General features: G+C 45.5%; 2 protein-coding genes, 1 non-coding gene and 1 pseudogene across 8 annotated transcripts; 2 read left to right on the forward strand and 2 right to left on the reverse strand.

Annotated features, from left to right (window-relative positions):
• Positions 1–29422: 29422 nt before the first annotated feature.
• CUL1 (cullin 1) lies at positions 29423–106802 on the forward strand. Of its 2 annotated transcripts, none has more exons than XM_066362950.1 (22): positions 29423–29541; positions 60402–60704; positions 65425–65599; positions 68569–68736; positions 72271–72321; positions 72487–72577; positions 73727–73890; positions 77111–77273; positions 78151–78281; positions 79403–79510; positions 79591–79697; positions 83318–83366; positions 83701–83832; positions 84935–85052; positions 86001–86077; positions 86462–86593; positions 87639–87731; positions 103013–103060; positions 103139–103221; positions 103708–103813; positions 104531–104644; positions 106294–106802. In XM_066362950.1, exons 2-22 carry the CDS (start codon positions 60565–60567, stop codon positions 106372–106374), a joined length of 2331 nt encoding a protein of 776 aa, XP_066219047.1. In that variant the 5' UTR covers positions 29423–29541; positions 60402–60564; the 3' UTR covers positions 106375–106802. The 2 variants fall into 2 exon arrangements, with proteins under 2 accessions (XP_066219047.1, XP_066219046.1); XM_066362949.1 differs by lacking the exon at positions 29423–29541 and adding an exon at positions 29823–29980.
• On the reverse strand, positions 53853–53960 carry LOC136396189 (U6atac minor spliceosomal RNA; annotated as a pseudogene).
• A 5612-nt stretch (positions 106803–112414) lies between the features above and the next one.
• EZH2 (enhancer of zeste 2 polycomb repressive complex 2 subunit) lies at positions 112415–178463 on the reverse strand. Of its 5 annotated transcripts, none has more exons than XM_066362956.1 (20): positions 178351–178463; positions 145733–145856; positions 145078–145179; positions 132252–132368; positions 128296–128416; positions 126803–126940; positions 125820–125922; positions 125162–125325; positions 122372–122463; positions 120865–121102; positions 119958–120127; positions 119443–119537; positions 117877–117917; positions 117356–117481; positions 116770–116948; positions 114935–115030; positions 114265–114346; positions 113453–113533; positions 113267–113351; positions 112415–112728 (listed from the first exon to the last, which is right to left on the reverse strand). In XM_066362956.1, the coding sequence occupies exons 2-20, from the start codon at positions 145847–145849 to the stop codon at positions 112668–112670; spliced, it is 2208 nt and encodes a 735-aa protein (XP_066219053.1). In that variant the 5' UTR covers positions 145850–145856; positions 178351–178463; the 3' UTR covers positions 112415–112667. The 5 variants fall into 5 exon arrangements, with proteins under 5 accessions (XP_066219053.1, XP_066219050.1, XP_066219051.1 ...); XM_066362953.1 differs by having other exon boundaries at positions 145051–145179; XM_066362954.1 differs by lacking the exon at positions 178351–178463 and adding an exon at positions 178200–178320 and having other exon boundaries at positions 145051–145179.
• Positions 155910–155985, forward strand: TRNAV-AAC (transfer RNA valine (anticodon AAC)). Its single transcript has one exon. It is a non-coding gene; the product is annotated as a tRNA-Val (tRNA).
• Positions 178464–262979: the final 84516 nt, after the last annotated feature.

A 262979-nucleotide genomic window follows, 5' to 3' on the forward strand; every position in this document is an offset into this window, starting at 1 on the left:
GCAGCCAAGGCTCCATTGGAGCAAAGATGGCCCGGGCGCTGGGGATGGCTCCTTGGCCTCTGCCCCAGGCGCTAGAGTGGCTCTGGTCACGGCAGAGCAACACCCCGGAGGGGCAGAGCATCGCCCCCTGGTGGGCAGAGCGTCGCCCCTGGTGGGCGTGCCGGGTGGATCCTGGTCGGGTGCATGCGGGAGTCTGTCTGACTGTCTCTCCCCGTTTCCAGCTTCAGAAAAATACAAAAAAAAAAAAAAAAAAAAAAAAGACTGTATCTTTCAACTTGGCGTTCTTCTGCGTTGGCCTCTTTCTCGGGGAGTCTCTCAGTGATGACAGGAGGCTCCCAGCAGCTACTAACATACCTGAGCAGGTCCCCACTCCTGGGGTTGGAGTGTGTAGTCAGATTACTTGAGCCACAATTCCATTCCAGGTAACAAACCTACACTACAAAGCCTGTCCTCACTCAGAGCATGCAGACCTCTGCCTCTCTAAACGCAGTAATTCTTCATTGAGACAGTTTATACTGTGATTATATACTCTCTCATTTTGTTATAAAAACATCTGTGGGAGGGATCTTTCTCCTGCCAACCATATTTATTGCCTCCTCACTATTTACTTTATACCCCCAATGATGCTGAGCATAGTATTAAGCATATGGGATGTGTTTAATAAAAGTGTATTGGTTAGAAAATTGGACGTAGGGTAACAAAACACTATTTACTAAGAGAATTCATCTTATGAAAAGACCACAGTGATTTGGTAACTGGGACAGTAAGTTATGTGTAAATAGTGCTTCCAAACCTTTGAGGGTACTTAAAAATCTTCTATTCACTTTGCAACCTTATTAATAATCCTAACTTGATTTTCCAATGTGTGTGTGTGTTTTATTTTTTTAACAAAGATGGTGTAATGGTAAAATGCAAGTTAGGCCCTGTCCAAATTGACTCAAAGTTTGTCATAATTGGGTCTAATGTGTTCAATTCCGCTGCAAATAAAAATTCATGGCGACAGTTCTCTCTCTGCTAGTCTTTTAGTCCCGGTGTCCATAGTGTGAAAGCTGGCCAGTCTTGGTAAGTTCACAGAATTATGCCACGGTGATGTCAAAGTAGATGGCCTCGCCTGACCAGGCAGTGGTGCAGTGGATTCGCTCTAGGACGCAGAGGACCCAGGTTCAAAATCCCAAGGTTGCTGGCTAGAGCGTGGGCTGATCCAGCTTGAGCGCAGGGTTGCTGGCTTGAGCATGGGATCGTAGACGTGACTCCATGGTCATTGGCTTGAGTCCAAGGTCACTGGCTTGAAGCCCAAGGTCGCTGGCTTGAGCAAGGGGTTACTCATTCTGTGGTAGTTCCCCAGTCAAAGCACATATGAGAAAGCAATCACTGAACAACTAAGGTGCCGCAACAAAGAACTGATGCTTCTCATCTCTCTCCCTTCCTGTCTGTCTGTCCCTATCTGTCTCTCTCTCTCACTAAAAAATAAAAATAAATAAAAAATAGATGGCCTCAATAAGCCAACACTGTGTGTTCATTGGTGGGAGAAAGAGCATCCCTTTCTCAGGACAGAGCTGCAGGTGGGGCGTTAATTCCTCATGGAATTTCCAAGCTGAATGTAGGATTGGGACTGAAACAGTTAATACCATTTTACTTACCTTATCGGAGTAAAGTCATTTTTCTGGTGGAAAATGGAGACAGTTATCGCTTAATCATCCTAATTTTTCTTACTGCATATTAGGAAAAGCCACCGGGTCCCTGGCACTCTAATTATAGTGTCTTATCAGCCTTCCCACTCCAGTGGGTCCCGGCCACTTCCTCACCCCTCACTAAAATAGCTTCTCAGAGTTCTGCCGTTCAGCTCCTGGTTGGAGTTTCCTGGCTTAAATTAGATTTATGCCGTATAGGTGAAGCCCTCTCCTTTTGATTTTTATTTCTCGGCCTTGTTGGGCCAGCTGTCTTTACCGATGGAAATCAGGTTCCTTCTTAAGGCAGCGTTCATCACAGGACCTGCTGACTGCAGTTCTTCCCACCTTACGTTGCATCATGTACTTCATTGCCTGTGGGCTGCTGTGGTGACACTCAAAATTATACCTACATTTAATTTTAATTTCTAGCACAATTTCTCAGAGCAGCAAATAGAAACAAGTGATCAGAAGTGCACAAGCTCCCGACATGAGAATAACTTGAAGGAAGAGAAAAATGATGTATATGTGGGGTTTAAGAAGGATGTGTCCAATGCACAAATGTTGCTAGATACACACACACGCACATGAGAAACACAAACCATAGTCATATTTCCCCAATATTTTAAGGATACACAGAGTGTGACTTTGCATAGCTGAGTTTCAAAAACAATAGAACAAGCCTGACCAGGCGCTGGCGCAGGGGATAGAGTGTTAGCCTGGGATACAGAGGACACAGATTCAAAACCCAAGGTCACCCGCTTGAGCGTGGACTCACCAGCTTCAGCGTGAGATCATAGACATGACCCCACGGTCACTGGCTTGAGTCCAAAGGTTGCTGGCTTGAAGCCCAAGGCCACTGGCTTGAGCAAGGAGTCACTTGCCCCTGGTCAAGGCACATATGAGAAGGTAATCAATGAACTGTCGGGAGCCGATCCACTAATGCTGGCTAACTAGGTCACAGCAGAAGAAGATCCACAACTGCTGGTTGACAAAGTCACAGCAAAAGAAGATAGAGTCACCGCAGTAAAGACCAACAGCTGCGGGTTGACAAAGTCACCGCAAGGAAAGGCACGATACTTCCCCCTTTAATCTTTTGAATTAATCTGGCCTTATATCCCCCCTTTTTCTGGGTGTGTGCTATTATTTGTGGCACAGGGATAATAGTACCGTGCTTTCCCTGTAGATTCATAGTAATTTCTTTGGAAATGAGACAGAGGGTGTGAGTTCCACAGAAAAGCCTGTAAGCCCCTTGAACTGGGCTCATAGACATAAGAGGCTGGCTATGATATCCCTCGTAAAGGGTTAAGTTTGTAGGAGAATTCCTTCTTAATCATGACTTGTGAATAGGTAGGAGGCAGTGGCTGTGTACAGAGCACCTCTCGGCCTTCACTTAATTCAACATTTTTCCTCCTAGCCTTTTCATGTAATAGAGTAAAGAAACATTCCTTTCTTCTTGCTTATTTGATCTGCAGATAGTGATACACTCTGAGAAGAATAGAGGTAGAACTTAACTAGTGTTTAAATATAATAAATAAGTAATATTTGACTAGACAATAGTATCTTAGGTAAGGTATAATAAAATGGCCCATTGTGTGGCCTAGGATGAGAGTGCAGTCGGCAAGAAAAGAATGTTTTACTAAGAGAATTGTCTTTTGACTAAAGGCAATTGCTAGGCTTTCTCAATGAGATGTTCTCATGAGATTTATATACTTTCCAAAATTCTTTGATAATGAGAATCCATAGAAGTAATAACAATTAATGTCTTATGTTGCTACTAGGCTATCTTGCAAGTGCACTCTGTATATCTTTGGGTGAAAGCTATTCTTAATGTTCTGTCAATTTCTTTATAGGCAAGCCTTTTAGAATCTTGTGAGAAAAAGTAGGACACTGCTTAAACTCAAAGCCATTTATCTGAGCAAACGGTTGTCCATTGTTAGTCCTTAATAATCTCGTCTGCTAATCTCTCTCTGCCCCTTAACTCACAACAGCAGTAAAGTTAGTTAACTATTAGTACTAATACCTTAAAAGCTTTTACCGATGTTGTTATCACTATTCAAGTTATTTTGTATTTTGAATGATTTGCTACCTGGTTTGTAATTTATAGATATAAATTAACTGCTATCCAGAAACATGTAAACATAGTGAAACAGAAGCAATGATTAACACCATGTAATTGTAACTCAGTGTGTGTGTATAAAAAGGGAGCTATACTAGCATTGAGCAGAGATGCCTGGCAGTAAATGCTAACTAGAGAATAAAGAGAAAGAAAAGAATTCGGCTCTCTCACTCGATTTCGCCGACGCCGTCTCTTCCTGTGGGACCCCTGGATCCCCCCCGGGGCTGGACCCCGGCATTTGGCGCCCGATACAGGGACCTACAGGTAATCCCCCCTCGTTGTCTCGGGACGGCTAGGACTCCACTCAGGGTGCTGCAGACCCCCCTGTAAGAAAGACAGGGTGAGGATAGGTGGAGAATTTCAGAACTTAAGATTTTGAGAAGTCATGGGCCATACTGAGTCTAAAGAAAGAAGACTCTTTATGAAAGTTATTAAGTATACACTTTCCCAAAAAGGAGTTAAGGTCTCCTCTAAACAAGTAGCTCGTTTTATGAAATTCGTACAAAAATGTTCTCCATGGTTTCCAGATGAGGGAACGCTTGATTTCGAGAAATGGGTTCAAGTTGGAGAAGATTTAAAACTTTATTATAAGGTACATGGACCAGAAAAGGTTCCAGTTGATACATTTGCTTTATGGAGCTTGATTAAAGATGCCTTAAATCCAGAACATGAGATGCATAAACTTTCTAAGGCAACTGCTCCTCCAAAAGAAGAGACTCCGTTAATTAGAAGTAAAAGGCAGTCTCAAGATACTACAAATCATGCTATGGCCTCTTTAAAATTAAGTAAACATCAGGATGATAGTGAAAATCATTTATCTCCAAAAGATGAGGCTGAATTAGAAGATGAGGCAGCTAAAAATAATAGGGATAATGAGGATTGGAAATCAAAAACAGTCTTGCCCATATTATATCCCTCCAAGACTGACAAAAAGGATGAAAATAAGGCTATTAAAATGTCTTTGCCTCTACCAGTACAATCACCAGATGTTAATGAAAAGAAAAAATCATCAGGGTTAACAGGGTTGCAGAAGGCAATTCAAGCTTCTTGCGACCAAGGGGAAACTGATTTGGCATTATGTTTCCCTGTGGCTGTGGCTGGTGAATTTGATGAGGAGGATCCTACATGGGAGCCGCTTTCTTATAAATTATTGAAAGAGTTGAAAATGGCTTGCAGTCAATATGGACCCACCTCTCCTTATACTATGTCTTTGATGGAAACAGTTTCTCATAATTGGATGACTCCTTATGATTGGGAACAAGTGGCTAAAGCTTGTTTATCTGGAGGAAATTATCTCCTTTGGAGAGCTGAATATGAGGAGCAAGCTAAACAACAGGCAGTTAGGAATCGGAGGACACATAATCCTGTGATTAGAGAAATGATTACGGGAGAAGGAGAATTTGCTGATGTTAGTGAACAGTTAAAACTTTCTAAACCAGCTTTGATACAAGTGAATAATTGTGCTATATCAGCTTGGAGAAAGTTGCCAGCTTTGTCTGGTGGAGATGTTACTGTGGTAGGAGTAAAACAGAAAGGTGATGAACCTTATGAGGAGTTTGTTGCTCGGTTGATTCAAGCAGTAAGAAGAGTTATTTCAAATGAGGCGGCAGGAGATATTATAATTAAACAGTTGGCTTATGAAAATGCTAATTCCACTTGCCAGGCTATGTTGCGGTCAGTGAGGAGAGAAGGAACGATAGGAGATTTCATCAAAGCCTGTCAGGATGTAAATCCTGCTTTTGTTCAGGGAGTAACTATTGCTGCAGCTTTAAAAGGAGAAACGTATCCTCAATTTATTAAGACTATGTATCAAGGAAAAATGCCTTCTGTCAATAAAGCTTCCTCTAAGGGAAGTCTTACTTGCTTTACTTGTAATCAAACGGGCCACTTTAGCCGACAATGCCCTAACAAGAGTGGGCAAGCAGGCCCAGGAGTGCAAGGGACAGCTCCCATAATTAATAATGCTAATAATAATGTCCCATTGCCTAAGACTTTGTGTCCACGCTGTCAAAAAGGATATCATTGGGCAAAGCAGTGCCGTTCTAAATTTCACAAAAACGGACAGCCATTAGGACCAAATTTAGGAATAGAATGGCAGCCCCCACAAGATCAAAATCTAGCAAGCAATCCAAGTAGTAATCAGGGAAACTGGCAAGGGGGCCAGCCTCAGGCCCCGATAACAATTGGGGCCAGCCTAAATCCATTTGTCAACTCCGGTCTGTCTCAGACCTCACTCGGGCCTCCCGCGTGGCAGGCGAGAGTTCTACCACTGAACCACCCATACCTCCATGCAAAATATGAGAAGCAAGCCTCTTGTGGGGGTTGAAATGGAGGGATTCCGGCTGCCGGTTGCAGCAGCTATTAGAAGTAAAGAATGATTAGAAAACTGAGATGAGTTTTAAAGTTGTGTTATTATCTGATTTTCTTTAGTAAAATAGAAGGACTTAAGAGTTTGGAAAAATTACAGGTTTTTTTTGTTCTCCTCTTTCTCTCAACTCATTTTATTTCTTTCCTGTTCTATGCCTGAAAAGAGGGCAAAGGGAACACCTGTTTGGATATGGCTAGACAGAATCTCATAAACGGCCGTTCTTGAAACTTTTCAAGAGAGAGTTCTGTTTAGTTTCTATTCAATATGTTCCAATCAAAACTGCCCTGTGTAAAAATCAAGCAGGCCATACTCTAATCTCTAAAATCCCGGGTTTCTCTCTAATTTGTCTGGTTTGTCTACTTTGTTTAATTCTTGTTTGTGTTTGGTCTTTGTTTAATGTTGTCTAAATGTGATTTTTTAAGTTCTTGCATGCAAAAATTGAATATGCCGGCTCTAATATTATAAAAATATCATCCCTACAAATTTATAATTTTAATTGAAACAAGTAAAGCGCGCTCATTTAAATTTAAATAGTATGAAACATGAATCCTAAAGACTTGTTAATTTTGACTAAACTGCTTCAAGCTTCAGGCTGCTTGCTGTGGCTACAGAGCATGAAGCAGAGTAGATTTGCCTAACAAAGGTATAGATTTTTTTAATATAGAAAAATAATAAAAGCCATACTAGAATTTTCCAGCTTTAATGTATTCTTTAAATTGCCTGTTAATTAATGGAGTAGAAATGTTTTTATGAATATAGGAAACTCATATACTGGAACTCCTGCAAATCTTCTTTATCATGCTTTTTACTTTAAAAAATTTCTTTTGAATGCTGATATACAGGATTATTCAACACCTGAGACACTGGAATCTGGATCTGGATAAGCCTAAACCAATGGCAAAGTAGAAGGATTTATTGACAGGTCAATGGAAGGGACCAGATGTAATTTTAACCCAGGGGAGAGGGTATGCTTGTATATTTCCACAGGACGCTGACTCGCCTCTCTGGATCCCAGACCGGCTGATTCGCCATGTCTCACCAGAGGCCTCTGCTGCCACTGCTGCCCCCTCCCAGCCAGAAGGAGACTTCTGTGCCACCCGCGTCATCAGTGACTTCCCAGCAGAGGTCATCAAGGAGCTCTCCGTATGATCCTGTTACTCGAGGGATACAGCGATTGTCACTACAGGAAGCTAGACGACCTCCCTATCAACGGATGGCTCGCTCTACTCGAACTGTCAACCCACCAACCTGGGGCCAGTTGAAGGCGTTGTCTGAAAGGGCTGATTCAATTTGTCGTCAACAAAATATAGAGCGTAACCCTGTTAATATGTTTATTACTATGCTAGCTGTACTTTCAATTCAGGTACTTAATGTTGAGGCTACTGAACAAAACAAATCTTATTGGGCTTATATTCCAAATCCACCATTAGTTAAGCCTGTTACTTGGGGAGGAGATGATATACCTGTGTTTAATAATCATACTAAGTTTTTGGGAGGATCATGTAGTTCTTTTATTATGCATAAAACTAATTCAAATTTCTCATTTCATGGGAAAACGGATAAGGTACCTATATGTTTTATGTTTAATAATACTCGCAAGATTTCTGGGTGTTTTCCTACTACACTTAAGACTATTTTGACTGACTCTCCTAAAAGTAATAAACCTGGACACCCAACAAGAGACTTATGGTCTCTCACAATTTTAATGCCTGGAGGCCCTGACACCCATGAGTATAATCCTGTTACATTGCCTCCTAAGGGATTTCACCCATGTGAACTTTATCCTCCAAAAAAGGCAACTCAAGAACCTTACTGGTGGTCTGTGGAGAATAGATTTGGTTTTCCCCCATGGCAAGAATGTGCATATTACAATTATATGAATTATACTGCATATGCTGTTAATTTCACTGTACAAGATTGGTCTAGTCCTTATTCTGAATATGATTATAGAAAATTAGTGCAGAAAATGAAAGACGATTACAGTTGGTCAGATAAATATAATCCTTTAAATAAAATCGTCACACGTTGGCAGTCTGCTGGATGGATACCTGCACAGCTGACTTATCAGGATGAATTAACCACCAGGTATCAAACAAAGCTTTGGCAGCTAATTGCAGCTGCTGCACCAGCATATTTAGTTAGGCCTTACCCTTATCCTGCTCAGAATATTTTTGTTCAGGCTTGTGTACAGGCTCCTTATGTACTCTTGATTGCTACAATAGACAGTAATCTTTCTGTTAGTACTTATAATTCTATATTTAGCATTTCCTGCTCTCGCTGTGTTTTAACAAACTGTCTATCTTATGACACCAAAGCTCAAGTTATGTTTATTTTGTGGCAGCCACCTTATGTGATGTTACCTGTTAGTCTGTCTCAGCCGTGGTATGATGACCCAGGGTTGCATGCACTACAGGCTGCTTCTGAAGCGCTTGCTCACCATCGAGGAAAGCGATTTGTTGCCGAATTGATTTTAGGAATTACTGCTCTTATTGCTATTATAGGATCTGTAGCTGCTTCCACCACTGCTTTAGCTCAATCAGTTCACACTGCAAATCATGTGGATAGTTTATCTCGTAATATATCTCTTGCATTAGCAGTACAGGAGACTATAGATAGGAAGTTAGAATTGAAAGTGAATGCTTTAGAAGAGGCTTTTATTCACATATGTAATGAGTTGTTAGCTATGAAAGCTAGAATGACTCTTAGATGCCATGCAGGATTCAGGTGGATATGTGTGACTCCTTTAGAATACAATCAGTCTATCATAGCATGGAATAATGTACAGAATCATTTGTTAGGTGTATGGAATAATAGTGATATTAGTTTAGATTTGAGGGAATTACATCAGCAGATACAAAATTTAGGACATTCAGGCTCTTTAGTCTCTGCCTCAGAAGTAGCTGATCAATTTGTTGAAAACATTAAAAGTATGTTTTCTATGCATGGCCTGACCTCTCTGGCTACTGATATAGGCATAATAATAGCTGTGGCAATTATCACTCTTCTTGTCCTTCCAGTCATGTTCCGACTTTTAAACAACAATCACAGGGAAATAGCGGTGAAAATACAAAAGCTTTATTTAAATAATAAAAAAGGGGGAGATGTCGGGAGCCGATCCACTAATGCTGGCTAACTAGGTCACAGCAGAAGAAGATCCACAACTGCTGGTTGACAAAGTCACAGCAAAAGAAGATAGAGTCACCGCAGTAAAGACCAACAGCTGCGGGTTGACAAAGTCACCGCAAGGAAAGGCACGATACTTCCCCCTTTAATCTTTTGAATTAATCTGGCCTTATATCCCCCCTTTTTCTGGGTGTGTGCTATTATTTGTGGCACAGGGATAATAGTACCGTGCTTTCCCTGTAGATTCATAGTAATTTCTTTGGAAATGAGACAGAGGGTGTGAGTTCCACAGAAAAGCCTGTAAGCCCCTTGAACTGGGCTCATAGACATAAGAGGCTGGCTATGATATCCCTCGTAAAGGGTTAAGTTTGTAGGAGAATTCCTTCTTAATCATGACTTGTGAATAGGTAGGAGGCAGTGGCTGTGTACAGAGCACCTCTCGGCCTTCACTTAATTCAACATTTTTCCTCCTAGCCTTTTCATGTAATAGAGTAAAGAAACATTCCTTTCTTCTTGCTTATTTGATCTGCAGATAGTGATACACTCTGAGAAGAATAGAGGTAGAACTTAACTAGTGTTTAAATATAATAAATAAGTAATATTTGACTAGACAATAGTATCTTAGGTAAGGTATAATAAAATGGCCCATTGTGTGGCCTAGGATGAGAGTGCAGTCGGCAAGAAAAGAATGTTTTACTAAGAGAATTGTCTTTTGACTAAAGGCAATTGCTAGGCTTTCTCAATGAGATGTTCTCATGAGATTTATATACTTTCCAAAATTCTTTGATAATGAGAATCCATAGAAGTAATAACAATTAATGTCTTATGTTGCTACTAGGCTATCTTGCAAGTGCACTCTGTATATCTTTGGGTGAAAGCTATTCTTAATGTTCTGTCAATTTCTTTATAGGCAAGCCTTTTAGAATCTTGTGAGAAAAAGTAGGACACTGCTTAAACTCAAAGCCATTTATCTGAGCAAACGGTTGTCCATTGTTAGTCCTTAATAATCTCGTCTGCTAATCTCTCTCTGCCCCTTAACTCACAACAGCAGTAAAGTTAGTTAACTATTAGTACTAATACCTTAAAAGCTTTTACCGATGTTGTTATCACTATTCAAGTTATTTTGTATTTTGAATGATTTGCTACCTGGTTTGTAATTTATAGATATAAATTAACTGCTATCCAGAAACATGTAAACATAGTGAAACAGAAGCAATGATTAACACCATGTAATTGTAACTCAGTGTGTGTGTATAAAAAGGGAGCTATACTAGCATTGAGCAGAGATGCCTGGCAGTAAATGCTAACTAGAGAATAAAGAGAAAGAAAAGAATTCGGCTCTCTCACTCGATTTCGCCGACGCCGTCTCTTCCTGTGGGACCCCTGGATCCCCCCCGGGGCTGGACCCCGACAATGAACAACTAAGGTGCCGCAATAAAGAATTGATGCTTCTCATTTCTCTCCTTCCTGTGTCTGTCCCTATCTGTCCCTCTCTCTCAGTCTCTGTCACAAAGAATCAGAACATCTGATGAATCCACAGTGCAATGTACAGATGTTGCATTATAGCACCATACACCTGAAACCTACATAATTTTATTTGCCAATATCATTCCTATAAATCCAATTTTTAAAATTAAAAATAAATAATAAAAACAAAAAGAATCAAAACTTTAAAATCATGCGCATTCTTACGTGAGTACTTTGTAACACGTATTCTGTTACATTTATAAGTAGAATTTAATCCCTTTCTTCATGACTTGCAGTCATCCTTGTGAACATTCTTCATTAAGCTACACGTAGTGAACAACTAAGGTGAAAAATTAGGATAATTAAGCGATAACTGTCTCCATTTTCCACCAGAAAAATGACTTTACCCCGAAAAGGTAAGTAAAATGGTATTAACTGTTTCAGTCCCGATCCCCACATTCAGCTTGGAAATTCCATGAGGAATTAACGCCCCACCTGCAGCTACATTGTGGCAGATAGCACCCGAGGACAAAAATAAGTCTTTAAGCATTTCCATTCAAAACCACAAACGTGTGTGTTTGCCCTCCGTGCCAGACGTGATGCTGAGTTCTAAGAATAGAGACGGACAAAACCTGGGTCCAGGATCCAGAGCTGCTCGTTTTCCCGGAAGGGACATGAGCGCACAGGAGAGGGGTGGTGAATGCGCACAGTTGCCTGGCCTCCGAGGTGAGCAGGAACCAGAACGTGAACGTGACCCGGAAGTATTTCACACGGTGGGCTGACCTGCTCAGACTCAGAGCTTCACCCAAAAGGCCACAGGCAGGATGGACAAAGTCGATGCAAACCTAGGGATAGTGAGAGATGTTTGGAGAGGTCTGCTCTAGTCCTAACAAGAAATGATGCCAGGCTGAGCTAAGGCAGTGACATATTAAGAGATAAAACCGACAGAACCCGGTGTCTACTTTAATGGTGAGATCAAGATGCAAGAGGAGTCTGAGTTTGACAACCAGGTAGATGACGCTGCTAGCCAAAATGGGGCGTTCAGTAGGGTGGGCTTGGGAAGAAAGATACTGGGTTTCGTTTTTCATTCATTTATTCAACAAATATTGATTGGCCTCCCTGCGGGTGCCAGTCCCTGGGTTGGCCCTGTGGGTACAGTGGTAAGCCAGGAGAACATGATCCCTGCCCTCTGGGAGCTTACAGGAAAGGACTAACCGAGCCATCCCATAAATCTATGTGCAGACTTCAACGTCGAGGATCGCAAGAAAGGACAGGATGTGGGGCTGTGAGGCATTATCACTGGGGGGCTGACCACTTCAGGGGGGTCCGGCAGCTTCCTGGGGAGTCCAGGTTACAGTGCAACTAGAACAGGTGAGTAGGAGCTAGCTAGGTGAGGAGAGGGGCAGATGTCCCCAGAGAAGAAGCAGAAGGTCCAGGGGCCCCATACTGGCAGTGGGATATTTTCAGGGAACTCATAGAAGTCCAGTGTTGCTCAAGCAGCAAGGGCAGGAGCGAAAGCCAAAAGAGCACATTGATGCCAGACCACAGAAGGCCTTGGAGGCAGGCGGAGGGTCAGCCCGTCTGCAGCCATGTGGCATCACTGTCTTTGGAACCGCAGCACACTTCTGTACCAGCTGATAAAAGCTGCTGACCAGGCACCCGGGAGCTGGCCCCGCCCCCTCTCGTCCAGCGACCCCGCCCCTCTGCTGGACTTCCCCATGATTCAGCAGCCGAAAGCATACTCTCTGGCACGAAGGGGCAGCAAGTGCAGATTTTTTAAATGCTGCTCTAAGACTCTGGCATCTGTTCTGATGACCAGCACCTGTTCAATACTGGCTATTCAATATATTTGCTATTTTGACTGTGATCCCTCTCTGTGGGACACGTAAGGCGTGAGGGGTTTATTCCAAGAACGAGGAGATGCGTTTGAAAAAGACAACGTGTGCAGATACGTGTTTTGAAAATGCCACTCCAGCTGCGGGGTGGACAGCAGACTGGGAAGGAGCCAAGTAGGGGATCCGTTAGCGGACTGATGTTCATCCTGCCTTCTGGTAGGGTAGTGACTGTGGTAGAGATGAAGAGAGATGAACAGATTCAAGAGAGAGAAAGAGGGAGGAAATCCCAACCGGAACCCCTGCAGGCTCTCTCCTAGTGATTTGCAAACTGATTCTAACATTGATAAGGAAATGCAAAATGTCTAGAGACATCAATTATCAATTTGTTGTTCCACTTATGTATTCATTGGTTGATTCTTGTATGTGCCCTGCCTGGGGAATCGAACCCTCAACCTTGGCATATCAGGCCGATGCTCCAGTCAACTGAGCTGCCTGGCCATGGCCATGAGCTCAAAATTGTTTTTTTATGGATTTTTGGTGGATTCCCTGGGACTTCTACATATAAGATCATGTCATCTCTGTATGGAGATAGTTTTACTTCTTCCTTTCCAATTTGGATGACTTTCATTTATATATTTTATTTTATTTTTTTTGCCTGGTTGCTCTGACTGGGACTTCCAGTGCTATGTTGAATAGAAGTGGTGAGAGTGGGCAGTGGCGTGCAGGTTGGCATAGGGCAGGTCAGGGGTGGGCATCCACACAGAGGGGGTCCAGGTGCTGGCACGGGCAAGAGGCTTTCGCAGTATGCAGGGACTTGAGTTTTTGTGCCAAGAGGCCTGCAGAAAGCTTGCCAGGCCAAGACTGCGGGGACACAGAAGTCTGATTCTCAAAATTTTAAGAATTAATTCAGCAATAATTTAACTCACACTTATTATTGACTCTTTTTTTCAATAAAAAAAAATTGTTGAATCTCTACTCTGTGCCAGGTGCTGAGTTGAATGCTCTTATTTGCAAGGCAACAGACTAAAGGCATACATCTGGCCCTCAAGGTGCCTTGAATCTAGACCAGGGGTAGTCAACCTTTTTATACCTACCGCCCACTTTTGTATCTCTGTTAGTAGTAAAATTTTCTAACTGCCCACTGGTTCCACAGTAATGGTGATTTATAAAGTAGGGAAGTAACTTTATAAAATTTATAAAAGAGTTATAGCAAGTTAAAGCATATAATAATAATTACTTACCAAGTACTTTATGTTGAATTTTTGCTAAGTTTGGCAGAATAAGTCTTTATAAAACAACTTACTATAGTTAAATCTATCTTTTTATTTATCTTTGGTTGCTCCACTACCACCCACCATGAAAGCTGGAACGCCCACTAGTGGGCGGTAGGGACCAGATTGACTACCACTAATCTAAACACACAGATCGATAGAACAGACTTGAGAACCCAGACATATGTGCATACAGATTACTCAACTAATTTTTGACACAGTTACAGAAACAACTCAGTGGAGGAAGGATCGCTTTTTCAACAAATGGTGTGAAGTGGTTGGATATGCTCAGGCATTAAAAAAAGAGAGAGTGAGAGAGAGAGAAAGAGAAGGAAGGAAGAAAGGAGAGAGGGAGGGAGGGATGAAGGAAGGAAGGGAGGGAGGGAGGGAGGAAGGAAGGAAGGAAGGAAGGAAGGAAGGAAGGAAGGAAGGAAGGAAGGAAGGAAGGAAGGAAGGAAGGAAGGAGAAAAAAGAAAAAAAGAAAGAAAAGAAACCACAACCTATACCTCACACCTCATACAAGAATTAACTCAAAATGGATCCCAGAGTTAAATGTAAAATATAAAACTAAAACGTTTAGAAAAGACATTAGATAAAAACTTTCAGGACCTAGGGCTACATGAGGGTTCTCACGATGTATAAGAGGGGGGAAAATGATACACTGTACATCATCTGAATGGAGAAGGACTTTGCTCTGCGAAATACCAGCTTAAGGGGATAAAAAGGCAAGGAGCCTCGAGTCTAGCGCCGCAGAAATACAAGCAACAGGAATCCTGGCCGCGGTGGAGGCCCAAGCAAAATGCTGTGAGAATACAAAGGAGAAAGAGATTAAGTTCAGCCAAGGGAATCTGGGATGCCTGAGAGGTGATAACTGATGTGGGGTTTGAAAGGCAAACAGGCTTGCAACAGATGGTCCCAAGAGTAAGAAGAGCATCCCAGGCAGAACCAACAAATGCTCCAAGGCAGGAAAGTGCATGAATGTTTATACAGTGAGCAGCCCAGGCAGATCCTGCATGATGGGAGGAGAGGGGAGGACGTGGCTGGAAAGGTGGGCCTGGGACAAATTGTGCAACTGAGCGCCGTGGGGACATAGCCCTGCCCTCAAATAGCTTCCAGGGAGAAAATAATTTTACTTAAGATGAGAGGTGCTGAGAACCCTGGGAGGTGTGAACTGTGAGCATCCAGCAGAATGGGATTGTCTGGCCAGGGGCCATCATGCCTGATGCCCATCTGCTCGAGGTGGCATGGCCTGGGGGGGAGGGGGCAGCTGTGAGGGACTGTGCTGCCTCTCCTCTGTGTGGTCCCTCTTCTGCCCTCTGTCTTAGGCACAGGCCGGGCTCCCTGGTCTACCTTCTACCCGTGGGAGTGTCTTCCTCGCTTCCTCCCGCAGTCTCTTTTCAGCTCAGCCCTCAGCTAGTGTGGCATTTCAGCCTCAGGAGTGGACGCAAGTCAGTTAGCAAGTGATCAGTTCGTTACTCTATGTCTCAGAATTGTGGATCCCCTGGGACAAAAACAAAAATCACCTTCATTTGACCATTAGAGTTCTGCATCCACTCTTGACATCTCCTCATCTTATTCTATAAGGGAAACGTGTCTGGGGTTGGGGGGGGGGGGTGCAAAGTAAATTTTTGACCCGTTTCTCCGAGGTGGCCTTGCTGGTACGTTCAGCAAGTAAGTCCTATTGCACTATCCAAGTAGCATTTCCTCATTTAAAGGCAGTTAAGTCGAACAGTCTTCCAACAACCAGGGAACTGGATTGCTGGACATTTACCTAGTCCAGTCCTAATCTAGTCGTAGAAGGTTAGAGTTTTGGAAGGAAGGAGGTACGGAGAAATAAAAGCATCATGGACAGATATGTGGGAAACATGGACCAGCTTCCAAATGGGAAGGAAGACTGAGTGATTATTCTGGACCTTGAGTTCCTGGTTTCCTAACTGTCTTATATCTCTTGCTCCCCTACCAGGTAATTCAGGTAAGGGTTTGTAGCTCTTGGTCTCGTCATTGTATTTCCCCCCTTGATGAACTGCCGAAGCTCACAGAAGCACACTTGAAACTGATAGCATCCCATAGAAAAGCCAAAAACCTACCAGTGGCATTGTCACTACTGAGATGAAGCAGTGGCTGTTGACATTGAGCTGCGTTTCTGGGACGTTATCAGCCAAAACAAAGTGTAGCCCTCACTGTCCAGCCAGAGGTTGGTTTGTGGCCATAGCCTGACCAGCTGTGCTCCCTGTCCAGATTCCAACTCTGAATTCAAGGCACGTTCTTAAAAAAAAACAAAAACAGCCAGAAAAATTATACAAATTCAATAAAGTTCTCTTCACTTGCCATTTCACAGAAAAAATTAATGGGGGCAGAGTAATGTAATTCCCCCCATATATTTTTGGTGATTATCTACTCATTGGGAACTCCAGCCTACAGGCTCCTTTAGTGTCTGTTTTGTTTTTTTAATCCCTGAAGTGAATATTGAGTCAAAAAGCAACTGACCCTACAGATTCCAAAACACCAAGCTCGACGGTCATCAGAATTTCTTAAATTCTCTCTGTTCACATTGTCTAAATACTATAGCTGTTCTTTCAAATCTATCATATCAACAAATGGTGTTGATGGGCTATGAAGTTTTTCCTGGCACAGATGTCGTATGACCTGAAAAACACACTCCATCATTCGTGACTAGAATGTTCTCTCCAATTCATGCCAATAAAAACTTGGAATGATCCAAGATAGAGTTTATACGTATTACACTGCACACAGAATACAAGAAGATGGGCTCAGAACTTTAACCCCATTCCTGGTGATCCAGAAAGAAAGTTCAGGGTGAGAGGGAGTTTCTCAGAGGACTTTTGGCCAAGTTTAGGTCAAAAAGCCAGGATAGAGAGAGGGTAGTAGAGAAGAGGCCAAGAAACTTAATAGGGAGGATGAATGGGGCTAGGAGCCTGGTGAATGTTTCAGATTCCTTCAGGGAAAGAAAAAAGAAAGAGGACATTCCCAACAAAGGACATGACCAGGGCCCCCAAGCTTCCAGGGAGACCTGCCTGGTTGTCAAACACGGCTACAGCCTAAGGTCCTCCAGGAACGGAAACTGGGAAGGGCGATGGAGATTGTGCTCTGAAGATGATTATTAAGTGTCTTCTTTTTTTAAAAAAAATTATTTATTGATTTTAGCGAGAGAAAGAGGAAAGGGGAGAGAGAAATGTTGATTTGCTTTTCCATTCATTGTTTGATCCCCTGACTGGGGATCGAACCCTCAACCATTTTGTGGTTGGGACAATGCTCTAACCAACTGAGCCAACCACCTGTCCAGGGCTTAAATGTCTTCTTATGGAATGTGAACCCACTGAAAGTTTTCTGTAAGAGAGTGATACACTAATGATAGTAACATACCAAATGGTTACTATGTGTCAGCTGTCCAACACTATGAGATGTTCTCATTTCTTTCTTAGAGCCAACCTATAAAGTGTGGACTCTTCCCATTTTACAGATGAAGAGACTGAAGTGTAGAACAGTGAAATAACTCTTGCAAAATCTGGCTTTTGGTGGAGCCAATATTTACATGTAGGTCCTCTAGCACCAGAGCCCATGCTATCTTGCTTCTGGAGGAAGTCATCATTGTGTTTTAGAAAGATACCTCCGTGGCTGTGTGAGGAGGAGTTAGAGGAGAGACAGGAGGCAGGGAGACCAGCCAGGAGGCCATTGCAGCAGTCCCAGTGTGAGCTAATTCAGGTCTGAATCTGATAGGACTTAATAAACAGGTGGATATGGAGGAGAGGATAAAAATAAATACCCAAGGCATCTAACTTGAATGGATGTCAGAAACATAAAACAAAGAACAAGATACAGGGTGGGTCAGCTGGAGAAGACAGAATAGTGGGCTTTGTTCAAGGCCAAATGATTTGAAGTATGTAGGACGTGCAGGTGGAGGACTCTGCAAACTGGTAGAAAATAGGATCTGTGTTGTGGGAAAGGTCAAGGCTGAAGATGGAGATGGAGGTGGATACCCTTGAACGTCATGAAGCATTCAGAGCTCCTTCTGGGTGGGAGCCCTTCCAAGCCCCTGGCAGGGGCTTACCTATCTATTTATTCATGTCTTCAGAAGTGTTTGCAAAAATTTCGAGAGTACATTGCTGTAGCTGTGGTTGATACAGACAACAACCGCTACCTCTTCCCAACCCACCTTCTCCTCACTCCCTTTCCCCTCAGGTCCAGCGGCACTGGGGTATTCCGGGCATTTGAGGGAAGCTGAGATAGAAATACAATATACTGTGGGATTCATGGGCTATGTCTGTGTGATTTCCATGCACAGTTAAGTTATTGGAAGTCATCCTAGCATAGAAATTTTCTTTCTTTTTTTTGTGGCAAAGACACAGAGTCAGAGAGAGGGACAGATAGGGACAGATAGACAGGAAGGGAAAGAGATGAGAAACATCAATTCTTCGTTGCGGCTCCTTAGTTGTTCATTAATTGATTTCTCATATATGCCTTGACCAGGGGGCTACAGCAGATCGAGTGACCCCTTGCTCGAGCCAGAGACCTTGGGCTGGTGAACCTTGCTCAAACCAGATGAGCCCACACTCAAGCTGGCGACCTCAGGGTCTCAAACCTGGGTCCTCCACATCCCAGTCCGACGATCTATCCACTGCGCCACTGCCTGATCAGGCCATAGAAATTTTCTTGAAGAACACTCTTGCCCCAAATTGTATAGATGTCAGGTACCACGGAACTTCACTGGTTCGCTGGATTGAGTTAGAGGTGATAATTGGATATAGTTGACGATTGAAGCCATATTATCATTGCTGACAAGACTGCACAAATTGTTAGCAAGGAAAGATTGCCAAGAATACAGCCTTCAGGAATCCATATTTAAGTAGCGGGTAGGAAAGAGCCAAGTGAAGGAAAAGTTATCAGATAGGTTAGAAGAGCCATGAGTGTGTAGGAGTTTGGGAGCCAAAGGATGACTAGTATCGGGATGGAAGGGAAAGCAGTAGGAGTACCAAGTGCAGAAGAGAAACTGTTGAACTTAATAGGTTGGTAGAAATGGGCTAAGGAGTCCCTAGGTGGTAAGAAACTTGAGGTAATGAGTGTAAGCTACTTTTAAAAGAAGTAAAGTACCATTTGCTCTAACCAGAGTATCTCGCTCAGAGCTCACGAATGTTAATTTTATGTGTCAACCTGTGTTTTAGAAAGATACAAATCTTTCTAAAAATTTGTTTTAGAAAGATACAAATATTTCTAAAAATTTGTTTTAGAAAGGGACAAATTGTGGCATTGTCAGCCACAATGCCCTGACATTTGGTCAACCATTATTCTGGATGTTTCTGTGAGACTGGTTCTTGAATGATACACTTAAATCAGCCTGACCTGGTAGTGGTGCAGTGAACAGAGCATTGACCTGGGATGCTGAGGAGCCAGGTTCAAAACCCCAAGGTCACCAGCTTGAGCGTGGGCTCAGCAGCTGAGCATAGGGTCACCGGCTTAAGCGTGGGATCATAGACATGACCCTATGGTCACTGGCTTGAGACCAAAGGTCACTGACTTGAAGCCCAAGGTTGCTGGCTTGAGCAAGGGGTCACTGGCTCAGCTGGAGCACCCTCCCACAAGGCACATATGAGAAAGCAATCAACGAATAATTAAAATGCTGCAACTACAAGTTGATGCTTCTCATCTCTCTCCCTTCCTATCTGTCTGTCCCTGTCACTTGCTCACTCTCCAAAAAGAAAAATAAAACAACAACAACAAAAAAACCACTTAGATAAGTGGACCTTGAGTAAAGCAGATTGCCCTCCATAATGTGGGTGGGCCTCACCCAATCAGTGGAAGGCCTGACTAGCATTATCACTGACCTTCCCCAAGCATGAGACAATTCAGCAAGCAAATGACCTTCAGATTTGATCTGCAGCATCAGCCCTTCCCTGGCTCTTTAGCCTGCTGGCCTACCCTGCAGATTTTGAACTTGCCAGCCTTCAAAAGCACATAAGCCAATTCTGTAAAATCTCTCTCCATAGACAAAAAGATAATCTAGTTCCGGTCCTCTGGAGTACCTTGACTAATACAGTCCTGTGGAAATGCATACTGTTTAAGCATGTCCTCCAGAGGCTTGCCTGGTGCGAGGGAGGGGTGGAGCTCACATCAGACAGAGGAGTGGGAAGTTTCACTAAGGAGACTGCGTTCAAGGTGGGCCCCGAGGGATGGATTGTGTTGGGTAAGCTGGCTGGGAAAGAGCAATTGGAGTGAAAGTTGTAATTGGATAAGGAAATGCATGGAGCCCTTTAAGGCAGTGGTCCCCAACTTTTTTGGGGCCATGGACCGGTTTAATGTCAGAAAATATTTACACGAACCGGTCTTTAGGGTGGGATGGATAAATGTGTCACATAACCAAGACAAGCGTCAAGAGTGAGTCTTAGATGGATGGATGTAACAGAGGGAATCTGATCATTTTTTAAAAATAAAACATTATTCAGACTTAAATATAAATAAAACGGAAATAATGTAAGTTATTTATTCTTTCTCTGCGGACTGGTACCAAATGGCCCACGGACCGATACCAGTCCACAGCCCGGGGGTTGGGGACCACTGCTTTAAGGCATTCGTAGGAGTTCAGTTGGAACCTAGTCGAGTCTATACAGCAGGCCCTTGAATAAAATCATTTCGTTCAAGGTTGTTTCATTATAACATTGATGAGAGAAAAAATTAACTCCCAGTCAGAACCACTGTGCATGGAGTTTGCACATCTCGCTGTGTCTGTGGGTTCTCTACAGGTGCTCCAGATTCCTCCCCCACCCCAGAGACGTCCTGATGAGGTGACTGGTGTGTCTGCATTGTCCCCATCTGAGAAATGAAGGTGTGTGTGAGTGACCCTGTGATAAAAGGCACCCTGGGAAGGGGTTGGGCCCCACCTGTGCCCTGAGCTGCCAGGACAGGCTCCTGCCATCCTTGACCCAGAAGTGGAATAAGTGGGGTGGAAAACAATTAATCTTGTTTTTATTCATCCTTCCTAAATGTGTGTATAGGCTCACATTTATTTCAACATTTCATCTTAGAAGTGTTTGGGGTCTTTAGACATTTGGTGACATTTTTGTTTGTTTGTTTGGGGGTTTTTTTTTTTTTTTTTTTTTACAGAGACAGAGAGAGTCAGAGAGTGGGATATATAGGGACAGACAGACAGGAACAGAGAGAGATGAGAAGCATCAATCATCAGTTTTTCGTTGTGACACCTTAGTTGTTCATTGATTGCTTTCTCATATGTGCCTTGACCGTGGTGCTTCAGCAGACGGAGTGACCCCTTGCTCGAGCCAGCGACCTTGGGTCCACGCTGGTGAGCTTTTGCTCAAACCAGATGAGCCCGCGCTCAAACTGGTGGCCTCGGGGTCTCGAACCTGGGTCTTTCCGCATCCCAGTCCGACGCTCTATCCACTGCACCACCGCCTGGTCAGGCTGGTGACGTTTTTGTGACCAGAAATATATATAAAAACTTAACTTTTGCCTGGCTGGGCAGTGGCGCAGTGGATAGAGCGTCAGACTGGGATGCGGAAGACCCAGGTTTGAGACCCCAAGGTCACCAGCTTGAGCGCGGGCTCATCTGGTTTGAAAAAAAAAAAAATAGCTCACCAGCTTGCACCCAAGGTCAATGGCTTGAGCAAGGGCTTACTCGGTCTGCTGTAGCCCCACAGTCAAGGCACATATGAGAGAGCAGTCAATGAACAACTAAGGTGCCACAACGGAAAAACTGATGATTGATGCTTCTCATCTCTCTCCATTCCTCTCTGTCTGTCCCTATCTATCCCTCTCTCTGACTCTCTCTCTCTGTCTCTGTAAAAGAAATAAATAAAAATAAAAAAATAAAAACTTAACTTTCAATTTTTTTTTTTTTCTTTTCTGAAGCTGGAAACGGGGAAAGACAGTCAGACAGACTCCCGCATGCGCCCGACCGGGATCCACCCGGCACGCCCACCAGGGGGCGATGCTCTGCCCCTCCGGGGAGTCGCTCTGCGGCAACCAGAGCCACTCTAGTGCCTGGGGCAGAGGCCAAGGAGCCATCCCCAGCGCCCGGGCCATCTTTGCTCCAATGGAGCCTTGGCTGCAGGAGGGGAAGAGAGAGACAGAGAGGAAGGGGGGGGGGGGTAGAGAAGCAAATGGGCGCTTCTCCTGTGTGCCCTGGCTGGGAATCGAACCCGGGTCCCCCGCACGCCAGGCCGACGCTCTACCGCTGAGCCAACCGGCCAGGGCCTAACTTTCATTAATTAGCCTATGGTAACATTGATTTCGCTATCTGTGGTTTCACTTAAAGTTGCAGTTTCCAAGAACCTATAGACACTATTAAATGGGGAGTTACGGTATAAAAAACTAGAAGGAGAGAAGTTTGGATGGACCTGTGAAAGCCAAAAGCGTAGAGGGTGTCTCAGTATGAGGAACAAAGTATGTGTCATTCTTTTGGTAGGAAAGAGGGACTTATTAAAGGTCTTGGCTTCGGGAGGTAGCATGCCTGGGTTGCACATGACAAACAATTCCAACTACTGTGTGAGCCGGGTTCCAACCACCCCTTCAGTGCACAGTGAGCAGGGCACTGTGATCAATGCCACGGATACCGTAATGACACAGCCTCCACATTGAAGGAGCTCACTATCTGGGAGAGGAAGGAGACAGGGAAGGGGCCATTAGCATGCGCTGTTGATGAACTCTTTAATAAGAGGCAGTGCCTGGTGTAAAACGAGGGCACCTAATCCACATGGGTGGGTGTGGGTCTGGGTGAGGTGGGGAAGATCATAGAAGCTTCCTGGAAAAGGGGATTTTACGGCAGTTTTCTGAAACTGAATAATATGCTCATACAGACCAGGTTGAATCATTAGAAAATGAGTCACAATTTCATATGGTCCAGCCTAGTTGAGTGTTACAATGGTGTTGAGATCCCCCGGGGCCAGACCTCAAAAGCTGAATTCAGGACTATCTTACAACATTTATTTTCTGTCTTATGGGCCCCCAAATGAGAGGCCTACGATGTCTCAGTATGCAAAATCTGAAATCGGGCAGATTAGATTTCTAAAAATATTTCTGTCTCCTTCCCCCATTCCCTTCTTTTGCTAACTGCTCTGCTTCCAAGAACCTCTGACCCATGGCCTTCCACCTGCTGAGGTACTCGGTGTTCCTTCCATGATTTCCATTCTTCAAGGGCTGCTGCTTTGTGTTGGGAAGCCAGCGAATTGATTGAGGGAATGTCAATGTGTGAGTGACTCCGGAGCTCTGTTGTCCTCTCAGAGCTATTTGGGTCTTTTAAGAGAAAATGCTAGGAATCTTGATTGGAATTTGGCCAGTAAAAACAAGGCCTTTGTGTATCAGTTTGTATAGACCATTTATAAGTCAAGAGTTCAGAAGGTGGGGCTACCAATTCTGTTTTCCCCATTCAGACGTATTTAGTTTGTGACTTTGGTTAAGTCGATTTCTGCTTCCCATTTTATATCTACTTACAATTTAGCCTTATTAAAATCTTGTTTGACATTTGATGGGCCAAAATGAGCTATGAAATTCTTGTCTAATTAACTAAAACAGAGGATTTCAAAACCTGCCTCTTCAAAAAAGATTGATGACTCATTGTCCTAAGTGGAAGAAATCATGATGTTATTTCATCTCTTTCCTGCATCCTTTAAAGACTAGGCTGGTTGAATTACTCTGTGTCGTTATATCACATCTGTAGTTATTTTTCTAAATGAAACTGGTTTTTCAAAAACATCACACTTAATGTATGTTTCATGATTTGGATCAGATAAACAAGTTTAACTGACAGTCTTTTTACTTGGATCCTTTTCCTTAACATACACTATTTCAAAAGCAAATAAGACATATTGTCATGTGCCATAATGCCAGTACCAGAAATTTTAAAGTAATAACATTTGAAACTTTAACAGAAGAAGGAGTAGTTCATTAAACCAGTGGTTCCCAAACTCAGGTCACCAGACTGGCCCTGGGTGATTATGTATTCAGTACCTCCACCATCACCACTACCATCAGCATCATCTTCATAGGTAATGTTTATTAAGTATTTAATTTGTAACATCATGAGATATTATTATCACGCCCATTTTATAGATGAAGAAATTGAGGCACAGAGAGGTTAAGTAACTTGCTCAAAGTTAACCAGCTAGGAAGTAATAAAGCTAGGATATAAACTCTGGCAGCTGCAAAATCCCTCACTGTCCCTTCCTACCCAGTTTAGACTTGGTTGACCTGGGATGAGCTCTGGAATCTATATTCAAGTCCCCAGGTGATTCTGAAGCAAAGGACAGGTTTGGGAACTACTCCATTCAATGAATTTACTTGACACTGGATGGCTAGTTCCTTACTCAGGTCTTAGAAATAATAGGTCACATGGCTAGTCAAGTGACACAGTAGCCTTTCATTTGATGAGTAAACAAATATGTTTGAACACTCTTCAGTGTTCTTCAGGCACAATGCTAAGGGGCCTGGTGAACTTTAGCAAGTACAGCTAGTGCTCGACTTACGACCACGATTGGTTCCGACAGACCAGTGCTAACACGATTGGGTTGTAAATTGAGTAGGCTATATGTATAGTACTGTGAAATGATGTTATAAAAATCTTTAAGTCACATTTTATCATAATTTTCTTTCATTATTGTTATATATCATAATTTTCTTTGTTCATTTTATGCCATTTGTATCATCTCTACACCATTTTGTTTCTTATTTTTACATTTGTCAGGTTTAAGTAAAACATTGCATTACCAGTACAACTGTTCTAATATTTGCAAAACATACAAAATTACAAAATACAGGTGCATACAAAAATACAAAATACAGGTGTAAAAAATACCATAGGAAACATTTTCCCAATTGCAAAACCTATCAAAATATATAAACCTGTACGAAACATTTTATTGGCCAATGGTGCTTGGCTGCGGATTGTTGATGTCGTCATCTGAGGCAGCAGTTGGGGTTACCGGAGTTGGTTTTTTCATAAACACGTGCAATCACATTCACTTTCTTTCCTCCTTCGTACTTGTTCATTGATTGCTTTCTCATATGTGCCTTGACCAGGGGGTTACAGCAGAGCGAGTGGCCCCTCGCTCAAGCCAGTGACCTTGGGCTCAAACCAGCAATCGTGGGGTCATGTATGATCCCATGCTCAAGCCAGCGCCCCTGCACTCAAGCTGGTGAACTCATGCTCAAGTCAGATGAGCCCACTCTCATTTTCGTGTCGAGATCAATGGCCTTTCTTTCCTTCTTGGCAGGCTGAGGCGTAGACAAAGACAATTTCCTCTTGGTAGACATCTTGGGAGGGGTTTGATGAAAAATATCCAAGACACAAAACACAAATTGCTGTACTGAGTCTGGGATAATAGTTGAAATGGTGCACGCAGAGATAGTAGTGCTGCCGAAAGCTGGTCCGCACTGTTATACACCCAGCTGGGCAACACTTGTGCTGCCAGACGCAGAGCAGTCATGGCTAGCGATTGTAAGTAGTAAAGTCTAATGGTTGTAAGTTGCATAGGTTGTAAGTCGATCAATATCTGTAGTATCTGACCCACCGCACAGATCACCAGGTTTAAAGGCACATGGGAGAAGCTGGCAGTCTGGGAGAGATCACAGAGGCCTGGATTGAAGGTCCAGAGTAGGCTTCCTGGGAGGCGTGGTGTGCTGGATCTCTGAGAGGGGAGCTTGATTTGCCGAAGCAGGAAAGGAGGAGGGAACTATTTGTTAAGAGAACCAATGGCAGCAAGCTTTGCTAAATGGTGATCCCAGACCGGTATGTGTAGGCCAGTTGTAGGCCCAACAGGACTGGATGAAGCTGAAAGTTGTTTTGGGAAAGTGCCTGGAATTAAATTTGGAAAAGGAAGTTAGGACAAGGTTATGGTAAACCCTAAGTACCAGGTCAGAGTTAGGACTGAACCCTGTAAGCAATGGGGAGCCATAGAAAAAAGTCTGAAAGGGCAAAATAACGGTATTGAAGGTCTCACTTTGGAAAGAACTGTCTGTATTCAGTCACTGGGCCGGCTGAAGGGACAGCAATCAGAACCAGGAAAACCATTGAGAAGGCTGAAGAAACAATATCAGTCAGGGAAAACACCGTCGTCTAGTTGTGTCTATACGCCAATTTGGGAGTCAGGTTATGCCATTGACCAAGCAGAGTGATTTGTCTAACATCTCTGGATCTGAGGTTTTTCTCATTGGAAACCGGATGAGAGATGACGACGTCTGCTCTCACAGACTGACCAAAACACACAAAAGATTTCTCTAGGATGGGGACTGGTTCTGGGATACAAGCTCAATGGGTCAGGATTTTGAGTTTTCAGGCCCATGTAATTAGTGTTGTCAACAGCAATAGGGAAGGCTGTGGACTTTCACTTTCCAGAGACGAGGAAAGAAGGAACTAACAGTGTATCAGAAATTATGCTGGAATTATAAAGAAATTGCCCTTCATTTAAGAATTAGGTCTTTTTATCCCCATCTAACAGTTGACCTAACTAGAGTAAAAGATAGTAGTTTGAGTCATATGTAAACTACGGTCTGCCTAAATCTAAAGCTTGGCCTCTTGTACTTTAGCATATTGTTTTTGACTTGTAAAGTTTATATTTTATTTCATTGGTTTTGGCCTGATAGTCTAGTTGGAGACTATTTTGAACTTTGATTCTGACATCTATCAAGTTAACTCTCTGTTGTGCCAGTGGCAGAGGCCAGACAGGTTCACACTGGACTTGGGCAGACGGTAGAGGAACTGTGGAGCCGGAAAGCGTCAGGCCATCACCCATTTATTGGAGGCTCGCAGAGATGGGTGGGCAAGCAAAGAAACAAAGGTAAACTGCCTTACACAGTGGAGGGTAAGGGATCAGGAACACCGCCCCTCACAGTGGTGGATAAGGGAATCAGGGAGCCGTACCTCACAGAGGCAGGAGAGCAATCTGGGAGAATCGCCACCAAGAGAAAGCACCCATAGCTCTTCACAGAGACACACGCGTGGCTCTCTGCCACGTGCTCACACACTAAACGTGCAAAGTGCTTGCAGCTGGGAAACCAGCAAACAAGCCTAACACAGCTGTTCCCCGCCCCCCTCCAAACTTTCGATCCACTGGAAGAGGGACATCAGATTTAAAGAAATTGGGCAAGAGAAATGGTGGAAGACTATTTTGGAGTAGATGGCCTTGATCTGCTAGGTAGGAGGCAAGGTCACCCCAGAGTGGAAGTAGCGTAGCAATGACTCGGTTGTAAAGTAGGAGTAAAAGACAATGAAATAGTGTAACTGCTAAAAATGACAGAGCAAATGGAAGGAGAGTAAAGGACAGAAGGAAGTTAAGAAGCAAGAACTGAAGCAGTGGGAAGAGGAGACGGTGGCACATGTGGGCCAAACACTTCCATTAAGAAAAATAAAATGGGCCCTGGCCGGTTGGCTCAGTGGTAGAGCGTCGGCCTGGCGTGCGGAAGTCCCGGGTTCGATTCCCGGCCAGGGCACACAGGAGAAGCGCCCATTTGCTTCTCCACCCACCCCCTCCTTCCTCTCTGTCTCTCTCTTCCCCTCCCGCAGCGAGGCTCCATTGGAGCAAAGATGGCCCGGGCGCTGGGGATGGCTCCTTGGCCTCTGCCCCAGGCGCTAGAGTGGCTCTGGTCGCAGCAGAGCGATGCCCCGGAGGGGCAGAGCATCGCCCCCTGGTGGGCAGAGCGTAGCCCCTGGTGGGCGTGCTGGGTGGATCCCGATCGGGCGCATGCGGGAGTCTGTCTGTCTCTCCCCGTTTCCAGCTTCAGAAAAATACAAAATAAATAAATAAATAAAAATAAATAAAATAAAATGGTGGAGGGAACAAACAGCAAAGGAAAAGTTGGCCCACCCGTTTCCTGTGTTAACTGTGGGAAGTCACAGACAGGGAGACCATATTGAATGATCAGATTGGAGAAGACAGGGAAGATGGGGATACGTTGTCTAAGGAAGATTCCAGTAAGGGGAAAACATGAGGATATACCATTAAAGCCATCGCCCACAGGGTCAGGCCTTCCATTTTTGGGGTTTTTTGTTTTTTTGTTTTCCAAAGTTAAAAGTGGGGAGGCAGTCAGACTCCCACATGCGCCCAACCGGGATCCACCCAGCATGCCCACTAGGGGGCGATGCTCTACCCATCTGGGGTGTTGCTCTGTTGTGGCTGGAGCCATTCTAGTGCCTGAGGTCTGCGGAGGCCATGGAGCAGTCCTCAGTACCCAGGTCAACATTGCTCCAATGGAGCCTTGGCTGCGGGAAGGGAAGAGAGAGATAGAGAAAAAGGACAGAAGGAAGGGTGGAGAAGCAGATGGGCTCTTCTCCTGTGTGCCCTGACCGGGAATCGAACCAAGGATTTCCACACGCTGTGCTGATGCTCTACCGCTGAGCCAACTAGCCAGGGCCAGGCTTACTGTTTTTACCTTCAGTCTTACCATATGGCCATACGCAAAAAGAGAACATCTAATTTTCTTTTGACTAAGTTATTTAGACATATAGGATATAAACCAAGAGTTTTAGACCCTTACACATAATGAGAAGACTATAAATACTTTGGCAACAAGTACATACAAACGCAATACTTTTAAAGATACTTAACAGATGCTGACAAAAGGCATTTCAATAGGAGTAACCACACAGACCAGTGGGATAAGTCTTCTAAGAGAAACCCACCTGGCTCAGGAAACAGTACGGACTAATCTGCGTAGGGCCTAGGATTTCTACTCCAAGGTGGTACTAGAATTTCTGTAGTTTTAAGTTGGAGCAAAACAGGAAGTCACATTCATCGTGTCTTCTGCCCAGAAAGGATCATTTGAAATCCTTCCTCACTTGTTCATGAAATTAGCTGGCTCTCTGGTATGCTGTGAATGCACCACGGTATTAAGGTGGGAGCCCCCCCCCCCCTCCACCTCTGTGCTTTCTCCAACTCTGTCACCATGGCAAGCCAGGTGGCTGGCTATTTGTGCTGCTGCCAAATATAAATTTATATTTAGAGGATTTCCAGTCCCCCAATGTGAAGTTAATTTAAAATGAGTGCAATTAACTACTTCAGCCTACACCTGAAAACAACACTGTTTTAGTCACACCTCTTACCACCCATCTATGGAAGGCCTTAAATTCTAATCTTGATCTGTCTTTCACAAAGATTAATAATTGTAAAGTGATTCAATGTCAACACCTGCCCCCTCCTCCAAAAAAAAGGAGTCGGTGAAAGTTGGAAGCGGGGGGCCTAGCGCAGTTTTACGTTAGAACCGATTTTCCGGAGAGAGGTAAGCTCAGGCTTTCAGGGGCTGATCAGGCTAAAGGCCTGCAGGGGTGCAGGGGCTGGGGCGTGGGCTGCTCGCTCCCCTGAGGTCTGCGTCTCCTTTTTTCAGGGCACCTGCCACCTGCCTGTCCTACCGGCCGGCCCGGGATAGTGCGTGGTAACTGTCCCGGTCCCGGCGGCACGCCGACGGCGCGCGGCCGTGTTCCACGTCGGTTCGGGCAGTGTGCGGAGTGTGCGCGCCGGGGCGGGGCGCTAGGACCCTCTCCTCAACTGTTTCGGGGCACTTTCTCCCGAGGCCTAGGGCCCCCAACCGAAAAAGGTGACTCCTCCCCGTTGCGTCCGAAGTGGCGGGAAGCCGGGTCTTTGGAGCAGGCGACCCAGACGCGAGAGGAGCTGTAAAACGTGGAGGATCCCTCCGGGGCGCCCGGCCCGGCACGGCGCCCGGGGCCGGCCTTCAGGTAGGACTCGGCGGGGGAGCGGCAGGGGACCCCGCGGCGGCGGCGGGGGGTGTCTGGGTCCCGCACCCCCGCGCTCGCGGCCAGGGCGGCAACGGTTTCCCGGCGCCCCCGCCCCGGACGCCGCGGGCCGTGCGTCCCGGCCCTCCCCGCGCGCCTGTCCCCGCGGTCGCCGGAGCCGGTGAGGCCGCGAGGGCGGGGAGCGGCGAGAGGGCGGAGGGTGCGCGGTGCAAGCGGCGGCGGCGGCGGCGGGAGGAGGGCCGGCGGGCGGGCAGGGGCGGAGGCGGAGGCGGGGGCCGTGTCGCACGCAGCTCCAGGCGGGGCGGCCCCGGCGGCGGAGGGACGCGGGCAGACCTTGGCGGGACGGGGATTTAACCGGGGCCCGGGCCCAGCGACCAGGCGGAGACATCGCCGGAGCCACTGGGGCGGCCGGGAGATGCGGGTGAGTGTGGCGGCGCGCGGGGGCCGCGGGGAGGCGGCGCAGGCCCTGGCCGGAGCCGCGGTGTCGCAGTGAGGGAGTCCGCGGCGGTCGAGCCCGGGCGCCGGGCGAGGCCTGAGCCGCCGAGCCGCGGCGGGGCGGAATGGCGGCGGAGCCGGGGCCTCGTGGGCGGAGGGCGCCGGGGGCGAGCGGGGCGGCCCTGAGTCAGCGCGGGCGCGGGGCGGTCGGGCCGGGCCTGAGCCCGCACCGGGGAAAAGCTCGATTCATCGCGCCCGAGGCGGCGGCCTGGCGGTGGCCAGGCCGGAGCCGGAGCAGTTTGGCGGTGCGCGCCGGGCCTCCGTGCGGGGAGCCCCGCGGGGCGCCGGCCGGACCCTTCCCCCTCGCCCGCGGGGCTGCTCCGCCCCGACTCGGGCTCTCCCGCGAGTGCGGGGCCCGGCCGGCCTGCCGCCCGCCCTACTTTCCGGTTCCCCGCCGGCATTGTTGCGATGGTGCTGGTCGCGGTTATTGAGTAATAGTGGCCCTTGGGCTCTGTCCCCTCGGGGGAGCAGGCCGGGGAGGCGGCAGGGATGCGAGTGCGGCGGCGGGACGCGCCGGAGCCCCCGGCGCCCGCGAGTCGGGCCGGGCCTGCGCTGCGGCCTCGGCGCGCCCCCGACCCTGCGCCCGGCGGGAGCGCGCGCTGACCCCGCAGGTAACCGCGCGCGGCCCCGGGGCCTCCCCCTGCCACCTGGGGACGTCGTGGGCAGTGGGCGGGGTGATGGGCTAGAGAGGGCAAGGCTTTGTGAGCACTCCTGGAGACGGACCCCCCAAGTCTGGGCTTTTCACCCCGGAGCGAGCTCTCTGCCAAAAATAGGATCCTCTCTTCCGATTGGAGGGCTGCTGTCGCTTGTAGTTCGTAGTTGGGGTTAGTGGTTAGTGTGCAAATACGGAATCGCATCAACGTACTCCGGTCTTTATTTGCTCTGTGTACAGGCCCCTTCCCGTGGTGGCCTTAGAACAGCCCAGGTTGGGAGAGGAGTAAATGGTCACGCAGTGTTTGAAAAGCACTTACTGGGGTGACAGCAGGGAAACCAAAGTCACTTTTATTTTAAGCCCTGAGCTTCAAGGACCTACACATACCTTAAAAACTCTGCAGATTTGTGCGGTTTTAAGTTGAACACTCCATTTTATGACCAGCCGGCCTGGCTGCTTTTCCGAAGACCTGGAGAGCTTGTGGGTTGTGTAGGGTTGGGGGTAGGGTTGTTTTGTTTAGAAAAAACTTGAATATGAGAATTTCTCTGTGTGTGTGTGTGTGTGTGTGTGTGTGTGTGTGTGTGTGTGTTTAAAAGGTCCTTGGATATTAGAAAAATATTTTACTTGCAGTTACATTTGTTGCTTCTCATGGTAATTAGGCATAGTTGCTTCTTTGCAACACTGGCTGGCTATAACTCTATTTTGCCCATTTTTGGATGTTTCAGGAGGGTGCTCATTAACTTGAGAGGGGTGGCTGAATTCTCTTAAAATGTTAAACTACTTTTTTTTCTCATTGGTGTCATCTTTTACAAACTATTTTGCTAAAGAGTGGGGCAGAATTTAGATACAGTAGGATTTTTCACTAACTTATGAAATCTACAGGCCACAAGGCTCAGGTCTTTGTAAGGCAGCGGTTCTCAACCTGTGGGCTTTAGGCGACCCCTGTGTTTTGGTCGTTCGACCCCCGCCGGGTCGCGACCCACAGGTTGAGAACTGCTGTTGTAAGGTATTCCACACCCCCTTCCATCTTAATATGTCATCCCGAGGACCAAGGGCCAGGTCAGTGCCTGAGCTGATGCTGCAGTTTCCTTAGCTCTTCCAACCCCCTAGACTCCTTCACCTCTTACAGATTATCTTCCAGAGGTAACTCTTTGTCTGTCCAGCCTCCTTTTCCCATGCCTTTCAGTCTAGGAATTCCTTGAGGGGATAGTTTTTTGTTTTTTTTTAAACTTTTTTATTTTTTTATTTTATTTTATTCATTTTAGAAAGGAGAGAGAGAGGGAGAGAGAGAGAAGGGGGAGGAGCAGGAAGCATCAACTCCCATATGTGCCTTGACCAGGCAAGCCCAGGGTTTCGAACCGGCGACCTCAGCATTTCCAGGTCGACACTTTATCCACTGGCCACCACAGGTCAGGCGAGGGGATAGTTTTTATTTGTTTTTGTACCCCCGCCGTAGAAGAGAATTTGGTCATGGGTACCTCAATTGTTGTTTTTTAAATGAATAAATCTTATGTAATAATTCTGACCTAGTATTTGGCCACTTCTGAAAGACAGTCACTGCACTTCCACTGGGTAAGAATGCAGGCTTTATTGTGGTTATTATTATAGTACCCTCATCATCTAATGAAGGGACCAACAGACAAATACCCAGGTTTCTTTTAGCTGTGGCAGTCCAGGAAATGCCAAGAAACCAAGTTGTGAAACTTTAATTTGCTCTTTCCCCCCCTCAAAACCAGCATTAAGGTGTATATTTAACTTTTTTGGAAAGAAGATCGGGGTCTTTCAGCAGTAAAATACTGCCGCTTTGTCTTTAAGATGAAATTGTTCTGTGGTGGAGGCCCTTTTCCACTGGAGAGGCAGGGCCAAACCTCGTAGTACAGGGGTCCCCAAACTAAGGTCTGCGGGCTGCATGCAGCCCCCTGAGGCCATTTATCTGGCCTCCACCGCACTTCCTGAAGGGGTGCCTCTTTCATTGGTGGTCAGTGAGAGCAGCATAGTTCCCATTGAAATACTGGTCAGTTTGTTGATTTAAATTTACTTGTTCTTTATTTTAAATATTGTATTTGTTCCCGTTTTGTTTTTTTACTTTAAAATAAGATATGTGCAGTGTACATAGGGATTTGTTTATAGTTTTTTTTATAGCCCGGCCCTCCAACAGTCTGAGGGACAGTGAACTGGCCCCCTGTGTAAAAAGTTTGGGGACCCCTGGCGTAGTACCAGAGTGAGGTGACATCTGTCACAGGAGGGACCATTCTTGGGTCCTGGGGAGTCTTCTCTCAGAAGTTCTCTCCCAGTATACCCAGCAGGCATAGGGCCCTTTTCTTCCAGTATGGAAGATTCAAATGGGTGTGGTTTAAAGTGAGGAAACAGGCTTGGAGTGGGTAGGGTCAGGCCTAGCAGGAGCTAAAGCCTGAGTTATGATAAGACACGGGGACTCCGGAGTCCCAGCTTTGACCAGACTCTCCCTAAGCGTGGGCTTCATATGAAGGTGGAAGAGGAGAAAAAAAGTGAAAATGCTCTAAGGATTGATATCTGATCATTGATAATTACGACAGAGCTCATAATGCAGAAGTTGGTCAGCTACCCAGAATGAGCTTTATTCTTGGTCTTTCAGTGCCTGGTGGGCACCGAAGGAGAGTAACTGGGCACTGGTGGGGTAGAAATGAGCAGTTTTGAAACTTGGGGACTGTTGTTAAGTTGGAAGTGAAGTTTGTAAAAACCATTTAGGACTGTTCAGATCTAACAAGCTGCCATTTTTAGAAAGGCCTGTCTTGGAACATGCTTTGGAAAACAGATTGTATTAAATGTGTGCAGTCTTTAAAATGTGTGTGCATAAAGTGTGTGTGCACTGGTGAACACATTTAAAGTCTTAAAACTGCTTGTAATTCCAAAGTAGTGAACTTTGTGCTTTTAAAATACTTTAAAAAAAAAAAGTAGGATCCAAAAGATAATACAGATAATCTCAGGATGGAGAAAGCCTCTCGAAGCATCACACAAAAGTAGGAACTGTGGAAGAAATGATTCATTAGCTTTCTTTAAAATAACTAAACTTCTGTATGTTAAAATGCCATAAACAGAATTCAAAGGTAAATGGCAAACTGAGGAAATACTGTAAGTTACAAGCAAATTGACTTTCCTTACTATAGTTACAAGGAAATTGGCTTTCCTCGCTATATAGGGGGCTTGTAAGAAAAGGAGCAGGAAACACGAACAAAATTTCAGCCTCACTAGCAGTCCTCCTGGAAATGCAAATCAATCAGCAACAGACTGGTTTTTAAATTTTTGGTGTACGTTAAAAAATCAGCCCCTTCTGCTGATGGTGTGGAGAAAGGAAACTACTTAGATATTGCTAGAAAGAGTATAATTTGGTATAATTTTTCTGAGAACTGTGTAACAAAAGCTTATAAAATATGCATGCACTTTAGAATAGCTAATCTATTTCCAAGGTTTTAGTCTAAGAAAATATAAAAAATGACAAAGATTAATATTCTGTCGTGGGTGCCCTGTTTAATGCCCTCTTACTGAGCATTTGTTTTCAGGGGGTTTTTTTGCTACTGAGGATGGTTATTTCAGCATTGTTTTATGCAAAGATTTATCTAATGGTGTATTTAATGATTTCTCAGTGAATTTTAAAGTGACAGAAACATGCTATGCAAACACATAATATTATATAAAACAAATTTTTGGTGTGACTAAATGCATTGAAAAAAGAAGGACAAACCAAAATGTTAATAGTGATTATCTCAGCAGTGGAATTGTGGATTACTTTTAGTTTATTATTTTTTCCTCCATTTTTCTATGTATAATATAGTGGATTAATTTATAAAAAACAAAGGCAGCAGAAGCTGGGGGCCTACCTGAGAGCAAGATGTTTCCACTTAGTCTAATGCCGAGGTTACTGGGCGGCTCCCTTCCCAGGTGTGTCCCAACCTATATGAGAATGTCCGAGTTCCCATGGGCTGTTTCTGGGTGGTATTGTGAACTTCCTATGTGTAGCTTTGTGCTACTTCACAACTCTTAGTGATAGTAGATGAATTTTTTAATTGAATGTTTTAATTGAATGTTTCAACCTATTGTCATGATGCTTAAGAACATCTGTTTGCTCTAAAAATTAGAAAAAATAAGTTCTTTTGGCAGTTCTATAGCTTGAAAAATTGAAAGATTACTATAAACGTAAAGTGTCTTTTAAATAACCCAAATTAGGCATACTGTTGGAATTATGAGAGATAGGTGCACCAAAATGTATCATCAAACGCCCGCAGGAGAATGCCTTTACTATATATATAGAAGCTAGTTAAGTATATACTACCTAAAGGTGTGTGGGCCTGGAGGCTTTTCCCCTCCCCGCAGGATGGAGGGGCCGGCTGTGGTCACTCACAAGAGAGGTCTGAAATCCTAGAGTGGGTGACACACTAGCCACGCCCACAGGCTTGTCAGCCCCAAGTGGAACCCCACGAGTGACGCTCCAGGCTCGTGTTGGGGAACCAGGAGACAGTTGGTTTGGGGAAGGGTAGATGGAGAAGAAGGAGTCTCTGAGTGGTTTCTTCTGTCTCCCAGCTTACAGATTTGAGATCCATACCTGATTTACTTTTACTTACAGGTTCATCCTACACGTGATACCACCATTTATTCAGCACTTAGTATGTCCCACAGACCAGGCTGAACACGCGACATTGACTTTGGAACTGCCCCCTCAGCTTGCTTCCAGTAGTAAATGCCTCCCTTTGAACGTGGGTGCAGGGATGTTTTACTAGCCACTCAGGTAGAGACTTCTAGAATCCGAGGGTCTTCTGTTGGACAGAGGGAAGCCCCGGAGGTATGAAAGACACTAGCCCATTGAGCAGTGTGCCTGGATAAGCTGGTCCCTTTGTGAGTGTGCAGGTGACTGCCCCCTGGGAGATGTCCTTCGGTTTGGTTTAGTGGAGGTATAACAATGAAACATATTGTGCCTGTAATCACCTTGGACATTATGAAGTATTTGTTTTGGTCACTGTTATTTTTGTAATGTAGGGAGGAAGAAATTTTACCTCCACCTTAATTAAGTCAACATGAGACTGATAAACAAGAGAAAATAACCAAATCTAATTACATATGAATGTATGGGAACTCCACACACAACAGAGACTCGAAGACCCCCCCCCCCCAATACTTGAGAGGCTGAGTCAGAAAGGTTAACATGAGTTGTGTGGCTTTCTGAGCAAAGGAGGGAGGCGCCCCGGTCTTCAGAGGGGACGAAGTCATTCGCAGGATGACAAGAAGGGCAGATAGTTGGTAATTACTGTAGAAGTTTGCCCTGCCCAACTGATGGATCATAGGAAGTTATTTCTGGTGATAATTCTTATCATGGGCAAGGCCCCAAACTTAAATTAAGGGAGAGGTAGAAGTTTCTCATGAGTCAGCACGGTCTCCATTGCCTTCAGCTTAAGGTAACCACATGCCCAAGTGGTGCATCCTGGGAGGCCTGTTCTTACTTACCTGTGTGGAGTGCGTTTGCCCTTCTCTGTGTTCTGTGGCATGGAAGGTGTGGGAGTAGAAAGGTAAATCTGCATAAGTAAGTTTAAGAAATGCTAGGTTGAGGAGCCTTTAATAGGTTTTGTTTATGTGGGGGGTTTTGCTTGTTTGTTTGTTTGTTTGGCAAGAGAGAGAGGGAGACAAACAGGGAGAGAGGTGAGAATCATCAAGTCATAGTTGCGGCACCTTAGTTGTTCATTGATTGCTTCTCATATGTGCCTTGGCCTGAGTGCTCCAGGTGAGTCAGGGACCTTGGGCTTCAAGCCAGTGACCATGGGATTATTACTTTGATCCCACCCTCAAGCAGGTGATCCTGCACTCAAACTGGTGAGCCCAGGCTCAAGCCGGTAGCCTTAGGGTTTTGAAAGCAGGACCTCTGTGTCCCAGGTCAACGCTCTATCCACTGTGCCACCGCCTGCTCAGGCAAGGAGACTTGAATATGTTAATGTACATATGTATCATGTATCTCCCTGCTCTTATAGGGAGATCTATAGCGTACACATATGTATGTATATATGTAACAGGTGTGTGTGTGTGTGTGTGTGTGTGTGTATATATATATATATATGGATATTTAACTTAATATTAGCATTTCAGGGAAGAAAACCCTACTCCCATATTAAAGAATGGATTTTGTTTTGTCGAGCACATACTGATTTTAGAATTAGAGTGTGAACAATTATGTGACTTCCAGTAGAGTTATGTATAGTAAATCGTTGTGTTCATTTTCCCCTTGTCTTTGGTGGCATAGTGATTAGCATCTTGAAACACAAGTGTTCTTGGGGTGTGTGGGGTTCTAATGAGTAGAGTTACAGGCATAGTCTAGAAAAGCACTACTTCACTTCATTTCTCGTTTAAACCCAAGTCATAAATGCTATTCCAGGAAGGATTGAAAACGTTTAAAGCACGTGGACCAATATAAATCCGGGACTCAGGAGCAGCGACAGCAAAAATCACAGCTCTGTCATTCATACTTTCTTGGTGGAGCCGTGTGTAAGCACACTTTTTAAAGCTGGCGAATACTGGTTTGTCACATTAGCTACAGAGGTGCTATGTCAGCTTTTTTCTTCAGAAGTCTAGACTGCCCGAATCTGAAAAAGCCTTTTGGTCTATTGAAACTCAGACTTTCCTTCTCCTCATGAAGGTTCTAGTAGATTCTGCCCAGATACCTTTTCTCTCCCACAAGCTCAGTGGTTTCCAGAGAGGGAATGCTCCACATAATGTGGGGTTAGATTCACTTGGGAAACGGAACCAGGTGTATTTTCTAGAGCATTTTGGCCACTTACTGGGGGTCAGGGGTGACATGCAGCACTTTCCAAAATTCTGGACCAGGTTAACGTTCTTTCCCCTTGAATGATCTCAGCATTAGTGTCTACGTGGAACACTTTGTCTTCAGTTCTAGCTTTCCTTCTGTTAATGGGCAGTCAGGAGATAGCTCTTTGGCTTGATTCTCCGTTCTAGTTTATTTTGCTGTGGGGGGTTTTAGTTTTATTTTGGTTCCTTGACTTCCAGCTGAGCCCCAGCTTCATGTGGACCTTATATCCTCACGCCTAGTGATGCAGGCGTCAGCTGTATTCATGATCTCACGCAGTCTCCTGTGACTACAGGTCTGTGCCCAGTGGGTATTGGGGTCCCCATGGTTTGGTAGAGGGGCTCTGCCCCCAGTCCCTGAGCCCCCTCTTCCCAAGTCCCGCAGCGGCTGCATGGTGGCCCTGGCCCTTTGTCCTGGCCCAGTTCTTCACACCAGGAACGTGGCAGAGGGAGAGGTCAATAAAGCAAACCAATCTGGGGAAGTTCTATTAACTTTGAGATTTTACTTACCTGTAATAAATGACAGATGTAGAAGTTTTCATCTGATTGGCTGATTTATGGAAAATGTCTGTGATTAAAGAATTTACAGATTATAACATACAAGCCACATGTTAAACATTTTATTTTGAAATTGTGGATGTGGCTTTAAGTTGAACGTCCACATTGCTTTTATGGTAGCCGTATAGGTGTGTGTGTGTGTATGTGTGTGAAAGAGAGAGAGAGACTAGGACAGTAGACTCCATTAATAATTGTAATGAAACGTGATTTTAAAATACATTCTAATGATTTCCTTGACAACACTGAATCAAGAACTGCAGTTTTTACATTAAAAAAAAATTTTTTTTTCAAAATGCAGAGGATTAGTTTGTTCTATCCCTGGTCTGGTGTAGACTGAGTCTAAGTGACTACTCAGTGTGTGTGATCTGGAAAAAAATGTAGTCCTATCATTTGCACTTCGTATAGCCATTGCATTTATATTTTGCAGAAGTTGAATTATTTGTGGAGTTTTGGTGTGTAAATCATATTTTACAAAATGGGATTGTGTTTGGAAGCCTCAAGCCCTCTGGAGTGTCCCTTTTCGTGTGAGATATTGATACAAAACTATAGGGAAAGTCTGGATTTTGTGATCTTGATACTCTTTTTAAAAATTATTAACTTCATTTTCAACTGGGAACGTGGTTTGATAGTTTTCAAATTAAGCAATTTGAGCATAAGCTGGAAGCCTTGCTGAGAAGACACGGGTTCATGCATCTTGCTGAGGACCCTCTTTGGTAACAAGCCACAAGTGACAGACTGGAGCAGGGGTCGGGAACATTTTTGGCTGAGAGAGCCGTGAACGCCATGTATTTTAAAATGTAATTCCGTGAGAGCCATACAATATGTTTAACACTAACTACAAGTAAATGTGTGCATTTTATGTAAAGTACAATAAGTCTCTGAATTCTTTTTAATAACGTTGTTATGCTGTTGCTAACCAATGATGAATAAAGTACTTCTTACCATTAATGCGACTTCTGGTGCTACATGGTTTTGCTGATGCTTTGTAGTCTGGTTGATACGTGATGAGGTTAAGTTTCATCCAGGCGTCCCCAAACTATGGCCCGCGGGCCACAATGCGGCCCCCTGAGGCCATTTATTCAGCCCCCACTGCACTTCTGGAAGGGGCACCTCTTTCATTGGTGGTCAGTGAGAGGACCACTGTATTTGGCAGCCCTCCAATGGTCTGAGGGACAGTGAACTGGCCCCCTGTGTAAAAGGTTTGGAGACCCCTGATAGGCGTTGAGACTTCTATCTGTTAAACATGATCATAGGTTGGTCTTAACGTTCTTTAGATGTGAGAAAGACTGCTCACATGCATACGGAGAGCCAAACATTGTCACTACAGCAAGACTCACACGCTGCAGTGTGTGGTATGTGATGGGAAGCGTGTTCCCAGTTTTGACAATCAGCTGGTCCGTGGATTGAAATTTTTTCATTTCTCCCCACTTGTGTTTGCTCGCCAACTCCTCTTGCTGTCCTGCAAGTCTTCCCAAATCTTCATTCAGTGACTTGAACTTATTCACCCACATGTCTAAGGACTTCAGGTCAGCAGCTTGTAGCTCAAAATCTCTGACAGAGACACCGGGATGTAACTCAGGTCGGCGCTGTCCACTGCGCACTCACGTGGATGAGTAATGAACTTAAAAAGACGAGTGTGCCTGACCAGGCAGTGGCACAGTGGATGGAGTGTCGGACTGGGATGTGGAGGACCCAGGTTCGAGGCCCCGAGGTCACCAGCTTGAGCACAGGCTCATCTGGTTTGAGCAAAACCTCACCAGCTTGGACCTAAGGTCAGTGGCTCGAGCACGGGGTTACTCGATCTATTGTAGCCCCACAGTCGAGGCACATATGAGAAAGCAATCAATGAACAACTAAGGTGTCGCAATGAAAAACTGATAATTGATGCTTCTCACATCTTTCCGTTCCTGTCTGTCTATCCCTATCTATCCCTCTCTCTGACTCTCTCTCTGTCTCTGTAAAAAAAAAAAAAAAAAAAAAAAATTAACTAAAAAGACAAGTGTGCTCACGAAATTCTCCAAAGCGCGCTTTGAATGACTGCAGGAGATTAGATGTGAAGCCTGCTAGCTGCTGGAGATCAAGATGTTGAGCAGGGTCACTTGCTGTGCGTGCATCTTTAAACTCGCCCAGTTTTTCAAAGTGTAGTAAACGACCTGTTTCAATGTTGGCAATGAAGAATTCCAGCTTGTTTTCAAATGCAAACACTGCTTATTGAAGGGATAAGACTGTATTTCCAATGCCTTGCATTTTCACATTGAGCTGGTTCAGATGTTCAGTCATGTCCACGAGATAGTAGAACTTCAGGAGCCACTCAGTGTTAGCTAACTCAGGATGCTCGACGTTTTTCATTTCAAGGAAAGTCCAGATTTTGCTCAGACAAGCTGCGAAAACGGCTGAGCACCTTCCCTCTTGACAACCAACGCACATTGCTGTGCAGAAGCAGACCGGGATAATTATTCCCAACTTCATCCAGCAGTGTTTTAAACTGGCAATCATTTAAAGCTCGGGCAACAATAAAGTTGACCACCCGAATAACCAGCGACATCACCTCACCAAGCTGCTTGCCACACATCTAAGCACAAAGCACCTCCTGATATAGGATGCAGTGAAAACTTAGGATGGGTCTCTTTTCAGGTTCACGAAGAAGCGCTACGAATCCTCTGTTTTTCCCCACCATGCACAGAGCACCATCAGTACACACCAAAATAAGTTTATCCATCGGTAGATATTTTCTTTAGCGAACTCAGTGAAAGATTTGAATAAATCCTCCCCTCTTGCTGTCTCTTCATAGGCAAAACAGCAAGACTTTCCTCACATAGTGTGTCACCGACAGCATACCTTGCAATCACGCTGAACTGGGATAAATGGCTTACGTCTGTTGACTCATCCAAAGTGAGAGAAAAGAATGATGCTGCATTTATATCCTTCACTTGTGTTGCCTCAATTTGATTTGCCATCATGATGGTACGATCGTGAACAGATCTTGCCGACAGAGGCATGTCTTTTATTCATTTGATTATCTTGTCTTTATCCGAAAAGTCGTCAAAAAGTTCATTGGCAACATCAAGCATGAATGTTTTGGCATACTCCCCATCTGTGAATGGCTTTCCGTTTCTCACAATTGCTAAGCACCAGCAAAGCTAGCCGAATTTCAGTCACCTTGTTGGGTCCAAACATGGAGTTGCTGCTGACTAGCTTGCACTCTGCACAGTAGCCCTTGAGATGCTTTCTTCCTGCTGTTCCCGCTGGATATTTCTATGCAAATATAGTAGGGTGTGTGTCAAAGTGCCGCTTTATATTTGACCATTTCATTGATGCAATTTTATCATTGCATTTTAAACACACTGCAGAACCTGCTCTCTCCACAAAGGCGAATTCCTCTGTCTATTCCTGCTGAAAAGTACAATATGCCTCATCTTTTTTTCTTTTAGCCATCTTTTTTGTCAAAAGCATTTCTGCAATTAGCTAGCTGACTACTTGATTAAAAGGAGGGAAGTTTACTTCCTGACCTCACAACAACCCATGTATGTTACACATTATCCAATAAAAATTTGTGTTGTCCTGGAGGACAGCTGTGATTGGCTCCAGCCACCCGCAACCATGAACATGAGCGGTAGGAAAGGAATGGATTGTAATACATGAGAATGTTTTATATTTTTAACATTTTTTTTATTAAAGATTTGCGAGCCAGATGCAGCCATCAAAAGAGCCACATCTGGCTCGCGAGCCATAGGTTCCCAACCCCTGGACTGGGGCTTGAGACTGGTGGGACCATCTTCCAAGGTGAATGAAGCTGAGGATACAGGCTTGATCAGATTTTCTCTGCGCTAAAGATATGGCCAGATTGTTTGGGGTCAGAGTAGGGAGAATATTATTTTTAAAAAACCCCTTCTACCTCAAAAAAAAACACAACCCTCTTATTCATGGTTATTATCAAATGGCATATTTTTGTGAGCGCAGAAGGTAAAACTGAATCTAATTATTTTTGGTTGCTCAGAGCCCTGGTTTAAACACACACTTGTGTGTTTTGTACCTCCTGGTACCTTTTCCCTGATATTTATAATGTCTGAAAATACTAAATTTTCAAATACTTCCTGTTACACAGTAGTAGCTGGTAAGGACATTTGCGTAAGATGTCACATGTAGCCCTGAGCATGAGCACAGAAGGGGGTGCAGATCTGACTAGTGGGCCCACAGGGCCAGTACAGTAGGTGGCAGTAGGTGGCAGGCAGTGAGCTCATTGTGACCCTGAGCAGTCAGTTGGGACCATTGTCTCCTCACCTGGAAGAGGGCGCTGCTGCTTGATTCCCTTGGTACCTTCGGTAGGGAGAGGAAATTGGTGAGTTGTATTCAAAAGAAATCAAAATATTAAAAGCTCCAAATTAGAAAAGGAGCCTGGTGGGGGAGGGGAGAACACTGTCCTTTTTAAACCAATCTGGAGAGAAATGGGAAGTATCTTTGAAAAGTCACTTAGGGAGGGAAAGTTGCTGATCACAATTTTTGAACTTAGGGTTAATGAATTTGTGTTAGTAGAAAGCAAAGTAATGAAAAGGCTGGAAAACAGCCCGGATTGGGGGAGTAACTTGTTCCTGAGAGATGTGGTCGCTTCCCAGCCCTGCTCGGGGGCAGGGCTGCATAGAGGCCCCACAGCACTCAGCAGCTACGGGGCAGCCCTCACTGCAGGCACCGGAACCTTGGACAGGAGTTGAGCAGAATTGTGGCAGCTGTGAGCTGAAGCCTGTTTCATTCAAACGCACGTCCAGCATTTGTAGCAGGATGATGCCACCTTCCCTGACGAGCCTTCATGTCAGTCCCTCACCAGGAGAGGCAGACACTTGCCATCTATATGTGACGTGTGTGCCTCCCCAGCTGACGGTATATGTCTGGATTTCCACTCTCTGTGGCCTTAGGACAGGGGTCCCCAAACTTTTTACACAGGGGGCCAGTTCACTGTCCCTCAGACCATTGGAGGGCCGGACTATAAAAAAAACTATGAACAAATCCCTATGCACACTGCACGTATCTTATTTTAAAGTAAAAAAACAAAACGGGAACAAATACAATATTTAAAATAAAGAACAAGTAAATTTAAATCAACAAACTGACCAGTATTTCAGTGGGAACTATGCTGCTCTCACTGACCACCAATGAAAGAGGTGCCCCTTCTGGAAGTGCGGCGAGGGCCGGATAAATGGCCTCGGGGGCCGCATGCGGTCCGCAGGCCATAGTTTGGGGACCCCTGTCTTAGGATGTTGAATGTGTCCCCAGCATCCTGTCACCTCAGGAGGGAAAAACCACTTGCTCTCTGTGTTTGTGCATTCGCTAGTCGGGGACCCTCACAATTGCTAAAATTGTGACTGACTGCAAAACCGAGGACAGGTCCCTCTGTGGTCGCGTTTCCCAGACAGGGCTCCACAGGGCGGCCGCTCCCCGTGAACTGAGGGAGTGTAGGAACCATCTACAAGCTGGCATTTTATTTATTTTATTTATTCATTTTAGAGAGGAGAGAGAGACAGAGAGAGAGAAGGGGGGAGGAGCTGGAAGCATCAACTCCCATGTGTGCCTTGACCAGGCAAGCCCAGGGCTTACAAGCTGGCATTTTTTTTTTTTTTTTTTGTATTTTTCTGAAGCTGGAAACGGGGAGAGAGAGTCAGAAAGACTCCCGCATGCGCCCGACCCACCCGGCATGCCCACCAGGGGCGAAGCTCTGCCTACCAGGGGGCGATGCTCTGCCCCTCCGGCGCATTGCTCTGCCGCGACCAGAGCCACTCTAGCGCCTGGGGCAGAGGCCAAGGAGCCATCCCCAGCGCCCGGGCCATCTTTGCTCCGATGGAGGGGAAGAGAGAGACAGAGAGGAGGAGGGGGTGGTGGAGAAGCAAATGGGCGCTTCTCCTATGTGCCCTGGCTGGGAATCGAACCCAGGTCCCCCGCACGCCAGGCCAACGCTCTACCGCTGAGCCAACCGGCCAGGGCCACAAGCTGGCATTTTAAACATTGTTAAATGTGTCTTGTGGTAGAATGAAAGACTCGGATGAATTTTAAGAATGAGATTTCAGAGAAAATTTGAACTTCCAGCAGGTGCTCCCAGCTGGATCCCCAGACCCATGAGAGTACAAAGCTCCTCTAGTCCTGGTTGGAGGGGTGCTGTGGTGGGAATTGAGGGAAGGATGGGCCCTGGTGTCCTCAGTCATCAAGGGCATTGTGAAATTTTCAGGCAACATTAATTTAGTTCATTTTGACTTAAAAAATAAGCATTCTTGTTTTTGACATTTTTCCCTGAGGTGTTTTTATTGTTATTTAAGTACCATGCTAGAAATTTCAAGGACATCTGAAAAGCCTTGTAGAAGTGTTGATGTGAACAGTAGCAAGGGCTTGCTTAGGTACCCTTCTAAACAAGTTCTTCACCTCACTCACCTATTCCTCACAACAGCCTCATTACATCGGCACTATTATTGTCCCCATTACAGATAATAATAGGGCAGAAGGGGAGGGAGCTGTGAGTTGCAGGGCCAGAGCTTTGAAGTCCCCATGCATTTGACATGGTCATGTCTCTCATGTGGCTCCATGCTTCTTGAATTGTTTGTGCAGTAAAAAATGCCTTTTAGGCCCTGGCCGGTTGGCTCAGTGGTAGAGTGTCGGCCTGGCGTGCAGGAGTCCCGGGTTCGATTCCCGGCCAGGGCACACAGGAGAAGTGCCCATCTGCTTCTCCACCCCTCCCCCTCTCCTTTATCTCTGTCTCTCTCTTCCCTTCCCGCAGCCAAGGCTCCACTGGAGCAAAGTTTGCCCAGGCGGTGAGGATGGCTCTGTGGCCTCTGCCTCAGGCGCTAGAATGGCTCTGATTGCGGCAGAGCGAGGCCCCAAGATGGGCAGAGCATCGCCCCCTGGTGGGCATGCTGGTGGATCCCGGTCGGGCGCATGCAGGAGTCTGACTGTCTCCCCGTTTCCAGCTTCGGAAAAATACAATAAATAAATAAATATGCCTTTTATAGGATGACCCCTGTGCACACGCAGACATAACTGAAGTCAGAGACACACTGAAGGACACCTACCTCATGTTCCAGAGCTCTCTTCTTTCTGTTTCACTGTGGAAAGTTCCTTTGCTATTTACTAATTCACAGTCATGGCCCACACATGAATGGATTGCCATCCTCGATTTAAAAAAGCATACATAGCGTAGATAATGAGGATCAAATCTTAATGCCACCCTTCCTGGTTTTAATGTGAATAAAAATGCTTGGAAATGAAATTAATGCAAGCACCAAACTAGATTGTTGATTAAATGTGTTCATAAAAGTGTCATGCTTAAACTGAGTCCTGAGATTTGGTCCTTAGCAGTGAAAAGTAGTTTATGTGGATAAACCATGCAGTGGTTTTCAACCACCTGTCCACAGGCCAGTCCACCAGAAATTTCACCAATCCACAAAAGAGTTAACCACCCTAATGTTGTATGGAGATTATAGACCTGATGATCTTGGTTGAACTCACACACAGGGTGAAATGAGCCTTAGTGGTCCCCGAAATAATTCTGTTTTCACCCAAATGTAAAAAGGTTAAAAACCACTGATTTGTTAAATATTAAGTGCCCATGGTCATCTACAAGTTTTTGAAAGCAGTTTATACCAGTGATGTTTATGTTGCCCTACTTGGAAGTCACATAATAATTAAAGCAGAAAGAATTTATATGCTAACCGAATTAAAATTCAGTTATGAATTGAACATTTAAGGCTTTGAATGCTTGCTTGTATGTGGGTCTTAGGACTTAAATGACTTTCCCATTAATTAATTAAGTATCAAATCTAATGTAAATAGTTTCTTAATACTAAGATGTTCATAGAAAATTTTGTACTTAATGACATCTGAAATTTCTCAATGATAAAACTGTGTGTATGGGGGGGTAAGTTGGATTGGCATGTTTCTGTGTTATGTCATTAGAAGGGCAAAGATTGATCACCAGTGGAAGGCAGCTGCATTAATTTATTCAGTGTAAGTTTGAGGGTGCACTCATTTCAAAGCTCTGTGGATTTTAGGAAGTGGGAGGTGCCTGGGGAGAACTAACTAACCCATGAAGCTCTAAATACACTTGCTCTTGTCCTGTCCCCAGAATGGTGGGTCTTGGCCCTGTTTCTTACTTTTTATAAAGCCATAAGTTTTACGGTATTTATGGCTTATTTGAATAATTCTATATGCTGGATTGTGTGACTAATAATTTTTTTTTTTCAAAAAATGTTTAACCAAAATTAAAATTGAAATCTTTTCTAAGCAATTGCTGGGTCGTGTGACAAGAGCAGGTTTAGTTTTGTAAGAAGCTGCCCAGCTGTCTTCCAGAGTGGCCACACCATGTTGTGTTCCCACTGGGAATGTGGGGGAGTTCCTGTTGCTCCAGGCCCTCCCAGCGTCCGGGGGTGTCAGTGTCCTTATTGGGGCCCTTCTGATAGGTGCAGTGGTATCACGTTTCAGTTTGCATTTCCCTGGTGATGTAGGATGCGGAGTGTCTTTTTTATAGGTTCATTTGCCATTTGCATATCTTTGATAAGGTCTTTAGCCAATTTTTTTCAATAGAATCCAGAGTTCTTTACATATTTTTTGGCTTGGTCCTTTATCGGATATGTCTTTTTTTTTTTTTTTTTTTTTTTTTTTGCGGGACTAGAGAACACAGTGAAGGGAGGGGCCCCTGGCCAGCAGGGGAGGAGAAAGAGAAGGTAGTAGATGGCAAATAAGAAACAGGTTTTTGCAGAGGGAGGGGAGAGAGAGTTTGGATTCCGCGGAGAAGGAAAGATTAGGAATAGAGGTTTTAGGTGAGGTTTCTCTGGCCAGAAAAAGGCCTGTGCGGTAGAACAGGCAGCACAGAGATTAAGGACGGTTGCGCAAATAATTAGAGGCCATGAATGTAAGAGATCTCCAATCAGTTCCCAGCTTTTTTGGCGATAGTTAAATTGGTGAGGGTGTTAACACCGAAAGTCCCTTCAGGAGGCTAATTGAGTGGGTTCTGTGGCCTGGCCACAGCGGAGAAGAAGAACAGTTTCTTTTTCCTTAGGGAGGGAAATTCCTGTGCCCCAACAGCTGCACTCAGTTTTCGGAGTGGTCAGACCTGAGCATTAGCATCCTAAAAACTCAATGTCCAGCCACGGATGAAAGTGGATGTGCTTGGGGAGGTCTCCACAAGCGCACGCTCACTCGGACGGAAAAGAGTTCCCTGACGTAGCTACGGTTTCGGACAGGGAGTCTCGGAGGAAAGAACTGAGAGGAGAGCTGGAGGCAGGGGACTTACCGCACCGTGCGCCGAAGTGGGTAGAAGTCGGAGATCCTGGTACTTTCTCCTGGTTCTTTCTCGGAGGGGAGGAGAAAGGAGCGGTCCTTGCAGACTTCTAACTCCTTCCGGGTTTTCGGCACCAAAATGTAAGGTATTTTTCCCCGCCGAGAAGGAAGGAACGGGCCAGAGCCCGCAAAGTGTGGAATAATAAACGGCTTTATTGAGTACAGAGTATACATCCCGCCCGGCAAGGTTCCCTGGCCCCGAGGAAAGAAAGATGGAGGCTAGGGAAGTTGCCCAGATATGTCTTTTGCAAATATTTTCTCCTACTCTGTGACTTGTCTTCCCCTTCTCTTCACGTTGTCTTCCCCAGAACAGAAGTTGTTCATTTTAATGAAGTCCAGCTTCTCGGTGGTTTCTGTCACAAACCGTGCCATTGATGGGCGGCATATCGAAATGTCCTCACCATCCTTGGTCAGCTCGGCTGTCTCCTGTGTTGTCTTCTAGGAGTTGTATAGTTTTGCTCCACTTTTATTTTTAAGGAAGGTTTTGCAAATATTATATGAATAATGTTTGACATATTAAAATTGTCCTTACTTTAACTTACTGATTGGAGGGGTGGGGCCTGTGGAGTGAATGCCAATGAGCACAGGTTTTTATTTTATTTATTTTTATGATTTATTTATTGATTTTACACAAAGAGGAGAAAGAGTTGGGGACAAGAAGTATCAACTCATAGTTGCTTCACTTTAGTTGTTCATTGACTGCTTGTCCTGTGTGCCTTGACCGGGCAAGCCCAGGGCTTCGAACCGGCGACCTCAGCATTCCAGATCCATGCTTTACCCACTGCCCCACCACAGGCCAGGCGGTCATTTCTAACTTAAACTAGGTGAATTAGAGGGGTCTTTTAGGATCATCTAATACTACCCTATTATTACTATTGTATTTAGAGGAAGAAGGAGATCTGTCATTTGGGGCATTCCTATGGTTTGCCAGGCACAGAGCCAGGCGTTTTTACATACGATGTCTTACTGAAGTCTTTCCAGAAACTTTGAGAGGTTGGTGTTTAGGTTTTTCATTTAGAGTGAGCTAACAGAATTAGAACCAGCATCAAAAGAGGAGCCAAGAGGAGCGAATCCGACGGCAGCGCTCACTGGTTGCAGTCTCTTCTGGGGTCATGGGCTTAGGATTTTCTAGTTCTCGCCTGGGGGTGACTTGAGTTAGGGGTCGTCTTACTGAGAGCCCCATTAGAGGACAGTGGGAAGCAGGAACACAGGCAGAAGACGGTCACCTTTGTATCAGACTGTGAATTCAGAATGACACCGTTCAACTGGGAGACACACACAGTTTTATTATGAGACTCTGCTGTGAATAATGATTGGTTGTGTGTTCTTCAGTAAGGTTTGCTTTGGAAGTTGAAGCATGATAGTTGTCAGGCTTCAGTTATAAGTTTATAGTAGGTATGCTTGTGTACCTACTAGCTATAGAGTTTTAAAGGAAAATTCAAGTCTCATAACTTTCATTGTATCATGGGAAGTGGGGACACTAAGTCACCACATTATCCTAGCTGGGCTAATTTTTTCCAAGTGACACAGATACCAAGACAGGTGAACTTCTCCTAGTTTCCATCAGTGACGAATTAGCATCTTCTCATTTTCACAGGGCTGCAGCCTGGCGTCCACTCTGGGAAACTACGTTCTTGAGGGCCACACCTCTGGGCACTTGCTGTAGCGGCTCCTTTCATCACAGACCTCTGATTTATCACAGGCCTTGGACACTGTCGAGGGCTAGAAGTTTCATTAAACTGCTTCTGAGTTCCGACCTCCTGGTGCTCCCACCGGTGTGCCCTCTGTCTCTCCGTCTCTCCCCATCCCCTCTTCTGGGCGTGGGGGGTGGGGACTCACTTTCCCGTGTCTTTTAAATAAAAGCTTCAGCCCTCATTTTTTAAATTCTTCCCTTTTACTTTGAGGATTTTATTTACATTGATACCGACAGTTTTTACCTTTTTGCACATTGCTAAATTTATTTTTTCAGGTGTGATTTTCCTTTGAGCTATAGTTCTAAACTGCCTGCTTGGACATTTTCCTTTTGGTGTTTTTTTTTTTTTAATCACTTCACATTTAACATAGCTAAAATTAAGCTCTTCATCTTCCCTCTAGATTTAAGCTTCTTCATGTAACTTATTAAAGAGAAATTCTCTTAATCACTTTTTTTTTTTACATAGTGAGGGGTGGGGAGGCAGAGACAAACTCCTGCATGTGCCCCAACTGAAGTCCACCCAGCAAGCCCACTAGGGGGTGATACTCTGGCCATCTGGGGCATTGCTCCATTGCTTAGCAACCAAGCTCTTCTTAGCACCTGAGGCAGAGGCCTTGAAGCCATTCTCAGTGCTTGGGGCCAACTCACTCCAGTCGAACCATGGCTGCAGGAGGAGAAGAGAGAGAGAGAGAGAGAGAAAGAGAGAAGTGAGAGGGGGAGGAGTGGAGAAGCAGAAGGGTGCTTCTCCTGTGTGCCCTGACCAGGAATTGAACCCAGGACATCCACATGCTGGGTTGATGCTCTACCACTGAGCCAGCTGGCCAGGGCAATACCATCACTTTTCTCTTTGGGGTTGTTTCTCTTGAACTCCCTTTACCCGTGGGGTTTTGCCAGCGAGAGAATTTTATAAAGAGTGCTCAATTTAGTGATGTAGAGTTCACACGGACAGATTTAGGAATGTCTGGAAGATGATCATTTAACCCAGAATCACCAGTGAAATTGTGCTTGTGAGTTCATATTTATTTACATAGTGTTGCCGGGTGTTACCTAAAGTAGAGGACACTATTAATTGGTTAAGATCCTGTTTATTAGTGACTCACAGATGTTTTTATAGCTTTTTCTTTAGGTGATAGGAGGGGAGATAGGTGGACTCCCACATGCACCAGATGTTTTTATAGCTTTTACAGTGTAACTTTTTGGGGTTTTTTTAACCATAAAAGATGTCAAATAAAGTACAGTAAGCATGTTCATCTCTGAGAATTGCATGTTATCCCATTTAACATATTGTCTACTTAAGATCTGGAGTGGGTTTTGTACTGACTGTACTTTGACCATCTTGCTGAGCATAAATGACGTGGTCATGGAGTCAGAGTCCTGGTGTTCTGTGGCGGCCAAGCCGGGGCTGCTGAAACTCCTGTGCTCTGTTGCCTCCATTCGTGACTGGAGGAATTGTTGTTTCTGTGGGAGCTGAGCAAAATCAGACAGAAGTTCTTCCCCCTCTACATCCACAATCCCCTGAACTGTCTCCACGGGCCCCCCACCAACATGTACCCCGAACCCAGCTCCTCCCCCGTGTCTTCCCTCCTCCACAGGTAACTATTTTTCATTTTGGTGTATCTTCCCATTTTGTTCTTTTTGAGAAGAAAAAAACGTGTTTTAGGGTTTACCCCATGCCCCCCACACACAAAAGGAACCTTGCTTTTTCCAATGAATGTGTCCACTAATCACTGTATTGTTATTATCAGTAAGTGGAGGTCACCCTGTTCCTTTGTGTGACCACACAACGCTTCATTGTGTGAATACACATAACGTAGTCCTCCTGTGTCCCCTCTTGATGGATTTTGGGTTGATTTCCAGTCTTTGCAATGACTTGGCTTGAGTTTACTCCTCGTGGTTATGGGCCAGTTTATTTTGGGAAAGACTCCTAGAAATGGGATTGCTGGCTCAAGAGGTGATTGCATCTGTAAGGTCCTCACATGCAGCCCGATTACTGCCTGTGTTTGCTGAGCAGTCCCGGTAGTAGTCAGGAAGTTGTGTTGAACTTTTACTATACTGTCTGTGAAATTCTGCAACCCAGTGATAAATTCTTAGAGGTTTGAAAGTACAGGTTTGAGAGACAGCCCTTGTCATACTTAACTTGCACCTTACACTGTGCCCCTATATGCCTGGCCAGCTTGTCGTAGTTCCTGCTGGGAGTGGTCTAAAGCATCTGGTGTCTCTTTTTCCGTTGCTATGTGTCCAGGTTGAACTGGTGTTTCAACTATAATAACCTCCTGGTTATTAATTGAAATTTAAGATGGTAATTGGAATTTTTTTATACTTGTCATCTGTAATTATTTAAACTTAATTGTAATTATTCTCTTCTATATAGATATGGAATGATGTATTTAAATCTTATAAGTAAGTATAAATTTTGGAGGCCTTGAATTTCCGTAATGAAGTCATGTAGGCTTGCTTACTATCTAAGTTAGTTAATGCTGTTCCTGATAGATGTACAGTAGAACCCCAATTACTGACTGCACAAATAAGTGGTCTGCATTTACAGGATCTTTAAATTTAGATTTCTTCTTGATTAAAATTGTGAAATTTAAAAATAACCAACATTCAGCCTGACCAGGTGGTGCGCAGTGGATAGAGCAGCGGACTGGGACGCAGAGGACCCAAGTTTGAAACCCTGAGGTTGCCAGCTTGAGTGTGGGCTCATCTGGCTTGAGTGTGGGCTCACGAGCTTGAACACGGGATCATCGACATGACCCCAAGGTTGCTGGCTTGGACCCAACGTTGCTGGCTTGAGCAAGGGGTCACTCGATCTGCTGTAGCCCCCCGGTCAAGGCACATATGAGAAAGCAATCAATGAACAACAAAAGGGCCACAACGAAGAACTGATGCTTCTCATCTCTCCCTTCCTATCTGCCTGTCCCTATCTGTCCCTCTCTCTGTCCCTGTCTCTGTCACAAAAAAAAACAAAAAACAAACCAACATTCAAATACAAAATTCAAATGAAATAGCTTTAAATAGTTCTGGGGATGTAAGTACAAGTAAATGTCCAGTTCATGAATTTGCAGGCTCCCCCTTGACTGGTCAGCGTATAGTCATTTGGACTTGTCGTCACAAAATCACAGCCAAAGCTCTTGCTTGTCTTTTGCGCGATCCCTCTGAAAGCCCTGTTGTCATTGCACACTGAAGAGGGAGACCTGGGGCACGCTCCAGTGAAGTGGCACACCTTCACCTTCAGCAGAAACAGCTTGGAGAGGTGACAGGAAGACCACAGGTTTGGAATCCAAATATTTGGGCCTGAATCCCCACCACTGTTAGCAGAGTATCTTTGGGCAAATTATTTAACATCCCCGAGCCTGAGCTCCCTTGTTTGTGAGAGGCAGACAGTGCCACACAGAGCGTTGGTCACTGGAAGGGTTTAGAGAAAGCATCGGATCTCCTGTGGGCACAGAGTCCAGCATTGTGCCCACAGTGAGTTCTAGGTCCTTCCCTTATGGAGTCAGTCAGCTGGCATGGAGCAGGCAGTTCCCCTTGGTGTGGGCACTGTCCAGGTGGGGCGGGCATGGGTGTGGTGGGAAGGTGGTCACGGAATCCATTCATATCATAGAATGAACAACTGTCTGTGTTCTAGATGTTAACTGGGCAGCAGTGTGGAGGGGGGAGTGGAGACTAGTGACAGACCAGGAAAAAGCCCTTTGTTAGTGACCAGGGGAGAGATCCCAGCCATCAGAGGATTTCACCCACAATAGTATATAGCTAATAAGTATGATGTTTTTGCTTTTTATTTTTTATTTTTAAGATTTATTGATTTTATGGAGAGGAGGTAGAGCAAGAAGTATCAACTCATAGTGGCTTTATTTATTTTTTTTATTTTTTACAGAGACAGAGAGTGAGTCAGAGAGAGGGATAAGAGGGACAGACAGATAGGAACGGAGAGAGATGAGAAGCATCAATCATTAGTTTTTCATTGCGCGTTGCAACACCTTAGTTGTTCATTGATTGCTTTTTCATTTGTGCCTTGACCATGGGCCTTCAGCAGACCGCGTAACCCCTTGCTGGAGCCAGTGACCGTGGGCTCAAGTTGGTGGGCTTTTTTTTTTTTTTTTTTTTTTTTTTTTCATTTTTCCAGAGCTGGAAACGGGGAGGTAGTCAGACAGACTCCCGCATGCGCCCGACCGGGATCCACCCGGCATGCCCACCAGGGGGCGATGCTCTGCCCCTCTGGGGCGGCGCTCTGTTGCATCCAGAGCCATTCTAGCACCTGAGGCAGAGGCCACAGAGCCGTCCTCAGTGCCCAGGCCATCTTTGCTCCAGTGGAGCCTTGGCTGTGGGAGGGGAAGAGAGAGACAGAGAGGAAGGAGAGGGGGAGGGGTGGAGAAGCAGATGGGCGCTTCTCCTGTGTGCCCTGGCCGGGAATCGAACCTGAGACTCCTGCACGCCAGGCTGACGCTCTACCGCTGAGCCAACTGGCCAGGGCAGTTGGTGGGCTTTTGCTCAAACCAGATGAGCCTGCGCTCAAGCTGGCAACCTTGGGATCTCGAACCTGGGTCCTCTGCATCTCATTCCGATGATCTACCCACTGCGCCACTGTCTGGTCGGCCTTAGTGGCTTTGCTTTAATTGTTCCCTCACTGCTTGTTCTATGTGCTTTGACTGGACGAGCCCAGGGCTTCAAACCGGCAACCTCAGCATTTCAGATCGCTGCTTTATCCACTGCACTATCACAGGTCAGGCAGTTTTTGATTTTTTAAACATAAGCACAGTAAAACCATGGTGGCCAGCACCTTAACCAGATCTGTATTATGGGTCATTCCAGCGTCTTTCCATCTTGTCTAGGGGATTGCCAGCCTTCTCTCCCCTCATAGAAATTGTTTGTTTGTTTAAATCTGTGTATAAAAATCTTGTCATACTATATGATTCCTCTGTCACTTCTTTCAGTCAGGACTCTTTCTGCAGTCGTGTGCTACAGCATGTGTGACTCTCCTACGATTTATTTGTGAATTCTCTTGGTGGCCTTGCGAGCTGTTCCAGGTTTGGGTGTTTTGTTGACTCTCTCTCTATCCCTGTAAAAAAAAAAAAAAAAAAAGCAACACATGCACACGTCTGCATATTACCTGGTGTACCTACGTAGTCGGTCTAAACCATTGTTTTGCTGGTAGTGCGCGCATTGTAGCCATGTCTTAGAAAACACGTACAGGTAATGGCTTTTTTTTTTTTTTTTTTTTTTTGGTATTTTTCTGAAGCTGGAAACGGGGAGAGACAGTCAGACAGACTCCCGCATGCGCCCGAACGGGATCTACCCGGCATGCCCACCAGGGGGCGATGCTCTGCCCACCAGGGGGCGATGCTTTGCCCCTCTGGGCGTCGCTCTGTTGCAACCAGAGCCATTCTAGCGCCTGGGGTAGAGGCCAAGGAGCCATCCCCAGTGCCCGGGCCATCTTTGCTCCAGTGGAGCCTCACTGCGGGAGGGGAAGAGAAAGACAGAGTGGAAGGAAAGGGGAAGGGGTGGAGAAGCAGATGGGCGCTTCTCCTGTGTGCCCTGGCCGGGAATCGAACCCGGGACTTCTGCACACCAGGCCAACGCTCTACCACTGAGCCAACCGGCCAGGGCCCAGGTAATGGCTTTATTGAGTCATTTCTAAGATCATTTGTATTTTAACCACATTTAAAATGTTAATAAACTAGAGATGTTAAACTTAGTTTTGTTTTGTTTTTTTAACAGTGAATTTTAACTATTTTTTATTAACTCTAATAAAGGCTTTATTTTTGGAGGATATTGTAACATTTTAATGTTTTGGGTTTTTTTTACATTTTTCTAAAGCAGTCAGCCTAACTAAAGCAGCTGCAGATCGTGTGTTCTGGAAACCCTGGTCTCCTGCGTCCCTGTTAGCAGTCTGACATGAAAGGTGTTCGTGCGCCTCAGCGTCGCCTCTGCAAAGACGTTTGCTCAAGGTGTTGGGTCTTAATCTATAGAAATGGAGGCAAACATCAGGACCGCATTCACAGGCAGAAGCAGGAGCTGGGTGTTCTGAGTATTTGAAGTGAAATCGAGGAGAGAGTACAGTCCTCTTACTACTTTAAAATTTATGGGTGCCTCCCCTGAAATAGAAATATGGTTATATGTTCATTAAAGTCTTAAGAATTTACGGTTGGCCACTTTTTCTGAAGCTTCTTCCCTTGCTCTTATGCCTTATGTTTGTGCAACAGTGTTGTGGAACCCGAGTTTGCGGAGTTGCTGTAATAGGATTCTGTGAGTTTTTCGTGATGCTTCCTCTGCTGACTTCTTCCTCATAGCTGGAGATGGAGAGAGGATGTCTTGATTTTTGAATGAGTCTGAGTTGCATAGTGTGTTTGTGCTCTGCTTAGAAGGTAGTGCATGGGGAAAAAGTCTTAAGAATGTGTATTCCTGTCTGTTCTGTTTGGTAATGCCAAGGGAATAATGCATCAGGAGAATGCACAGCGTGTGCTCGGTGAGACCCTATGGTCCTTGCTCAGGGCCACGGCTCGCCTTTTCTCTGGACTCTAGGAGGCCCATGGACATATCTCTGTCCTCTGAACTGACACTGCCATGGCTGTTTGTAGGTCCCTGGCCAGAGCCCTGCCACACACCTTCCTTTTCCTTCCCACAGCGGTTCTTCACGGAGCTTTCTCGGATCCTCTGACTTCACTCCTGGCTCTTCCTCAAGGGGCTCTTTCTCAAGGGGCTCCTGAGAGCCAAGGCATGGGCTCTCTGTTCCCCACAGCCCCCAGGCCCCAGGGTGCCGGTGGCGGGGCCCTCCAGTGTTCACAGCCCGGTCAGGCTCCTCGGAGGCTCTGCCCGTCCCTCCCAGCTGTCTGCCCCCCACCTAATCTCAGAAATGCAGGGCACGCCCTGCGCCCAGCTCCTACTCCTCCATGCCCAGCACCCACTATTGACGGTGACTCAGTGTCCATGTGGACGGCCTCCCAGAGCCTTCACCTCCCTCTCCCTGGGCACCCTTCTGCTCCCAGGCCTGCCCCGCGCCCAGAGCCTGCAGCCCACCTGTAGCTACTGCTACCCTCCTTCCCCGTGCTCGTGCTCGTTCCCATTCCCGAGGGTGTGGGCGCCCTCACTGCGTCTCGTCCCCTCCACTTTCCCCATGCCTTTGTGGCCAATGTTCTTAGCCTGCGTTTGGCCCCTTCCAGCCGTTCCAGTTTCATTTCTGCCCTTAAAACCACAGTGCAACTGTCCTTGCTGAGGTCACCGGTGACTTCCATGAAACAAAAGCCAGCAGCACATTTCAGAAATCGTCATGGTGACGAAAGTAGTGCCTGGCGTCTGCGAGACACTGACTGCCCCGACACCCGAGGAGCTGGCAGTTTGCCCAAGACCGTGCAGGAAGTCAGGGTAGCGCCATGGTCAGAGCAGCGCCATGGTCAGGGCAGCCGCTATGGTCAGGGCAGCGCCATGGTCAGGGCAGCCGGCAGGGCTTCTGCTTCCTTTGCCTCCAGGGTGCGGGTCGCTATCATTGTTTTGGGCTTTAACATTGCAAATACAGATTCTGGGGTTCCCTAAATCTCTAGTCAGTTTCTAGGTGTTCCTCAGGACTGACTCAGCATGGGCCCATCTCTCGGTAATTTCTCTCGTTCCCTCTGGCTCAGACTCAAGCAGTGCCCATCAGATGAGCTCACAGGCCCCGCTTCCCAGGATGACTACAATAACCACAGTCACCTGTCCACAGGTGAACCCCTCGCACCAGCGTGTCCCTACTCCCGTGCGTGCTGTCCTCATAAATGGGCTCACGGTCCATTTGTCAGCCGTATGTGGGAATGTATCACGCTTGCTCAGGCCAGTGGGTGCTCACTGAGGCTGGTTAGGAAGGGTGACAGCAAACACCCAGAATTCCTCAGCAGGGGGCTTGAAGCCCCCAAACCAGGGAAATGAGGTCTAGCTCATTATTTGGTGAAAAATGTTGCAGAACAATGTGTGGTTGATCCCAAGGGTTAGGAATCAGTAAGGGTCAGCAGAGATTTATCTTTTTTCTTTTTTTTAAACTATGTTGTGCCTTGAAATAGGTTTTTTTTTGTTTTTGTTTTTTACAGAGACAGAGAGAGAGTCAGAGAGAGGGAGAGATAGGGACAGACAGGAACGGTGAGAGATGAAAAGCATCAATCATCAGTTTTTTGTTGCGACACCTTAGTTGTTCATTGACTGCTTTCTCATATGTGCCTTGACCATGGGCCTTCAACAGACTGAGTAACCCCTTGCTCTAGCCAGTGACCTTGTGTCCAAGCTGGTGAGCTTTGCTCAAACCAGATGAGCCCGCGCAACTTCGGGGTCTCGAACCTGGGTCCTCCGCATCCTAATCTGATGCTCCATCCACTGCGCCACCGCCTAGTCAGGCTGAAATAGTTTTCTTGAAAAACCAGTCCTGAGATATGAGTTCAGGCAAAAGTGCTGTACGGCCAAGTTAGTTTGAGATGCTTTATACCAGGGGTCCCCAAACTACGGCCCGCGGGCCACATGCGGTCCCCTGAGGCCATTTATCCGGCCCCTGCTGCACTTCCGGAAGGGGCACCTCCTTCATTGGTGGTCAATGAAAGGAGCACATTGACCATCTCATTAGCCAAAAGCAGGCCCATAGTTCCCATTGAAATACTGATCAGTTTCTTGATTTAAATTTACTTGTTTTTTATTTTAAATATTGTATTTGTTCCCGTTTTGTTTTTTTACTTTAAAATAAGATATGTGCAGTGTGCATAGGGATTTGTTCATAGTTTTTTTTATAGTCCGGCCTTCTAACGGTCTGAGGGACAGTGAACTGGCCCCCTGTGTAAAAAGTTTGGGGACCCCTGCTTTATACTGTTATTTCTGATGAAAATTCATGATACATGTTCACTTAAGGCCTCTGAAGGCTGGTAGCAAACAATATAAAGTATTTAACTTCATAGAAGCTAGCCATTCCCAGACCCCCTTCATGTTGTTTAAAGGATGGCTGGTTAGGGTTCAATAAAGGACTTGCCAAGTGCTCTTTTAAACCAGTCCTTTTGTTGCTGATGAAACTCAGAATGATTGGTATCAGAGAGGATGTATTTTTCATAATTCTCAGAAGTTAGTTCTCATTTCTACTCAGTGATGGCATTTTAGACACTGTTTGTCCTGAGAAACAGGCTGTTTGATTAGCGCAGGGGTCCCCAAACTTTTTACACAGGGGGCCAGTTCACTGTCCCTCAGACCATTGGAGGGCCAGACTATAAAAAAAAACTATGAACAAATCCCTATGCACACTGCACATACCTTAATTTAAAGTAAAAAAAACAAAACGGGAACAAATATAACATTAAAATAAAGAACAAGTAAATTTAAATCAACAAACTGACCAGTATTTCAATGGGAACTATGCTCCTCTCACTGACCACCAATGAAAGAGGTGCCCCTTCCGAAAGTGCGGTGGGGGCCGGATAAATGGCCTCAGGGGGCCGCATGTGGCCCGCGGGCCGTAGTTTGGGGACCCCTGGATTAGTGCATGGTTTGAATTGTTAGAAAGCATGTTTAATATTGTGTTGGATTTTGTATCCCTTTGAAGCAGCAGACTTTCCTATGAGACAAGTCCTTAAACAGACGGCAGACAGCCTTCTCCACTGACCTGCTTGCTTTGACTCTGGGTGCTGTTCCGTTCTCTTCCTTTCCTACGGAGAGGTGAAGGTGAATTGTCATTGTGTGTGCCCGGGCTGGTGTAGACTGCCCCTCCGGCTGCCTGGCCTGTGGCTGGTGTGAGGTGCCGTGGGTTCCTCCCACGCTCTGCAGATCTGTATCCAGACACCAGGGTTCCTCCCAGGTGCCCCTGACTGTAGTAGCTAAACCCTGTAATGCTAAGGGTCTATATACCAGAGAGTAATTTTGTAAACTGCCAATTTCCTAATATCTACTGATTTTTTGGCCATCCTGAGTCTTTTGACTATGAGATGGGATTCATTAGAGAAATATTTTTATTCCTCACCTAGGAAACATTTGAACTTCTCTGACTTTTCATGCAGTCTGCTTAAGATTCTTCACGGCTTATTTTTATTTTTTTATTGACTTTATTGGGGTGACATTGGTTAATAAAATTATGTAGGTTTCAGGAGTACAGTTCTAGACTTACATTGCCTTTGTATTGTCTTGTGTGCTCACCGCCCCAGATTTGGCTCAGATGACACGTTCTCGAAGTGATTCAGGTTTCGGTAGCTCACCTACCTGCCTGGGTTCACAAAGAGCAGGAACACCATGGAGGCAGTGAGTGTGCTGAGCTCCATGCTGGGGGCCTCCAGCTGGCCTGGTGGCTGGACAGACAGCCTGTTCCTGCTGTTTTCAATGCCGTCTACCTCCCAATGACATTGTTTCTGGGGCAGTTACACTAATTCAGGGTCACACTAAAAACGCTTGTTTAAAAGCCTCCTTGTGTGGTGTGTACATAGACGAGCCATAAGGTATTTCTGCAATATGGCGTAGTGAAAGGTTCTGACTTCATGCAGGGTTGCAGAGCTAGGGCCCTTTGTCTGTGGGTCCAAGATCCTAGGGCATTATAAATTGTACTTTGCAGTAGCTTTGGACACTTAGGTATAATGACAGGTATCTTTTGTTAAGTGTTTACTGTGTGTTAGATATTTTGTATACATTAGCTTAATTGAATGTCACAACTCTTTAGGAAAGTGGTTTGCCCACTTTGCAGACTAGTAGATCGAGGCAGGGAGAAATGAGAAGTTACATCGGTTGCCCAAGAGCACAGACTCCATAGGCATGGGGCCAAGCTTCAAACCAGGCCTCCCTGGGTTCAGGGTACGTTTTAACATTTCCGGACTCCCTTCTACGAGGGGAGGGCGTGAGCAGTCCCTTCTTCAGCTTCGCACGCCTTTGTGTTTTGCCAATTGCTAAGTGAAAAATCATTGAAATTCACAGCTACCTAGTGAGAGTGAATGGTTTTTCCTGTTTGTTAGGTATTTGTGTTTCTCTTTCTGGAAATTTCCTTTGTATTTCTTCAAGCTTTTCTTTCTGATTGTTATATCAGTCAAGTAACAGGGCTGAAGTTTTGGTACTTTTAGAAGAACAAACAAAAAAGCAATATGCTAGTTGTCCCTGTGCAAGTCTACCCAGCTTTCCCGTGGGCTTTAGTAGTCCTAATAAGTTTGAGCTAAGTGTCTGAGTAAGTGTATTTCTCTACACATCACTAATAAGCGTGTTTCCCTATACAGAGGTGCGCCCTCGCTGGGTTAGTGCAGTGCCTGCTGACGCCCATGGACTGTTTCTATCCATGTGTGACCTTGTCACCCACCCAGGGTGTTGAGAAACAATTCCCCTTTCTTTCTTCTTCAGGTTTGCCTGCGATGAGAGTTTCTTCTCTCTGGTTAAAAGACGTCCTCTTGGAGCTGCTGTGGATAAATTTGGAATGATACTGTATATTTTCATCTGATGGAGAATTAGCTATACCTTGAGTAAGGATTGCTGCGCACTGGACAACTTGAGAATATCGCCCACCATGTCATCGAACAGGAGTCAGAATCCCCACGGGCTGAAGCAGATTGGCCTCGACCAGATCTGGGATGACCTCCGGGCTGGAATCCAGCAGGTGTACACCAGGCAGAGCATGGCCAAGTCCCGCTACATGGAGCTCTACACGTATCCTGCTGCTGGAGTGGGGCTTGCCTGGGGGCCTATTTGCTAGTATAATCTGAGAATTATTAGCAGTCTGGCATCGTATTTTCTCTTTCCAGCTCTTCCTGTGGTATAATCACAAATTCCTTTTTGGCTTTAAAACTTAACTCCTTTACTTTCAGTTTTTTGAGCAGTGGTGAAATCGGCTAGTTGGAAGCCTAATCTGTGCTTTCAGCACAGTGGCCACAAGCTACATGTGGTTCTCTGCATTGGAAATCATTAAAATTAAGTAATGAATTAAAAATTTTAGTTCCCATGGCCCGACCTGTGGTGGCACAGTGGGTAAAAGACCAATCTGATTTGGTCAAAAATTACATATGAAGAAATTCCCCAGAGACAAGTCATCAACCAAATTTCCTTGATCTCCACGCTAATGTAGGAGTACTCTGCTGCAAGTGGTTAGATAATAGTCGGTTTTGTTTCTTTTGAACTTGAAATGGGAAATGAGATTTCTTAGCAGTTTGTGGACACCGTTCTCTTTGCGGTGCTGTGCCTGGCTCAGAGGATGGCCTGGGTCCTGCTGGGAGGGCAGGCACTTAGGAGGGGAGCACAGCCCTGTAATGCTGTGAGCTGTGTTAGTTTATTGTTTTCTTAACCTGGCTTTTCAAAAGTTTCCCCCCCAACTGTACACTAAGGATTGCATTCAACTTTCTTAGTAAGTTATAACATCAGCATGTTCAGAACTGACTTACCCTCATCCTGATGTTCAATGACGCAGTTCATGGTCCCTGGGTGGGGCTCTGCTCACCCAGGGCAGACCTGCTGAGCCCTGGTGACTGCGGCAGATGCTCTGCGGGGTGAGATGCCAGGACACACTGGCCCCGCGCTCCACCTGCCCGCATGTGGTCGTCACTCTCGGGTCAGTGAGTTTTACCCTGTCCTATCTTCCAAAGGAGCAGGGTCCATGGGGAAGAGTCCAGCTACAGTATTCTCTCCCCTTCATAGAAACTCATTCTCAGCAAAGCAGATGAAACAGAAAGAGAAACATTGTGCTCTCTCGGTAGATCAGAGATGATCCTTGTCTATGTGGAAATAGCCACCCGGCCCGGGGACTGTATTAGGGTAGTTTTTATCTTGTACTTTTTGGTCAGGGGTCTTATACTCATCCCATTTTGCCCACCTCGCAAGCATGGCTTACATGTATAACTGTAGTTCGTAGTTTTTCCAGATGCGAGCTGCATTCTTACACGTTCTTCCTCTCCGAGCAAGGCTCTTGGGTCACAAATAGTCACATAGAGAAGAGATGCAAACAGTCATAGGCACGCGGGGAAGTACTCAGCCACATAATTTTTAAGGAAATGAAGAATTTAAAAAATTTTAAGTTATTGAATTTCAAACAAATGATTATAGCCAGTGTTGGCAAGAGGAGAGAGCTTGGCCCCACGCTCAGGTGGGCATGTCGGCTTGCTGAGGTCTTTCTGGAGAGAAACTCAGAAATACAAAGACATGAAAATGTACGCTGGTCATAAGGAAATAGTTGTATTCAAATTGTGCAGAGCTATTCAGAAAACATTAATAATAAGAAACAGAAGCAACCTCAGTCTTGAACAGTAAGGATTTGGTAGTTAATGGTCATAAACAGCCGTTACAAATATATTAACCAGTCACTGTTGTGAAGGTTGTTTCTGGTAAAGAAAAAGCAGGGAGTAAAGTGGTGTGTGTACTGTGGGCCCCCGCGCACCCTCTCTGCTTTGAGAAAAGTTACCATTGTATTGAAAGTGGTTATTCATAAGTACTGGGCTTGTGAGTGATTTTTTTTAAATGATCTGTACTTTCTAGATACCCAGTATATAACATGCATTTAAAATACAGTTTGCTGGTTTTTATTAGTTTTCTGTATGCAAATGTAAGTTGTCTCTACCTTTCGCTACTGGGCTGGTGCAGTTGAAGAAGTTTCTAGAATTGAGAAAGTATATCTACCCTTGAGAGCTCTCACAGAAATTATCCTTAGATTTCATAGTTGCCTCTAGAATTGAGTTTTTGTTTTTTATTATATGAATATGGTACATTCAGCTTTTTGGTTTTTTCCTTCTAAATTTGATTCATGGTGTGTATACTTCAAGCACTTGGAGTGTTTTTAAACAAAGCTCACAGTTAGTTTACAAGCGGTCCCCAGTCTCTGCTTTTGGAATCTGCTGGCTGTGGACTGATGTGCTTTGTCCGGGACGTTCACATTCCTGGGCCTGTCCAGCCACGGCCTGGAGGGAACCTCGTGCTTTCAAGACTTTGTGGACAGACTGCCGGCTGGTGGGGGTCTGCCGCTCTGGCCGGTTTGTACCAGTGAGACACATGGTGGCAGGTCAGGATGGGACATATTTTTCATTTACCTTTTAGGGCAAGTCTCTGCAAATGATCTTAAAACAAGTGAATTGTTGGAATTTCCACTCGGAGTTCCAGTTGAGTAAGAAATGGCAGGAAAAAATGGTTCTGTCCTGTTCAGTTTTGCTTCTTTAACTGAACTGACTTTGCTGAGGTGGGAATGGTGTGAGTTTGACAGTAACTGGAAGTCACCAGTCAGGTCCCCTTCTCCCCTTCAGAGGAGTCGGTGCTGCGGGCTTACTTACAGAGCATGGGCTCTGGGACAGCGCACACAGTGGCCACTGTGTTCCCGGCAGGCCTCTCACCCCAGCTCCCAGGCAAGGAGGCTGTTCGGGAAATGTCTGCAGAGATGAGCTTTGTGTGGCTTTGCCTGAGACCTCAGCATATGATGTGACCCCTTTCACTGTGACTTGTCCCTGCCATCATGCCAAAGGTGGGCCTCAGCAGGTGACTGAGCAGATCCAGGGTGACCAGGTGTGTGGCCTGTCTCACAGGGGGAGCAGACCTGGTTCTTCACCACAAACTGCCACCCCCTGTCCCGTCCCCACCTGCCCACGGGGGCATAGGGGCTGGGCAGACACCCACTTCCAAAGACAGTGTCCCAGGGAGCCTTCTGAAATGACTCTCAGGCCCTAAAAGTCAAGCGCGTGGGGTTTCGGGGTCACTGCCTTTCCGATTTTCAGGTTATTTGTACCTCCTGGAGGATTCCTCTTAACTGCTGTATTTAACTGTTCCTCTTCATCTATTTTGTTTTTGCTTTAAAAATAATTTGATTTTTTCCCCCAGTTATTGGTCATATTTATTTTGTGTTTATACTCATCATAGAAAGTAAATGATTTATTAGCAGTTGTTCACATGTTGGCATGGTTGGTGTGGTGTGGTCTGGGGGGCAAAAGGGGCTGGCTTCCCGCAGACAGAGCAGCTGGGCTGCCACCATAGGGAAGCCCCAGGGTCAGAGGTGCCCCCACGCCGGCATCCCAGGCCCAGTCAGCTTCCCGGGCCATGCTGCCCCCCTTCATGACAGCACGCTCAGGAGCCAGGCACAGCTCACCAAGAATCTGCCCTTTTCTGACAGCATTTCCCCATGTGATCTAGTTGATTTGAAGCTCAGATTTATTAAAAATGCTGAAGTTTGGAGGTGGTGTGTGTCACACAGCCCATTGGTCCGTCTGAGCATAGGATCTGCTTCTTCCTTGGGTGACATTCTTTTATAAAACGTGGTTCACTGCTCCTCATGTGTATGTTTGTATATAACTATCTCTTCCTCTTAAAAAAAAAAGCGATAATGGCTCTCCTGTCTGCATTGTAGGGAGGAATTGGCAGAGCTTGTGATGGGGGGGGTGGGGGTTGACAGCTGTCACTGAGAGGAGATGCTAAGAGGGGAGAGAAGGGCTTTGACGCTGCTGGGGCTGGAGTTTCAAGAGCTAGGAGAGGTTAGGTGGGTCTCAGCATGAGTATCGATAAGGGGAAAGAGTCCGTCCACAGTGTCACTGGCGGGGGGGGGGAGTGGGTGTGGAGGTGGGGGCAGCACTGTCAGGACAGCGTCTCAGGGTGGCCTGGTGACACGGTACTTTAGCTGGCTTTGGGGAAGGGTAATGCTGGGTTGTGGTGAGTCTTGGCAAGAGTCTTGGCACTCTTAGGTAAGTGAGTTTTGTTTTGTTTTTTTTTGTCATTACAGGTCCATAAAGATGGTTATATGAGTGGAGAATTAATGACTTGATGTGAACAGATTTTAGAAGGATTAAACAGGAAAGAGACAAAGGCAGGGAGAGAACAACTGGCCCTTAGGAGGAGCAAGCCCAGTGCTCCTTCGAGTACTTGGTCTCTTGCCTGCCATTTCTTCTACTTTTTGTCCTTCATCCTCAACATGTAGCTTTGCTTAAATCTACTTATAAGTCATTTTAAAATAAAGCTTCGATTATTTTGATATCTGTAATGCCTGCTCCTGGAAATAACAGCTAAACGTTGTAATAGACTGTGGTGATTAGCTTTTTTGTGTTTACTGAAGTAGGTAATTGTGACCTTCCCTTTGTACCTGTGACCTTCTCATACACCTAGGACAGTTTTCCTCAGCCTCATAGGACGATCTAGAAGGTTCGTGTTTTTTTGGCGACCTTGCCCCGACCTTGCTTCCTCCTCCAGGGCTGGCTGCTTTGTGGCCTGCGGGCCAGCTTGGGAACGGGGCTGCTTCAATTTGGGCTTTACTGGGATGTGAAGAGTGAGGTCTCCTCTCCGTTTTAGTTTCCAACAGGCTGTTGTTGCTATGTTGAAAATGTATTGATATTGAAATACTTAGTAAAATATGTCTGTATTGTTCACTGTTCACACCAATGGTGCAGGTTGGTTCCCTTAACTTTCCTCCCAGTCACGTCTATAACTACTGCACAAGTGTCCACCAGTCAAACCAGGCTCGGGGGGCCGGCGTCCCGCCCTCAAAGTCGAAGAAGGGGCAGACGCCAGGGGGAGCTCAGTTTGTTGGCTTGGAATTATACAAACGACTAAAAGAGTTTCTGAAGAATTACTTGACAAATCTTCTTAAGGTAAGACATTTTACTTGTATACTGAATGTTTCTAATAGAACTTTTAAAAAGTAAAAAAATAACTTCAGTGTGGCTGTTTCACTGTCCTTTTTCCATTGTTTTCATTGTTGGTGTTGGCGTGAGGGTGTTTGGCTAGTTTGTTAAATAAGTTTTAGAGTCCCTTACACTATAGTAGGATACTCCTAAAATTACTAACCATTTTGTCATTTGGTTGTTAGGAATTGATGACCCTTTTCATTTATAGCATATAACTATGAATTCAAATTACCTATATTGTACTTGGAACCCAGTATGCTGTTCTGAATCAAATATGATCATAAGGTTTTCTAGCCTTTTGGTAATCACATTTTTCCAGTGTAAATCTTGCCTTTTTTTTTAAGAGACAGGAAGGGAGGGAGGGAGGGAGGGAGGGAGATGAGATGAGATGTATCAGCTCGTAGTTGTGGCACTTTAATTGTTCATTGATTGCTTCTCATTTGTGCCTTGGGGTGGGGGCGCTCAGGCTGAACCACTGACCCCTTGCTCAAGCCAGCAACCTTGGGGTCAATCCCACGTGTAAGCCAGCAACCTCGGGGTTTTGAACCTGGGACCTCAGCATCCCAGGTCAACGCTCTGTCCACTGCATCACCACTGGTCAGGCTGTATCTTGCTTTTTATACACGATCACATGGTGTATCTCAGAACCACGGTACAGTGGTGCCCTAGGCTAGGACAAGTGTCACTGGAGCCCCCCTTGCCTCCAGGTGTGGGCTCCTCCTGGCCCCGGCCTCTCGCTGGGGCAGTGCTGGAGCTTCTCCCCTTCATCTCCTGCCTCCTTCTTCCCCGGGCTCCGTCCTCTGCAACAAAGGTAGGGTGACGCCCCCATCCTGCCACAGGATGTGCCAGTGGCTCTGTACCTGCTGCTGCACACGTTATAGAGGATGAGAGAAGAACTCGACTCTCTAATCTTTTTTTAATTAAATTTTTTTTTATTTACATAGATAATAGGCAAAAATTTCAACATACTCCAAAATTCTTTTTCTTAATATATTTTACAAGCTAATGAGAAACAAGCATACTAGTAGACTGTATGTAGTCAGTTGACCACAGTTTATGACTTAGATGGTACCCTTTTCACGTTCCCCAAACTGTTTCTAAAGTCTGCCTGAAACCACCAGGTTTGCAGTTTATCCGCAGCAGGTTGTCAAGTGAGCGCCGGAGTCACTCTCAATCTAGCACACAGTCAGGAAGCATGCAGTGCCATCGGCGAGGGGCCGCCTTTCAGGAAGGATCATGGGCTGTGATCAGAAGGGCTCAGCTCCGCATTGCACTTCTTATTTAAATGAGCTCTAGTGTGATGATCTCATGCCATGGTCAGGTTCCCGTGTGGCCCTGGGTGTCTGCACACCCACACTGGGGAGCTGTACCTGCGTGGTGCCCAGGCCCTTGACTCTTGATCATGGGGGGCCTCCTTCCCCTGGCTCCATGCTCTGCAGGTAGTGTTCACTTGTCACAGGTGACACTCAATGTGTCATTGATACCTAAGAAGCAATTTTCAGTTTCCTTCAAACAAAAATTTGTATTTTTAAGTTGCAGACATCTCAGTAAAAATAATCTTTGTTATAAAGCATCTATGTATTAACACACAGACACAGTTGACAGTATGGAGGGGGGCAGGGGCAGGGGACAGCTCTTATTAAAGAAAGAAGAAATAGTCTACCATTATACTCATTTTTACAAAACCATAACATTGCCACAAAAAGCTTTAAATTTTTATAATTTTTGAAGTAAACCCAATGAAGGCAAAATGTGAATTAAAAAAATAAATGGTATTGGCCCTTGGTCCAAATTGGTAACAGGACATTTTTTTGGGTGTGTGTGTGTGTGTGTGTGTGTGTGTGTGTGTGTGTGTGTGTGTGTGTGTGTAGAAGCAGATGGGCGGTTCTCCTGTGTGCCCTGGCCGGGAATCGAACCCGGGACTTCCACACGCCGGGCAGGCGCTGAGCCAACCGTCCAGGGCCGACATGTTAATTTTTTAACAGAGAGACAATATCCCAAGGATGGTTTTGAGGTAAATTCCTGTTTGATAACAAAAAGGAATAATCCTCCCATCTCCCAAGTTCAGGATTCTGTTTATATCTGTCTATGCAGATTTAACACATGGAAACAGTTCCAGTCACAGATGAAAGAATTTTTATTAACATTCTTGCCTGCTCTGGCCTGTTGGCTCAGCGGTAGAGCGTCAGTCCAATGTGTGAAAGTCCCGGGTTCGATTCCCAGCCAGGGCACACAGGAGAAGCGCCCATCTGCTTCTCCACTCTTCCCCCTCTCCTTTCTCTCTCTCTCTCTTTTCCCCTCCTATAGCCAAGGCTCCATTGGAGCAAAGATGGCCCAGGTGCTGAGGATGGCTCTGTGGCCTCTGCCTCAGGCGCTAGAATGGCTCTGGTTGCAATAGAACAACGGCCCAGATGGGCAGAGCATCACCCCCTAGTGAGATGGCTGGGTAGATCCCATCAGGTGCACGCAGGAGTCTGTCTGCCTCCCTGCTTCTCACTTCAGAAATATACAAAAATAAACAAACAAATAAATAAATAAAATTCTTGCCTGACCTGTGATGGCGCAGTGGATAAAGCATTGACCTGGAATGCTAAGGTCGCCAGTTCGAAACCCTGGGCTTGCCTGGTCAAGGCACATGTGGGAGTTGATGCTTCCTGCTCCTCCCCCACTTCTCTCTCTCTCTCTTTCTCTCTCCCCTCTCTAAAATAAATAAAACCTTAAAAACAAATTTAAATAAAATTCTCTTGTCCAATTCTCACAAGGTACGTTCTTGTGAGAAGGTAAATGTATGGCATTTCTGTATACGGAATAATTTAAAGACACCCACCTCCCCGAAGCTGTGTGCATCAGTATGTTCCATGCCCTCAGTCTGTCCGGGTCACACTCTCATGTGACAAGCACTGTTGCTAACGCTGCCATTGCCTTGTGCGCAGGACGGGGAGGACCTCATGGACGAGAGCGTGCTCAAGTTCTACACGCAGCAGTGGGAAGACTACCGGTTCTCCAGCAAAGTGCTGAACGGGATCTGCGCCTACCTCAACAGACACTGGGTCCGCCGCGAGTGCGACGAAGGCCGGAAGGGGATCTACGAAATCTACTCAGTAAGCGCCTGGAAACTCCTTCCCCCGTGCGTTTCCTAGGGCCGAGCCCTGTTCTCATTTTGGGGAGCCAGACAAATGGTAGACTGTTTTCAGAGTAGTAGGCGCACTTTTCTTGTTTTTGTTTGTCAATAAGGGATCCTTAGTTTGTGGTGAGATGGGAGAGGGAGAAGGGTGAGTGCACCGGAGTTCTGAAATGGCCCGCACCTGTGTGCGCTCGCTCATTCATTCCAAGCCCCTTCTCCAGTGGCTCGCCCAGCCATCCAGTGACCAGGGCTCCAGAAGCCGAGTCCTGGCCGCTAGGCCCCTGAGGCCCGTCCCTGACACGCCCCTCCCTCGGGAAACCACTTGGCAGAGGGGACTGCAGTTGCTCTCTTCTCACTCACATGGTAGCATGATAACATGGTAGATGGATGGTGCCCTAGGGTTTTAGAATGAAGGGTTTTTTAAATACTGCGTGAAAATAGATTTTGGAAAGGCAAATTGTTAGATCACCTTCCTTACTATGTTCCTTCAGTCAAGGAAGTTTTCCTGGGCCCACTGGTTTCTGAAGCGTGGTCCCCAAACCTGCAGCGTCCCCTCACCACAAACTTGGTAGGGGAGGTGATCACTGGGCCACAGCCTGGGCTTTGTTAGGAAATCTGGAGGCGGCCCGGCCGTCTGTGGAGCAATCCTTCTAGCACAGTGGTCCCCAACTCCCGGGCCACGGACCAGTACCGGTCCATGGGCCATTTGGTACCAGTCTGCAGAGAAAAAATAAATAACTTACATTATTTCCGTTTTATTTATATTTAAGTCTGAACGATGTTTTATTTTTAAAAAATGACCAGATTCCCTCTGTTACATCCGTCTAAGACTCACTCTTGATGCTTGTCTTGTAAGTTCAACAATTATATTTAAAAATACCACAGTTTTTACGCCGGTCGCATAATTTTATTTTGTGCATTTATCCGTCCCACCCTAAAGGCCGGTCCATGAAAATATTTTCTGACATTAAACCGGTCCGTGGCCCAAAAAAGGTTGGGGACCACTGTTCTAGTACACGGTCAAGGTGAGGAGGACCTGTCTTGTCAGGCTCTGAGGGGAGGACTCAGCAGCACATGGTGTCTTTTGTAATGGCTGTCGGCTCTGCAGACAGGACCCTTAGGGCCAGCGGTGTGAGATATCACGTTCTGCATGATGAGGTGATCTGTTTGTCCAGGAATGGTGTGTAATAGCAATGTTGCTTTATCCCCCACAGATTTAATTAAAAGAGAAACGTAATGTATCACAGACACATGATACATCTTTGTCATTTATAGTACAACTCAATTTCTTTACCAAACCATTATTGCTTCATCATGGTGCTTTGTTATTATAGTTATATCGCTTTAATGGAACTTGCTGGGTTCAATGTTTTGATTTGAGCTTTTTGTACTTCCCATTTTCTACTTAGAAACGCTTCCTTGGTGTCAGAATCAGCACAGTTCCGGTTGCTTTCCTCTCGGAAGCCTGCTTGGCCAGCAGCTCCCCGTCTGCCCTCCAGTAACACCACATCCTAAAGACCATGCATTTGCTTAACTTTCTTCTATATTCAGTAGCAGTTAAAGAAAATACTAAAAAGTGCGAATATACTTTATAGAGCATATTTTTAAAGATTCAACTGCTTTTTTTTCTTTTTAAAGTTACTTTCAAAATTCATACTTTCTACATCCTTAAATGCTTTGTTACTGTTTGGAAATACACTGTAGGCCATGATGTTTTAGCACAGGCCAGAAACAGTGTTCCTTGCTTGTGCTCTTCAGCGAGCCGTTTGATTCACGGAGTCCAAGTGTAAGGTGACGCAGCAAGCCGTTCTTGTGCAACAACCTCTCAGGTGTTTTCCAGAACCTCCAGGGGCTGGGGTGCCTTGTCATGAAACAGGAACTTTTACTTTCTTCCTGATGGTTCTTTTCTCCTTCTTAATTATTGAAAGTTGTTGGTTTTATCTGACTATTGGTGGTGCAGTGGATAGAGCTTCGACCAGGGACACTGAGGACCCAGGTTCAAAACACCAAGGTTGCCAGCTTGAGTATAGAATCATTGATTTGATCCCATAGTCGCTGGCTCAAGCCCAAAGGGTGCTGGCTTGAGCAAGGAGGTCACTGGCTCATCCTGAGCCCTCCCTCACTCCACCTCCATCGAGGCATGTATGAGAAGCAATCAGTGTCAGCTAAAGGGCTGCAACTGTGAGTTGATGCTTCTCATCTCTCTCCCTACCTGTATCTCTCTCTCTCTCTTGCAAAAAAAGTTGTTGGTTTTATAAAGTGTGAAAAAAAAGTGGTTGATTTCCTTTCAAATCAACCAACGGACATAAATTAATTTCATTGATAGATTACAGTGACTTAGCAACTGTTGCTCTAGGCTCCCTCTGGTCTGCCTTTGCTCCTGCTTTCTCATCTTGCCTGGCTCCTCTCCTCTCTTTCTTCAAAGTGGCCAATCATTCAGTCATATTAGGACCATCTAAGGCTGCCTTGATTTAGGAAAAAAAATAGTTGGGAACAGTTCTTTTTAAAGGTAAATGCCTTTCACAGACGTCTGCAGCGGTGCATTTTCCACCACCGCACTCCTGCATTGAAGAGGGACACTAGAGTGTGTATTATTCGTGCTTTATTCAAAATACTATTCTCTGGCCCTGGCCGGATGGCTCAGTTGGTTGGAGCACCATCCTGAAGTGCAGAAGTTGCCAGTTCGGTCTCCGGTCAGGGCACATACAGGAACAGATTGATGTTCCTGCCTCTCTCTATCCCTTCCTCTTTTTCTCTAAAGTCAATAAATAAACATTTTATACACACACACACACACACATACACACACTTTTCTCTTAAATATTATTTTCAGGTCAGGTCTCCACCTTTTTGTGTGTGGAAATACCACTCGATGACAATTCAGTATATAAATTAAATTTGTATATAATTTTGAAAGATGTACCTTACCCAGTTTTGTCTATGGTTGCATTTGGGGGAAATAAGACTGATAGCATTTAGGTTTAAGTGAGTTTCTCAGTAGTTTGTATTTGAGCGTTAGGTTTCTGTAACTTGAATATTTTTTTAATTGAATAATACCTCTCAACAGACAGTTTAAAACTCATGTATGAATTACAACGTTTCTCTCTTGGGGAACCTTATTATGGTAACTTTCTGATACAACATTTGGGGAAGTTTTAAATACTTAAAAATTGATTAAGTATGTCAGGTCAAAAATTAAATTTGGCCCAAGAAATAATTTTCTAGATCACATCCACGACATCCTCTAAGCTGTGCGCGGTCTCTGTACACACGTGTTCCTGTCCCAGCTATGAAACATGCACTGGCGTGCTGTGCATGCCGACGCCTGTGGAAGTTGTGAGTTCAGGAGAATGGCTCTGATCTCATCATGATAACAGATTTCTACCAAGTTACAATCTAGAAATGTTGATCAACATAGTCCGGGACCCTAGCTGTTTCCTATAACTTCAGTCCTAGAAAAATATTGTACAAGTATAGACATTTTACGCTTTTCCTTTTCCTTTTCCTCCAGCTCGCGTTGGTGACTTGGAGAGATTGCCTGTTCAGGCCCTTGAACAAACAGGTACCTGCTTGTGTGAGCGTGGCCGCTGTCTTCCTCTCTCCTTTGGGACATCTCGGGAGCCTCTCTTGTCTTGCATTGTGTAATGGATTTAGTTGTTTAAGAGCTATCTATGACGCATACTACAGCCTGTAATCTGCATGTCTTTTTCTTGTGTCCTTTCCAAAGGTAACCAATGCTGTCTTAAAACTGATTGAAAAGGAAAGAAACGGTGAAACCATCAATACAAGACTGATCAGTGGGGTTGTACAGTCTTACGGTAAACAAGTTTTCCTTTAATTTTTTCAGCATTTTCATATCAAATGATAATTATAACAGTATTTCAAAAGATCCATTTAAAAATATTTTAGTAATATCAAAAAGACTGTTAGTAGTTACAAAGGAACTCATAAGTCTCTTTAAGTCGCTGTCATTCTATTTGAATATTACCCATCATAAAATTGTTTGTCATTCTATTTGAATATTACCCATCATAAAAAAAGTTCCTGAAGGAACTTTTGGTGAAATAGACATTTAAGTTGTTTTCTTTTCTGGTCTCATGCTGAATTAGTGGATATATATTATGATGGTGTCATTAATGGAGTTGAATTATAACCAGAAATTTATGTCAGCTTGAAAAATTGAGATTAAGACACGAATAAAGTAATAGTGTTTTAGAAACTTAGGTAGCATTGTAATTTTTTTTTAAGTTTAAAAGTCATTTTTATTATTTTTACACTTTCAGGAATATGAAAGTTTTCTAAATCAACTTCATGATAACTTTGAAACCTGCCTGGCCATGGGCCAGAATTACTTGCTTTTCCTACGTCTTGGGTCTTTTCTTTTTCATTTTTGTTTTTTCTTTTTGTATCTGCATGTCTGAAGTGAGAAGTGGGGAGGCAGAGAGACTCCCACATGCGCCTGACTGGGATCCACCCGGCATGCCCACCAGGGGGTGATGCTGTGCCCATCTAGGGCTTTGCTCTGTTGCAGCCAGAGCCATTCTAGTGCCTGAGGCAGAGGCCATGGAGCCATCCTCAGCGCCCGGGCCAACTTTGCTCCAGTGGAGCCTTGGCTGCGGGAAGGGAAGAGAGAGAGAGGAAGGAGAGGAGGAAGGGTGAAGAAGCAGGTGGGAACCTCTCCTATGTGCCCTGGCGGGGAATCGAAATCAAATCTAGGACTTTCACATGCTGGGCTGACGCTCTACCACTGAGCCAACTGGTCAGGGCCTCTCGTTTTATGGAACGAGTGCGCTTTAATGCTGATGAGTATTGCAGGCTTTAGGTCCTGCCCTTCGCATTCACCTTCTGAGCATGTCTTAAGCCGGGTGCTACACCTCAGTGTATTCTGAAAAATATAACAAGAACCTGGGGGGGGGGGAGGGAGAAAGAACCTGGGGAATTGAAAGACAGTTCCTGTTTCCTTGTAGTGGAGCTGGGGCTGAATGAGGATGATGCATTCGCCAAGGGCCCCACACTGACAGTGTACAAGGAGTCCTTCGAGTCGCAGTTCCTGGCCGACACAGAGAGGTTCTACACCAGGGAGAGCACCGAGTTCCTGCAGCAGAACCCAGTCACGGAGTACATGAAGAAGGTAAGCCGAGTGGCCACAGCCTCTGCAGGTGTCCCCAAACTACGGCCCGCGGGCCGCAATGCGGCCCCCTGAGGCCATTTATCCAGCCCCCACTGCATTTCTGGAAGGGGCACCTCTCTCACTGGTGGTCAGTGAGAGGACCGCTGTATTTGGCAGCCCTCCAATGGTCTGAGGGACAGTGAACTGGCCCCCTATGTAAAAAGTGGAGACCCCTGCAGTGGAAGGTCATTGCGGTGGAAGGTATGCCTCTCCAGCGTGTGGTCAGCAGCTTTTTTCAGAGGTCACTTCCTGGGCGGGGTGTGTCAGTAGCAAATGCTTCTGATTAGTCAGGGAGCTTCTCTCAGTGGGTTGGTCATCATAGCTCCATGCTACCTTCACTTCCGGAGCTGCACTGTGACAGCTGTGTGCTGTGCACTGTCTCCCCTAGAATGTGTCTCCACATCCGGCGGGAGCCACAGTCTCCCGACATCAACAGAAAAGACGTTTCTAACAAATAGGCTCAGATTTGCAGAGTTTAAGCTTTGCTTTTTTGCTTCTAAAGTATCACTTAGTAATCTGTGACGCAGGCATTAGTCTGTGTTAGGGGAGAGGTCCCCGTGACCCCGCAGACCCCAGTCCTCATGCAGAAGGTTGGATGGGACTGGACCGCAGCCTCCTCAGTAGCGAGTGAGCTTATAACAAAGCACTTGCCTGAGTGTTCTTTGTTTTCCTTCTTGGGACACAGCGTCCTCGTTTACGCTCTGAGCAATGCCCCAGGTCAGAACTCCGCAGACTTCCCAGGAAGGGCCAGGGAGGCTTCGCAGGACTGTGGTCTCGCTGCAGCTGCTCAGCTCTGCGCTGTGGTCCCATGGCCGTCAAGGCAACAGCTGTACACGTGGGTGCAGCCGTGTCCCAATAAAACTTGACCTGTGGGCAGGGTTTGGCCCGATGGAGATGTCTAAGGAGATTTCCGGGAAGTTGGGGACCGCGGTGTCTAGGATGTGCCTTGTCCCTTGTGCTGTGTTCCCTTAGAGAGCACATGGACTGCACAGTCACTTTCTACACACCAAGATAGGAAGTCAGGAACAGTTACGTAAGAGCAGCCACTCCCTCTGTAACCACATAGAGCCCTGGCCGCTAGCGGGGTAATGTTCTGTGTGTTTCCTATAGAAGCTTGAAGTTGAAAGTCCTGGACAAATTTCTGACCTCTCAAAAGCTAACAAAAGTGGAACTCTTTATAGGTGTCGTACTTGGGATAGTAATAGTTCTTTGTGTATACTGACGGTTTAGGTTAGCTTTTGTCTGCTGACCAGGAACCTCATGCAGTCTCATGCAGCTGCCAGACAAGTGGGCTTTTGGAAAGTACTGTCTGAAACTTAGCGTTGCCCATTGTTCCATTTTAGTGGGCAGTGTAGTTTTCATAAATACATCTTTTATTGCACGCTGCTGTTGATGCTTAGTCTTTTAAAATGCTGCTGTTTTAAAAGTGCTACCCCAGAGGTGGGCGAGCCTGTTCTCTTCATGGACATGGTTGTGGGCCGTGGTCCTGCTTGTCACTTGCCCTGAGGAACAGAGTGGAGCCTAGTGCAGTAGGGGCAGCTTTTCAGGCCAGAGCTCCCTGGGCACTCCCAGAGCTCCCCAGGCACCCCTAGACACCCCCCGGGTGCCCCCATAGCTCCCTGGGTACCCCTAGAACCCCCCGGGCGCCCCCAGAGCTTCCAGAGTGGGGCATCTGTTTTCAAAATCAGGCATGGAACCAACAGTAACATGAAGAGCAAAGACTCTTAGAGCGAACTTCTTTCTAGAGGGTTAGAGGTTTGGTTTGGATTTGATTGGGTCTTACTAGCCATGACCTCGTCACATTCAGGAAGTGCTTATACACAGAACCTATGAGGACAGAGCTAGGATCAGCCATGAACGGTCCTGCTCTTTCCTGCACGTGGCCTTGCATTTAAAAGCTGGGCTGTGAGGCTGATTAAAGCCCCATTTACCATTCACTAGGCAGTGGTCGGCAAACTCATTAGTCAGCAGAGCCAAATATCAACAATACAATAATTGAAATTTCTTTTGAGAGCCAAATTTTTTAAACTGAAACTATATAGGTAGGTACATTGTTATTAACTTAATTAGGGTACTCCTAAGCTGGCCTTTGCTAAACACTCAAGGGGCCAAAGAGCCACAGGAGCCGCGGTTTGCCGACCAAGGCACTAGGGGGTTAGCTTAGTTAGCCTGCTATTCCTCAGACTGTTCAACTGTAAAATGGGGATAATAAGCTATTATAGATATATGTTATATTTGGCAAAGAGCAAGCACCTGTATAGGACATTACAACTGCTCATTGTTCAGCAAGCATCTACAAATCCACGGGATAGAGGCGGCACGTTTTACTCTGTAACTTGAGGAGAATTTTGTTTATATTATGATGTTCTGTCAGGAAATAGAATACAGAACTCATGAACAATGTTGAGAAAAAGCATGAACGTCAAGAACCTCGTGTCCTGCTCCCAGCAACCAGCTTGGAGGAGGTGCCCCGGCTCCCCAGGGTCTCTGTTCCATCTCCTGAGTGGTTGGGGATGTCTGAGTGGGAACCCCCGAAGGTCTAAGCCACATCAGCGTTTTAACGCATCTCACTGTCTCGTGTCATTGAGACTAGTCTGAGCTACAAAAAAAAATCTGTTTGACTATTCTAGGTTTTTCATATCATTAAAGAAAACTTTAAAAATATATATAATAGACCTTACTTCATTAATTTGCTTACCTTTTTTGTCTGCTGTTTAATTTTGTTTTTACTGTAGACTGATCCTAATAGAATAATAGGGATAGTCTGTAATGCTAAATTTTATTTAGTCATTTTGAATTTGATCTTGGTATTCTGATATACTTGCCAGCCCAGAGCCCAACTTAAAATCAATAACTGTAAATGGCCGTCCTTCCTGGAACCTAAGCTACAGTGACACAACACCTGGGACTTTGGTTCCTATACTTGCATGTAAATGTTTACGTGACTTCCTTAAGTCATTTAAAGAGGAGTTTGGATGGAAGATGTATACTGCAGATAAAATGGAATGCATCAGTGACATCTTAAATATGCCTGGCATTCACTCTAAAATAAAAACAACACCCTCCCCCATTTTTTGTAAATCGTAAGAAATGTTAGAGCCGGTTTATGAGCTTGGTTAGTGATCTCTCATGGAGCCATTCTGACCACTCACCGGGCCGCGCACCGGCCTTCGTCCTGCAGGCGGAGGCGCGCCTGCTGGAGGAGCAGAGGAGGGTGCAGGTCTACCTTCATGAAAGCACACAGGATGAGCTGGCCAGGAAGTGCGAACAGGTGCTCATCGAGAAGCACCTGGAGATCTTCCACACAGAGTTCCAGAACCTGCTGGACGCCGACAAGAATGAAGGTGAGCCACGCGGCCCGCCCGCAGCAGGTCCTGGACTCGGATTCAGGGCGCCTGCGCGGCCAGTGGTTTCTGAGCAGCTGCTCTGTCTGCCTTATTGTATTGTGTTGGTTCCAGGCCACTGGCCATTTCACGTGTGACTCTGGGGAAGAGCATCTTCTCAGCTTAACCTGCTGTAGCAATTTTTCCATGATGTCAGCATTAAGCGATTTTTTTTGGTTTGAGAGAGGTAGGGATGGAGAGGGATTTAAAAAAACAACAACACGCTATAAATTTGTTGTGCCCTGACTCTGGATCAAGCCGGCAGCCTTGGAATATCAGGATGATGCTCTAACCAATGGGCTTTCTTGTCCGCTCCAAGGTGTACTGGGATATGTTAAGAGCTCAATAAAAGATTGACTTGTGGATTTGGGATTTTTCTTCTTTGGCCCTCATAAACTAACCATGTGCCATACATATAATAAGTGAGGAATTTGGGGGCCCTTTTGTGACTCATTTGTTTTTATAGTTGAGGTGGATATTTATATTCTTTTAAATTTATTCATCTTTTTACAATAAATTTGTGAGTGCCTATTATGTGCCAGGCATAAATTTTCTCTCAGTGCTTAGGAAGCCTCACATGTTTCCTGATATAAAGATGTTTTTTCTCTCTTATGTTAGTAGATTGTCATAATAAGGGGAAAGACAAAACTATAAATGCATTACTTTGTTGTTATTGTTAGCTAAATAGGCATTTGCTAAATACAAACCATATTATTATAATTAAGTCTAAAAGCACAGCTCTTTTATTTTGGGGTACCAATCATCTCAGTGTACACACACTTGGTGGGACGTACACACGGTTTACTCGGTACATAAAGCCGGTGCCTCCTCCTTTCAGATCTGGGTCGCATGTACAACCTCGTGTCTCGGATCCAGGACGGCCTCGGGGAGTTGAAGAAACTCCTGGAGACGCACATCCATAATCAGGGTCTTGCAGCCATTGAAAAGTGTGGGGAAGCCGCTCTAAATGTGAGTGCTATTTAATGAAGGGCAGTTGGGCCTGCGGACCCCACGCGTGAGCCGCAGGCATGTGCGGTGGGGCTCCAGTCTTGCGTCCAGGTGGGGAGAGTGTGACCAGACTCCCAGAGAGAACCCATGTGGCTTTCTAAAGACGGTCCGCAGCATCTGTGTTGTCCACACCTCCAAAAGCTCCTCTCTAGCGCTTTTTAGGCTCTGAGGGTGTCATTTCTTTATATTCTTCCCTTTACATCTTCTCACTCTTCCATTTGTACACTAGACGATTCCTCCAAGTTCTGCTGTGAACTTGAATTCTGATAGTGTTGGGAGAGCTAGCAGAGAGGAAACGTCTCTAGAGTACACTGTTCCTATCGCACCAAACTTTCTCTCTCTGAGTTTATCGTGTGTGATTACTATACTTTTGACTATATTATCTTTAATATGTTTTTGAATTTTTTTATGTTCTTGTTGCCTTTGGAAGTCTCCTTTTCCACTTTTAATGATGGCGGTTGCTGTCACTTGTTGCCACCTCATGGATTACTGAGGGGATGACTGTAAACCCCTTCCATTAGGTTTATAAAATAATTTTACACATAAAAGGTGCAAGGAGTGCTCGCTTCAGCAGCACATATACTAAAAGGTTCAAGGAAACTGGCTTAGCTGCGAGTGTTGTGGAAAAGACGCCCAGGTTTTAGTGTAAGCTGGTGAAGGCCATCCCGGCGCTGGGATGGGAGGTGTGGCGGCAGCAGTGGAGCCACCGAGCGCAGACCCAGGGCGGCCTGTCTGGTTCAGCGCCCAGCTCCCCTGAGCCCACTGGGCCTTCAGCAAGCTGCTGTTTGTCTGTCTGTCTGTTTAAAAAGAAATGGAATAATGACAGTGACTGCCTTCAGGTTTTGTGAATAAATACTTGTAAAGTGCTTATTCTGTGCACAAAAAGTGCTTGGAATTGGTGTTTCGGGTGTAGAGAATATCTTTTATTGTATTTGTAAACAAAGAGTCTTATGTGTTTTGATAATGGAAGCAAAGCTGCTTCTTGATCTAACTTGTTAGCATCTGAAGGAGTTTCTATAGTAGCACATTACTAGACAGTTTAACCCCCAGTAACCACCTGTTGTTTGTTTTCCCTTACCTAGGACCCCAAAATGTATGTACAGACCGTGTTGGATGTCCATAAAAAGTACAACGCCCTGGTCATGTCAGCGTTCAACAACGACGCGGGCTTCGTGGCCGCCTTGGACAAGGTGGGTTTGTCAGCACGTGGCTTCCCGTGGCAGTGACAATGGCACATGCTGCCCTCTGACTGGGTCTTGTGTGGTCACAGGCTTGTGGGCGCTTCATCAACAACAACGCAGTCACCAAAATGGCTCAGTCGTCCAGCAAGTCCCCTGAGCTGCTGGCCCGGTACTGTGACTCCTTGTTGAAGAAGAGGTACAGTGACTTTGTGGTTTGTTGTTGGTTTTTTTTTTTCAGTAAGCCTATTTAAAGTCTCAGCTGTCATTAGGAATTAAAATTTGTGTCACATTTGATGTACACAAAATTATAATTTTGGTACCTCTTGACAAAGTACTTAAAGGCTAATAATCTTTGTTTTCTTAAAAGATAGTGCTTTGCCTGACCTGTGGTGGCGCAGTGGATAAAGCGTCGACCTGGAAATGCTGAGGTCGCCAGTTCAAAACCCTGGGCTTGCCTGGTCAAGGCACATATGGGAGTTGATGCTTCCAGCTCCTCCCCACCTTCTCTCTCTGTCTCTCTCTCTCTCTCCCTGTCTCTCTCCCTTTTTTTCTCCTCTCTAAAATGAATAAATAAAATTAAAAAGAAATTTTTTTTTAAATTAAAAAAAAAAGACAGTGCTTTGATTACTCTATACTTTTTGTCTCGGTTTAGTGAGTTTGTTTTCTAGTTCTTTATATTTTAAGCATCTTATTTCTCAGATGATATTTTTGCTGTTGATGTACACATATTAAGAGCTAGAGGCGGCCCTGGCCGGTTGGCTCAGCGGTAGAGCGTCGGCCTGGCGTGCGGGGGACCCAAGTTCGATTCCCGGCCAGGGCACATAGGAGAAGCGCCCATTTGCTTCTCCACCCCCCCTTCCTCTCTGTCTCTCTCTTCCCCTCCCGCAGCCAAGGCTCCATTGGAGCAAAGATGGCCCAGGCGCTGGGGATGGCTCCTTGGCCTCTGGCCCAGGCGCTGGGGATGGCTCCTTTGCCTCTGTCCCAGGCGCTAGAGTGGCTCTGGTCGCGGCAGAGCGACGCCCTGGAGGGGCAGAGCATCGCCCCCTGGTGGGCAGAGCGTCGCCCCTGGTGGGCGTGCCGGGGGGATCTCGGTCGGGCACATGCGGGAGTCTGTCTGACTGTCTCTCCCCGTTTCCAGCTTCAGAAAAATACAAAAAAAAAAAAAAAAAGAGCTAGAGGCAACATTCTGCTGTGAGTCTTTCCTAGGTTGTGTGTGTGAGAAGCCCTCGCTGACACTGTGTCTGACTGTGGGTCTCTCCTGGGGTGTGTGAGAAGCCCTCGCTGACACTGTGTCTGACTGTGGGTCTCTCCTGGGGTGTGTGAGAAGCCCTCACTGACACTGTGTCTGACTGTTGGGCTCTCCTGGGGTGTGTGAGAAGCCCTCACTGACACTGTGTCTGACTGTTGGGCTCTCCTGGGATGTGTGAGAAGCCCTCACTGACACTGTGTCTGACTGTGGGTCTCTCCTGGGGGGTGTGTGAAGCCCTCGCTGACACTGTGTGTGACTGTGGATCTCTCCTGGGGTGTGTGAGAAGCCCTCGCTGACACTGTGTCTGACTGTGGATCTCTCCTGGGGTGTGTGAGAAGCCCTCGCTGACACTGTCTGACTGTGGGGCTCTCCTGGGATGTGTGAGAAGCCCTCGCTGACACTGTGTGACTGTGGGGCTCTCTTGAGGTGTGTGAGAAGCCCTCGCTGACACTGTGTGTGACTGTGGATCTCTCCTGGGGTGTGTGAGAAGCCCTCGCTGACACTGTGTGTGACTGTGGGTCTCCTGGGGTGTGTGAGAAGCCCTCGTTGACACTGTGTGACTGTGGGTCCCTCCTGGAGTGTGTGAGAAGCCCTCGCTGACACTGTGTCTGACTGTGGGTCTCTCCTGGGGTGTGTGAGAAGCCCTCGCTGACACTGTATCTGACTGTGGGTCTCTCCTGGGGTGTGTGAGAAACCCTCGCTGACACTGTCTGACTGTGGATCTCTCCTGGGGTGTGTGTGAGAAGCCCTCGCTGACACTGTGTGTGACTGTGGGGCTCTCCTGGGGTGTGTGAGAAGCCCTCGCTGACACTGTGTGTGACTGTGGATCTCTCCTGGGGTGTGTGAGAAGCCCTCGTTGACACTGTGTGACTGTGGGTCCCTCCTGGAGTGTGTGAGAAGCCCTCGTTGACACTGTGTGACTGTGGGTCTCTCCTGGGATGTGTGAGAAGCCCTCGCTGACACTGTGTCTGACTGTGGGTCTCTCCTGGGGTGTGTGAGAAGCCCTCGCTGACACTGTATGACTGGGGGGGTCTCTCCTGGGTTGCACTGGGGTGGTTTCCTCGGCAATTCGTCTTGCATGGTCGCCGTTGTGAAAGGAAGGCTCAGCCTCACTTTACTATTCCAGTCATCAAAGCAACAAATGTTGTGATAGCTCTTTATGCCCCCAAGTTGTGCTGGTTTTGATATTAATAAATTATGTCTTAAACAGCTTTCTAAGGCTCGCGTAACCCCATTATGAAAAAGACCGAGAAAACCTCCATGTGCCAAGAAGGAGACGGCAGACAGTTTCACTTAGAGTTGTGGAGTCCTAAGTAAAATGCTGGCAAACTCAGTTTATCAGGGAGATGGAGTGGTTCTCTATCCTCTGGAACATGGTGTGGCTTTCTTGGAATGTAAGGATGGCCTGGTGGTAGCATATCTGATGTAACTCACTGTATAAACAATTGTCTCTTCTGATGGGCATGGGAAACGTTTGATAGCTGTCTCTCACTTTATCAGAAAGCCATTTGCCCACGGCCAGTGAGAATTGAAGAGTTGAGGTTTTTCCTAATTATTGTAATGCTGTTCTCATGTTTACAAACTAGTCAGATCCTGTGATATATTCGTTTCAGGGATGGACGTGGACTTTAAATTGGAATGCCTCTTCCGGCCTGACTACATGTTTTAGGCTATGTCATAGGAAATTTTTCAGTATTTTAAATAAGGTGGTACCCGACTAAGGCCTCGGTCTGTGTGTTTGGCAGAATACAGTCTTTAACCTGCTGTTCTTTCACAAGTGGCTTCTGTCAAGTCTCTTGACTTCCACACTATGGCTGCTGCGGAGACAGAATGACGGAGGGCCCTTGATGAGCCCACGCTAGCACAGCGCTGAGCAGGTGCTCAGATACGCAGCTACAGGCCGCAGAAACGGCCCTGGCCCAGGGGGGTGAGGGCTGGGCACAGGTCGCCGGGCCGGCTGCTGTCCATGGAAGCAGCTCTCAAGCACCTCTTGTTCAGTGGCCGGGGCCATTTCGTATGATTTATGGGCTCTTATTTATAAAGGTGTTCTTGTAGCAAAACCTTAAAACCTGAAATCACCTTCTGATTCACATCAGTTGTTAGTGGACAGCCATCTGTTTCGTAGACATAACTACAAATGGAAGGCAGCACTTTAATAGTATTTGAAACCCTTTCATTATCTTTCATTATTAGGCCATTAAAAGGAAACTGTTTTCAAATTTAAAGTACATTGTGGAGGCATTTAGAGACATAAGTATCATTTACTTATATGTAAATGGAGTATATTAAAGGAAACCTTCCTTCAGACTGTTTCTGTGAACATTTTAGTAAGTATCCCGTGTTGGTTTTGTCTTGGGTATTCTGAATGGCTGTGCCAGATCTTGCTTCCGTGGTGGAGTTGCAGTGTAAGGTGACCCGTGGCCATAGGTAGGAAACGTGCTGACCCGAAGGGGACTGGTTCTGTGTCCGTGTTCACACCCACATTCTGGGGGAGAGTTGTGGAGTGGTGCTGCAGATGACACATTGGCTAGTGTGTTTTGAAGCATTGTCTTTTTCTTAAATTTCAGTTCCAAGAACCCAGAAGAAGCAGAACTAGAAGACACGCTCAATCAAGTGGTAAGGTCCTCAGCAATCACGTCGTCGCCGTGGCTGGTTCCCCGACCAGTGGTTTAATTCATTTACATAAGGGCATCTGAACTGTGGAAAGGAATGGAGTTATTTGTTTTATTTTAAATCTATGGTTTTGCTCCCCAAATTAAGCCATTAATTTTAGTGTTTGTACTTTCCTCATTAGTACTAAGCCAAGCCAGTGTTACTTGAATAATTTCAGATGGTGACTGTTTAAGACTGGGGGCGTGTCTGCTGTGCTAAAGGCCCGATGAGGCCACACGCTCTGCGGCTCCGGCCGTCAGGCAGCGAGTGCACTCAGCGCCCCTCTCGGCTTTGTTAGATGGTTGTCTTCAAGTACATCGAGGACAAGGACGTGTTCCAAAAATTCTATGCGAAGATGCTGGCCAAGAGGCTTGTGCATCAGAACAGTGCCAGCGACGATGCCGAGGCCAGCATGATCTCCAAGCTGAAGGTAGACTCAGTCTTACGTCATTGCTAATGTGCCGAGTCCTGTTTCCCCAGAAATGATGTCCCTGCTTGGGCAGAGCTGTTCGTCAGGGCAGCCTGCACAGGGAGGGCTCTGCGTTCGACCCCCAGAAACCTGCCATAGTCATGGGCACATCCAGTCTCCCTCTACCGGCCGAGCAGCGTCCCCCCGGCCCCAGCTCTGCCCACCCTCCCCAGTCAGAACTGCACAGAATGGCGTGGCGCACGCTCACCTGTTGCTGGCTTGGGTTGGTTGGTGCTGGCTTTGCTCTGGGTCTGGTTAGCGGCCTGGCCCTGTACCTGCAGGAGGACAGAAGCCTCCTGTTGCTTTGCCATTGAGAAGTGAGAAGTGCTTTCTCTATCTAGCTGGCGTTGGCTTCCGGCTGCTGGACCGTTGAGTGCTGTTGTGTCTTAGAGCTGTTTGACTCTGACCTGGAATTACAGGTCTGTGGGTGTCGCACTGAGCTCAGCCCCATAGTATAATACCATAGACCTGGCGGCTTAAACAGCAGGAGTTTACTTCTCATGCTGGAGGCCGGGGCAGTCAAGGGAAGGTCCAGCCAAGGGCTGTCTTCCTGGCTGGCAGATGGCCGCCTTCATGCATGAGGACATAGCCAAGAAGGAGTCAGCTCGCTATGTCTTAGAATGGCCAGTCCATCATGGAGGCGCCCATGGGGCCCCTCTACGCTCTCCCTGTGGCCCCAGCTGCAGACACAGTCACGTTGGGGGTTAGGACATCAGCATAGGAGTTTGGGGACAATTCAGTCCATAGCAGTGGCTGGGACGCAGACAAATGATGTCATTATTGTGTTCTTCCATGGCATTACAAAACCCTTGCTCTCATATGCTCAAGTAGTGGTTATGTGTGTGTAGAGATGTGGAGACTTAGCTGTCCAGTGTGCAGCTCTGCTGTTCACTAGTACTAACTGTAGCCCATGCATATTATACCATGAGACACAGGTAGTGACACCAGCTTGCGCAGCAGTTCAACAGGGAAGAACGTGTCACGTACTGGGATTTCTCTCGGGCCCCTGTGTGCATTTATATTTGTGTAGAAGTTAACGAGGCCATTACCTGGTTTCTTACAGCAAGCGTGTGGGTTTGAGTACACTTCTAAACTGCAGCGAATGTTTCAGGACATCGGCGTGAGCAAAGATTTGAACGAGCAGTTCAAAAAGCACCTGACGAACTCAGAGCCGCTGGACTGTGAGTGCCCATGGGTCCCCGAGTCCCTGGCACAGGCTGTGTTCTGAGGGAGGCCGTGCCCCTTGTAGCAAACGAGAGCAATGGCTGAGAGTGGGCAGGGTGGTGGATCCTTCCTCAGAAATTCAGGGACCGACGAACAAGGAAACCCACACAGATGCTGTGTGTCCTGACTCCTGTGTGTGTGTCAGTGTGACAGGCATGACAGCATGCCCCACCTTTCCCAGGAGCTGGTGGCATCCGGGTCCTGAGCCCCTATCGCTTCGCCTGGCGAATGGCCAACCCACCAGAGGCACCTGCCAGCTCAGGATTCTATGCAAAGTTTAAGTTTTTATTATTTTTTATCTTGTTTGGATCCGATCTGAATAGTTTTTTGTCTTAACATGTAAGAGACTAAATTGGCCATACAGATAACAGAGCCACACGATAAAGCGTGGGACTTAGGGTTGCCATTGGGGACTGGGGCAGCCTGGGCTCCCGTCGTAACGTCTGCGGCTGCAGGGTGGCAGGTCACACTGACACCATCAAAGTCACTGTGTCTTCCTAAATGGAAAACAGATTTTTCCCAAAGCTGAAGAACCAGTCCCTTGTTGAGCTGACTACCATGCACTGGCCCGCCGTTGGCTAGTTTGATGCTGGCGTGAACGTTTACTTCCGGGGGTCCTTTTCTCAGCTTGGGGCCTGATGCCAGCCATGCCTGGGGGGGACGCTGGTATCCTGGCACAGACCAGAGCCAGTGGAGAGAGCAAGCCTGTGATGTCCTGAGTGTGGAGGGTAACGAAGGACTCACTCTGGGGGGAAAGAATTTCTGGCTCTCCCACCATTTACTACTTAATTGAATAAAACAATATAATAATTTGTTAGTTTTGTATTGCTGCAGGACTTGTATTCAGGGTGTTTTACTTGAGTGTCTTGCTGTTTCTGAGACTAACATGCATCCTGTTCCCCCAGTGGACTTCAGCATCCAGGTTCTGAGCTCCGGCTCGTGGCCCTTTCAGCAGTCCTGCACGTTCGCCCTGCCGTCAGAGGTGAGGGCACAGCTTCTGCTCCCTGAGCTGGGGGGGGGGGGTCCCCTGTGTAGGCGGACGGGTGGGCTGGGCGCCGTGCGCTGGGAGTGAAGTCCTGTGGCCACCCCTATCCCACTCCACACAGCACGTTCCTCCCCTCCTGCACACGAGACCAGTCAGCGCTGTGACAGGCGGCGTGTTCGTCCACCTGTCTAGAGTAGAAGCCTCTCTCGAGTGTACCTTCAGACGCATGTTTTGCCGTGCTCTGTGAGCCCAGCACACGCGTCTATGTTTTATGCTGATGTGAGCGCTGGCTGCGCTGTGGGCCCAGACAGTGCACCTCGCCGGAGTGGGCAGGTGTGGCACACGCCGGGCGTGCATTCCCACGTGCGCTCTCCCCTGCAGCTGGAGCGCAGCTACCAGCGCTTCACAGCCTTCTACGCCAGCCGCCACAGCGGCCGGAAGCTGACGTGGTTGTACCAGCTGTCCAAGGGCGAGCTCGTCACAAACTGCTTCAAGAACAGATATACTCTGCAGGTACGGCTGCCTTTTTATTCTGGGATATTTTAAGTCCAAATGAAGAGAAGACAAACTGCAGAAATCAGAATCCAACGATTCATGGCACAGAATCTGTAGAGTTAAGCCCCTGGGGGAGGAGAAGAGAGGTCACTGAACAGTATGGCCCTGGGCAGGGGAGCTGAGTGCTATGTCTTTCCCACCCAAGGACACGTTCCTTGATGACGACACTGAGCTTCCCAGTGTCCTGCTTCATGCGATGAGGGCCGGCAGTGCTGCTGCTTCAGGGAATTAAATAGAACGATGGACTGCTGAGTGTTGGGGCTGGCTCCACGCGCCAGGGTCTGTTTGTGACAACAGTGCTTGGCCTTGGGCAGGGCAGGGCAGGTTCAGGTCAATGACAGTGGTCGGTACTCACACAGCACTGAGTACTGACAGCCTCCCGTTAGGAGCTCCCTGCACTAGCCCAGGTCCCTCTGCTTGAGTGTGTACGCAGGGTTTCCTGTTCGAGCCGTCACCGGTGCACACACGCACACAGGCACCAGTCTATCTCTGAGCAGTCAGGGGCTTTAGAGGCACCTGCAGGCTCTGCTCGCTGCAGCGCTCAGGCCATGGAACCTGGCTCCGCTTCCAGAAGCTGCCTTAACATGTCGTCATTTGCTTTCAGCTATGTCAGACTTCACACAGGAGTGCTTAGGGTTACAGAAAATCAATACAATGAAACGTGCAGGTTGTTCTATGTCAATAATCTACCAAAAGATCGTTTTCCCTGGTGTTTATGCAAAGGCATGTTTGGAGACTGATGCTTAATGTTTCTGAATATACCAGATGGGATGTGTGTTTGTGTGCGTGTGGACATGTGTGTATGTACATGGACAAGACATTTCAAGAGAAAAATCAGTCATTTTAGCATTTGATGAGGCAGAAAAGGACGCCTCTCCGGGCATGCCATACTGCGGGAAATTGTGCAGAGTTGGAAGTCCTCGGACTCGGGCCACATGCTTCTGGGGGTTTCCCACGTGTTGACGTTGGCCTCTCTGTCTCTTTTATGTGGGGGACCTCAAAGGCGTCAACCTTCCAGATGGCAATCCTGCTGCAGTACAACACGGAGGATGCGTACGCCGTGCAGCAGCTGACGGACAGCACGCAGATCAAGATGGTACCCCCCCCTTAGTCTTAGGCATTGCGGGAAGGTGTGGGGACAGGCTGGGGGGGGGGGTCTTTGCTTTGAAACAGATATTTACCTACGAATATGCTCTTATTCCAGGGTTTTAATGCATGGTTTTTAAACGTTTATTAAGTTTTTATAAGAGTGTATTTGAGCCAGACTGACTCAAAAAATATACTGGGGAGCAAGGTATTGGATGCTCAGGAGAATTCACAGCTCCGCAGTGTCTGTGCATTCAACATCAGGAAGGGGCAGGAGGGGAGGCAGCATGTGGGAACTGGATTGCAGGGTATTCACACACCCCTCCGAGGGATGTCACTCTGGCCTCTCAAAGATGTGTGAGCCTGGGTGCACAGGGACAGGGGACAGGGCAGGCTTAGCACCTCTCACTACGGTAGTGGGCCTGGGGCACTAGGAATTTGTTATCAGATTGCCTTGTGAGGTTACTTTCCATAGAATCCCTTTTAGAAGTTTAAAATTCAGTGTGACACACACACACACACATGCACAACCTGCTTTTCTCATCCATTTAGCCCATTCTTCACCCTCTTTCCAGCTAAGCTTTTCCTACTACTAAGCTTAAATCTTCATTCAATTTTAATGTTATTCTTATTAGTCATCTTTCATGGAGATATAGTTCACATTCAATAACACTGTGTACATGTTAAAAAGTATGCAGTTTAGAAGTTTTCCACAAGGTTGTGTAACTACCACCACCGTTTGAAACATTGTCACCCCAGAAAGAGCTCAGTCCCATGAGTGGTGACAGTGCTCTGCCAGCCCCGGGATCACTGACCCACTGTCTCTGCGTTTGCCCGCTCTGGACACTTCCTGTACATTGACTCATACATACGATGTGTCTGCCTCTCTGACGTCGCATACCGTTGGCCCTCATAGCATGCGCTCTGTTTCATTTCCTTTATGGCTGAAATACACTCCTGCGTACAGCGGGCTGCAATGTGTTGTCCATACATTTGTTGGTGGACGTAGGGGTTGTTGCCACCTCTTGATTGTTATGAATAATACTTCCTGCGAACATTCAAGTGTACAACTTTTGTATGAACGTGTTCTCAGATGGGGAAGCGCTGGTCATAAGTTACAGTCACCTTCCGGGGACCTGCCAGCTGCCCGGTGGCCACACCAGCAGTGTTCCTGCCTTGTCCCTGTCCTCGCCTGCGGCTGTTCTACTGCTTCTTACTTTAGCCGTCCTGGTGGGCGTGAAGTGGGGCTTGTGGGGTTTTGTTCTTTTTTTTTTTTTTTTTTTTTTTTTTTTGCATTTTTCTGAAGCTGGAAACAGGGAGAGACAGTCCGACAGACTCCCTCATGCGCCCGACCGGGATCCACCCGGCACGCCCACCAGGGGCGACGCTCTGCCCACCAGGGGGCAATGCTCTGCCCATCCTGGGCGTCGCCATGTTGCGACCAGAGCCACTCTAGCGCCTGAGGCAGAGGCCACAGAGCCATCTCCAGCGCCCGGGCCATCTTTGCTCCAGTGGAGCCTTGGCTGCGGGAGGGGAAGAGAGAGACAGAGAGGAAGGCGCGGCGGAGGGGTGGAGAAGCAAATGGGCGCTTCTCCTGTGTGCCCTGGCCGGGAATCGAACCCGGGTCCTCCGCATGCTAGGCTGACGCTCTACCGCTGAGCCAACCGGCCAGGGCTGATTTGCATTTCTTAAATGACTTAATGGTGTTGAATGTCTTTTCGTGGCCATTTGCATGTCTTCTTTGGAAAAATGTCTGTCCAAACTCACTGTTCATTTTTTATTTGGGTTATTTTAGTCTTTTTATTGTTGAATTGTAAGGTGTGTGTTCTATAGGTCCTTGTCAGATGCCTGATTTACAAAGATTCTCTCCTGTTCTGTGGATTGTCCATTTTTTCTTACACAAGCAGTTCTAATTTTGATGATAAAGTCCACTTTATATTTTCTTTTGTTGCTTGTGTTTTTGTGTCATGCCAAAGGAACCGTCACCTAATTCAAGGTCAAACACCGTTCCTTCCCCTTGCTTGTATCACTGACCTTATGGGTCAAGGCCTTCACAGTAAGGCGTGTCTTTCACACCATAGACTGAGACTGTTCAGTAAAGCAGAGCAGAGACTTGCATCTGTAATGCAGGGATGGAGACAGGCGAACTGTGCTCTGCAGATGCCTGTCCCGTGGAGGGTGTGGGCGCTGTGGGGTCCATGGGTGGGAGGCAGGTGCAGGACGGGGTTTCCGCGAAACGGGGCAGTGTTCCCAAAAGGTCTGGGAACATGCCTAGTTTCCAGACATGCATGAAACATGCCTGACCACACAGTGCATGCCTCATTTTAATGTTAAGTCTCTGCCTGGGGTGATGATTAGCATGTTGATAAAGAAGGCTTATCCAGAGGGCACTTGGGAAGGGGTTTCAGGCGCCATCTTGGACCCTTCCCGGTGGACCTTGGGTCTCTCACCTGGTTCGTGCTGCAGGCTTAGCTGGTCCGGGAGTCCCCCTTCCTGGCACGTCAAGTCTGCTCTCGTTGGGGACATGGTGGAGGAGAAGAGAAGACACAGTCAGGAGGAGTTTAAGGATTGGCCAGTAACACAGTGCCAGAACCTGGTGACAGTGGTCCAGGCAATGTTGTCAAAAATCATTTGGCCTTAGCCTGACCAGGCGGTGGCGCAGTGGATAGAGCGTCAGACTGGGATGCAGAGGACCCAGGTTCAAGACCCCGAGGTCGCTAGCTTGAGCGTGGGCTCATCTGGTTTGAGCAAAAAGCTCACCAGCTTGAGCCCAAGGTCGCTGGCTCGAGCAAGGGGTTACTCGGTCTGCTGAAGGCCCGCAGTCAAGGCATGTATGAGAAAACAATCAATGAACAACTAAGGTGTTGCAATGCGCAACGAAAAACTGATTGATGCTTCTCATCTCTTCATTCCTGTCTGTCTGTCCCTGTCTATCCCTCTCTCTGACTCTCTGTCTCTGTAAAAAAAAAAATCAGTTGGCCTTAAACGTATGGATATTTCTGGATTCTCAATTATTTCTCACCTCTCTGTATTGTCTATCCTTATGCCAATACCACATTGTCTTGGGTTACTTTTGTTTCTTGGTGAGTTTGCAACTGTGATTCATAGTTTACTACTTTAAATTTATTCCTTAGCATTTCATTATACTTGATGCTATTGTTAATGGGAGTTTTGATCATTACTAGTGCATAGAAGTAGTTGATTGCTGCATGGTGATCTTGTGTCCTGAGTGGGTTGAACTCATTTATTAGTTGTGATAGTTTTTTTGTGGATTTGGTGAGACTGTTATAAAATAGACAATCACATCATTTACAAATACAACCATACTCCTTCCATTTCCCATTGGATGTGTCTTTTTACCTTTGTCTATTAATATGGTGTGTGGTGTTGATTGGTTGCTTGCATTGAACTACTGTTGTATTCTTGGGGTAAACCCACTACTTGGTCAAGGTATATAATACCTATTATATTATGCTGGTTTGGGTTTTCTGGAATTTTCTTGAGGATTTTTTCACCTGTATTCATAAGATCTATCAGTCTATCATTTTCTTTTTCTTTTTTTTTATAAATTTTTATTAATTTTAATGGGGTGATATCAATAAATCTGGGTACGTATATTCAAAGAAAACATGTCCAGGTTTTCTTGTCATTCAATTACGTTGCATACCCATCACCCAAAGTCAGATTGTCCTCCGTCACCTTCTATCTAGTTTTCTTTGTGCCCCTCCCCCTCCCCCTTCCCCTCTCCCTCCTTCCCTCCCCCGCCCCATAACCACCACACTCTTGTCCATGTCTCTTAGTCTCATTTTTATGTCCCACCAATGTATGGAATCATGCAGTTCTTGGTTTTTTCTGATTTACTTATTTCACTCCGTATAATGTTATCAAGATCCCACCATTTTGTTGTAAATGATCCGATGTCATCATTTCTTATGGCTGAGTAGTATACCATAGTGTATATGTGCCATAACTTCTTTATCCAGTCTTCTAATTTTTTTTAATACAGTGATTAAAGCCTTTAAGCAAACTCTTGGCCAATACAACAAGAATCCATAAAAGAGTAGTGTCCTTAACATGTTCACCAAGTCCAAATTGGCACCAACACCATTCCAAATCCCTGCGAATGCAACCCAACCCCAGTTCAGTCCGTTAGAAGCTATCACAAGGAGCAGGAGTCCAGAAAAAGTCTACATCCAGGAAAAGTCCGCATGGCACTGGAATTGTTGTCACAATTCTATACTTTGCAGCTCACGTCCAAGTCCCAATGACCGCTGCTTCTAGCTGGTAATGATTCAGGTAGACTGGAAAAGCCACTTGCAGCATGTGTGGATATGAAGCTTCTGTTCTCCTCTGCCTGCAGAGATGAGACCAGGGTGCTTTTCCCTGGAGCTCTGCAACTATGGCGTGGTAAAGAGAACCTTGGGATACACTAAGCTGGGTGGCAAAGGTAAATTCACAATAGAAGTTGGCAAAACGGGGAGAGAGAGCTCTAAATTAGGAGTAGGTCCCGGCCTGAAATATGAGTGGGGCATTGAGGTAGGAGGACTAAAGGAAACACTATATATTAAACAAAGCAGCAGAAAATAGGACTATCAACACCCACAACAGAGATCTTTGAGGGAAGAATAAGAAACCTGACTATTCAGGCAAGACATAGTTAAGTGGCCCTTGTGCAAGTGAGATCAGTTTACCTGCTTCTTGGAATAAATACCCTAGGCTCGTCCACAGTGTCATAGATGGGGCCAACGGCCCTGGGCACCTTCAGCCTTCAGTGGCAAACCCCAGCATTCTGGGCAAGGTTAGGTCATTGGTGGCTGGAGCAGGGCTGGAAGAGACTGAACCCTCCCTTAGAGGAGCGAGGGGGAAGCCTACCTTCCAGTGTTCCTTTTCCTCACAGCAGAGGCGTGTAAGCCTGGCAGGCTTTAGCTCAATGACCTTCCTTTCCACTATTGAAGCAGGACCCAGATGGATTCCTATTAGACCCCTTTGGGGCGTTGGAGCCTTTAAGGGCATATCCTAAAAGCTGGTAGTTCCCCTGATCTCTATTGGGCTTTTTCTGCCTCTTGGTACCTTAAAAGCCATGCTCAGAAGATCTCGCTGAGGGGTTTGAGGATCCCCATCCGCCTATATAAACCTTTTCTGTATATCTGGAGCTATTTGGAAAAATACAAAACAGTGTTAATAGTTGGATCAAATAAAAGAAGGTAGAAGTTTGCAGGAGAAGAAGATTTGGCGTCTCCTGTTCATCAGTATTCAAAAGAAATTTAAATTTTTTTAAGTAAAAAGCATGATATGGTAGACCCGTAGGAGTTCCAGGATATGACTCCCCCCTTTTAATTTTTTTTAAATTGACCTTAAAATATTTGCTGGGTATGCTTTAATAATACCTTGACTTTAAAGATTGTAAGAAATACCCATTATTCGAAAGGTTTGACAAAATACAGTAAATGCTTTTGCTACATATGCAGGAGCATTGTCAGTTTTAACCAATTTAGGAAATCCAATAATAGAAAAATGCATACAGACAATGAGCTATAACCTGCTTAGCAGCCTCTCCTGTTCTGGCAGAGGTTACTATGTATATAAATCCAGAATAAGTGTCCACTGTAACGTGGACATAGGGCTGTTTGCCAAATGAAGGTATATGAGTAACCTCCATTTGCCAAAGTTGTCCTGGTAGGAGTCCTTGAGGATTAACTCCAAATGAAGGGACAGATTGTAGTAATAGGACCCCTTGGACAGGATTTCCCAATCTGCTGTGCTGCTTCCTGAGAAAGTTGAAGCTGTTTACACAGGGCTGCAGCGTTCTGGTGATGAATAGTATGAGACTGAATTGCTCGATCTGTCATGGTTGCTCCAAATAATTTTCTTTTGGGTAGCTTGATCAACAAGGGCATTCCGTTGTGCTAAAGCTCCAGGGAGCATGGAGTGAGCTCGAGTATGTCCTATAAAACATGGAGCTCTATGTTGACATACAAGTCTTTGAAGAAGGTGGAACTGCTGAAATAGTTCATCTGCAGTTGTCCCTAAGACAGCAGTCTTTATGGAAACAACCATAAGTAAATATTTGCTGTCTGTATATAGATTAAAGGAGGAATATGGCAAATGCTGAAAAGCTATGATAATGGCATATAATTCTAGTCTTTGAGCTGATTCTAAGTTGACTGTTTCAGTATAAAGTCCATTGATTTGCAAAAGCGATTTGCCATTTAGTGGAAGTTTCCCAGAGCCATTGTTGTTGATCCTTTGAAAAAAGGAACAACAATAATTTTGAGGTTCAAAACCTATAAGCTGTAAGGGTCACCTATGCCCCTTGATAATCAAGGAGGCAACAAGATCAAAATATGGAAGTGTATTCCATGGGCTATTAGATGGTTCAGTGTGCCCAAGCTGTAGCTGCTCTTGTACCAATCAAGCAGCTGCCCTAAGTTTCTCCTGAGAAAGGGGCCATTGGTCTACCCGTACAGGATTATCTGATTTCCAAGTAATTTGATCTGCACAATGCATTATTGGGGTAGCAGGAACTTCCAAGGCCCCTATGCTAGATTTTGATATCCTAATCCACACCTTCTGGTATTGGGTGCCACTTCTATGGGGGTGAGAATTCCTCGCTGTTCTTTCCCTAGTCCCTTAGTGGGCAAAAATCCCCAGTCAAGCATTAGGACTGACCAACAACGCTCCCGTATTTTTCAAAACATCTCTACCCCACAAATTAACTGACCATCCAGGGAGCGCATAAAGCTTAAAAAATCCAGAATGACCTTCTTAATCTTCCCAATGTAGAAAACAAGAACTTTGTTGAGGGGATTTACTCTGCCCTATACCTTGTAATTCTGTGGCTGCTGCTTGAGTGGGCCAGGAAGGAGGCCAGTGTAGCTTAGCAATAACAGATACATCAGCTCCAGTATCTAAAAGTCCTTTAAATTTATGCCCTTGTATTGTAAGTTCCATTTCAGGGCGTTCCTGACCTATTTATTTTAAATCCAATTGGCAAAGTCAGAGGAGCCAAATCACCAATTTGCTTAGGGCCCCTTTTGCAGGATGTGGCCTGAGAAGCAGAATTAGCATCCTTATACTATTCTTCTAACTGCCTGAATTAGCCCTAAGACAAATTCTTTTTTGATTAATTTTAATGGAGTGACATTGATAAATCAGGGTACATATGTTCATTGAAAACAGCTCTAGGTTATTTTGACATTTGCTTATGCTGCATTCCCATCACCCAAACTCCAATTGTCTTCCGTCACCTTCTTTTTTATTTATTTATTTTTTAAATTTTTATTTATTCATTTTAGAGAGGAGAGAGAAAGGGAGAGAGAGAGACAGAGAGGGAGAGAGAGAGGAGAGAGAGATAGAGAGAGAAGGTGGGGAGGAGCTGGAAGCATCAACTCCCATATGTGCCTTGACCAGGCAAGCCCAGGGTTTCGAACTGGCAACCTCAGCATTTCCAGGTCGACGCTTTATCCACTGCGCCACCACAGGTCAGGCCCTTCCGTCACCTTCTAACTGGTTTTCTTTGTGCCCCTCCCTGCCCCCAACCCTCTCCCTCTCCTCCCCCCCACCCCGTAACCCCCACACTCTTGTCCATGTCTCTGAGTCTCATTTTTATGTCCCACCTATGTATGGAATCATAAAGTTCTTAGTTTTTTCTGATTTACTTATTTCGCTCAGTATAATGTTAATCAAGGTTCATCCATGTTGTTGTAAATGGTCTGATGTCATCATTTCTTATGGCTGAGTAGTATTCCATAGTATATACGTACCAAAGCTTTTTTATCCACTCATCCTCTGACGACACTTGGGCTGTTTCCAGATCTTCGCTATTGTGAACAATGCTGCCATAAACATGGGGGTGCGTTTCTTCTTTTCATACAGTGCTATGGGGTATGTTCTTGGGGTATATTCCTAACAGTGGGATAGCTGGGTCAAAAGGCAGTTCGATTTTTAATTTTTTGAGGAATCTCCATACTGTTTTCCACAGAGGCTGCACCAGTCTGCATTCCCACCAGCAGTGCAGGAGGGTTCCCTTTTCTCCACATCCTCGCCAGCACTTATTCTGTGTTGTTTTGTTGATGAGCACCATTCTGACTGCTGTGAGGTGATAATCTCATTGTGGTTTTAATTTGCATTTCTCTAATGATTAGTGATGTTGAGCATTTTTTCATATGCCTATTGGCCATCTGTATGTCCTCTTTGGAGAAGTGTCTATTCATTTCTTTTGCCCATTTTTTGATTGGATTGTTTGTCTTCCTGGTGTTGAGATTTACAAGTTCTTTATAAATTTTGGTTATTAACCCCTTATCAGATGCATTGTCAAATATATTCTCTCATTGTGTAGTTTGTCTTTTTATTCTGTTCTTATTGTCTTTAGCTGTGCAGAAGCTTTTTAGTTTGATATAGTCCCATTTGTTTATCCTGTCTTTTATTTCACTTGCCTGTGGAGACAAATTGGCAAATATATTGCTGCAAGAAATGTCAGAGAGCTTATTGCCTATGTTTTCTTCTAAGATGCTTATGGTTTCACGGCTTACATTTAAGTCTTTTATCCATTTTGAGTTGATTTTTGTGAATGGTGTAAGTTGGTGGTCTAGTTTCATTTTTTTGCAAGTAGCTTTCCAATTTTCCGAACACCATTTGTTAAAGAGGCTGTCTTTACTCCATTGTATGCTTTTACCTCCTTTGTCAAATATCAGTTGTCCATAAAGGTGTGGGTTTATTTCTGGGTTCTCTGTTCTGTTCCATTGATCTATATGCCTGTTCTTGTGCCAGTACCTGGCTGTTTTGAGTACAATGGCCTTTATAGTATAACTTGGTATCAGGAAGTGTGATACCTCCCACTTTATTCTTCCTTTTCAAGATTGCTAAGGCTTTTTGTGTTCTTTTTTGGTTCCATATAAAATTTTGGAATATGTGTTCTATATCTTTGAAGTAAGTCATTGGTTTTTTTGTTTGTTTGTTTTTTGTATTTTTCCGAAGCTGGAAACAGGAGGCAGTCAGACAGACTCCCGCATGCGCCTGACTGGGATCCACCCGGCATGCCCACCAGGGGGCGATGCTCTGCCCATCTGGGGCGTTGCTCTGTTGCAATCAGAGCCATTCTAGCACCTGAGGCAGAGGCCACAGAGCCATCCTCAGCGCCCAGGCCAACCCTGCTCCAGTGGAGCCTTGGCTGCGGGAGGGGAAGAGAGAGACAGAGAGGAAGGAGAGGGGGAGGGGTGGAGAAGCAGATGGGCGCCTCTCCTGTGTGCCCTGGCCGGGAATCGAACCCGGGACTCCTGCACGCCAGGCCGACTCTCTACCACTGAGCAAACTGGCCAGAGCCGTCATTGGTATTTTAATCGGTATTGCATTGAATTTATAAATTGCTTTGGGTAATATAGACATTTTAATGATGCTTATTCTTTCTCACCATGAGCACGGTATATGCTTCCACTTGTTTGTATCTTCCCTGATTTCTTTTATCAATGTTTTATAATTTTCTGAGTACAAGTCTTTAATCTCCCTGGTTAAATTTATTCCTAGGTACTTTATTTTTTGGTTGCAATGGTAAAGGGGATTGATTCTTTAATTTCTACTCTGACAGTTCATTGTTAGTGTATAAAAATGCCTCTGATTTCTGAGTATTAATTTTATATCCTGCCACCTTGCTGAATTCATTTATCAGGTCTAGTAGTTTTTTGACTGCGACTTTAGGATTTTCTATATACAATATCATATCATCTGCAAATAATGATAGTTTTACTTCTTCTTTTCCAATTTGGATGCCTTTTATTTCTTTTTCTTGTCTGATTGCTGTGGCTAGGACTTCCAGGACTATGTTGAATAAGAGTGGTGAAAGGGGGCACCCCTGCCTTGTTCCCAATCTTAAGGGGATTGCTTTTAATTTTTGCCCATTGAGTATGATGTTGGCTGTGGGTTTGTCATAGATGGCCTTTATCATGTTGAGGTATGTTCCCTGTATTCCCACTTTGTTGAGAGTTTTGATCATGAGTGGGTGCTGGATTTTGTCAAATGCTTTTTCTGCATCTATTGAAGTTATCATGTGGTTTTTGTCCTTCTTTTTGTTTATGTGATGAATCACATTGATTGATTTGCAAATATTGTACCAGCCTTGCCTCCCAAGAGTAAATCCCTCTTGATCCTGGTGTATGATTTTTTTCATATATTGCTGGATTCGGTTTGCTAATATTTTGTTGAGGATTTTAGCATCTAAATTCATCAGGGATATTGGCCTATAATTTTCTTTCTTTGTGTTGTCTTTGCCTGGTTTTGGAATCAGAATTATGTTCACCTCATAAAAGGAGCTTGGAAGTCTTCCTTCCTCTTGAATATTTTGAAATAGCTTGAGAAGGATAGGAGTTAGTTCTTCTTTGAATATTTGGTAGAATTCACTTGTGAAGCCATCAGGCCCAGGACTTTTCTTTTTTGGGAGTTTTTTGATAACTGTTTCAATCTTATTTAAGTTTGTTGTAATTGGTCTGTTTAGGTTTTCTGATTCTTCCAGATTAATTTTTGGAAGATTATATGTTTCAAGGAATTTGTCCATTTCATCTAGGTTGTCTAGTTTTTTGGCGTACAGTTCTTCATAGTATTTTCTTACAATATTTTGTATTACTGTTGTGTCAGTTGTTATTTCTCCACTCTCTAATTTTATTTATTTGAGTCCTCTCTCTTTTTTTCTTAGTGAGTCTGGTTAAAGGTTCATCGATCTTGTTTACCTTTTCAAAAAACCAGCTCCTGGTTTCCTTGATCTCTGTATTGTTTCTTTAGTCTCTATGTCATTTATTTCTGCTCTGATCTTTATTTCCTTCCTTCTACTAGCTCTGGGCTTTACTTGCTATTCTTTTTCTAGTTCTTTTAGATGTAGGGTCAAGTTGTTTATTTGAGCTTTTTCTAGCTTCTTGAGGTATGCCTGTAATGCTATGAACTTCCCTTTCAAGACTGCTTTTGCTGTGTCCCATAAATTTTGAGTCAATGTATCCTCATTATCGTTCGTTTCTAGGAATTTTTTAATTTCTTCTTTGATCTCATTGTTTACCCATTCGTTATTTAATGACGTGCTATTTCGTTTCCCAGTGTTTGAGTATTTTTCAGTTTTTCTGTTGTGGTTGATTTCTAGTTTAATGCCATTGTGATCAGAGAAAGTGCTCAATATGATTTCAATCTTCTTAAATTTGTTGAGAACGCTTTTGTGCCCTAACAGGTGGTCTATTCTAGAGAATGTACCATGAGCACTTGAAAAAAATGATTATTCTGCTGCTTTAGGGTGAAAGGTTCTGAAGATATCTATTAAATCAAGTTGGTCTAGTATGTCCTTTAAGTCTGCTGTTTCTTTGTTAATTTTCTTTCTTGAGGATCTATCTAGTGATGTTAGTGGGGTATTGAAATCCCCTACTATTATAGTATTGCTGTTGATCTTGCCCTTTAAATCCATCAAAATCTGCTTTATATATTTAAGTGCTCCTATATTAGGTGCGTAGATATTTATAATGGTTATATCTTCCTGTTGGATTGCTCCCTTTATCATTATGTAATGATTTTCTTTATCTCTTACTATAGTCTTTGTTTTAAAGTCCTCTTTGTCTGATATAAGTATTGCTACTCCAGCTTTTTTTTCATTTCCATTTGCACGAAATATTTTTTTCCATCCTTTTAAAGATTTTTTTTTAATTTATTCATTATAGAGAGGGGAGAGAGTGAGAGAGAGAGAGAGGAGGGGGAGGAGCAGGAAGCATCAACTCCCATATGTGCCTTGACCAGGTAAGCCCAGGGTTTTGAACTGGCAACCTCAGCGTTTCCAGGTTGACGCTTTATCCACTGCGCCACCACAGGTCAGGCCTTTTTCCATCCTTGTATCTTCAGTCTATGTGCATCTTTTGTTTTAAGGTGTGTCTCTTGTAGATAGCATATGTATGGATCCTGTTTTGTTATCCACGCAGCTACCCTATGTCTTTTGATCGGATTATTTAATCCATTTACATTTAAGGTTATTATTGATATGTAATTGTTAATTGCCATTTTATTCTTTAAAATTATCTTTCTCTTTTGCTATATTTTTTTTCTCCTTTGATCTGTTTACAACAGGCCCCTTAGCATTTCTTGCAGCCTTGGTTTGGTTGTAGTGAATTCCTTGAGGTTTTTTTTTGTCTGGAAAGCTTTTTATTTCTCCTTCAATTTTAAACGATAGCCTTGCTGGATAAAGTAGTCTTTGTTGTAGGCTCTTGTTCTGCATTACTTTGAATATTTCTTGCCATTCCCTTCTGACCTCAAGTGTTTCTGTTGAGAAGTCAGAAGTCATCCTTATGGGGGCTCCTTTGTAGGTGGTAGTCTTTTTTTCTCTAGCAGCTTTTAATATTTTCTCTTTTCTTTTTTCTGCTCTGCTTCCATGCCTTTATCGTGTCCTCTAACTTGCTGATTCGATTCTCAGCTTCATCCCTCCTGCTTTTAATTCCTTCTATTGTGTTCTTCATTTCTGATATTGTATTTGTCATTTCTGACTGATACTTTTTTATTATTTCAATGTCCTTTTTTATATTTGCTATCTCTTTATTTAGGTGTTCGTAATCACCATCTATTGTTGTTCTAATATCTTTGAGCATCCTAGCAATCATTATTTTAAACTCTGCATCTAGTAATTTGGTTATATCTGATTCATTCAGGTCCTTTTCTGGGGATTTCTCTTGATTCATTTGTGTTGCATTTCTCTGCCTTCTCATTTTTTCTGTGTAAAGGAAGTTTTGGCCACTGGAGTCCACTGGGTGTGGCCTCTGTTCCCTAGGTATGGTCTGTCTGCAGGCCCGCCACCCCCTCTGCTGTTGCTGCCTAGGGTGTTTGGGTATGGGCGTTGCTGGTGCCTGTCCACTGGGGTTGTTGCTGTGGTTTCTGCCTCTCCTTCACGGAGTGGCTGTGATTATGTGCTCGAGTGTACAAGCCTTGGTGGCCTTGGGCTTCGCCCCACCCCTGTGGGTGGCATTATGCTTGGCCCTGAGGGCAGTGGTGAGCACCTTTGCTCAGCTGTGGGTCTCTGCCTGTTTCCGGGCTTCCGCCTCACCCTTGCAGGAGGAACCCGCTCGTGGGACGGCTGCAAGCCTTGGCTCCACAGGCCGGGTGGCACTGCGTGCCCATGCTCAGTAGCGGGACTCTGCCTGTTCTGGGTTTTTGGCTCCACCCCCGCGGGAGGAGCTGGCTCCCAAGTCAGGCCACAAGCCTCGGTTCCACAGGCAGGGCAAGGCTGTGCTCTTGTGCCCTTGCTGAAGGGCGAGTCTGCACCCCTTCCAGGGTTCCTGCCCTTCCCTCGCAGGCTGGATTGCAGGCTGCCGGCAGCTGGGCTTGACCACTTTTGCACGCTCCCTCCTTCCCAGCCGGGCAAGACTGAGCTCACACCTGGGCCCAGTGGTGGCCAGCCGGCTTCCACCCTTGCCAACAGAGCCACGCTTCCGTGTCCTGCTGCCCACCCTCGGGCGAGCCCTCAGCCGTGTGGGTGGGAGTGCTGCAGCTCAGACCCTAACACTCACTACTGTAGTCCCGAAAGCTCCCTCCTTCTAAGTGACTCTGCTCTGAGTGCTGTGGGAGAGCTTGTTTGGCTGGTGTCCTGCTTCCCTTTGCTGGTATTGTTGTTTCCAGGGGAAATACTTATTTCAAATTTAGGGAATGACTCGTCCCAGGGGTTAGGGTGGCTGTCTCACAAAGTGTTTCTCCCTGTGCCTCCTCGATTACACTCTCTTCCTGCTACTCCGGTCCTCTCCTCTCTCCCTGACCCCTGGAGCCCAGGCTGAGTGGTTGTGAGAGAGGTGTTCTGCTCGATCCCTTTAAGAAGAATCCTGGGTCTGAGAAATCAGTCTCTTTCTCACAAACAGTATCCTGTCTTGTTTCCAGCTAAATACTGTCCATATGCCTCTTCTAGGCTCTGGGGCTACAGGCTGGGGCTTTGTTCCTGGGATTCAGGACCCTCCCCTCTCTGCTAAACTCACTTCCTGCCACTCGAGTCTCTCCCGGCTGCCGTTCGCTCCGGGGAGCTGGGCAGCCCTCTCCACGTTTCCGCTTTTCCCACCAGTCTTGGTGTGGCTTCTTCAGTGTTCCTTGGTTGAAGCATCCTCTTAGTTTAGTCCAAAGTTGGTTTTTCCAGATGATAGTTCTTAAAATTAGTTTGTAATCCACTTTGGTTCTGGGACTTGGGAGTTGATATGTCCGCCTACTCCAGCGCCGTCTTGTCTTTTTTCAGTCTACCATTTTCTTAGGACATTTCTGGCTGGTTTTGGTGTCAGGGTAATACTGGGTGTGTACAGTGTGATGAATTGTGCTCCCAAGATAGTCTAAATACATCTTGAAGTTCTGTTGACAGAATGAATTTGCTCCTTTGCATGCAAGAATCCTCTCATTTCTCCTCACGCAGCAGAGGGAGGGTTCTGAAGTGAGGGTGGGGCGCTGGTTGCCGTAGACTGGGGGCCCTGTGCCCTTGTGCCTGCTCCGAGCTGGCACACCGGGGGGCACGCTTGGCATGGCAGTGTGGTCAGAACTCATGCCTGGTCTCGACTAGTCTTCAGGGGGGACTGGCGTGGAGCTGTCACGCCTGCTGTAGACACAGCCGTGTCCTGGTGCTGCCTTGGGCTTCTGGGCAGGGGGCTACACAAGAGGCCTGTTGCCCCGACAGCTGTGACCCTGTGCCCCAGGTGGTGCTGTGCAGACGAGGGCAGGCCCTTTCTGTCTGTCCGTCTGTCTGTGGTAGGGGTGTGTGGTGTGTGGGGCCCAGGCCGCGGTGCAGGTCGGGCTGGCAGCTTTCTCGTTCTCGGGAGCATGGAGCTGTGAGGGAAACGGAGGGTGAAGGGCCCCCTACACTCTGGGGCCACATGATGTGCTGGGAGCTCCCCCAGGGCCGGGGGACAGCAGGTGGCTGCTCGTGCCCCGGGGAGCATGTGGTCAAAGGTTCTTCCTGACCCTGTGGGGACACTGAAGTATTTCTTCTGGGGTCAGCGTCAGCCAGGAGCTGTCAGGCATGTAAATGCATGGGCTCCTGTTGTTAATTAAAGGGACCAGCGTGCGTGGCCTGTGTTTTGTGGAACAGCCGTCAATTTGCGTTATTGGGCGATGGAGGCTCAAGAGGGGCTGATGTCACTTCTGGCCCTAGTGGATTTGGGGAGCCTACAAAAGCACCCTCCCTTTTCCCTCTGAGTATGTTGGTTGGTTTGGTGACTGTTTTTCTACAGAAAAAATAGATTACAGGGTTGCCTTTGGTTTTTATTGTAAAGAAAAACTCATTTTCTCTTTAACTTACCCTTTTCTGTTTATTTGCAGGACATTTTGGCACAAGTCCTACAGATTCTTTTGAAGTCGAAGTTGTTGGTATGTTTGTGCACTTTTTATATAAAGCTAGAAAAAGCCTTTTTCTGAGATTATGTTGTAACAGCTGTTTCCTTGCAGGTCTTGGAAGATGAAAATGCAAATGTCGACGAGGTGGAGCTGAAACCGGATACTTTAATAAAATTATATCTCGGTTATAAAAAGTAAGGAACTGTGCAGAGTAGATGGTCCTGGACCAGAGCCGTCCCCTGGCCCCGAGCACAGTGACCACTGTCACTGCAGAAAGGGCGGCGAGCCCGGCGTGGCTAGACAGGCGGGCGGGGGTTTGGTGTCGACCTTGGACACCATGTGACGATGCTAGGTGTTTCCCCATTTAACTCTGGTTTCCAGTTTTTTGTTTTTTAATTTGGCAAATAGTCTCTTTAAATAGCTCAGCTAGAAGTTTGTACCTCTGTCCAAGTGTCCTGGTTCTTTCTCCTGACATAGTTTGGGAGAGCAGGCAAAGGGCCCGGCTCCAGGCGTGCTGATGGCCAGGCTGGTGGTAGAGCCGCTGTGTGCGGTTAGAGGCAGCTCCGGAGCCCAGGGTGGGGAGGCAGGGACGGCCCCTCCGTCTGGGGTGTAGTGGGACCGACAGCAGCCTTACTGCCTTTCAAATAATGGTGAATGTTTCCTGGTTTTATTTTTCACAGTAAGAAATTAAGGGTAAACATCAATGTGCCAATGAAAACTGAGCAGAAGCAGGAACAAGAAACGACACACAAAAACATTGAGGAGGACCGCAAACTGCTGATCCAGGTGACTGTGCCCGGCCAAGGGCCGGGAACAGGGTGGCGGCTCTGGGTGGGGCCCCTGAGCTAACACGGAGAGCAGGTGTATGTGGTGAGCTCAGGTGGGAGGGAAGGACACTGCTCCGTGGAGGGTTGGGCGGCCTCTGTGGCTTGAAGACTGAGTTTTCCTTGTTTTTTAAATGCCTTATGGTTGGGTTATCAGAATGGCCCCTAAGACCAATTTTTTTTTTTTTTTACAGAGACAGAGAGTGAGTCAGAGAGAGGGATAGACAGGGACAGACAGGAACAGAGAGAGATGAGAAGCATCAATCATTAGTTTTTCATTGCGCATTGCAACACCTTAGTTCACTGATTGCTTTCTCATATGTGCCCTGACTGCGGGCCTTCAGCAGACCGAGTAACCCCTTGCTGGAGCCAGCGACCTTGGGTTCAAGCTGGTGGGGTTTTTACTCAAACCAGATGAGCCGGCGCTCAAGCTGGTGACCCCGGGGTCTCGAACCTGGGTCCTCTGCATCCCAGTCCGATGCTCTATCCACTGCGCCACCACCTGGTCAGGCTAAGACCAAATATTTTAATGTCGGTTTTGTTAGAGTTGAGACATAGGTGGGGAGAACTCGTGGCCCGCTTCTCTGCAGGGCGCTTGAGCCCGTAGGCTGCAGCGTGGGCGCAGGTGCAGACTGCCCCGCGGGACTGAGAATGACTGTCGTTTTTGCTCTGTCTGCAGGCGGCAATCGTGAGGATCATGAAGATGCGCAAGGTCCTGAAGCACCAGCAGCTGCTCGGGGAGGTGCTCACGCAGCTGTCCTCGCGGTTCAAGCCGCGCGTCCCCGTCATCAAGGTACAGGGGTCACACAGCAGAGGCAGCTATTTTAGAGAAGATGGAGAGCCCTGGCCAGGTTGCACAGTTGGTTAGAGCATCATTCGATGCGCCGACATTGTGGGTTCCAGCCCCAATTGAGAGCATGTATAATCAACCAGTGAATGCGTAAATGAGTGGAACAACAAATCGATGTCTGTCTCTAAAAAACAAAAGTCAGTAAGGTACTATGTAGTTACTGAGAAATGGAAGAGATAGAAGTAGGAGCAGCCTGACCTGTGGTGGCGCAGTGGATCAGGCGTCGACCTGGAACGCTGAGGTCATCGGTTCGGGGCCCTGGGCTTGCCCAGTCAAGGCACATATGGGAGTTGATGCTTCCTGCTCCTCTCCCCCTTCTCTCTCTCTCTCTCTCTCTCTGTCTCTCTTCTCTAAAATGAATAAATAAAAATAATTAAAAAAAAAAAAAAAAGAAGTAGGAGCAGGCGGGTGGTGTGTCCTGAAGCAGGAGTTTGGTGGTCCACGTGCACCTTTTTCCAGGAGAAAGTAGGCCTTACTTTTAATGTCCATTAAAACACAGAGATTTATCCCTGCTACATACAGCATGTCAGTGGCCCTCCGCTGAAGGGCGGGACTCCGGGGAGCAGACACCAGCCCCTGCTGACCACGTTCAGCTCATTCTGGCAGGGTCATTTATAATAGAAGCGGGTGGGCCGGCCATGAACGGCCTCTGTCTGGGGTTTGGGGCCGTCTTCCTGCGGGCCAAGTCCCCTGTCCCCAGGGCCCAGTTGAGGATCTACCAGGAGTCAGCTATGTCTATTCCAAAAACTATTAATGCCATCTATATGGCTATGGTATTTCATTTTGAACAGCTTTTTTTAAATGGTGTGTAAAGAAATAATTATTTTTTAAAATCTTTGAAGTTGCTACACATGAAATGTGCAAATTTCAGCCTCCACTTGAAGGAAACTACTATATAACTGCAGCTGACAGTGCATCGTGGGTGTGGTTTAGAAGTATTGTGACCACGAGTGGCTGCTTGGCGGCTTGGAAGCATTTGTTTAGTTCTCCAAGGAGGCACTGCTTATGTTTCTGTCCCTGCGAACTTGTTGAACTATGTGCCGCTGGAGTGCTAGGAATCCACCAGAGACAGACGGACGCGTGCTCCCCGGCCCAGGCTCCTCGGGCAGGAGTTTGCTGCTGCTGGTGCTCGGCTGAGGGGAGGGAGCACCCAGTCATAAGAAATAAGGCAGCGACGGCCTGGGCCTCCGCTGTGTTTCCCTCAGTGAGAACATCCTGCAGAGCGAGTGCACCCAGGGTGCTGACGCTGCGTGGTCCCGATACAGTGTGGCCATGGCTGGGAGGCGCCTTCACCGCCTTTGAAAAATTGGTTTTTATTTTTAATTGTGGTTAAAAAAACAACTGAAAATACAGTTCAGTTATGGTAAATACACTCACATTGTAAAAATAAATAAAATAGGAGCGAGGCAGCTTCCCTTTCTGCAGCCACTGGGTAGGCGGCAGCCAGAGGGCAGCCGTGGGCCGATGGGCACACGAGGTGACCATGCTCCCCGCTGAGCTCTCGGAGGTGGGGGAGCCCCTGGTGAGGGCGCCTGTCTCTGTCCTGGTAACACTTTTTTTCCCTACCTCTTCCTTTTTTAAATAACACCCAGAAATGCATTGACATTCTGATCGAGAAAGAGTACTTGGAGCGAGTGGACGGTGAAAAGGACACCTACAGTTACCTGGCTTAGCCCCGGCGGAAGGTCTGATTGTGCCGCCGCAGGAGCATGCCCGGTGGCCGGACGACACCGGTTCCGAGCAGCTGCCGGCCGCCACCGGCCCCCCTTTTACTGAGACCACGACTCCCATCCGCCGGTCTCAAGTGTACATCAGAACTGCTCAGGATCGATACATTTCAAGTCTGTAAATATGGACACCGACGCCATTTAACCTAATTTAAGAACAGAGGGAACGCCCCTTCCACGCTGAGGGCTGCATGCTACTGCATTAACTCGTCCGCCGGCTCCGCGGTGGCCGCGTGGCTCTGAGACGTGGGTCGCGCGTGGAGAGGAGCCCGGACGGACCTGCGTGTAACCTGCTCTGGAAAACCATTTGTATAGTGTGTTTCATTTTTTAATGTGTGAAAATAAAGAAAATTAAAGGATTTCTGTACAAGTTGCATTTGGTTTTTTCAGTTTTACTGACTTCTGTATGTAAATAAAAGATGCAATGATTGTGCAAATTTCTACTCCTGGCATCTTCCTGTAGTCGTAATGGGCTGCAGTCTTCAGATTAAAATTGTTTTCTAAGATCTCCAAGTTTTAAGCCCCTTGTAGTTTTACCAAACATGGATGTTGACTCATGTGACTCCTCCAGTGACGCGAGTGCGGCATCAGGGTCAGAAACATGTGGGTTCCACCTGCCACTTGTAAGGGTGGATCGGTTCCTCCTCGGCCCCCTGACCTGGGAGCCAGGTCCCCCACCTCGCAGGTGGAGGGCTGAGGAGAGGAGGGTGCTCGTCGCCAGTGAGGACAGGAACTAGAAGCAGCGTGGGCAGCAGCCCCGGGCCCACCTCTGCTGCCAAGTCCGTGCGACCACTGATGAGCACAGGGACCTAGAAGTGTGACGGCCTGGCGGCACCTTCATGCCAGTTCTAACCGGTTGTTAAATACAAGAAGCCACATAGGTCGAGATGAACTTGGGCAGCAAAGGCGTGAGTCCCCGCTGTCCTGAAGGGCACCCACTGGCAGGACCAGACCATCCAGCAAGCCTCTGCTCTCCTGGCACCTGCTGGTAAGTTGTAGTGTTCTGGGCTGCTTGTCCCCTGGGGGAGGAGACTGCTCCAGCTTGCATGTCTCCATGACGATAACTCTGTTCTCTGTAAACAGCCATGATTGACTTGTCACCTCACTCGCTTCCTGGCCGGAGGACGGAAAACATGGGGAGGTGGCAGCAAGACCCCCCCCAGGTGGGCCCGGCTCTGCCGCTCGATGCTTGCAGGTTCTTCCTTCTGAACCTCCTGGCTTTCTTAAGGCTGCGAGGACTAACACACCAAGCAGACCTGTCTGAGTCCCACAGACATGGGGAAGTGTAGTCAGGAATACGTAGAACAGGTTCTCCGAGCATCTTGGAGCAATCCTGGTAGGCAGTAGGTTAGTTTTAAAAGTTAACGGTTAATTCCTGCTTTTCTCTCCCCCTTTCTCCCTCTCCTCTCTTTAAAAATCAGTAAGTAAAATCTTAAAAGTTAAACAGGTTATAAAAAGTAATAAGAGCCTGACCTGTGGTGGCGCAGTGGATAAAGCATCAACCTGGAAACACTGAGGTTGCCAGTTCAAAACCCTGGCTTGCCTGGTCAAGGCACATATGGGAGTTGATGCTTCCTGCTCCTCCCCCTTCTCTCTCTCTCTCTCTCTCTCCCCCCCTAAAACGAATAATTAAATAAATAAAATAAAATAAAAATTAAAAAAGTAATAAGATTAAGCACTCACAGAATGGTTTCCACACTTATCTCTTTCATGATAGCCAGTGTCTTCAATCAGGCAAAAGCAGGACCTCCTCGGGGACCGTCCCCCCCATCCTGAAGGCCCGGGACCCCATGGCTGCTGCTCCTGAGAAGCGGAGTCCACAGCTTGCCTTGCTCACAGCGGTTCCCTGTGTGTTGGCCTCAGCTCAGATGGCCCCAGAAGCCACTTTCAGAACTTGCCCTGAGCCCCGTTAAGGTGGGAACTATTTTAATGAGATTTCACTGGTGTCTCGGCTTCCTCCAGGATAGGAAGTGGCCGAGTGTAAGTAGCTTGGCCAAGCCAGGACCTTCAGAACAGGAAGCAGATGGGATGGGGAAGGAGGTGGTCACCCCACATCCTCAGGTCCCAGATCTGTCCCTGCCCCCTCCCGCTAGCTAACTTAAGGGGGGGGGGGCGCTTGACATCCTCATCTTATTTCCCATGCCATAACCTCACCTAACGGGTGGTCAGGAGCCACCTAACGCAAGCCAGAGAACCGAGTTCCTTACATGCTGACAAGCAAAGAAACGGGGAAAGATCCTGTCAGCATTGTCCTCCCAAGATAAGCACATAGAACTTTCCTGAAGCTGCTTACAGGCAGAGGCCCGGGTGTTCTGAAACCCTCGGGTGCACAGTCGCTACAGAATCTGCCCGGGAGGGATAGGACTGCAGGCGAGGTGTCTGTCACAGGGCCCACTTCCTCTACCCAGAGGTTAGATCTGGTGAGGCAGGACCGTTCCTTGGCCATTGCGAGGGTCGGAGGTCGTGCTGGGCATGGCTGTGGGCTCAGGCATCTACAAGGGAACAGTCAGTTTGGGCACAAGAAGCTCCTGAAATTTAAAACACTGATTGAGCACTTTAAGATGAATGAATTTGCCTGACCAGGCGGTGGCGCAGTGGATAGAGCGTTGGACTGGGATGCAGAGGACCCAGGTTCGAGACCCTGAGGTCGCCAGCTTGAGCGAGGGCTCATCTGGTTTGAGCAAAAGCCCACCAGCTTGAACCCAAGGTCGCTGCAAGGCACATATGAGAAAGTAATCAATGAACAACTAAGGTGTTGCAATGTGCAATGAAAAACTAATGATTGCTGCTTCTCATCTCTCTCCGTTCCTGTCTGTCTGTCCCTGTCTATCCCTCCCTCTGACTCACTCTCTGTCTCTGTAAAAAAATAAAAGATTAGTGAATTTCTTGAAGAAATTTAAAGACTTGACCACAGTTAAAAACAGCACACCGGCCCGGTCTGTCTGACTTGAATCCCACTTCTACTTCTAAACACTTGTTTTCTTCCAGGAGTCACAGTAATGTCACTGTCGGGGGGGGGGGGGGGGGGGGGAACGCTGCATCCTGAACTCTGTCCAGTTACCCAGGGAGACCCATGGTGACCACATAAAGGTGAGTGTGGACTTGTTTTAATTTTTTTTTTCTTTGTATTTTTCTGAAGCTGGAAACGGAGAGACAGACAGACTCCCGCATGCGCCCGACCGGGATCCAACCGGCACGGCCACCAGGGGGCGACGCTCTGCCCACCAGGAGGCGATGCTCTGCCCCTCCGGGGCGTCGCTCTGTTGCGACCAGAGCCACTCCAGCGCCTGGGGCAGAGGCCGAGGAGCTATCCCCAGCACCCGGGCCATCTTTGCTCCAATGGATCCTCGCTGCGGGAGGGGAAGAGAGAGACCGAGAGGAAGGAGAGGGGGAGGGGTGGAGAAGCAGATGGGCGCTTCTCCTGTGTGCCCTGGCTGGAAATCAAACCCGGGACCCCTTGCACGCCAGGCCGACGCTCTACCACTGAGCCAACCGGCCAGGGCGAGTGTGGACTTGTTTTAAACTTGATAGAGCCTGAAAGGACAGAAAGCCCATCTCACATCCCTGACACCTCCTGGCAGTTCTAAGCTTGTGTCACACATGGAGGAGTGAGACCCCAACAGCTAAGCGCCCCCGTCTTGTGAAACAGGTGCCATCACTCCAGATAATGGTGACCACCTCCCGCAGCTGGATGGCTGAAGAAACAAGCCACCCTCCCGTGCCCAGCTGTCTAGTGACAGAAACACATCGTTCCTAAAAAGCTATGAAAGCCACCCCCACCTTGCTCGGGGCCAGCACAATCACAGCCTGACAGAGACGGGGCTTGCACTGGTGATGGGACCCTCGCTGGGGGTTGTGACGAGGGGCTGCAGGAACAGCACGCATGCATTTCAGGTCACTCCTGCTCCAAGAGGAGCCCAGAGCTCAGATACCCAACACACTGCTTAGTGCTCAGAAAGCTCAGGCTGGGGCTGTTAATGACCCATCTCCAAGTCTACATGATGAGACATGTTTGTAGCATGAGGGCAGCTGTTGAACTCCTGGGCGCAGGTGGCGTCAGGACCGAGTCACTGGACGGATACAGGAGCGATGGGAGGCCTGGTGAACCAGACAATACTGGAAAAATAAGCAGCGGTCTCTGGGTAGGTGAGTACAACTGGCGTCTGAATGTATAAATTGTCAAGTACTGATTGAAAAGAATTGTGACGAGCAGAGCGACATTATTTCGTGGTACAGGCATTGGCCCTTGGGTGAGGGGCTGCCTGGACCTGAGGCCGGGACAGTAAGAGCCGCGGCTGTCCCCATGAGGGTCCTTAGGGCCATTGGGAAAAGAGGCCTGGGGACTCTGGGCCACTGTCCTCAGAAAGCGATGTGTAATACACTCCTAAACTGTCTGGAAACTTTGAAACAGCTGTGTCCTGGCCCGTCGTTGTTACACCCCTACTTCTGTCTGCCTGGTGGGGAACAGATGTGTTCAGGGGCACTGACCTCTTTTCCCTTAGATTGTCAAAGAAAAAAATGACAACAGCCAATACATCAGTAGCCATCAGGGTGAGTGTAATTAAAATCATATGTATTTTTTTGTCAGATTAGCAAAAAATTTATTTTTTGGTGTGCCACGTAATAGTTTGCCATGAGATGGAAAAGGTTGGGGAGGGGGGTGCATACTGTTGTTAAAGTTAGCTTTTGTCCAAATATGTTAATTGGGTAATCGACTAACTTCTGTGCTGCTGAGTCCCACCCTGTATAAGGAACAGTCTGAGGCTGGCAGCTCTGCTGTGAAGGAACCCCCCACCCCGGGCGTGTGAATGGGTCTGGTTGGGAAGCTCCGTGTCATGAAGGGCATGTTTCTAGTCAGGGTACAAGCAGCTTGCTGTGCATTAAGACAGCAGATGGTGCTCACAATAACAGCTTTCCATTAATACTTTCCATTTGTCCTCATGCTGCGTTTGCGTCTGTGGCCTAGTCAGTGAGCAGAACCTCCGGCTGCTGGGGAGACTGGCTGGGAGGAACACCGCACCCTGACGGGCTGCGCTGGGGCTGAGCACCCAGGCGGGGCACGGCCGTCCAGGGCAGGCCCGGGGTCCTCCTGTGACTCAGTCGGCAGCAGCCAGCCGAGTGTGGCCCTGTCTCCTGGGTGGGGTTCATAAAGGTAACCATGGAAAACGAGCGTATACGGCCAGGTCATTTTGCTGCCAGAGCTGAGTGACAAATTAACTTTGTTTTAGGACTTGTGCTGCGATGGCTTGTGCATCGATGGAACAAACCATTCTCACAGTGTTTGCATAATTGGAACAGAAGGTAAGCTTCACATTAAATAAGATCACATTATAAAGTAATAATTTTCTCCGAGTCTAGAACAGGCAGCTCCACCCAGACTGGCTGTTTGGAGAGGTGCAGGAATACTGTCACTGTGCCCAGGGAAGAGGCACCGTTTCCTTGACCCTTGGAGGGAGGGGTCAGAACCCCTCCTCATGAAGAGGTGACAGCTGCCCCCTTTCACGGGAAATGAGAACTGTCGTTTACACTGCTGTATTTCTGAAGGCTCTGTCTACACTAAAGGACTCATGGAGATCAACACAGCTTACAGGTAACGTCCCAGGCCACCTGGCTGGCTGGAACACCCCCCCACCTCAGGATGCAAACAGTGTTCTTGATTCATTTAGTTACTAATAGGCAATATTGCTATACTTATACAAAGTATACCATATTACATACAGTATAGTCATGTCTATATTATTTAGTCTATATTATTTACGTGTATACAGGGGATGGACAAACATAGGTTTACACAGCTGTAATACAAGAATAAACTGTCACGTACTCAGAAGTATAAACCTATGTTTGCCCACCCCCGTACTAAACACGTAATACTAAGAGGCAAAGCCAAAGGAGGAAAATGTGAGCGTGTGCCTTCCCCTTGGATGCGGCCACTTTCTAAACTCAGCTGAAGCTACAGGACGGACACCAACACCAGGTAGAAGTTCAAGTATTCTTTATTCATAAAGTTGAAAAATGTACCATACTGCATTATTGCAAAAATTCACTGGTACAAAACACTTTGCAGCTGGTGAGAAGGCAATAAAAAGTTGATTTTTAAACTCATTAGTATAAATTATTCTTACAGTACTTTGCAAATTGAGAATTTTAAACTGCATCTTCTTTTCCTAGATTGCCCACAGTACTCGAGGTTCCTGAAGCTAAGGCAGCTGTCCGGAGGAGGGACGAGGTAGCGGATGTCAAGGGATCTCCATCTCCCGTTCGATGCCCACGTACTTCAGGGCGTCGGCCTGGCTGTACCTGAAAGGGCAGGGGACAGGCTGGGTGCGGCCGATGTGAGTGAGAGCCGCCACCACACTCCAGTGGGCACACGGCAGCGTCTGCAAACGCACGAATCTCCCTCCCACAGTGCCCTCGAGCGCCCTCATGTCTGCATTAGCTCATGCCTTCCAAGTGGCAACACGCGGGCCCTAGCTGATTACTAAATACTGAAAGACGGAGCTTCTGAACAGGACATATATGTAGCCACAGGGTTTAACTAGACAGGCCTCTGGCTGCATTTAAGTGGGTGAACTAGCCCATCAGCTTATCCCACAGAACCAAACACTGTCAGCGGCCAGCTTACCACTGTGGACACCACTGGGTCCAGGCAGGGTACCGGCCAGCAATGCCAACTCCCCCGCACAGAGACACTAGACCTAGCACGCAGCCACCACTGAGGGGACAGGAGCGCCCCAGGGCTCTCTGCATTCTGCTTAACATAACACGGCACTGGGGACGGAGGCTGAGGCCAGGAGGACCAGCCCTCAGGTCCCACCAGAAAGGCACCGCTACCAACCTGTAATCAAAAAACAGCTCTTCACCAGTCTGGATGGCTCTCTTTGCGAAGATCCCTATCCGGTGGTCGCCGTTGACCATCATGACTGGAAAGAGATGCTGGTGTCAGTAAGGAGGGGACCCGCCCCGTGGCTATCCCAGAGTCGCACGGCACTGCTGCCGGGGTCCCAACCCCAGGGGCGCCTACCTTTTGCATAGCAGTTTGGGTTGACTGAATGATTTGCAAAACGAATTTTGTTACCCTTTCGGGTTGCATCCACCACAAAATCTAGAAAATATAAGCATAATGCAGTGAATAGTTTCAGTTACAGAACAATAAACAAATATGATTCCAGAAATACAACTGGTTTTAGTTCTCAAGGGTCTGCCTTCAAAAGCAACTAAGTCATTTAGCCAACTTCATTCAGAATGAAATGACATTTACAAGAAAAAACTGTTCTAGGTCAAATTAATTGCTAAATCAGGATGGTTGTCCCCCAAATGCTGTAATTTAACTGTAAATGTGCATTACTGAGCAAATGGAATCGGACTAAATTCCTCCCAACACAAGAGTAACCATTTTCATATCTAAGTGTTCATTATTGTTTGTGTAACCTGTCTGTCTCACCGAAGGTGAGCGGACATCTCGGGCACCAGGCACCCCCTTTCCATCACAGCTCCCCACCCCGCGGTGGCCTGGACTCCAGCCGCATATTCTCTGCCCGGAGACTCCGCCTGGGAAAGCGGCATCACATGTCCCCGGCCTCTGCGGGCAGCGGGCAGTGTGGGAGAAGCCTAGCGGCTCAGCGCCCCCCAGGAGGACGTATGCCCCAGTCACTAGAACACAGCAGTGGGACCCCAGGCACCCTTTCCCACAAACGCAGCCCGCTCTGCCACGGGGACTCCTCCTGCCAGTGACAGCAACAGCCGCGCCTTAGCCAGGGAAGGAGAGCTGCCAGCTCAGAACACGAATGAAGGGCTCCCAGTGCCACCCAGAAACCGCCCCGACTAACAACACACCATTATTCAAGTTGAAGAGAAAGCTGCACATGTATTTATCGTACACTTTCCCTCTTCTGTCAGCTTCGTCTTGAGAAATTATCTAAGGAGAAAGAGGAGAAGACGGTGTTGGACTCGGTGACCCATCCTGGTGGGAGCGCGCACGTAGCTCACCAGAATTCGGATCTCCCTGAGGAAACTCAGCAGGTCTCTCTACCGCCCAGTCTGCGGGCTGAGGTGTCCAAGAACAGTGGGCTCTAAGGATTTCAACTCAAACATTTCCCCATCAAAGTACGCTCGGAGAAAGTGCTAAGTCTTTTTACTGAGTGGAAATTCACACGGGGTGGACTAACACCAAACCTAAGCTAGCCCAATGGCTTTCCCCCAATTCTACAGCTAAAAAGGTGTAAGATTAATGACACTCATTTCTAGGTCCTTACTAATGAGACTGAATAAAGTAGGACATCGTGTCATAAACCCCCCACCGCCCCACCCCCAGATAAAAGCTAACTGACCAGGACTGAAGCAGCCAGTTACCAAGCAAACCAAAGCCAGCAGCAGAGTCCAGGTCAAAAAAGGCAGTTTGTGTCGAGTTGTTTCTAACCAGACCCACTGGCTATGCGCGTGGTGAGCGGCCAGTCCCACGGCTGCTCCCCAGCCCCCCACAGCACTGCCGGGCCCATGGCCTCACCTCTCCACAGTACTCCGAGATGAACTCGTTCTTCTGCACGGGATCCTTGATGAAAATGCCCCAGCCAGCCACGTCTGATGGCGCCAGCAGTAAGTGCTGGAGGAGAAGCAGTCACAATCAGAGAGCAAGGCGCTGCGGTTGCAGCCACAGCCAGCTCCAGGGCGCCTCCCTGTCGGTCATGGGCTCCTGGAGCCCCCCAGGAAGAAGCCACCTCGCACCCTGGACAGAGAGGTCACCTTCCCCCGTTTAGCCAAAGGGGCTTACAAACTGCAAGAGGGCTCTGGGTTTTCATCGGATCAAGTCCAGGCCATAAGCGCCACCTCCAGGAAGAACTGCCTGTGGTGGCGCGGGCCCCTGACGGCTGTCCTTCAACAAGGCACCTTGGCAGCTGCCCTAGCACTTTGTCCTTCCTGCAGGTCCCAACTTCCTTAACGATTCACTTTCACTGAATTTCACACGAGGATGCCAAGTCCCCCTCTCTCCACACTTCCCCACAGTGACCTCCACCACCAGCTTCTCCAATTTCTGTGCGGCCCCTGACTCCTCCTCCCTCAGCAGGTCCTCACGACAGCATGGAGAACTGTGCGGAGGTGGTGTCACCACCGCATCAGCCCAGCCTGTATTCTTAGCAGATGCCAAGCTGATGGACATGGCCAGGGTCATTACTGTGCTTTCCTCCCACATTCATTCCCTGTGTCCCTTAAAAAGACCCCCATCTATTCTAATCCAACCTAGAGTCCCCTGTCGGGAACTTCCCAGATAACTCCCTAGTCAGAAACTGCATTAGGTAAACAATATGAAATAAATGAAGCCTCATTGGTAACCAAGTATCCCTAATTCTGTTTTCAGAGTTAAACAGAGCATCAGCATGAACAGCACTGCCTGCCTTCTGAGCAAACCGGTTTGTACTCCAGTGGTGAGTGCAGGGTGGGGAGGAAGGGGGAGGCCGTTAGGGCTCACCATGGGTGTGCCTCGGGAAACCACGCATCTTTGTGACAGAATGACCTCAGTGGGCACTAACTACCCAGACAAAACCATCTAACACTTGAAAATATCAGAGCCAAAAAATAACCCACCGCCAGGAACAACTGGTAGGAGGGGATGTCAGGGAACCGTCTACATAGGCCACAGGCGGCCGGGATTCCTGCTCCTTTCAGGCCCTCTGACTCCGGTCCCCTTACCTAGACATGGGCTTAATGATGTCTCCCTCATGGAGTCTGAGGACTAAAGAGTTAACAGCACTGAGCCCAGTGCCTGCTATACATTACACAGTAAGTGCCATCTATTATTATAAAAGTCATTAATTAAAGAAACATACCATCTACACTAAAAAAAAAAAGCAAAACACAACACTGACCTTTCCCAGTACAGTTGTTAGGTTTCCCTTTCTCAGTATTCAACTTCGTGATTGCTACAATTAAAAATCACCTGTTTGCAACTCCCTGTTATGTAATTCCTGGCACTGATGTTTCAAGGTCATTAAAGGAAAAGGAAGCCTGTGAAAACGACTGCAGGAAATGTCCTCTCCCGCTCAGCACAAAAAGGACAGTTGGCTACCATCGAAAGAATGGGTCTCGACATTCTAGGGACACCATTTACTTGCATTAAGGAGGCTACCTACTGGTTCTATTAACTTAAAAAGAAGCTCAAGCTGTCTACTAAACAACTAGGAAAACACCTTAGTGCAAACCAAAAGCACTTAACAGCTGCTCCTCCTAACACGCCTCAGCTGCTCCCACAGGGCGGGGCGGCTGCCCCAGGACAGGCCCAAGCTCTCCCTCCTGCCCCCTGTGGCCCCAGCTAACCCTGTGTGTGTCCCGCCCCTCGCCCCGCACCTTCTTGGAGCCCCGCTGGATGCTGCAGTTCTTGCAGGACACGTTCTTGCTGTCCCAGTGATCAGCGGCCCCACACGTCAGACACAGGTCAGGGTCACACTCACGGACGGCCAGGTAGCAGGGGCACTGCTTGGTGTTGCACTGTGCTTTGCAGCGGCACCCAGGAAAGCGGTTCTGGCCTGCAGAGACGTCCTTGTGGTTACCAGCACGGAGTCCCACAGAATGCTCGCGGCAGCCCCCTGCCCCAGCGCACAGACGAAGACAACCTTCCTGCGCAGCTGGGCTTCACTGCGGTCCCATCCAGTCACTGAATCGCCACCCTTCGACAACTCGTGGTGCCCAGAAAGTGATTTCTAGCTTCCCCTTACATTCTCTGCCAGTGTCACCACAGCTCCTTTAACCCTGTTCTGCCTAACCTGCCACGTTACATGCATTAGGTAGGGTCCTGGCCAGACTTGGGTGCCGGGTGGCTCTGGGCCCTAAGTCAGCAGATCCCAGGAAAGCCAGCCAGAGCTGCCATGGTGTTGCTTTCAGTCACTATTTTAAATGGCTGACCAAAGGCCCATATCCCACAACAAATACTTACACTCTGAACTACACTGACAAAACTTTTCACAAAAATTTTGTGCTATCACACAAGGGCACGAACTGTCACAAGGCTGCCGTGGATGGTCACAGGGTTGGTAGTTGTAAACGTGGTTAGAGGAGCCGTCTGCAGGAAGACAACAGCGCGCACGTCAACCAGAGGTGGGAGAAGACTGTACACAAGGAGCGAGAGCACGTTCTGCCCGTGACCTTGGAGCTCTGCAGGTTTCCCCCACCTGACACACACGCCTGTCTACAGAACAATGGCTGGAAGCACCTCCCTGCGGGCTCTGGGTGTTGGGGCACTGTCACCCATCTCAGGGCCCCAAAGTGCGGCTTCTTCAACCCCACCAGCAATTCGCCTTCACTGGCAGTCTAATCAGCACACGTCCTCCACTTAAATTGCCTTAATATAAAGCAGTCAATTATCTCAGAATCCCCTAACTGTACCCTAGTGGCTATGCTGACACAGACAACACGCAGACAGTTCTAAGTTACTGCAGTGGAATGGGAATTGCCAACCTTTTTTCAGCTGTATCTTCCTGCAGTGTGCAGCCCACAACCTGCAAAACAGAAAACCTTCAGGAAGCTGGAGCTGTGGTCAGCACAGACCCACGGCCACTCCTGACACAGGTCCATCTATGCCATGAACAGCAGAGCCTTAAATCCACTGACGGTGACAGGAGTCAAACCCCAGCTCCCATCTGCCTGTTTGCAGCAACCTGGAAATGCGGTGGAGCCAGACCCGCTGGGTGCCAAGACGCCCTTTGCAAAGTCACCTGTCAGCACTTAGGGTGGCCACACCTTCATGTAGCAGATTATGTGGGTCTATCATGCAATTGAGCTACGTGGTCAGAAATAATTCAGCCAAAAACCACTTAAGTATCTACTAAAGCCTAAATTTTGTAGGAAAAACTTTTTAAGTTCTTAAAGTTCTAAATTAAAGAAATGGAACAGCGTGTATGCAGACTGTTAAACGTAATCTAACTCAGTGGTTTTCAACCTTTTAACACTTAGGGACTGATGAAAATTATTTCAGGGAACATCAAGGCAGAAATCCCCGAGCATAATCGAATTCAACTAAGATCACTGGGACTGTAATCTTCACACATCAGATAGGTTAACTCTTTCACAACCAGCAGGAGATTTCTGGCAAACTGGTCCAGCATTTGTAAAACACTGATCTAAATGCTCCACACCTAACACCCAACTCTGCTTATCACTGAAGTTGGGAGACGGGACTGAGTGACAGTCCAGCCACTGTGCTGAGGCCCCAACCTCACCCCACGGGCGTATGGGACAGCCTACTGAGAACATCGGTGTCGTGGCACCACCACACACCTGGAAGCTTCTGCCTCTAACAGAAACCAGCTCAGGCCCTGGCCAGTTGGCTCAGTGGTGGAGCGTCAGCCTGGCGTGCAGGAGTCCCGGGTTCAATTCCCAGCCAGGGCACATAGGAGAAGCGCCCATCTGCTTCTCCACCCCCCCCTTCCTCTCTGTCTCTCTCTTCCCCTCCCGCAGCCAAGGCTCCATTGGAGCAAAGTTGGCCCGGGCACTGAGGATGGCTCTGTGGCCTCTGCCTCAGGCACTAGAATGGCTCTGGTTGCAACAGAGCGACGCCCCAGATGGGCAGAGCATCGCCCCCTGGTGGGCGTGCCGGGTGGATCCCGGTCGGGCGCATGCGGGAGTCTGTCTGACTGCCTCCCCGTTTCCAACTTCAGAAAAATACCAAGAAAAAAAAAAGAAACCAGCTCAGCGTGCATCCACACTCCTGAGATTCACACTCAGGAAAACAACTTAGAACAAACTGAAGTAGTTGTGTAGCCAGTGCTGCACAAGCTGCTAGGTTTATCTCAGCAAAATGCAGCACAGTAAGTGGAATTTTCATAATTTCCACACCAAATCTCAGTCTCCTGACGCTGCTGTGCCCTCACAGAGGAACTCCAGAGACGCTCATGGAAACAGGACTCCACATGTCTGTCTTGGAGACAGTTTACGTGTCCTTGGCAGACAAAGTGGCAGCCGGTGGCCTGGGATGCATCCGGCCCTCAGCACCGAAGCATCTCAGGACAGCGGAGGTGGACTCACCGGTGTTTCCTCTTCTTCTTCCTCGGAGGGGTGTCCACATCCTCAGCGGGAGCAGGTGCTATGATACTCGACTCTTTGACCCGGAACTCGTACACCTGACAAAAGGCGAGGCGGTCACAGCCGTGAGTACGTCAAGGTGAGCAAGGTCAGTCCTAGCTAACACGTACCAGAAACGCCCGTCCCGTGTGCTGAGGTGCCGGGGACAGCAGGGAATGAAGCGGGCGCTGTCCCGACCCGCACGCAAGGAGAGGCGTTCCAGCTACGTTCTGATCAGGAATCCTGAGGCTCAACCTAAATTCTCTCTGGCTTTAGGCCCACAGTTACCTCACCGGAAACCTAAACCCGAACTATCTAAAGTCAGAACAGCTCTCTCAGTTCCCTCTCGGTGACAACAAAAAGGACCCTGCTTCTCCTGCTCGGATGAACAGCTGGTTAACAGAGGTGGTCCCTACGTTTGGGCGAATATTACATATTTTCCCCCTCTCTGAAGCTCTTTATTAACCAGAAGTGCTCACCTGCCTGCACGTTTTGGTCCCGATTAACCTGGCAATGGCGCAGAAGTTGTCATAGTAGGTGCCAATGAGGACCCGGAACATGGAGGCCTCGGCCCCACTCCACTCCACGTTCTCGGGGGGCTCGCTGTTTGGCTTCATCTTTATGGGCGTCTGACACCGAGAATTTGCTTCTACAACCAGAGGGAAGCACTGGTCAGGAAAAGGACAGGTGAGAACAGCACATCAAGACTTGTAAAACCTGCCTGACCAAGTGGTGGCACAGTGGATAGAGTGTCAGACTGGGATGCGGAGGACCCAGGTTCGAGACCCCGAGGTTTCCAGCTTGAGTGCGGGCTCATCTGGTTTGAGCAAAGCTCACCAGCTTGGACCCAAGGTCGCTGGCTTGAGCAAGGGGTTACTCGGTCTGCTGAAGCCTACCCCCCCACCCCCAGTCAGGACACATATGAGAAAGCAATCAATGAACTAAGGTGTCGCAACAAAAAACTGATGATTGATGCTTCTCATCTCCATTCCTGTCTGTCCCTATCTATCCCTCTCTCTGTAAAAAAAAAAAAGATGTAAAATCTGGCGGACGCTTAAGAAAAAAGCAGGAAGGCAGTCATGTCGGAGAACAGACAAACCAGAGTGTCACAGGTTTTTCCCGATGGAACCAGGAGCCTGGGCAAATGGGGCTGTGCTGTTCATGCTTAAGTCACAGGGCAGAGGGACACCGAAAACCCAGTCTGGAAAATAACCAGAACGACCCACAGAGCACCAAGAACACGACACTGCATGACCTGGACCTCACACCCTCCCTGAGAGATGGCAAGAGCGGCACCCGGCCGCAGGTCACTCCATCACACCCTTTGCCTCCACAACAGGGACTCTCACAGCAGCAGCCAGGCCCAGTGCGTTATAGGCCCCTCACCAGAGGAGCTGGACGTTTCATCCTTCTTCTCCTCCTCCTCTTTGTCGTTGTTCTCGCCGCCTGTCTCGGTCCCGGCCTCCCGGTCGCTGTCCGTGTCCTTGGACTCCAGCACGTTAATGGTGGGGGTGCTGGGCCTGCTGTTGTTGGGGAGCCGCCCACGTCGGCGGCCCCCCGGGCGTTTGGGGGGCGTTTTGATCCGCTCGGCAGTGAGGGCGGCCGCAAACTCCTTGGCTCCCTCCTATGAAGTGAGACATGGAGACAACAAGGTCAAGGTCTACAACATATTTTGGTGGAGGAAAGAAAAATAAGATTGCATAAGCAAGTTAGTCAAGACAACATCTATTTTTTTTACAAATAATCATTTGCATGTCTAAATACACTTGTTCTCTATCTGCTTTTGCTATTTGGACATTTCAGACAGACAGATGTGGGCTCTCCATATTGCCAGTGCTGCCATCAGCAAGACAGTTCTGTACGTGAGACACAGTAACTGACTAGTAAAACAAAATGTACTTTATGTGACATATAGTCTCTTTATAAGTAAATTTTTATGAGAACCGTATACTTAACATGCATCTGGAGTCAAACTCCTGTTTCAGGGCTCTGATCTGGCACGTGCCTCCGTGGTCACATGAGAAGTACACAAGCACACAGAGCACGTAAGTGTGCCTCACTATCACCTCCTGCCTCCCTAGCGAACACCCTAGTTCCTGTGGAGGGTGCACAGCCCCAGGGAGTGACAGGAACAGAGCAACAGGGCTGTGCAGGCATGTCTGCACCCCGACGGCGAGAGGGTGGGGGAGAGACTGGGAGGCAGAAGTAAGCAGCCGCGGAAAGCCCTGCCTCGTAAGGAGCACGATAAACCAGTGCTCAAGAATCCCGTTTCAGTGGAATAGAAGGAGAAGTCTGAGAGTAGCCAACAGTTTAAACTTCATTCTACAAAGACCAAATTGCTTAAAAATAGGATACCTTCTGCAGGTGCCATTCAATGCATCTTCTGTCCAAAATCCAACAGGCAATATATACCCACTTAGTTCCTAGGTAGGAGTGGCTTGGTTCAAAGAGGGGAAATGGTAAAAGTAAGATAGTACCCGTAAAAAGAGAACTTTTCTACCTCATATTGTCCTACACCTTTACCTTTTCTCCATTAAAAAAAAAAAAGTGTGGGCCCTATACTAGAGCTGCAACAATAGGGGTCTGGGGCTCAAAGGCGATCTCTGAGCAAGGCTTGGGGACACCAGTGACCACCGAGTTCCGGGGTTTCTTTAGGTGGGGCTGTCTGGAAGGTGGAACGGAAGAGTCCTTGAGACCCTAAAGACGTGAAAGTGTTGCTGCAGACTAACGCGGGACTGATGAGGGCTCCAATGCCCAGCACATGAGCTACAAAACGACGGGCCTCTGCCTAGTGTGGCCAGGAGCGCCACGGAGCCAGTATAGCCTGACTGCACACTCCTCAGGTTCGGAACCGGCACCTCAAATGCCCTCAGGGCCCACGCCGCAAGCTTACCAAATGCTGGTAACACTGCGGTCCACATGGTTTGTTGTCCAAGGCCGTTTCTGTGTTCTTCCGCTTGTAAGTGTTGGGTGTTGCATGAAAAGCTAAAAAATAGATAACAGATCCAAATTTAACTAAAAATATTTGCTTCATTTCCCCAGTCTCAACAAAAAAGTCAGTGAGTACAATCCAGTCTTGCCAACATGCAGTTCACATCCCAGCACTTGCCTTCCAGCCCTTAACTGGAGCAGGCAGTATTCTGTAAGTGATGCACACAAACTCTAACTGCTCATAAACATTCCAGTCTCTAATATCCATCCCTACAGAAACAACTGACACAGCTTCTGCAATGAAATCAGATTTCCTGTTTTTATCAAAAGAATTCTGACATCTATAATTTTTGGGTTTCTATCTGTCAAATGGGGGAGAACTGAATACCACTTGTTAAAAACTAATTTTTAAAAACAATTTATTGAGGCCCTGGCCGATTAGCTCAGTGGCAGAGCATCGGCCTGGCGTGCGGGAGTCCCGGGTTCGATTCCCAGCCAGGGCACACAGGAGAAGCGCCCTTCTGCTTCTCCACCCCTCCCCCTCTCCTTCCTCTCTGTCTCTCTCTTCCCCTCCCGCAGCCAAGGCTCCACTGGAGCAAAGTTTGCCTGGGCGCTGAGGATGGTTCCATGGCCTCTGCCTAAGGCACTAGAATGGCTCTGATTGCGGCAGAGCTACGCCCCAGATGGGCAGAGCATCACCCAGGTGGATCCCGGTCGGGCACATGCGGGAGTCTGTCTGACTGCCTCCCCGTTTCCAGCTTCAGAAAAATACCAAAAAAAAAAAATTTTTTTTATTGAATTGGGGTAACACTGTTTAATGAAAGTATACAGGTTTCAGTTGCACAATTCTACAACATATCTGTTTATTACATTGAGATCACCACTGAGTCAAGTCTCCCTCCATCACGGTCTGTTCCCCCATACCCTCCCTCGCCTCCTCCCTTTCCCTCCCCCCTCTCCCTTTCCCTCCAACAGTCCCCATGCTGTTGTCTGTGTCTGTGAGGTTTCTTTCTCTTTGCTTCATCCCTTCACCTTTTTCAGCCAACCCCCTTCCCCTCAGCGAGCTCAGTCTGTTTTGTTCATTAGACTCCACTACAAGTGAAATTATAATGGTACTTGTCTTTCTCTGACTGGCTCAACTCCTAGTCCATCCATGCTGTTGCTGTTGTTGCAAAGGATAAGATTTCCTGCCTTTTTACAACTGAGTCATATTCCATTGTGTAAATGTACCCGTTCCCTCCCCCCATTCATTTACTGATGGGCACTGGGGCTACTTCTAAATCTTGGCTATTGTAAAGAATGCTGCAATGAACATAGGGGTGCATATCTTCTTTCAAATTAGTATTTTGGGTTTCTTTGGATAAATTCTCAGAAGTGGAATTGCTATGTCATAAGGCAGTTCTATTTTTTCATTTTTAAGGTAACTACATACTGATTTCTACAGTGGCTGCACCAATCTGCATTCCTAATGACAGCGCACAACAGTCCCCTCTTCTCCACATCCTTGTCAACATTTGTTGTTTGTTGAGATTAATGATAGCCATTTTGACAGGTGTGAGGTGTTTTAATTTGCATTTCTCTGATGACTAGTGACATTGAGTATCTTTTCATAGGTCTGTGACCATCTGTGCTCTTTAGAAAAAGGTCTGTTCAAGTCCTTTCCCCATTTCTTAATTGGACTCTTTTGTTTGGTGTGTTTTTTTTGCTGTTGAGTTTTATGAGTTCCTTGTAAATTTTAGATATTAAGCCCTTATCAGGTGTATCAAAAAATAGGTTCCCCCTTTTCAGTGGGTTGTCTTTCCATTTTGTTGATGGTTCCTTTTGCTGTGCAAAAGCTTCTTAGTTTGCTGTAGTCACATTTGTATCTTTTTTCTGTTTCCCTCATCTGAGGTTATATATCAGAAAAAACACTGCTACGAGAAATGTCCGAGATTTTACCGTCTATGTTTTCTAGAACTTGCATGGTCTTGAGTTCATCTAAGTCTTTATGCCACCATGAATGTATTATTGTGTATGCTGTAAGAAGGTGCAATCTCTTTGTTTTGCATGTCTGTCCCAACACCACTTATTGTCTGGGGATCAAACCCACAACCTTGGCATATCAGGACAAGGCTCTATCCAACTGAGCTACCCAGCCAGGTCCTTATATATAAACAGCTTGTTAGCCAATTTCTTCAACAAAATTTGTTCACTAATATCACAGTGTTGCCCTGGGCCAGTGGTCAGCAAGTCAGCAAACCGTGGCTTGCGAGCCACATGCAGCTCAATCAGACTGAGGATGTTTTTAGCAAAGGCCAGCTTAGGAATACCCTAATTAAATTAATAACAATGTACCTACCTATATAAGTTTAAAAACTTTGGCTCTCAAAAGAAATTTCAATCGTTGTACTGTTGAAATTTGGCTCTGTTGACTAATGAGTTTGCCGACCACTGCCTGGGCTGTCAGCTAGTGCACGGTAATACTTTTATTATGAAACAACTGCTCAGTTAGCATTTATGGGAAAACCCCTGACCTGTATCACAGGGAAGTGGGACACAACAGTCCAACTCACAACACATGCAAATGACTTCGGAGCAACTCTCAAGCAACAAATTAAAAAATAACAAGAAAGTGATCCTAACATTTTTCAATTATAACTGCAAGATTACATGATAAATTTTAGTTGTAATAAACGCCAACAATTTCCAGGTTGCACTAAGACATATTCCACAATAAAGATAGAAAATGAAAACGTACAATAACTGCACTTACGATGTAGGAAGCAGTCGTACTTGAAGCACCGCCGACAAAAGAGCGTGTGGAATGAGTGCAGGCTCTGCTCCCTCTGGACGGATTTGGCGTTTGGTCCATCTATGTTCGGGGTGCACTCGGGAGGAAGAGCTCCCGGGAGCTGCTGCTCGGTGAGTTCTTTATACCTGATGTGAACCAAGGAAAACTAAGTTCGTGGGAAACAGAAGTGACTGTTTCAAAATTTTTGTTTCTAAACAAATTCCATGTTTTATTTTTATCTTGCCTAAAGCACAAAAGAAAGGTCCAACCTACTACAACCATCTTGTGAAGAGCCAATTAAATATTACATGTGATATATCAAGTCAAATTCAGATACGATTCAGAGCTATCATGAAAAATGTTCTTATATTAAACATCAGCTGCACTAAAATTTCTATGACTGCCCCATAACTGTTCCTCGACATGAGCTGCTTGCTGCATACTGTGTGTGTGTGGTTCTACTGACAGTATGGCTGTGCAGGACGCAGCCCATGGGGACCATGCACTGCTTCTCATGTCTGGCAAACATTACGGCCAATAAAGTGAGAGGGTCAGCAGCGACATTAGCTCCACTTACAATAAAGCAATAGTGGGTGACATCCCCTACAAGGTAAGGCTAGCTCAAAAGAACAAGTCTTACTTTTCCTTTAGTTCTTCTGCTGTGCCTTTATCTGGAAACATTGAGGAAATGGCTTCAAAAATTTTATCGGAAGGAAATTTCCGCAGTGGGTGGCTTTCTTTATCTAAAACGGAAATATGAAAGAAAACAAAGAATGAGCCAGGTTTCAACCGTTCATTTTCTCCATACAACTCTATGTAATAAAGCTCATCCTCTAAGAAAAGATCAACTCTGTGTTTCACTTCCTTCCAAAATACTTTACATGTATATGTGGCATAACAGGTCAAACAAACTTTCAAACCCCAATGTGGAAAGTTTTAAGCAGACAGAAGGCAGAAAAGCGAAGGTTCTAATCCCAGCTCTGCCACTAACGGGTTTTGTGAACTTGGCTGGTCCGTGATCCACTTGGGTCTGGCTCCTCCCCTGTTAATGGAGGAGATGAACTACATGATCACTAAGGTGCCTATCAGAAAATGTTTAGGCTTCACTGAAATTACAGCCCCCCCCCACCCCCAATCTTTCTATGCTGCCTTGACAATGAACTCTGCCAAGTCTCCTCAACTCTCGGCTGCCCTGTGAGCCTGCCTTTCTGGGGATGGCGTTACAGCACAAGCTCTGGAGTTAGAGCCGGTTCCCGTTTCTGTGAGCTGGACTGTGTCTTCCCAAATGGTGGAGACTTAAACAAGTTCCTTCAGTGACTACACCTGCCTCCTCACTATGAAACGGGCCCACCTGGTGGACATTATGAGGAGTAAGGGAGTTGGCGCACATAAAGCTCACTGCTGGTGCACATGGATGATCACTGTGTTATCTAACGACCTAGACCGCCCAGTGAAACCCAGAAGAAAAGAAGGTGTTCGAGTGCAGAATGAAATGCTACAGAGAGCCCTCTAACTCCAATCACACTGCTAGCAAGGTAATTTTTGGCAAAGACAATTAAGACCCACTTGCACCATGCTGCTTCTGGGAAGTGTGGAAATGGTGACACAGCCTAATGGACATACCATCTCGGTTCTCCTCCAGGTCTTTCTGCTTTTCCTCTCTGTCATCGGGATCATCTCCGTCATCGTCGTCATCATCATTGTACTGGCCAAGAGCATTCACCAACTCCACAAAGATCTCATCATTTATAAACCCACACTCTGAAAATCACAAGTCAGGTATCAGCAGTACACAAGAACAGTGACAAAAGCTGACAGGTGCCTTTTCCCATGTGCGAGCCAGAGCCTGTCATCAGCACTATAACATTATTATTAAAATGAGGGGAAGGTCCTCTACGGAACTGGCCCAAGGCAGAGTTAGGAACAGAATTTACCTTCAATGCCTGACATTTTCTCTTCAATCATCCCTCCCCCAAAAGTCTGCAGTGTCTCTAACATTAACCTCATCCCCCAAACGATGTACCTGACAGCTTGCTTCCCATTATTGACAAGAACAGCTGCCTACATCACACCTGCCCCCTCCTGCCAGACAAGGAGCAGGCTCTCTTGGACACGGAATACCTGGAAGCCTTGACTCCAATGACAGAGCCTCAGGCACTGCAGTGGCCTAAGGGACAGGGCCAGCATGCAGGGCCTTTTGGAGTCCTGTCACATAAGCCAAGCTCCAGCCTTAACTAATTTTACTGCTAAAGATCTTAAAGTCTGATACACTCAATCCTACTTATGTTCACAAAATGTATGTTGTAACCAACTTTGCATAATTTTCACATGGCAAACATGGTCCTTCAATTTAAAAATAAGAAAAACACTAAAAATGTTAGGTTTGTGGGCCAGTTAAGTCAGCACAAAGCTGTATTTTAATATTTTAAAAAATAGGCCCTGGCCGGTTGGCTCAGCGGTAGAGCGTCGGCCTGGCGTGCGGGGGACCCGGGTTCGATTCCCGGCCAGGGCACATAGGAGAAGCGCCCATTTGCTTCTCCACCCCCACACCCTCCTTCCTCTCTGTCTCTCTCTTCCCCTCCCACAGCCAAGGCTCCATTGGAGCAAAGATGGCCCGGGCGCTGGGGATGGCTCCTTGGCCTCTGCCCCAGGCGCTAGAGTGGCTCTGGTTGCAGCAGAGCGACGTCCCGGAAGGGCAGAGCATCGCCCCCTGGTGGGCAGAGCGTCGCCCTTGGTGGGCGTGCCGGGTGGATCCCGGTCGGGCGCATGCGGGAGTCTGTCTGACTGTCTCTCCCCGTTTCCAGCTTCAGAAAAATACAAAAAAGAAAAAAATATATATTTTTAAAAATATTCATATCTATGCTTTAAAAAAAAAACAACTACAGTATCTCCAATTCCTTTTAAGTGACTTTTGGGGGAAGGGCAGGAAGAGAAACCTTGATTTGTTTTCTACTTATTTACATATTCACTGCTTGATTCTTCTACGTGCCCTGACCGGGGATTGAACCCGCAACCTTGGCATACTGGGGATGACACTCCAACCGAGTGAACAGAAAGGGCAATCTCTCTCTCTGTTATTTGGCCCCCTTTTCTAGGAGAATAAACACATGGCTCACCTCTATCCCCATGTACTTTTCCATCATAGTTTTTTATTAGTTCTTCAATGAAAGTCCCATCCTGGTCTAAAACTTCATCACCCATATAAGGAATGTTATGTAGAACAGTTTCATCTTCCACCTAAAAGTCAAAAAAATAAAGTTAAAAAGCAGCCTTCTCCTGAGTATCAAATTTTGAATCAATGTACCACATCAGTGGTCCCCAACCCCTGGGCCGCAGACCAGTACCGGTCCGCAGAGAAAGAATAAATAATTTATATTATTTCCGTTTTATTTATATTTAAGTCTGAACAATGTTTTATTTTTAAAAAATGACCAGATTCCGTCCTGGCCAGTTAGCTCAGTGGTAGAGCGTTGGCCTGGCATGCAGGAGTCCCAGGTTCAATTCCCGGCCAGGGCACACAGGAGAAGCGCCCATCTGCTTCTCCACCCCTCCCCCTCTCCTTCCTCTCTGTCTCTCTCTTCCCCTCCTGCAGCCAACGCTCCATTGGAGCAAAGTTGGCCCGGGCGCTGAGGATGGCTCTGTGGCCTCTGCCTCAGGCGCTAGAATAGCTCTGGTTGCAACAGAGCAACGCCCCAGATGGGCAGAGCGTCGCCCCCTGGTGAGCGTGCTGGGTGGATCCCGGTCGGGCGCATGCGGGAGTCTGTCTGACTGCCTCCCCGTTTCCAACTTCAGAAAAATACAAAAAACAAACAAACAAAAAAGACCAGATTCCCTCTGTTACATCCGTCTAAGACTCACTCTTGACGCCTGTCTCGGTCACGTGATACATTTATCCGTCCCACCCTCAAGGCTGGTCCCTGAAAATATTTTGACATTAAACCAGTCTGTGGCCCAAAAAAGGTTGGGGACCACTGTACCACATGATATACAGCAATTCTTTCATCAGCAAGTAGCATTACCCAGTTCTCCAAGCCCAGAACAACAGGTAGCAAACTCTAAAACTATCAAAAATGACCCCTCTTGCCAATAGGCATAACTGAGAAATTTCAGAAAAAATATGTTTACCTAATCTAACATATCATCAATCATTACAACTTTCCATTATGTTATGTATACATTCCTATTTATAGCATCTTAGAATTAATAAAACATGGTTTATCCAAGTCAGCTATAAATAGCTATCTCAAAAAAAAATCTAATGTAAGGGTTTCTAAATATCATCTGATCTAGTTATTCAGAGACAGTCAATGCAATAAAATTCTAGGGATATAAAATAGAGTACCAATGGTCTGTTCAAAGTTTATACCAAAAAGGATTCCTTGTTTACATAAAACATGCTACAATAACAAAAAATATTTTAATGCTGAGATAAGCAACAAGCACATCAAAACTGATTATGTTAATAAGGTAACAAATGAGTTTCAATCCAGGGCTAGAAGACAACAGGGGTGAAAGGGCACTAGGCTGGCCAGGAAACCAGTCAAAAGCTCAGAGAATGGAGTGCTTCCAAAGACGGGGACAGGAAGCTGGCTGTCACAGACAGGAGAGAGTTCTCAGTCAAGAATTAAAAAGGCCTGACCAAGTGGTGGCGCAGTGGATAGAGCGTCAGACTGGGATGTGGAGGACCCAGGTTCGAGCACCCCAAGGTCAGCAGCTTGAGCACAGGCTCATCTGGTTTGAGCCCAAAGTCACTGGCTCAAGCAAGGGGTCACTCAGTCTGCTATAGCCCCCAGGTCAAGGCACATATGAGAAATCAATCAATGAACAACTAAGGAGCCACAACTAAGAATTGATGTTTCTTATCTCTCTCCCTTCCTGTCTGTCCCTCTCTCTGACTCTCTCTGTCTCTGCCACACAAAAAAAAAGAAAGAAAGAAAAAGACAAGGCCTGGCCGGTTGGCTCAGTGGTAGAGCATCAGCCTGGCATGTGGAAGTCCCAGGTTCAATTCCTGGTCAGAGCACACAGGAGAAGCGCCCATCTGCTTCTCCACCCTTCCCTCTCTCCTTTCTCTCTCTCTCTCTTTTCCCCTCCCGCAGTCAAGGCTCCACTGGAGCAAAGTTGGCCCCGGGTGCTGAGGACAGCTCCATCGCCTCTACCTCAGGTGCTAGAATGGCTCCAGCTGCAAAGGAGTAACACCCTAGATGGGCAGAGCATCACCCTCTGGTGGGCATGCCCGGTGGATCCCGTTCAGGCGCATGTGGGAGTCTGTCTGTCTGCCTCCCCTGCTTCTCACTTTGAAAAAAATACAAAAATAAATAGGATAGATAGAATTAAAGACAGTAATCATAAACACTAGTGCTCTGAAGTCCATATTAAGGGACACTAAAGTAAACTAAAGTAAGGATATTCCACATCATAGGCCTCTGAACAGGGACTCTAAACAGAATTTTAGAAAAAGAATTCTGATAAACAGCAAGGACTGGCTAAGTCTGACATGAGGTCAGGGCAGCTATTTCAAGTGCCAGGTGCCCGGAGCTGGGCCGTGACAGATAGGGGGAATCACCCAGGAGAAGACCCTGAGTCTTATAGGGGCTTTCTGGTAGTAGAGAACAGGAAAGATGAAGAAAGGAGAAATTTCCCCAAAATCCCAAAATAACAAATTTAGGACAACTGCACAGTTCTTACCTTCGACTTAGAGAGAAAAGGGAAATTAGGAGAAAAAGTACACATGGAATATAAAGTGAAAATTTTCATTTTAATGTTCTGGTCTATTTGGATTCAAGCTTGTGTACAGCTGAAGAGTCCAGCTTTCTCTGCGTCTCACTTGCACAAATCTCATTTAAACTGGGAATGTTTGTATTGATGGATATAAGGCAAGATTAAGTGGCATGGTTTTTTCATCTTCCCAATTATATCCATATAATCTGTCCTCAAAACAAGAGCCTAGCATAACAGTCTGTCTAATCTGCTTTAATCAGTGTCCAGCCAAACCCACGGATGGCTCATAAATCCTGTATCTGGGAAACTTAAAATAATATTCTTTCAGCATTTCGTCTGTGAAAATATGAAACTTCTCACAATAGGATTCTTAAACTAAACGTTTTTGAAATAAAGCCCTGAACGCACAAATCTATGCAACTGCGAGAAGAACGCAAAGTGTGCCTTTAACCCTGCACTGTAAAACCTTTACGTTATTAAAGACGCAACAGAAGTTCTCTCAAGCAAGCTCACCAAAGCCCTCCAGCCATGTTGTACTGCCCTTACTATTTTATATCTCAAGTAATAAACTATATTTTTACAGAACACAGGTTGAGAACGCACAGTCCTCTCTCTCTTCCATCCTCCTTCACCTCCTTCTGTCAAGAACTAAAAACACTAGCATTTCATTACAAAGCCACTGAAGCTACCAGGCTAGTGTCATCTGTGGCAATGTGCTTGTGTTTTATAAACCCTGAGTATATTCCACAGTATACACTACCGTTTAATAGCGTGCTGCCTAAAATTGTTTAAATAAGTTCTCTATTAACAAAACTTCAGTCAGACTGACCTATGACAGACTTAAGAACTATAAATTTCATATTTTAAATGTTTTTAATCCCAGGTATGGTTTCCATTAAAGACTATTTTAACTAGAAAGAACTAGGAAAAGAGCAATACTGTAAAGGATTAAAATACATATATAAAGCCTGATCTGTGGGGGCACAGTGGATAGAACATCGACCTGGAATGCTGAGGTCACCAGTATGAAACCCTGGGCTTGCAGGGCACACATGAGAAGCAACTACTACGAGTTGATGCTTCCCACTCCCCATCCCCTTTCACTCTCTCTCCTCTCTGAAATCAATAAATAACCTCTTGAAAACAAAAAGAAAATATGCATGCCTCTATATTAAATGTGTGTGTATGTATGGTGTGTGGGTGTGTGTGTGTGCGTGTAAAAAGCCATCACTCTAAGTTCCACCATTTTGATAGCTTTTTCACTCATACTGACTCACCTTCATGAGAAAATCATCGATGCTATTTATTTCAAACAGTGATTATCAAATAAGCAGAAGATGCATGCGTTACGTACCATGAAGTTCTGCTGCAGGGGAGACCACGAATACATTATGGGCACTGAGGCAACCGCGTTCAGAGTCTTTAGTGGAATGACTTGTGTCGGAAAATCTAGGTCACTGGTCACCGAACACTAGGACAGAATAAAATGACTCATAAGAGTAAGACAATCTGATGCGGTAGCAATCGTATTTAAATAATTTTTAAAAGGAAACTTTTACAATTTTTAATTACCGTCTTTACCTAAAATAAAATAGTAAAGCGCATAAAAAAATCAAAAAGGATTCTCTCCTCTCCTACTTGCTTCAGATTTTGCAAGTTTATAAAGCCCTCCATCCCTTCCCATACTTACCAATCAAAAACTGTATTTGTATTAGATTCAGATATACAGCTCAGAATGTCTTCCATCCCTCAACGACATAGATACTAATAAGAGATACCAAATGTGCCACTTCAATCTTAATGAAAATATGAAGACTTGCTAGGTTAACACTTATCTTTATCTTTCCTTTTAAACAACCAAGATGACATTTGCTCAACTATCAGGTGATACACAAACATTAAAGGGTTAAACACATCTGATTTCAATCACAACAAATGGATTCAAATAGAGTCTGTAACGTGTAATTTCTAAACTTAATAATAATAGCTAATGTTAAAAGCCCTTTCTACATGCTGGGCGCTCCCTTCCACACATCACGTGTCTGGTCCTATTCAGTCCTCATCACAATGCTGTACGATGGGGGCTGTCCTGAGCCTCCACCTTTCAGGGGAGAGAATAAAAGAAAGAATAAGTAACTGGCCCAAAGTCACATAGAGCTAGAATCTGAACCCAGAAAGTCTGGCCCGGGAGCCCCAGCATATCTTGCCATGATACCAAATCTCTCTAATGTTTAAGTGCCTCTGCCCCCTTGAAATACCGTATTTCATCCAATCCACGATGACATCGATTCCAAGGCATTCCTCCTTCCCTTCTGCTTCACTAAGAAACAACTTTCCAAGTGAGCTGTAACATAATGCTTTCTTATCACAGTGATTCTAAAATGCATGACTCTTTCAGGTGTTAAAATGGTAATAAGTCTGCATCTTTGATTCTATGAAATACGGTAAAATTGTGCCCAAATAACCATAGCACGTTCCATCCTATCTAGGAATCCAGCTTTCCCTAAAGGGCACCGTCACCCAATTATCAGGTCTCCAGAGCTTCTCAAAAATACTCTGGAGACACATTCATAATCTGTAATCAATGAAAACAGAGCAAAAAAAAAAAAAAAAAAAACTGAAGTGGTAAAATACAGCAAAAAATTACATATACAGACAACTATTAAACATTTAATTTTTATTTAAGAGGTCTTTAAAATATCAGTTCTAGATGTGGTGACATCAGAGTGGACATCATTGGCACAGGCCACACCAGGCCCTCAGCATTTCATCAGGCCAGGGGTAACCTGGCAACGGCCACAGTCACAGTCTCTGCAGCACAAAAATAGCTTCTTCCTTGGTGGAAGGGAAGGTTTAAAGATGGAGTAGTTAGAACTGGGACAGTGACTAACCCATTAATTTGCTTTCCAAAGGGCAAAGATAAAGATAATAATTATAACTATAAAGTATATTTATTCATAGCTCAAATAAATAACGTGTGAACAGTTCACCAATGCTCCAGAACCCGCAATCTTTCCCGGTTCCACTCTTTAGTCTGATACAGTTCTTCATCCATCCGTCCAATAATCCACTAACAACAGTTAACATTTATTGAGCACGTACTATGTTGCAGGCACTGTGCTAAGTGCTTTACAGACACTTTCTTAACCACTCTTGTCTCAGCCTTTGGCTTCATAACTTCACAAATGAGAGGGCACTGAGGTTCAGGGTTCAGTAACTGGCTCGTCAACAAGGCAGTCAACTGCCGCCCAGGACGGAGACCGAAGCCTGACGGCAACACCCCAGGGCATCGCCCCGGCACAGCCGTGAGGTGGGTGCTCCATCTCCTCCCCAGCGCCCCTCTTCCTGCCTCGGCCATGTCTGCCTTCCCTCCTGAGGAGGAATACTTAATCCGGTAACTTTGGGGCAAGTATTATACACTGTCCAGTGATTTCAAGTACAAAATAATTCTCATTCCTTGCAAAACAATTACAGCCTTTTATTTTTATTTTATACTTAGTAGGGGTAATTAATTCTGTGATTGCAATTCTAAAGATGAGCCCCCTAAAAAGCCCAAGGGGGTGCAATGGAGTAGGCTGCCTCTCCAATTCTGCCCTATTTGCCCACTTTAACATCCAAATCCAAGGTCATACTCCAGGTCAGAAAGCCGAATGTTCTATTCATTTACGAAGCGGGAGGGACACTGGCTTTGCTTTATCTGTGTGCTCTAGCCGCACAGAAAATGCTCTGGGCTTTCGAATGAGGCCAGCTGAGTTTTCCTGTGGACAGAGAGGACTGACTAAAGCACAGAAATTAGATGGCAAAGGCTGAATCTTCAGGGTGACCTCCACCCACACTGCCACAATCCCGGGAGCCACCCTCTCGATACGAACCCTATGAGCACCACCGCACGCTCTGGACGCGGCGGAGGCCAAGTGTGGCTTCACCTCTGTCTCACTCCCATACTCAGCACAGTGTCTCAAAAAAGAGTAGGCACTCAAAAAATGTTTCTGAATATAGACTACATTTGCTGACTCTCCCAATGGAGACTTCAGCTGCAAGTTTCTCTTGATAGCTCAGAGAGTATATACTTAGAAAACTAAAGGTCTACACTGCCTCATGGTCTACCTGGTTACCTCCAGAACCCTATCCCATTCTTTAACTATCGACCTTAACTAATAACCATATTCCTTTCATTTTTGAAATAATATTCAAATGCAAATGCATTTGTCGATAAAAACAAGTTTGGGAATTCTTATTTATTGACTTATAGGAAAATTAACTCAAAAATCCCAGTTACTTACCAGTAACGTTTTTTCTTTGAAAATGTATCATCCTTGACAGGTGAGACAAGTAAGCCGCCTAACACTCAGTACTGAAGGGCTGACCTCACGGGTCTCCCCAGCGTTTTACCTCATCAGTCACATGTCCTGGGCTCAGGAGCTCACTAGGACACCTATGCCAACAAATTCAATTCTCTAATTCTAGTTCCAACCTGAGGATCACAAGAGTAAGTTATCATAGATGACTAATCATCAGTGATAAAGAAAAAACTACATTCGTTATCAAGGGTGCTACATTTTCAGAGAAGCACAGCTTACTGGTAATAACCAGGTTCCTCTGAGGATGGATGGACTTACATCAACCAGCTGGTACCACAGGCGGCTGTGTGGCTGGACCACTGGGAGCTGGAGAGGGAAGTCAAGCCAAAAATAGCAGTTGTAGGAGGACACAACCAAACTGAGACTCTTGGCAGAAGGCTGGCTCCAAGTAAAAACTGGGTTATGGAAAATCGTGGAGGGAAGAGCAGGTGAGGGGCCTGCAGGGAAGGGAGAGAAATTAACACACCTACTATGTGCCAAGCACTGTGCGAGACTCTACCCAAGTTACCTCGTTTAAAACTCACCACGACCCTGTGAGGCAGTATGGCTCCCACCTTACAGAGGGACAACCCAAAGGACAACTGCCACAGCCATCCAGTCTCTGAACAGGCTTGAGAAGGGTTAAGTCCCACTTCCGCGTAGCAGGGGGGAAATACAGTCAGTTAGCCACGTTAACAATATTCTTGGATACTAGTTGGTCCATTTGCTTCACACCAGAGACAATGAACTGTTGATATTGTCTAACATCCTTTCACATTTCCAAGTACAACAATAAGGAACTGTTTCACACCTGACGTGCAGGAAAGAAGGGGTCAGAAGCATCAGCTGCCCCCAACTCTAGAGAAAGCTGAGCATGTTTCCTGAAACTACCCATATTCTTCAAGATCAGAGTAAAGAAAAAAAAAGAAGATCAGAGTAAAGACAATACACTCAACTTTTACATTTGCTATGACAGTATATGGAACTTAACTTCAAGCTGCTTCTACATGAAGGAAGTACTAGAGATCAAGTTAAGAGAAGCTTGGTAATAAGTGACTCCTAACCAGGTTAGGAAGATGACTAGAAGGTGATACAAGGGACGAGTGGCTCTAGCAGGAGAGTTTCAGAAATAAAAGTGCAAAAAAGACATCCAGACTGACACGGGTGTGTTTAATACAAGCAGCTAATCAAGGGTGCTGGCGCTAAGGAATGAAGACGAGCTCGTCCCAGCCTGTAAGTTATTTGTTTTGCTGTTAAGCACTTACGTGCAGAGCCATGGGGACTGGCGGGCCCCAGCAACACAGGGCTCTCGCATCCAAGTTGACATCAGCGTAACAGAAAAGAGGCGTCCTGTGAGCGTCGGCTCTTACCCTTCTCAGGGGAAAGGTCATGTGCAGCATTTAACATAGAACAAAAGACATTTGGAATACCACCTCAGGAAATTTAGACCCTGAAAGCTCTTCTGGCACCCTAGCTTCAGACACGTGATCTGAATGAAAGACCATACATACGTACCTAAACTTAGTGAATACATTAACTTAAAACCCAGTGTACTCTGGGTCAGAAGGGGGCTGTTGGGATAAATCACCTCCTCATAATCTTAAATTGCTAAATTACTAGAGATCAGAGACAGAACAATAGTCACAAGACGTGAGCTGGTGTAACTACAAAAATATCAACAAAGGACAAGAAGCTGGGAACAAAGCCATATTCATCCATTACATGAAAACACCAGTACCTAATTCAAGAATAGTCCCGTGAGACCTGGTAGCTCAGCTGCTTAGAGCCCTGTCCAGACACGTCGAGGTTGCAGGTTCCTGGTCAGAGCACATACAGCAATCAAACAACAAATGCTGTTTTTATCTCTCTAAAAAATAATTTAATATTATTTTTTTAAAAGAATCTCATTTTTAAAAAGCTATTTTAGAAGATACTAAAAAAGGAAAGACTATCCTGTGAGTGGAAAATAAGACTATTTCTAGCTTTGTGGAAAACCAAATAAACAAAAAAAACACACAAAAACTAAGAAACAAAACAAAAATGATCATACAAGTCCCGGTTTCCATGAGCTGTGGCAACACTACTGCCGCACAGTCTCGCTCCTGAGAGCAGACATGGGGCTGAGCGCCACAGGGCAACGGAGGCCCCATGGAAGGAACGAAGCAAGAAGCACCCAGCAAGGTCTCTGCAAAGAAACCTGGAGTCCCCCTGCTCAGGTGACCACCAATCAGGTTGATCTTTGCAAAATACATTCATAACTGCTCTGCAATTATTCACAGATTATTTCGTAAATAGTATTGAAACCGCTATAAAGCTAAATAGCAAAAATTTAAAAACCAAATTCCCCGCTTTCTACACCTAAGGAAATTCCTGATGGTGATAATAAAAACAGAACCAAAAGTAAAGATGGACAGATATGTAGTTTATCCTCTTAAAGTGGAGATTTTTTAAGCCTTTAAGAAATGCAGAAATCAAAAGAAGAAATTTAATTACACAAACATTTAAAGTTTCTGCATAACCAAAATATACCAGAGACAACATCAAAATGGGGGTAAGGAGGAGATCTGCAAAACAGACAATCAAACACTAACATTTATAATATATAAGAAGTCCTTAAACAATCTCTTTTAAAAATTCAACCTAATTTTAAAAGATCCATGAGCATAATAACCCAATTCATAAAAGAAATAGGAACAACAGGTACTCAACCTCACTGAATAATTAAACAAAAGGCGCCTGACCAGGTGGTGGCACGGTGGACAGACTGAGCCTGGGACGCAGAGGACCCAGGTTCAAAACCCCAAGGTCACCAGCTTGAGTGTGGGGTCACTGGCTTGAGCATGGGATCATAGACATGACCCCATGGTTGCTGGCTTGAGAAGCGGTCACTGGCTTGGCTGCAGCCCCCCACCTCCGGTCAAGGGCACATGAGAAAGCAATCAATGAAAAAGTAAGTTTCCGCAACAAAGATTTGATGTTTCTCATCTCTCTCCCTTCCTGCCTGTCTGTCCCTATCTGTCCCTCTCCGTCAAAAAAAAAAAAAAAAAAAGAAACAAAAAAGGCAAAGGAACACACTGTAATAATTTTTTTACCTATTGTACTGACAAAGATTAAAAAAATAATATTTTATGTTGGGAATGTAAACAGACACTTCCATAAATAGTTGGTAAATGTAAAGGTGAACCCTTTGGGGGACATTTGGTAATCACTATTAAAAATTTAAATATGCATATCATCTTGACCTAGTTATTCTATTTTTAGGAGCTTTCCCTACAAAATTAGTCAAAAGATGCAAAGAGACACATGAAGGATATTCACTGAAACACTAACTGCAAAAGTAAAAAAACCTAAACATCCATCAATTAAGAATAGGGCAATTAATTGTAGTTTATCTCTAATGCTCAATACTACACAGTCTTAAAGCGACTGTGGGCTGGGACAGGGCTTGGCAGCAGCGGCCTGAAAGGACAGGCATGTTTCCTCTGGGAGTAACTTTTCAAAATAAAATCTGTATTATCATTATTTTTAATGCGCTATCACATATAGAACTGTCAAAGAATAAAAGTCACAGGGATAGCAGCACAGGGACTTTTGCCTTATTTTATGTACGTATTTCTGTTAGGTGAATTTTTACAATTATCACTTTGCAATGACCTTTTATTAATTTATTCATTTTGAGAGAGAGAGAGAGAAGAGGTGAAGAAGGAACAAGAATCATCAACTCCCATATGTGCCTTGACCAGGCAAGCCCAGGGTTTCAAACCGGCAACCTCAGCATTTCTGGTTGACGCTTTATCCACTGCGCCACCACAGGTCAAGCCTGCAATGACCTTTTAATTGGACAGATGAAAATCAGGAACTTCACTCACACAACAGCTGATCTAAAACTGTCACATCTGTTGCCAAGGTAGCTCATGAAATCTGCCCAAACCTCCCAAAATGGTACAAATGATACTCTTTTGTAAAACGTAGTAACAGAATCCTAAGCAGTGAATTTAGGTAAATCTATGTTATCAAGCTAAATTGTAAGCGTTCTAGGTCTAATAAAATGTTATTTCTTCAGAGCAATAAACATTACCACTGCACACAGACAAGCATTTCTTTTGGCTTTGGCTCAATCTGTTTTCTTTTAAAATACCTGTCAAAATTGCATTTTGGGAAAAGACAATCTTTGTAACCTTCAATTTAATAATTTTAAACACAGCCCTGACCAGATAGCTCCGCTGGTTAGAGCATCAAACTGAAGCACGGAAGTTGCCAAATTGATCCCCACTTAGGGCACATACAGGAGCAGATTAATGTTCCTCTCTCTCTCTCTCTCTCTCTCTCTCTCTCTCTCTCACGCTCCCTTTCTCTCTGGCTAAAATCAGTAAAAAAAAAAATTGCACAAACTATACACACAGCATTCTAGGAGAAAAACAGCAAATTAAATGCAACTTCTGCTTGTTTATTAGTTGCACAAAATAAACATGATATTTTTAAGAGTTCACTCTTTAAACTCAAGATATATAGTCTTAAGTTTAAAATATAAACTCAAACACTCTAAGAGACCTTTCTTTTTCATTAAATGACCCTTTGAAAAAGCTTAAAATGCTTTTACTGGATTTGTTCCCTTTTAAAAGAAAAGGAACACCTTCACCGTGGCCATTTAAGAAATGCTCCATCTATTTTAGCCAGAAGAAAGCCAGAAAGGAAAGGCAGGCTGTGGTGATTTGAAAAACTACACGGCAGAAGTTAATATAAGACTAAATTCTCCAAGTATTAATAAATACCAGCAAATGGTTAAGAGAGGTAAAGAGCAGCCTAGAGCAACTCAGAAACAAGTTCCTTCAGGAACCAAGAAAGGATGGACATGTTCAAACTGAAAGTCAAAGCAGACACTTGGAAGAGACATCATTTATTTCTGACATGAGAAAAGCGACCTCACTCCCTCCCATATTATCTGCTCAAAGGACTCAGAAGACTCTAGACCCATTGATCCTGTAACCCTGCAATTTACAAAGGAAAGAAAGCATGTTAGTGTGTTGAAAGCTAAGAGTGTACTTAGGTAAAGAGCACTAAATTATACATGGGGTACTCGAACATATTTTTTTTTTCTCTGTAAATTTATTTACAATTAACCTAGGAAAGTGCATTAGCATATCGATAAATAATGTCATCAAATGCTTACATATAAATACGTTTCTTCTCCTTCAACAAAAGTCCAAATTGTAAACATATAAAAGAACTTACACATCCTGTTATTTTGATAGAAGTCTCTAAATTTACAAATATCAAATGACAGGTGATGAACTTAAAATCATTTCAGGTATCTCTATCCTGACCTGTGGTAGCGCAGTGGCTAAAGGGTCAACCTGGAAACACTGAGGTCACCAGTTCGAAACCCTAGGCTTGCCTGGTCAAGGCACATATGGGAGTTGATGATTCCTGCTCCCCCCTTCTCTCTCTCTCTCTCTCTCTCTCTCCTCTCTAAAATGAATAAATAAATTTAAAAAGAATAATTTCAGGTATCTCTAGAAGAGCACACCTTATGTACTAAAAGAGTCCAAAAGACATTCAACTATTCAAGAATATGAAGATGGGGAGGCTTTTCAGATGCTGCTTCTGTATCAAGCATGCTAAAGAAGCCCTATGTTTCAACATACATAAAATATTCTCACCCTTTTCATTAGTAAATAAGATAGAATTCTCATAAGAACATATTCTCCTGGGAATCTAAAAATGCCTACTGGCAGGATATTTTTAAATTAGGAAACCAATCCTACCACATGTCCAGAAGAGAGACATCATATGAGCAAGCCTCTTTGAAGTCATAATATGTGTAGGTCATAAAAGCTTGCTATGAAGAGTCAATGAATGCCTTGCCGCTTTTAAGCAAGAAATGGACAAATGTATAAAAAGAAATGCACTAGTAAAACAAAAACAAAAAAAAGAAAAGAAATGCACTAGTAAGGACGATAAGAATAATTCTTAAATCAGTTTCTTCATTAGAATTGGGAAAACGGACACAGTGAAGAGTATGACTATGACGTGCAGACTTACAGAAGACAAAGAAAAGTGATGTAGAGACAACTTTCTGATGAACAGCCCCTAGTATGACAATAAGGCATACATCCCATGGCCTGTATGTATCACTCAGTGAAATTTTTAAGCCTGTTAAAAAGATCAGTCAAAGAACAAAAGAAATAAAAATAAAATATAGTCATCACTGTCTTTAAGAAATCAGAAATATTTTTTAAAAGAAATAGAAAAATAGACATTTTGTATTAAGATTCCATATGTAACACTGATTAAGGTTCTATAACCTCGAACCAAAAAAGAGGTATCAAAAAGTGTCTTTTTTTTTTTTTTTTTGTATTTTTCTGAAGTTGGAAACGGGAAGGCAGTCAGACAGACTCATCACTGTCTTTAAGAAATCAGAAATATTTTTTAAAAGAAATAGAAAAATAGACATTTTGTATTAAGATTCCATATGTAACACTGATTAAGGTTCTATAACCTCGAACCAAAAAAGAGGTACCAAAAAGTGTCTTTTTTTTTTTTTTTGTATTTTTCTGAAGTTGGAAACGGGAAGGCAGTCAGACAGACTCCCGCATGCGCTGGACCGGGATCCACCCAGCATGCCCACCAGGGGGCGATGCTCTGCCCATCTGGGCGTTGCTCTGCTGCAATCAGAGCCATTCTAGCGCCTCAGGCAGAAGCCACAGAGCCATCCTCAGCGCCCAGGCCAACTTTGCTCCAGTGGAGCCTTGGCTGCGGGAGGGGAAGAGAGACAGAGAGGAAGGAGAAGGGGAGGGGTGGAGAAGAAGATGGGCGCTTCTCCTGTGTGCCCTGGCCAGGAATCAAACCCGGGACTCCCACACACTAGGCCGACGCTCTACCACTGAGCTAACCAGCCAGGGCCCAAAAAGTGTCTTAAACACACACACTAAAATAACAACATGTGACAGATGTGGTCTCTAGACTCCCCTGCGAGCTCCTTGATCTGAAGTCAGCATCTACAGCAGTCACCTCATCAGATCAGAAAGTCAACTGGTTAGACATTCTTTACTAAAGTAACTTGATAAAATCAGTCACTTTAAAACTGAGTGTTTGCCTGACCTGTGGTGGTGCAGTGGATAAAGCGTTGACCTGGAAATGCTGAGGTCGCCGGTTAGAAACCCTGGGCTTGCCTGGTCAAGGCACATATGGGAGTTGATGCTTCCAGCTCCTCCCCCCTTCTCTCTCTCTGTCTCTCCTCTGTCTCTCCCTCTCCTCTGTTAAAAAAAAAAAAAACCTGAGTGCTAAAAAGAGAGGTTAAAAAAAAAACAAAAAATCTGAGTGTTAACTTCAGGTATGAAAGAAAAGAAAGTACAAGAATGCTCAAAAACTTAACTGAAAATTGTCACTGAATCATCATCATACTACAAAGAATTTAAACTAAAGACAGGACTTATAAAGGATCAGTCTATAAAAATGAGCAGTTCAATGAAACGATGTTACACCAGCACTTCCAAACGTTAAAAGCCATGTACTAGGCATTTGGATCAACACCGTAGCCCAAACCCTGCCAAGACTGCTACTAGGAAAGTCTGTGAAACAGGCCTTCATTGACCTCCTGCTTCTGCTTCAGACTCCAACTTCTAGAATATAGAAAAGCAATCAATATATAGGTAGAAAGGCTCAAACTGAAGAAAATAATAACATATATAGTCATCTGAAAAGGCAATTAGATAGAGATCATTCGGATCCTTACCAGCCCTAAGATTTTATTATTTATTGTGATAACACCAAAAAGCTTATCAATAAACTGTAGAAATCTTCAGCCTCCAAAAGTCAAGGGATCGTGGTTTGATAGGGGTGGGAATGAGGGGAGTAAAAGAAGCACCATCTGAAGCAGGCCAGTTATCAAGAGCAGCTCACAGACCAACAGGCCTGACTAGACCAGTGTCCCACACTCTAGAAACCGGGTTCTGAAGTTGGGGTCAGTTTCCCTCTCTTCTCTCCTATTTTATGAAAATGGTGTTTCTCAACCTGCATGGGGTGCTCAGTTTAGAAAAAAATGCCACAAAAATGCTACTTTCTCCTCACAGTTTCTCATATAAACCACAATAGATATCTTTACACGCAATGACTTTTACTTCCATTTGATAAAACTAAAAGAAACTTTCAATTAGAAAATATTCATTTGAATATACTGTACTCTTAAAGGTCAAAAATTATATGATGAACAACTCAAGTTGTACATAAATAATGAACTTTACTAACTTTTTGATGTTTCTAAGCGCAGCGAACCCTCTGGGCCTACATCAGATCATTAGAGCAAGTGCACAGACGCAACTCTGTAAGGCCGTTTCCTCCTTCCTGCAGAAAAGGAAGGCACGATGCAACCACCACCACGACTAAAAGAAATACTGTGTGCACAGTGCCAGAAACTATTGCTGTTTTTTTCACTAATTTAAATTATAAATTGGGCTTTTAATAGTATTTTGAGATCTGTAATGGATGGCCAAAAGTATTTCATGTGTTTCTACTTTATTTCTTCAAATTTCTAAGATTTATCCCTTCAGGAAGGGAAAAAAGCAAGGCTTTTCTGTCACCTCAAAACTTTTCAAAAGGTCACCAGACACAACTTTCAAAACGAGCCCCAAGCTCCACCCTTCAGGAGTGCTCTGACCAGCAGGGAAGGAATCCCTCTGGCCCTATGCACATTAATAGTCCCAGAGAGGCCCCGCCCTGGGGGTGGGGGGCAGGTGTCAAGAGCACAGCATACATATTCATACAACTACAAGTCAGAGCTTCAAAGAACAGTCACCTGACAAAATGTATCAATGGCCAAGAACCACTCCAAGTCCGGCATGACCATCAGGTCCACCAGCCCACAGTCGCCACCAGCCTCATGCCGCAGCGCACACCAGGCCACTGTGACTGTGCTGACAAGCCTCTGAAGCCAGTCAGGCACAGGCATCATACAATAGCAAACACTGCTTGATGACCACAAAACTGTATTAAAAATGGCTCCTCACTGAAACATTTTAGATCCAATTCCTTTGTTTCGAGAGATGCTCAGGTAAATAATCATCTACCACATGGGGCCACCTAAGGCCCAAATCCCCTTCTTCCCTTGTCTGCTTGCAACCCAGTCAGACAGCGTTCCACATCCTATGTTTTCCTATAGGACACAGGTGCTTAAACAGAAGCGCTTTGCCCAACCCTACTGTGACCAGTGCTCCCTCTTCGAGCTTCCCCATTTTCTTCCATCCTGCTGCTACTTGTATTCCTGTGTTCCTTAATCATCAAATCGACCACAGATTTATTACCTTCCTTTGCAAACAAGATTTCTAACATCTCATTCATTCGAAAATGCTATTGAAAAGGAAATTCCAAGTTCTCAACATTGAATTTAAAAATTCTTACAGAAAAAGCCTTAGAATTTAAACAAAAACTTTCTTAGTCTATGAACATGAATGAAAGGGAGACATTTCTTACAGTACAGCTAATTCATATCAGTGGGGGGAAAAATACAACTGAGTCAAAAAGCCTTGCTCTAAATAGTGATCTGATGAGGACATGAAAGTATTTAATTTGAACGAATTTTTTAATCAACGTCTCATAAAAATCTAGGAATCTTAGGAGTGATAAAAATGTCAACTATCAGAGCCCTGTTATAGGTATTAGTGTTACGTCAAGCAATCATTAACTTACATATAAAAATGAAATGGCAATAAAAAAGATGGACACCCTGAAGTCAGTGACTTCCTCAATAACCAGCCAACGTCCCAACAGCAAAAACCAGAATGCACTGATAGTCACTCAGCGCGTGAGTTAACCAACCTCCCTGGTCCCGCGCAATGAGCTCACAGAAGTCAGGATGTGCACGGGCTGGATCCTTCGCTGTTTCCATTCTTGGTTTAAAATTTCCGTTCTTTCCACAATTTTCTGACGATTGGAACTAAACATACTCTTTTAAAAAAAAATGAAGGAAAGGAGAAAAGAAATTGTCCATTGTTAGAACATTTGTAGTCTCTCGAACAGCAGGTTAAAATCTAGTGATTTCTCAAAAATATCAGAAACATTTATAATACACTGTGGTTTCCCATATTTAAGTGGTACAAAAACACCACACCTATTATTTTATTGCAAATGGAAGAGGAACAGGAAATTATTTCCATCTTTTGTTAACTTTGTATTAAAAAAAAACTTACAATGACTTTAAAAACAGAAAACCATGAAACCCTGTGTACTTTGAGTCCAAAGTATGCACATGCAACGCAGAGGTACACAAAAGACAGGGAATGCCAAGGAGGCTGAAAACTTTCATCACTAATGTGCATAGTACAATTTTTATGTTAAGACAGATCAAGGACCTGAGCTTCCAAGTCTCCATTCCTCATACTAAATGAAAGCCGTGTTTATATTATGGCCTTGACCCAAAGTGTGTCCTTTCCAATTAGCACTTATCTCTAAGGAGCAATCTTCCACTGGACATGCATCTTCACAAAAGACAAAGTGATACCTTCACTTCATCGGCTCGCCTGAACCTCTTGAGCTGTCGCAGCCGCATGTACTCTGATTTCACACGCTTCCGCCAACACACTGGTCCCTTCTCAGACTTCTTCCCAGTCTGGCCCATGATTATTCTAAAAGCAATGGTCTCATATTAAAATCACTCATCTCACCAGCCTGAATGCGATCACTTGAGTTTTAATCCCCAGCAAACTAAATAGCAAAAGAAGTAATATATAATTACACTGTTGACATTTACAGAAAGAAGGGTGCTCATTTGATCTGAATGGCTAAATCCTTAAAACATTTCATTCAAAGTACTATCAAGTTTTACTTAATACAACCATTTTTTAAAAGATTTTACTTATTGATTCTAGAGGGGAGAGGGAAAAAGGTGGGGTGGGGTGGTGGTTGTAAGGAGCAGTGAGCATCAACTCATTGCTTCTCATACGTGCCTTGACCGGGCAAGCATGTGGTTTTGAAGAGGCGGCCTCAGCATCCCAGGTGGATGCTTTACCCATTACGTCACCATAGGCCAGGATACTTAATGCAACTTTTAAAAGATACTTTTATTTACAAAGATTCCCCACTCCTAGAGAGCAGCCAGTCATCTTACAGAAATACAATCCTATTACAGGAATTAAGCATAGTAGACATAACAAGCTAGTTTTTAATCTATGAGATCACACTGTGGAGCGAAAACATGCAGAATGTATCCTAAGTTTTCATCGTTACATTAGAGGGAAATATGACTAATATTAACTTAAAATGACAAATCCAAAACTGTAAAATTTATATACAGCACTAAAAGTAGAAACAGTACAATATACAACAAACGTACAAGTTAAAGCATTCCCCCTCCACACACTGTAAACCATGGTTCTCACCTTAAACACAGTGACAAGAGTCTGGATTTGTGCCTCCCGTGCCACCTTTGCTCACGAGGGGTTCTCTGCCAGCAAGGGAAAAAGGAATGCGGCAAAGCCAAGTAGATCCCCTGCCTTATCATCAACCGCAGGCCCTGGGGGCCAATCACGTTAGACTGTGGGACAACCTACGGTTCACCAAGTCTGTCTCTTTCGTACTGCAGAATCCCCGCTCTGAGTCTGAGTAAGTGTCCCCTTCTGGAACATTTTCTTCTCAAACTATTAAAACCATACCTGTATTTTCAAAAGATTAACACATTTCCCCATCACAGATGGTGCAAAGGTGCCACACCAAGCAGTCCGGCTTTATTTCTCTAAGAGCAGTGGAAAGCCCGAGTGTTTCAGGGGAGAGTTCCATCTTGGGAAGGCCAGCTGCCCTGCCATGCAGGAGCAGCAGGGGACATCCAAAGGAGGTGAGGCCGGGGCAGACTGCGCTGCAGGACAATCTCCAGACAAGAGGGACAGCAGCTCCACTACCCCACAGTAACAGGAGGGAAAGGACTTCAGAAGTTACTCGGGAGCAAGCATGACAAGTTATATGTGAAAGAAGAGGATTTTCTGGCTTGAACAACAGCGTAGGGTTTCCTTTACCTACTTGTGTACGTACATACAACCTTTGGGCACAGAAAAAAAACTGCCTCCTAAAAAGACAAGACTCAAAGAAAGAGCCCAGGAACTGGGGGTAGCTTTCTATAGAATACACAACCGCCAAACAGTGACAAAGAACACAAACGGAGGGTTATTCAGAACTGAAAGAGGGGCAAAGAATGCATGTAATAAGTGACAGTATGACCCAGGCAATGAATATACACAGAACTTGCCCCTTTAGGGCTGATGTCCTAACTAAGAAGGCAAAAAAAGGGGGAGGGGGGAGGGAAGGGAAGGGAAGGGAAGGGAAGGGAAGGGAAGGGAAGGGAAGGGAGGAAGGAAGACACATTACAATATGAGACACATATGCAAGAGGAGTAGGGTTGGACAGACTGGACAGCAGAGGGATGGCAGGAAAGGTGACAATTCAGCCTACAGAGTCGAAATTAAGCCCTGGCCAGGTAACTCAGTTGGCTGGGGCATCTCCCTGATACACCAAGATTGCAGGTTCAATCCCCAATAGTGGCACATGCAAGGGTCAACCAATGAATACATAAATGGGTGGAAGAACTCTCTCTCTCTCTCTCTACCCACTTCCCTGTCTCTCTGTCTAAAATCAAATTAATTTAAAAAAAAAAGTTGAGATGGAATTTCAAAAGGCCAAGAAAGAATGGGCCCTGGCCGGTTGGCTCAGTGGTAGAGCGTCAGCCTGGTGTGCAGGAGTCCCAGGTTCGATTCCCGGCCAGGGCACACAGGAGAAGCGCCCATCTGCTTCTCCACCCCTCCCCCTCTCCTTCCTCTCTCTCTCTCTCTCTTCCCCTCCTGCAGCCAAGGCTCACTGGAGCAAAGTTTGCCAGGGCGCTGAGGATGGCTCTGTGGCCTCTGCCTCAGGCGCTAGGATGGCTCTGGATGCAACAGAGCGACACCCCAGAGGGGCAGAGCATCGCCCCCTGGTGGGTGTGCCGGGTGGATCCTGGTCGGGCGCATGCGGGAGTCTGTCAGACTGCCTCCCCATTTCCAGCTTTAGAAAAATGCAAAACAAAATTAATTAATTAATTTTTTTTTAAAAAAAGAAGGAATGGAAGGGACCCCCAGGTATGCGCAGACACAGCTGCAGACGGGGCAGTGCAGACAGAGAGCCCACCGGCAGACCCTGCCAACAAAGGTGCACACCAGACTTGGGAAGACTCCAAAATATTAGGACTGAAGAAATAAGAACGAAGAAATTCCAGAATTTGCGATAAAAAGCAGTTGAATGAGGTCAGAGGTAGGAGCATTCCTTGTGACAAGGTTAGAAACGTGGCACTGCCTGTGGGTGCTGAAGTGGGTCAAAGGTAACAGCCCTCAGAATGGAGAAGACTGCACTTCCAGGGAGTCTCTGAGGCCAAGCTGGAAGTCAGAGGGAAGGAAAAAAGCTGGGAAGCTGTAAAGTAGGGAAAAAAGACACCCAAGTTAGAAACTGGAGCTTCATCTAAAAAGTAACTTTGTAGCAATTGTTTACTTTCAAATCTGCCAGTTAATTTGGAAGCTCTAGTAAGTTTATGCAAATTATTTTAGGCATTTAGCATTTCAAAGGCCTTGCAACTAAAAAGAAATCTGGGCCCTAGCCAGTTAGCTCAGCCAGTTAGCTCAGTCCGTTAGAGCATCCTCCCAAAATACCAAGGTTGCAGGTTCAATTCCCTGTCAGGGCACATACAAGAAGCAACCAGTGAACACACAAAGTGGCACAAGAAATGAAATGTGTTTCTCTTGCTCTCTCTTTAAAATCAATCAATAAAAAAGAAAGTAAGTGCCTGACCAGGCAGTGGCGCAGTGGATAGAGCGTCAGACTGGGATGTGGAGGACCCAGGTTTGAGACCCTGAGGTCGCCAGCTTGAGCGCAAGCTCATCTGGTTTGAGCAAGGCTCACCAGCTTGAGCCCAAGATTGCTGGCTCGAGCAAGGGGTCACTTGGTCTTCTGTAGACCCCTGGTCAAGGCACATATGAGAAATCAATCAATGAACAACTAAGGAACCACAATGAAGAATTGATGTTTCTCATCTCTCTCCCTTCCTGTCTGTCCCTATCTGTCTCTCTCTCTCTCTCTCTCTCTCTCTCTCACACACACACACACACACACACAAAGTAAGTTGCTACTGCCTTAAAGACAATCCCATTCAAATAACAGGGATACTACCACCTCCCTCAAAACTGGTTGCGCAGACTCACCCAGCTCTATGCCTACTGTGTGTAAACTTTCACACGCAGGCTCCCCTCGGACTCAACTCAAGTTTCTGGTTCTGTTTTCTACTATACCATGGCCAAGTATTAAGATACAGCTCCGAGAGCGTCGGCCTGGCATGCGGGGGACCTGGGTTCGATTCCCGGCCAGGGCACACAGGAGAAGCGCCATTTGCTTCTCCACACCCCCCCCCCCTCCTTCCTCTCTGTCTCTCTCTTCCCCTCCCACAGCCGAGGCTCCATTGGAGCAAAGATGGCTCGGGCGCTGGGGATGGCTCCTTGGCCTCTGCCCCAGGCGCCAGAGTGGCTCTGATCATGGCAGAGCGAAGCCCCAGAGGGGCAGAGCCTCGCCCCTGGTGGGCGTGCTGGGTGGATCCCGGTCAGGCGTATGCGGGAGTCTGTCTGACTGTCTCTCCCCATTTCCAGCTTCAGAAAAATACAAAAAAAAAAAAAAAAAAAAAAAAAGATACAGCTCCGAATATTCGTGCATCAGCAGAAAAAAGAAACTTTTGTTAAAATGAATGACCACTAAATGGATGGGAATTTGTGAATATACCCAATTTTTAACTTTCTCAATCACAAGATCTATTTCATAGGTAGAATGGCACTACAAAAAAACTCATACGACTTTTAGCTAGAATTTGAAAACACCTCTTACTCAAAACAGATTACAGTGTAGCTTAAGTCACTGAAACAAGATTCTACCTGTATTCAGGGAAACCAAAACAATAGTTAGGCTTTCATTCAAAAGACAAGTAGATTACAGCAGAGGACCATCAAAACCTTAATATAAATACAATGTGGTCAAGCCTTACAAAATTGGAAATATAAAGTTAAGGAAAGTTATATAGTCCAGAGTGTATTTTATTTATCAAACCGAACACAAACAGAATTAAGACAGAGGAGAGATCAAAGGGACCAGAGGAAAACAGAACAGAGGGAAAGGGAATGGTAGGATGGAATAAAGGCTAAAGGGAAGGGAGGAGGGAACTATAGGAAGGGGGGTAAGAGAGACGTTGAGGGGAATACGGGGGAGGGGGAATGCATTCGGGGCAACACTAGAATCTATGTAAACACAATAAATTAAAATAAATTTAAAAAATAAAAAATAAACCAAACCCACTATCCTGAGCACCACGCCCTTGTAACCTAGCTTTGTCCCACTAGAGCAGACTCGGTTGGTTCTGCTGCCCCTTGGGAATTTCCCACCACTTCTCTGAGGACCATCACCTCCAGGAGGAAGCCTGGGGTCCCCACCTAGCTGAGGCCCATCACTCCCTGCAGAGCTACCAGTACAGGGTTGGACATATGACCAGAAGTAGTCCAGTCACAGTGAGAGTCTCAGGAGGGTCCCTACAACTTGAGGGCCAGAATGCTCACTTTCCCACTGAGACAGTGAACCTGGAAACGTGTCCCTGAGAATGGCTGGAAGCCAATCTGCTACCACAAGAGAAGAGCGGGCAAAGAGAGCCAACAACAGAAAAAGGAAAAACGCCCAGAGCCATGAAAGGGAGCCTAGTCCCGCCGCTGGGTCCTGGAGCAGACATGCTCTGCCAAGCCAACTCTAGCACCTGTCAGTCAGGTGAGCCAAGAAATTCCCTATTTTCACTGAAACCAGTTTGGGTGAGCTTTTCTGCCACAAGAAATACAGAAGGGGTCTGAGATATACTTAGTGTTGAGAGTGTGCACACACTAACCCTGTGTGGACAGAAGATGGGCTCTCATGTCAACGTCATGACAAGTAGCAGTTACATGTGTGGGCGGCTCTACTCCCCACGTAAGGAGCTTCTTCCACACTCCCAGGTTTCTACAGCCCCAAGGATGCGGTCAAGACACACCCTGCCACTTCTTGGGTAACAGGGCCACACAGAACCAGGAATCAGCATTCTTCTCTATGCTGTGCCGTCCAGCCCTGGTCCACTTGTGAGACCCTTTACCTACGATAACATTCCTGCCCCTCCTTACTCAGTTGCCAATGACTGAGAACATTTTTTGAAGTTCCCTGGGCCTTGTTCAGTGCCCTTGATCCCTTTCTTTAAAGGTTCTGCATTCCTAAAGATTTGCCAAATCCAGATATTAGCCATCTAGTTAGTCTTGCTGAGTCCCGTCGTTTCTACTTATTGGAAGAAAACAAGTAATAAATTACCCTTTCCAACTAAATTAACAGCATTCACTTTCTCTTAACTGAATACCATACCAAGTAAGGTCAAATCCAGACCCAACAAAATTTAAGTATGCAATTGCAATATTTTTGATGTCCCTTTCAGACTAAAATGTCTTTTTACTTCACAGCAAGACTGCCATAAAATTGCCTATTTTGAAAAATTACCAGTCTTCAATAGTGCTTTTAATGTTTAAAATTCATTGAGGACATCTGTTAGCCTCACTTAACAATTTCACTTACTTTTTAAGCTAAAATCCATTCCTTTAATAAACTCAAAAGTAAACTAGTGGTAAATAGATTTTGTAGGTAAAGATATAGAGAACATAAAGATAACCTACACGGACACAGAGCTGGAACTACTGGTGAGGGAGAAAAATTACCTGGGAGAAGTAGATCTTATGCCAGAGGGAAAACACAGAACACCCACACCCCCATAAGCAAGCCAGGACTTTGAGAGGCAGATGTAAGGGCCACGGCACTCCACCCTGTACTCAGTCAGGACTCAACAAGAGAGCAGACCTCAAAAAGCTACAAGGATTCCCAGGCCAGGCGGGTGGGGTTCTAGCTCAGCAGGGAAGGTACCATCACGATGAATAATATGGGACAGATAATGTGGAAGCAGCACTCCCCATTCCAAACTCGGTTCAACAATAAATAAGTTGGCATTTGTCCTATTAAATTCTAGGTCCTACCTACAGTCTTAAACAAAAGGCAAGAGCACGGACTCTAAAACCCAGCCCACTTGTGTTCAGACCCCCATTCTTTCATGTGCTAGCTGTTCATAAATTTGGCCAAGTTATGAAACATCCTTATGCCTCTCTCCCCTCATGAAAAAGAGATTAACACAAGTATCTACCTCATAGTGGTGTTATGAGAAGCAAATTTATATAAGCTGCATAAGACAGTGCCATAGATTGGCTATGAAATACACAAATAGCAAAGGAGTAAGATCAGAAATTACAACATTCACATAAAAAAAATTGAGACAATAATCCAGTGTGAAAAGTCATTTTTAAAATGACAGACTGTATGCAAGTAAGAACAAAGCAGAATGTCAAGGGGTCTCAGGAAGGCATACAGAGTCGACAATAAATCTATCTGTATCGAACTCTATGATAACCCATGAAACGGGGTGAGGGGAGGAGCCTGCCCTATGCAACTCGGCAAATCTGTGTTCTGACTGCATAGAGGAAAGCTAAAGATAAAAAGAATGGGCCACGGGCGCTGGGGATGGCTCCTTGGCCTCTGCCCCAAACGCTAGAGTGGCTCTGGTTGCGACAGAGCAATGCCCCGGAGGGGCAGAGCGTCGCCCCCTGGTGGGCGTGCCAGGAGGATCCCCGTCGGGAGTCTGTCTGACTGTCTCTCCGTTTCCAGCTTCAGAGAAATACAAAAAAAAAAAAAAAAGAATGGGCCAGCCTGACCAGGCGGTGGCGCAGTGGGTAGAGCGACGGACTGGAATGCAGAGGACCCAGGTTCGAGACCCTGAGGTCGCCAGCTTGAGCGCGGGCTCATCTGGTTTGAGCAAAAAGCTCACCAGCTTGGACCCAAGTCGCTGGCTCCAGCAAGGGGTTACTCGGTCTGCTGAAGGCCCGCGGTCAAGGCACATAAGAGAAAGCAATCAATGAACAACTAAGGTGTCACAACGCGCAACGAAAAACTAATGATTGATGCTTCTCATCTCTACATTCCTGTCTGTCCCTGTCTATCCCTCTCTCTGAATCTCTCTCTGTCTCTGTAAAAAAAAAAAAAAAAATTAAAAAGAATGGGCCATAGCCTGACCAGGTGGTAGTACAGTGGACAGAGCATCGGACTGGGATGCAGAGGACCCAAGTTCGAAACACCGAGGTCGCCAGCTTGAGCACAACAAGATCATACTTGAGCCCAAAGGTCTCTGGCTTGAGCAAGGGATCACTGGCTAGGCTGGAGCCCCAAGTCAAGGCACATATGAGAAAGCAATCAATGAACAACTAAGGTGCCACAATGAAGAACTGATGCTTCTCATCTCTCTCCCTTCCTGTCTGTCCCTATCTGTCCCTCTCTCTGTCTCTATCAAAAAAAATTTAAAAACCCACAAAAAAAAGGTATATAAATACTACATACTTCAGTTGGTAAACTCCTCACAGTGGTTCCAATTACAAATAAAGCAGGAGTGGAGACAAACTAGAGTCACTAGTATCAGTGTGAACTCATACTTAAATATATGTGCACAGATACAGAAATATAGACATGTACACATACGTGGCTTAGCAGACATACATCATTTCCCAGCTCCATCCACAGAGAACCAAGGAGTGACAGTCCAGCAGTGTGCCCAGAACTGTAATCTTTTCTACTTCCATCTATCTTTCTTTGTTCTCCAGTACAAGAAGCAGAGCACTGAAGAAATGGCTGGTTCTAGGCCTGGGGCAGGGAAAATACAAGAAGAGCCTGTAGCAGCAAGTAAGGAACTGCTCAAAGGATGAAAGGAAGGGGACCCATCACAGACAGGAACCACTGAGGGACCTCCGCATGGCCAAAGTTGGAATAATTTGAACAGCAAAATAAATCACAATGGTATCATATTAAAACCAAATCAGTGTAAGTATCCGTAAGTCCATGATGTAAAACATGATTAAACAACTAAGTAAATGGGGCATAAGCGACAAATCTTCCTTACAGGGAACTGCAGAAAGTTCTGTATCCCGGACACTCCCTACTCTGAAAGAAGCACTAGGCCTCCCAGTAAGGGTGGCCTAGACTCAGTGAGCTGCTTCCACAGCAATCCGGGACGGAAACAGTCAATGATGCCACAGTGGAGAAACGTGGAGGACACTACCATGACTCAGTGACCATGGTTAAAGCGTCAGTGGTAAGCATTATTGCTGTCATGTGCCCCAACAATCCTCATACCCATAACCTCAGTCTAATCGCACAAAAACACCAGCTCAACCCAAACTGAAGTGCATTTCTACAAACTCCCTGACCAATACTGCTCAAAACTATCAAGGTCATTAAAACAAGGAAAGACAGAAATGGTCACAGATCAGAAGAGAGTAAGGAAACAACTAAATGTGACGGTGTGTCCTGGACTAGATCCTGAAACAGAAAAGAGAAAAAAGCTGGTAAAACCCAGGTTAGTTAACATACTAATGTTTTTTTTTAATTTTGACAAATGTGCCATAATTATAGAAATCTAAAATTATTCAAAAATAAAGTTAAGCCTGACCTGTGGTGGCGCAGTGGATAAAATGTCAACCTGGAAACGCTGAGGTTGCCAGTTCAAAACCCTGGGCTTGCCTGGTCAAGGCACATATGGGAGGAGTTGATGCTTTCTGCTCCTCCCCCCTTCTCTCTCTCTCTCTCTCTCTCTCCCTTCTCTATAATAAATAAATAAAATCTTTATTAAAAAAAATTTTAGCCCTGGCCGGTTGGCTCAGTGGTAGAGCGTCGGCCTGGCGTGCAGGAGTCCCGGGTTCGATTCCGGGCCAGGGCACACAGGAGAAGCGCCCATCTGCTTCTCCACCCCTCCCCCTCTCCTTCCTCTCTGTCTCTCTCTTCCCCTCCCGCAGCAAGGCTCCATTGAAGCAAAGATGGCCCGGGCGCTGGGGATGGCTCCTTGGCCTCTGCCCCAGGCGCTGGAGTGGCTCTGGTCGCAACAGAGCGACAGCCCAGGAGGGGCAGAGCATCGCCCCCTGGTGGGCAGAGCGTCGCCCCCTGGTGGGCGTGCCGGGTGGATCCCGGTCGGGCGCATGCGGGAGTCTATCTGACTGTCTCTCCCCGTTTCCAGCTTCAGAAAAATACAAAAAAAAAAAAAAAAAAGATTAAAAAGTAATCAAGTTACACTACCATTAGGTAAGAACATTTTGTTTTTTCTGATTTTTAGAAGGAGAGAAGGAAAGAAGAGAAGGGGAGAGATGAAGGACAGAGGAAGGGGGAGGAAGAGAAAAAGGGAGGGAGAGAAACAGATAAGAGAAAGAAAGGGAGAGATAAAGGTGAAGCGAGGGAGAAAGAGGGAGAGAAAGGGGGAGAAAGGGAGGAGAAGGAGGAGAGGGGGAGAGGGGGGAGAGAGGGGGGAGAGAAACGGAAACAGGAACAGATCTTTGCCCCATGCAGCAGTAAGCACATAACACAGAAAAGAGCATCTGAGTTTAGAGTATAAATAGAAGTGTTAACATAAACCAAGCCATTCAATAAATATTTACTAACATCTCATACATGCTAGGCACTATTACAGAAACTGAAGACTGAGCAATAACTACAACATCCAAAACACTGATCTTGTAGAACTTAAAATCTACTTGAAACAATCAGCCCTGGCCGGTTGGCTCAGTGGTAGAGTGTCGACCTAACATGCAGGAGTCCTGGGTTCAATTCCCAGCCAGGGCACACAGAAGCGCCCATCTGCTTCTCCACCCCTCCCCCTCTCCTTCCTCTCTGTCTCTCTCTTCCCCTCCTGCAGCCAAGGTTCCATTGGAGCAAAGATGGCCCGGGCGCTGGGGATGGCTCCTTGGCCTCTGCCCCAGGCACTAGAGTGGCTCTGGTCGCAACAGAGCGACGCCCCAGAGTGGGTTTTTTATTCCAAGTGCTAAGGTGTCAAAAAGTGTCAAAAGTTTTTGCACACCATTGCTTTCCCACTGTTTGTGCATATGTCAACACAGTAAAAAAACAATTTTTTTAAGGCAAGTAACATCTCAGCATTATAAAAACCATCCTACCTTCACAGACCCTAGGAGGTCCACAGACCTGCCTTAAGTACAACTGCTGTTAAGTATACCCAGAATCACGTGACTCGGAAACCATACCAACACTCCGAATTTTTCCAGTTGCCTAGCAGAGAGCCCAGAACAGGCAGTATAGTCACATTCTGTATTTCTAAAATATAAGAATGACAACCTAAAAATCACCAGTCTTGCAAGTAAAATGGGGGGGGGGGGGGAGGGCCAACTTTAGTTTGGCATGCATCTGTGCCACATTAAGAGACTAATGTCTAAGGCCTGACCTGTGGTGGCGCAGTGGATAAAGCGTTGACCTGGAAATGCTGAGGTCGCCGGTTAGAAACCCTGGGCTTGCCTGGTCAAGGCACATATGGGAGTTGATGCTTCCTGCTCCTCCCCTCTTCTCTCTCTCTCCTCCTCTCTCTCTCCTTTCTAAAAAATGAATAAATAAATAAAAATTAAAAAAAAAAAAAAAAAGAGACTAATGTCTAATATAATCTGTTTTACACTGCTTGTTTCACCCATCGGTCCTACTCGTCCCCACGGACAGTAAGATCATTTCATCACAGCCACTCTTCTGACCCTCCTGCTGTCTTAAACCTCCCAGCCTCCCAGCCAGCTCCCCACAGACTCACACTACACTGCAGATAAACTGCAATCTCATTCTAGAGACCATTCTCTTCCTAGAATGCCTATTTTTATTTATAAAGGAGAAAAATGAAAAAAAATACACAAGCTCACTACTGCTGGACCCAACCATTCCACTCAAATGATAGCAGAAGAAACTTCTAAAGCTTCAGTTTGAAGGACTTGGAAAGCCACGAATAGGGATTTTATCAACCAGCTGATAAGAATTTAGGGAACATTCATAAAATGCTAAATCCTCTGAGACACAATTGTGTAAGGTACAACAGACAACCTAGGTGCCTAAACTTCAGTGGGTCACTTGTACTTGCGACTACAGGTGAGAAAGTATTATGCATTTGTGTTCACGAAGTGTTTAGGAAATAGATACACCAGTGACTAGTATCAAAGGAAAAAAGATCATATTTGTAGCCCTGGTTCTAAAAAGGCACAGGAAAATGACAGAAATGTGGTAATCTTAGCTAAATGATAAAAAAAACATTAACTTGATTGTTACAGCAACAGAGAGGAGACTGCAGTAATATAAATACATTTTCCACAAAAATAAGATCACTCTCCTCCTTCCAACAGAAGAAGAAACTAAACTCACAAGTTCACCACAAAGTCTACAGACCAGCACTCCCATGTTTATTTCAAAGTTCTACCAGTTTTACAAAGACAAGTCTGAGAAAAGAAATGGTCACATAAATTTACACCAACTGGAAAACTGACAGATCATAAATATTTTAAAGAATCTGCTGCTTGACCTGTGGTGGTGCAGTGGATAGAGTGTTGAATCCTGAGTTTGCTGGTTCAAAACCCTGGGCTTGCCCAGTCAAGGTACATAACAGAAGCAACTACTATAAACTGATGCTTCCTGCTCCTCCCCACCTTTCCCTTTCTATACTCTCTCTCTAAAATCAATAAATAAAATCTTTTTTTAAAAAAAGATTTGCTTGAACAATATATGAAACAGATTAACTAAGCTGACATCTAGAGGTTCAAGTTTTCTTTGAAAACTATGCTAATCTAATTTATAAGCTAAATCCTCTCATTTTGTTGGGTATGTCCTCAGTTTACTGAGACACTGTTGGAGGAGAAATGGAACAAAAAATTATAAACCAGAAAAAGCTAGAAGTATGATATACAACTCACTGCAATGCAAGGATGAGCCATTAGATACATATTACTTCCTCAGCACTACACTTGATACAAGCAAACAATGAAAATGTAGGTAAATCTGACGCCAGACAGTCTTCCTAGGAAGTCTATTGTAAATCTTACACCTCAACTAAAACAGCAGCTAATGCAAATTTAACAACTACATTGAACAAAATTTTAAGAGAAACTCCATTTAGGGTAAATACAAGCAAACTGTCCACCATTCCAGCCAATGAGTGGAAGTGTGCCTAAGTGAGCGTGCACTACGCAACAGGAGTCTGCGGTTCCTACAACCTGCTAGGTGTCTTTCGCTGTATTTAGCAACTCAGAGCAAGTCTAGTGCTAAAAGATAAGCACTTTTAATACATCATTGGCCCCTGAGCACACAAACCAACAACCCTGTGCTCAACAGAACAGTGATCTGTTCTCATACTGACAGCAGACAGGTAGGTAGACATGAGTAGAGCAGAAGCCATAAGCCAGGTACAGAATGTCACCAGGACAGAAAGTCTCAGATGCCTAGCAACAGGCAAAAAACTAGAGAAAATAACTATTATAGGCTAGGACCTCACCCCCAAGGTGATCTTTCCTTCCCTCCTATGTCATCAATCATGTGGTTTAGGGCAGTGGTTTTCAACCTTTTTTACATTTGGGAACTGGTGAAAATAGGAGAATTATTTTGGGGACCACTAAGGCAGAAATCACCCTGAGCACAAATGATGTGACTAAAATAACTGGGTCTACAATCCTCACACAACATCAGGGTGGTTCATTCTTTCACAAATCAGCACAAATGAACTTACCGGCGGATCAGCCCCTGCAGGTGAAAAACACTGGTTTAGACCCCCTTAGAGGAGAACAAGGAGCTGGAGAACAGCCTCATCAGACTTCCTTACAACAAAAGGAACCAGACACAGGCGTTGACAAGACAGTCCCCCATAGGACAGCTTAAAGAAGAAAACAGTCCCTCCCAGCAAAAAGAATCCTTGCCTCCATCCCAGACAGCTAGGCCTCCTGATCGAGGCTGATCTACTTGAGTTCTTGGCTTGAATTCTTCGCCAATCTAGAAATGAGACCACTAAAAATACTAGAGGGACAATGGGCTGGTTCTGGATCTCATAAGAAAGTATTATTGCCTGACCAGGCAGTGGCGCAGTGGATAGAGCATCAGACTGGGATGCAGAGGACCCAGGTTCGAGACCCCGAGGCCAGCTTGAGCGCGGGCTCATCTGGTCTGAGCAAAAGCTCACCAGCTTGAACCCAAGGTCGCTGGCTCGAGCAAGGGGTTACTCGGTCTGCTGAAGGCCCGCGGTCAAGGCACATATGAGAAAGCAATCAATGAACTAAGGTCTCGCAACGAAAAACTGATGATGCTTCTCATCTCTCTCCATTCCTATCTGTCTGTCCCTGTCTATCCCTCCCTCTCTCTCTCTGTAAAAAAAAAAAAAAAAAAAAGTATTCTTGGCCCTGGCCGGTTGGCTCAGTGGTAGAGTGTCGGCCTGGCGTGCGGAAGTCCCGGGTTCGATTCCCGGCCAGGGCAACAGGAGAGGCGCCCATCTGCTTCTCCACCCCTCCCCCTCTCCTTCCTCTCTGTCTCTCTCTTCCCCTTCCGCAGCCGAGGCTCCATTGGAGCAAAAGATGGCCCGGACGCTGGGGATGGCTCCTTGGCCTCTGCCCCAGGCGCTAGAGTGGCTCTGGTAGCGACAGAGCGACGCCCGGATGGGCAGAGCATCGCCCCCTGGTGGGCATGCCGGGTGGATCCCGGTCGTGTGCATGCGGGAGTCTGTCTGACTGCCTGCCTCCCCGTTTCCAGCTTAGAAAAATACAAAAAAAAAAAAAGTATTCTTGATATGGCACCTTCCCAGGAACTTTTCATGGGTGATTCTGCTGGCATCCTGTCATCGCCTCATACACTGACTTTATTATACTTAAACCCCCAAATAAGACACAATTCTCTCTTCTGATGACAATCAAAAATGGACTCCAACTACTAATCCCAGACGCTCTCAGTATTTCCAGGCATCCCACAACCCATTATCTGGTAGTTTCAGGACTTAAGTTTAGTGGATGCCACAAGGAGGTAAGCACACTTACAAGTGCCATTTCTTTAATCTGTGGACACCTCACCGAGACCCCCTCAGAAACATCTATGGCCCATCTCAGCTCTGAAGTTCACTTTTCTGCTAAGAATAGTAGTAGCTGCAGGACAAGATGAAAGTAAAGGAGGTAGGGACAGTTATGAACTATATAGCCCTTGCATGATTTTCTATTACTTAGGGTTCATCACAAATATATTGCTGAGGTACTAGAAACTTCAAACCCTTCAAAAGTATTATTTACGCCCTGGCCGGTTGGCTCAGCGGTAGAGCGTCGGCCTGGCGTGTGGGGGACCCGGGTTCGATTCCCAGCCAGGGCACATAGGAGAAGCGCCCATTTGCTTCTCCACCCCCACCCCCTCCTTCCTCTCTGTCTCTCTCTTCCCCTCCCACAGCCAAGGCTCCATTGGAGCAAAGATGGCCCGGGCGCTGGGGATGGCTCCTTGGCCTCTGCCCCAGGCGCTAGAGTGGCTCTGGTCGCAGCAGAGCGACACCCCGGAAGGGCAGAGCATCGCCCCCTGGTGGGCAGAGCGTCGCCCCTGGTGGACGTGCCGGGTGGATCCCGGTCGGGCGCATGCGGGAGTCTGTCTGACTGTCTCTCCCCGTTTGCAGCTTTAAAAAAAAAAAAAAAAAAGGTATTATTTACAATCAATGATATTTTTCAGTATTTGTTTTACCAAATATATTGTTTATTGAATTACTGTATTCCTATAAAATGACATGTCACAGCCCTGAGATAATACATGCTTGAGTCTCCAAAAACCTATGGAAATGCTATCAAGAATTCATCAATGACAGGGAAACCATCTGTATAACCGCTGCTGGTCCCTCCATGCAATTTCCAGACCAACATGAAGGTGTCCAGGCAGGAAAAACAGACTTCTGTCCCAGCCCATCCACGTGGAAAAGAAGGAGAGAGAAGGCTAGCATGACTACCTAACACTTAGGATTTCTTGTCTAGAGAAGATAGGACATCTTGCCTGACCAGGCGGTGGCGCAGTGGACAGAGCATCGGACTGGGATGCGGAAGACCCAGGTTCGAGACCCCGAGGTCGCCAGTTTGAGCGCGGGCTCATATCTGGTTTGAGCAAAAGCTCATCAGCTTGAGCCCAAGGTCGCTGGCTCCAACAAGGGGCTACTCGGTCTGCTGAAGGCCCACAGTCAAGGCACATATGAGAAAGCAATCAATGAACAACTAAGGTGATGCAACATGCAATGAAAAACTAATGATTGATGCTTCTCATCTCTCCGTTCCAGTCTGTCCCTGTCTATTCCTCTCTCTGACTCTCTCTCTCTCTCTCAAAAAAAAAAAAAGGGGACATCTTGTTTGGTAATCTCGTTTACAAACTGGTCTTTCCCTAGCAGAAAATGCCTCTTTCTAGAAGGTCAAAAGTATCTCACCATTTATCTGAAGAGCCCTAACAGGTGAAGACTGAGGCACCCAATAAAGGAATTTCCGTTTCTAGGAAATGTGTATGTGCTAGAGCTAGCAGTTTCAGTTACATGCTATTAGTGGACAGCAGGTGACACCAGGCAAATGTTTATTTTTAAAAAACTAAAAATTTTTAAATTTTATTTATCTACAAGAATAAATTCTATAGGAAGAATTGGTAAATGAGCATGTACTTGCCAATCTAGATTTATGTGAAGACAAAACTACTATTTTTCATTTACATTACAGACAATACTACTGTCTGAATAGTATTTCACTTCTGGCCACCAAATGTATGGTAGTTTTTCCGACCGCAAACAATTCTGGATGACCAGCCAGGTGGCTTACACTTTTACTCCACTCGGACACTATCTACCTGGAGACAGTGTGGATCCCACAGGTTAAGGGCTCAGTCCCACAAGACTGCCCCCACACATACTTCCGATGACAATCCTAAATGCAGGTTGTCGTCTGTGCTTCTTTCTGTCAGGCTATTAATCAGAGGTACCCATAACCCCCCTTGCTTGGGTTCTATTAATCTGCTAGAGTGGCTCACAGAACTCAGGAAAAGTTTCCTTACTAAATTACTGGGTAAGTGTAAAGAGACAAAATCCAGAACAGTCAGACTTATGAGATGCAGAAGGGAGAGGCGAGGAGCTCCCAGCCCTCCCTGAGCTCATCTCTCCCCCAGCACGCTCCAATTCTCACCAGCTCAGAAGCTCTACGAGTCTCACCCCTTCTGGGTTTTACCATGGCTTCTTCACATAGGCATGGTTATCACTGTCCATTGGTGATTGAACTCAGCCTTGTCCTTTTCTCTTCCCTGGAGGCTGGAGGAGGGGTCTGAAAGGTCCAATCCTCTAATCAGCTTGGTCCCTAACAACCAGCTCCCATCCTTGAGTTCCAGAAGTCATCTTATTAACATAAACTCAGGTGTGGCTGAAAGAGTTTGTTATGAATATCAAGACACACCTTTATCACTCTGAGTTTTAGGAGCTCTGTGCCAAAAACAAGATGAAGACCAAATATACATATTATAAAACATAACATCCCAATTTGTTTACAAAGCTAGTGTAGTCAGATTCATCATAGTCCTAAAATATATACTTTAAGGTACTATTATGCCTATAATGCAGAGACAAAAGAGAAAAAATAGGCTTATAATCAGAAATAGATGTTTTATTGGCCGATTAAATACCAACTAAGGAGCCCTGGCCGGTTGGCTCAGTGGTAGAGCATCGGCCTGGTGTGCAGGAGTCCCGGGTTCGATTCCCGGCCAGGACACACAGGAGAAGCGCCCATCTGCTTCTCCACCCCTCCCCCTCTCTTCCTTTCTGTCTCTCTCTTCCCCTCCTGCAGCCAAGGATCCATTGGAGCAAAGTTGGCCCCGGCACTGAGGATTGCTCCATGGCCTCTGCCTCAGGCACTAGAATGGCTCTGGATGCAACAGAGCAACGCCCCGGATGGGCAGAGCATCGCCCCCTGGTGGGCATGCCGGGTGGATCCCTGTTGGGCGCATGCGGGAGTCTGTCTGACTGCCTCCCCGTTTCCGGCTTTGGAAAAATACAAAAAAAAAAAAAAAATACCAACTAAGGAGATTCACATTTATCCGTGAGGGTAATGTAAACTTAAGTCCAATATTTCTCAAATTCTCCAGAGAAATAGTTCCAAATGGGTTACAAACCAAGCATCTCACATCCTAGTATTTGAGCTAAAAAGGACCCAAAGTAGTAAAAGTCTATTCCCTAAAAAACATTGGTCCTCCAGGCTGTGTGAACCCAGGCAGGTCACTTACCTTCACCAATTCCTATTTCTTTATCTGCAGAATGGAGATGCCCTCTTGAACACAGGAAAAATGAGATCCACAGAGCTACTTGCCAGGGACACACAACTAGCTTAATGGCAGAGCTCAGCCTTTATAGCATAACTTGAGCACTGTATTTCAGGCAAATATTCTCCAGAGACATTACCATTTACGGGGCAAAATGGGACAACTCACACTCATCATTTCCCTTCTCTAGGTCTGTTGAAGCAACATTTCTGCCATTTGAAAGTCCTTATTGATTACTTTACAAGGGTATTTCCCAATCTTTTCTGACCCATAAATACTTTGTTTAACAATATATCTCATAGTATCCATTAGGGTTTTTTAATTTTTTTTTTTAATTTTTTTTTTTTGATTTTTTTTTTTTTTTTGATTTTGGATTTTTTTTTAATTTATTCATTTTTTTAGAAAGGAGAGAAAGAGGGAGAGGAGAGAGAGACAGAGAGAGAGAAGGGGGGAGGAGCAAGAAGCATCAACTCCCATATGTGCCTTGACCAGGCAAGCCCAGAGTTTCGAACTGGCGACCTCAGCATTTCCAGGTCGACGCTTTATCCACTGCGCCACCACAGGTCAGGCCCATTAGGGTTTTTTTAAAGTAATTTTGCAAATTCTGCTTGCATTATTAAATAATTTGAATATAAAAACATTTTAGATCAGAATTTTATAAATAAGGATACTCATTGCAGCTTTTTTCTACCTGATGGACCAGTATATATATGGTTAAAAAATTACCAGAATCTGGCCTGACCAGCGGTGGCGCAGTGGGATAAAGCGTCAACCTGGAACACTGAGGTTGCCAGTTCGAAACCTTGGGCTTGCCTGGTCAAGGCACATATGGGAGTTGATGCTTCCTGCTCCTCCCCCTTCTCTCTCTCTCTCTCTTTCTCTCCCTTCTCTCTAAAAATCAATAAATAAAATATATAAAAAAAAAATTACCAGAATCTTTCACAATATTCAACAGACAGTGAATATGTTTCCCATTTAGCACATGATATATGGTATTTGTGTTTTAAATAATTAGAATAAGCCTGACCAGGTGGTGGCGCAGTGGATAGAGCGTCGGACTGGATGTAGAGGACCCAGGTTCAAGACCCCGAGGTCGCCAGCTTGAGCACGGGCTCATCTGGTTTGAGCAAAAAGCCCACCAACTTGAACCCAAGGTCGCTGTCTCCAGCAAGGGGTTACTCGGTCTGCTGAAGGCCGCAGTCAAGGCACATATGAGAAAGCAATCAATGAACAACTAAGGTGTTGCAATGCTCAATGAAAAACTAATGATTGATGCTTCTCATCTCTCTCCGTTCCTGTCTGTCTGTCCCTGTCTATCCCTCTCTCTGACTCACTCTCTGTCTCTGTAAAAAAAAAAATTAAAAAAAAAAAACTTAAAAAAAAATAAATAAATAATTAGAATAATTTTCGACAAATTTCAAAAGTGAAATGCTTGGTTTTCAGGCTGCATGTAATAGGCACAGGGCAGGTTCTCAATAAATAGTACTTAGTTCTATTATTTGTAGGTACATGGTAGGTACTCATGTTCCTGCAAATACAGTGACATTTCACTATAGGCTATGGCATCAAAAACATACAAAAGCTGCTTAATGATGTTTGAAATTCTCCAATTTAAAGAAAATATGCAATTTTCTTACATGTTTGTGTTCTGCTTACGAAGCACTTCTCAAATGTTCTTTAGTATCAAAAACCATAGCACTAAAATGTATAGTCATGATTGTTTTGTCTTCTTGACACCTTTTTTTTTTTAAATTCATTGATTTTAGCAAGATAGGAAGGGAGAGAAAGGGGAACATCCACCATTTCCTGTATATGCCCAGACCTGGGATCAAAGTGGCAACCTTTGGGCTTCAGGATGATGCTCTCCAACCAAGCTATTCTGCCAGAACATTTTATTTTTTTGACATTTCTTAAAACGTTCTAGAAGTCCTGGCCAGTCGGCGCAGTGGCAGAGCATCGGCCCAGTGTGTGGATGTCCTAGATTCAATTCCCAGCCAGCCACAAAGCAGCAGCAACCATCTGCTTCTCCATCCTTCCTCCTCTCATTTCTCTCTCTCTCTTACCCTCCTGCAGCCATGGATCGGATGAAGCGAGTTGGCTCTGGGAACTGAGGACAGCTCCATGGGCTCTGCCTCAGGTTCTAAAAAAATGGCTCTGGTTGCAACAGAGCAGGGGCCCCAGATGGGCAGAGCATTGCCCCTAGTGGGCTTGCCAGTGGATCCCACTCAGGCACATGCGGGAGTCTGTCTCTGCCCCCCCTCCTCTCACTAAATTAAAAAAAAAAAAAAAAACTTACTAGAAACTTCTTGATACGCTATGTATTGAGTTAGCTCATATGAATGCAACTGGGGGATAAAGATCATTCTTATACTTTTTCTTTTGAGTTGACATGGTTTCAAGTCATCCTTAAATTAGTTTAAAGAATTGCCTAACCAGGCGGTGTCACAGTAAACAGAGAGTCAACTAGAGATGCTAAGGACCCAGGTTCGAAACCCCAAGATCCCCAGCTTGAGAGTGGGATCATAGACATGACCCCAGGGTTGCTGGCTTGAACCCAAAAGTCGCTGGCTTGAGCAAGGAGTCACTGGCTCAGCTAGAGCCCCCCAGTCCAGGTACATATGAGAAAGCAATCAATGAACAACTAAGGTGCCACAACTATGAGTTGTTTTTCATCTCTCTCCCTTTCTGTTTGTCCCCGTCTCTCTCTCTTAAAAAAAACAAACAGGGTCTCTTTGTTCATTTTTTCCATCATCAGAGTTCAAGTTTTTTACCTTAATCAGTATTTTATTAAGGATATAACTTAAAATTTTATAATACTACCTGACGGCAAATAGCAAAGTTCACTGAGTGATACACAGCAGAACCATGCAAAATTCACTTGACAGGATCCTGAAAGCTTTACTCTATAAGCGGCGGTGCTACTTCAATAATCATGTACTGAGTTGCTGCTAAAGTGCTCTCAAGTATTCAGGGCTCTGGTCCTAATTCAATTTCACAAAATATTTTTTTCTATCTACTACGTACAAAACCCTTTCAAACCTCTACCATATAGATAAGTAAAACAGAGCTTAAAATGAAAGGGAATAAGAGAGAGGAAAACCCAAGAGATGCGTTGTATTTCTTTCTAAGCAGGAGAGAAGGGGTCTGATTTGGTTGGGAGAAGGGAGGGGTGTTTTGAGCCCAACAGGTTAATCAGTATCTTGACATGCTAAAATGTAAGGGAAGATATTTCAGAAAGAGGACAGAGCACAGACTGGCCATATGGAACTTCCTGGAAACCAGTAAAAAGGTCAGTCAAGTTCACCAGGGGAAAGGTTTAAGAAAATTACCAGGGATATGACTACTCAAAAGTATTTGGACTGTTCCCTAGGCTGCCTGGAAGAACAGCTTCAAGATTTTCTTACTTGCCTGACCAGGCGGTGGCGCAGTGGATAGAGCGTCGGACTGGGATGTGGAAGGACCCAGGTTCAAGACCCTGAGGTCGCGAGCTTGAGCATGGGCTCATCTGGCTTGAACAAAAAGCTCACCAGCTTGGACCCAAGGTGGCTGGCTCAAGCAAGGGGTTACTCGGTCTGCTGAAGGCCCACGGTCAAGGAACATATGAGAAAGCAATCAATGAACTAAGGTGTCGCAACGAAAAACTAATGATTGATGCTTCTCATCGCTCTGTTCCTGTCTGTTCCTGTCTGTCCCTGTCTATCCCTGTCTCTGACTCTCTGTCTCTGTAAAAAAATAAATAAATAAATAAAAATAATGTCTTACTTTATCAACAACCATGAAGACCAAGCTGGGCGATGACATGACCATGGCATCCAAAAGATGCTTTTAGGCTTATACCCTCCCCCTTTATTAAACAGAGAGAAGGGTTCATGTACTACTTGTATAATGAAAAAATAAGTATTATGGGGGTAAAGTAGATAATGAGCAAAAGAACTGATACTTTGTGGAAATAAAATAGTATGCAGAAATCAAGTATATATATTCCCAAAAGCCATCTGTTTATATAATAAAAAAACCTACTTAACTGTCAAAATTGGTAGACCAAACATGGTAATTTCATCATACCAGACTCTACAATCAAGGTTATTTTTATTTTAAATATTCTCATTTATCCTATGAAGAAAAGAATTATGAAAATGTTTAACTCACTAATAAATAAAAAGGTCCAAATTACCCAAAATTGAAAATGTAAAAAATTACCAAAATTATCACTTTCAAAACTAGTTTGCTTAACTTAAAAATTCCCCATGCCAAATGCCTAAAACTATCCATACAAATATCATCATTTCCATGGTTCTGCAAACATGTAACATTTTGTTATACTACAAACGAAATGATTTGTGGGTTAAGAATAAATTTGCTAGCTGTGGCCAAATAGCTCAGTTGTTTGGAGCACAGTCCCAAAGTACTGAGGTTTCTGGTTCAATTCCCAGTCAGGGCACATACAGGAACAGATTGATGTTCCTGTCTCTTTCTCGCTTCCTCTATCAATAAAAATCAATAAATAAAATCATTTTTTTTAAAAAGGATGAATTTGCTTTCACATAATTTAACTGAATTTAAACAAGTATGCTTCCAGTATTAACATTATTTAACTCGATCTGTATACTGTCAAAAATATACAAAAATCAATATAAGAAATTAAAGAGAACATTTGTAATAAATCGAACAGAATGTACAGTGTGTCCGTAAAGTCATGGTGCACTTTTGACCAGTCACAGGAAAGCAACAAAAGATGATATAAATGTGAAATCTGTATCAAATAAAAGAAAGACTCTCCCAGTTTCATACCTATTCAGTGCAGTTCTATGTGGGCTCAAGCACAGATTTTTTAGGGCTCCTTAGGTAGCTATCCCGTATAGCCTAGACAGACTCGTCACTGACTGATGGCCTACAGAACAGGGTTTCTCCACCAAACTGCTGGTTTCCTTCAACTGCTTATCCCACCAAGTAATGTTATTCCTATGTGGTGGCGCTACGTTATAAACGCGCCGATATTCACGTTGCACTTTGGTCACAGATTCTAATTTAGCGAGTCACAGAACACAGTGAACTTTCCTCTGTACTGTCCACATCTCAACTGGCATGGCCATGGACTGCTCCGCTGTATACACGGTGTTACGTCATCATCTGTGCATGCGCACAGGCTGCCACATCATCCTACAGAAACTGTGAGGGTTTTAGCCTGACCAGGCAGTGGTGCAGTGGATAGAGCGTCAGACTGGGATGCCGAGGACCCAGGTTCGAGATCCCGAGGTCGTCAGCTTGAGCGCAGCTCATCTGGTTTAAGCAAAATCTCACCACCTTGGACCCAAGGTCGCTGGCCTGAGCAAGGGGTTACTCGGTCTGCTGAAGGCCCACGGTCAAGGCACATGTGAGAAACCAATCAATGAACAACTAAGGTATCGCAATGCGCAACCAAAAACTAATGATTGATGCTTCTCATCTCTCCGTTTCTGCCTGTCTATCCTTCTCTGACTCTGTCTCTGTAAAAAAAAAAAAGAAAGAAAGAAAGAAAAAGAAACTGGGAGGGTTTTTCTTTTATTTGGTGCAGATTTCACATTTCTATCATCTTTTGTTGCTTTCCTGTGACCGGTCAAAAGTGCACCATGACTTTACAGACACACTGTATATAACCAGAATATATACAGACCTTTTAAAATAATGAAATAATCACAATTATTTTTTTTTTTTTAAATAAATTTTTATTTTAATGGAGTGACATCAATAAATCAGGGTACATACATTCAATGAAAACATTTCCAGGTTATCTTGTCATTTAGTTCTGTTGCATACCCATCACCCGAAAAGAGATCATCCTCCGCCACCCTCCATCCAGTTCTCTCTGTACCCCTCCCCCTCCCCCTCACAATTATTTTTTATCACAATTTTTTAAATGGGCACAAGCCTTGACCAAAAAAATGTATGTAAATGACCAAACTTAAATACCATCAAAGATGTTCAATATCACTGATTACCTGGGACATATAAATTAAAATCACAGTGAGATACTTAACACTCATTAGATGGCCAAAATTTAAAAGACGGCAGTAGCATCAAGTGGTAGTGAAGACATAGAGACACTAAGTACTGTTACAGCTACAACTCAAACCAGAATACTTCACACAAAAGGGCACAATCACTTGGGAAAAGTTCCTCAGTTCCTTATAAAGTTAAATCAGTTACCACACAAACCAGCAATCTAACTACAAGGTGTTTACCCAAGAGAAATTAAAAGATGGTCCTCAAAAGACTTACACAAGTGGTCATAGCAGCTCTAGTAATAGTAGCCCCAAACTGGAGACTGCCCAGGTGTCAACAAGTAAATAAGTAAACAGAAGCTCCATATCCACACATGCTGCAGATGGCATTTCCAGTCTACCTAAATCATTACCAGCCAGAAGCAGCGGTCATTGGGACTTGGACGTGAGCTGCAAAGTATAGAATTGTGACAACAATTCCAGTGCCATGCGGACTTTTCTTGGATGTGGACTTTTCCTGGACTCCTGCTCCCTGTGACAGCTCCTAACAGACTGAACTGGGGTTGGGTTGTATGTTTCAGGGATTTGGCTTAGTGTTGGGGCCAACTTGGACTTGGTGAACATGTTAAGGACACTACTCTTTTATGGATTCTTGCTGTATTGGCCAAGAGTTTGCTTAAAGGCTTTAGTCACTGTAAAAAAAAAAAAAAAAAAGAATAGAAGACTAGATAAAGAATATGTGGCACATATACACCATGGTATACTATTCAGCCATAAAAAATGATGACATTGGATCACTTACAACAAAATGGTGGGATCTTTCTTCATAACATTATATGGAGTGAAATAAGTAAATCAGAAAAAAACAAGAACTGCAGGATTCCATACATTGGTGGGACATAAAAACGAGACTAAGAGACATGGACAAGAGTGTGGTGGTTACGGGGGGGGGGGGGGGGGGGGAGGCACAAAGAAAACTAGATAGAAGGTGACGGAGGACAATCTGACTTTGGGTGATGGGTATGCAACAGAATTGAATGACAAGATAACCTGGACATGTTTTCTTTGAATATATGTACCCTGATTTATTGATGTCACCCCATTAAAATAAAAAGTTATTTATGCCTGACCTGTGGTGGCGCAGTGGATAAAGCATCAACCTGGAAATGCTGAGGTCGCAGGTTTGAAACCCTGGACTGCCTGGTCAAGGCACATATGGGAGTTGATGCTTCCAGCTCCTCCCCCCTTCTCTCTCTCTCTCCTCTCTCTCTCTCCCTCTCTCTCTCCTCTCTAAAAATGAGTAAATTAAAGTTTTTTTTAAATAAAAAATAAAAAGTTATTTATAAAAAAACAAAAAAACAAGTAAATAAGTAAAAACAGTTTTAATATAATGGAAGACTACTCAGAAATTAAATATACACACACATAACACACAATATATGTACTAACATAAGCAACAACATATATAAATCCCAAAAATGTGCTGGATGAAAGAAGCCAATTCAAAAGAGAATCTACTCTATAATTCCATTTACAGGAAATTCTTGAACAGGAAAAATCTGATGGTTATTCAAGAGGGATTGATTGTGAAGGAGCATAAAAGAATTTTGATAGTAATGTTCTATCTTGACTGAGGTGATAGTTACACATTTGTCAAAACTCTTCAGACTGTACCCCTTCAATGTGTGTATTTTACTATATATAAATTATACTTCAATAAAGCTGATTTTTTAACTAAAAAATGAATACCTTTCTAAAAAGCAATTTGACATCTACTAAAACTTAAAATGTGCATACTCTAGAAGCAGCAATTCTCCTTACAGAAAGTTGCCACAGAGATGTTCAGAAATATAAGAGTGTTCACTTATTTTCAGGAGAAAACAAAATGTCCATCATAGAGGGTTGGTTCACTCTGTGACACATTCATAAAAACTGAAATACTATGTATTTTCCTTACAACAGAGCCTCATAGCTTAGCACAGGGAGCGGCAAACGTTTTCTGTAAAGGGCTGCATGACGAATTTTAGGAATGGCCTGACCAGGCGGTGGCGCAGTGGATAGAGCGTTGGACTGGGACACGGAAGACCCAGGTTCGAGACCCCGAGGTCGCCAGCTTGAGCATGAGCTCATCTGGGTTGAGCAAAAAAAGCTCACCAGCTCGGACCTAAGGCCCCTGAGCAAAGGGTCACTCGGTCTGCTGAAGGCCCATGGTCAAGGCACATATGAGAAAGCAATCAATGAACAACTAAGGTGTCACAACGAGAAACTGATGATTGATGCTTGTCATCTCTCTCCGTTCCTGTCTGTCTGTCCCTATCTATCCCTCTCTCTGACTCTCTCTCTGTCCCTGTAAAATAAATAATAAATGAAATAAAGAAATACTAAGGAAATTTGTAAGTTAGATTTTAAAAAATACTAAAGAAGCCTGACCTGTGGTGGCGCAGTGGATAAAGCGTCGACCTGGAAATGCTGAGGTCGCCAGTTCGAAATCCTGGGCTTGCCTGGTCAAGGCACTTATGGGAGTTGATGCTTCCTGCTCCTCCCCCCTTCTCTCTCTCTCTCTCTCTCTCTCTGTCTCTCTCTTCTCTCCTTCTCTCTCTCCTTTCTAAAATGAATAAATAAAATTTTAAAAAAAGATTTAAAAAATACTAAAGAAAACTCTTCAAGTTAAGAAAATTTAAAAAAAAAAAGAGTTTTAGGAATGGCAGGCCACATCCAGTCTCCTTGCATATCCTTTTTCTTGGAGGGGGGGTGGTTTTACAACTCTTTAAGAAATGCTAAAATCACTGGCAATCAATGGGCATTACCCCCGCCCAAAAAAAGAGGGGGCTGAGAGATCAGGGCTTTAAAACCAAAGTGCCCAAATTCACACCCTTACTCTACCACTGACTATGACCCAATCTCCCATCTCTTGTTATTACAGCATCTATATAAAAGAAATGAAAACACTTAGAATAGTGCCAAGCACACATCAAGCCCTAACAAAATATCAGCTATTTTCTAATGAAAGTTTTCTGTATAGATCTTTAAAAAGAATTGCTTTATATATAAATACATAATCTGACCCCATTTTTGTAAAATACATATATAAATACATATTCACATGAATACTTTGAAAAGTTTAGAGAAAATATACACCAAATTGTTAAGGTTAGGGAATGGGCTTACAGAGATCAAGAAAGCTTTCTCTTTATAAATGCCTATATTGTATTTTAAACTGAACACGTAATACTAGTATTTAATCAAGAGACATTTCTAGCCCTGGCGGGTAGGCTCAGCCTGGCATGCAGGAGTCCCGGGTTCAATTCCCGGCCAGTGCACACAGGAGAAGCGCCCATCTGCTTCTCCACCCCTCCCCCTCTCCTTCCTCTCTGTCTCTCTCTTCCCCTCCCACAGCCAAGGCTCCATTGGAGCAAAGTTTGCCCGGGCGCTGAGGATGGCTCTGTGGCCTCTGCCTCAGGCGCTAGAATGGCTCTGGTCGCAACAGAGTGACGCCCCAGATGGGCAGAGCATCGCCCCCTGGTGGGCATGCCGGGTGGATCCCGGTTGGGTGCATGTGGGAGTCTGTCTGACTGCCTCCCCGTTTCTGGCTTCGGAAAAATACAAAAAAAAATTAAAAAATTAAAGAGACATTTCTAAATAAATAAATAGATAAAGCACACATAACACCACTTTTACTTACAGGCCCTAAGCACATATTTAAAACCTGAAACATGTTCAGTTCCATTAATGAGAAAGCACATCAACTCTTGAACACAAACAGGCACAATAACTAAAAATCATTTATCAAACACTCTGACCCAGGTGTACTGCTAAAAGTTTCATATGTAGTCATTTATTTAAATCCTCTAAACAACATTTTGGAATGAAATCTATCATTATGATTAATTTGTGGACTGGGAAATTTAGACACCAAGGACAACATGCCCAGGGCACAACTTGACAGCTCAGAACTGGAGACCAAGCAAAGCAACTTCAAAGATCATGCTCTTAAAACTACTACTCTCCTCCCCAGAGTACACACCATTTCAGCTCTGCGCTAAGAAAAATATCCACAGACATCCTCCAGTCTGTGTAGGGCATCAGATTGATGTACTTTTACATATAACTTTTGTGACTGGTTCAAATAAACTCATTTTGGAACCTATATGACTTAAATCATCCAGGAGACCAATAGGTAACATGGAACACAAAATAGGGAGTCAAAGAGAATTTAAGTTTAGATCCTGACTGCAAATTCCTAGCTCGATAATCCTAGGCAAGTTCTTAACCCCTCTAGACAGCAATTTACTTATCTGTCCAAGTTTTCAGACGGTGGTTTTGTTAAAGCTTTTTTATTGTGATATATATACACCATTTTAACCATTTTTGTCTACAATTCAGTAGCATTAAGCACATTCAAAATGTCATTCAAGCATCACTACTCTTGTCCCAAACAGAAACTCTCTATACCCCATCGAGCTACTAACTTCCCATTCCCTGCATTATAGCCCCTCGTAACCTCTTCCGCTTTTTCTCTATAGATTTGCCTAGTCCAGGTAACCCTTACAAATAGAACCATACAATTGTTTCCCTTTTGTGTCTGGCTTATTTCATTTAGTTTACAAGGGTCATCGATGTGGTAGCACCTATCATAATTTCATTCTTTAATGACTAAATTACATTCTATTGCATGTGTATACCATGTTTTGTTTATCTGTTCATCTGTTGATGGGTGCAGGGTGGTTTCTAGAAAAATTAAAAAATAAAGTATCTGATGTGAATGTTACCACAATAAAAAATAAATAAATAAATAAATAAAGCATCTGGCAAATAGTAGGCACTTTAATGTCTTCTTTCACTTTGTTTTTGTCGTATCTTATACCAGTCGTATGCTATACCAGTAGCAAATATGAAACAGGGCAACCATCTCAGAAACTTATCAACTCTGCCTTTGGAGAGATTACTGGATTTGCTAATTTACATTTACCACATCATTTTAAAAGAATGATGACGAGCATCACAATACATGATCCATATTGACACTGGCTGGGACTGTTTCCCGCAGTTTTAAATTCAAAACTAACTCGAATTACTCCAATAAAGAACTCAACCTTTTTGCCTGACCAGGCGGTGGCGCAGTGGATAGAGCCTTGGACTGGGATGCAGAGGACCCAGGTTCGAGACCCCGAGGTTGCCAGCTTGAGCACAGGCTCATCTGGCTTGAGCAAAAAGCTCACCATGCCTGACCTGTGGTGGCGCAGTGGATAAAGCGTCGACCTGGAAATGCTGAGGTCGCCGGTTCAAAACCCTGGGCTTGCCTGGTCAAGGCACATATGGGAGTTGATGCTTCCAGCTCCTCCCCCCCTTCTCTCTCTCTGTCTCTCCTCTCTCTCTGTCTCTCCCTCTCCTCTCTAAAAATTAATAAATAAATTAAAAATCAAAAAGCTCACCCGCTTAGACCCAAGGTCTCTGGCTTGAGCAAGGGGTTACTCGGTCTGCTGAAGGCCCACGGTCAAGGCACATATGAGAAAGCAGTCAATGAACAACTAAGATGTCGCAATGTGCAACGAAAAACTAATGATTGATGCTTCTCATCTCTCCGTTCCTGTCTGTCTGTCCCTATCTATCCCTCTCTCTGACTCTCTCTCTGTCTCTGTAAAAAAAAAAAAAAAAAAAAAAAGAACTCAACCTTTTTAATGAGACACCCTGCAATTAAAAGATTTTCTCCTCTCCACCACTATCCCTCCTTATATTTCTGTACAAGGATCAGAAGCAACACAAGTCAAATTAAGCAAGAACTAGATGCTAGGTATCCCAATGACTGTAGCTTTTCTTTAGCTGCCTGAAATACCAAACAAATACCAATAGCTGCACCTAAAAGACATCCAATTTTCACAGAGCACTGGAACTAGGAGAAAACTTGGAACTTGTTCACCTTGATGATTATTTTTCTTTGTAATCACTGCCTCTCCAAGAGGGAGAAAACACACCTTACAAAGTTCCTCACCACATAATTATTAATATATCCTGTTCACAAGTTCTACTGTAAAATTATTTCCCTACATTTCTTTATATTTTCTTTATTCTCTCATTAAATCCCTATTTTCAAGCAACTACCAGGTACACAGAAAAAAAAACAGGACAAGCCTCTGCCTCAAAACACTTAGAGTGAAGAAACTGGCTGCATAAAGAGGTGATTACAATCCAATTTGATACCTGCTATAATAGAGGTATGAACAAAGCCCTGTGGAATAGAGTGCCTAAGAATTCAGGGAAGGCCTTTAGAAAGTAGAGGTATCATCCAACCCTAAACCTTTCTTTGAATTTAATGAGCTGTTCCTCTCCACTCATGCTCTCATCCAAACTAAAGAATTCACCTGCCCACAGAGAATCCTCCATAATTCACAGAAAATGTTTTCATCATTGTACTGATACAGACTTCAAGGCAAATCCATAAATCATTTTAATTGACCCCAGATTGCATCAGTTCCTAAGATTTTTCCTTGTTTTTGGTTCTTAATCAGTTTATTTAGGCCAATAACAAATCAATTTGCATCCCTGGGAAAATTTGCCTAAAATATTTAAGTGGTCAACACAAAGATAATCACATACGCATGCAAGGCAAAGCTGGCATATATCAGCATTAGAACTTTTGCCTAACTACATTAAAGCAACAAGTGGGTGTTTTTTTAAAAAAATCACTGCTATACTAACTACATTCTCAATTCAATCACAAAAAAAGTTTTAAACTAATTTTAAAATTAATTCCCCAAAAAGTAATTTTTAAAAATATCTTGTGGAAGTACAAAGATAGTAATTATCAAATAAAGAATACACAAGGAAAATGTTAAAATCTTTTAGCCTAAAAGAGCCAAATCTCTGCCCAAATCTGCTTAACTAGCTCATCTCATAACAATGGGCAATAGTATCAGCAGGACTTTTTAATATATAATTATCGGTAAGTAATCTAAATGTAAACATTACTTAACAATCTCAGAACTGAGGGCAGAATCTGTAAAGTATGCTCAATTATGCCCAACTCTGTAAAATACATGTAATACAGACTTCCACACTGCATTTCTTTGTCTCCATTTTTATGAAACCCTAAGATAGGTGTATATTAGACAGAACAATGCAAATCAGAAGACTGCTTATGTGGTTCTAAATTCCTTTTCTTTGAATATATTCACTTTCAACAAAAGTGAGCATTTAAGATGCAATTTTCCTAAGTGTTTCTTTTTATCTTGGACTAGAATCCTATCTATTCCTAACTTTAGAGACTATGAAAAGAAAAGTATCTTAAATACTTTCATTTTCTTACACATAAAATGATCAATAAACTAGTCAGGGTTACACACTTGTTCCACATTTTATTCGTACCTATGAAATAGTTGCTAATGCTCATGAATAAAGAATAACGGGAAAATAAATTCCAAAACTATTAAAAATATGGATTACATTCAACTGTATAGCCATTAGTGTTTACAGAAGATTTTTTAAATTGTCTTACATAACATCAAAATGCTATGAATTTTAACTCATGACTTCTGAAATCGAGAAAGCAAACCTTATAAGCAAAATATTTTTAAATACCAATGGCAGATTTTTATGTCCAAACGACTTTAAATTTTACAGGTCCCGTATGATAAACAAAGGAAGTTAACTGCAGACAGCACACATTCAATTTCTTAGGCAACAAACATTTATGCATCCAGGCTTTTCTGATTCTCCAAGGCCATTGTTCACAGAAAACACAACCAATTAAAAAGAAAAAAAGAAGACACTGCTAACCATACCACCTAAACACACATTTGTCGTAAGCATTTTATTGTGATCAACTATTTCTACCGTCTCAGCCTCACTCAACCCCTAGGGATTTGGGGGAATACTCGCTGCCTCAATGACAATTGATTTCGTTAGCACCTGTCGCCATTCTCCGATGTATGGAGTTGGCCAAAAAGAGCTTGCAATTTTTTTGTTCTTTAAGATTATGATTCTTTAGAAAGTGGAAACTCAGAGAGTTCACCAAGTCTTCCAAAAATATCATCCTTCCCGCTTCCTCCCGTTTTCAAAAAGTGACCCTATGGCACAGACTTTGTCGGCGTTTGGAGGGGGGGGGGACACAGGACGCGGGAATTCGATGGAAAGCCCTCCAAACGAACAAACCCAACAAGGGGGATGGATAACTGCTTGCCCCGACCCCCGCTAACTTATCATAAAGCCAGATGGGAAGGCGACGGCAGTCCCGGACGACCGCGGGGTGTTCAGACTGCTTTGGAGGAAATGTCACAGGTGCGGCCCCTCGTTGTCCAGTCCGGCCCCCCCACACCGCGTGCCCCAGGAGGGGGGAGTGGGAGGGGAGAGGGGGAGAGCCCGCCCGCCTGCTGTCAGGCGCCAGTGTCACTGCCCCTACCTCGCGAGGAGCTTCCCCTCAAGACACAGTCCGTCCTTTGTCTGAGTCTCACTCGACAGCAAGGTCCCACCAACTTGTGTGTGTCCCGCAGCCCCCCACCCCACCCCCGCCCCTTGCCCAGCGCTCCACACAAAGGAGACTTGGACACGGGAGGCTGGCCCGCCCCGGCCCCCCCCCCCGAGCGCCCCGGCCCAGCCCCCCAGCCCCGCGCCCCCGGAGGGGCGGGCACGCAACAGGACCCCTCCGCACGCCCCCCACAGGGCCAGCCGCTGCTCCCACCTCGGGAGCAGGGGGAAAAGTGCCCGCCCCCGGGGCGACGCGGATCAGCCCGGACCCACGGCCCCGTCAGAGGCGTGTTCCCTCACCCCGCCAGCAGAAGCGGTTCCCCTGGAGAGCCCGCAGAGGGCGAGACCCGGACGGGCAGAGCGGCGGCGGGGAGGTTCCAGCTCCGGCGCCGCCCCGCGCCCGGCTCCAGAGCCCTGCTGGCCGGCGGGCCCTCAGACCAAGGCATGTTACCTGCGCCCCGCGACCCAGCCCGCGCTGCTCCCGCGCACTGCCGCCGCCGGGGCTCTGCCGCCTTCTGTGTCCCAGTGGGTGTCGGACGCTCCCGGACCGAGCGCCAAACCCGGCAGCCCAATCGCCATCGCTTTTATTTGGCCCCCCCTGTCCAACCAAGCGCCACCCCGATTGGCGGGACGCAAGCGGGCTGCCGTCCAATCACAGGGCCCGCCGGGTGCCGAGGCGCGGAGCCAGCCCCACGCAGAGGCGCCCACAGGACTTGGCGGGGCCCGGCCGGCGGCGCGCGTGCGCATGGAGGTCTGGGGCCGCCAAGTGGAAGCTCCGCGGGGCTCTTTGTTCTCTCGCTGAAGGCTCGGCGCCTCTCAAGAAGAAGACACGGGGCCTGTGGACCCCGAACCGCTGACCGTGGGCCACGGGCAGGAGCAGGGCAGAGTGGCGGGAACCAGCCAGAGGGCGGGACAGCCCACTCGCTGCGCTTGGCGGGAACCGCCGCCTCGGAGTTCCCGGGCCGAAGGGGCGGGGCCGGGCCAAAAGCCAAGTTTGAACCAGTTCAAAACTCGGGGGTAGTAACGGTTCCAACTGCCACGCTCTTTTCCCGGCACGGAGCCGAGGGCCGGCAGGACGCGCTCAGGGCCCCTTGTCCCCACTCGAGAGTGGAGCCGCGACCCTCCCGCCCTCCGGCGGAGCCAACGCGCCTCTGACCAAGCCGAGCTCCTTATGCGGCACTTCCGCCGGCTGTGGCCCCACCGGCAGGTCCCCAGTCCCCCCAGCCCGCCGTGCCTATCGCCTTAGAAATCTGGGTGGCGAGAGCGACGTTAAGGTTACTTAGATTCCCTCACTCAAAGTGTCTTGTTCAGACCCTTCCAGTGTTCGAGGTTCCAGCCACGTGTTCCACGTTAAAAATCATTTATGCAGAATGAGTGTCGTTTCGCTGTCCCCCCCCCCCGCCCCGCTTACGCCCCTAGAAAGTGTTAAGATGATTGCAACAGCTTTCAATTACTTAGAAGAGATAATGGGGTAAACCTGTCTCAACTCAGGGGAATCGGGAACAGTCTGTTTAGGATACAATCTCCCCTTTGCTTTATCTGGCACTGAAGATAAGGTTATTTCGAATTTATTTTTACTAGGATTGAGCTACAGGGCGAAATAACCACTCACCCATGTAAACTGGGATCCCATATAGAGAGTTTAGGCTGGGAGGGTCAGGGAGGGAGGGTCAGGGAGGGTTGTGTTAAAAGCCTAAAGAAATCGTGGGGGGGGATTATATTTTAATTACATTTTCAAATAACTAAGTTCATTTGATGTAACCCAAAATTTTCCTACTTGTCTTAAATCACTATTCCATTCCACACATATGCAGAACAGATTCAGTATTGGAAGTGTATGTGGAGGGAAGTTGAAGGAGAAAAAACAATCATGTGCCCAAATAAAAGCACAATTATGAATAAATGATAAGAAGAATGCAAAAGCAAGTTATGCATCTGACATATGACTAAAATAATGTAACGATTTCATCTGTTATTTACCTAAAGGTCACCAACATTCATATTCCATAGTTAAAGATTTTCACCTAGCCCAGTAATTGACACTTGCTTTTAACCAGCAATTTAAACCTCAAAAGTTAAATGTTTATCCCTAAGTTGCTTCTCAAATTTCTGTTTTTATCTGTTCTTTATATTGAATATTAAAACATGAGCATCTTTCAAAAGAAAAAGCCATTAGCAGAAATTATCAGCAAATCAAAGCTCTATATGTACAAATCCAGCATTGTGTGAAACATCATGAATTGCTAAGGCATTCAGAATCAAAGAATGGTGTTGGATCAAGGTGTTTCCAAAAAAAATTCTCAGAAAAGGAACTCTTAGCTGAACCTTGAAGAAAGCAAAAGATCTAGATTGAGGAGGCAAGAAGGGCACTGGAGGTGGAAATGAACATCTACACAGAGCGACTGTAGAGACTGTTACTAGAGCTGAGAGTTCCAATTGGAAAGAGTAGATTAGAAAGCTAAGTAGGGCTATATTAAATATAACATTTATTATGTACTTTTAAAAAATTGATTTCAGAGAGGAAGGGAGAGAGAGAGAGAAACATCGCTCCATTTACATATATGCCCTAACCAGGGATTGAACCTGCGATGTCAGAACAATGCTTTAACCAACCTAACTAGCTGGCCAGGGCAATGCACACATTTAAGTTAATATAATACTAAGGCTGAGCTGAAGCAGGAAAGTAGGGATGCCAGTGGGTTACAAAATTGTCTTAATTCAGTGATGACATGTGGGTCAAATAAGTTTGCAAATATGATGTATATGTTTGCTCGCTTATAGTTTGCATTGGGTTTGAGGGACAGGCTATAAGCAGGCAGGGTCATTATAAGGCTTAGTTTTAAAACTAAACTTTTCTCCACACCCTTAATTGTTGCATGATAGGGGGTGGTGCACCCTGGTTGAGGAATCCCATTAGGCCTTAGATAAGTGACTTTGTATCAGAGACTTCCTTGTTTGTATATTGGCTTAAAGATTTTGATTTCTACACTATAAAATTGGGCAGAGGAGCCCATGCTGGAGGAGAGTAGAGAAAGGCCACATGGAAGAGAGGAGAAGCAGCCAAGATGGCGGAGTGCTGAAGAAGCCAGTTTGTGCAGAGTTTGTGCAGAGAGAAGGAGATGGGGAACAGAGGTGAATAAGGCTGGTGAGGTAGAAACTTTGATTCTAGGAAACTTGGATAAGTCAGTGGCTTTGGGAGCCCTGAATGGAAAGGGAAGTGTTTTCCCACTGTGTATTTCTTGCCCGCGAGGTACAAACTAGGATAAAGATGATGGCCCACCAGTTCTTGGCTCCGTTGTTTCATTACCATCAGTCCGAATCAAATGCGAACCTGCATGAGCCAGGCGGCTGTGATGGTGGCCATGGCTACTGGCTTTACATGACATTATCCAGTTAAGATATTTTAGGTCACAGTGATGGTGGGGAAAATGGGTATTTTGAAAATATTGTAAAAATACTTCATTATATCTTGCAACTCCATTTTTATATTGACAAAGGAAAGTTGGGAGAGGAAAAACAGTTGCCTTCGAATGATGTCGGGGTTAGGGACACCAACACCGTGTGCGCACGCACACACACAAACACACACACACTGGAAAGCCACCTTGTTGATGTAAAAGGTGCCACATACTTAACTTGACAAGCTCAGGGGAGGCCTGCCATGGCGGCCTTACAAACTCAGAGACCTAAAATAACCTTGCAGGATGGTTGAAATTAAAACTTCCATCCTGGGCTGGGTTGCTCAGTAGAGCATAGGCCTGATACACCAAGGTTGTGGGCTTAATCCCCTGTCACAGCACCTATGGGAATCAACCAGTAAGTGCATGGATAGGTGGGACAACGAGTCAATGTTTCTCTCTCACCCCTTCTGCCTCTCTCTTTAAAATCAATAAAATTAAAAAATAAAAAAAAAGACTCCCTAACTAAAACCAAGTCAAGCAGGTAGTGATGTCCTAAGCTGATATCTTCCTTAACAAAGGTCAATCTTTACCTCAACTAAACCTGTCCATTGTCTTTTTCATCTATGATAACAGACCTTTGGAATGTCAGGGTAATTTCAATTTTCCAGACACCTCAGGGCACAGTCTGCAGACGCCTGTCATTGTTACTGTTATCATGTTAATTGTGTTAACTCTCCTATACCCACCAATGTAAAAGAAGTATGTGTCAATTCCTTTTACTTTTTACCCAGTCCTAGACATTTCCTCTCTTTGCTCCCCCAGCTCTATCTATAACCGCTGGATTTCTTGTAACCCCCTTCCATCTTCCCCTTTGATTCTGATGTATAAAGTAAGTGGTAAAACTGCCATTTCCTGGAGCATTTTCTCAATCTGTTAAGATTTTGCTTCTCCGTCAGTTTGGCTCAAATAAACTCTTAAAAATTCTCTACAGATTTGGACAATTCTTACGTTGACAACATATAACTTCTGACTCCCCAAAAACTGAACCACTAATAGCCTACCATTGACCGGAAACCTGACTGATAATATAAACACTGTAGTCAATTAACACGTATTTTGTATAATATATTTTGTATAATATTAGGTCCTGTGTTCCCACAATAAAATAATCTAGAAAAAAGAAAATGTTACTAAGGGAATCATAAGGCTTATCTGCAAGTTTTTTCTAATTGTTGCAAATCTCCAAAATATTTTTTAAGATATTAATTGGGGGGGAAATGCATGTAAGTGGACCCAGTTCAAACCCTTATACAGTGTGCCCGTAAAGTCATGGTGCACTTTTGACTGGTCACAGGAAAGCAACAAAAGATGATAGAAATGTGAAATCTGCACCTAATAAAAGGAAAACCCTCCCAGTTTCTGATGATGTGGCAGTATGTACGCATGCGCAGATGATGATATAACACCGTGTGTTGGGCAGATAAAATGTATTGTGCTCACTTTGTTAAAGATAACACGAGGAAGCCGTTGCCCAGGTGATATTAATGTGTATTGGGGTGGGCTAAAGGCAGGCGGAATCCTTGTAGCCTGGGGCTTGGTTTTGGGATTAAGCCTTTCCTACCCTTTTTGGTGTGAGGTGGTACAATCCTATCATGCCTCAGAGAAGTGACTTTGTATTAGAGACTTCCCTGTTATGTATATTGGATTAAGGGTTTGGATTTCTACACTATAAAATGGGGACGGAACGAGAGTTTGCGCTCTTGGTTCCTGAGGTTAGCATGAGAGAGCGGAGAGAGTAGAGCCAGCAGCTAAAGGAGGCCACGTGGAGGAGGCCAGGAGAAGCAGCCAAGATGGCGGAGTGCTGAGTGAGATGCCAGTTTGTGTAGAGTTTGTATCTGGGATAAGGAAGGAGATGGGGAACTGAGGAGAAGAAGGCTGGTGAGCTAGAAACCTTTGATTCTAGGAAACTCGGATAAGTCAGTGGCTTTGTGAGCACTGAGTGTGACTGGGTTTTGGAGCCCAGTGTATGTTTTTACTTGCCCGCCGGGTGCAAGGTGGGATTAAAGGCTATGGCCTATCAGTTTTTGGCTCCATGGTTTCTTTACCGACTGTCCGAATCCAATGTGAACCTGCATAGGCCAGGCTACTCTGATGCTGGCCCTGGCCTTGGCTCCTGGCCTTACACCGTGTATACAGCGGAGCAGCCCACGGCCATGCCAGTCGAGATGTGGACAGTACAGAGGAAAGTTCAGTGTGTTCTGTGGCTCGCTAAATTCGAATCCATGACCAAAGTGCAACATGAATATCGGCGCATTTATAACAAAGTGCCACCACATAGGAATAACATTATTCGGTGGGATAAGCAGTTGAAGGAAACCAGCAGTTTGGTGGAGAAACCCCGTTCTGGTAGTCCATCAGTCAGTGACGAGTCTGTAGAGGCTATACAGGATAGCTACCTAAGGAGCCCTAAAAAATCTGTGCGTGAGCCCACATCGAACTGCACTGAATAGTATGAAACTAGGAGAGTTTTCCTTTCATTTGGTGCAGATTTCACATTTCTAACGTCTTTTGTTGCTTTCCTGTGACCGGTCAAAAGTGCACCATGACTTTACGGACACACTGTAGTTCAAGAGTCAACTGTATTTTATTTTCAATACTAAGAAAACTCATTTGAAGATTACCAAACAGGGAAAGCAAGATAGTGTGAATGAGTGTGCCTGTTTGTGTGCGTGTGTGTGTGTGTGCGCGCATATGCATGCTATGTACTAAAAGTGCCTAGAAGTCCTGGCTGGGTAGGTCAGTTGGTATTGTCCTGATACACCAAGGTTGCAGGCTCCGTGCCTGGTCAGGGCACATACAAGAACCAACCAGTGAATGTATAAATAAGTGGAACAACAGATTGATGTTTCTCTTCCACTCTTCCTCTCTCTAAAAACCAATAAAGCTTAAAATTTTAATTAATAAATAAATAAAGGGGCCTAGAAGAAGCAGAAAGCCAGGCTGAACACAAAAGTGAATGTGAACAGTGAGAGGGAGCAAGCTTTTTCATTTCCGGGTGAAGATACCCATGTTACAATTAAGATACTACTGGTAGGTCCTTTTGTCCTCGGTAATGGACAGTTAGGAGACAAAACCAAAAATGGAGAGTTAAACTCAGAAGTCAGGATGTTGCTGTACCTCCCTCACTGTTGTGTACCCCAGGTTCAAGCAGAGCTCACACACCCTGCATCCTCAGGATTTTCCTAGGGGAACAGAAGGTCAGGGGCAAAGTGCAGGCTACCAGCATCACAGAACTTCCCTTTCAACCCCAGGAAAGGCACTTACTTCTCACCTATTCAGTTCGTCTCACATTGAACAAGCATTTAGGGAATAGTTACTACAGGGGAGACCCTGTTCCAGGAGCTAAGAACGCAATGTGAGCAAAACCGGAACCCCTGCCTTGGTGCAGCTGACTTTAGTGGAGAGAAACAACAACAAACAAATCATGTTGCCTGACCTGCAATGGCGCAGTGGATAAAGCGTCAACGTGGAACGCTGAGGTCGCCAGTTCAAAACCCGGGGCTTGCCTGGTCAAATCACACACAGGAAGCAACTACAAGAGTTGATGCTTCCTGTTTCTTCCCCTTCTCTCTCATCTCTCTAAAAATTAATAAACTAATTTTAAAAAGATTTTAAAAAATGATCTCGCCTATGAGATAGTGAGTGATGAATAAAATGGAGAAAAACATAGCATGGACAGAGTAAGCGCTGAGTGCAAGACTATAAAATAGCTTGGTCAGGGAGGGCCCGCTGAGATGGTAACATTTGAAGAAAAACATGAAGGAGGTGACAGTGTTCTAAGCACAGAGAATAGCAAGTGCCTGGGACCCAGCGTGGGAGTCTGCCCAGTGTGTTCTAGAAACAGGAAGGAGGAGGCCTAGAAAATGAGGCCCAAGAGGGTGGGGGCCTTGTAGGCCATTGTTAGGATTTTCCTTAAGTGAAAGGATTTCATATCTAAAGGGGATCTGCAAGATCATTATAGCTGCTGTGTGGAAAGTAGCCTGAAGTGGAGCAGGGGCCAAATCAGAAGGTAGTTACAAGTCCATTGTCACCTGACCTGTGGTGGTGCAGTGGATAAAGCGTTGACCTAGAAAACCGAGGTAGCCGGTTCGAAACCATAGGTTTGCCTGGTCAAGGCACATGCCGGAAGCAACTACTACTGCTTCTCGCTCCTCCTCCTCTTTCTCTCTCCTCTCTCTAAAAATCAATCAATAAATAAAACAATTTAAGAAAACAAGTCCATTGTCATCCTCCAGGCAAGAAATGACTGTGGCGGGGAGCCAAACGTAACAGTGGAGCTAATTATTAGATTAGGGATAGCCTGACCTGTGGTGGCGCAGTGGATAAAGCGTTGACCTGGAAATGCTGAGGTTGCTGGTTCAAAACCCTAGGCTTGCCTGGTCAAGGCACATATGGGAGTTGATGCTTCCAGCTCCTCCCCCCCTTCTGTCTCTCCTCTGTCTCTCCCACTCCTCTCTAAAATGAATTTAAAAAAAAATTTAGATTAGGGATATACAGTATTTGAAGATACAGGCATAGGACTTGTGGGCAGATTGGATAGAAGATGAGAAAAGGAAGTTGAAAATAAGCTTGTGGGTGAGCAAATGAGTCATAATTGAGTTGGAGGCTGCAGTGCAGGGAGAGACGCGGCAGCAAGGGTCATGGAGCAGAGGTTTGGAGCTCAGAGGTGAGTTTTAGATGCCTGTTTTCAACAAAGTAGAGATGCCAAGGTGTTAGGTTATTGCTGTGAGAAAAACTTACCCTCTGCCAATCTAGGTCCCAGTTATCAAGGCCTGCAAATTCATTGACAAGAGCAGAAATGTTCTTTACACCTACAAGTGGGCCCTACCCAGAATAACTCCCAAAGCAGCTAAAGGTTCTGTAGGGTCAGTAGCCACAGCCACCATCACAGCCGCCTGGCCCATGCAGGTTTGCATTTGATTTGGACAGACAGTAATGAAACAAGGGAGCAAAGAACTGGTGGGCCATTAGCTTTAATCCTACCTTGCACCCAGTGGGCAAGAAATATACACAGTGGGAAAACACTTCCTTTCCATTCAGGGTTCCCAAAACCACTGACTTTTCCAAGTTTCCTAGAATCAAAGGTTTCTACCTCACCAGCCTTATTCACCTCTGTTCCCCATCTCCTTCTCTCTGCACAAACTCTGCACAAACTGGCTTCTCCTTCAGCACTCCGCCATCTTGGCTGCTTTCCTCTCCTCTACATGGCCTTTCTCTGCTCTCCTCCAGCATGGGCTCCTCTGCCCCATTTTATAGTGTAGAAATCCAAACCTTTAATCCAATATACAAACAAGGAAGTTTCTGATACAAAGTCACTTATCTGAGGCATAATGGGATTCCTCATGAGAGTGCACCACCCCACATCATGCAACAATCAAGGGTGTGGGAAAAGCTTAGTCTTAAAATGAAGCCTTAGGCTATAATGACTCTGCCTGATTACAGCCTGTCCCTCAAACCCAATGCAAACTATAAGCGAGCAAACATATATATCATATTTACAAACTTATTTGACCAACAGTTTCATATACCAGCTTAATAAAGAGCAGGGGAGCACTGTGAGGCTTCAAAGGATGGACGGTTGTGTTGAGGCTTGTTTAAACAACTTGCTTTTTGCAGGGCGGGGGAATATCCTAGTACCCAAGGTCAGTCACCTCCTCAGCTGGAGACTTGGGTGGGGTTAGGTCACTGACTCTTCTAAAGCTCTGCTTTACTCAGATAAGGGAAGTTCAGCTAAGTTCTTTTAGTAGCTGCTATTGCTTGGAAGGATTTCATTTTGAAGTAATCTTTACACCACTTCTGGTATAAAGAAATCCCTACATTACACAGGCCTGGAGTCTGGGAAGAGAAACTGTGGATAAGAATATCAGTTTAGGAATCATCATCATATAAATGATATTTACAACTGTATGACGAGTAGCCATGGCCATCATCACAGCCACCGGGTCCATGCAGGTTCACATTTGATTTGGACAGATGGTAATGAAACAACGGAGCCAAGAACTGGTGGGCCATTAGCTTTAATCCTAGCTTGCACCCGAAGAGCAAGAAATACACAGTGGGAAAACACTTCCCTTTCCATTCAGGGCTCCCAAAGCCACTGAATTTTCTGAGTTTCCTAGAATCAAAGTTTCTACCTGTAAAGCCAGTGGCCAAGGCCAGGGCCACCATCATAGCAGCCTTCTGGCCCATGCAGGTTCGCATTGGATTCGGACAGTCGGTAAAGAAACAATGGAGCCTGACCTATGGTGGTGCAGTGGATAAAGTGTCAACCTGGAAATGCTGAGGTCGCCGGTTCGAAACCCTGGGCTTGCCTGGTCAAGGCACATATGGGAGTTGTGGTTCCAGCTCCTCCCCCTTCTCTCTCTCTCTCTCTCTCTCTCTCCTCTCTAAAAATGAATAAGTAAAAATAAAATTAAAAAAAAAAATTAAAAAAAAAAAAAAAAAAAGAAACAATGGAGCCAAAAACTGGTGGGCCATAGTCTTTAATTCTAGCTTGCACCCAGCGGGCAAGTAAAAATACACACTGGGCTCCAAAACCCACTCACATTCAGTGCTCACAAAGCTAATGACTTATCCGAGTTTCCTAGAATCAAAGGTTTCTAGCTCACCAGCCTTATTCACCTCTGTTCCCCATCTCCTTCCTTATCCCAGATACAAACTCTACACAAACTGGCATCTCACTCAGCACTCCGCCATCTTGGCTGCTTCTCCTGGCCTCCTCCACGTGGCCTTTCTATGCTCTCCTCTGCTCTCTCTTCTAATGATAATCTCAGGAACCAAGAGCTCAAGCTCCCGCTCCATCCCATTTTGTAGTGTAGATTCAAACCCTTAATCCAATATACAAAACAGGGAAGTCTCTAATACAAAGTCACTTCTCTGAGGCATGATTGGATTGTACCACCCCACATCAAACAGGGTGGGAAAGGCTTAATCCCAAAACCAAGCCCCAGGTTCCAACGATCCCCAACACACATTAATATCACCTGGGCGACGGCCTCACGTGGGCAGCACCATCTTTAACAAAGTGAGCATAATATATTTTATCTGCCCAACACTACCTCACCAGCCTTATTCACCTCTGTTCCCCATCTCCTTCTCTCTGCACAAACTCTGCACAAACTGGCTTCTCCTTCAGCACTCCACAATCTTGGCTGCTTCTCCTCTCCTCCACATGGCCTTTTCTCTGCTCTCCTCCAGCATGGGCTCCTCTGCCCTATTTTATATTGTAGAAATCAAAATCTTTAAGCCAATATACAAATAAGGAAGTCTCTGATACAAAGTCACTTATCTGAGGCATAATGGGATTCCTCATGAGAGTGCACCACCCCTTATCATGCAACAGTCAAGGATGTGGGGAAAAGCTTAGTCTTAAAACTAAGCCTTAGGCTATAACGACTCTGCCTGATTACAGCCTGTCTCCCACACCCAATGCAAACTATAAGCGAGCAAACCTATATATTATATTTACAAACTTATTTGACCAACAACAACCAAGAGAAGGAGTGTAGATAGAAAAAAAGTTCAAAGTACTCCAACAGAAAGAGGTCGTGGAGGTGAGAAGACACTGAAAACACAGGAGCACTGGCCACCGTTGGGCAGCTGGTGTCCCGGAATCCAAGGGAAGAAAGTGCTTCAAAGAGCAAAGAGTGGTCACTGCATAACATGTCCTAACAGGTCTAGCAAGATGTCTGAGACTTAACCCTTGGGTTCAGCAATATGAAGATCACCAGTGACCTCACTCAGACAGTTTCCATGGACTGGTTGGAGCAGATTCCATGGTAAACTGGAGGAAAAGTTTGGAGAGAACAATTCCAAACAAACATCTTTCAAGGATTTTGCTAAAAAGGAAGTGTAAGGCCAGTAGTCACGGTCACCATCACAGCCACCTGGCCCATGCAGGTTCACATTTGATTCAGACAGACGGTAATGAAACAACGGAGCTAAGAACTGGTGGGTCATTACCTTTCATCCTAGCTCACACCCGGTGAGCAAGTGTTGGGCAGATAAAATATATTATGCTCACTTTGTTAAAGATGGCACTGCCCACGTAGAGGCCCATCACCCAGGTGATAGTAAATGTGTGTTGGGAGTGGGCTGTGGGCAGGCAGAATCCTTGTAGCCTGGGGCTTGGTTTTAGGACTAAGCCTTTCCCACCCCTTTTGATGTGGGGTGGTGCAATCCCATCATGCCCCAGATAAGTGACTTTGTATTAGAGACTTCCCTATTTTGTATATTGGATTAAAGGTTTGGATTTCTACACTATAAAATGGGGGCAGAACAGGAGCTTTCCCTCTTGGTTCCTGAGATTAGCATTAGAGAGCAGAGAAAGGCCACATGGAGGAGGCCAGGAGAAGCAGCCAAGATGGCAGAGTGTTGAGTGAGAAGCCAGTTTGTGCAGAGTTTGTGCAGGGAGAAGGAAGGAGATGGGGAACAGAGGTGAATAAGTCTGGTGAGCTAGAAACCTTTGATTCTAGGAAACTCGGATAGGTCAGTAGCTTTGTGAGCACTGAATGTGAGGGGTTTTGGAGCCCAGTGTGTGTTTTTACTTGCCCGCTGGGCGCAAGCTAGGATTAAAGATGATGGCCCATCAGTTTTTGGCTCCGCTGTTTCTTTGCTGACTGTCCGAATCCAGTGCAAACCTGCATGGGCCAGGCAGCTGTGATAGTGGCCGTGGCTTCTGGCTTTACAGCAAGAAATGCACAGAGTGGGAAAACACTTCCCTTTCCATTCAGGGCTCCCAAAGCCACTGACTCATCCAAGTGTTCCTAGAATCAGAGGCCCCACCAGCCTTGTTCAACTCTGTTCCCCATCTCCTTCTCTCTGCACAAACTAGCTTCTTCAGCACTCCGCTATCTTAGCTGCGTCTCCTTTGCAATGCTGATGGCAGGATCTGAGCCAGAGTGCACCCTCACTGTCTGCCTCATTTTATAATGTAGAAATTAAAGCCTTTAAGCCAATATATAAATAAGGATGTCTCTGATACAAAGCCACTTATCTGAGGCATAAATGCGATTCCTCATAAGAGTGTACCACCACCTATCATGCAACAGTCAAGGGTGTGGGGAAGTTTAGTTTTGAGAAGATCTTAGTAATTACAAGGCTGGTAAAGGCTTAGTCTTAAAACCAATCCTTAGTCTATAAGAACCTTGCCAGCTGTAAAGCCAGAAGGCACGGCCAGGGCCACCATCACAGCAGCCTGGCCCATGCAGGTTCGCATTGGATTCGGACAGTCGGTAAAGAAACAATGGAGCCAAAAACTGATAGGCCATTTTCTTTAATTCTAGCTTGCACCCGGCGGGCAAGTAAAAAACACACACTGGGCTCCAAAACCCACTCACATTCAGTGCTTACAAAGCCACTGACTTATCCGAGTTTCCTAGAATCAAAGGTTTCTAGCTCACCAGCCTTATTCTCCTCAGTTCCCCATCTCCTTCCTTATCCCAGATACAAACTCTACACAAACTGGCATTTCACTCAGCACTTCGCCATCTTGGCTGCTTCTCCTGGCCACATGGCCTCTTTCTGCTCTCTGCTCTGCTCTGCTCTCTCTGCTCTCTCATGCTAATCATCCCAGGAACCAAGAGAGCAAGCTCCCGTTCTGCCCCTATTTTATAGTGTAGAAATCCAAACCTTTAATCCAATATACAAAATAGAGAAGTCTCTAATACAAAGTCACTTCTCTGAGGCATGATTGAATTGTACCACCCCACATCAAAAAGGGTGGGAAAGGCTTAATCCCAAAACCAAGCCCCAGGCTACATGGATTGTGCCTGCCCACCGCCTGCCCCCAACACACATTAATATCACCTGGGTGACGGCCTCACGTGGGCAGCGCCATCTTTAACAAAGTGAGCATAACATATTTTATCTGCCCAACACCGGCCTACAGCCTGTCTCCCACGCCCAGTACAAATTATAAGTGAGCAAACATATATATCATATTTACAAACTTATTTGACTAACAGGAAGACAGAAAAATATAGCTGGAAGAGTAAGTGGGAACAAGGGGAAGATTTCAAGAGCTTTAAGAGAAACAACATACGTTTTGGTACACTGATGACAAACATATTCAATGGAGATTGTTGGAATCCATGGGAGTCCAAAAGACCAGAGTCACAGGCTTTATTGAAAGGAAGAAAGGAACCCTGCCGGGCACTTCTCCCGGGGGAGAAGAGCACCAGTTACAGACTAGGGGTGAGTTATGTAGTGTTTGGGAGAGCCTGAGGGGATACTGAGGCAAAAGTCCTGGTATGTCTGGAATGCTTCTACTTGGGGGGCTTCGAGCATGTGGGTGTTGAATCAATAGTCCTGGTATGTCCGGAGCCCCTCCTTGGGGCGGCTTCTCAGCTTTTTTGGAATTCCTCTGTCTCAGGGTCAATAGTCCAGTAAGGGTGAGGTCTGACAGATAAGCGGAACATAAAGAGGGCAGTTTGGAATTCAGGTATCTATCAGAGATGAGGAAACTGACTGTATGGCCAGTAGCCAGAGCCACCATCACAGCCGCCTGGCCCATGCAGGTTCGCACTGGATTTGGACAGTCGGTAAAGAAACAACGGAGCCAAAAACTGATGGGCCTTCATCTTTAATCCTAGCTTGCACTGGCGGGCAAGTAAAAACACACACTGGGCTCCAAAACCCACTCACATTCAGTGCTCACAAAGCTACTGACTTATCCGAGTTTCCTAGAATCAAAGGTTTCTAGCTCACCAGACTTATTCACCTCTGTTCCCCATCTCCTTCCTTCTCCCTGCACAAACTCTGCACAAACTGGCTTCTCACTCAACACTCTGCCATCTTGGCTGCCTCTCCTGGCCTCCTCCATGTGGCCTTTCTCTGCTCTCTGCTCTGCTCTCTCCTCTAATGATAATCTCAGGAACCAAGAGGGCAAGCTCCCGTTCTGCCCCTATTTTAAGTGTAGAAATCCAAACCTTTAATCCAATACACAAAATAGGGAAGTCTCTAATACAAAGTCACTTATCAGAGACATGATGGGATTGTACCACCCCACATCAAAAAGGGTAGTAAAGGCTTAATCCCAAAACCAAGCCCCAGGCTACAAGGATTCTGCCTGCCCACAGCCCACAGAGACACACATTAATATCACCTGGGCAACGGCCTCCAGGTGAGCAGCACCATCTTTAACAAAGTGAGCATAATGCATTTTATCCGCCCAACACTGACTACATAGGAAAAAGAATCTTGCCAAAGCAACACCCTGAGTGTGTTAGAAGGGACAAACGTACTCCACAGCCTGAAGAGGGGAAGGGAGATGGAGGATATGGCCTCTGCCAGGAGGTTGAACAGGACAGAAGGTAGAGCGTAGGAACATAAATACATGTACATCAATAGATTTCATAGGAGTTTACATCTGATTGCAACAGACACCCATCGGTCATCACTTGACTGAGAATGGATAGTGTCTGAATGAGTACACAGTGTGTTAGGGTGAAAAAAATATGTTTAGACCATTATGTTGTTATCAACTCCCCCTTTTTGGCCTGAAAAGAATTTCTCAGTCCTAATAGAGATAGAAAACTGACGATTTCTGTGTTTGGCATATGGAGTACTAAGGAAAAGTGAAAAATCTACCAGTTTTTGGAGGATGCATAGTGTTGGTCAAGTAAGTTTGCAAATATGATGTGTATGTTTGCTCACTTATAGTTTGCATTGGGTGTGGGGGGCAGGCTGTAAGCAGGTAGGGTCGTTATAGCCTAAGGCTTAGTTTTAAAACTAAGCTTTTCCCCACACCCTTGACTGTTGCATGATGTGGGATGGTTCACTCTCATGAGGAATCCCATTATGCCTCAGATAAGTGACTTTGTATCAGAGACGTCCTTGTTTGTACATTGGATGCAGGGGTCGTCAAACTTTTTATAAAAACTGCCCACTTTTGTGTGCTGGTCAACCTGGTCCCTACAGCCCACTAGTGGGCGGTCCAGCTTTCATGGTGGGCCAATGGCAGCGCTGTTTGGTTGCATGGTAGGGACCAGGTTGACCAGCACTGCAAAAGTGGGCGGTTTTTATAAAAAGTTTGAAGACCCCTGGAAGGGTTTGGATTTCTACACTATAAAATGGGGCAGAGGAGCCCATGCTGGAGAGCAGAGGAAGGCCACGTGGAGGAGAGGAGAAGCAGCCAAGATGGTAGAGTGCTGAAGGAGAAGCCAGTTTGTGCAGAGTTTGTGCAGAGGAAAGGAGATGGGGAACAGAGGTGAATAAAGCTGGTGAGATAGAAACCTTTGATTCTAGGAAACTTGGATAAGTCAGTGGCTTTGGGAGCCCTGACTAGAAAGGGAACTGTTGCCTGACCTGTGGTGGCACAGTGGATAAAGTGTCAACCTGGAAACGCTGAGGTTGCCGGTTGAAAACCCTGGGCTTGCCTGGTCAGAGCACATATGGGAGTTGATGCTTTCTGCTCCTCTCCCCTTCTCTCTCTTTCTCTCTCCCCTCTCTATAATGAATAAATAAAATCTTTAAAAAAAAGAGAGAGAGAGAGAAAGGGAACTGTTTTCCCACTGTGTGTATTTCTTGCTCTTCGGATGCAAGCTAGGATTAAACCTAATGGCCCACCAGTTCTTGGCTCCATTGCTTCATTACTGTCTGTCTAAATCAAATGCGGACCTGCATGGGCCAGGTGGCTGTGATGGTGGCTGCGGCTTACTGGCCTTACATGCAGGAAGAGCCATTAGGATATAAAATTTGGGTGAGAAGTTTGAGCTCATCAAACATACCTGCAGGCTGAAGACCATGCTGAATTGGGGACAGGGACTAGGTGGCATGTAGAGAAATTTTCATTTTTAAATTGTAACAATTTTTATATTACATATGTCACTGTTGGTCAAATAAGTTTGTAAATATGATATATATGTTTGCTCGCTTGTGACTTATATTGGATTAAGGGATTTTGGTTTTCTACACTATAAAGTGGGACAGACCAGGAGCTTGCTGACACAGTTCCTGATATCACGATTGCAGGGGCTTCCCTGATCCCTTGCCCTTCATGGGAAGAGCTGGTTTTCTGCTTTTCCCTTGTCTTCTTTTGTGGTTTGCCTGTCTTGGTGAGACACCAATAAATAGGATGGCCCACCATCCTCCGACTCCGCCGTTTCTTTACCATCTGCCCGAATCCAATGGGAACCTGCAGGGGCCAGGCGGCTGCTTTGATAGTGACAGCCATGGCTCCTGGCCTTACAGTCACGTAACATAAATATTCATGATTTGAATTAGCCTGGTCCTTTTTAGAACAGATTTCAAATAGACTCTAGAAAGCCAACGGGTAATGTGGTAAGACAGCCTCGAAAATGCTCCCAATATTACTACCCACTGATGTTCACACCCTGGTGTAAATCCTCTCCCCTTGAGTGTGACCAGGATCTGGTGATTTGCTTCTAACCAGATGAATATAGTCACAAGAGTAACAGGCTGTCACTTCTGAATGAGGAATGAAACAAGCTGCCACAACAGTTTTCTGTCTCACACTTCTACCAACCTAAATTCTAGACGTACAGTACTGTACTTTCCCGAACACAAATTCAGCTGAGTTGATCAAGATGTGAACATGTTTTCATGAACACTGAAAAAAGAGAGATTTGATCAAATCAAATGAATAGATTAAAGCTGATTGAAACAATTAGTTTAGAAATCAACTGGGAGTATTAAAGCAGTTCAAGTATGGCCTGACCTGTTGGTTGGAATACTGATGTCACCGGTTTGAAACCCCAGGCTTGCCAAGTTAAGGTACATGAGAGAAGCAACTATTACAAGTTGATGTTTCCTGCTTCTTCTCCCCACCCCCATTTCTCTCTCTCTCTCCCTTCCTCTTTCTAAAATCAATTTTTTTTTTTGACAGAGACAGAGAAAGAGTCAGAGGGAAAGATAGGGACAGACAGACAGAAAGGGAAAGATGAGAAGCATCAATTCTTCATTGTGGCACCTTAGTTGTTAATTGATTGCTTTCTTATATGTGCCTTGACGGGGGGTGGGCTACAGCAGAGTGAGTGACCCCTTGCTCAAGCCAGCGACCTTGGGCTTCAAGCCAGTGACCTTTGGGGTCAAGCCAATGACCATGGAGTCATGTCTATGATCCGGATCATGCTCAAGCCAACAACCCTGCGCTCAAGCTGGTGAGCCCGTGCTGAAGCCAGCAAAGTTGGGGTTTCAAACCTGGGTCCTCTGCATCCCAGTCCAACACTCCATCCACTGTGCTACCACCTGGTAAGGCTAAAATCAAAATTTTTAAAGATTTTTTTTAGTCATTCACTTTAGAGAAGAGAGAGAAGGGGGGAGGAACAACAGGAAGCATCAACTCCCATATATGCCTTGACTGGGCAAGCCCAGGGTTTCAAACCGGCAATCTCAGCTTTCTAGGTCAATGCTTTATAAATCCACTGCACCACCACAGGTCAGGCCTAAAATGAATTAGAAAAAATACTCAGCCCTGGCCAGTTGACTCAGTGGTAGAGCATCAACCCAGTATATGAATGGCCTGGGTTCAATTCCCAGCCAGAGCAGACAGGAGAAATGCCTATCTGCTTCTCCACCCACCCCCCTCTTGCTCCTCTCTCTCTTTCTTTCTCTCACTCTCCCCCTCCTCCAGCCATGGCTCAATTGGAACAAGTTGGCCCCAGGCGCTGAGAAGGGCTCCTTGGCCTCAGACACAGGCACTAATGTTTATTTAGAAGGAATAGATATTACTAGAATATATAAAGAACTCTAACAACTCAACAGTAAAAAAAAGTCATATATCCCATTAAAAATGAGTGAAGGATTTGAATAGACATTTCTCCAAAGCAGATATATGAAATGGTTAAAAAGGGCATGAAAAGATGCTTAACACTATTAGTCATTAAGGAAACACAAATCAAAACCACAATGAGACACTTCTTCCACTAACACGGTTATAATAAAAAAAGACAGTAAGAAGTGTTTGCAGGGATACTGACACGAGAGCCCTCAAGCCTTGCCGGTGAAGGATAAATCCGTGCAGTCTCTTTGGACAGTAACAGTGCCTCTATGGTATGCAGATCATTCAGAGCTAAAGGCTCAAGACAAATTCCTGCCCCTCCCTTAACTACCTGAAAGACCTGGAATTGGAGCCTTGCCCATAATAAGAGATTATCAGAGATAACCTCTGTTGACCTATCTACAGGGTAGGACAAACTACTAATTACTAAACATGTGCTCTCCCTGCAGGACCCTTAGACACCCCCAAGGCACCTTATCCTGTCTCTCATTCAGAAAGTCGAACTACCCATTTTCCTTTTCTGTCTTTGAGTCTCTCCTGTTTGTAGTCTCCGACTCTCTCATGCACGCCAGGTTCGTATACATATGTATGTAATTAAATTTGGTTAATTTGTCCTGTGAAGAAAGTACCTTTCTTCCCCACCACCATAGCAGCAAGATTTATACTAGCCAAAAAGTGAAAACAGCCCAAATGTCCAACAACTGGTGAATGGATAAAGAAAATCTGATATACTCATACAATAGAATATTATTCAACAGTAAATAGGAATGGAGTGCTGATCCATGCCACAACGTGGATGAACCTCAAAAGCATTATGGTAAGGAAAGAAGCTAGATGGAAAAGGCCACATAGCTTATGGGGCCATTTGGAAGAAATGTCTAAAACGTGCAAATCTATAGAGACAAAATAGATTAGCCATTGCCTGGGCTGGGGGGTGGGGGAGGAGAGAGCCAGGGGAAGGAGCAGTGACTGATTAAATTTTCAAGGTCTTTTGGGGGATTATGAAAATGTTCTAAAATGAGATCATGGGGATGCTTGCACAACTCTAACTATACTAAAAACCACTGAATTATATAGTCTCAAAGAGTGAACTTTATGGTATATAAATTATCTCAAAGTTTTAGAAAAGAAGAAGGAAGGAGTGACCACGCAGGAAAACAAAGGAAACGGGTGTAGGCATTCCTCCCCACAAAAGGTCTTATTTCCAGGGAAATGACATTTGCTCATGAAGAAAAGGTCAAGACAACTTATTCAAGGATAAAATAATTCTATACATGAGAAAAGAAGACTCCTGAGCCATCAGATAAAGCCTAAGGAGCCTGGCGCAGCAGATAAAGCATCAACCTGGAATGCTGAGGTTGTCAGTTTGAAACCCTGGGCTTGCCTAGTCAAGGCACTTATGGGAGTTGATGCTGCCTGTTCCTCCCCCATTCTCTTTCTCTCTTTCTCTTCTCTCTAAAACAAATAAATAAAATCTTTAAAAAAGAAGAAAAAAGAAAAAGCACTGCTTACATTCTCTATAATGCACAGTATACTGAAAACAAGTAAGAATTACTTCATTTGGTAAGTGACAAGCTTAAAAACTCATTATCTAAAAATACAGTATAATAAAAGAATTTAAAATGTTTGCATAAATATTTTTTTTTGTTTGCATAAATATTTAAAAGTCTAAGCCATACATGACCCTTCAATTATTCAGTCAAATGACATTTACTTAATGCTTGCTTTGGTCCATGCCTTATGTGTACCAAATCAGGATTACAGATGAGGTAGGGAGGGTGGGAGGGGAGAGAGGAAGGGGAGAAACATACAGAGTCTTAAGAAAGCAGGAGGGGGCCTGACCTGTGGTGTCGCAGTGGATAAAGCGTCGACCTGGAAATGCTGAGGTCGCTGGTTCGAAACCCTGGGCTTGCCTGGTCAAGGCACATATGGGAGTTGATGCTTCCAGCTCCTCCCTCCCTCTCTCTGTCTCTCTCCTCTCTAAAAATGAATAAATAAAAAAGAAAGCAGGAGAGCCTGATCAGGCAGTGGCACAGTGGATAGAGCAGGCATGGTCAACATATGGCCCGCGGATCATATCCGGCCCCATAATGAGTTTATGCGGCCATGATTAAATTTTTAATATTCTCCGCTACTTTAAAATCTCAGCTACTCAGAAGCGGAAGCATCTTTGATTATTGGAAATTGAGATATTTAAGAAAATAGTGATATGTGGAAAAGAATTCCACGTGTGACTAACCTAGGGTTAACTTCCAATAATTGGTTGAATGGATTCGCGCTACTTTTTTAAAAAATTTATTTATTTACAGAGACAGAAAGAGAGTCAGAGAGAGGGATAGATAGGGATGGACAGACAGGAACGAAGAGAGATGAGAAGCATCAATCATTAGTTTTTCCTTGCGGCACCTTAGTTGTTCATTGATTGCTTTCTCATATGTGCCTTGACCATGGGGCCACAGCAGACTGAGTGACCCCTTGCTCGAGCCAGCGACCTTGGTTCCAAGCTGGTGAGCTCTGCTCAAACCAGATGAGCCAGCGCTCAAGCTGGCAACCTCGAGGTCTCGAACCTGGGTCCTCCACATCCCATTCCGACACTCTATCCACTGCACCACCGCCTGGTCAGGCTTTTTAATTTTTTTTAAAAAATTTCATGATAAAGATTTACAACTTTCATACTCATCTGTACTCGATGTGAACTGTTTAATGTTTGGCGGCAATGTGAAACCCACATTCTTTTAGGCAGAGTTTGCCAGTGCGCACCCAAGGTCAAACAATTCATTATTTTTGTGGTCAAGTGTGCTGAGTCAAGTGGCATTGTAGCATAGACAATAGCTGCAGTTGATAACTGAAAACGTGTCCAGGCTGTTTGTAAAATGAAATAATTGTTTTATTTGCGATATAACCCCTTCAATCTCATTCTATTAATTAAATATTGTTTCGATTGATTGTGATATAGTTTGGATACTTATACAGTATGTAATTATATTTTTATTAAAATATATTTTCATTAAAATAATATTGTATATTAAATTTTTTACTCACATTTATTCATAAACAAATTACATAATAAAATTTTGTTTACTTAAATGAATTGTTTTTGTATTTAACATTTTTTTATTTTAATATTTCATCCAGCCCGAGAAAAATGTTTTCTTTCTAATCTGGCCTGGGGACAAAACCTGTTGACCACGCCTGGGATAGAGTGTGGGACTGGGACGTGAAGGACCCAGGTTCAAGACCCCGAGGTTGCCAGCTTGAGCACGGGTTCATCTGGTTTGAGCAAAGCTCACCAGCTTGAGCCCAAGGTTGCTGGCTCGAGCAAGGGGGTCACTCAGTCTGCTGTAGAGCCTCCCCATCAAGGCACATATGAGAAAGCAATCAATGAACAACTAAGGAGACTAAGAAGCCACAAGGAAGAATTGATACTTCTCATCTCTCTCTCCCTTCCTGTCTGTCTGTCCTTATCTGACTCTCTCTGTCTCTGTCACAAAAAAAAAAAAAAAGAAAAAGAAAGAAAGCAGGAGGAAGGCAAGAAAGCGAGGAAAAGAAGGCTGGAAGGGGTGCCACTTCCCTGGGCCTTTTGGAGTCATCATTGTCTAGGATCTCAAAATCAGTGTCTGGCCTGACCTGTGGTGGCGCAGTGGATAAAGCGTCGACCTGGAAATGCTGAGGTCGCCGGTTCGAAACCCTGGGCTTGCCTGGTCAAGGCACATATGGGAGTTGATGCTTCCAACTCCTCCCCCCTTCTCTCTCTCTCTCTCTCTCTCCTCTGTCTCTCTCTCTCTCTCTCCTCTCTAAAAATGAAAAATTAAAAAAAAAAATTTAAAAAAAAAAAAAATCACTGTCTGTTCCAGGACCCTGAAGTCAGGACCAGGCTCAGTGAGGTTTTCAACAGAGTAGTTCCTGAGTTACTGGATGGGGTGGGTGAGTTTTCAGATAGAACTCTTGGGAGAAAAGATCTTGCCAACGACAAGATCCTAAGAGTGATTCTCTCCCGTGGCCAGGAGGGTGCCCCCCTCAAACTCTTGTATGTCCGTGGTGGGTTTGAGCTGCAGGGTTCTCAATCCACAGGTGTCCCCTTGCCCCAGTGGGCCAGGGCACACACTCAGAGCTGGCATTGTGACCTTCACTAACACAGGACACTAGAAAGGCAAGTCCTCTTTTTTTTTTTTTAACAGAGACAGAGAGAGAGTCAGAGACAGGGACAGACAGAAATGGAGAGATGAGAAGCATCAATCATTAGTTTTTTGTTGCGCATTGTGACACCTTAGTTGTTCATTGACTGCCCTCTCATATGTGCCTTGACCGCGGGCCTTCAGCAGACTGAGTGACCCCTTGCTCGAGCCAGTGACTTTGGGTCCAAGCTGGTGAGCTTTTTTTGCTCAAACCAGATGAGCCCGCACTCAGGCTGGTGACCTCGGGGTCTCGAACCTGGGTCCTCGGCATCCCAGTCCAACGCTCTATCCACACCTGGTCAGGCAAGTTCTCTTTTCCAACTATAGTATTAACATGTCACTTTGAAATTCTCAGTGTTCTCATGACTGTGGACGAAGGATATTTCCTACCATTAAAAGAAGAGCATGTTCTAATTCAATATTTTTAATATAAAAAATGTTTCCAACTGCAGGAATTCATTTCTAACTTGAGGAAAAAATATTTTTCCACTAATGAAATTTATCAAACGGGTGTTCGATTTCTGAGAAGAAAAGCAGCAGCAGTGATAAAACTTCAGCTAGAAACCATATGTTTTTTAAACAGCAGCCATTTTCAGTGGTGCAGTGGATAGAGCATTGGCCTAGGACGCTGAGGACCCAGGTTCAAAACCCAGAAGTCCCCGGCTAAGTATAGGGCTTACCGGCTTGAGTGTGGAGTCTCCAGCTTGAGTGTGGGATCACAGACATGACCCCATGGTCTCTAGCTTGAGCCCAAGGTTGCTGGCTTGAGTAAGGGGGTCACTTACTCTGCTGGAGCCCATAGTCAAGGCACATATGAGAAGCAATCAATGAACAACTCAAGTCCTGCACCCACAAGTTGATGCTTCTCATCTCTCTCCCTTCCTTCCGGTCTGTCTCTCTAAATAACAAAAAAGAAGCCATTTTAAACTGAGGGCAATCTATAGTAGCAATGATAGAGCTGACTGATCCTGCAATGTCATCACACATCTCAGTTGGGAACTTGTAAAAAACATCACTGAACTTAGAGCACTGCACTGGAAACTGACCTTGTAAGTTAGTTTTTGAATACGTACTTTCTTCAAGTTTTTTTTTTTTTTAGATTTTATTTATTTATTTTAGAGAGAAGAGAGAGAGAGAGAAGGGGGGAAGAACAGGAAGCATCAAGTCCCATATGTGCCTTGACCAGACAGGCCCAGGGTTTCGAACTGGCGACCTCAGCATTGCAGGTCGACGCTTTATCCACTGCACCACCACAGGCCAGGCCTTTTCTTTAATTTTTTCAAATTTATTTTAGAGAGAGAGAGGAAGGAAGAGAAAGAGAAACATCAGTTTGTTGTTCCACTTCTTTATGCACTCATGGGTTGATTCTTGTATGTGCTCTGACTGGGGATCAAACCCACAACCTTGGCATATGGGGACAAGATTCTAACCAACTGAACTACCCAGCCAGGACATTGAATACAGTACTTTTATACATACAAAGGTTATCCTAGGGTAACCTTAAATGAATGACAAATTGCTCAATAGTTGTATCTTTTTTTTATCTTTTAATTTTATTTTATTTATTCATTTTAGAAAGGAGATAGAGAGAGAGAGAAAGGAGAGAGAGAGAGAAGGGGGGAGGAGCAGGAAGCATCAACTCCCATATGTGCCTTGACCAGGCAAGCCCAGGGTTTCGAACCGGTGACCTCAGCATTTCCAGGTCTACGCTTTATCTACTGCGCCACCACAGGTCAGGCTATATAGTTTGCATCTTATAAATGCAAAGCAAAATAATAGCCAGTGCACACTGACAGAAACTTCTCAGTAAAGAAACATTCTTTTTGCCCATAATTTTATTTTTATACTTTATATTATTTTTCAAGTCAAGCCAATGTCCTTTTTTTTTTTTTAGAGAGAGACAGAGAAAAGGACAGATAGGGACAGACAGATAGGAAGGGAGAGAGAAGAGAAGCATCAATTCTTCGTTGCAGCACCTTAGTTGTTCATTCATTGACTGCTTTCTCATATGTGCCTTGACCAGGGGGCTACAGCAGACTGAGTGACTCCTTGCTCAAGTCAGCGACCTTGGGCTCAAGCTGGTAAACCTTGCTCAAGCCAGATGAGCCTGTGCTCAAGCTGGCAACCTCGGGGTTTTGAACCTGGGTCCTCCACGTCCCAGTATGATGCTCTATCCACTGTACCACCACGTGGTCAGGCATACACTGATATTTTTATATCTCCCAAGATGCAGTATAAAAATAAAAAAGTAAATCATAAAACGGTACAGATAGTATGATCCCATTTAAGTAAATACAAGAGAGTTCTGTGCACAAATGCACACATACACAAAGAAGACTTACAGAAAGTGAACATGTCCAATGCACTTTCATAGACTGTAAGATATATTTTTTTTTTCAGAGACAGAGAGTCAGAGAGAGGGACAGATAGGGACAGACAGACCGGAACACAGAGAAATGAGAAGCATCAATCATCAGTTTTTCGTTGTGGCACTTAGTTGTTCATTGATTGCTTTCTCACATGTGCCCTGACCATGGGGCTACAGCAGATCGAGTAACCCCTTGCTCAAGCCAGCGACCTTGGGTTCAAGCTGGTGAGCTTTGCTCAAACCAGATGAGCCCGCGCTCAAGCTGGCAACCTCCGGGTCTTGAACCTGGGTCCTCCGCATCCCAGTCCGACATTCTATTCACTATGCCACCGCCTGGTCAGGCTGTAAGGTATATTATTGTAAAACATTGAGGTGATGTAAAACATAACATAATTAAGAAAATATTATAGAAATCACCACAGATAGCCTCTTTTTTTTTTTTTATTCTGAAGTTGGAAACGAGGAGGCAGTCAGACAGACTCCTGCATGCGCCTGACCGGGATCCACCCGTCATGCCCACCAGGGGGCGATGCTCTGCCCATCTGGAGCATTGCTCTGTTGCAACCAGGGCCATTCTAGCGCCTGAGGCAGAGGCCATGAGGCTATGGAGCCATCCTCAGCTCTGGGGCAAACTTTGCTCCAATGGAGCCTTGGCTGCCGGAGGGGAAGAGAGACAGAGAGGAAGGAGAGGGGGAGGGGTGGAGAAGCAGATGGGCGCTTCTCCTGTGTGCCCTGGCCAGGAATCGAACCCGGGACTCCTGCACACCAGGCCGACGCTCTACCACTGAGCCAACCAGCCAGGGCAGATAGCCTCTTTTACTTTCTTCTATTCATATATGTATGTAAATGTATGTGTCTATGTACATATTAAGACAAGAATTGATATCATATTGTGTATATCTTTTATAGCCTGATTGGGGTTTTGTTTGTTTCTTTAATATTTCATCATGAGCATGTCACATTAGAATTTGAAAACACGATTTTTTAAATTATGAGATAAGCATACACAAAACATATAGAAACTCATATAATGAACGCCCACAGACCCAGCACCCAACTGAAGAGTAAACATCACAGGTTTAATAAACTCCACGTGCACACTCACTCCTCCACTCCCCGCCCCCTCCCCCTCGCCCCTCTCCAGAAGTAACATAGTGATTTGAACTTGGCATCTGTGGTTCCCATGCAGGTTTTAGACCTTTAATGAATTAATTTACATATGTTTGGAGAAATGGCAACAGCGCTGCTTTCCTAAAAAGATAGCTTGTCATGCCTGAGTCATATCCTAAATTATAGATATGCTGTAATTATTCAGCTAGTCCTGCGTTGTTGGGCACTTTAGAACAAATGGCATTTTTACATTTCCTTTTCTATGTGAAATTAGTCAAAATAAACTGCTACAGAGATTGTAGCCTTTTGGGTGGAATTCCTAGATTGTGTTTGGAAACTCCTAAGCCAGCCCACATTCCCCGGGTCTTCTTTCCCAATTCTGTTCTCTGAGAACGCCTTACTTGCGGGTCCCCCATGAGAAGAAGCATGTTGTGAGCAGGGAGAGCCAGAGCTGACCGAGTCACAGCTGAGCTCGTCCCACTTCTGCTCTGGGGACTATTGTTTCTCTACCTATGGACGCCATCACCCATCCATCAATCTCGGTACCTACACGCTGAAAGCAAAGAACACAGAACCCCATTCACCGGTTGTCAAACTGGGAGAGCTGATTTCTCTTTCCAAATCCAACTCTTTCTCCTTTATGATGTGATAATCCTACAGCTCTAATCTAACAATACTCTCTCGCTCTCTCTAGGCTTAAAGGTTCTCCGTGTAAGTCAGACACCTGTCACCTGACTGACATTTCATCAAAATGAGTCACTTCATGGAAGCCACTGCTAAGTGTATCAATTACCAGGAAGTAAGACAAAAGAACAACACTCATCTTGGAATAAATAAGCCAGAATTTCTTTGTTCTCAATCAGCAGTCACATTAAGAAGGAATAACATACAGTAGTCATATGCTCAAAATCTTTTTTTTTTAATTTAATTTATTGGGGTGACATTGGTTAGTAAAAGTATACAGGTTTTAGGTGTACAATTCCATGATACATTATCTGTAGATTGTATTGTGTGTTCACCACCCCAAATCCCCTCTCCTTCCATCACCATCCATCCCACCTTTACCCTCCTCTACCTCCCACGCCCCCTTCCCCTCTGGTCATCACCACACTGTTGTCTGTGTCTATGCATTGTTCTTTGTGGGGGGTTTTGGGGGTTTGTTTGTTTTGCTTAATCCCTTCACCTTTTTCACCCAGTCCTCCAATCTCCTTCCCCTCCGACAGCTGTCAGTCTGTTCTCCATATCTATGAGTCCGTTTCTATTTTGCTTGTTAGTTTATTTTGTTTACTATATTGCATATGAGTGGAATCATATGGTACTTGTCTTTCTCTGACTGGCTTATTTCAGTCAGCATAATACTCTCCATTGCAAAAGGTAAGATTTTCTTTTTTCTTTTCTTTTTTTTTTTACAGCCAAGTTGTATTCTATTGTGCAAATGCACCACACTTTTTTTATCCACTCATCTGCTGATGGGCAGGCACTTGGGCTGTTTCCAAATCTTGGCCATTGCAAATAACCCTTTAGTGAACATGGGGTGCATATATTCTTTTGAATTTGTGTTTGAAAATCTTATTTTGAAATTACCTTTAGAAACTGAATGTCCTCACTGGCCACAAATCTTTTTCTTTGGGACAATAGATTCTATATACAAAAGCACCTAAGACGAGTCTGGAGCCAGAGCTGGAACACGGGAGACGGTTACCAGTGTCGAGGGGACACCGATACCTGCATAAGGCCTTTTATGACCACCGTCCATTCTGATTGGTCAATGCATGGGCCATTTGAGTTATAAGATCAATTGAATCTCACTCTTCCTGGGGGCTTGATCACCCTCGCATTTCCATTAGCCAGCCCTAACGTACCGCCGTCCTCCCAAATAACGACACTCTTGTTCAAGAAGCAAAAAACAATACTAGCTGAGGAATCACCATTGATTTCTGGTGCCCATGAAAGCACTTGGGTTTAAGGGGCATACTGTACTGTTTCCAGTTCATACCAAAAGTATCTTTCTTAAGAATACCTTTTCTCAAGGAATTACCTGTATAGCTTAAGACAGAAAAAGGACAAGTGCTCAAATGACTGTCAAAAGGATCCAAGGGCCCAGAGATTCATCTTGTTCAGATTGATGTGCAAGAGAGGGAGGCTGGAAGGTGAAGGGTTAAATTCAGATCCACAAGAGGCTCCTTGAATTCAGGGTGGTTTCTTCGAATATGTCTCCATGTTCCAGTGAATGCCAGGTTCCAGAAAAGGACACAGAACACAATGGAAAGTCAAGGAAGAAGAAATGAAAGTTTTAAGTGTCACTGGATCACAAAGAGCTACCTGCACACTCCTTCTTCAGCTGTCCACAGGGAGCCAGGGGCCCTGAGGCTCTGACCTGCCAGGTAGGAATGCTAGTCCACCGTGGGCATGGCTGGCCACACCAGTTTGAGTCACACTGGTTTGAGAGACCAACAAGCCAGTGAGAACTTCGAAAATTCACATTTGTTTTGTAAAATATATTCTTCTGCTAAAGCACAAATCCTCCAAATGGAGTGTTCAAAAGCAAGTTAGACGGGCAGTTTCCTGTATATACAAAATGCCCCCAAAATGTCACGCTGATGCATGATTTCTCTTATTTTATGGCACGAACATCACAGTTTCCATTTGGCTGCAGCAATGGCCATTATCTTCCTTGGGGTGGCGGGGACCAACAGGCAAGCATTAGATGATACTAAGTTCAAGTCCTGGCCCCGGTAATCATGCCTCCCTAGGACTCAAGTTCCCCATCTGCGGGACAGAAATAATAAGCAATTTCTACTTTCCGGGGTCCCTGTGAGGATTAAAATTGAAAGAATGCACAAGAAGAACATGGCTATTACATTCATTATTGTTAAAAGACACTGGTCATTAGCACATCATGAATCTTGTAAATACAGTTCGCACTATCCCAGCCGACAGAGAGATGATGACAGAACACCTGTCTTTTTTTTTTTTTTTTTTAATTCATTTTAGAGAGGAGAGAGAAAGGGAGAGAGAGAGACAGAGAGGGAGAGAGAGAGGAGAGAGAGAGAGACAGAGAGAGAAGGTGGGAGGAGCTGGAAGCATCAACTCCCATATGTGCCTTGACCAGGCAAGCCCAGGGTTTCGAACCAGGGACCTCAGCATTCCAGGTCGATGCTTTATCCACTGCACCACCACAGGTCAGGCAGAACACCTGTCTTGATGCCACAGAAACTCTAGGCTAGCACCAGAAAGGTACATAAATATGATAAAGGTGGGTGACGACCTTTTTAAAAAGTGTCACTGAGATGATCCTCTAACCCAGGGGTAGTCAACCTTTTTATACCTACCGCCCACTTTTTTATCTCTGTTAGTAGTAAAATTTTCTAACCACCCACCTGTTCCACAGTAATGGTGATTTATAAAGTAGGGAAGTAACTTTACTTTATAAAATTTATAAAGCAGAGTTACAGCAAGTTAAAGCATATAATAATAATTACTTACCAAGTACTTTATGTCGGATTTTTGCTAAGTTTGGCAGAATAAATCTTTATAAAACAACTTACTATAGTTAAATCTATCTTTTTATTTATACTTTGCATACATAGACATTACATTAGTTAATTGAATTATTGGTGGGATCCTTGAGGCTGATGCTGGGAAACTAAATATTGAATATCCAGTTCAATTTTTGTGAGGAACAAACGAAAGTCTCCCCTTTCGGAAATATTCAGGCGGTTTCTTTCTTTCGTCATAATATGATTCCACAAGATATGAGGTAGGGAAAGGTACCAATAAACTGAATACCATTTTCCACATATTTGGATATAAGATCGGCATTTTTTTATTTTGCCATAGATTTTCATATCCACCACTGTCGAATTTATGTTTACTTTCTTCATCATATCTAATTTCTAAGAGTTCTTCTTGGCAAGTTGTATCAGCCTCTTCAATATTTGTGGTAAAAGGATTTTTCATCTAGTCATATACTTTCAATTTCAAAATATCTTCAAATCATTTTTTCATGTCCAATTTAAGTTCATTGAGGTGGCTACTGAATCTGTCAATATCCTCTGGAGTTACATCATCTTTTACAGATGATAATTGAGGAAACTGATGAAATTCTCTCTTCAATAGATTATCATGAAGTAGTTCAAGTTTGTCAATAAATAATAGCACAATACTTTGGCAACCTATAAGAGTTTTATTAGCTCCTTGAAGCTGCAAATTGACATTGTTAAATCTCTTGAAAGTATCTGCCAAGTAAAAGGTATCATTCTTTACTATTTTTAACTGTTGACACAGATTGGTCCCATTATTACTTTCAAAAAATTGTATGACACTATCTTATAATACTACAAATCTAGCCAAAAATGTACTCTTTGACAGCCACCGTGTCTACGGCCATACCACCCTGAACGCGCCCGATCTCGTCTGACAGCCACCGAACTTCTGTGTGCAAAAGTAACTTAATAAAATCTTCATTATTGTCCTGGCAAAGCTGCCGAAACATTCTAACATTCTTTGCATTGGATTTGATCTTGTTTACAGCTCGAATTATTATAGTTGATGGTGAGTGAAGACTTGTACTTAGATGTTTTCCTACAAGATGTTGTCTGTGCACCACACAATGTATACATAAAACATTTGGCACTTCCTGCTTCAAATAAGCAACAAATTCACGATAGCGACCTACCATTGATGGTGTTCCATCAGTAGCGCATGCAACAATATTATTCAAAGGAATATTATTTTCTGTAAAGTATGTTCTCACAGTTTTAAATATAGATAATCCTTTTGTATCTGTGATGAGATTTATTGCGAATAGCATTTCTTCTCGTAATATATTGTTTTCATCAAAATAGCATACATATGCCGTCAATAAAGCATCATTATCTGCAACGGTAGATTCGTCCAATTGCATGAAAAATGAAGAGTTTTGGAGAATACTTATAAGTTTGTTTTCAACATTAACTGCCATTTCATTAATTCATCGCTTTACTGTGATATCGCTTAGGGGCAACGTTTTTAAAATTTGAGGTATATCCTGATGCATTACTGTTGAGATAAATTCTTTAATTTATTTTTTTTACAGAGACAGAGAGAGTCAGAGAGAGGGATAGACAGGGACAGACAGACAGGAACGGAGAGATGAGAAGCATCAATCATTAGTTTTTCGTTGCGCGTTGCAACACCTTAGTTGTTCATTGATTGCTTTCTCATATGTGCCTTGACCACAGGCCTTCAGCAGACCGAGTAACCCCTTGCTCGAGCCAGCGACCTTGGGTCCAAGCTGGTGAGCTTTGCTCAAACCAGATGAACCCGTGCTCAAGCTGGTGACGCTCTATTCACTGTGTCACCGCCTGGTCAGGTGAGATACATTCTTTTCTAGAGGGTATTATTACAGTTTCTCCAATATTATAGCTTTCACCACTTTTTGCAATTATTTGTGAAATGCGATAAGTGGCAATTAATCCATCTTTGTTTGTTGTATGTTGTTTCTTTTTTTTTTTTTTTACATTGACAGAGAGTGAGTCAGAGAAAGGGACAGAGAAAAAGATAGACAGGGACAGACAGACAGGAACGGAGAGAGATGAGAAGCATCAATCATTAGTTTTTCATTGAGCATTGCAACACCTTAGTTGTTCATTGATTGCTTTCTCATATGTGCCTTGACCACGGGCCTTCAGCAGACCGAGTAACCCCTTGCTCGAGCCAGCGACCTTGGGTTCAAGCTGGTGGGCTTTTGCTCAACTCAGATGAGCCCGCGCTCAAGCTGGCGACCTCAGGGTCTCGAACCTGGGTCCTCTGCATCCCAGTCTGACACTCTATCCACTGCACCATCGCCTGGTCAGGCTGTATGTTGTTTCTTAAATGATGTAATAATAGTTGAACAATTTTGAAATTTTATATATATCTCCTGAAAATATTCAATGGTCTTGTCCTTGTCATTTGGATATTTTGTAGAAAGATGTTCTCGCAATCGACTTGGCTTCATTGCCTCATTGGATAATGTTTTATGGCACAATGAGCACATTGGATATTGTTAATTTGCAACAGATTCTATGAAACTCGTCTTCAGATACTCTGGCAAATAGCCGCGTGCATATTTTCCTTTTTTTTTTTTTTTTTTGCGACATGGACTCACAATATTTCACAATATTTTGTTTTAAGCTGTAAGCACGTGCTTGCTCTCGGAAATCTAACTATGTGCCTGACCAGGCAGTGGCACAGTGAATAGAACGTCAGACTGGGATGCGGAGGACCCAGGTTCAGGACCCCAAGGTAGCCAGCTTGAGTGCTGGCTCATCTGGTTTGAGCAAAGATCACCAGCTTGGACCCAAGGTCACTGGCTCGGTCCTGCTGTGGCCCCATGGTCAAGGCACATATGAGAAAGCAATCAATGAACAACTAAGGTGTCGCAATGAAAAAACTAATGATTGATGCTTCTCATCTCTCTTCGTTCCTGTCTGTCTGTCCCTATCTAACCCTTTCTCTGACTCTCTCTCTCTGTTAAAAAAAAAAAAAGAAAAAGAAATCTAACTACTACTGACTTTAGTTTCGATTACGTAACAATTTAGCTTCACTTACATAATGTAAAAAAAACTTATGTGCTTGAAGTCTGTTGCGTGGTCGCAATTTTACAAGTGTTGTGGTTGAGCGAGAGTTTGTCCAGACGAGACTAAGTTAGTGGGTATCCTTGGTTGTGCGTTTTATAAAATTTTATGTATGTCTGACCAGGCAGTGGCGCAGTGGATAGAGCATCAGACTGGGATGCAGAGGACCCAGGTTCAAGCCCTTGAGGTCGCCAGCTTGAGCACGGGCTCATCTGGTTTGAACAAAAAGCCCACCAGCTTGAACCAAAGGTCGCTGGCTCCAGCAAGGGGTTACTTGGTCTGCTGAAGGCCCGTGGTCAAGGCACATATGAGAAAGCAATCAATGAACAACTAAGGTGTTGCGACACATCGAAAAACTAATGATTGATGCTTCTCATATCTCTCCATTCCTGTCTGTCTGTTCCTGTCTATCCCTCTCTCTGACTCACTCTCTCTGTAAAAAAAATTTTATGTAGCAGGTGTTGGCCAATGGCATCACTTCTTTGCGATGGGAGTGAAGTAGCGAGACATCGGCTAGTTTTGGCAGTCCAAGGGGGGGGTTCCTAGAATGTACCCTAAAATCCAGGAATAGAGACGAAAATATGAGTTAATTGGTGTCTCCATTGTCTGGCAGTTTCTGTCACAGAAAGAAGCGTCGAACCATGGAGTTCTATGTCTACAGGGTAATAAAACGACAAACTGCTAGTTTTGGGGCGACAATAGTGGTCATAAACTGCCCACCGGATTAGGCGGCCAGGGTCAGGTACCTGGCCGCTCGCGGATGCGCGCCAGGTGGTCGCGAAAGAGGTCGGGTGCGGTCCCAATACAAATGCCCTGTAACAGTCTGACCGCTGTCCTGATCTTGACTGGTCAACAGTTAGGTATGTTATCTGCGCGCCGTTTTGTTGCTCCGCTACCGCCCACCATGAAAGCTGGAACGCCCACTAGTGGGCGGTAGGGACCAGGTTGACTACCACTGCTCTAGCCTAAACACGTCCAGTTCGGGGAATTGTATCTTTCCCAGTCAGAGCACCCGAATCTTTCCTTCCATTCTTAGTTGTCAGCTTCTAAGAACTGTGTCAGAACCACGTCAGAAGCTGGTCCTTTCCCAGCACCATTGTTTTCAATCCTTCCCCCTTCTCTTCCTTTCCCTTCTCTGTGACCTCAGCGCAGCGGCTCTGCAGTCCCTCCCAGCCAGCAGTGAAACCCATTGCCACAGCAAGGCTGTTGGGCTTGGCCCTGTGACTCAGTTTGGCCGCTGGCATATTAGTGGGTGTGATACAAGCAAAGGCTTGACATGTGCACTCGGGCTTGCCCTCTCACACCTCGCACTTCTGCCATCGCCATGAGAAAAGCACGCCCCAGCCAGCCTGTTGGTCCAAAAAATTTTGACGCAGACCTGGATTCAACATTCGGCTCCGAGCCAAACCCAGTCAAGCACAGGCTAGACCGACACGCGTGATGACCTCATTGCTGTTTAACCACTGAGTTTCGGAGGGGTTTTTTACGCAGCAGAAGCTAACTGATAAACTCCCAACCCTTTCACCTTTGGTGTATAGAGATAATCCACAAATATATATTTAGAGAGATTATGTAACATAATGTATAAATTTATATAAATAGCACAGAGATGCACATGACTAAATTTACCAGAGACAGGCTAACAGTTCAGTAGCTTTTTCTTTCCTCAAATTTTCCAAGTGATTTATATGTTAAAATGGGGCTTTATTAGAGTATAAAAAAAAGAAATAAAATTTAAACCTTAATTAGTGGATTTGTCTTTTATGTTAGCCTGTAGGCCATATGACGAAATAACACAAAAATTTATGGAGACAGAAATGTCTGGAACAGAGAAGCCCAGAAACTTGTCTTGTGGGTCTGATGGTTGCTATTCTGAATGTAGTAGCATCTCTCCTCTCTGCAACTAAACTTGTAATCGAGGACCCTTGACAACATCTAAAATGGTATAACAACAACAGAAAAAATTAAATTTCCATAGTTCATTATGTAGAAAAGAAAAAGCCCGAAAGTTAAAACTGAGTTCCTACTTCCAAGCATTATCATTACCAAGCATCTAATAGCAAAATATTGCACACAGCAACCTGCATGGGCCTGGCTCCCACTGCTAAGAATCCGAGACAATCTTGCTAGAATCTCATCTGGGTCATGGGGAGGCAGGATGGATAATGTTAAGATATTAGGTAATACACGATGACATTTTTTTTTCCCCGAAGCCAGAAATGGGGAGGCACTCAGACAGACTCCCGCATGCGCCCTACTGAGATCCACCCGGCATGCCCACCAGGGGGCGATGCTCTGCCCATCCGGGGCGTCGCTCTGTTGCGACCAGAGCCACTCTAGCGCCTGAGGCAGAGGCCACAGAGCCACCCTCAGCGCCCGGGCCAACTTTGCTCCAATGGAGCCTCGGCTGCGGGAGGGGAAGAGAGAGACAGAGAGGAAGGAGAGGGGGAGGGGTGGAGAAGCAGATGGGCGCCTCTCCTGTGTGCCCTGGCTGGGAATCGAACCTGGGACTTCCACACACCAGGCCGACGCTCTACCACTGAGCCAACTGGCCAGGGCCGACATTATTTTTTTGTTGAATGTATTGGGGTGACACTGGTTAATAAAATGACAGAGGTGTCAGGTGTGCACAATTCTGTAACATATCATCTGTAGATTGTATTGTGTGTTCACTACCCCAAGTCACCTGTCCTTCCATCATATGAGAATTTTTAGAAGTGTATTTTGAAATTGAATCCTGACTCTGCGTTTCAAAAAGAATAATTGGAGATTGCCAATGGTGTCTGAAACCACATCTGATACTCTTTGAAAACAGAATATGGTCTTCTCAATTGAGATATTGTCATATGACACTGTATCAATTTTAAGTATACAACACAGCAGTTTGAGATATGGCCTGACCTGTGGTGGCACAGCAGATAAAGCACCAGCCTGGAACACTGAAGTCACTGCTTCAAAACCCTCGGCTTGCCTGGTCAAGGCATATACGAGAAGCAACTACTACGAGTTGGTACTTCCCGTTCCTCCCCCCTTTCTCTCTCTCTCTAAAATCAATAAATAAAATATTTTTTTTTATTAAAGCAATTCTTTTTTTTTTAATTATTTTTATTTATTTATTTATTTTAGAGGGGGGGGAGAGAGAGAGAGAGAGAGAGAGAGAAGTGGGGGAGGAGCAGGAAGCTTCAATTCCCATATGTGCCTTGACCGGGCAAGGCCAGGGTTTTGAACCGGCAACCTCAGCATTCCAGGTCGACGCTTTATCCACTGCGCCAACACAGGTCAGGCCAATAAATAAAATCTTTAAAAAATAATAATAATTTGAGATATGTACCTCTTGCCTATCTATGCTTTGACTATAAAATAAGGACACTGATTTCCACGTATGGCTTGTGGAACCAGTCTCCTTACTTTGTACTCACATCTGGCAATAATAACGTGAGACAAATTTCTGGTAATAACAGAAGGATGATTACAAATTCATTCTCAGGCAGAGAGGAAAAAAAAAGATATAAAGAGAATCACAGAACAGAAAACCATGTGGGAAATGTAAATAAAGTTTTTCTCTTTTTCCTGATGACATTTGAAGTTTGTTTTTCAATTTTCTTTTCCTTCCTCCGTCAGGCCAATGAAGCGAAATTGTGTGCAACTTGATGCTTCTTTTAAAAAGATCTAAGCTTTGGTGCAACTTACACATTTCCCCCTAACAACAGACCCTCTCCCCGCTCCTCTGCTCGGTCTCCGTAGGGGTCTGTACTACGTGCTGGGTTTGATTTGGTAGAGATGGGAATCAGTGTGGAAGCAGCTGTGAAATCTCTCCCAGGGCAGAGGGAAGAATTAACTCAAAGGGGAGGAGAGCAGTCTGAGCCTGGTTTTCAGCAGACAGTGGGCTGGGTGAGAACTCCTGAGCAGAGACCTCAGTCTCGCCCCGTGGTCCACAAGTCAGCTGGCTGGACAGCCCCCTGGGTCCATCCAGGGAGGGTCTGAGATCCTATTTCTTCCCGTGGGGCTCCGGGATATGAATGAAGGAGATGCCTGCTCAAGGCTGCCTGTGACTCCAACCTTACACAGCCCCCTTATCATTCCTGCTAGCTCAGCCTGAGCGCCACGCCACCCCTGTCCCTAGTGGCCCCTGAGCGCTAGTGGCATTAAGATAAATGACCCCAATCTTTACAGGGCATCATGCGGGTCCTGGTTCCAGGGATAACGGGATCAAATTTCTCCCTGAGCATACATAACCAAAAGTAGGGTGACTTTCTTTTCTTCTTCTTGTTTTTTTGGTTTGTTTTTTTGTTCCATCTCTGCTTTCTCCCCCCCCCCTTTTCTACACCAATTTATGGCAGAAGCCTGCCATCCTAGTCATTTAAAAGCTATTTTACTCTGGTATTCAAGATGTCCCATATAACAGGGCTTGTAGTTCATTTCATGGAAATTTATTTCCATACGTATGAACTAACAATTTCAAAGACTCCAATGCATATAAAATTAATAACCCTGAACTCTGCTTGATAGCATGACTGTGGTGAAAGCCACAAATTGAAATGACTGTTGCAGCCCAAATATATTCATAATTTAAAACTAGGAGGCTTTCCTAGCCGAGTAAATGCCAGCCCTGCAGTGAGCAGCCTTGGCGTGGGGGTGGCGTGCTCTATAAGGGCAAGTTCAGGTCCACGGGACCTCTGGGTTAAGACAACAGCACAAGGTCTCGTGCTGGGTCCACGAAACTATCCTGAGGACAGACCAGAGGGGGTGAGATTCAGAAGAAACAGGACAGTGGCAGGTTCTTGCATCAGAGAAAGGGGCGGGGCAAGAGGGGCAACCCAGCAACTATTGAGTGAGTGCCTGATACCTGACGAGCATTGATGCTCTCACTTCACTTATGTCCGTTCATCTCATCTTCGTGGTTCCATAGGAGGGAGGGAGGTTTTCCTTTACAGATGAGGAAACTGAGTCAGTTGGTGGCATAGACACTGAATTTATCTTATTCTGCACTTTTCCATCCTTCACACTGTGCCTCATCTATCAAAGGCACTTATTCTTTTTTTGTTGCAATAGTGAAGGGGATTGTTTCCTTAATTTCTCTTTCTGACAGTTCATTGTTGTTGTATAAAAATGCCTCTGATTTCTGTTTGAAGGTACTTATTCAATACTTAAATAAACAGCCCTTGCCTGATCAGGCGGTGGTGCAGTGGATAGAGTATCGGCCTGGGACACTGAGGATCCAGGTTCAAAACCCTGAGGTCACCAGCTTGAGCACAGGATCACCAGCTTGACTGCGAGGTTGCCAGCGTGAGCGTGGGATCATAGACATGACCCAATGGTCCCTGGCTTGAAGCCCAAGGTCGCTGATTTGAGTAAGGGGTCACTGGCTCAACTGCAGCCCCCTCCACCAGTCAGGGCACATATGAGAAAGCAATCAATGAACAACTCAGGTGCTTCTCATCTCCCTCCCTTCCTGTCTGTCAGTCCCTGTCCTTCCATATCTCCCTCCTCTCGCTAAAAAAAAAAAAAAAAAAAAAAAAAAAAAATTTAATTAAATAAATAGCCCTTTTCTGACTGTCTCCCTGGTGAACTTAAATAAGACCTTACGTTAGGGTACTCTCTGTTTCTTTTGAGGCAGGGGATTATCCATAAACCCCCAGTTGCCTGATATCAATCAGGACCACCTGGCCCCATCTGTGCCTCAGCCAGGTACCCACATTTGTCAGAGGCTCCCGGGGTCGGGTTCCCAGTTCCACAGCCCGAGCCCTGCAGCTGGTATCCCAAGCTTTCTCTATCGGGTTTCTCCAAGCAAGGCGAACATGTGACCTCTAGTATCTTTCCTCCATCCAACTTACATCGCCGCCTCCAGGTATCCTAACAATAATATCGTTTCCTGTGTCCCCAGGAGCATTTGATCAGAGCTTTCAGAACAAGTCCAGATGGCCCAAGAGATTGTAGTCCTATTCATTTTGAGCTTACATCTACATTATAGTCACATTAGTTCCTTCTGGGCTAAGATTTATGCGTACTTCACTGGCACTAAATAGCAAGCAAAGGATCTTTTCATTTTCTGTTCTGATTTATTCAATTACATCTTTTTTTTGCATCTAGAAAAGGCTGAAAGATTGTTTCTCAAAACATTGGAAAGGTTAAGCCTGACCAGGCGGGTGGTGCAGTGGATAGAGCACAGTGGATAGAGCATCAGACTGGGACGCGGAAGACCCAGGTTCGAGACCCTGAGCTCACCAGCTTGAGCGCAGGCTCATCTGGCTTGAGCAAGGTTTACCAGCTTGAGGCCAAGGTCGCTGACTTGAGCAAGGGGTCACTCAGTCTGCTGTAGCCTCCCCCCCCCGCCCCCCCGTCAAGGAACATATGAGAAAACAATCAATGAACAACTAAGGTGCTGCAACGAAGAATTAATGCTTCTCATCTCTCTCCCTTCCTTGTCTGTCTACCCCTATCTGTCCCTCTGCCTGACTCTGTCACAAAAAAAAAAACCAAAAAAAAAAACACACACACACACAAAATTAGAAAGGTTGAGATGATTATGCAGGATCAAGTTGCATGGTTACCAATTTCTTGTTAACACTATTGAGTTTTTATTGCTTCCTACCCACATGCAACACGCCACCACTGTACAGCCAGGGGCTGCCACCACGGCCATGCGGATTTGCATTGAATTCGGACTGATGGTAAAGGAACTGTGGACCAGAAAATGGTGGGCCATTCCGTTTATTAAAGTCTTGTAACAACTGACGAGCAAACAGGCAGGGAAGACGGCTTCCCTCTCATTCAGGATTCCCAAGCCCTTCAGCATTACGGACTCCTCAGACTCACAGGCCCCCACCAGCCTCAGCACTCCCCAACCAAACAGGCCGGGCCCAAAATACCCCTTCTCGGCAAACAATAGCAAACAATCAAGGCAGGCAATCAGCAATCTGCCACCGTGAGGGCAAGCACCTCAGCCTTCCACAGACTACACACACACGGGGCTGCCCGTTGCCAATGCAAAATACAAGCAAACAAACCTAAACACACTTTACAAACTTGTTTGCCCAACAACCACCATCATTCTTCTTGGCCCTTAAAGTGCTAGCTAGTACATTATGTTCAATGAATGTTTTTACTTTTTATTTTCAAAAATTTTTAGACAGGGCCCTGGCCAGTTGGCTCAGTGGTAGAACATCGGCCCGGAGTGTAGAAGTCCCAGGTTCGATTCCTAGTCAGTGCACACAGGAGAAGTGCCCATCTGCTTCTCCACCCCTTCCTCTCCCTCTTCTTTCTCTCTCTCTCTTTCTCTCTCTATCTCTCTGTTCCCTTCTCGCAGCCATGACTCAAATGGGTCAAGCAAGTCTGCCCCAGGTGCTGAGGATGGCTCCATAGCCTGGCTTCAGGCACTAAAATGGCTTGGTTGCCAACCAACAGAGCATCGCCCCCCTGGTAGGCTTGCCAGGTGGATCCTGCTCGGGGCACATGCAGGAGTCTGTCTCTCTGCCTCTCACTTAATATATATACAAAGAATCTATGCTCTTATCACTTGTATATAAAGTAAAATCTTTTATAATGTCTGTAATATGTATCCATACAGTTTCAAAACACTAATAATCAATTCATCCAAATGCTAAGCTGATAGTTCAGATACAAATATGTGACATTTCCACAGTGAAATATTACACTAGATGGCAAGTCATACAAGAACTGTACTGTCAACAGGACGTGAGTGAGAATGAATTACTCCCACCCAAGATAGAGCAAATAAGAGGAAACAGATGCCTCCCTAAGAGGTAGATGGAAAAATCAGTTTGGGGATGGGTCAAAACAAGCCTCCCTTTTAGGACTCACTGAAACTTAGCTGGATGTGGCCAGCTGCCTGCTCGATGTCCACAACAGGGGGTCCCACGGTGCCACAACCTGAAGTGGCCTACATCCTACAAAGCTAAATCCTATGTGGGCTTGTCTTCCTGTGTTCTCTGAACTTGGTGATAGTGTCACCAAATAGAACTACTTGGTGACACTATCACCAGTTCTGGGACTTGGGGTTCCTCCATCCAGCTCCTAATCAGTCACCAGTTTCTGCCCCTCTGGGAGGTGGTGGAGCCAGCAGGGACAACGAGGAAACAGTCCAGGGGAGAGGTGATGCAACCAGGTATTTTGAGGGTCTTACTCAGAAGATGCCGAAAGATCAATACATAAGGAGACACAGTCCAGAAAGCAGCCAGGTGAAGCCTGGGGATGTGGTGGTTTTTGTTACACTGCATCTTGAGAGGTTACTGCCAGTAAGAGTTATCGAGAGCTTGGTGGATCTCCGTACCTTTTGCTCAATTTTGCTGTGAATCTAGAGCTGCTCTAAAAATATATATAGTCTATTTAAAAAAAAAAAAAAAAGGATGCGGGACCTGGAGTTGTCCCCCCCAACTCACTTCTCCCTTTGGAGGTCCCTGACACCACCAAAGATCCTTCAAGGGCTCCCCCACAAGCTGAATAGAAGCCATTGGTCCCCACTAGATTTTGGGTGCAACTCTCTTTCCTCCAACCCCTCTGCATTTTGTTCCTGGCTCTCCTCCCCCCATGGAGAGCAGGAATCTATCTCCCAGAGGGTGACCCCTCTGGGCCTGACATACCTGACATCTCCCAGGTCATAAAGGGCTCCCAGCACTGGAATGTGTTTCTCCCAGATGCTGTAGCCTCAGGGGTGAGGGTGGAGGGGGGCTTTTCGGGTCCAACAATGTCTCATGCCGCCACCCGTGGGTAAAGAGTGTCCAGAGGCACACGTGGCCAGGATGGCTCCGAGACTCAGAGTACACCTTCCGTGCTCAGAAAGGAAAGAGGAAGAGCAGGAATAAGGACATCTTCTGGACTCCATCTCCGTAGACTGCAGGCACTTCTTTTCTTTTAAACTTCTAAAATTTCTAATTTCTTTGGCTCATCAGCCAACACAATGCAGAATCCTAGGAAGCATTTAACAAAGGCTGAATAAGGAATTGTGAGGCCTTCAGGGGGACAGTTTCCTCATCAGCTAGGAAGATGCTGGATGTCTGGAACCGTTACAATAAGTGACTCCAAAGCAAGGAGAAAGGAAGTATCTCTTGAACAGTAACCCAGTGGGGAGAAGGGTTCTGAAGGGAACTAACTGATTAAAGATGCTCACCTGGCCATTTGGAACCCCGAGGTCTCATTAGCTCTTCTGGGTCCCAAGGTAGCATTTGCTACCCTGAGAAATAATATTTTCTAAAACTTAATCTTGTTCATCAGTATTATCAGTGTGGGGTGGGGGGTGCAGGGGCAATGGCTCAGACATCTCAAAGAACTGTCCCCCAATTACTAACGTTTGGCTTTAAAGGGAGGTACCCTCCCTAGATGGGTGTGAGTAGCAGACTACAGGGAACAGAGGGCACACCAGTTTCTGCCCAGGGCCTTGTTGGGCCAGCAGTGCGCATTTCCTCCTCTTTGGAACTACTGATCTCGAGATACTGCCATGCTGTCAGAAATCCACACCACGGGGAAAGGCCACATGTAGGCAGCTCAGGTCCACAGCCCCAGCTGAGCCCCTGGCCAACAATAGCATTAACTGTGGCCACGTGAGTATGCCATCATCATAGACATCCAGCCCAGCTGAGCCTTCACGTGATTCCAGTCCCAGTCATCATCTGAGAGAGCTGGAGAGAGAAGGACCCACCGAGCCAGTCAACCCACAGAAAGAAGAGAGGTGTGTTCACTTCCAGGGGGCGCCTCACCCCACCACCCCAAACTGTGTGGCTTAAGACGACAGAAATTCTCCCACAGGTCTAGAGGCCAGAAGTCCAAAATCAAAGTGTCTGCAGGGCCCTGCCCTTCTGAGACCTCCAGGGGAGGCTCCTCCTGTCTCCTCCAGCTTCTGGTGGCCTTAGGTGTTCCTGGCTCGTGGCAGCATCCCTCCAATCTCTGCCTCCATCTTCACGCGGCCTTCTTCCCTCTGAGTGTCTCTGTGTCCAAATTTCTCTCTTCTGATAAGGACACCAGTTGTATTGGATTTAGGTCCACCCTAATGACTGCATTGTAACTTGAGGACGTCTGCAAAGGTCCTATTTTCAAATATGTTATATTCATAGGCACTGGTAGTTAGGACATGTCTCTCAGGGGGGGTCAATTTAACCCATGACAAGAGGTAATAATCAATTGTCATAAGCCTCTCTGTTTTGAAGAAGTTGGTTCTAGCAGAGAGAAACCAGAAAGCTGGCTGACATTTCTTCGGTGCATCCCTGATGCATAAGCTGATGTCTAAGGGAAGCCAGTCTGTAGTTAAAAGGTGGACATGCAGATAATTGAAATAAAGAGATGCTTGTTTGGCATAGTTTTAATACAGAGTTAAGTTGTTTTATTATTATTTTTCTCCCCTTAGAGTGTTTTCTTCATTAATCTCTATGTACTTGTACAAAATTCAAGGTCTTTATTCTAACCCTATTCTATACATATTTGTTTTTTTTAATGTTTACTTTATTGATCTTTGAGAGAGGAAGGAAAAGAGCAGAAAAGAGACAGGAACATCTGCTCCTGTATGTGCCCTGACCAGGGATCAAACCAGCATCCTCTGCGCTTTGAAACAACAATCCAACCAATTGAGCTATCCAGCCAGAGCTAAGCCTGCCTGTTCTATATGGGGAGTAACAGCTGGGAGCCAGAAGATCTGTGTCTGTTCCTGACTAGCTGTGTGATTTCAGGCAGGTCAACTAGCCTCTCTGGGCATTCGTGTCATTCATCAACAACCATTTATTAGGATCCCAAACTATGTTGGTGGAAGGGGATTGAGAGTCCATATAGTCCAGCCTCTGGTTTTACAGAGCAGGAAGCCTAACCCTGGGCGGAACTGCCAGTCACCAACTAACTGTATGCTGATACTATTCATCTGCAAAATGATGGGTTTGGAACAAATTTTCTCAAAGGCTCTTTCTAGTCATTAAATGGACTCTAAAACCATAAATCTATGTGTTACCTGTTTTACATTAAAAAAAAAAAAAAGAATGCATTTGATTCAGCCGAACACATTTCTGAGGCTCAGAAATCGTGGCAGCAAAATTGTGTCACCACAATTTCCTTGACTTTGATGCTTATGAATTATGAAGCCAGTGAATAGAAAGTTTCATCTAACCATCAGAAGCTAAAATGATTTCTTTTCCTACTTTCAGTTTGCATGACTTTGACGATCCTGTCTTTACTAATCTTATGAATATCTCCAAACTTTTTTTAAAAAGCCCCCAAAATACCTCATCATGGCAAAGTTGAGTCACGGGGTTCATGTACAAAGAGCTGAACCTTAGAAAGTACACTCTCTGCCTGAGAGAAAAAAAATAACAACAGGAGACTAATATGGACAAAAAAAAAGTAAGTATGAGTACACTCCTCTATGATTTCTTTGAAAACAGGCAGAAATCTCAACTGTGTAGATATGTGTGAGGGTGACCTGTGGGCTCATCCTCCAATTATGCCTGGTACCAGAGTGTACAGACTTCACGGTCTGCAGGAACGTTTGTATCAGTGAATTGCTTTTGGACTTGAAAGGCACATCCCATAAGAAAGAGCTAAGTCAGATAGTAACACAAAGTATGTGCTGGGTGAAAAGATACTTTTATAATGTATCAGGAGCGACCTTGGTGAGTAATATTGCACAATTTAACACTGTGTGTTCCACCCTGGCCCAGAGAGCTGGTTAGAGCGTTGTACCGTTACACAAAGGTTGCAGGTTCAATCCTTGGACACAGCATATACAGGAATAGGTTGATATTTCTGTTTTTCTCTCTCTTCCTCTCTCTCTCTAAAATCAGTAAGTAAAAAAAAAAAAAAAAAAAAAAAAAAAGAGAGAGAGATATTCGACTATGGTCACAAAACCTGACTATATGAATTAAAATGAAAATATCATAAATGTTTCTAAGTAGCCAAGGCATGGTATCAACCACCATCGGCTTCAAATTTTGCAAGTCTGGGCCAGGGGCTCGCAGGGAGACAGAAGGGACCATTTCTTCATTCCTGGACACTCATCGCCGTCTCCCTCTCCGTTCCCAAATCCTCGTTAAACGTGTTTTTATAGCACTTGTAAGGTCATTACTAAGTTTCCAGCCCATGTTCCCGGCAGGGCTGCTGAGAACCTAAGGAAGAGAAATGTCTCAGCCGAGTCTGCTGGCGCCTCGGGTGCAGAAGGTGACCAGTGAACCGTCTCTCTCCAGTCCCTCCCGCACAGCAGCCAGATGCTGAGGGGGCCGCAAGCAACCACGAGGACTCAGCTGAAATAATGTGGACTGGGAACACAACAGGTCTCTGCTCCCAGGCAGCTCGGGGGACTTAACAAGTTTACTACTCATTCATCCTGCCCCCATCCATCCCTGTCTCAGGCGTGGGAACTGCCAGGCTGCATTGTTTGGTGAGTTTGTCCCGGGGGCCTCCCTGCAGCAGCCTGGAGCGCAGCTGTCACTTACTCAGAACGCAAAGGGACAGCGCCTGGGACAGGTCCTCACAGGGAATCCCCCACAGCGCTTGTGAAAGAGAGGGAAGTGTTCTTGAGAAAACGAGTTGTTTCGGAAGCAGAGATTCTATAGGGACTCTGTCCCCACAGACCTCAGGTGTCACCTGCCAGGGGCCTTTTGGCCCTGATGGGAGGGGCCACCCCTAGCTCTGCCCCTGAGTCTTTTACTATGTCTCCTGTAACAGCTGCAATTTTCCTGACCCACCGGTCCCAGGACACTGGGCCCACAGCCACCCACCACACTTCCCTGGTTCCCAGAACAGGAACACGTGAGGGTCTGTGTTCCAGTTCCCCTTTCGAGCCAGGTCAGTTCAGCGGTGCCAGGGGCCAGGTGTGTGGCCTTGTGCTCCAGATTAGGACAGGAGGCCAAGAGCCAGCTGGACAGTTACTTTTTTTAAGGTGCAGCTGGAATTTGTTGGGCGAGATCCTTCCCAACAGAGCCTGCCAAGGCTGAGCTGGCTGCGGTGTAGCTGCCTCAGCAGAGGTACTGGAAGCTTCTTCACACATGGTCTGTCCCCTCCCTCCCTTCCCCCTTCCCCCTTCCCCTCCCCCCTCTCCCCCTCCGTATTCACGGTTGCCCGTGAACGAACCGGAGCCTGGTTCTGCTTTGTAAACAGCTCTGGGACTCACAGAACGCACACTACGACCACGTGGCAACGTTTTCTGGGGGCCTCTTTTTTTTCCCTTCTAGTTTCCTTTCCCAGTGTTTGATATTCAGGGCATCTAGTTAGGGCCCCATCAATCATGGTGACTGTCACATTTGCATGGCACTTTCCATTTTAGAGAGCAGTTTCATTTACTCTCCTCAGGGAGGCGGGCCCGCCCTCACTCATTCACAGGTCTGGCAGCTGCAAGTGTCTGGTGAGCCCCACTCTTCTCCAAAGAGGGGGAGGAGAAAACGGCAAGGTGTGTGTCGCCTTAAGCCCCACCACAGAATTTAGAAGACTTGAGACAGCGCTCTGGGTTCTCAGCGACCTGGTGTGGAGTCCTTCAACAGGGCAGTTCAAGAGAGAACCCTCCAAGGGGTGTAGTCTTGGGTGCCACTGCGGGTGAGGGGCTTTTGAAACCAATTATTTAGGGACAGGGCGCTCTTCCCATTTCACAGAAGGGAAGATAGAGGCCCAGAAATATTCCTTCTCTTTCCCAGGCTCACTCAGGGTGGAAGTGACAAGGTGAGCTGCAAGACCTGGTCTTCCCATCTGCAGAGAACAGTAATCTAATGTTTCCTTTGATTCTACCGCTAAACCCCATTTTCCTGTGCTGGTACTGGTGTGTTGTTTACACAGATGGCTCCCCAGATTTCAAGAAATGGACTGAGAATTCTGGTTGTGATTGGCCTGGCAACCTCACTGGGTCAGAGTTCAAAGTAAGTATGTTAGAGCCGTGGTCTCAGACTGCGGTCTGTGGACCGGGGTCCAAAAATGTTACCAGGCTGCCAAGAGATCAATAACAAAACTGGAGATTAAACACTTAAAAACGTGAAGGCAGTGTTTTTCAACATCAGCACCAATGGAATCTTGAGCCCAACGATTCCTTAGTGTGCGGGGGGCCGTCTGGGCCTCTGGAGGACACTGAGCAGCATCCCTGGCCTCTACCCATGAGATGCCAGTAAACACCATGCTCCCCTCCCCAGTCATGACAGCCAAGAATTTCCAGACATTGCCAAGTGTCCCCGGCGGGGCCAAGTCACAGCTCCCCGCCCCAGCTGAGAACCACTGTTTAAAAGCAATTTGACAGAGGAATTTTATGTCTGTTCGATCTAATAATAAAAATATTGGGCCCTGAAGTCTTCGCTGTTTGTTAATTTCATTTTCCCAGTAATTTGTTTTTATTGATTTTATTAAAGTATCGCTCTGCAAGGCGTTGGGGAAATAAAAGGCAAAACAACGCTTCCCTTTCGCCAACAGTGGTTCGAGAAGCCTAGTTTGGGGGAAGAATACAGTCAGACACCCCAAATCCTGTCAGTTCCTGACCTGTCTTGACCAGTGGCATGTGACCCTAACTACAGCCTTTAAATTTTTTTTTCAGCCTTTAAATTTTTTTTAATGTTTATTTTATTGGTTTTAGAGACAGGGAAAGGGGGAGAGTGACAGGAGCATTGATCTGTTCCTGTATGTCCCCTGACCGGGGATGGAACCCAACAGCCTCTCTGATTCGGGACAATCACCAACTGAGCTATCCAACCAGGGCCAGCCTTTTAATATTTTAATTTCTTAATGTGGGGTACAGGCAGTTGGAGTACTTTTGGGCTCTTTGCAATATTACTTTTACTATATTATTAGCTTCTACATTATTAATTTTTCTCTGATTACAAATGCAATACATGCTTATTCTAACCATTTATCACTGAAATATGTGACTACATGTGGAGGAAATACCTTATAACCTCACTCTGCCCTGCTTCTCATCATAACCACTGTGAACTTAGTCTTCCAGAGTACCTATAAATATATATGGGTATGTTTTTTGGGCTGTTTGTTTTGGGGGGGGGGGTTGTTGTTTTTTTATTGAGTGAGAAGCAGAGAGGCCAAGAGATAGACTCCTGCATGTGCCCCACCTGGAATCCACCAACAAGCCCATTACAGGGCGATGCTCTGCCCAGCTGGGGCCGCTACTACATTGCTCGGCAACCAAGCTATTTCAGTGCCTGAGACGGAGGCCATGGAGCCATCCTCAGTGCCTGGGGCCAACGTGCTCAAATGATTTAGAGCCATGGCTGCGGGAGGGAAAGAGAGAGAGCTAGAGAGAAATAGAAGGGGGGAGTGGAGAAGCAGATGGTCACTTCTTCTGTGTGCCCTGACTGAGAATCGAACCTGGGACTTCCATGGATATGTTTTTTTAACAAATGAGATCATGCTGTATATATTCTGTCCTATAACTATTATCCTTAGATATTAAAGGTTACATGTAAAATGCCAGACAAAAATGTCTAATATTAAAACATGACCAGTTCAGAAGACTCTATTTGTAAAGCAAAGACTTTCTCCACACCTGTCTCCTCAGATTTTAGAAACGTGAACACCCACCAATGTGTAGCCATGTGGCAGTGTATTTATTTCCTTGAAGTTCACCCAAAAGGATTGTTCTCATGCAGTATTTATTAAAATGTATGTTTTCTGTCTAACATTATTGAACAAAACAAATATTTCCCTGGGCCAGCCTGACCATCTTAACTGTAAATTGCATTATGTGAAATGCAATCAATATTCTTCGGGTATACAATGCTCCTAACATATCATTCTAAACCACATTAGTAGACAGAGAAGCCTGCATAAATGTAACAGACTTTGTCTTGTCTAGCTATTGTTCAGATTTCTTCATTCAAACCCTGCAGTCTGAACTCAACATTAATTATCACCAAAAGCAGGGAAAACGTCATTAAAACAAACAAACAAACAAACAAAAAAAACATACCCCACACGCCCAGGCCGGAAAACTCAGATGGTTAAAGTGTTGTCCCCATACACAAAGGTTGAGGGTTCAATTCCTGGTCAGGGCACATACAGGAACAGATAGATATTTCTGTCACTCTCTCCTTCTCTTTCTCTTTAAGATCAGTAAAAATAAAAAGTCTACAGCTATATCACCCTGAACATGCCTGATCTCATCTGATCTAGGGGGGAGAAAACCCCACCATTGACAATCACTGGTAAAGAAACAACATTTTCAGATGTGGATACTCAAACCAAACATTCCTTGAAAGAAGATGTTTTGAGCATTTATATTCTGTGTTCTGAGCTGTGTGTTATAGGGGATCTGAAAATGATTAATATGTAGCCACTGCCCTGGCAGAGATTCCTTAGGAGATGGTTTCTCTCTTTAAGAATAAATATACTTGACCCTGGCTTGGTGGCTAAGTGAACAGAGCTTCCTCTCGGCACACCAAGTCACGGGTTTAATCGCCACACTTACGAGAAGCAATCAATGAGTATACCACTAAACAGAACAACAAATTGATGCTTCTCTCTCTGCCCCCCTTCCTCTCTCTCAAAATAGTTTATATATATATATATGATTCAAACAACAGCAAAAAAAGAGAAACAAAAGAGAAAACAAAAGATTCAGCCTGACCAGGCGGTGGCGCAGTGAATAGAGCATTGGCCCGAGATGCTGAGGACCCATATTTGAATACTTCCAGCTTGAGTATAGGATCATAGACATCGGATCCACAGAGCAGGAGGGAGCATAGGACCCTTGTTCCTCCCTCCTCCTTAATGGGCATGCTCCCCACACCAGGTAACCAGATGGCTCATTTCCTCACCTTCTTCAGCTCTTTATGTAAAAACCTCCTTTGAGATCTCAAAAGACATTTCCCTTCTGAACCTGTGAATGTACCTTATTTGAACAAAGGGTGTTTAGAGATGTAATTAAGAATTTTGAGATGAGCCTGACCAGGCAGTGGCGCAGTGGATAGAGCATCAGACTGGGATGCGGAGGATCCAGGCTGAAAACCCCAAGTTTGCTGGCTTGAGCACCGGCTCACTAGGTTGAGCGCAGGGTCACTGGCTTGAGCATAGGATCATAGACATGACATGACCCCAAGGTGGCTGGTTTGAGCCCAAGGTCACTGGCTTGAGCAAGGGGTCACTAGCTCTGCTATAGTCCCCCAGTCAAGGCACATAAGAGAAAGCAGTCAGTGAACAACTAAGGAGCTGCTTCTTATCTCTCTCCCTTCCTGTCTGTCTGTCCCTATCTGTCCCCCACCACCACCCCCATCCCCCAAAAAAGAATCTTGAGATCTCCCTTAGGATGAGCCGTACACCCAATGATAAGTATCCTTACAGGAGAGAAGAGGCAACATGAGGACACAGGCAGAGACGTGTCTACCAGCCAAGAGACACCAGGGATTGCTGGCAGCCGCCAGGTGCTGGGAGGGAGATGTGAAACGGATTCTCCCCCAGAGCCTCTGGAAGGAACCAGCCCTGCGTTCCTGCCAACAGCTCGATTTCAGACTTGTAGCCTCCAGACAGTGAGAATGCATTTCTGTTCTCATCAGCCACCCAGTTGGTGGTGACTTATGACAGCAGTGGAAGGGAGCGCACCCATTTCTGTGGAGGCACCGTGGTCTGCTGCTTCTGCTCCCGGCCCTCTTCAGTCTGTCCTCAACACAACAGGCAAAATCAGTCTTTCTTCTGCTCAATGCCCCCAGTGACTCCCCTCCTCTGCTGAGCACAGTCCCTTTCCATCCCTCCCCCTTAATGGGGCGCGCTCCCCCCACCAGGTAACCAGATGGCTCATTTCCTCACCCCCTCCAGCTGTTTATTTAAAAGCCCCCTGAGATCTTCCCTGACCACAGTTTCAAACTGCACCTGCCGTGCTCCCTAGCTGCCTCCTTGCTTAATCCCCCCATAACACTTACTACCATCTAACATGCCATGCCTTGTAGTTTTTTATTTTACTTTCTGTGTCCCTCTACCCCCACCCCCAGACTGTAAGTATCATGAGGGCAGTAAGTACTGGATACATTTCTGTTGGATGAATGAGCTGATGACGTTCATCAGGTAGAACTCTCTCTATGTCACCTTTAACTCCTCTGTCTCAAGTCTCAGGCTCTGCATCTAAATGCATCCAGACTTACTAATTCTTCATGTCTGATGGCCTCAAATCTATCCCCTCCTCTGTTTGGTCACTGCTGCCACCACCATTTTGTGCAGCGACCCATGACTTAAATTTCCTAAATGGTCTAAGTAATGCCTTGGGTCTTCCCTCAGTAGCCTAAATTCTAAATTGCCACAGTCATGGTAATGTTCCTAAAAATAGCACTTTGGTACTATCTCTCCTTAACCAAAAAAATAGGGGGGGGGACCACAATGGCTCTGAAAGACGAGATTGTGAGTGACGTCCATCCTCCTCTTCACAACTTGCTGTGCACGCTGATTCTTCTGTGTCAAAGGTATATACTCTTCTTAGTAGAATAAGTTATTGAAGCTAAAACTCCCAGATGGTTCCCTCTTGCCTACATGACAGCCCTCCATGCGCAGTGTGGCCCCCACTGTCTGATGTCCTGAGCTCTCCCCGCCTCCCCTCTGAACGGGCTCCAGCCCTCCGCACAGACCAAGGTGAACCCCCGACCTCACTTCAGCGAGAAAGTCTCCCTTGGACCCCATGAAAGGAAACCAGATGGGCTTGGCTACTCCAAGGCACGAGGGGCTACAGACGTGGTCAGATGGAAGACATATGTTACAGTCATAAATCCGACCAAGTAAGAATCCCCAAAGGCAAACACTCCAGGTCTCGGTTACATTACTCATTCCCAAACTCTGGAATGCCTTCCCTTCACTCTATTATTCTTAATTTGAGTTTGGAACAGTGTACTGATTTTTCTCACTGCTCACTTTTCTAACACTAGCATGATCGTTGTGCTTTCCTCTTCAATAAACTGTAAGAAATCTAAAATGCAAGCCCTCTTCCAATGATAAATGAAATTGATTTTTCAAAACCGTTTGGATTCACCAGAAGTAACTGCCTTTTAACACGCGTCTGTACTCCTACCTAATTATTTTTAGGGCTTTGGGCTAGAAAGCAAATTGCATTATGTTCTTCTAAAAGTATAGACTTACAGAACCATCTGTAACCCCTTCAAAGCAATCTTTGCAAGTCACTACTGGAATACATAATGTTATAAATTCTATTAGATCACAGAATTACAGGACTGGAAGTGATCTTGAGGACTGACAGATTCCCCATCGTCCTCAAACCACATCTGAACTAGGCCAGAAAAAAAAAAAGAAAAAAGAAAGACCAAAATGTATTTGTTTCAAAATTCCTTTCCGCTTCCACCTCCCTAGGCCGTAAAAATATTTTCATGTAGAACGAGAACATATCCATAAACATTTAAATTTAAAAAGGGAACTGGGGAAGAACCTTCCAGCGCCTGGGTCCACGATAACTTGCCTTGCTGTGCACATCTGGTGGAGTCACGTGTGGACGCCAAGGCCAGCCGAACCGTCTCTACTCCTCTCGTCCCCAGGTCATCAGACAGAAAAGTCACCCAGGAGCCAAAGGTAGTCAACAGAGTTGACTCCACTCAAGTCTCCGTGACAGAAGCTAGCTGAAAGAAGAGACAGAATTTGTGACATGTATATCAAAACAATGACTTCCTATTACCAAGGCCAGACTCATTCTAACTTGGGCAAAATGCTAAGAAGCATTATTTTCTTTTTAAACAGGGTCAAGGCAGGTCAAGTCCCAGTGTCACCTTTATTGCCACCAATCTCCCCTTCCTCCCCTAATGTTTGCTTTTCCCTCTCACTTCTAGGACATTCAGACCTCTTCGAAACTTCTACCAGTCAGTCAGAACAGCCAAACACATGCATTCATTGTTCATGTATCCAGCCTGTGCTTTTGGACTCCGCTGCCCTAAGTACTTTCCAAGATGTCCTCTCTTCTGATCTTCACATTGTGATTCCGATGTTGGTACTGTGATGATAAAGAGATGGAGGAACAGAGAAGGTTAGGAACTTGCCCAAGGTCACAAAGCTTGCGAGCAGTAGATGGAAGAGACTTGCACCCAGGGGAGTCCATCTCCCAGGTGACAGGTTTTCTCAGGCTTAGGGCCCTCTAGTGGCTGTGGACAGAAGCGCTGAGTGTTAGGAAGAGGAAGAAAGAGGGCCTGGTTTTATTCTGGAGTTGGGGAATAGCTTCTCCATGGGCCAGACATTGAAATTAGGGCCAGTAGGAAGGAGAGCCAGCTGTAGCAAGAGGAAAAGATGACTGTTACAGCCCAGGAAATGAATCTACCCATCCATCCATCCATTTCTTCATTCATTCATTTACTCATTCAGGGCATGACACAGAACCACCAGTGAAGGCTGCTGGCTGGGAGATGTTAACTCCGCAGCCCACTCTGTGCACAGGAAGCAGAAGTTGACATTCAGGCAGTCACGAACCCTGTAACTATTTACTGAACCCCGATTCTGCATCCCTGTCTACCTAGAGAGCCAAGAGCTGCTGAGGGCCTTTTGGCAAATGGATGGGAACCCTTCCCTTTCTTCCTGAGATGGTCACATGAGGGCACTTGACAGGTGAGGCGCCAACTCTGGATAAAGGTCCTTCCCTCGATTTACTGGTCACTAACACTCTCTAAGAAAAGGGGCCCAGCCCTGGCCGGTTGGCTCAGTGGTAGAGCGTCGGCCTGGCGTGCAGAAGTCCCAGGTTCGATTCTCGGCCAGGGCACACAGGAGAAGCACCCATCTGCTTCTCCACCCCTCCCCCTCTTCTTCCTCTCTGTCTCTCTCTTCCCCTCCCGCAGCGAGGCTCCATTGGAGCAAAGATGGCCCCGGGCGCTGGGGATGGCTCCTTGGCCTCTGCCCCAGGTGCTAGAGTGGCTCTGGTTGCGACAGAGCGACGCCTCGGAGGGGCAGAGCGTCGCCCCCTGGTGGGCGTGCCAGGTGGATCCCGGTCGGGTGCATGCGGGAGTCTGACTGTCTCTCCCCGTTTCCAGCTTCAGAAAAATACAAAAGAAAAAAAAAAAAGAAAGAAAAGGGGCCCAGTGGCCTCTGGTGCCCTCAGAATGCAGAGCAATGGGTGAGCTGAGGTCCAAGGCGCTCTGCACCATTGAGCCCTGGGGAGAAAGCTGTGGCAGGGGACAGAGGGACAGAGGGAAGTGACAGTTCAGCCCAAAAGGCTGCCCCTCCATCCTCCCTGTGACCGCCCAGTGTCTGACTTACACACTTACAAATCAGACCACAGGGAAGGCTTCTGTGATAACGTGTTCAGTTGTTCTAAGCCAGCGATTTTCAACCAGTGTGCTGCCAAGGATTTTTAAAACATGCAAGACCTGACTCTTTAGTCAGGGGCACTATCCTATTTCCCCTTAGCTTGTCATATAAAAAATGACAACAGCCAACACAACCATAGCTGGCTAGTATGAATAAATCAAAATCATACCTTTTTTCTTTGTCAGATTTGCAAAAAATATATATATTTTGGTGTGCCGCCGAATTTCCGTAATTAGTTTATGTGCACCATGAGATGAAAAAGGTTGAAAAATCGCTGGTCTGGGCAGTGGACACATGGCGTGCTCACTGTAAAAATGCACCCACTATGCACTCACTGTATCTGTCTTCCACTTGAACTTACAGGTTTATCTAAACATCAAGCAATGCAGTTTGCTCTCTGGTTATCACGAGCAGCATAGAGCTCAGAGCTGGATGGAAGGGACCTCGGAGAGCAGTTAGTCCAGCACTGACCCAAGTGTGTCCCACAGAACCCCGACCCCAGACATGCTCTGCCCAGAAGAAACATATTACAGCACAAACCGACTTGACAAATGATGCCCACTATTTATTTTAGGGCTCCACAATGTCAGCTCCAGACAGAGCTCATCAGTCTCAACCCATCCCTGTCACCGCGGCGTCACCAATATTCTCCAGATCAATATCACTTGTTCCGCGTCCCAGGCACGGGTATCAGGATCCATCCACCCAAGGGCACAAGCCAGGAACCGGAGTGTTCTTTCTGACTCCTCCCTTTCCTTGACCTCCTGCAATTATATCTCCATTTTTTTTTTCATCAAATCTGTCCAGCTTTGCCCCATTTTCCACTGCTGTCATTCAGCATCACCAGCATCTCTCCTGGAAAACACGACCTGCCTCCCAACAGCTCTGGCTTCATCAACCTATTCTCTACAGAGGAGCCTAAAAAGTCTCAGTAAGCATGTCAAGATCAACCCCTTTCCCCCTGATTAAAATCGTCAATAGCTTTTTATCTCCCTTGAGACAGAGGTCCAAAATCCCCCAGAAGGTATCTAAATTGCACTGTGACTTGACATCTGCCTGGACTTTGACCAGTTTCTTTGAAATTCCAGGCTCTTGCCTCTGCCACCCCTCCCTTAACTTGGGCAGCTCCTATCCGCCCCCAAGGCCTCTTTGAGGGCGCCCCCTGCTGTCCATTCCTGATTCCCCTCCAGAACTCCCTTGAAATTGGCCATTCATTGCTCAACGTTGGTCTTCTTCTGCATGGAATGAACTCTACTGGGCAGAGATTGTGTCTTGGCTTGGGTGGGGGGAGGGGGGGGCATTACTTCTCCCGAGGCCTGGCTTAGAAGGCATTCAACAAGTACACATAAATGAATAATAATAGAAAAGGTAAAATAAAAAGAAAAACCCTTTTATACTTTTATGTAACTCATAATTTCCCAAACAAAGTTGTCTACATAATGGTTTTCTCATTTAGCCCACCAGACTTGGCTTCTCCAAATCCTCAGGGGAGAGCTAATCCAAGCCAAGTCGCTCATTTCTCAGGAGACCCAGAGAATCAGAGAAGCGAAAAGACCATTTCTACAAAGATCTCCCCCCATGTAACCTCTACAATCAGTACTTGTTCTGATATTTCACGTTAGTTTCTTTAGATTTGTAGGGGAGGGGAAAAAACTTTTCCTCTACGCTCTCATGTTCAGAGTCTGGGGGCCTGTGAATTAAGCTGGGGAAGGGGGGAAGGCGGCGTTTATTTATGTATGTAGAGCTCATAAATGTTGGAGTGTTCAAAGGGGCAGTTAGAACAGGGAGCTGATACACCTAACTTAGTGCAGAAAGGAAGAAAAAATGCCAAGGTGGGAAGAACTAAAGGTGTCTTTAGGAAAGACAAATGGATTTTCACAACAGAGATGAGAAAGCTTGTGATGTTTGCCTCTACAGGTTTGAGTGGTCTTTCCCGTCTTCTTCGGAGCCATAAAAGTTCCCCAGAGAGAGAGCATTTATGAGGAGATCCACCCAAAGAGGGAATTTATGGCAGCCTTACTTCCCAGAAGTTGCTGCTTTGGGTCAGATAAGGGAAACTCCAAAAACCATGTGTTTTTTTGTCAATAGCTGACTATTTTCAATTGAGCTGACAATTTTCAATTGACTTCAGCTCAAAATAATTTTATGCCAAAGGGGCATATTTTGGGGTGGTATATCCTGATTCCCTTCAGTCTAATAAGCATTACAAAGGGATGGGGGGGAAGCTGATATGTTCTACCAACTTCTAAAGATAAAGATACCAGCAATGTAATATAAATGAGATAATATAAAGTGCAAATTATTATACAAACTACAGTGATTATTTAATATATAAATTCCTACCTTAGTCAAAAGACAAAATCTCAAAATGTATAAGGATGTCACTAGAGCAATTAGCTACCTTTAAAATACAGCATTTGACATCATTCTTAATATCTTTCTTAATATATTGCCTTTCTTAGATTATATATATATATTTTTTTTTAATCTGGAGTCAGCTAGTTTAGACTTTAGAAATCGTTATACTTTTTGTGCTACTGTTTTCTCTTGGACAATTACTAATATATTTTATTAAATTTGAGGTTTTCTTTTTTTTTTTCTTCTGAAATTATCAATCCAGCTTTAATATTCCCAGTCTCCAAAGTTTTTCTTGCTAATCACAACTAGAAATTTCCAATTTCCAAAGTTTTCTTGTTAATCACAATTAGGTAATTAGGAAGTCAACTTAGGCCTTTTTCCTGGTTTTGTTTTTACAGGAAGAAAGAACAGCAAATTACTAAAAAAAAACAACCCTATAAAATATTGAATAAGAGCTTTTGCTTGAGGAAGTGCAGGAAATCTATCAAAGTTTCTCCAAAAGAAAAATTTTATTAAAAAAATAAATAAAGCAAAGCTATCGTCAGAAAAAAATTAGCTCATTCCAATATTCCAAAAATCTGCTTCATATTTTAACTAGTTTTGGGGGTGTAATTCCTGTCTGACATATACAACCGAGGTCCAGCCCACATCCTCATCCATAAACCCTGTCCCTTAAAAGGAAATAACTTCATGTTTTGTTGGCACTGTTTTTTTTATGTGAAAATACCTAAATGTGGATAACCTCTGTTTGTCCTTAGACTTTCATAATGAATGTTGAAAGTTTCAAAAGGATGACCAACAGTTTGCATTTCCCCAGTTCTTAAAAAGAAACAGGCCCTGGCCCGTTAGCTCAGTGGTAGAGCGTCGGCCTGGCATGCGGGAGTCCAGGGTTCGATTCCCGGCCAGGGCACACAGGAGAAGAGCCCATCTGCTTCTCCACCCCTCTCCCTCTCCTTCCTCTCTGTCTCTTTCTTCCCCTCCCGCAGCCAAGGCTCCATTGGAGCAAAGGTGGCCCAGGTGCTGAGGATGGCTCTGTGGCCTCTGCCTCAGGCGCTAGAATGGCTCTGGTTGCAGCAGAGCGGAGCCCCAGATGGGCAGAGCATCGCCCCCTGGTGGGCATGCCGGGCGGATCCCAGTGGAGCACATGCAGGAGTCTGACTGCCTCCCCATTTCCAACTTCAGAAAAATACAAAAAAAAAAAGAAAAGAAACACCAGGGGCTCCACCTGTGGTGGAGCAGTGGATAAAGCGTTGACCTGGAACGCTGAGGTCCCTGGTTCAAAACCCTAGACTTGCCTGGTCAGGGCACATATGGAAGTTGATGCTTCCTGCTCCTTCCCCCTTCTCTATTTCTCACTCTCTCCCCTCTAAAAAATTATTAAAATAATAATGATAATAATAAAGAAATTATCAGCCCCCCTGCAGTGGGTTGAAAGAAAGAAAAGAACTGATGAGTAACTTATGAGTGATTTACACTGAATTCCTTTTCAGCACACCAGGGGTTTCCTGGGTGGTAGCTACAGTTCCCGGAGGGGAAGAGGAAGTCTTGCTGGAACCACCTGTTCGACTCTGGCTGACTCACTGTTAAGTCCCTATTAAGTCCCAACCAGCAGATGAGGGAGTGGAGAGCATCCTCGGGGACTTCCGAGGAAGGGGCTCGCACTGATGAAACGAGTCCCAGAGGTGGCCCCAAGGGGCTCACACTGATGAAACGAGTCCCAGAGGTGGTCCCTGCCAGCCCGGGAGATGGACGGGACAGGGACGAGCCGCACAGCGCCCTCTCCTCGCTCGGCCATGCGCTCGTGAAAGTGACACGAACCCGACGCAGACCGCCGTGCCCGCTTCGGGGCGGTAGTCACGCACCGCGCCTTCATTTGCTGGATTCTTTAGCCCTGTTCCGGCTGGCCCGCCGAGGACACTGCCAGCACCACCAGCCGGCTGCCCTCCCCACTTCCGCCCCACTAATTGTCTGAGCCCTCGCAGCTGCCAGTCACCCCTCCCAGTTTACTTTCACATTACGCTAGGCACTACCCATAATGCACTTGTAAAAATAAAATGCAAAATAGGTTCGTGGTTACCCTAACTCTTACAAAGACTGGTTTTAAAAAGAGCTTTTTTGAGTTTTTTTACATTGTTATCGATTGAAAATTTGGACACACCTTATTTTTTATAATTTTGTCATAGATCATAAAAACAACCTAACTAAAAAGAGTACTTGATTCTGGACTTTAAATAGCCAGAGGCCAGGTATGTTTCTCAGTTGGTCCGAAGGTGGTGGGTTATTGTTAAGCTGATTAACATTGTCTCCCCCCACCCCCACGTTTGACTGACTATGTGTTTTTGCTCTAATCAAGGGTAATCATTTGGAGTATTAACATAAACTAACCAAAGTGCCTACAAAAATAACTCTTAGTTTATGATTTGAAAGGAAAAGACGTTTAAAATATCCTACTCGGTTATAATTTACTTTACAGCAGCTGTTACGCATTAAACTTCAAAGTGCCTGGGGCAGGAAACTTGATACAAAAAGAATAATTAGCTCTAAACATACTGAAGACTTAGATTTTTAGAAATTGTATAACGAAGATTGTTAATTCATGGTTAAACAGCAAGTACTTTTCATTATAAACCAGGAGGGAAAAAACATTTAAACTCTTTTTAAAGATACATAAATTACAATCTCATATACCTGTCTGTGTATATATAAATACATGTATGTGTTTGTAGATGGATAGAAAAGTCTGGAAGATTACACCAAATTATTAACAGTGTCTACATAACTCTAGGGAGTGGGATTTCAGATGAGGACATTTAAAGAAACTTTCAGAAGGCATAGAATGTTTATTGCTAGACATTTATTCATTATTTGTTTTTACTATTTATTAATTTTAGTGAGAGAGAAAGGGGAACAGAGAGAGACAGAAACATCTATCTGTTCTTGTATGTGCCCTGACCCGGGACCAAACACGCAACCTCTACACTTCCCACGACACTCTAACAAACCAAGCTATCCCACCAGGGGTGTTGCTATGAATTTAATAAATTTTTATGTGTCTATGAATGAGCAGATAATGGTTTTTGTGAGTTTTGGGGGTTTTTTGCATTAGCTTATTTGTTTCACATATAGAAAGTACTGTAAGTTCACCAACCCGAATCAATATCCAATTTAAAACCAGGTAGTAAAGGAAGTGTAAATCAGCTCTGGGGCAATACTTCCTGACTACTTTCATTCATCTTTTCTGTCTGTGGAGTCAGCCAAGGGCTGTCAGCTCTTTAGTTAATTGCTGTGATCTGTTAGATTCAATCAACTAAGGCTCAACCTACAGGTTCCAACACACTGGCTTCTTCATTAGCAAATAAACTTAATTGCTTTATTGAGAAATATGTGCCATCTATTGTAAATGTGCTCAAAAAGAAATTGGAGGGAAGGCTCTGATTAGTACATTTTGATAGATGAAAAGGGGCATCATTTGTTAATAAGGAACATACCTAGATGGAGAGTCCTGGTCACAGGCTTATGAGAGCTTGTGGAAAACAGGTGCTTTGTGTCAATCAGCCTCTTTGAACTTAATATTTAACTTAAATCCAGAATTAAAAAGCATTACGATATCAAGTCCCCAAAATCTAGAAATGCTAGAACACCAGAATCTTGTTCAACATTATAAACATAATAGGCACGTCAATAATCCATTTCTGATGACTACAAAATCTATCAGAGATGAGGCCCACAGGGAAGGAAAGGGATAGAACTAAGCTTTTGCTTCTGTAATTTCAACCCATGACCCAGGCCCGAGATGACAATGACTGAGAACATCTTCTTAGTGTCAGACAATTTTTTTCCACAAAAATTATGCAAAGAATTATGCAACAAACCTGCCTCCTAGTATTCATGCCTTTGAATGAGGCCTGAACTTAACTCATTTCTAAGGAGAATAAGGCAAAAGCAATGGGGTGTCCATTGTACCTTTTATCTATCAATCTCCTTTCCCCCCTACCACTCTGTCTATTACTCAGCTGTTACCTTGTGTTTGAAAATTGAACAAAAAGCATCAATGACATATATTCTATATAGAAGACAATTGATGCTTTTTGCTTATAATGATTATAGATATAGATACATTCCTATCAAAAACCAAAAAAAAAAGTAATGGGGTATCACCTCCAAAATTAGGTTGAACAAAGACTACTAAATCTCCTAGGGTTCTCTCCTCTCCTTCCCTCTCCTTCTCTCTCTCTTTCTTCCCCACCCCAACCCCATCCCTAGTCCCCCCACCCACCCACTATGTGAGGATGCAGCAAAAAGAGACTGCAAACCACAAAGAGATCCCTCACCAGGAATCAAATTTGCTAACACCCTGATCATGGACTTGCAACTGCCCAAACCATGAGAAAGAAATGTGTGTTGTCTAAGTCAGTGGTCCCCAACCTTTTTTGGGCCACAGACCAGTTTAATGTCAGAAAATATTTTCACGGACCGGCCTTTAGGGTGGGACGGATAAATGTATCACGTGACCGAGACGAGCGTCAAGAGTGAGTCTTAGACGGATGTAACAGAGGGAATCTGGTCATTTTTAAAAAATAAAACATTGTTCAGACTAAATATAAATAAAACGGAAATAATGTAAGTTATTTATTCTTTCTCTGTGGACCGGTACCAAATGGCCCATGGACTGGTACCAGTCCACGGTCTGGGGGTTGGGGACCACTGGTTTAAGCCAGTCTAGGGTAGTTTGTCACTGCAGCCTGAGCTAAGACACACCTCTTCAGATTCCACTTCTGCCACTTGCTAGCAGCGTGATCATGCACAAGTTAGTATTTTGAGTCAGCTTTCTCATTATCAGAACTGGTATAATAAAACATAGATGGTCAGCTTCTTGAAATTGGTCTGAGCTACGATTTTTTAAAAATTTAATACCAGGCCCTGGCCAGTGGGCTCAGCAGTAGAGCATCGGCCCAGCATGTGGAAGTACCCAGTTCGATTCCCAGCCAGAGCACACGGGAGAAGTGCCCATCTGCTTCTCCACCCTTCTCACTCTCCTTTCTCTCTATCTCTTCCTTTCCTTCCCGCAGTCAAGGCTCCACTGGAGCAAAGTTGGCCTGGGCACTGAGAATGGCTCCATGGCCTCTGCCTCAGGTGCTAGAATGGCTCCAGTAGCAACTGAGCAAAGCCCCAGATGGGCAGAATATCACCTCCTGGTGGGCATGCCAGGTGGATCCCGGTTGGGCGCGTATGGGAGTCTGACTGCCTCTCCACTTCTAACTTCAGAAAAATACAAATAATAATAATAATAAAACAAATAAATAACACCAAAGCAAAGGTAATGAAAGCAAAAATAAACACATGGGACTACATCAAACTAAAAAGCTTCTGCACAGCAAAATGAAAAGGCAACCTGCTGTATGGGAGAAAATACTTTCAAATCACAGATTCAATAAGGGGACAGTATCCAATATACATAAAGAACTCATACAACTCAATAGCAACAAAAATATTTTGATTAAAAATGGGCAGAGGATCTGAACAGACATTTTTCCAAAGAAGATAGAGATGGCCAACAGGTACATGAAAAGACACTCAGGCCTGACCTGTGGTGGCGCAGTGGATAAAGCGTTGACCTGGAAATGCTGAGGTCGCCAGTTCGAAACCCTGGGCTTGCCTGGTCAAGGCACATATGGGAGTTGATGCTTCCTGCTCCTCCCCCCTTCTCTCTCTATCTCTCTCTTCTCTCTCTCCTTTCTAAAATGAATAAATTAAATTAAAAAAAATTCCTACTCTGTTAAAAAAAAGAAAAGATGTTCAACATCACTAATCATCAGGAAAACGCAGATCAAAACCACAGTGATCAGCAAGAGCTCAATTAATGCTACTTAACTACTGTAACAATAATGATCATCACTGGCTCTTTATTTCAGAGACATGATATAATGCTCTATTGCACAGGTGAACACTGTTCTGGTAGAAGCAATATGATTTGGCTCTGTGCTGATTCTAGGAGCAGAAAAGGAACCTGGACCTCCTCTGAGAGCCCAGACGCCAGGTGTGGTCGCCTCACCTAGACCTGCCTCCCTGTGACCTGCTCCCTGTTTCTCAAGCTTATACACATCTCAGTTCCTCCAACCCCATTTTCCTCTACCTGGCCTGGGCCTCAGCCCTAAGAGACCTCATGGTTCCACCCTCCAGACCTGAGGCCTCTGCCTGGTGAATGCCCACAGGAGCTCAGAGGGGTGCAATAAAGAGTTGTCCTGGGAACGCAGTTTCTACATGGACAAAATGAAAACAAAGGCAAGGAAACCTTCACGGTGACTTACGAATGCAGTACTCACTGACAGTCTTAAACAAGGCCATTTCTGAATTGGCTTCAAAGCTTAAAGGAAAAACACCAGTCCGGTGGACACTACGAGTCAGGAGGGCCAGCACAACAGCGGTGCTAGCAAGGTCCCCCATGGTCCCTCACACTTTCAATCACTTGGGGCCCGACTTTGCTGTCATTCCCATTGTACAAAGAAGGCGAGCAAGACCCAAAGAGACGAAATGCTTGCACACAGCAAGGAGTGGCAGGCTGGGGACAAACACAGACCCAAAGCCGGTGGGCGCCCTTCCCACCCCACCCAACTGCCTGGAAGCAGGGACAGGGACTTGTCATAGGGGGTTGTGTCCACAGAAGGGGGCAACAAGTTTGGGCAGAAACAAAGCAGGCAATGCTGAGGAGAAAGACATAACGATTTAAAAACAGAGAAAAGCCATGTGCCACGGTCCACCTGCCCAAACTAGAACACAGCAAGTGTCCCTCTTTGGGGCTGGTGAGGCTGTGCAGCCGCCTCACCTGACATCAGAAGATTCGGCAAAACTGCTCACCTTCCCAGGAGGAGGCAGAGGACAGACTGAGGACAGAGGCTGTCTGTTCCCTGCGGTATATAGCTCTGGGCTCCTCACGCCCCAGCCCTCGGGCCGCAGCTGCAAGACAGGTTCCAGGTGGAACCTATTGAGAGAGAAACTTCTGAATGCTGAGACCTTGATCCTCCCAGGATGGCGGGGTGGGGGGTGTGGGGGAGGGTCAGCACCACAGGCTGTCATCGCACCAGCCTGACACTGCCTGTCCCACAACTCACCTCAGCCACAGGCTGCTGTCCCAATGCCCACATCTTCCAGGATCCTTCCCTCTGAGTAACAAGCCTGTCTTCAAAACCCAGGCTTCCCCAGAAGGTTAACACGTGGAAGGAATGCCGGGAAAAGAGCCCCCTCTGACGTTTTCCTTTTTCAAGTCAAAGCCGTGCTAAGAAGCCCGCAATTCAACTTTGCAGGAGGCCCATGACATGCTAGTTGCTTAAAGTCCCTTTTCAGGTTCATTTTGGGTTTGGGGAATTTCATTTAAACCAGATATAGGTCTGTGTATGGGGTTATTCACACCGGATGGTGGTTTTATTCTAACCCCCTGAGTGGCTGCCACAAAGAAAAGAGGTTTCTTGCCATCATATAGAGGACTCTGTAACACTAGCTGGTATATGTGTAACCGAGGAATAAGCTTTGGCCCAATATGTTATACCTTTGATTTCCAGTTTCCTTCACTTTTCTGCTCACATAATTCATTCACACAGGTGTATTTTGTTTTCCCACTGACCTTAACAGGAAGAATCTTTCTTTGTACCATCTGGTCTTAATAATTCTTCATGTTAAATCTGCTTACATCATCTGTCACATAGATGTATAAAATATACTTAAAACGTTTCCAGCCCTGGTCGGTTGGCTCAGTGGTAGAGCATCAGCCTGGCATGCAGGAGTCCCAGCCAGGGCACACAGGAGAAAGAAACTCCCATCTGCTTCTCCATCCCTCTCCCTCTCCTTCCTCTATGTCTCTCTCTTCCCCTCCCGCAGCCAAGGCTCCATTGGAGCAAAGTTGGCCCGGGTGCTGAGGATGGCTCTATGGCCTCTGCCTCAGGCGCTAGAATGGCTCTGGATGCAACAGAGCGGAGCCCCAGATGGGCAGAGCATCGCCCCCTGGTGGGCATGCCGGGTGGATCCCTGTCTGGTGCACGCAGGAGTCTGAGTGCCTCCCCATTTCCAACTTCAGAAAAATACAAAAAAAAACGTTTCCGATCATTAGATATCCGGTGCAACAGGGGGACAGACAGGAGGGTGAAGAAAAGGATGGAGGAAGTGACACCCATGTCCTATTTTTGCAGTGGGCTCTCTGTCTTCCTCGGATTTATATCTGATTTTCTTAGCCTGGATCCCTGTCCAGGCTTAGGGTTTATGAACACTCCGACATTGTACACAGAATGTGTGCCATCTGAGAATGTGGGCAATTTGGCGGAGATAGATGCATAACTTACAACAGAGTCCCGGATGATGTAACAATTCTTAACAAATTTTAGGAACTACTGGTTTTGAGAGGAAAACTGCAAAGGGTCAAGCCCCTGTTGTCCCTAATCTTCTGCCACCACCCTCCCCCAAAAAATGCACCAGAAGGAGGGCCTTTAGGGATGTCACACTGGTATGTGCTGTGAGGGCTGAACTTCTACCTCCCCATCATTATGACCCATCTAAGGAACTGCAAAGTGCCATGAGCGGGGTATGCGAGTAAAACTATGTCAGGGTTCAGAGGAGAAGAGGTGTCTCTGGAGGAGGGGAAAGGGAAAAGGGAGGCAGGCTTGCTAGGAGAAATGAACTCTTCAAGGATGCTTCCCCGGACACGTGTGAGGTGTGATTTGTACAGTGGGATGTGCAATAAAGAGGAAGAGGGATGTTGGGGCCCCACGAGGCTTGCCCCCGCTGGGGTGCTTCCTTTCTTGCTGACACAGATCTTAGGGATTACAACTATTTTAAAACGGGGGAAAGGAAGATATGACAAGCAAAGATCATAACTTTTTTTATCGATCATTTTCTAATTTTTCTCATTCCTTTTCTTCTGGTTCAAGTGGGACTTCTGACCTGGAACTTGGTGAAGGCGCTAGTCCCTGGGTGAGCTTTTGACCTCTAACAACAAAATCGTTGGTGAAAGACTGTTTTCAGCACTTTAGGGTAACTTCTACAAAGCAGCAGCAGTCTTTCTTAAAGGGGAAAGATACAGTCGTATTTCATTTGGTATAACTGCTCGATTGATTATAACTCTTAGGTATTATTAAGAAAAGAGAGGTGGCCCTGGGCGGTTGGTTCAGTGGTACACCGTCGGCCTGGCATGCAGGAGTCCCTGGTTAGATTCCTGGCCAGGGCACACAGGAGAAGCGCCCATCTGCTTCTCCACCCCCTCCCCCTCTCCTTCCTCTAAGTCTCTCTTCCCCTCCTCCAGCCAAGGCTCCATTGGAGCAAAGTTGGCCGGGGCGCTGAGGATAGCTCCATGGCCTCTGCCTCAGGTGCTAGAATGGCTCTGGTTGCACATGCGGGAGTCTGTCTGACTGTCTCCCCGTTTCCAACTTCAGAAAAATACAAAAAAAAAAAAAAAAAAAAAGGAAAAAGGGGAAAGTCTAGAAAATAACAAGGATGAGTGAAGGCACCAAGTTTATTCTTTGCTGAGAACTAAGCCAAAACTCTGTTGTACAACTTGGATGGAAAGGAATCTTTCTTCTATGTATTACTGCCCTCTGCTGCTTTGGATCAGGAATGCATTTTGCAAATCATAGGGAGACGATTTTTTTTTTTTTTTAAATCAAAGCTTGTTTTGTTGACATGAAATATCTTATATTTTTATTGCTAAACATTTGGCCCTAGTATGTCCTTTTTTTTTTTCTTCTGTGATCCCTGAATCCCTTGTGGTATTTGTGGAGGACAAGATGCTTCCATCTGGCAATTTGTTTCTATTTCCCATCATGCAACTATGTTTATTTTGAATATCTGTTTGTGTTAAGCTGTTTAAAAATCCAAGAAAAATCTCCAGGAAATGTAATGCTTTTTGTAAGCATTATATATTCTGTGGTATGTATAACATTAAGTCTTTTTTTTAAATGATTAAGATAACTCATCCTAAGTTATTTAGAGTAGCTAGTTAGGAGATTTATATATTCAAAGTGAGAACAACAACTATGGCTGGTCCGATGGTAGTGGGTTATCAGAACTTATTAACTTAGTGTCACTAAAGTTGGTATACAACCCCCCACTGCTAAATTTGACTGGCTTTTTACTCTTTTATCTTGTATGCAGTTAAAAAGGTAAGTTTGCAAAACATTCACTTTAGGAAGAAATACTTTTTAATTTTTTTTTTTTTACAGAGAGAGAGGGATAGATAGTTTTTCATTGCGCATTGCAACACCTTAGTTGTTCATTGATTGCTTTCTCATATGTGCCTTGACTGCGGCCTTCAGCAGGCGGAGTAACCCCTTGCTGGAACCAGCGACCTTCAAATTCAAGCTGGCGACCTCGGGGTCTCGAACCTGCGCTCTCTGCATCCCAGTCCGATGCTCTATCCACTGTGCCACCGCCTGGTCAGGCTCTTTTTGTTTTTTTTAATTATTTATTTATTCATTTTAGAGAAGAGAGACAGAGAAAGAGAGAGAGGAGGGGGGAGGAGCAGGAAGCATCAACTCCCATATGTGCCTTGACCAGGGTTTCGAACCCGCGAGCACAGCATTCCAGGTCGAGGCTTGATCCACTGCGCCACCACAGGTCAGGCTGGAGCACGGTCTTGATATGCGGAAGTTGTGAGTTCGGTCCCCTTTAGGGCACATACAAGAACAGATTGATGTTTGTCTCTTTTTCTCTCTCTCTCTTCTCTCTCTCTGTCTCTCTCTCTCTCTCTCTGAAATCAATTAAAAAAAAAACACCACATAATCTTTCTGGGATGTTTTCTGTTTTACCAGAAATGAGCTTTTGAAGATTTGATCCTTTTCATCTGGATTTAGCCAAAATGCCAGTTTCCCTCTGGCGCCCGGATTGGGACACACCTCCCCTGTGGCAGCCCTCTGAGATGTGGCCAGCACAGTGTCACTGTCAAGGGTGAAGCCTCAAGGTGACAGCCTGGGAAAAGGGAGGGCTGACCAGGGAGACTGCTTGCTCAGAAGACAGGAGCAGTTTTCAAGGGACCAGGTACAGTCTCACTGGATTGATTCTTTTGAAGATCAAGGGTCTCTGTGAGGTCACAGTTGTCTCAAGTCAAGCTGCAAATACTTATCCGTTACCAATCTCTATAGGCACCTCTCAGCCTCTGGGCCTCACCACTTTGTTCAGAAGACTTTCGAGAGGAGGGCTAAGTTGTGGGGCCATGAGGAGAAGTCGACAAGTCTTTCTTTGTGAGCACTTATAGAAAGGTCGCAGGCGACAAAGCCATACACAAAAGTCAGTCACTTTCCTCTACACCAGCAATGAATAAGTGGAATTTGAAATTAAAAACATAGTACCATTTACATTAGCACCCCCCAAAATGAAATAGTTAGGCATAAATATAACAAAATATGTATAAAATCTACACGAGGAAAACTACACAACTCTGACAAAAGAAATCAAAGAACTAAAGGAATGGGAAGATATCTATGTTCGTGGACTGGAAGACTCAGTATTGCCAAGATGGCTGTCTTTATAATTTGATCTATAGGTTCAACACAATCCCAATGAAAACTGTAGCAAGTTATTTTATGGATACCAACAAATTAACTCGACAATTTATATGAAGAGGCAACAGAGGCATTATAGCCAAACAATATTAAAAGAGAAGTCAGGACTGGTAGTATATGACTTTAAGACTTATAAAGCTACAGTAATCATGACAGTGTGGTGTTCACGAAAGAATAGATAAATAGATCAATAAAACAGAAAAGAGAGCCCAGAAATAGATCCACAAAAATTTAGTCAACTGACTTTTGACAATGGAGCAGAGGCACTATAATAGAGGGAAAATAGTCTTTTCAACAAATGGTACCTGAGACAACTGCACATCCCTATGCAAACAAATGAATCAATCTAGACAGAGACTTTATAACCCTCACAAAAATTAGCCCAAAATGGGTCATAGAATTAAATGTAAAATGCAAAACTATAAAACTCTTAGAAGAGCCTGACCAGGCGGTGGCGCAGTGGATAGAGCGTTGGACTGGGATGTGGAAGGACCCAGGTTTGAGACCCCGAGGTCACCAACTTGAGCATGGGCTCATCTGGCTTGAGCAAAAGCTCACCAGCTTGGACCCAGGGTCGCTGGCTCCAGCGAGGGGTTATTCGGTCTGCTGAAGGCCTGCGGTCAAGTCACATATGAGAAAGCAATCAATGAACAACTAAGAAGTCGCAACGCGCAACAAAAAACTAATGATTGATGCTTCTCATCTGTCTCCGTTCCTGTCTGTCTGTCCCTGTCTATCCCTCTGACTCTCTCTCTGTCTCTGTAAAAAAAATAATAAATAAATAAAATTTGCCTGACGTGTGGTGGCACAGTGGATAAAGTGTTGACCTGGAAATGCTGAGGTCACCGGTTCGAAACCCTGGGCTTGCTTGGTCAAGGCACATATGGAAGTTGATGCTTCCAGTTCCTCCCCCCCTTCTGTCTCTCCTCTGTCTCTCCCTTTCCTCTCTAAAATGAATATAAATAAATAAATAAATAAATAAATAAATAAATAAATAAATAAATAAATAAATAAAACTCTTAGAAGATAACGTAGGAAAAAAACCAAGGTAGCCTGGGTTATGGTGATGACTTTTTGAGATACAATATCAAAGGCATGATCCGTGAAAGAAATCATTGATAAGCTGGACTTGGTTAACATTTAAAAACTTCTGCTTTGGGAAAGACACTGTCAACAAAATGAGAAGACAAGCCATGGACTAGGAGAAAATATTTGCAAAGTACACATTTGATAAAGGACTGCTATCCAAAGAACTCTTAAAAGTCAACAGAAAGAAAACAATTCAATTTAAAAATGGGCAAAAGACCTGAACAGGCATCTCACCAGAGAAGATATACACGTGACAAATAAGCATATTAAAAAGATGTTTAACATGTGTCATTAGGGAATTGCACATTAAAAGGAGATACCACTACACACCTATTAGGATGACCTAAATCCAAAACACTGACACCACCAAATGCTGTGGAGGAAGTGGAGCAACCGGAACTCCCACACATTCCTGGTGGGGTCGCAACATGGTTGCAGCCACTTTGGAAGACAGTTGGGCAGCTTCTTACAAAACTAAACCTGCTCTTGCCATATGATCCAACATCATCATGCTCCTTGGTATTTACCCAAAGGAGTTAAAACTTACATTCACACAGAAATATGCATATAAGCCTATTTATAGCAGCTTTATTTATAATTGCCAAAATTTGGGAAATGTCCCTTAGTAGGTCAATGAATAAATAAACTGTGGTACCTTCAGACAATGGAATATTACTCAGCACTAAAAAGAAATGAGCTATCAAGCCTTGCAAAGAGATGGAGGACACTTAAAGGTAGATTACTAAGTGAAAGGAGCCAATATGAAACTCTGTATGACTCCAACTACAGTATATTTCTGGAAGAGGTGATATCATGGAGCCAGTAAAAGGGTCAGTGGGAGGGAGGGACAGATGGAGCACAGATTTTTAGGGCCATGAAACTACTCTGTATGATACTCTAATAGTGAAGACGTGCCATCAAACATCTGTCCAAACCTGTAGAATATACAACACCAAGAAGGAACCCTAACGTAAACTAGGGTAATGAGTGATGTGTTAGTTTGTGGATTGTAACAAACGTCCAGCTCTGGTTCAGCATGTTGATAGTGTGGGATGCTGTGCATACGTGGCAGCAGGGGGGTAGTACATTGGAAATCTCCAATTCTGCTCAATTTCGCTGGGAACCTAAAACTGTCCTAAAAATAAAGTCTATTAAAAAAAAACACACACATACACACACACTCAACAAACCACACCATAGGACAGTGATTGTTCAGACAAGAATCAGAGCCCGACTAGAATCTATAGAAACATAATAAATTAAATTAAAAAGAAAAGAAAAGAAAAGAAAGGAAAAAAGGAAGGGCCCTGGCCGGTTGGCTCAGCAGTAGAGCGTCAGCCTGGCGTGCGGGGGACCCAGGTTCGATTCCCGGCCAGGGCACACAGGAGAAGCGCCCATTTGCTTCTCCACCCCCCCCTTCCTCTCTGTCTCTCTCTTCCCCTCCCGCAGCCAAGGCTCCATTGGAGCAAGGATGGCCCGGGCGCTGGGGATGGCTCCTTGGCCTCTGCCCCAAGCGCTAGAGTGGCTCTGGTCGCGGCAGAGCGACGCCCCGGAGGGGCAGAGCATCGCCCCCTGGTGGGCGTGCCGGGTGGATCCCGGTCGGGCGCATGCGGGAGTCTGTCTGTCTCTCCCCGTTTCCAGCTTCAGAAAAATACAAAAAAAAAAAAAAAGAAAGAAAGAAGGAAGGAAGGAAAGAAGGAGAGAGAGAGAGAGAAAGAAAAAGAAAGAAAGAAAGAAAGAAAGAAAAAGAAAGAAAAAGAAAGAAAAAGAAAGAAAGAAAGAAAGAAAGAAAGAAAGAAAGAAAGAAAGAAAGAAAGAAAGAAAGAAAGAAAAAGAAAGAAAGAAAAAGAAAAGAAAAAGAATCAGCCTGACCAGGCGGTGGCGCAGTAGATAGAGCGTCGGACTGGGTTGCTGAAGACCCAGGTTCGAGACCCCGAGGTCACCAGCTTGAGCGCGAGCTCGTCTGGCTTGAACAACAACAACAAAAAGCTCACCAGCTTGGATCCAAGGTCGCTGGCTCGAGCAAGGGGTCACTCGGTCTGCTGAAAGCCCGTGGTCAAGGCACATATGAGAAAGCAATCAATGAACTAAGGTGTTACAACGAGAAATTGATGATTGATGCTTCTCATCTCTCTCCGTTTCTGTCTGTCCCTATCTATCCCTCTCTCTGACTCTCTCTGTCCCTCAAAAAAATAAAGAAAAAAAGAATCAGAGCCCGAGTTTCTTTATTTCGATCACTGTATGTCACCATTTGGAATTTTCATTTGTTGAAATTAATTAATTTAAATGCATTGTACAGTCTAATTTTTAAAATAAGTCGATATAAATTGGGTTTTTAATTACATGTAAATGTTTAAGTAAAAATTGAAACACACAAACACCTGGTCTGTGGTGGCACAGTGGAGAGAGTGTCCACCTGGAACACTGAGATCACCTGTTCCAAACTCCCGGCCTGCAGGGTCAGGGCACAGGCAACAAGCAATCAATGAACAACTAACGTGAAGCAACTACCAGTTGATACTTCTCGCTCCCCTCCACCTCTCTGTCTGTAAAATCAATAAAATACATTTCCTTAAAACACACACACATACACTCACACTATTTACAACCGGAACAGAGGGAACTTCAAGGTGTAATATCTGTATCTGGGAAGTGCACATTTTAATACATACAGGAAATATTTTATTGAATCTGAAAAAAAATATTTTCAAGTGGCAATGTCTTCCTCAACTTGTCAGCTGCTTGTATTAAAACTAAAGGACGAATGCAGGAAACAGTGATTACAACTGAAAATAATTTTGTCCTCGGAAGGAGTAGTCCACAGGCCCGGCTCCGGGAGTCAAGGAGTTGGTACCTGCTCCTAACCCCTGAGTGGAAAGGGCCGAAAGCTGCAGGGCGTATCCATCTGTCACCGTCCCGGTCTCCGGGGCCAGGGCATTCCCACCGCGGGGCGGGAGGCAGAGCTGCAGGGCGTGTCCATCAGTCACTGTCCGGGTCTCCGGGGCCAGGGCGTCCCCACCATGGGGCGGGAGGCAGAGCTGCAAGGCGTGTCCATCAGTCACTGTCCGGGTCTCCGGGGCCAGGGCGTCCCCACCATGGGGCGGGGGACAGAGCTGCGGGTCGTGTCCATCTGTCACTGTTCGAGTCTCCGGAGCCAGGGCGTTCCCACCACGGGGCCGGGGACAGAGCTGAGGGCGTGTCCACCTGTCACTGTCTGAGTCTCCGGGGCCAGGGCGTCCCCACCACGGGGCGGGGGACAGAACTGCGGGCGTGTCCACCTGTCACTGTCTCCGTCTGCGGGTCCAGGGCGCCCCACCGCGGGGCGGGGGGCAGAGCTGCGGGGAGGAAAGGGCACATGCGCCCCGTGCGCTCAGGCTGGTAGGGGAGAGAGGGAGCTGCTCCTCCGGGGAACCCCCTCAAGTCTGCGGTCGCTGTGCACCTTTCCTATTTTAGTTTCCCTTTATGTTGCCACCCCTGCAGGATCCCCACCCCCCTGCAGGGGTGGCAACCGGCATCCTTCCCGAGAAAACGCGTTGCCCCTCGCGTTTTAAGGCACCCCCTCTAACCCTGTGACGTCATCACATTCTAACTACATTCAAGACTCACGTTTTGGATTCTGGTAGAGGGGGCCGGGGTTTGGTTTGCATGCAAATCCCCCACAATGCTCTAGGAGGGTTGACTGGTGCTTCTTTAATGCCCATGAGGAAGAAAAGTCTATTTTCTTAACAAAATTTTTATAGCTAATGTTTTAAACTATATAGTTTATATATGATGCTTTGAGGTTCATACACTGAAAAATATCCGTGCTCCAAAAATGATCACCATAAGTGAACAGAGATAAAATTTTAGAGCTTTATATAAACTTCAGTGCACCCTAACTCTCTGGTTGGTCCGAGTGCAGTGGCGCCTACAATTAATTGATCACAGCCAGTTACAGATTTCTTTGTTCCTTCTCCACTCCCACTGCTTCACTTGACTAGCCTTTTGCTGCATGGGAGGCAGTTTACCTAACATGACCCCGGCTATGGAGTGTTCCTTTAGAAGGGGTTCAGCTGACCTTGGGAATGAACCATGTCTCATGCACTTGACCCTCCCCAGTGTCAGGCGTTACATAGCAGGAGCCCGAAGTTCAGGGTCTTGGTTTCCGCCCTGCGTCCACCAAGCTTTGCTTTTGTAGTAAAACGTCAGGACTTTTTGTTGTTGTTGTTAATCCCTGTTCTCTTCTCAAACCAGGGCTTTTGCAAATCAAGATTCTTTCATAGCTTCAAATTATGGTGTAGGCAATGATTGCAGGATATATATACCATGCAATATTTGGGATATGCTTATACTAAAATAAGTGATTTATTGGAAAATTCAAATATGACTAAGCATCTTGTATATATATATTTTATCTGGCAACCCTATCTTAGTGACACAGGTCTTAGAAAAGAAGTAACTCCACCCCCATCCCTCATTCCCCCACATTTTATTATCTTCTTTTGAGGAGGGATAATGTTTCTACTGACTGGGACTCCACAGCAGTTGGTTTCATTCTGTTGCCATCGTTCCCTTGGGGATTTCTCACCGTGGGGTTGCAGAGAGAACTCTTAAAGATGAGAGGTTACTTTGACCCTGCACGGAGTGACCTCTGGCTGGTGGTAGGCTGCCCTGTGATCTCAGAGATGCTCAGTTAGTTGCCCCCTTGTAAAATGGCAATGTCTTCCTTACTATCCTAACTGGGTTGTAAATAAAATTAATGCCTCCTGATCCTCCAGAATACAATCATAACAAAAGTTTTTATTTAAAAAATGTGTTAGGCAACATTAAAAAAAGGCAAATGTATGTTCTTCTTGTTTCTATAAATTGGTTATCAAACAAACATGATTTTAAGTTAATAAAACTGGAACTGGAACTAATTTCATTAAAAAAAACACACACTCCTGGGGGTCAGCGAGCATTAAAAAAAAATCTCACTACTCAAAGGGTTAAGTGAAATAAACAGCATGAACATACTTCGTACCTTATCAAATACAACACAGACATAAGGCTGTCCTTCGGCCAACACAGAACCCTGTCTGTGCGAGAAGACCGCTGGTCCCTCGCCGCATGGCTTACTGCTACCCCTCAGATGGTCCTGTCCCTGGTGTGTGCTTAGAGTATCATCGATGGGCTTGAACAATCCACTGTGGCTAAAGTGGTTCGCCTTCTCGGTTTTATGCCCATGCCCGAGGAAGCAGTGAACTGTACAGGAAAGAGGGCCAGAGCAAGATTGAGAACACCCACGGGGAGCCCTTGGCCTCTCGAAGCACTGGGAAGGTGCCCCTAACACCACCTACTCGCCTTACTCTGGGGCGAGGGGAGCGCCAGACTGAACACGATGATGCTCATGGAAGGGCCAGGGAAATTCACTGCTCTCCTGGTGCCTTGGGTTGCCTGCACCTGTAAGAACAAACCAAATTGTTTCCTGTTTTTTAGATACATATGGTGGCAGCCATACCACCGCACTAGCCTGGGTTCTGATGCTGTTAGGAGATCACACTTCCATCTAACAAACCAGGAAGGAGGACCAGTGTTCTGACCTCAGCTTCGGATGAGGAGGCAGCTCAATAGCTCTTTCAAGGCTATGCAAAAAGCTAAGCGTGGGACCAGGGTGACAAAGTGGCTGGAGGCCCCCCCTGGGCGTCCTACAACATACACTGCCCTCTCCTCTGGTTTCTGACTCCTGGACTTGTTTTTTTTTCCTGCAGCATGCTTTCTCTGAGGGAGGTCACAGCTCTATCTTCAAAATTTAACAGGATTGTCAACTTTGAAACATCTCCTAATTTTGTCTATTAAGTGTGTAGCATCAAAATACAGTGTGTCCGTAAAGTCATGGTGCAATTTTGACCGGTCACAGGAAAGCAACAAAAGACGATAGAAATGTGAAATCTGCACCAAATAAAAGGAAAACCCTCCCAGTTTCTGTAGAATGATGTGGCAGCTTGTGAGCATGCGCAGATGATGACATAACACTGTGTATACAGTGGAGCAGCCCACAGCCATGCCAGTTGAGATGTGGACGGTACAGAGGAAAGTTCAGTGTGTTCTGTGGCTCGCTAAATTCAAATCTGTGAGCAAAGTGCAACGTGAATATCGGCGCGTTTATAACGAAGTGCCACCACATAGGAATAACATTACTCGGTGAGATAAGCAGTTGAAGGAAACTGGCAGTTTGGTGGAGAAACCCCATTCTGGTAGGCCATCAGTCAGTGATGAGTCTATAGAGGCTATACAGGATAGCTACCTAAGGAGCCCTAAAAAAATCTGTTCGTGAGCCCACATCGAACTGCACTGAATAGGTATGAAACTGGGAGAGTTTTCCTTTTATTTGGTGCAGATTTTACATTTCTATCGTCTTTTGTTGCTTTCCTGTGACCAGTCAAAAGTGCACCATGACTTTACGGAGACACCCTGTATTAGTCTTTCATCCTCTGATACTCAAAACATTAAAAAAAACACTCTTACATATCTTCAAAAACATTTTTTTCTCTTTTTTCTTTTTGCTAATGACTTAAAGAAATTAAAAACCCCACTCTATTAAAAGATAGGAAAAATAAAAGCCATTTCACCCCTATACCATGTCCTTTCACTGATCTCTTAGAACATATAGTATCATAACCACCCATGTCTGTTTGATTTTTCCTCTTTTTAGGGGTCTGTAGTGGGCTTCCCCAAATTCATCATTAGCTCTTGGAGGGAAAGGACTCTGTTTTTACATTTTCTTTGTGTGTATTCCTGTTATCTCTGATTTAAACACAGTAGCACGACTTGCAAAATATTTTCAGTAAGATAAGAACAGGAACAATGCTGTGTTTCACGTCTGGAGGGGAAGTGGGCAACTCGACACAATTCTGCAAAAGACTAGTCAAGTGGGGTAGTGAGAAGGGGGGAAAGAGTAGAAGGAGGAGTTCAATCTGTAACTGACTGTGAACAATCAATTGAGATAACTCACTACCTTCGGACCAGCCAAAGAAGCAGCTTGCTGCTTGAAGTATTTAAAGTCCTGGAATTTGATTCTTTTTACCTTACAGTGATGTTTTGTGTTATAGCTTATAAATGGACACATTTATAGTATCGTTTACATGTATCCTTTAAGAATCTCTTCCAGAGCATCCGCGTATCAATAGATCATGTTAAAGTCCTTTAGCAACAGGAATCAGAAGCGCTGCTGGGAATCTTGGGAAGGAAGAGACATGCAAAATTAGCATCTCGTCACCAGGGCGTCCCTCCTCCCTGGAGTGGCTTAGCAGGCTCAGGACCCGATGGAACTGCCCAATCAGAGCTGACCTCCTTTGTCTGTTTACCAAGGTGTGACCCTTGGGACAGCTCTGGGAAGTATGGGGAAAACTGTGAGCTGCAGCAGCGGATCGAGTCTCCTGCTTCCGCACATCTGTCAAGCCCCGCAGAGTCCCACCCTGGATGCAGCCGCTGCCCACCTCGGCGGGCGGACTCTGTCCCCTACAGAAGGGCAGAGCCCCCTCCTGGAGCCCAAGATCTCTGTACTCCTCTTTCATACCCAACTGATGAAAACCAGAAACCAACACACGACCGCGAGGAGGAGGCATCTGAAATACCCAAGCATCCTGGAGACTTCTGAGGTCGTCAGCATTTACAGGGACGACAGACAGAAGCAAAGGTGACTGAGGGCGTGTGGAATAGATTTCTGTAAAAGCGTCAGAATGCAAAGGATAGCAGAGGACAGCGGGGGTTTGGGGGGAGGGGTCTGGAGCAGCAGGACAGGGCTGTTCCTGGCAGGCGGTGGAGAGCAGCAGGGTTCCCAGCCCCGAAGGGAGCAGCCCCCCCACCACCACTGTAAGAGTGGGCGGCCAGGGGAGGGGGGCAGAACAGGGTGGGTAGCTGCTCCCTTGGGAGTTCAGATCTCCAGCCCCAGAGAAAAGGCACCCCTGCTCGAAAGTCGAATCCCTGTCTGACTCCTCTTGGTACTCAATAAATGTGTTGAGTTCCATAAAACGAGAATGAACAATGTCAATGTCCTCATTTTCAAGAGGGGAAAAACGAGAGTAAGAGTTTCATCGATTATGGACCATTTCCAAATTGATGCTCTCCTGGCAACACTCTAGAATGGGTGGTTCAGGAGGTGGCTGTGTGTTGGGGACCTGTTTGAAATTAACAAGAAAAAGTCACCCATCAACACAGCTCCAAGTAGCTTCCTTGTCGTTTTTAACTGCACCACCTCTCTGCCTTTGTGAGGACTGAAGGTGGTCTGGTTCGGAGAGCTGGGAGTTGATTAACAACCAGGTTCAGAGGCTGTTGATGGGAACTGATACCATCCAAAGAGAGGGGTATCAGAGCGGTGCTGTGCTCTGCTCCTTGGCCAGACCCCGTCTGACCCATTCCCATCATCCACATGAATGAAACTTCTAAGGTAGCCAATCAACTTTATTGATGACACAACAGGGAACGTGCTGTGAGGGGCTGGAAGGCACTGGAGACTAACAGCACGGGCTCATGTCACATCTGTGCCCGAGTCCTAGTTTTTATCACTGACAAGCTGTGCATCTTTGGACAAGTAGCTTACCTTGCTTGCGCCTCAGTTCTCCACTTATAAAATGGGCATAGTCTGAGCATCTATCTTGTCAGAGGCTGGGAGGGTGGTTGAGAAGCCATGTAGAGAGTTTAGCTTGGCACATGAGGAAGTCCTAGGAAACATTTTCCCTGTCTGTATAGACACAAATTAACAACAAAAAACTAACAGTTATAAATTAACAAGGTAACAAATGCAAATTAGCAGCTGAAGTTTTCCTTTTCAGTTAAAAATCACCACCACAAAAACCTGAGCAGGTACCAGGGAAGAGAATCTCATGGAATAATAAAAAATGCAAACACTAGTGTAGTCACACAGAAGGTGGCTGTCACTGTTCCCATGAGGTCTGCTCTGGTCAGGTGGTACTCAGAGCCCAGGCTCAGTGTAGGGCTCCACATTTTATTTTACATTTTAAAAAGATTTTATTTATTGGTTTTACAAAGTAGGAAAGTTAGGAAGAAAAAGAGGTATGGACTCATATTTTGCTTCACTTTGGTTGTTCATTGCTTGCTTGTTGTATGTGCCTTGACCAGGCAAGCCTAAGGTTTTGAACTGGTGACCTCAATGTTCAGGTGGATGCTCTATCCACTGTGGCAGCACAGGCCAGGCAGGGCCCCCACATTAGGGAAAAAAAAGACATTGACAAGCTAGAGCAGTGGTCGGAAAAGCACTGCTCGCGAGCCACATGCGGCTCTTTGGCCAGCTTAGGAGTACCCTAATTAAGTTAATAACAATGTACCTACTTATACAGTTTAAGTTTTAAAAATTTGGCTCTCAAAAGAAATTTCAATCGTTGTACTGTTGATATTTGGCTCTGTTGACTAATGACTTTGCTGACCACTGAGCTAGAGTGTCCAGAGAAGGTGACCAGACTGATGATATACACTTCCTTACACTTTCTTGACTTTGTAAAAAAAAAAAAAAAATGCTTTCAACTGAGTTTGGCGGTTCCTCAGAGTTACACAGAGTAAGCACATGGCCCAGCACTTCCATTCCTAGGGATATATCCATAAGCTCCGATGGCAGGGGCTCAAGCAAAGCCACACACTCACATGTTCATGGCAGCACTTGAGTATTTGTCCAAGCAGGAATGGATAAACAAAATGTGGTCTATCTATACAGTGGGGTATTATTCAGCCATAACAACGGACGAAGTCCTGAGATGTGCTACTATGTGGTGAACCCCGAAAACACTGTGCTCAGTGAAAGAAGACAGACAAAAGGTCACAGAGTGTGTGATCCCATATATAGGAAATGTCCAGAATAAGTAAAACCATCATAGAGAATGAATGCAGGTTGGGGGTGGCCAGGGGCTGGGGGAGTGATCGCTTACCTTAAAGGGTATAGAGTTTCCTTTTGGAGCGAATAAAACATTTTGGAACTATACAGAGGTGGTGTTAGCACAACACTGTGAATGCGCTAAACACCACTAAATTGTGTACTTATAATGAATGGTTCGTTTTACGTTATGTGACTTCCACCTCAATTTTTATATTTTTATTGAGTGTATTGGGGTACATTGGTTAAAAGAATGACATAGGTTTCAGATGTACAAATTCTATAATATTCACCTGTATACTGTATTGTTCCACCTCAACTTAAAAAAAAAGTTCTCTCGAGCCCTGGCCGGTTGGCTCAGTGGTAGAGCGTCGGCCTGGCGTGCAGGGGTCCCAGGTTCGATTCCCGGCCAGGGCACACAGGAGAAGCGCCCATCTGCTTCTCCACCCCTCCCCCTCTCCTTCCTCTCTGTCTCTCTCTTCCCCTCCCGCAGCGAGGTTCCATTGGAGCAAAGATGGCCTGGGCACTGGGGATGGCTCCTTGGCCTCTGCCCCAGGCGCTAGAGTGGCTCTGGTTGCGACAGAGAGACGCCCGGGAGGGGCAGAGCATCGCCCCCTGGTGGGCAGAGCGTCGCCCCTGGTGGGCGTGCCCGGTGGATCCTGGTCAGGTGCATGCGGGAGTCTGTCTGACTGTCTCTCCCCGTTTCCAGCTTTGGAAAAATACACACACACACACACACACACACACACACACACACACACACACACAAAGGTCTCTCCATTAATAGTGCCCCGTTAGATTTGGCTCTCACGACAGTCAGTGAAGGGGAAATCAGCAGTCTTTTGTCTAGTTTTACGAAGAATAAGGCTGGGAGTGGTTTGGGGTTTGCACTGCCAGCAAGCTGAGTGGTGGCACCCTGCGTCTTGAGCAACCAGCCCCAGCACAGTCCCCAGTGTCTACCATCCAGGCTGCTTGCTGTCTGTCACAGGCAGCAGGGCGCTGTGCCATCTTCCCACTCTGCCCTGCCGCCAGGGGCAGAGGTCCCACAGCTCTTGTGAACAGCCCTGCAGGAGGCCGAGGGGGTTTGAGGCCATCTTCCAAGTTATGCTCCCTTGACCCTTGGGCTTGTGGACCTGGTCGACCCCATGAAGCATGCAGTGCGGCCAGTGTGGGCCCTTCCTTCCCAGGCCATATGTGTGCACTGCACATAGCACATGCGTGTGTGTCACACCTGCAGGTCCCTGTGGCTGATGCCCAGTTCCTTCCTAACATTATCGTAAGCAGACAATAGAAGTACTTTTTTGAAAACCTTTCTGACTAATTCTGTCTTAAAGTTCTAATCAATTAACTTAAAGCAAAGAGAAGGGAGTTTTATTCCTGATTTATCATTTAAAAAACTCCTTCAAAACACTCCCTGCCCATCTATGTGTCCTCCCAGGCCAAACGACATTCTTTCAATCTTTTCTTCCCTCCCTTTATTCAAAATCCACCTGTGGGAGAGGTCCCCATTTTTGCAACATCTGCCCCTCCCCAAGATGGAAGCCCTACAATCTGACAAGATCATTTGTCCTGATACGTAGTCAGGAGCCTGTGGTCACCGCCACATGTCACCAGGTTTCTCCAGGGTGGAGCTGACAATGCAGGGCCATGTGAGGGGGCTGGGCAACCAGCACCCCCGAGGTCAGAGCTTCAGGAGCTGGGCCGGTGGCCATGCGGGGGACAGCAGTCCACACCCTGTACTAACCCAGCACTCACAATGGGCCATGGAGCTGCAGTAGAGCGCACTGACAGTACCTTCCAGCCCTGTGCCATTTGGAATAGTTGGACATGCCCGGGGCCACCTCAGCAACTTTGGGCAAGCCCGTCTCTTCTCTGGGCCTCAGTTTCCTAAAAAAGGAGGGAATTGGAAGTGTCAAGGCTTTGGTAGGAACAGCAGGTTCAGGGGGACTAGAGCTCAGCTAGCCCTGTCCCCAGGGAACTGTTGCTGTTTCTATGACCCAAATTAACTCTGGGGTGGCCAACAGGCTGTGATAAAATGTGTAGCAGGTGTCCATGGGGTGTGGCCTGAGGCGATCAGAGAAGTCACAGCAACGATTGTGACAAGCCGGCCCCACCGGCCGCTGTGTCAAGGTGTCCCATCACACAGAGCACTTCTGCAGGCCAAGCGGCCACCCGTGTTCAGATGTGTTTCAAGCGTGGCCCACATTGGGGACCCAGCACCCCGTCCACATAACCCAACTCAGTCCAGCCTCTGACACCAGGCTACATCACCCACTTTCCTCAAGGAACTCAGTTTTTAAGACTTTGTCCCACTTGGGCAGCCTCTGTGCTGGTTCGTTTCTTGTAATAGATAACACAATCAGCCAAGAAAAGTGGGTTTCACTTAGGTCTATAGTTTCTAACCGAATCTGCCCTCAAATGTCATTTCTCTGGCCCACAAAATAGATGAAACAATTTGAAATAGATCAGGCGATGAAAAAGTGGGGGGATTTCACACAATGTCTGGCTTTTCTTGAACAATCTGAACAGCAACCGCAGGACCAGATTCCTATGGACGAGCACCGTGCTCAGGCAGAACGCAGAATTTCAAGTGTGCCCTGGTCACCACCACTCCCTATCACCCCCATCAAGTTCTGGATGGTTAACTTAAGTTCCGGGGTTCCCTGAACACTGGAAGTTTTAACCTTAACCTTGAAGGCCTCTCGAGTCTCTAGCACCTCAATTCCCTATAATTTCTGAGGACACTTTTGTAGCAGGTGGGGTGAGGGGAGGATTTGATTCCTGTCTCACCCATGGTTGAGGCAGCGGTTTGCAATCCAACCTGAGCTGAGCCCACGAGAAAACCCAGAAAGACGGGAGGGCTCCTTTCCCACACGAGTCTTTCTTCAAGCCACTGCCACTGCCTTCTACAAGGCTCCCTTCTCAGTCCTTACAAGTGGTCCTTTGTCCTCTTTCTGCCAGTTATCTCTGCAATCTAAGGTGGGAACATGCCGAATTAGAGAACTGTGCTCCGTGCAAGGTGACAACTCTCCACAGTGCTCTGTTACTATGTGCTCGGCCCCGGGGGGCTCCTGCCTGGCTTTGGCTTTCCCAGCCCTCCACTTGGCCCAGCCAACTGTCACGTGGGTAACAGGGTGGACTATCAGAAGGAGGGTTCTTAGTTACAGGTCCCACAGAGTGAATTTTAAATACCTCTGGTTCATTATAATAGGAACCAAGGAATTACATATAGTACACATGCCCTCTCAGGGGTTAATCCTTTGCCCCGCCTGACAGTAGCTTTGACCCTCAAAACGAGCATTTCAGGCTCTGCAGAGGTTGAGTTGGTGTCTGAGGATCTGTGCGCCAATTTCCTGTCACGCACTGGGAATCACATCGTCACTCAGCACACCCTAGGTAAGAAGACGGCCACTCAGAAGATGGCTGTACCTTCTTTAGCCAGAACACCAAGCCTGGGACTCAGCTGTTCCCTGTGGCACCTGGAACAACACCCAACCGGCCCCCATGATGACCACAGGCCAAGAACAAAGCTAAGCCCCGTGTCCACATTATCACATAGAATCCCTACAAGCACCCCGTGTGAAGAGGTCTGTGACTTTATCTTACACATGGGGAAATAAACTCCCAGAGTCAAGTAATTTGCTCACAGTCACACAGTAGAGTCAGCTTGGATGGAAGCTCTGATTAATAACCACACACACCAGGCCTGATTCCTGGCCTGGTCTTCACCCAGCAAATGCCATCTATTGTCAGTCTTCTAAGACCTGGTGCCATTTTCTATGCTCAGCTCTTTCCAGGTCTCTACCGCCTAGGCACACCAATGGGACAGCGACAACTGAACGTTCTGTACAGAACACAACTCAATGGATCCAAATGACCCTGTGTTGTTTCTGCAATGAGAGCTGTGGGGACAGAACTGCTCTAGAACAAGACTTAAGAGATAAAGGTGCAGATGCTATTTGCTGATGATTCAAATAGACCAATTGTAAAAAAGTGTTTCTGAGAGAATTAGGGAAATAAAGATGGGGGACTTGATGAATTATTGTTTATTTTGGTAGCTGATAAGGCACTGTAGCTCTGGAGGAAAATGTGTTCTCAAGAACAGGAGGGTGGGCCTGACCTGTGGTGGCGCAGTGGATAAAGCGTCGACCTGGAAATGCTGAGGTCGCCAGTTCGAAACCCTGGGCTTGCCTGGTCAAGGCACATATGGGAGTTGATGCTTCCAGCTCCTCCCCACCTTCTCTGTCTCTCTCTCCTCTCTCTCTCTCCCTGTCTCTCTCTCTCTCCCTTTCTCTCTCCTCTCTAAAATGAATAAAAACAAAACAAAACATGAGGGTGACAAGACATGTCTGAAAGTGTCATTAAGAAAAGGGGGAGAGGGCCCTGGCCGGTTGGCTCAGCAGTAGAGTGTCGGCCCAGCATGTGGAAAGTCCTGGGTTCGATTCCTGATCAGGGCACACAGGAGATGCGCCCATCTGCTTCTCCACCCTTCCCCTCTCCTTCCTCTCTGTCTCTCTCTTCCCCTCCCACAGCCAAGGCTCCATTGGAGCAAAGTTGGCCTGGGCACTGAGGATGGCTCCTCTGCCTCAGGCGCTAGAATGGCTCCGATTGCAGCAGAGCATCGCCCCAGATGGGCATGCCGGGTGGATCCTGGTTGGGTGCATGCAGGAGTCTGACTGCCTCCCTGCTTCTAACTTTAGAAAAATACAAAAAACAAAAACAAAACAAAACAAAAAACAAAAAAACAGGGGGAGGGAGGAACATGAAAACGCAGCAGATGTTGGTAACGAAGCGGGTGAGGAGTAAAGGGGTTGCCTATACCAGGGGTCCCCAAACTTTTTACACAGGGGGCCAGTTCATTGTCCCTCAGACTGTTGGAGGGCCGGACTATAAAAAAAACTATTAAAAAATCCCTATGCACACTGCACATATCTTATTTTAAAGTAAAAAAACAAAACGGTAACAAATACAATATTTAAAATAAAGAACAATTTAAATCAACAAACTGACCAGTATTTCAATGGGAACTATGGGCCTGCTTTTGGCTAATGAGATGGTCAATATGCTCCTCTCACTGACCACCAATGAAAGAGGTGCCCCTTCTGGAAGTGCAGCAGGGGCCGAATGGCCTCAGGGGGCCGCATGCGGCCCGCGGGCTGTAGTTTGGGGACCCCTGGCCTATACTATTCCCTGTTTTTGGGTAAGGATGAGTCCAGAAACCTGGCTGCAGGTCAGCTCTTCCCCGGGCCTCTCCCCCAGCCTCAACTTCCCATCAGCCCCAGTCCTGGAGCCCCTGCCTCTCCCTGCTAGGGCCCACCCACTTGCTAATGGAAACAGGAATCCTCAGTCACTGGTGCTCCCTCCACACCAGAGCTGGGCTCTGCACTTGCAGATATGGGGGAAGGGGGGAGGGGGCTACGTCTGCCCCTGCAGCTGTAACACGAGCACACAGAACCCACCTCAAAGATCACTTCAATGGAATAATCCAGCAAGCTGCTCAGTGTCTGGCTTTCGCTAAGTGCTCAGTACAAGTTAACTGTCACTCTCTTGATTAAAATCTGAACCAGATGTCACCCTCCCTACAAAGTTCTAGGACAAGGCCAGACTCCTCCCAGCAAAAGGACCCCCACCTCTGCCCCCCCCCCCCCGCAACCTCAGGGCCCACCCTCATGGCCATTCTTCTATTGGGGGTTCGTCTCTCACCTCGCAGCTTGATGCCCCTCCCTTTGCACCTGCTATGCCTCCACATGGAAAGTCCACGCCTCTCTCCTCTTAGCTCAGCCCCCCGCCCCCCCAGGGCCACTCTACGCTCCGGGCTGGGAGTTTCCTCTGGGCACCCTGCCTGCACTCCTTCACACCAGACTAACACAGACTTGCTTGCCCGTCCCCTCTACTGGCCCAGTGGCTCCCTAACCATCCGGGGCCTACATTCTGCAGTCAACACAGGGATTGCTCACTCTGGGCACTCCCCGGTGAACTGGGTTTTCCCACTGTAATTCAGGAGAGGATGTCTATTGACTTCTGCCTCAGACCCTTGCCAATGTGCCCATGAAATTGATCTCTGGGATCTCCTTAAAATGCAGGTTCAGGTTCAGCAGGTCTGTGTGCCAGCCTGAGATTTCCCACTTCAGGAAGACCCTGGGGAGAGCTGTCGCAGGGGCCCGGGCCAGAGAAGCGAACCTCACTTGATCCTTTCCTGAGCCCAGGCTGGCTCCACCCAGTCTCAGCTCAAATGTCACCTCAGACACAAGAGCTTTCCTAACACCTCACTTCAGTGAGACCCTGCTGCTCCTTGCTCCTGGCTGCCCCTTCCTCGTGGCCCCACGCACACTGTGTGGGACACTTCCCCGAAACGAGACTGGGAGTCCCAAGGGAGAGGAGTGACCTGTTCTCCTGGTGGTGCAGTGGAAGAAAGCCCTTGAGCCCCACACCCACATTTGTTCCTGTGAGCTTCTGGCATCAAGTCCCCGGGGAGAGAGGAGGGGCACTCAGATGAAAGAGGACGTTGAGGAGGGTACAGATGACATCCTGTCACACTGGACTGAGAACTTCCAAGACAGGACTTCCCACAACTCCCAGTCCACCTCAGCCAGACTCAACTGTG

This window comes from Saccopteryx leptura, chromosome 2, assembly GCF_036850995.1.
Source record: "Saccopteryx leptura isolate mSacLep1 chromosome 2, mSacLep1_pri_phased_curated, whole genome shotgun sequence".
Lineage (NCBI taxonomy): Eukaryota > Metazoa > Chordata > Mammalia > Chiroptera > Emballonuridae > Saccopteryx > Saccopteryx leptura.

Excerpts from the sequence above, each read along its gene's own strand:
- CUL1 (XM_066362950.1), top strand. The coding sequence starts at position 60,565 with ATGTCATCGAACAGGAGTCAGAATCCCCACGGGCTGAAGCAGATTGGC. Across the intron at positions 60,705-65,424 it reads CGCTACATGGAGCTCTACAC|TCACGTCTATAACTACTGCA; the intron begins GTATCCTGCTGC and ends CTTTCCTCCCAG. Across the intron at positions 103,222-103,707 it reads TTATATCTCGGTTATAAAAA|TAAGAAATTAAGGGTAAACA; the intron begins GTAAGGAACTGT and ends TATTTTTCACAG.
- EZH2 (XM_066362953.1), bottom strand. The coding sequence starts at position 145,849 with ATGGGCCAGACTGGGAAGAAGTCTGAGAAGGGACCAGTGTGTTGGCGG. Across the intron at positions 128,417-132,251 it reads CCCTGCAGCAGAACTTCATG|GTGGAAGATGAAACTGTTCT; the intron begins GTACGTAACGCA and ends TTTGACTTTTAG. Across the intron at positions 117,918-119,442 it reads AAGAAGAAGAGGAAACACCG|GTTGTGGGCTGCACACTGCA; the intron begins GTGAGTCCACCT and ends TCTGTTTTGCAG.